The sequence below is a fragment of the Pelodiscus sinensis genome, chromosome 6 (assembly GCF_049634645.1).
Source record: "Pelodiscus sinensis isolate JC-2024 chromosome 6, ASM4963464v1, whole genome shotgun sequence".
Lineage (NCBI taxonomy): Eukaryota > Metazoa > Chordata > Testudines > Trionychidae > Pelodiscus > Pelodiscus sinensis.
This window is the reverse complement of record NC_134716.1, coordinates 47,239,575-47,527,932: the sequence shown is the minus strand read 5'-3', so window position 1 is coordinate 47,527,932 and position 288,358 is coordinate 47,239,575. Positions and strand designations below refer to the sequence as shown.

The window sequence follows — 288,358 nt, the reverse complement described above, 5'->3', positions numbered from 1 at the left end:
GTCAAAACAATGAATTGACATACTTTTTATGAGGCACAAATTGCAGTTTTCTAGACATATAGATAAGGCCATCCCTATGGAGGTGGGGACCCAAGAAAACAACTTCTTCCACCTCAGGCCCAACCTGCTGCTCATCTTTTCCTGTCTCTCCCACTCCATTGCAACCTTTCCCCAAGCCTCCTTCCTCCCCCTCAATAATGCCACTCCAGGGGATTACCAGAGGATGCCTGGTGACAGCAGCAGGGGTTCCCCTCCCGCATTTACCACAGCAACAGGAAGCAGAACTGAAAGAGGGCAGAGCAGAGCAGGCTGCTGGGTAGCTCTACTTCCTGCAGCTGGTGAGTGTGGAGGCGAGCCTGACTCCTGCTACTGAACTCAGGCTCTCCCTATAAACCCCCAGGCTACCCTGGACCTCACAGGACCCCCCAAACTGCAGGGCCAAGGGTGGCTTCCCCAAACTGACGTAGGAACAGGACAGCTCTGCATATAGAGAAGCCAGGGGCAGCCTCTCAATTATAATGAAAGTTAGCATGAAATCATGTAACACTTTTTTCCAAGTGTGCACTTCAAAATTAGAGTACGGATTTGGGCTTGTTTCATTATTGTCCAAGGCTGAGTAATTTTCACCATACTTACTGGCGTACAGTTACAGTTGATTGAATTAGTTTTAAGAATGTTGTTTTGCTTTTCTACCTATAGCAAGATAAACTTTTTTCCTAATAAATACAATCACTTATATACAGTCCCAAACATCAAATTGGTCAAATTACTTCTTCGTTGTAATGCAGTGTCATGTATAACATGAAAGGACTTTGTTCAGTTTTATCTGCTCAACAGCTTGTTTAAACTATTCAAGGTCGTTATTTACTGCTCACACTTTGAATAAAAGTTGATGTCAGGACAGTTCATTTTTAGCTGTTCAAAGCCACAAGCTGATTATATAAGAGATTGCAAAGTGCTATTTCTTAGAAAGCTAACAGACTTGCAAGATTCTCAAAAATGAAAGAGTATGTATTCATCAGAGCAGAAAAACTGACTTGATATTTCATACATATCAAGGTAACTTCTTTAGAAGCAATCTTTGCACTAACGCTGTATGAGCAGGTTTTCTTAACTAATGGGAAAGACACCACTCAGTAAATTTAAGAAAGCCTTAGGTAAAAAAAAAAAATAACTTTTTAAGTGAGAACATGCACAAGTGGATGAATTTAAAATTTCCACCCCCTCAACACTTATTTTTGTCTTTTGTATTTTTAATGCACCACAGTATTTAAATACCAGACATTTACAACTGTGTCCCAAGAGTAAAATGCTTAACAGATGTAGCAGCCTGTAGATGTAACCATAGCTATTCTATTTATAAAGAAGTTACTCCATATTATGGGAAATGAATAAAACCATCAATAGGGAAGAGTAGCACAGAAATAAAAATATTTAACTTGAGTGCTAATGTACACTAGAGTAATTCCTTGCAACATAAAATATGTAGTCTATTTCTTTCCCTGCCAGTCATGCCAGGGATGGGAGTTAGTCTATTTGCATTGCTACTATATTCCCTGAAGCTTATGACAATGATGGTAAGGCATAGCAATGAATACACAGAACATGTTCCGCCATAGGAATAGTGAAGCCACAGAGAATTAGAACTTCCATTACCAAGAACAATGGAATCAACAGCAGATGATGCAATAAAATCCTCAAATACAAGAGCACGTGAACTATTCTACTTAGAAATGCCCATCTAATCAAACACTAGTCACTTGCAAAGCAACTAATAGAAGAACTATGCAGATACCTGTGCATTTATTTTCCTGTTACATTTCAGCCTTGTTCTCTCCTTCACATTCTGCCACAGGATTCATTGGCCTACTTAAATGCTATTAGTGTGGCTTGTGTGTCATTTTCCTGTACTCATCTAATATTATCCAGAAACTTCACAGCTGTCTTTTGCAAACATGTAGTAGGAATATCCCCCTAGATATTCACTGTATATTAGAAGCTCCCTGCTGAATGTCAGACAATAGTGTGCATCTGAGTAATGCTTTTACATCACGTAATAGTGTAACAAATTAACATGCACATTTTCCTAGATTGCCTCAAAACAAAATCAAGGTCTGTGAGCTATTGGGTTTAGGATCCTCAGCTTCTAATGTTCCAAACATCTGGCAGACAGCCAAGTCAAATGACAGCTTGAAGCAGATGCAAGCTATTATCTAAAATATGTATGCAACAATAGTTGTGTCTGCAATCTTTTAGGTTTATTTACTTGTAGTCTAAAAGTGTGAAATGCACCTGAAATCTGAAGGGCATGTAGGCTTTCATTATATTTTGTTTCTGTAAAACTCAGGCATGGCTACTGCCAGCTAGTAACTTTTTTGATGGATTCCAGTTATTACTGGCATTTTAAATTGTAACTAAATCTTTTGTATTTTAAAAACCCAGAGGTATGAAACTTAAATTATCTTGGAACACGTGTGGTATGCCTCTAATGGACTACAAAGGCTGCCTACTACAATAACTCAGCTCATTAAGCATGCAGCTCCTCGCATTGCAAGCTGTTGAAATCAGCAGCTGTTGCAAAGGAGTGAAAGGTCAAATTATCAGTGACTAGAAAGCATGGCTATATCCCTCAGAAATAAAAATAAGTATTTTCAAGTAAGGGCACATTACCATGGTCTAGTTGATTATAGCACTTCATAGGAGCACAGGGATATGAAAGAAAACGCAAGTTCTGAACTTTAAAAAGGACAATGAGGTTTTCCCCACACAGTAAGCAAAACACAAGAGTTATTTATATTAAAAAGTTTATTATAAACATTAGAGCTTTCATAGCAGCATAAAGAGTATTATTGCATTAGTAAACCAATGTTTTCTAAACAGCCCAAAGGCCTTTGATAAATTGTGTCTGCATAAGAGTCTTTGCAGAAAAGTCTTTGTATATTGTCACAGTAACAAATCTCTAACAGACCATCAAAGTGTTTTCCTCTTAAAGTTTTGTAGTGCCAACAGTTCCTAGTTACAATATTTTGTCCAGTCTTTCCAAGTTATTTTTGTCCAATTTCCCAACCTTCTGTCCAGCTTTCTTAAACTTCCACTTGACCTGAAAACTTGCAATATTTCTTCAGCTCCTGGAAACTTGCAATACTCATTCAGCTCCTTGGCACGCCAGCCATTCCACTACTGCAAGGTAGTAGGGACTCACTCCTGGCATGAGACATCCCCTTCCTCCCTCACATCTTCCTTCTCCACAAGAGCCCACTGCTTGCCAGTCTGAGCGACTTAATCCGATCTCTTGACCAGGCTAATCCACAGAATCAGCAATGTGTTGGTTCACCCAGGCGTGCAACACCATGACGAGAATGCAACAAAGGTTTCAACCTCTCCAGTGCAATGAATCTTCATCACTCAGGCAGGGTGATAGTGGGCACCCAATCATTGACATGCCGGCTTTCCTCACAAAACAAGTTGAGCTTTTCCAGCGCAGGGTCTTTCCAAGCATCCTCATCTGGATTCTGTGATAAACAAGGACAAAAAAAACCCAAAACACTTCATGAGTTGGTATTACCAAGCTAGAATGCCAAGAGATAGGTACTTTGGGGAAAGGTTTGGTGAAGGGGCTAGCACAGAAAGCAGGACTAGTCTCTTTAAATGAGCAGGTATCTCTTGCCTAGAAACAAGGCACCGTTGGCACTGGGGTGGCAGGGAAACGTGTGGTCTTAGCTGAAGATCAGCAATCAGTCCCTGTACCAGCCATGCTCTGAGACTCCAGGGGGCATGGCATTTGGACATCTTAAGTCCCTGTGGCAGCAGGGGCAGCTGCAGCGGGGCAGGTCCGGGCTGCCCGCAGGCCTGGCAGAGGGCACTCACCGTGATGAGGATGCAGTGCAGGTCACGGGGCTCGCCCGACTCTTCGCTGGCCCCCACAATGTCGGCCAGCTTTGGGATGTCATGCAGGCGCACAATGTCGATGTCGTTGTCGCAGCAGAAGGCCTGGATGAGGGTGAAGTGGATCTGCAGGGCAATGTCCCCCTCGTCCTCCTCGGCCGCTGCCAGCACACAGAACGCCACCTTGTCGGGATCACTGTGGGGACAGAGCAGCTGTCAGCCCGGGGACAGAGAGTGGTACAGCCCCAGCAGCCCCCGCCGGGCCGCCTCTAGCACCCTCCCTCATCCCCAGCCAGCCACACACAGCTCGGATACTCACACGTTCATCAGCTTGGCGGACTCGTACACCCCGGCGGTGAGGCCACCGCGCCGCTGCGCCGACACCAGCAGCTCGTGGAGGGCTTTGCCCGCGCCCTGCATCCTGCAACACACAACGGGGAGGCGGCTCAGTCCCGGGTCCAGCGCGAGACCCCCAGGTCAGCCTCCCCTCCGGGCTACCCCCTGCACGCGCCCGCGCCCCGGCCGGCATCTCCGAGCCCCGCCACCACCCTCTCCACCGGGGCTCAGTCCCGGGGCCCGCCGCACGCTCCGGCGGCCACGCACCTGTCGCTGCTCTCGGCCACTGGCTCCTGTCCGTGAATCTCCTCCAGAGTCATGTCGCGTCTCACACGCTGTATCCGTATCCACGCGGGGCGGCTCGGCGCTAAGATCCCCCCGATCCGCTTCCCTCCAACTTGCTCTGCTCTTGTCCCCAGCGAGAATGGAGCGAGCTGGCGGCGGCGGCCGTATTTATAAGCAGCCTGGCTGCGGGGCCGGCAGCTGGCGGAGTCTCTGCAGCCCTCATTGGCCAGCCTAAGGGAGTATTATTATGATAATCAGGAGGTAGGCTGGGCCGGCTCGTGCCAGGAGGCCACGTGGAGGGGTAGTGGCGAGGGGTAAGGGGGGGCGGGGGATTACATTGCCTTCAGTCTGCTGCTGCTTTTGTTATATTTTGTTGCCAGGCAGACTGCAGATTTAATTGTAAAAAAAAAAAAGTAATAAAAGGGGAATACATTACGTTGAGTTGTCTGGTGTCATTGCATCCTTAATAAAAACGATGCAAAATGCACTAAAATATTACATAGACTAATGCAACTCTTACCGGTTCATTTAGAGAACACTAAAAAATAACTAAGGCAGATATCGCAAAAAGAAGTAAACGGTGAAGAGAGTGTTTTGCATTACAAATACACCCTACATTTACACGTGGGTCATTGTATATCTCGCTCCCTAAGTTTGCATCTTTTGTGTTGCATGTTTTGTGTTCCTATCCCAGCTAACTAGTTATCTTTGCTTTGCAAACTTACTAGCTCCGTAGATGGCTGCAGAAATGTTCTTGCAAACTTTACCAAAATGAGGGCACAAGCCCTGCATAAATAATGAGTCGTTGTGTGGAGCAGATTGTGGATGGCACACGCTGCTACTTTGCATTTCAATAGAAAGCGCACAATAGTGGAGGTCTGGCGTGTGGCAGTTTGGAGTTCAAACAATTGATTCTTTTTCTTCATAGCAACACTGTCCACCTGCCACTGGGGTGGGGATTTGCTGCTGGGGTGGAGGGCAAGAGAGGACAATTGCATTACTCTCCTATCGTCCAATCTGCCTCTGCAGATGAATGTCTCCATTTGCACACGCTTCTGGAGTGCAATTGAATGCCAGGCATTTTGAGCACGCGATCATTAAATAGTTAAATACTTTATTATAGTTCTTTGTTTTAATCTTTCATACACAATACATTTCAGAAAATTACACATGCACAGTTTGCAAGTAAGCATCCAGTATTTCAATACAAACTTGGAAAAGGTAATGCAGAGCCTGCTTTTGTAATTAATTAAAAACAGCCCATTAGATATGTATCTATTTCCTCAAATGTAACTGTTCAATAGTTTTAATAGAAACTAAAAAGTTGACACAGTTTGTAGATTATGAACTCACTGTATATTCCACGCACTCACTCGCCCTGAAAACTATCAAGAGTTTCATTTTACTAAGTATCCAAATCAGTGTACTTCATGCACTTGAACCCATTTCTCCAGAAATCCCTGTTGCTTTCTTTCACTCTAAAAAGTCATCTTGATTAGTAGCGCTATCTACTGGATGTTGAAGCAGCTGCTGCTAAAATGTATCCTCTACTGTCGCCTTGCCCTAGATACAAGTTACTGTGCAGACACTAAAAGGATTTGCTGTGGGAGGGAAGAACCAATACAGGCAAACCAAAAAGGGGACAACACATATTATAAGCCATGATCCATATGCAAATTATCCAAAAGCCTGATGTATAATTCCCTGTACTTGTTCTAGAGTACAGAAACTGATGCCTCTGTACACTTACAATAAGGTTTGCATTTTCTAGCAGAATGGTAATCAGGAATAAAATAGAATTGCACCACCTTGTGGGCTTAATGATTTAGACACTACCTAACAAATAAATGATATAAAATTGTCTTTAGAATGAAGAAAAACCCTGAGATAAAGTATTAAATGCACAATATACAGTATTTATAAAATAAGTGTATGCTAACTGTGCCACTAGACTACATTGACTACAAATGACATAATGCTGATTTAGATTTTTCAAAAGACATTCTAGAAAAACTTCCATCTAAATCAGAATGTAACCCCCATAACATTTCTCTATCTATATTACTGTGCATACACAATATCGCTAATATTACCATAGCCTTAGAATACTCTGTTTAGAGTATTTTTGCCATTTTGCTTTTGGCACCTCTCACAGGCTACATCTACACTGGCCCCTATTACGGAATAGGCATGCTAATGTAGCACTTTGGAAAAGGCAAATGCGCGGGGGATTTAAATATCCCCTGCGGCATTTGCATTTTCATGGCAGCCGCTTTTTTCCGGGTTGGAGATAAGCCGGAGAAAAGTGTCCAGACTGGCGCGATCCTCCGGAATAAAGCCCTATTCCGGAGGATCTCTTATTCCTACTTGCAAGCGGGAATAAGAGATCCTCCGGAATAGGGCTTTATTCCGGAGGATCGCGCCAGTCTGGATGCTTTTCTCTGGCTTATCTCCAAGCCGGAAAAAAGCGGCGGCCATGAAAATGCAAATGCCGTGGGGGATATTTAAATCCCCCGCACATTTGCCTTTTCCAAAGTGCTACATTAGCATGCCTATTCCGTAATAGGGGCCAGTGTAGACGTAGCCTCAGGGTATGTCTACACTAGCCCCCTAGTTTGAAATAGGGTGGCTAATGTAGGCATTCGAACTTGCAAATGAAGCCCGGGATTTAAATATCCCGGGCTTCATTTGCATGTTCCTGGGCGAACGCCATTTTTAAATCCCCTTAGTTCGAACTGACTGCCCGCGGCTACACGTGGCAGTCAGAAGTTAATCCAAACTAAGTCCTTAGTTTGGATTAACTGTTACACCTCATTGCAGGAGGAGTAACAGTTAATCCGAACTAAGGATTTAGTTCGGATTAACTTCTGACTGCTGTGTGTAGCCGCAGGCAGTCCGTTCGAACTAAGGGGATTTAAAAATGGCGCTCACCCGGGAACATGCAAATGAAGCCCGGGATATTTAAATCCCGGGCTTCATTTGTAAGTTCGAATGCCTACATTTGCCACCCTAGTTCGAACTTGGGAGCTAGTGTAGACATACCCTCACTTAGTAAAAACCAATTATGTCCATTTCCTTGTCAAGTTCTCTGGGCTACAATAGTTTGCAAGCCCTGACAGGGAATATCTAGTTTGTTTTTAAAAGTTGTTTTTCAAATAAGCAGAAATGTTCCAGTTGGGCCAACGTTTATAGAAACTTGATTTTAGAAAATCTAATTTGGGATCAAATTTGTGGATATAGTGCCCTTTTAAATGAATTTAGAGTGAAAGGAGCAGGATTTAATTAACTGAAAACTGAAGTTTTCTATTTAACCCCCCTCACCCCCCAAGAAGAGCTAGCAGTAATACAGGATTCCCCACAACAATGGCATCAGTGCCAGATGAACCAAGATGAGGGTATTTTCAGTTTCTATATCTATTCAATTAACTGGTATCAATGCTGAGGCTAACAGGAAGTGTTTGTTACATGGAGAGCTGTCCCATAAAAAGTCTGGGGGCGAGGGGAGCTGAGGGCTGAGACCAGTACCAGCTTGTTTCACACAGGCCACTAGAAAGTCATCATGAAGTAATGATATATGATTGCTACTAACTTAGGCAGGATTTTCTCCAGCAACCTATAGACAAAGGAGTCTGTAGCCTCTTACCAAATCTCCTGGGGGCATATAGTCCATCTTTAAATATAATTTGAGTCCAGAACACTGCAAGTGTCCTTTTCAATACTTCACTGCTTCATTTAGGAATCTTAGATCAAGAAGCATCTGGACTAGAGACTCCTGCCTCTGTTGTGGCAATGTATGCTAAATGTATTATTTTATCCAAAGAAAAGTTTCAGCCTTTTAAAATACTGTACTGTAATTTCTGTTCAGTTTGGACAGACTTCCAATGTAACACTTTGTATTATTTCTTTTTATGTTTATTTTTAGTTACTTCATGAACACTAATATTGCTATATCAATGACAAAATCAGAATTAAAGTCTAATGGCTGCAATATATTCAGGTTTTGTAAGCAAAAAATAAGCTGTTTAATTTCAGGTCCCAAAAATAATTTCCTATGGAATCTCCATTTAATTTGGGTGTCCAGGAGAATATACTAGATAAACCAACTCTTTCCTGATAGCATTTCTCAGATTACATCTAGTGTGGAATACAGTTCACTAAAGAGACTGCCTGGAATATTGCTTTGTCTGTATTCTCAAATATTAAATTTAGCCACATTTACTGTAGTAGAGGCTGGCTTTTAGGCACATGCACAATGCCTACAATATAATTCTGCCTCTGCAATGGACTTGCTTGAGAACATCATAACCTCTTAATTTATTTAATTGTAAAAGGAACATAATCATATCTGGTTCACAGAGGGTTTGAGAGAATAAATGGGCCATATTCAGTCCTAATGTAAACAGAGAATTCCAGGTAAGTCAGTACAGTAGTGCCAATTTACACCAGGATCAAATTTTCCCAAGTGTATTCACTCCTTTCCAAATGTCAAATGCTATACATGTGCTAAGTATTGAAAATTATTTGTCTAGCCTATTATAAGAATACATAATCATAGAGAGAAATGCATGTACTGTTTAGAAGAATAATCTGTGATATGAATGACAGCTGCAAGTCTCACATTGAATTAATGTGAATGGGGCAATAAACAATGCTCACAAATACTTCTCATATGTATACTCTGGGATTCACTACCACTAGGCTTCAGTGTCCATGGATAGTGAAATAAAATGACAGTCCTGACCTGATTCAATGCCTTGCAATTTGCTGATTATAGTTAGGATGATAATGAATTTCCATCTGACCATTTGTGTATGGCTTGGTAAGAAAATTACTTAAGAAGGGTGCAAAATATGTGCACCTAGTTATATAGACAGTTATTGAAATTACACATGCAAATACTGTATCATCTAAGTATCCCTTGACATAGAAATTTCCAACTCTGTAGATTTTAAGACTGTCATTGAATATGATAAAATGTCAAAACATATTTTGACCGCCAGGCACTTCAGAGTTAGGGATTCTTACCCTTACGGCTTCTAGGTTCATTCCATTGTTCACAGGGATTGTAGCACATATGGTTCATAAAAACAAACACATCGCTTCTGTTGCCTGTGTGAGGGAGGAAACTGTGAAAGCCAAGATCTCTAATTTTTGCATTGTTTCCTTTCCACACTGATCTCTATGTGGCATTAGATGTAAACTGAAATGAACCAAGAGCATTTGTTATGAGGGATTTGGGTCAGTGGTTGAGAGATACGAGATTCCAGCTACTTTCTGTCCACAGCCAGATCATGTGCTCAACCTAAAGCAATGTGGAAGTGCAATGCAAAAGCCAGATGGAGAGGAAGGGAGCAACAGCATGAAAGGGGTGGAGAAAGAAAGGCAACACAAGGGGAAAGAGGGACAATATCATGAATGAAGGGTGAAAGGGTTATGCCTCATTAGGATTCCTATCAAGGTTGAATAATTTTAGAGGGGCATATGCACCAGCAGCATGATGCCTTAATGTATAATGAAAAATATTCCAACTTCATGAGACCTACCCACAAGCCCTCATTTGTTATTCTACCATTTTCTTGTAGAACATTTTTTCCCTCATATGGTATTGCTATAAAAGATTGCATATCATATTCACACTTTAGCTTTATCAAGTCAGTGTGAGTTATGGACCACACAAAGAATCTGAAATTTTACATTTGTGAATTTTAAGTCAAATCTTCCAAGTTATCTTTGTGGGCATTTCTAAATTTTTTGGGGGCAGGGAATATGTTCTATGTCTTGTGCAGCACTGACCATTCTTAGCACCTAATACAGTAGACTTCCGATAATCCAGCACCTATGGGACCCAGGGGGTGCCAGATTATCGGATATGCCAGAGTATCAGGAGGTACTCTGAGGGGGGGGGGGGCTGTGACGGGTCTGCCGGGACCCGCACTGCGACTGGCTGGGGGGAGGGGCAAGGTCGGTAGGGAAGGGCACAGCAAGGAACTGCAGGACCTGAGCAGTGCTGCAGGACCAACCCTGCAGCACCCCAGCTGCTGTGCTCCGCCGCTTCCCCAAGTCTGCCACCACCGTTTGCCGCCTGCCTGCAAGCAGTGGCAGCAGACTTGGGGATGCGGCAGGGCAGAGCAGCTGGGGCACTGGCGAGTTGGTTCCGCAGTGCCACCCCTCGCCTTGCTCCCTCTCCTCTGCCGCCACTTGCAGCCCCAGCTGGCCTGTAGCAGGCAGCTGCACGGGGCTTCCCCTGCCTCCCTGCAAAATGGTAGAGGGTTTGGCCCTCACCGTGCCATTCCCCGCCGACCCTGCCCCCCCGGCCGGACACAGTGCGGGTCCCGGCAGACCCATCACAGGGGTATAACCCCCTTCCCCTCTCCTCTCTTTCCCTTTCCCGGCCTGTGAGCACACGTGGGGCTCACAGGAGCTCCAGTTGTCCGGCTGGCTGGAGCACTTCCAGGTTCCAGTTGGTGCCGGACTATCAGGAGTGCTGGACCACCGGATGCCGAACAATTGGAGTTTTACTGTACATAGCACTTTTCAATTTCATAAAACTCTGGAAACAATCTTCAATGTATTTGTGTAGTAATTGTTCCCGGATACAAAAAATTACAAATGTAAGTACAATTTAACAATATTAATTTGACTATATTTAATAGTGTTAAGTTACAACCAATTTCACCAAAGTATTATTTCAACAGCATAAAAGGCTACTTATTCTAAGAATTATTTGATTAAAGCTTTGTTCATATCACTAATTTTTCTACATTATACTAAACACTGTTTGTGTCAAAGTGCAGTGTTCAAAACGATAGGGTGACCTCTTGTGGTCAGAGAATTTTTTTTGTACTGTACAACATAACCAAACCAAAATACTACACTTAAAAATTAAATTCTGATTCTCACACTGAAAGTTTTAAAATTAAAAATTGACATATATTATAAGCACAATTATTTCTTACAATAAGAGAACTTATACTAAAAAAGATGGATAATTGATACAGCAATATGCTGTGACCAGGAAAATATATTATGATCATTTCAACCATGATTAGAAGTTAGCTGCATTAATTTTTTTTCCTTCTCCCTCCCCACCTCTAATAGCATTTTGTAAGCCACAAATACAGCAGTAAATGTTTTAGTTTGTGATTTTGGCCTAAGTCAAATGTGAGAAGTGCCTGGTGTCTGCCAAATGAAACACAACCACAATAAACTAAGTTTTTTGGGGTTTCATAATACAAAGTTGGGTAGAAGCCTGGCTCTATCACATTGCCTATTCCTTCCTAAGTCCATATCTAAGAATAAGTCTTTTGTGGTAAATTTGAAGGGAATTAGGAAGCCTGTTAATCATAGTGTAAATGGCCAAATTCATAAAAGTTATAACAATAATCAGAAAACATGAGAACATCTCCGAATTCTAAATTAATCCATGAATTGTATTCTCATGGCTGACAAATGACAGTGAAGTTGTTTCCCCTACTAGTACCATTTGTTGCTGCATCTTCATCATACCACATCTCATCTATTGGTTAGACTCCTGTGTGATGCAGCTTGCAATTTCAACCCTCCCCAAGTTTGTTCAACTAAGCACTCTCCTTTCAGCCACACACACAACATGTGACTTCACTGTACTAAATGGAAAGCATGGGCTCTCCTATTCGCTTAGGGTGTGTCTAGACTACAGAGTTTTGTCGACAAAAGTGGACTTTTGTCGACAAAACTATACCTGCGTCTACACTACCGCTGAGTTCTGTTGACATAACGTCGACAGAACTCAGCAGTTTTGTCGACGCTGGTAAACCTAATTTTACGAGGCATAATGCCTTCTGTTGACAGAGTTCTGTCGACAGAAGGCGTTATTGAATGTAAACTGTCCTTGCGTCTACACTGCCATGTCGACAAAGCAGCTTGCTTTGTCGACAGAACTGAATGTAGTGTAGACGCTCTTTGTCGACAGAAGCTTTGTCAACAGTATCTGTCGACAAAACTTCTGTCGACAAAACTCTGTAGTCTAGACGTACCCTTAGTAGACACAGAAGTGCAACTTTACATCTACCTAAACATTTATTCTAAATTATGAGCAAGTATGCATCACAATTATCTCATGGAATCATCCCAGGGGGATTAAATAATTACATTCTGCAAATGTCTTGTTACTTAAGAAAGAAGAGGGCATGCTAAATAATCTCTCATATAAAAGTTAGTGGGAAATTACTAATGGAATATAAATAAAGGCTAGAAATGCTGTTTTTTACATCCAGAACTGGCAGTCAGGTTCTTGGGGGACACCTACTAAGTCGTAAAATGCTAATTTTAGAGTCCAGTCCTGTTTTGCCATTTACTTAAAAGGGAGTCGAATCAGATCTTTATAGAGCAGAAATATTAAGTAGGAAGCAAATGTAACTCAAAATGCACAGGGTATCCAGGCTTACCCCATGCTAGCTTCAGGCCCTGCCATGGCCTCAGTATTGTCTACTGCCATGCCAACACACTCACATTCTCTCTATATTGCACCTTTGGGGTGATTTACTGCCATAAGCCTGCCAGCCCATTTTGCCAGGTGCCATTAGTCCTTTCATTTATAAGGGCTTTAGTAGCTTGGGAGTTCTGAAGAACTGAGCCTTGTGCCTTTTGCACTACATTTCCTATCTCAAAGTCTGAAGGAACTCAGGCCATGATTTTGTCTCCCACCAGTCCTTGTTCTTAATCCCATGGGGAGCTGAGCCCCACTCCTTTAAAGTGCTAGCTGACCCTTTGACAGTGTATTGTAGTGACAAATGGTACCAACTACAGATACCAAAAAACAAAGGTCCAATATATACCAATAGAAGATAGAGACTTAAATACAAGAAAGGATTCTGGTGAATCAAAGCACTTTTTCTAGAATCATATTCCTTTAATAAAAGCTGTTATGAAAACTGCAAGCATTATTCCTCCAAATAAAACAAAAAGAAAAGCTGTGCAAACAAAAGCAAGGGTTCTTCTTAAAAAATGTTTCCTTGTTTTGTTAAAAATGGAATTCTTACACAAGTACAAAATCCGGGGTTTGTATTTAATTGAAACAATGTTGGATAGTTTTAATTAGATGCATAGAGACATAAAAAGGGGGGCAGTACTGCAGCTGAGAAAAAGATGGAGCCTTTGTTTCTGTCATCCCTTTCGTGTCTTAGACCTGTAAAGACAGAATTATCTCCTGAATTATAATGTATGTTTCAACTCATCATGAAGAGCGCTATTATCAATACTTGAAGTAGCTGAACCAACACAGTTACTATGTTCTCCTTCCTGAAGATACTATTTTTTAAGAGGACAAAGAGAAACTGGTCTGAAAATACTTTAAAAATAACAAATAATCTCTAAAGTACTGCAAGACTAACAAAAATGTAGATGGTATCATGAGCTTTTGTGGGCACAACCACTTCATAGCTGAGCACCTTTCCTTTAAGATGAGAAATGACATCCTCGAAGATTTGAAAGATGATGGCTATTAATTAGCAACACTTTATCCTTTTTAGATGTGAGAGGTTTGAAAGAGAACTAGTGTTGAAAACCCAGATCAAAAGTAAACAAGATCTTTCTAAGGCTATATTCTTTTCAGAGGGGTGGCCCAGTATAGCAAAGGCTAATAAAGAGGTGAGAAAACACTGGGGTAAGAGGCATACAATGGAGACTCTGATGAATGAGCGTCAACTGAAGTGTTTTGTAACATCTGCATTATGATCTTTATCTGATGCTGTAAAGAGTAATCTTTTGTCAATTTCACTTAGGACAATCAGCTAAGGGTCCATCACAGAGTACCATCCTGTTAATAGAATGTAACAGGGAGAACCCCAGTGACAAGCCCTCCTACCAGTCAACTGAGGTGACTCCTTCACTTTCTTCTCACATCTGTGTGCAGGCTAACTATCTTCCACTTCCCCCATCAAATCTGCACTGAGAGGACTGCTGAACACAGGCTGTGGGCTGGTTCAGGCAGTTCCTCCTCTTTATAGATGTTTGTACATACAGTTTGCTACTAGGTGGGTAATACTAGGTAGGTACATAGCATCAGTCAGGCATTAATTGTCCACGTGGGCATGCATGAATCTGATATTTGCATATAATAAAGCGTGCATGTATTTGCTCATGTCAAACACAACACTGACAATTTGGCCCCCCAGGTCACATTCAGTGCCTAAGTCAGCGTGGGCAAAAAGGCCTCTGAAGGCTAGATCCGACCTGCCAAGTGAGTTGATCTGGCCCACAGAACTCTGCTGCTCCCCTGCCCCCAGACCAATCAGGGCCTGGGGACGGGGAAGTATGCAAAGTCTCCTACCTCGCTAGAGGCGCACAGCGCTTAGAGTCAACCACCAGGGGTAACTAAGGGTACGAAAAAGCCTCTTTCAAAAAAGAGCATCTAGACTACAACCAGTACTTTTGAAAAAGAAAGCCGCTTTTTCAAAAGAGAGCACCCCAGCCAGTCTGGATGCTCTCTTTCGAAAAAGCACAGTTTGCATTACATAGCGCCTTTTTTCGAAAGAACTCTTTCGAAAAAAGGCGTTATTCCTTATAAAACAAGGTTTTCCGTGGTAAAAAAAAACTGCCGCGTTCTTTCAATTTACTTTCGAAAGAATGCGGCAACAGTCTAGACTCAGGGGAAGTTTTTCGAAAAAAGGCCACTTTTTAAAAAAAAACCTGTAGTCTAGACACACTGCACACCCCTTGCAGGGCAGGGGTAGGGTGGGGGCAGGGAGGGTGAAAACGTCACACACTCCCCCTGCTCCCAAGCCCTGACAGACCTGGGGGTGGGGCGAGCGAGCAAAGTCTCCTTCTGCCCTGCAAGGGGCATGGAGTGCTTCCCTAGAGTCAACCACCAGCTGCTGTTCAGCTGGCGGTTGACTCTAAGCGTGGCACCCCCTTGCAAGGCAGGGGCAGGAGGCGAGACACTTCTTTTGCTCCCTCTACCGCCAGGCCCTGATTGACCTGGGAGCAGTGTTTTACTTCAGTGGCTGGCTAGTCAGACTCTGCTCTCAGGTTCGGCGTGTAACCAAGAAGACACAAAACACGTAATGCGAATAAATGCAAAGTTTATTAGATATAACAAGAGATACAAAAAGAAAAGGCAAGAGAAGGCTTATAACCTCCCTTTGGCTTGCTGGGGACTCCGACTCAGCAAAGGATGGACTCCTCGGCCAGGAGCACCTCTGGACAGTTCCAGGTCCTTCGGGAAGTCCAAAGAGCGTTGGCAACACTAAACGATATATAGCCTGTACACAAAATTCTAGAAGCGGCAACTATCTACGTGCAGAGGGAAAAAAACCAAAAAACCAAAAAACCCACCTGCCTGTGAAAAGATTCCCACAGACGGGCTGTTTACTCCAAAGCTTATCTAAGCTACGTGATGAGCTCAACCACACTGGGCACGGCCTTTCTCTCTAACGAGCGAGGTAGCTGGGAATTTTCCTTGCTAACAGCAGGCCAAAGCCTGTTTTCTAGTTTGCAGACCTGAGAACTGGGAAGATTCACTAGCTCCTCGAAATACAATGGTCTTCTAGTTTTCCAACCACAAAAGGCGGGGGGAAGGGGAGGTCACATGAAGTCTCCTCCCACGTATCTAGAGGGAACTGCCAGCTCTTCAGAACAGCTGTCTGTTCTCTCTGCAGGGGGGGGGGGGCAATAACTCCATGCACTCCCCCCACCCCCAGGCCAGTCAGGGTCTGTCGGCAGGGAAGCACAGAAGTGTCCTGGCCCTACCCCTTCTGCAGCAGCCCTGGGACACGTCAAACATTTCTGAAGTGGCCCCTAGGTCTAAAATTATTGCCTACCCCTGGCTTACGTGATGCTTCTCGCTATCTCTCTCCACCAGCTACATACCTGCAAAATTATTGGTATTTGAAATTTCTGCAATATAAAAGTCTACAGCAGCACATAGTCTTAATATGGCATACCTCTCTGGGAAAGTAACTTAATGGAGAGGTACATTCTAAAACCTGAAAACTCAAGAGCTAATTTTATGGATGGCATTAAGTGAGCTGGGAATGAGGAAATAGCAATTAAAGAGAACCATGTTCTGGAAGGGGAGAGTGATTTTAACAGATAAAACAAGTCAATTATTATTTCAATGAAAGGTCGGCAGGGGGAGGGGATATTGGGAAAAGACAGTTTTCATGACGACACTATCACCCCATATTACATGGAATTGAGTGCATTGCTTGAAGAAGCCAAGTGTGAAATTGCTGACTTAAATGATTTGCCTTCCAGCACACTACAAGTCAGTAGCAGAGGTAGGACTCAATTTCTGCAAGTGTCTCAACTCAAGCTCCAGCTTACTGGAAACACAGAAATTCAAGAGTTAGCATTTTTTCTTTGGGGTTGGATTGTTGTTTCTTAAGGGCAAGACCTCAGCCTGAAGCTGGCAAAGAGCCAACAAGGACTCCCCCACCCCGTGCTCCTACGCATGGAAGTGCAATGTTGCTAGAGCACCTCCCTTCCTTGTTTTCACTTGTGGTGGGGGGAGGATGCTCTGATAACAGAGGGATTGTGGCCATAGGCTGGTTTGCTTCCTGTTCCCCTTCGAGAAGCTAGTATTACTAGCTTTACATCACCTTTGCACTAACAGAAGGAAATGTACAGTACAATAGAGTAACCCACTACTAAGAACATACAAATCCAAGCATCAGAACCTGTAAAGGATTAATCTAAAAGGTATTGTATTAAAGATTCACTGAAGCGATAAAAAGGGCACAGAGGAAAGGAAGGAAAACCAATTAGAGCATACATGCTGCAGAGCCAGTTCCTTCCTTCCTAAATCTTTCTTTTCTTATACTACAATTAGGAGAAGCCTGAGCACTTTTACCTTTGAGCACTAGCTTCTTACCTGGGCATTTTCTCCTAGAACCAGATGAGCCCAATAGTAGTGCTGTGCTGATGAAGTTCAGTTTTTGATCATGTGATGGACTTGTTAGTGCTGTTTATATCTTCACGACACCATCTGGTGCTAAGAAAGCAACATTGCAACTTCCAATTGATGGTGGTAAGGAGGGGATTTTTATTGTTTTGTATGAATTTGGTTGTTGATAGTGGCCTCTTCTTTCTCCCTGACCACACAGGAGATGAAATGAAAAATTGTTAGTTGGGTTTTATTAAATTTTATCACAACAGCAAAAAAAACAAACAGCCCTCTCTTTCAAAAGGAACATTTAAAAATGTACTAGTAGCAGGGCCAATTTGCTGATACCAAAATGAGTACAGGGTGATACTACTAAGTTGGTCTCTAGGGCCAAGAAGCTCAAGCCAGGTTAGAGTTTGCTAGAGATTTTGTCATAGAATAGTTGTTTATGATGGGGGTGATTATGTTATGTCATTTTTGTAAATCCAGTTAATATACTTTCAGGGAGAGGGCTTTGTTGAAGTGCCACACTTTTGATAACAAAAGACAGGACTATGCAGCACTTTAAAGACTAACATGATGGTTTATTAGGTGATGAGCTCTCGTGGGCCAGACCCACTTCCTCAGATCAAATTGTGGAAGAAAATTGGTGTGACCATATATACCAAAGTGATACAATCAGAAAAAGTGAACACATATAAAATAGATAAATCAGATTTTAGAACGGGGGGGGGGGGGGGGAGGCTTTTCTGAACTGTCATTCATGCTTAAATTTGATACTTTACGAATAGGCCTTAACAAAGATGCTAATTATCTTACCCATTACAAAAATAGCTTCCCCAATTATCACCTCTAATATCATTACCTCATAGATATTAACCTCCTCCCCTCATCAGTGTGAGGAAGCAGGGCACGAGCCAGAGGGCAGGACACTGTCAGACGCCAGGTCGCTGGTGTGACATGGCCCCGCTGATTTTAAAGAGCCGCGACAGCTCGGCTCTGTCTGTGTGGCCCTGGGAGCTGGCTGCGGTGCAACCAGGCCCCACCCCTCCAGCTCCAGTCCTGCCGTGTCCCCAACCCCCTCACCGGTGAGAGACCGCTCCCGGCCGACCACCCGGCTCGCTGAACCCGCCCTGCGCCCCTTTGTCTCCACGCTGCCCATTCCCCACGCTGCCCCTGCTCCCCTGTACCCTGGATCCCCTGCTCTCCCTCTTCCCTGCGACTCTCTGGCTCTGCACCGCCCTTGCATCCTGCTCCCCTCTGATCTCTGCCCCCCCAGCTCTGTGCTGCCCATTCCCTGCACTGTCCCTAGATCCCAATCCCTCTGCACCTCCTGTTCCCCGCGTCCTATTCCCTGTGCCTCCACCGCACCCTGCGTCACTCTTGTTCTGTGCCTCCCATTCCCCGCGCCACTCCTGTACCTCCCACACTGTTTCCTACACCCCTCTGGCTCTGTGCTGTACCCTGTTTCCCCTATGAGTCGGGAGTGAGGGGTGCTTGTCCATAGGGCAGGGCTGGACAGGCCAGGGAAAAGGCTGCTGTGATCCAGCAGGGAGTGAAAGGGGGAGTTCACTTGAAGCGCCTTTGCCTTTATGGAAAAAAAAACAAATGAAAATGCTATTTGCTATTTATAGGGCTAAAATGCTGGGACAAAAATAAAGAAAAAAAACTCACTGCAAAATGAAAACATGTGTAAAACACAACAAAAGGGGGGGGCAAAAATGTTTTGTTTGGGGCAGCAAAAAACCTAGAGCTGGCCCTGGGGGAGAGGAAGGGGCTGGACTGGACTGTGGGGAGGGGAGGGGAAAAATATGGGGAAGGGGCTTGTGTGGAGGGGAGAGGAGAATGTAAGAAGAAGATGATAGGGGAAGGCACCAAGGGACAGGGGTGCAGGACAGACAAATCCCACGGGGCCAAGTGCAGACAGTGAGGTAAAGGGCAGGAGGGGAGGTGTCAGTGGTAGGGGAGGCAGGGTGATGCCGGGAGAGGAGAGAGTAAGGGCATTGGGGGCTAGAGGCGGAGGGGGAGGTGCTGGGAGAAGGCTAGAAAGAAGAGGTGGCATGAGGAAGGCGGGGATGGAGCAAGTCATGAGTGAGGGCCCAGGGGTATGAGGGGAATGGGGGCAGAGGGTGGTGAGTGGCTGGGCATCAGGGGAAAAGATGGCAAAGGGGTCAGGGACAGTGAGGGAAGGGGGAGGCACCAGGAGGGTGCAGTGTCCACTCAGCAGCAGCTGGGGCTCCCTGGTTAAGCAGGCCCATCTAACCCTCACCTGATAGGCCCTACTCCCCTAAACCTGGACTCATCCAACAAGCTCCCCACACCCAGACCCCCAGCCAGTTGCACATGGGCCCCCTTCCTATGAAGTCCCACTTCCTCAGCACCTGGGCCTCACACCGAGCCCCACCTCCCCCTGACTCCTCTACTGAATTCACACCCAGAGTCCCCCATTGCCCTACACCAGAACCCCCCCAACGAGCCCCGGTACACCCAGATTTCCCACTGAGCCATTCACACCCAGATCCCCCCACAATAACTCTCTCCACATATGGATCATGCTGGGCTGAGCCTGCCCAGTCACACCTAGTACGCCTGGCACAGTGGGGCAGGGCCAGCCCTTACACCGTGTTAGGGTCAGGTGCGGCCTTACCACGGAGTTCCTATACTGGGGGAAGCTGGGATTTAAGGGTGATCTCCATACCTCAGTGCAGCCGGTGGCCTGTGCTGCTCTCTGCTAGAAATGTGAAGATGAGGAGTTTTCTTAATGGCCTCCTGTCACAGACTTCCAGTATGACATTAAGACTAGGTCTCAAGGGGAGTTTTTCCACCGATTTAAAAAAAAAACGAACAGTGGATAAAGAACTTAATTATCCTATGCCTCAGTTTTTCCATCTGAGAAAATGGATGATAATAATACTTTCCTGCCTTATAGGAGTTTGTGTAAATTCATTGGGTGTAGTTGGGTGTTTTGATGTCATCAGATGGAAAGTACTGAGAAGTGCAGTTTTGCAAACTGTTTATTACAGTTTCAGAATCTTTCTGCGTTATTCATGCAGTAGCTGCTGCTCTTGGATTACAGGAACATTTCCATTTGGGACTTTATGGGATGCTTCCTCCTTCCATTGTGTGATGCTAGAGCAATTTGCCCCAATATAGTGCTAGGTACCTAATTACCTAGGTAGTAATTAGGTACCTTCTGTATGTCTGGCACATGGTACAAAACATGCTCTGTTTTGCTGAGAAAGAAGTTGCAGAAAAGTGTGTGCACCAGGGTCAAAAATAATTTGCTTGGGTTCAGGGATTTGGCTGGAAGGGACAAGCACACAGTGGGCAGGGACACAGGATGCACGGGGAAGAGAGGAGGGAGACAGTGGGAAAGGGGTGGGGCCTGGGCTGGGAAGGGGCAGGGCCTGGGCTGGAAAGCTACTACATCCTCAAGTGAAAACTTCATCCACTGCCCATGATCGCAGTTGGCAGACTCCATACTTGCTCTTGCCCCATGCTGCTGTCCATTCCCAGGAGTGGCCAGTGTGGAACCTTGTAGAGAGAAGTGGGCAGGCAGGAGTCCTGGCGGCAAGCATCATCTTTCCCCCCCCCCCCCGCCCTGCCCCCCACTGCAGCCTCTATTGGCTGGGAAATTGTGGCCAATGGGAATGGAAGGGGTAGTTAAATTGCATTTAACAATTGAAATTGAAGAAAAATCTACAATTATTTTCAGTTACATAGGTTACTTTGCAGTTCACAAGTTTTGAACAAATCATTAAACTGTAGGAAGCATCCCAACAGCCCTTTCTTATCTTAACTTGTTAAACACTCTATTTTTAATCAAAATTCTGACTCCCTGCCTCAAGTGCAAACATTATAGCCTGAGAAAGGTTCACACTAGTATTTTACGGCGCTGTGACTTGTTGCACTCAGGCAGGTGTTTTTTCACACCCCTGTGCATGAAAGTTACAGCACTGTAATGTGCCAGTGCAGACTTGACCTAAGATTTTAACAGATGGCATAACTAAATTAAAGGATCCTGTGTAAATTAAAGGATCTATTTTTTTTATTATGTATGTTTCCCTAAGAGAAAGATTTCACTTAAAGCTAAAATCAATCACTTAAAGGTTTTAAAGCATTGCTAGGACATGTTTTCTGAACAGCTTCCTTCTGACTACAATGAAACAAGAACACATTTCTTCTATTCCCCATCTGGTGCAAGTATTGCCCACAAACCATAAACACAGAAGACAGGCTTTTCACAGTTTAAAACTTATCCTTTATCTCAGGGCGATACTCTCTAATGGAACTTTTATTAGCAGAGATGTGCCAGCTGAGCAAAAATAATCTGACCCCTCCTCACAAGATCTATCTTCTGGCATCTATTCTAGGTCCAACAAAGCAGACAGATAATTTCAGAATAAACTGCTAACTCATCAATGTAAAACTTAAGTATACTTTATGGTTGAGTTGCCCCCATTATATTTTATTGCTTCTAAAATGATTGAGATGTGTTACATCTGAACAGCTAAAATTATATATGAGATCAGATGCTTTTTATTTGATTTTTTTTCAAATAGAAATTGGGCAAAAATTTGCAAAAATCAAGAAAGAACTTGATTATTCAGAAAGATGCCCAGCAGTTAACTTTGTTCTGTTCATAGTCCACACAAATAGAACATTCCTACTTTCCTTCCTTTTTTAGTAGTAAAATAAAACCTTGATAAAAGCTGGCTCTGACGGGGAGCATACCCCCCACTAAACCAGGCAGGGTTAAAACCCGGTGGGCGGAGGAAGTCCTGCCCCTCCACCCAGACTGGAGAGTCTCCAAATGCTGGAGCAGTATAAAAGAGAGCTGCCCAATTCATTCTGGGCTGGCCACCAGGGGAGAACAATCTCCAGCAGGAGCCCCAGAGTTGTGCCAGAAACTGGTGACAACGGCCAGCACCAGAGAAGCTCAAGAGAGAAGCAGCTGCAAGAGAACCTGAGGATCCAGAAATTACATAGGACACTGCCCCAACAGTGCTGGTAGGAAGTGACCCAGGGAGGGTGCTGGAATGGTATCTCCCACCTGAGTGAACTCGGCGTGATTCCCCACCAAGCGAGTAGTAGAATGCTCTGCCATTCACAGGGCCCTATGTCAGGACCTGGTGGATTAGGCTGGGCCTGGTAGAGTAGGGTGGGCTGTTGCCCCCAACTTATTGACTCCGGCCATTAGACCGCATTGCCCTGCGTTAAAAGGCCACTCCCTATTGACTCTGGCTAGTAAGCCACACTTCCCTGAACGAAGGGCCATTCCCCTTTATTGACCCTGGTTGGTAGTCCGTGCTGCCAGAGCTAAGGGCTCCCCAGTCATTGACTCTAGCTGTTAGGCTGTACTGCCCTGAGATAAGGGCTAACCGCATTGACTTTAGCTATATGGCTATACTACCCTAGAACAAGGGTGGTTGTTTACAGACTAAAAGAGCCCGCTGATGATCAGGCAACTGACTAGGCAGTGTCCACACACCTGAGTCCCCTCAACCCCAGAGTCAAGGTGTGCATACGCCGCAATACTAGCAAATGGGTGTTCTTCCCCTTTCCTCATTCATCCAACCACAATAACTGGATGTTTTCTTGCTGACTAATTAAGTAAATCAAAACATCCAGTTACTGTGGATTGCACAAGAATTATGAGCTCTGGTGTCTCTTCCATTTCATTAGTTATGTGCTCACATACTATGTTGGTATATACAGTATAAAATGCCTAGATTAAGAGAATCCAAATCAGACTTATAAATATTATAAGGTTCCAGAAAGAAAGCTCAGATTGGTTACAAGATTGCAGAAATACATGTTAATGATGTGGTGAGACAGATTTGAGAGTGGTAATGGTAATCTCACTAGAATTTGTGATTGATTTTTAATTATTTGTATTGTGGTAGCATGTAGAGGAGCCTATCATGGATCTACTCCCCCCTGTGTCAGGCACTAGAATTGTTGTTCTATACATGTTTGTCTGATCCATCTGATGTAATAAACAGCCCACGTATCAGAATCACCTTCTTTTCTTTTGGATATAGTCAACAACATGAGTACTGCAAATAAACTGATCTATTCTCCTAAATTCTATACATCCACAGCCTCCTAAACTAGATGTGTTATACACATGAACTCTCAAACCACTGGTACAGTTAGACAGAGAGGCCTATTCAAAATAAGCTAGATAAGGAACAAAACAAAATCTTATAGGCTCCCACTCCATGGGTGCTCCAGTGTTCTATGGTAGCCCTCCCCTGCTTCCTTAAATATGGAATAAGTCCCTCAGAGCCTTCCACCTGCTGGGAGAGAGGGGTCCTGTATACTGACACTCCTGGGGAAGAACAGCCCTTACATTCCTACCTCTCTAGCAAGGAGGAAGCCCCTGACTCTCTAGTAGAGATATGGGGCTACAGCCACCTTCCATCGTGGTGTGCTTAGACCTTCCAGATTGCCTTACTATAACCACAGCTGTATCTCTAATTTTTATTTGGGCATTTATTATATTTATTTGATATTTATAATCATGTCGACAGAATCCATTGCCATAGGATCTTACCAACACTAGTGAATTTAGATTTACAACCCCAACAAGAATGATTATCCTCCTTTCACAGAGGAAGAAGAGGGAGGATAAATAATTTTGCTTACGGCCACAGGAAAAGTCAGGGGTAGGAAGAGCTGGGAACAGAACTAAGATCTGATTCTCAAGCAGTTGCCTTAGCCACAAGACCGTCCTTTCCTTCAGTGTACTTCAAACAGTCATTCAGCAATGAAACAACAAGACAATAGTTTTCCAGAAAGAAAGAGACCAAAATAATTTCCTCCTCTAAGGAAAAAAACCTGAAGTTCCCATCAGAATAGAGGGAAGTAGCACTCTGTATTTCAGAAAGTAGGGAAAGTCCTCAGAATGTAGTGGCAACAGTGATGGGGAACCTCTCCTCCCTAACAACATAATGGCCTGGGCCTTTTCCTGGTGAGCTATGAGAGATTCCTAAATCTCTCCTGTTTTACTGTGGCTATAAAACGAAAGTCACTGCAACAGGAGGACTGGTGGACCTTAGGTCCTAATACAGAATTGTTCTGTCTCAGCCCCTTACATGGCGCTGTCTACACAGCACTTATTTCTAAATAAATCACTAATTCAGTGTCTTCCTTAATCCTTGTGTAAGGAGGTTTACAGGAAGCCAGAATAACAAGTCTGTTATTCTGAATGTATTTTGAAATAATGGGTGTGCTGTTAATTTATTTATTTAAAATATTTTTACTCCGCCTCTCTATTTAAAATACTCAAGGCGGCTTACAACATTTTTTAAAACACAATGCATATATATATATATATATATATATATAAATAAATTAAAATTCGAGACCCCAGAGGGACATAAAACCTGCTAAAAATGTCTTGAAACATCAGCCTTCAGATAGAAAAATACTAATATATATATATATATATATATATATATATATATATATATATTCTTAAATGTGAATAGAAACTGGCAATTCTGCTACTTTACATCGGAAAGCAGAATTATGCAATACTCCTGAACATTTTTACTGACAACTCAGACATTTGTTTATGATGCTCCCTCTGATTGTGCCATGCCCATAAACCTGCAACTCTGACATGGGTCTTAGCATATAATAAGAACTTATATGTATATCCAATAACATCTTGCATACACTCTCTCTGGGTGTGGTACTCAACTAGCCTTAATTACTAGGAACAGTTCAAAGCTATGGAAGATATACACTTCTTTAGTCTTTTCAGAACTGAAGAGAACGGTTTTGCATCTCAAACTACTCTAAGCAGAGGGTTCCATAGAAATACACAAAAATGCCCTAAATTCCCATTAACACTAAGTTATAGCTGGTGCAAACCAAATAACAATGTGACCATAATAGATGGCTTGGAACATTAAAAGAGAAAATTGGCTACAGAAGTTGACTACAGTCCTCTAATTTCCTTAAAGAGAGGAAGATTACATCTATGGTTAAGCCTGGGACACAATTCAGGAAATCTGGTTTTCTAGCTCTACCACTGACTTCCTGCACAAATCTGATAGTATGGGATGTCTTTTTCACAGTCACAACTCCTGGAGTCATGTTATATTAGATCCATGGTGTCCAACACATTAGCCACTAGCCATATGTGGCTATTTGGCCAGATGAGTGTGTCTAGTTGTCTACTATAGCAGTAGCTACGATATTTACATTTTCAGAATAATGTGGCTAATTCACTAAAGCAGAAGCCACTATATTTTGTTAGGGCAGGAACTCTCTCTTCATATATATTTGTATATGGCCTAGCACAGTACGATTTTGATGTTGGTCAAAGCCTACTGTAATAATAACAGAAGAAATAATAGCAAAAGAAATAATTCAAAGTAAGGGAGCCAAATGCAAAGATTTCTAAATACTAATAGTGCTTAAACAACTGCAAAACTATAAGGATGTTGGCTAAATTCTGAATGAGAAGCCTCTGTCATATGTTGGCCCCAGTTCCTCAGTCAATGGTTAGCCGTCTAGTCACATGACTGACATGGGGCTAATAACAAGAACAAGTGCTCAGCAACATGAGTGTGGTTGCACGGGGGGGTGGAGGGCTGGATGTTTCCAGTTCTTTAAAATAATGAATTGCTGTAATCTACTCTGTAAAAGAGTCCTCTGAAAGTGGTATTTTGGGGCTCCCTATTTATTGTCTCTCTAATCCTAGATCAAGTTTGTTTTGATTTGAAATAAAAGGATGGGGAGGGGTTATGCCTTTCAGCCATACACATGAAACGCAAATAGAGTTCTCCTTCCTTTTCACATGTCACCACTTATGGCTGCAGGACAAATCATCTTCTTGATCACACCTGTGCACCCTCATTGATGGCATAATAATTGAGAAACAAACATACCAAATAAATCAAGACAGTAGATGAGGCTAAATTTAACCCAGGGCAAATCCACTGAAGTCCATTGAATAACAACAGGGTTGAATATGGGTTATGCGATAAAACTAATGGATGCATTTGTATTGTATCAGGATTTTTTCAGTCCTGATTAATGCCAAAGATCAGAGAGCAACAGTACTGAACGTGCTTTCTTAATTTCATTCCATCAGCTTCATCTTTCAAAGCATCTCTCACAATGGTGTGAAACTGACACTACCAAACTAAACTCTATTTTTGTAGTATTTCATTATGTTCAAAACTTTGCTCATTAATAAAAAAGTACAAATTATACTGGACAATCTCAAGTTTTGAAAAAAAATCGGGTATATATTTTTTTATTCTAAATTGCTCTTGCTGAGTGTTACTGTCAGCCTGATACTATCTTGTGCGTGTCAAAATGATCTTTTAGGAACAGAATGGAGAGGCATATTCATCATTGAAAACAGAGCATAATTCTGTATGACACAAAACAGGCTTTGTCATCCCTGAAGATGGACTCACAGCGATACCGTAATCGGTGGGATCACCAGGCTGTGGGAATCACTCAACAACAGATGATCACCACTTCTCAAAGCTTCTGTTTTGCTTGGATTTCATTTGATAAAGCTGTGGGAAGTTTGTTACTGAACAGAGACCAGATTAATCTACTGCAGCGGCTCTGTCCATTGCAAGCAGGGGTACAAATACTTCATTAGAAGAAAGAATCGCTAGTTCTGCGGGCAAGAGAGCAGATGCGCACCCTGCCGTAAGCGGCACATGGGAGTTCAAGGGGCAGAGCTGAAGAGGAGTAATGTGGGTAGATAGCAGATTAGGCCATTGCTAAGTGGAATGCCTGGGAAAGGGACAGTGCAACAGAGCACAAGGAGGATTACTGCATTAGGAAACTCACGTATGAGGGTTCCATCATGCCTAGTCCTAGAGGAGTGCAAGGTGAGAGCCTTCCTCCGTTGTGTATTCCTGCACAAAGGACAGTGGCAATCCTTGCATTCTCCTGAGCACCAGGATCACACCAGGCTAGTTTCCACCAGCCATGTTAGCTTTTCCAGAGTGGGAATAGTAGGACATATTCATAACACCATGTCCCACTCCTCCCCCAGCCCAAATTGCTCCTCCTAGGTAGGAAAAAATCACCATGCTTACTAATGTCACTGCAACTGCACTCATCCTGTGCTCCCATTAATGTTGTCCTTGCCTGAGGTGCAATTCTTTCTACAGCTCCTGCTGGAATGATGCACCTCCTCACTGTACCCTTTGGAGGCTATGTCGCCATTAGTCCTTAGACTGAACAAAGCCCCAGCAAGTCATGTCTATGATCCTAAACCTATAATGAACTCAGCACAGGCACACTCCTGTATGGAGCCATACTGACTTCACTGGGACCTGAACCTGCTCACAAAAAGCTCATTCTAGCATTGGAACCTAAATTCTGACTAAGACCAGGTCTAAACTTGGGGGCAAAATTGTACTGAGGTACGCAACTCAGAGTAGCTGGAGTTGATATACCTTAGGTCGACTTACCACAGCGTCCAAACTGCGGGAGGTCGATGGAAGAATCTTACCTTACTCCTTGTGACCAAGTGGAATACTGGAGTCAGCAAGAGCCCAATAGGCAGTTGATTTAGTGCATCTTTACTAGACTCACTACATTGACCCTGGGAGATCAATCTCTGTAGCTTCATTCTCCCAATAAGTGAAGACAAGACCTTAGTTACTATCTTTGGAGTATGGATGAATAAATCATTGTACTCCTTAAAAAAATGCTGTAAGAAGGAAAGTGCATAATAACCATTAGGTGGTGCTATAGCTTCAGGGTCCATCTTCCCAAGAAGCACAGCCATGCTGAAACAATGTACAGTATGTATGCAGACCTAAAAATTAAATCCACAGCGTCAGGTTTAAATTCTGTTTAAAAACATTTATCCTTAGCTGCTCTACCAACACCACCAAAGGATATTAATGCTGAATTAAATGTTTCATATTCTTTCACTTTTCACTATTAGAGCAATTGTCTACTTCACATTTGACAGACCACAGGCAGTGAAAACAGACTTGTCTGTTTCCTGTTCATCTGAATCATCTTCACTTCAGTTCCAAAAGTGACAGGTTATTTCAGTGTTTGAATTGCAGCCACGTTTGTTTAGAGCCAAGAAAACAAATGGTTTTTAAACTTTGAAAAGATACTAAAGTATTTCTATTAACATGTTTTGAGCTTTGAAGTACAGACTAAAAAGCTCAGTCTGATGTCAGGGCTCTGTTATACTAGTCACTAAAACAAGTTCTTACATTATGTGGCTCTACGAATATAGGTTTATGATCATTTATTACACCAAGCTCACAAAAACATCCAGCAATAGATCCTCCCAACTCTTTCTGAATTTAAACATGAATAGAATCATTTTAAACACTTAGCATCCATATATGGAAAGTCCCAAATATGATGGATTTTATATTAGAGAGAGTCAGATATTTGTGGTGCTTCATAAACCAAAACAACACAAAGAGTTGGATTTTCAAAAATGAACAGCATTAGCCTAATTCCGGTAAACTTCTTAATGACATCAATAAGAACAACGTTAGGCCAGCATTGAGAACACTTCTAGGCTAGAACCAACTAGTCCTGCCTAGGAAAGTGTCTATAGAAGAGGATCTGGGGATTATTGTGGATCTGGGGGTGGGCTGGCAAAAGGGGCTAGCTTATGCCTTCTGCCGGAGCCTTATCCTTCCCTCCCCTGATGGGGGCCAGAAGACCTCCATCACTGCCAGTTACAGGCCATCCAAGTACCCACTCCCTCCCCTGTCCCCAGAGTGACAGGCAGGTGGGGCAGCATAGCTTCCTGTCCATTCCCCAGATAGGCAGGTGGGCAGGTAGCAGAGCACCTCAGGCCACCTGGATCATCAGGCAGACAGACAGCTGACCAAAGTCCCCATCCCCAGTGTGGCAGGCTAGCTGGCAAGCAATATGGCCTTGAGTGCTGGATAGGTAAGCAGTACAGACTCCAGTGCCCTCTGCCAAGTGGCTGGACAGCTTGAGCACCTATTCCAGCCTCCCAGAGTTCCTGGTTGCATGCCAGCTCCCAATAGCCCCTGCCCTAGCCCAGGGCAAGATTGCCAGAGCACTGCCCAAAGTGGAGGGGGCATCTGGGGGCACCCACCAGCCTGAGGTAGAGGCAAAAAGTAGCTCACTGCCCAATTCCAGGCAGCTGCCCATGGGAGGCACAGTGGAGGTACCCAGGCTCCCCTTAGCTGCCAGTGAAGCTCTCCCTTACCTAGCTCCAGCCGAGAGGGAAGGGGGGAGAAAGGCTTGGAACCTCAGTCCGGCCACGAGAAGAGACAGGAGGGCAGCTGTGGCAAACCCTCCTGCCTCATAGTCTCTGGCCTGGCCTGCCCCCCTTCCAGGCGCCCCACCTGCCCAAAGCAGGTGGAGGGTCCACAGCTTCTCACAACCACTCATGCAGCTCTTTCTGTGGCTGGATTGTGGCTCTAAAGTTCTCCCCCCACAGCAAGAACCAAGTCTGGGAGAGCTGCATGGGTAGCTGGGAGGAGCTAACATGGAGTCACACACCCTCCACCTGCCCTAGGTAGGTGGAGGGTCTGCCATGGCTCCCCGCAGCTGCTTGGGCTCCCTGGCTAGGCTCCACGCATGCTGGCCTGACTGGGGCCATCAGAGGGAAAGAGGATGGGAATGGGGTAGGAGTGCTATGGGGCCCCAGCCACAAGGGAAGGAAGAGCCAAAACAGGAAGCAGAAGGGGATGTGGGGGTAGCGCATGGGCAGACCCCTGAAGGCCATTTGTGGAGGCCCAGGCTTCCCCTGCCTGTGATACTTACCATCTATGAGTGGATCATAAAATTAAATATGAGTTAACTGTGTAATACTGTTGCAATAAAAGCAAATATCATTCTGGGATATATTAGCAGAAGTATGGTCAGCAAAATAAGAACTAATTCTTCCATTCTACTCAGCTGGTCTGAATATATGACCTTCAAGGGAAGATTGAAAAAAAGGGGGGGAGGGGCTAGTGTCTGGAAAAGAGAAGACAGAGCAGAGATGTTAATTAAGTGGAAGGAAATAAAAGGTTACAAAGAGGAAGAGGTTTAATTATTTTCTGTAATAACCACTGAAAAAAAGAGAAGTGATAATGGCCTTAAATTGCAGCAAGGAAGATTTAGGTTAGAAATTAGGAAAAAACTTCCTAATTGTTAGGGTAGTTAAGCACTGGAACAAATGATCAAGAGAGTTTATGGAATCTCCATTCGTAGAGGCTTTTAAGATCTGGTTATATCAGAGATTATCAAGAACAATGATAGTCAGACTGAGGCTTGGGAGCCCCAAGTGGCTCTTTAATGTGTCTCCTGCAGCTCTTTACAGAACATGATCATTAGAACACTGTGTGATTTAATTATTAAATAGTCTAAGTTATTAAAATTGTAATTGATAAATAATAATACTTCTTAGTCATTTTGGTGTGAGAATAATATATTATATATAAATAGTAAATGAACAACAAATTCACACTCCTGTGGCTCTTTTGAGTAATGTTAATTGTTAATTTCACTCCTGAATCATGGAGGTCTAAGTATCACTGTCTAGATAATACTTCATCCTCAATTCATGGCACAGTATTAGAGGACCTACTGAGGTCCCTTCGGGTGTGTCTACACAGCAGGGCTTAACTCAAAATAAGCTATACTAATTGAGCTACGTCAATTGCGTAGCTTATTTCGAAATTGGAAGCATCTACATAGCACTTATTTCAAAATAGAGCACTCTTCCTCCGACTTCCTTTATTCCTCATACAATGAGGGTTAGAGGAGTCAGAGTAGGAAGTGCTCCAGCTTGACAGTATTTTGACACTATTTAGAAATACCTGCCCGCTGTGTAGATGCAGACTAAGTTATTTCAGAATAGAGCTAGTTATTTTAAAATAATGTTGCAGTGTAGACGTACCCTTCCAGACCTCCAATTCTATGATTCTAAGATATCTTGAGTCCTAAATATAAGTATTTCAGAAAGATATGTGACCAAAAAATAATGGCTCAAAAAGTGTATCAGATGCCCCAGTGATGAATGAGGCATAAACAGATATCAGCCTGAACTAAACAGTAATACTGAATATACTGTAATAATAGAGGATTATTAAAGTAATTTAAACTTGTTACAATATAGGACCTTGATCCTGCAATGATTTATGCACATGCTTAACTTTATGCACAGTGAGTATTAACTTCAATGGGCATAAAATTAAATACAGGTCTATGTACTTGCATACTCAAGACCTAAGCTAAAACCTTGTTCCGTCCCATAGTCTTTTAAATTATGTTTTGATTTCTGATGCGTCCATATCATAGACATAAAAAGGTTAATGGCATCCCAGCTGCAGTCAGAAAGTCTCAGATCCCTACAATTAGATGTTATTGTCATCCAGATTAGGCTCATAAAAATATTCAAAGGATTCTATGATTGCATTCATTTGTTCTTGCAATCCCACCAGTGTGGTTAAATTTATACCATGGTAAGAGTATAAATGAGCTGGATACATGTTCCTAACCTCTCCCAAGTGCTACAGGGTTTTTTGTTTTTTAAAGAGAGATGTGTGTTTAATACATCATCCTTTCCCAGGGTCAAAGTGGCCAGAAAAAAAGAGATACATATTATTTGAAAGTTTTAACAGAAAAGATAATTTAGATATTGTTTGATTTATGTCTCCCCCATACGCACTCCCTCAGGCGTCCTCCTCCTCTTCCTTCCTGCCCTGATAGTAGTTATTTTTCCACTTTGCTTGTCTCTAGTCTGTTTCAGATGTTACCATATTTTCACTGGAGAAACACATTCCCTAGAGAAACAGTGCAATCCTCTTCCTTCTGATTTCCTTGGTAACTCCAGCACATATTTACTTCTCTTTATAGAGCTAACTTGACATGCTGAAAGCACTCCACTTGCAAGAAACAGACCTTATACCAGGAAACTGAAAACACAGCTATAGCTTGACTTGAAAAAACCTGAGAAAGATATTTGATGTAAGTAATTGTGCAGACCTATGCTCCATTTTCTGTTGCAACATCCAGGATTCTTAGCCACATACAAACTAAACCAAAACACTCTGGATTCTGGTTTTTCACATTTGAATCAGCAGTTTCACAGAATAGCTTTACCCTGGCTAGAGTATGATATGGCCCTGCAATCTGTTCCGTGCATGCAGATCCTTGTGTCCATATGGAATCTTACTGCCTTGAATGAATCATCCATCCATGTCGCTCCAACTGAAAGACCCAGGCCTAAAACTGCAAAATATTATTAATACACTAAAACGTAGTGGGGTCTCATATTATGTCATAAAAGACCATGCTGATGTTTATAATTGAATTATCACACACACTTTAAGCCAAGTTTTCTGACCCATTCTGGTTTTTTTGCACTGTGCCAGCAATGTAAAGGGAAAGGAATCTGATCCTTACTACTGGATTGAGAATTCTCCTGGCATAGGAAAGTCCCCTTATCTGTACAGATTTGCCCTCTTCTTCTATTATAGGCCAGCAGGAGAGTTTTGAGGACAGTGAATGGTGTGTCAGGGTTAGGAAGGAGGCATAGTCTGGTTATACACAGCTGACAGACAGACCCTGGAGACTGCTGCCATCTGTGGCTGGGCAGAGAGTCAGGTAGATGTTGCTGCAAAATCTTTATTTTAATAAATGGATTTCTTGGGACAGTTTTAAAATCTGCCCACCTAAATTACACCTACAAATTTGTGTGTCTGACCATTCTGGGCTGCAAAATGAGCACTTAAACACACAAAGCAATTGTTCTTAATATACAGATGTGGATTTTAAAGCCACACAATGAGGGTAAATATATACTTTGAAAGTACAAAGCTTGCAGTGAAAGTTTGGCCTCTTGTTTCATAGGTCTATGAACAAGCCTCTTGGTTTCTATGGGTTAACAACAATGCAGCCTGCATGGAATACAGCACTTTTGGGGAGGAGGGGGCTATTCATGGTGCCATGATCTTAAATAACTGTTTTAAAAGAAAATTGCAGACCAGCAGTATTTTATGAGATATTAAATCTGAAAATAACAGCATTGCAAAAATCTGACTCATCTTTGATTACAGTAGCCACACCAGCTTCATGACACCATGCAGGAAAAACATACTTGCCTAAGGCAGAAAGGCAATTATTGGGAACAGAAAGATTTATTACCAAGCCAGTGAGGATCCAGCTTTTAGAATTAAAAGCATTTCCTATCACCCATTCTTCCACAATAAGATGATGTGCAATTAAAAACTGCCTGTAGAATTAGCCACTTGTTGGCTGAGTCACACAATCTTCCCCTCCCCATTAGCTGCTGCTTTTTACAGGCCCATTAACAGAGTGGGAAAAGGGAGGAATTGCCCTGGGACCCAGAGATTCAAAGGGGCCCAGAGCTCCCACCCACTGCTACTGTTAGAGAAGCGGTGGTTGGAGTCCCAGACCCCTTTAGGGTTGCCAGATTATTTCAACAAAAATACTGGACACACTTAACATTACATCACAATCTACATGACATCCTATTTAGAAAATACCAGACATTTATATTGTCTCATTTATATCCTCTCAATTTGTTTCCCAAACAGAAAGCTCAATACTGGACTGTCCAGTTCAAAACTGGACACTTGGCAACCCTATACCCCTTTGAATTGCCACCAGAATGCAGCTCCACATGGCTCTGAGGGCTTGGGGTAGCCCACACCGCAGTCTGGGCGATGTTAAGGGCTGGCTACTTGAGGCCCCACTCCTTCATCCTATAGCCCCACCCTTTCTGGGGGCATGGAGCTGTTCCCCCTCCCCGACCATTCCCTCCACCTTGCCCAGGGCCCACAATGGCAGTTGACCCTACTGCACTTTTAGATCTACTTCAATAGTTCCAAGTACATGAGAGTATGCAAATCAGTTTTTTAATCCTATTTAAAATTGTAGTTTGGGTCCCATTGACCAGATAGCAGTGTTTACACTGTATTATCAGAAGCCATTTTCTAGATCTAGAAACAAGCACAAACCACAAAGTTAGGATCTGCTGGAACTTCCCCAACGTTTAAGTATGGTCTGATTTAGGATTTCAGCTATGTTAGAGATAGGTGAAGCTCCAAACTGTACATGATGTTTTCCAAAGTTTGGGGGTGTCTGCAATTGAAGTTTGGTTCAGGTCCTTCTCTCTTAAAATTATTATTTTTTAGCATGGGTAAAGCTTCCATGTGAATACTACTACTCATACGGAGGTGTAAAAACAAAGCTCTTGCTGCACTTTTAATTAAACTGCCAATTAGTCAACAGGCAACTTATTTCAGTCAATAGGTGATGTAGGAGCAGAATATAAAATAGTTAATGATGGGGGAGCTCATTTAGCCAGGAAAAGAATTTTACAGGAGAGAATCTGATCCAACATTTTTTGTGATTTTGCATTCATTATTTGATGTAGACTGGTTCAGTAGATAAATCACTGGGCTGGGACCTCCATTGCCCCTCTCAATCTCATTTATCTGATCTATTTAGATCACGCTACGTTCTTGCTAGAAATACTAATATGCTGTACCAGTGTAGACACTTACTAGTAACCGAAGGGATTCTTCTGTGGCAAATCCACCCCTCTCGGAGGCAGTAGCTATCTATTGTCCACAGTGGTACTCAGATTATTTTAACAATGTCTGTCAGAGGTGTGAGCTTTGTCACTCCCCTGAGTGAAGTAGCTGGATCAACCTAGCTTTCTAGTGTAGGCCACCCCTCAGATCATTAGGAGTGGCCTACTCTAGAAAGCACAGTCCAGATATGATAAGGTTGATGTACTTTATCCAACGTCAGGTCGCACAACTATGCTTCCCCCAGACTATTCATGCAAGTGGGCACTTTGGCTGGAAGGCCAAGTGTTCAACACATCAAATCAAAAGTCAGCCCTCTTGGAGCACCAAAGGCTACATGCAAGCTCTAAAACAGACAACTTCAAATGTTGAAGGCTAGAAGAGACCATTCCAGTCACACAGTCTGACCTCCTGAATATTAGCCCAAAGAATTTTACCCAATAAACTCTGCATCAAGCCCATAATTTCCGCTGCTCTTATTAACTTAGTGCTGTCCACAACAGCCCATTTGTCAGTGAATTTTATGTCATTTGGCTGGGGGGAGGTTCCACATCCCTGACCAACAAAAGTTTTATGAACAAAAGTGATAGTGCAAATAAACCCTAAGTGATAGAGACCCTGCTACATCCCCTGGTAAGGTATTCCAGTGTACCTGTATCTGTACCTTGGTAAGATATAGCAAGGTTAATTACTCTCATCAAATATGCACTTTATTTCTAGTCTGAACTATCTAGTTTAGCTTCAATCCACTGCATCTCTTTGTCTTTATTTTAGCTAGATTAAAGAGCAATCTACTGTCAGAAATCTCTTTCTGCTTGAGCCCTTATAAACCATGATTAAATTACTTCTTAAGCTTTTCTTGGATAAAATAAGTTGAGCTTCTTTAGTCTTTCACCATAAGTCATATTTTTTCAGACCTTAAATGATTCTTGTAGGTCTTTTACAGTTTGTCAACTCGTTTTTGAAATGCTAACTCTGGCATTGCACAAAGAATTCCAGTAATGGTCTGTTAGTGTCCTATATAGTGGTAGATAGTTAATGTCTAGACTGTACTGAGTAATATTTTGTTGTTTGATGATTAATGATCACACAAATGGTGGTAAATGATACACAAATAGAGGAAATCACTTTGTTTTCAAAATCCTATTTACCATATTTTTGTTTTTCTGACTCTCATGTTTACAAGATCTACCCAGACCACATTTGATAGATCATAGTTTTACCCAGCTCTGTTCCCAGTGCAAGCAACACCTGCTTAATCAGTTAGACCCTGCTTTCAACATGCTGGGTTTTCCAGCTGTGCCTGACTATCCATTTTGCTACCTTTACTCATTAAACTAGGCTCAGCTGCTCCTCTTAATTGCATTAAGTGACTGAAATAGAAAGCTTGAATAGTACACTTTCTCCAGTTAACCTTTGGCAAAAAAAAGCCCTCAGTGTGGCCCCATCAGGAGGAACTGTCAAATATTGCTAAAATACAGTATGATGGGCTGGGAACGGTAAAGTGCATTTGTTCCTGCAAAGGAGCACTAAGATTGATTCATAAATACCTTTACCATGTAATGTCCCTCATTTATATCATTACTGCTCATGAATGCTTTATATCCAAGATAATCCACAATATTCTCTTTTAAGCATACAAAAGAAATATCCATGTCTGAAGAGCAGGTCTTTGTGTTCCCAGGGATGACTAATTACACTGCAAATAACTCACCAGAAGTCAGTCTGCTAGTCACATGTGCTGGTTTAGGGTGTGTCTACACAGCTGATGTTATTTTGAAATAACAATGCGAGCGTCTACACATCAATTCCGTTATTTCAAAATAATTTCAAAATAATTGATGGCTTATCCTGACTTCTGTAAATCTCATTTCATGAGGAGTAACTCCTGCTCTGAAATAGCTATTTCAGAATAGCAGTAGGGCTAATTTTGCAGCGTCAGAAGAAAATTCTGAAATAGCTTATTTCAAAATAAGTGTGCAGTGTAGACATACCCTTACTAAAAAGTAGGTTAATTTAACCCTAAATCATTCACGAAGGTCAGAAAACATAAGCAATGAAATAGCAAGAGAAATAAAGCTTTGCCTACAAGTTTGAGACCCTTTAAAAAGGCTGCAGAGCAATCTTGTAGCTCTTAGAGCAAATTTTCCTTTTATTACATAGCACTCTCCCCATTTCTCCTGGCAGGCTTGGGCTCCCCAACTTCTACACCCTGTGTCTTGTGCCGCTTTTTTGCATTAACCCCTTTGCCTCAACCTCTGCACAGTGCTGTCTTCACTCCAACCCTGCACTTTCCTTCTGCCTTTGCCCTCATCCTAGCCTTGCACTGGCAGTGTGCAACACGCCACCACCCTGCCCAGTACCACCCAACTCCGTAAGCCCAGCGGCCCCTGACATAGAGATCTTCACCACACATCTCTATGCCCAGCATCCTCCCATCCACAGACCTTCCTACTGCCCTAGGATAGGGACTTGGCAATGAGATGCCTCTGTGTGCATGGCAGGCAAAAGGCCACAGGGGACCATGTTACAAATGATGGCTGGGATGTCAGCTATGACCCAAAATCTATTTGAATGACTAAAAAGAAATAGCTGATACCAGTGGTTGAGTCCAGCCCTCAGGCCCTTGCCTGCCACTGCTGTGGGCCATTACCTCCCAAATGGCTTCTCATTCTCCCTAAAATAGAGTAGTGTTTCCCTCTAAACCTGAAAAGTAAACAGTTGCTTGGGATGCACAGTTTGATAAGAAAAGGAAGAATTCACCCATACTAAAGAGAAATTAAGCAATGAACCCTCACTGTTTCCATCCTCCTTTTTCATGCCTTTTCCTCCCCCTCCAGCCAGCCCAGCCTATCCCAATCCAGTTCCTCCTCTGCCCCTCGCCGGCTGCCTAGAGAGCCCAGAAGGTGGGTGTAGCATGTGGAAGACTTCTTTAAAAAGATAAAGCAGAAGCTCGGGAATGAAGGCCTGTATTCTGCTTCAGACTGGGAAGGAAGATTCTTGAGGGGGTTGTGTTGGTTGGACTTTAAGACCCTGGAAGATAGAATGTTCTATTTCTTCAGCTGGAAGGCTGAGTCACTTCAGCAACCAAACTATGCTGGACGGCTGGTAAACCAACCTCTATAGAAGGAAACTAAGATGGTGGCTCTCTTGGAGCCAAAGTGCAGAAGGCATGGTTATCACTCCATTGTTGGAGATGGTTATTCAGCCCCATGGTCTTACACAGGTTCCAGTGGTGGCCTTTACTGTTACAGCACTATTCCCAGCTCCATGGCACCTCCTAGGAAACATTGAGCATGCCCAAACACAAGGTCGGGGGCACACCGGATGTGGGGCAGCTGTATGTTGGGTTCCAGTGGGAGAGGCTAAGAACCCCTATAATAAAGTGTCTAATGGCTGCACTGGCGTAATCCAAGACCCTATAATTTACACATAACATGCAAAGTATATTATAACGTTTAAAAAAATAGATTTGTTTTGCAATCTGGCCTTGAGTTCTATGACATTAATGAGTGGCACGCTCATGGGATGAGTCATGCTTACTAAATAAAAAAAATGAGGCAGATGTTTCCAGTGAGCTCTATCAAATAATTATATAGTACACTTTGGAGCCAAGGGATCAGATTTAACTTATACATTAGCCTCTCTCTAACACTCAGTATTGATGTTTTGCTGTCTTGTCAAGCTCCCTTGTTTGGTGTTTTGAGGCCTCATTCAGTCCTGATGTAAGCAGCTGCAATTTCACAGCTGAAAGTCAACAGAGTTATTGCAAGGCTCAACTTAACCCTGGAACCATTTTACTTAAAATGCCTTTTCTTTTCTAGAACTCAATGGTGTAAAGCACCTTGACTTTCATGGAAGTTCAGGACATTCAACACCTTGCAGCTCAGATTGGTTTGTTCATTCCACTTTCAGGCTTGGAGTTATTTAACACTCCTACTCAGCTAGTGAGGGTAAACAGCACCTAGATTTAAAAACTGCAGATCTGAAATTAGGCGGCTCTGTAGACACTCAGCAAGGAGCACAGAAAAATAAAGCCATAGGATCTGGACAAATTAGAAATAGATTAAATACACAGGTACAAGGACAGATGCTTGGACCTTCATTCAGGCACTCTGTACTACTAATGAAGTGTAAAAATTCTGGAAAGCTGCCCAAAAGAGGGAGCTGGGAATTCTGTGAGTTGTGTACAGCTGCATCTACACTACCTGCTTTCCTGAACTTCTGTGGTGACGGCAGGAATAGTAGAGGAGTATCAGGCATACAGAAAGGTGGCATAGAGCTGCCTCTTCTTTCCCCTTCAGCTGCATGGTATACAGTGCGCCATGGACACATTGTAATATAGCAATAGTGACAGAAGAGACACTCAATAATGACAAAAATATCCTCCGGAGATTGCTGCAGATTCTTAACCAGAAATGCAGAAAGCCAAAGCAGAGCCTGCCCCGGGAGAGTCCTTCTCCCATTTTCTCTCCACTGAGTTGAGTGCTTGCTAGGACTGGACTTTAGGAGCCTCAGCTGATGCATTTTAGTAATTCAATTAATTTCCATGTAGCAAAGCTGATTTACACAAGCTAAGGATTGCACCCTATATGCTAGGAGGATATTCAGAGGATGAAACTCACTCCCATGCTGTGGTACCAGAGCTCACATCCTAGCCACTTTACTATCAGACCACTGAGCAATATTGAGTTTAAGTGGAGATGGCATAATGCAGAGGATCTGAACAGATTTTTCTGCTCCAGCATGAAGGCCACTCAGAATGTCAGCATAAGCTTCAGACCTTCATGATAAGAAGCTCCCAGTCACATCACAGTGGAGAGAAAATGGGAGAACCTTAAACTTGAAATGTAACGTGACAGGAAAGAAAGTGAATACTATTAAGTTGTGCATCTGAAGTGACTAGATCAAGACCAGGGAAGTGTCAGTTTTGCCTACGTGACAATGGTGAAACAACATCTAGAATGCTGAGCTAGAGTCAGACCTTCAGAGCTTTATTGAAGTGACTGACTACATCATCCCAAACATCTTCATCCCACTGTATGCAGAGTCATTGTATAGACAGCACAGTGGACAGAGAAAGATGACTAAGCAAGGAGTGGGCAATAATTTTCAATGGTGGGGAGCACACCAAGAATTTGGTAAGTGGTCAAGGGCCACACTCTTCCATGATATTAACAGAGGAAGTGCAGAGTCTGAGATGAAGGTTGGGTGCACAAGGGAGCTTGGAGTAGAGAATTGGAGAGGCAGGAGTGGGTGGAGAGTATGGGAGGAAGTACGGACAAAGGAGGAGGTTGTGATTTGAGGCAAGAAACTGGAGTGCAGGGTCCAGGAGGGGATATGGGTATGTATGCAGGAGAGGATACTGACCTAGAGGACAGGTGTAGGAGGGAGTGCAAGGGTTTAGGTTGTGACCTAGGGCAGGGGTATAGGAGGGGTTTGGATTGTGATCTGGGGCAGGAAATTTAGGATACAGGGTCTGGGAGGGGTGTGGGTGCCAGAGCAGGGGTACAGAGGATTTGGGTGGTAACCAGGAGAAGGGGGGGAGAGGGGGGGACAGACTGTGTGGGGGTGGGGTGCACTGGGGAGCCAGGTGCAGGCCCTGGCTGGGAGGTGCTTCCTAGGCAGCTCCTGGACAACAACCGAACAGGACCCTCAGGCAGGCTCCCTGCCTCTGTGTCCCCTCATGCTGCTCAAAGCAGCCAGCTGAAGGGGCCATGTGCTCTCTCTCCACTGCACGCTCTTGGGGTTATTTCATGCATTGCCCAGGTAGCTCCCATTGGCTGGTTTGCTGCCAATGGGAGCTGCACAATTGTGCTGAGAACAGGGGTAGCATACAAAGCATAAGTGGCATATAGAGAGTACATGGCCCCCATTGCTAGCCGCTTTGAGCAGCGTGCAAGACATGGAAGGAAGGGAGCCTCCCCAAGGCTCCTGCTGGGCCAGAGCATAGTGGCAGGCCATATTTCCCCCACACATACTCTGAGCTCTGACGCCAGTGGTACAACTGTTTACACCAGCTGACCCCTCCATTTGTTTTAGTGTACCCCAGCACCAGGAAAGGATTGATAAATGGAGAAAATTCAGAGACAACCAACAAAACAATGGAGGGGAGAGACTGATGTGTAAGGCAACGGTAGAAGAATGAAGTGCCTGATCCTGCTCTGTTTGAAGTGCATTGTCTTGTTCCCATTATCTTCACTAGGACCACGTCCTACTTATATTGTCCTATCCACAGCCTTTCAAAATAACAATTCAAAATATGAAATCCATTAAAAGTATTCAGAGCCTTTGAACAATATTCGAGGGAGGAGAGGGAGGGAAAGAGATTGTATAAAATAGGATAAACAGGTATAGCTAGATGATAGGAATAGAACTCTGCAATCTAAAGGAAATTTTAGACTGAAAATCAAGAAGGAAATCTAAATAGTGAGGAACATGGAATCCCTCACCTCCACCACTGTTGCTTGAGTCATTTCAAACTAGTGGTGGTCATATACTGTTGAAAACTATTCTACCCTGACAAGGGATAGGGAAGATGGATTACTAGATCTTTTTCATCTTGACATTTTGTGATTTAGTGATTTCTTTGTAGGCAAAACTAGATGTCAGCATATGCATAGTGTGGGACCAACATACATTTTTTTCATGGTAGCTAATAGACTTCAAAATGCTGAAATATGTATTTTCACTGCTCCAAAAAGAGAGTGGAATAACTATAAGTATTCAGTGCTAAAGACCATTTTCTAATATTTCATTTTTCATCATAAACCTTCAATCATTGTTTATCTGATAGCTTATAAATGACATCACACAAAATCCATCTCATAATGAAAGGAAATTATTAAGAAACAGGGAGAAGAAAAGGGGTAAGTTTGGCAGATGGATTAGCAATTCTGTAGTGGGCTTTACCCATAAAAGCTCTTGATATATTTGTTAGTCTCTAAGGTGCCATAGGACTGCTATTTCTTTTAAGTTACAGCCTAACACAGTTATGCCTTTGAGACTTTCTACCTTCCAATATGAGCTTTTTTTTAAAGTAGAGCATTATTAATTTATAACATTCTTAATATCACAACAAAATCAGGGATGGCATAAAACAGTGATGCTATACTCCTCTCACAGTTAATTCTCCTCCAGGAGGCTGCAGAAACACAACTGACCTTCATGTAAAGCAGACTTTGTGTTTCACCCAGGTTCTCACTATTTCTACCACACCCTTATGGGAAAGGGTGACTGGAACAGATATTTGTATCAGTGCTATTAGAAGCCATAGGAAAGGAAGGTCTGTATCAGGGTTAACGCTTCAAAACAAAGGGCCAGATCTTACACACCTTAGGCTTGACCCAAAAAGGCTATCCCTGACCTCATTAGGGGTTGAATGAGGCTCTTTGTGTAGCCCAGCTGACTTCAGTAGCTTGCATAGGTATGTCAGTACAAAACCTGTGCTTTCAGGAATTTTAAATAACTTCCCCAATGCTGAGTGTCCTCAGTAAAACAAACGTCATAAGTACACCAGCCATCATCTCCACTTCCCTCTTTCCTAAAAAGAAGCACTCTAATCCTCCCAACAGCTACTTAGCTATCCAAAGTACCTTTGGGTTCTCCTCAGCTCCACAGTAGAGACCAGCTATTCTCCTTTGGTGCCTTGCCTTCCTGAAGAACCCTCCAGAAGTCTCCACCTGACTCCTCTGTCTGGTGCTGGTCTCACTCTATGCTCACCTCCCTGCTGTCTCCTAATTGTCCTTCACTCCCCTCTAGCCCTGTGTAAGAGGCTACCTCCATCCAATTGCAAGTTCTTGACTGACAGAAGCACAAATCATGTTTGGGAAGTATAGTGTGTAGATGACTTTTCTCCAGATGTGCCCTTTTCCTGAGGCCATGCCCCATTTTTCCATGATTGTCAGAGGCTGGAGAATTGTTCATCTCCTTGGTCACCCATTGTCACAATTCCTTGTGCCTCCCAATCCCTCTGCCACCAAGGACAGAAAATGAGGAAACTAGTTTCCTGTTTCTTTGGGAAATGGTCAGTTTTTAAAAGGTTAAAATAGATCCTAAAGGTCTGATTCTAAGTTTGGTGTAAATGAGCATAGCGGCATTCAGTGAAGCAATGCTAATCTGTCCTTAAAATGATTGGAATAATGCAATCATAGAAGTTAGAGATAGAAAAGAACTATTAAGTCATCTCATCCATCCCCTGGGGCCAGTGTTATACTTTGTGCTTTGGCCAGTCTAAAGTTAGCTGTTTCAGACTCTAAGACATTCCATTTCTGTTGTGCTAGCACTTCTGTTCTGTAATAAATGTATTTTGAGTGAATAATTTATGCCTGTGATATTTAAAGCACAGAGACTAAAACTCCATTTAGTGAATTCACAAACTGAAAACTTGAGTAGTGCAAACAGCTGCAATGCTTTATTACCTATTTCCCTCCATTATACTGACCTGGGAAAGGCTTAATCCATACCTAGAATGTAGCTATGTCAGAACTAATCACATTATTAATTAACAGACTGTTAAAGCATGATATTTAACAGCTGTTAGTCCTGTATGTGTATTATAACCAAGCTAAAAAAAGCTCCAAACCACTATAGTCCTAGGAAAAAACAGGGTTTACTCTTCATGTTGCCCTATTCCTTCCACACACTTGAGCAGACTTCAAATTATGCTGTATGGTGCCATCTGGTGAATTCACAGGGGATGAGCTAACAATATCTAATTCATTTCCCCACTTACTGATAGAATTTGGCTTGTATTCACATTTTTTTGGAAGTCAATGATTGGTATTCTGAGGAAGGAGGAAAATAAAGGAATTGCAAGTTGTTGCATTGACCCTATGGATGTCACCGAGGCAAGATACAAAATAAAAGAAACAACATGATCCATTTGCCTGTGCTCCTGAATTACTCGCCTTGGGTAATGTGAAGAGGTCTGCATAGACTTTACAGATAAATAAAAGAAATCTCTAAAAGAATGGGTATTGCAGAAAATTGGCATTAAACAAAGATACGTTTCCTACTGTGGATTTAAGTGATCATAAAGCTACCATATAGTTTGTTTTATTTCAATAAGGTGTAGGCCACCTTCTTTTAACAGTGATACCATATCTGTCTTTCAGCAAGGTTGTGTTTATTTACATTTGCTTTGAAGGTAGCATTTTTATAGCTTCCTCACCCTGAAAAGTTTACCAGTTGTCTCACCAGGTTGTGGATTTTATTCTTCAAAGAACATTTGTCAACTGCTTTCCAAGTGACTTTTTAAACTCTCTTTTGTTGTGCTGGTCTCTTTAAAGGTGGAAAGTGAAATGTGTGCAGATTCCCAATGTAAGGCCTGCCAAGCCACGCTGACTTGAAAGAGGCTACCCCATTTTGTCTTAATTTTTAGGTGGTTTTAAAACTACCAGTTTCTGCTGACGAAGACTTTGGATGAGTGAGTTAATAAAACTTGAGATCCTTCTGAATTTCAGTAGCCACAGTTGGACAGCAAGTAGTTTCGGTCATATCTATTTTCTTAACAAATCAGCTGTTTTTAGTACAGCAGAAGTCAAAAGGCTTACTTTTTATTTCTCTAATATCAGCCAGTACATGACTGTACATGGTGCTAAGAAGCCATATGTGACCTGATCCTCTACTCTGTACTCTTGTAAAACTGGGCAAATGTTGCAAAAAAATTTCCCATAGCCAGGATTCACCAAAGTTTAAAAATGACTTACCTTCAGCTGTTCTTACTTCCTTTGGCATTGGCTTTTTGCAAAAATTTGAACAAATTGAGTTTTTCTTAAGGAAGCACTTGTGAAAAGCAAATTTTGTTTCTACATTTGGACCAAAGGAAAATACTTTATATGAGCTGAGAGGCAAGATTCTTCAAAGGCTAGACCACTAACCTAAGATATGAAGACCACTTGGATTCTGTTCCCTGCTCTGCCACAGAGTTCCTGTGTGACCCTTGGCCACAAAGATATTTATTGGAAGTTTAATAAAACAAGGAGATAGCATTCTATAGCCTGGCATAGAGAAATTAAACTGGACAGACAAGAATCCTATCTGGTTCTTCACAGGTAGGACTATCTGCACACATGCATCTAGTCTGAGGAACAAGGTTCCAGAGGAAAACCAATTAAGAACAGCGGTGAAGAGGAAGCTCCAGCTGAGGACTGGAAGTAATTTGGCAGGAGGTGGGGCCAGAGAAGAAACCCTTATTAGGGAGCGGGGCAGAGTCTTTTCAGAAGAAGATAGGGCCTCTCAGACAGGCCCAACTGGGGGCAGTACCACCAGGCAGGAGGGGAAGAAATCTTCAGAAGCAATTAGGAACAGGTGCTATACTGTGTGAGGGAACCCAGTAAAGGCCATTGGCAGGGGCAGATGACCATTTCATGGGGCCCTAGGCAGCACAATTTTGCAGGGCCCCCCTTTGCCGCACAGTGGTGCCACGGTGCATACGTGGGCATTCTTGAAGCATAGGCCCCGGGGTGGCTGCCCTGCTCATCCTGCCCTATATCCGCTCCTGGCCATTGGTTACAGCTGGAGTGGCTCAGGAACAAGAAAAGACCAGGAAGTGAGAGGCAGAGAGGAAAAAGACACTAACTGTGCCACCCTCCCAAGTATCCCTTTTCTTCTTGTATGTCACCAGGTGGGGGTGTAAGAAAAATGGGCATTTAAAAGCTGTAATCATTGGCCAAGCCAAGAGAGCTTTAGGGATGGAGGTTCAGCACCACTTCCTGATGCTTGTTCCTTGTGCGCAGTAGTGAAGAATAGGAGTAGAATTTTCTCTCTGCCTCACTGTGGCTATGTCTAGACTGCATCTCACTTTTTGAAGAATACAGAATCTGTCAAAAAAGGGTTTATTTTTCAACAGATCCATGTCTAGACTACTGTTTTTTTCGAAAAAGTTCTGTTTTGGAAAAAAAAGTGGTGACCAAGTTTATGCTAATGAAGTGCAGGATATTTAAATTCCTGCTTCATTAGCAATTTCAACGTGCTTGATTTGCATCCCTCTGTCAATGGAGGGATTCAGTCTAGATATAGCCTGTGTGAGAGGCAATTGTGAACACATGTTTTGCAGCCAGTGGCAACTGGCCTTGCAAAGGGAACTACTTTTTTCATGTTTAAGATTTGATTAAAATGAGACTTGGCTTCTCCAGTGGTTGTACTTCTGTTTATATTCAGCACCAAAATCTCATACAGTGTTTGCTACAGAATTCATGGATGATTAATTCCTCTAGGAATAATTTCATCAGGCAAACCCTTCAATTGCTCAGAGATATTTAGATTGTACAGTTTATTGTAGAAATTCTCCATGCATTTTCCCATTTCTCTCCCCCGCCCTCTCCCAGTTTTTGTGAACCATTTTCTGTTTGTGGAGGTTGTGTTTAGAGTTTTGAATTACTGTTTGGTTGTAATAAAGATGTGTATTTTTGTGACTCTCTTATATGGCATTCAAAAGACCAGGTGAAATACAAAACAAAGAGGAAGAAATCTGCAGCTTCTTGCTAACATGTCACCAAGCCCTACTGCAGATGTGTATTGATTTTTGAGGGATGGGGAAGTAATCCCTGCAGATTTTTACTTTTGAAGAAAAAAATTCACCAGTTAAACATGAAATTTAAAATGCTAGCAAATTAGCAGCATTAAAGGTGTCACGAGGGAGATGCATTAAAAAGATGTTGCTGGTAGTTAACCTTATGGTCCATTTCTAGAAATAAGAATGACCAATTACCCTGTGTTTAAAACAAAACTGCCTTTGTCCCTTTTGTCCACATTACGGTATAACTGTATGTGGCAATTTGTTAAAACATTTTGATTAACATGTTTTTTAAAATGATGCTTTCCCTTAATATAAATGAGGCCATATTGGCATCATACTGATTATAAAGCATTTAAAAGGTTAGAGCTAAACCTTGAAGTTAACTCTCTAACAAGATGAATGAAAAAAGCTTGATTTTTCTCATAATGCTATTATATTGGTTCAGCTTATCTGGCCACAGAACAAATGAGATAGCAGGCCCACTGTGTAAAAATAAAGTGCAGACAGGCATAGTTAAAATAGACAGGTGACCTTTCCTCTTGATTTCTTTCCTTTCTCTGATCCATGTTTTCCTATGTGCTCACAGGCCTTCAAACCAGTCTGTGCAGTTTTCTTCCCATTTTGTTCTCCATCATGCTGCGGAGGGTGGAGAGAGGTTGAAAATAAATCCCCATGTCAGTCCCAGGATATTAGAGAGACAAGGTGGAAGAGGTAATTTCTCTTATTGGACCCACTTCTGTTGGAGAGAGAGAGAAGCTTTTGAGCTTTCATAGAGCTCTTCTTCAGGCTCTGTGTAAGCTTAAAAGCCTGTCTCCTTCCCCAGTAGAAGTAGGTCCAATGAGAGAGATTACTTCTTCCACCTTGTCTCTTCAATTCAGAAAAGCATGTAAGCCTATTTAGGGCAGCTCTTGGGTAAGTGCTTAAGGCAGGCAGGCACACGCTTATTTTTTTTCCTGAGCAGGGAGTTGCTTGTGTGATTTAGGATTAGAGTGAAGCAACAGGGAAGGAGAATAGAGTCTTGCAGTTGTCTGCCTGCAGCCAGAGGTGCTGGAACAATTTGTACAGTAAGGGTGCTGAGAGCCATTGAACCAAACTGTAAACTCAGTGTATAATGGAAATCACTTCAAGCTAGGGGGTGCGGCAGCAGCACTTCTAGTTCCAGACACCTGTGCCTGCAGCTGTATAATGCAAATTAAATACCTTCCTCCCCCTCTTTCCTCCAAACTGCCATGTTCTGATGCCTCCGTACGGGAGCAAACTGTGTTTTCATCAGTTTGTAGACTGATTTTTAATGTAGACAATTAGGTAGGGTGGCCAACTTTCTACTTGGGCAAAAGCAAACACCCTTGCCCTGCACAACCCACCTCTCTGAGGCCCTGCCCCTGCTTGCTCTATCCATCCACTCTCCCTGCTCACCCATCACTCCCTCTCCCCCACCCTCACTAACTTGCTCATTGTCACTGGTCTGTTTCAGGAGACTGGGGGTTCAGGTTCTGGGATGGGGGAGGGGATGATGGATTCAGAGCACAGGAGGGGGCCCCAGGCTGAAACAGTGGGTAGGGATGCTAGAGTGGGGGTGAGGGCTCTGGCTGGGGGTGTGGACTTTGGGGTGTGGCCAGGGAGGAAGGACTTGGGGAGCAGGAGAAGGCTCCAAGCTGGGACTGAGCTCTGGTCACCCAAATTTAGGACCTGACTTCTTAAAAAACTCGTGTTGAATTTTCATGATCATTTATTACAAGTATGCATACAACTTGTATATTTTCACATGCACATTGCCTATTCACCATCACCAGCCAAGATTTTTTATACTCCTTTTTATATAGAACAGTTGGGTGCTAAAGCTTAAATGAGCTGCGTCTGCATCAGTTCCTCAGCCATTTAAACCTTGCTACTTTTGCTGTCTACCCTAGGAACCTAGTGAGAAAACTGTGTTCTGAGTTGGGGTTTGGCCATACCTGAGCCTCCTGTAACTGCTGACTGAAAACCTCATAAGAACCAGACAGTAGTAATCCCAGTCATACTAGTAAACTTTTGCTATTATTTATGTTTGTAGACTTTGCCTTTCTGACCAACCAAGACCTGAAGCAGACGTGCTAAAACCAAACAAATGAAAAATCAAGAAAAGCTGATCTGACCATGCACTCCAGAAAGCAGGAGTATCAGAAATCTGCCAAGAAAGTTTGTTCTTACACAATTTAATTTGTTGGCAGGAAAATGTAGGACTCAATATGAATTTTCATAAGCTATACTCCTGTACAGGACCAATAGATCAATTTTTTTTCAGAATAAGAGAATGAAGCATAATATTCAGGATAGATGTGCCAAGTTTTTTTTTCTTTACCTTTATAACTTTCACAAATCATGATTATTTTTCACCAGACCACTGGCTTATGGACTATGCCCTGCTAACTTCAAGTTCCCACATCAAACTGCTGGCTTTAGAGCTGTTTGCTACAAAAAGAAATAGCAACTTTTTTTTATGATAAGTGTCCTTGTCGCTCGTCTTTCTTTGAAATGATTAAATCAATCTAATCATTTTATTGGTATTTTCTGGCTCTTTCATTGCAGCTATTCATTTGAGAGCACAAACAGAGGCTGTGTTGTTCCTGTTTTGCACTGCACTAGCCACACTATCAGCATTTAACAAGCAGAAATTATTTGTTAATAATAAATGACATAAGGAACATTGATTTCATGCACCTACTATGGCAAGTGAGAAGTGAAGCGCATTTTAGCCAAACATTTTAGCTGCTTTCCTTTACACATTGCTGACATTGGACATCTTTTCTAACTGGTGCATTACATTATGTGCAGCATAGATCTACAATGGAAGCATGACTTACTGCAAAAAAAACAAGTGCAGCGGACAGTCTCAGATCCCAAGTCAACTGAGTTTAGCCTCATGGGACCTGCGCGGTAGCAGTGTAGATGTCCTCTTTGAGCGAAAGTCTAGGCTCTTTGAGCCCTGACAAGAGGCATGGGCTCCTGCCCAAGTGGGAGCATCTGTGTAGCTATTTCTAGCCCTGTAGTGCAAGCCCCCTTCTGCCGTGAGCCTGAGCCTGACCAGGACTTAAAAACTCACTGTCACAGAGTTGGTTGCTTCGGGGTTTTTTTGCGATTTTTGACACTCCTTTTGTTTAAAGTAAAGGTGTTGATATGTATTGCCTATGAAATGTAAGAACTGTGCTCTGTTTATTTCCAGCGCTCTTTCATGAATCAGGAATTAACTGCTGGGTCATGGTCTGTCATCCCCTCAGCAAGTATTATAGCCTCTGCCATGGCAGACGAGCAATAAGTAGAGCATTCTGTAATGTTAATTAAGGTTCAAGAAGTAATTGTTCACATATGCATGGTGTGGTACAATTAGATTTTACCATAATCCTTGTGGCAGGGACCAGTCATTTTAATTTTTCTATGGTTCTGCAGTGTTGCATAAATAATATCTTAATATAGCTTGTTTTTACGTAAATTGATCTTATTTCCTCTCCTGAACCATAGGCCTGTGCTGTTTCAGATTACCCATAAAAGAGCAATGTACTTGTTGATGGATTCATCCACTGTGCACAATGCTGATTTTTTCATCTTCCTTCTATCACATTCATTTTAGACATGAAAACATTCTCGAAAGCTGGAACAGCAAAGGAGCTCATCAACTATCAGGCAGCCAGTCTGGTTACAAAGTTCTCTCATGTGGGAGCTCATTCCTATTAATGACTGAAACAGGACCCCACAAGGCAGGTCCAAACTCTTCAGGAAACATGAAGAGTGCCCAGGCTGTGAAGAGCTGCAAGTATTTGCAGCTCATGAACCCTAGTAACTTCAGCACTGTGCTATTTACAACTCTTACTTTCCCACCTCCTTTCAATGTCCACAATAGAACTACATGCAAAAGTGAAATTATGTCCATAAAAGTATTTGCAGGATTGGTCCCATCTATCACAAGTTATTTGAAGAAGAAACAGACTTTATTTTGTGTAAAGATACTGAGCACAGTGTTGGCACTAAACAACTAATAATAGTAATAACATTTCCAGAAAAGATAGGTTTGCGTCGTCTTAGATCAGTAGACCATCCAGTACCCCTGACACCTTTGTACCAAAGGATTTATTTTAGTTCCTTCCTTTTTTTTTTTTTTTTAAACTCTCAAGCTTGATTGGTATTTCTGTCTGCTAGGTTAGAGTCAACTATGTATTAGCAACTACATTGGCCCTTTACTCTGATTACGTTAATACACTGACATTTTGGCTTTGTAAGGCACTTTACCTAATGAAAAAGGAAATAAGCCTTTTTATATTACTATAAAGTTTAGCCGGAGAGAGGAGCTGGTATTATCAAGCTTTGCTATACTACAGAGCACAGTTGCTTTCAAGAAAATTATTTTTTTTCAAATGGTGGTAAATGACGCTGACCATGGTAAACAGAATTGTGACAAGTAATTCCATTACATTTGACTGAGTCAAGACTGCCTGTGTGTACTGATAGCCTCAAAAACAAGCAAGTATGTTGGCTTTTAATACTATGGTACTGCAGTGGAAGAATTTGAAAAGCTTTGTGTGTGATTGCAATTTTTCTCAAGCTCCATAAAAGAGATATCAATTGTTCTTTAGTCAGTCACACCACAGTTTAAATAGATGATGTGCTACTGTGAGTCTGAAAATACATTAATTATCACTTGGGGCAACGCTGCCCACTGGAAGCTCTTGAAGAATTAACATATATATCGAAAATCTATTTGGTTCCCATATGTTTGGCTTTCAGACTTGCTGGCTCCATGAAAAAACACATAGTTCCCTTGAGGTTTGTGATGCACTATTTTAATGCAGGCAGCCTCTTTTGCCTATCAAGCTGTATATTTTAGTATGTGATTTCTCATGTATTCTAATACTTTGAAAGTAACAGATTTTAATATCAGAGGTGAATGATAATCACACATGAGTGAGTGTGCATGTGTAGACATTTGTATGTCACTGTGCTCATGAATGGAGCTGAACTGATAGCAATGAACGCTAGCTACATCCTTTGCCTTGCAGAGGTATTTTGTGAATCAATTAATGCCCATAAAAGCACTTCATACATCCAAATCACTAATCATTTGGACTGACGAGTTGCACAGCAGCAGTGTAAGCTTCCCTAGATTACCTAGCCATTGTGCCTCAATTATGACCTAGAGGAAGATTCACCACTGATAGCGGTGACCTAGCAGTTCAGTCGCCAGATCCATTCAATCCTTGGTAACGCTGTTCAGACTGTGAAAATAAGATTTTCGTTACTTGTATTTAGTGGAAAATATAAATACATAAAGTGTAGTAAGTGCTTTTCAGATTTACTAAAGGTAATTAAGAGCTGCTAATTGGGCTAGCTTGCAGAAACTGGACATTTCTAGGCCCATGTTATGCAAGAGGATAGACTAAATGATACAATAGTTATTTCTGGCCTTCAAATCTATGAATCTGTGACTAAAAAGGCAGGAGCTGCTCACTAAATAAGAGACATCCCAGTGCTAGTAATGATGTAAATGCTGGCAGGGCTGCCCATGTGGGACAGAGGGAACAAAAGGAGCAGATGTCCTGGGGGCCCAGCAATTTAAAAGGGCGCACAGCTCCTGGATAGACCCATTGCTACTGCAGCTGTGGCAGCGACTTGACCTCTGGGGCTTTTAAATTGTCACCGGCGCCTCAGTGCAGTCTGGGCAGTGCTGAAGGGCTGGGTGAGAGAGGCTAACTCCCACCCCTGCCCTTTCATGTCTCTTCCCTGCAAGGCCCTGTCTCCATTTCTACCCACATGGCTTCTCCTGTCACTAGCCCTTGAGGCTTTTAAAAGTGAAGTGATAGGGCCAGAGGTGGACGAATTCCCCATAAAAATGGGTGCCCATGGCCACCTGCCAGATGCTTACCAGGAAGTGGGGTTAGGAAGCTCTTGCTGAGGGGCGTGGCTGGGACACACATGCTTTTCCTGCTCCACCCTGCATAGGCTTACCGGGGAGCTGAGGTGGGGGCTAAGGAGCATGGCTGGGAAAAGGGTTGCTTGTCCCACTCCACCCTGCTTGGTGCTTACTGGGGAGCAGGGTCAAGGCATGTGTGCTTATCCCACTCCCCAGGAAGCACCTAATGGGATGAAGCAGAGCAAGAACCCCTAGGGGACACATGCACATGCTCCTCCTGGGAGCGAGACACTGCAAGACCACTTGCTGCTGCAGAGATGCAGATGCAGATGTGGATACACATGAACGGTGGGGAGCAAATTGCAGTTTGGATGCACGTTGTTTCCAGTGAGGTGGATAAGATGTGGGTCCACATTTTTATATCCATGTAGGGCTCCCCAACTATGCAATAGCCTATACCATACTGAACTGTCATTCACAGAATTTGGGGGCCCCCAATATATCAGTTGGTGACTTTTTAAAAAAAAAATCTGAGATTTTTTCTGAAATGAACTTGGGGTTCAAGGATATTTTTATCTATACTCCAAAGCTGCCTTTATCATGTCTTTTGTAACATACTAATTGCTATAACTAAGTCATAAGAGTTTCATGTATACCACAGTGAAAAGTGTCTGCTTCAATTTATTAGTTTGTTTGATTGGTTCTAGAACATGAAAAAACACCCTTAAAAACTTGGGCCAGATTCTGAACTGATGTAAATCAGCATTTTATATTGATTGATATCATCTGAGGATTTTAATGCTATCACTTTCATTTTTGTCCACTAGAATTTTGCAAGACATTAAGGGGACTGACAGTATTCCTTATTAACTCAATAGCACAACTACAGCTGGTTTCCAATAGTGCAGACTGGGAGCCAATAAGCACAACATTTGAAAAAAAGAGGGAGGGAATAAGCAGACACATAAAAATTATGGAACAAAATGAGCCAACCTATATATTTGGCTAGATTGCCACCACCGGTGAAAAAAACATGAGGAAAGGGGGCTTTGCTGAGGGAGGAAAAATATGAACGTTACCCAACTTATGCAAAATTTTTGCAAAGCCATTTTGTTGGGAAGTTGGAGTTCATCTAAAAAGTATACATGACCTCAAAAGTGCAGGAGACAAAGGTACCCCAGGGAAACCTTGTGCTTCAGTACCAGCTCTGCATCCTCCTAGAATTGCTTTGAAATAGGAATTAAGATACTAGGGCTTTGACCAGTGGCAGCTGCCCAAAAGCCTCCATGAAGAGGATCCATAGGATCCTGCAATATTTAGGTCATACATAGTGATTACAGCCCCAGGCTATAATTTTTCTTGTCTAGGGGACAATATGTATTCACTAGGTCTGACCCCTGGTCTCACACAAAATCTCCAGATGCACAGTGAGCTTTTTTCAGGGCCTCAGGCAGGTAAGAGAGTGTTGTGGAGGTGGTTGACTGGTCATCTCCCACCCCGCTTCAATCCAGGGGGATGAGTTTTCCTTTCCATTCTTTTGTGAAATTATGAAGCCTAGAAAAGGCCAGATTGGCCCTTTTCCCTTTCAGTGGTTAACCAGTTAGTCAACATTTCAGCCAAGACTCAATAAAGGCCTGTCAGAAAAAATACTGACAGACTGTAAATCTACAATTGAATAGCAATTATTATGTTAAAATCTATTCTAGCAAAACCTGGATATCTGTAAAAGACCCAGCCAATCCAGTTTTTGAGAATGTTAAATGGTTTCAATCAGATAATGCTGCATTATAAAAGCTCTATAAGTGAATATTTTCCCATCAATCCATCATGCCTAAGCCTCAGGTAATCTAGCCTCTCTTTCAAATCCAATACAGCTTCAGGACTGTTTTCGTGATATAATAACATTTTAGTAATGTATCACATAAATTTGCATTCAAAGTTTGCTGTTGCATCTTACTTTCTCTACAAATATTTGTCACATAATTTTATTTCAAGAGTTTGTTGGTGTTTCATATCTTTGCATTTGAGCTTGGTTGTTTGGCAGAGAACGTGGTTTGGTTCATAGAGAATGAATTAACAAATGTGTTCCTTTTATCATTTCCAGTCGTCAGCAGTCCGACATGCTCTGACATAGATAACTCAGTTTCAGAACAGACCTGATCTTGAATCTCCTGGCAGCAGGTAAGGTTGTGTAGGCAATATCTCCGGGCTTTAGAGGTGAGTGTGCCAGCCTGAAATTCACACTGTTTGCAGACTGACCCTGCCATAGCATAACTTCAGAGGAGGCTGCTTGCCTACCCCCCTTTTGAGTGCACATATGTCTGAAGTGAGGCAGAAACTGAATGGAATTGATATGATGAAGACCCTTAAATCTTCATTCATCCTAGATTTTGAATCATGCATAAGGTCACAGGAAAAACTGAGTATAGACAGAAATAATGACCACATTATTCCTCTATTGGAAAGGTCATTTATTTTCTTTCTTTCAACAAAGAAAAAAAATGTAATAATTAAGATAGACTGGGCATATAGATATTCATTGACTCAAAAAGATCTCAGTTTGAAACTGTTAGACTCTAGGCATGTCATATAACAAATCACAAGCAGGTTTTGGGAAGCTGAATCATATTGCACATGTTTTTGTTGCATTAGGAAAATGTACCAAGCTAATGTGCCAAAATGATATTTTTGAAAATCTAAGGTTGTCACATGGCCAAATTCTAGCTCAAGTAATTACATTCTGTTTACCTGGTTTCCTCCTGTGCACTTATTATACACCTTTGACTAACTGTTATGCACCTCTCTGCCCCCAATTCATTGTATAGGGAGGTTTGTGTCCACTATTCCTTTAGGCTAGCATCCCAGACCTCTAAGCAGCTTAAAACAGATGCCAACCATCTGTTCCCTTACAAAGCCAAACTCAACACATTTCTCTCAAATGTGGAATTTTTTCACCAAATGGTGACACAAAATTTAAGAAGAGGTCCAAAACATTCACATATTACCTCTCACTTAAACAGAATTGGACTCATTCTCCAGCATACAATTTATTATTTCCTTTCCTTTCTCCTCCTCTCATTGGGCAATACAAACATCATTAATGGGATGGTGCCTCCTTTATGGATTAATAAGTTTATATTAAAGGGATCGGTGTTGACATCAACAAGTGCTAGTGACCTTTTCTTTGGAAACAAAAGAAATTTAGCTCTCTTTCCCCGCTCATTTTTTTCTTCTGCTGGAGACAAACAATCATCTGGAGAAACATAACCCCCTTTTATCAGAAATAATCTGATCACACACAAACTCTGGAGAAGCCAGAAAGGTCTCTCTCTATGCCAGGCAGCATACACATTTAAATTATTTCAAACTGTGCAAGACACATGGCAGCTTCAGAAATCATGATCTCAGTATTAAAGCATTTATTGGAACATTCATTCAGCCTTAATGTTTGGGCTGCTCCAGAATTGCTAGACTTCTTAAAACTGAAAGGCAAACACCAGAGGCCAAAAGTCAGTATTGTCCAGATCCACATAGGGAACCAGCTCTTCTCTTAGGGTATATCTACACAGCAAAGTTAATTCAAAATAACAGCCGTTATTTTGAATTAGCTTTAATAGTGTCTACACAGCAAACCATTATTTCAAATTAAATAGAGGAGAGCTTATTTCGAATTTGGTAAACCTCATTGTATGAGGAGTAACACCAAACTCAAATTAGCTAATTCGAAATAAGTGTTGTATAGACCCTCAAATCAAAATAGGGGGCCTCCAGCCTTCCCAAGGTGTTCCGGTGGCCACTCCGGCCTCAACCAAGAACACGTCTCTTCGTCCCCTCGCTCCCCGGAGCCCTTAAAGGGGCAGACTCTGGCCACAGTGCCTGTGCCAGCTGCAAGCCTGCCAGCCCAGAGCCAGCAGTCACTGCCCCTGACCCAGTGGCCCCAAAACATGAGCCAGCAAGCCACTGGCAGCCAGCGCTCCACCGCTCCCTAGGAGCAGTCTGCCAGCTCCCAGGAGCCTGCCAGGGCCCAGAGAAGGTGGGCACCTTCCTGGTGGCGGAGATCAGGGTGGACCTCACTCAGGTTGGGGGGGGGATACCCCCAACGTCCATGATCTCTGTACTAGATGGAGGAACACGGCCGTCTATGGCAGGACAGCTGGCAGCCTGGCCCCCAAAGGCCACATGCGATCCCAGAAACAGGTTCGCATGAAAATCAAGATGGCCTAGCGAGATCCTCAACCCTGAGCCCTTAGCTTCCCCTCCCCCTTTTTCCCCTTGTTTCCCCCTCCCCTCTCCCGCCTCCTTTCCCCAGTCTCACCAGAGTTTCATCTCTCCCCACAGTTTTGATAAATAGAGTTTGTGTTCATGAAAATATATGTATTTTATTTGACATCAGGAAGCGGGGTGGGGAGGGGGAGGGTAAGTGGAAGGACGTGAGGGAGGAATGAGGTACAAGCCTCCAGTGGGGCAGACCAGGGAGGCTCTGAGTGCTCCTCAGGGTGGATGCTCTCCCGCAGGGCCTTCTGGATACTGACAGCCCCCCAATGGACCTCCCAGATGGCAGCCAGCAGAAAGTGCAGCCAGCCTCGCAGCAACATGTTCACAAGAAGCACCAGAGTGCCCAGGGGCAGCTCTGGTTCCATGTTGCAGAGTGCTGTGGTGTCCCGAGTGAGGGCAACCAGAGCACTCCAAGACACAAATGCTTTTCTGTCCCTCAGCGAGGTAGGCAAGCAAGCAGGGACACCTGGGAACCGGCTGCCCGGGTTGTGTGTGTGTGTCTCTTTAAACACAAGCCTCAGATAGCCTCAGGCAACAGTGACACAAAGACACTCCTGACTTGATGCCCTACCCCTGATGTGGTTCCAGCCAGCCTGAAATCAGAATCAGTGCCAATCAGTGTGGATGCAGTATTTCGAATTAGCAAAATGCTAATTCAAATTGCAATTTGTGTGTAGATGCGTTAATTCAAATTAGCTTAATTCGGATTAACTATTTCAAATTAAGATAACTCGAATTAATGCTATAGTGTAGACATACCCTTACAGAGAAGCAGAGTTTAGGACACAATCCTCTCATTGGTATCTCCTATTAGCTAGTTTAGACATTTCCCCAAATAGTATGCTTTTGTGGATCACATTCTTAGGGACTTCTCTTCCCCATGTTCATTATATAGGGAGCTTTGGTGCCTAACACAGGCTTTATGGATTCCAATGATTTTTCAAACACTGAGCATTAGTTTTTTGATATATGCTCTAAGACAGCCCTGGGGTGAAATATTTTTGGAGAGATGTGTGTGACAGAATACATTTTATTTTATTTATCAATATTCACTTTAACACTTCAAACTTTCAATTGAGGACTCGTACAGGTAAAATTAGAGCTTATTAATGCTTACAAACCCTATTCCTTCAGGCTAGTTTTTTAGTCAAACCATTTATCCCACAAAGGTGGAAACCTTGCTCCTCTCTCTAGACTAGAGACTGATACAGTCACCAGAAATGGCAGCCCTTAAAACATTCATATATAAATGATTACAAGAACATGGAGGTTTTGGGTCAATTGGTCTCTGTTGCTCCTAGTTATAGATTAAAAATTAGCTTTCTTTGCATAACATTAGAAAAAAAATTATTTTAGGTATAAGCAGCTGGTAACCAATATTCCTACTGGGTAATTATGATTTTTTAACATCTATCCCTTTGCTTCCCCCCCCTTTCCACCACCCGCAGAATTCACAAAAGAGGCACTTTCCTCTGCTTGTCACACATTTCCTGACCTCTAGAACTTTCTGTTTCAGTTCATCTTCATTCTTACTACAAAACGTACACCAGTGATTACTCCAGGTTGACTCTCTCTAGTCTGGCATTCTCTGGTTTGGCAACATCCATGGCCTGGCATGATTTTAGTAAGCTGGATATCCTCTTATCATGGGTGTGGCCAAGTTCCCACGGTCCCATAAAGCTTGTTTACAGCCACCAGTCCTGGCTCTCTGTGTTCTGTACTGTGATTTAGCTCTAATTTACTCCCAAATATCTTCTAAGGGTATGTCTACATAGCAAAGTTATTTTAGAATAACAGCTGTTTTTACAAAATAACTATGCAAACGTTTACACAGCAGTAGCATTATTTTAAAATAATATTGAAATAATGGATGGCTTATTCCGAAATCTGTAAATCTCATTCTACAAGGAATAACATGTCTTCCAAAAGAGTTATTTTGAAATAGGAACTGTGTAGACAGGGCAGCTCAAATTATTTTGAAATCAGTGGCCTCAGGCCCTTCCCAAGGTGCCCTGCTGGCCACTCTATCTACACTTAGGAAAACTCTATATTCCTCCCTTTCCCATGGAGCCCTTATAGCTGTAGCCTCAGGGGAAAGGGTTTGTGGCAGACAGGAGACCACGACAGCCCTGAGCCTCACAGCAGCTGCCACTGCCTCGATTTTTTGAAAAATGAGCTAGTCTGCTGATCCCAGTCAGCCCTCTACTGCTCCCAGGGTACAGTCAGGCTCCTCACAGGAGCCTGCCTGGGCCCAAAAGAGGCATGAGCCTTCCTGGTGTTGAGCAGAGATCCTGGACCTTACTGAGGTTTGGAGTGAGGAGACGAAACCTCCAGGATTTCCACACTATGGATATAAGTGACTAGTTGCTTCCCTCCCCCTTGCTACCTCTATCACAGAGAGGCAGCAAGGGTGGGGAGCAAGATATGGGGGAGAGAAGGGGCAGGAATGCAGCAGGAAACTGGTGGAGCTGTCACCTTTGAAATGGAGCACACAACACACGTCCACCACATGAGGAATGTTACAGTCCCCGAGGTCCAGCCAGGTGAGGAGGCATCTGAACTGCGCCTTCAAATGCTCGAAGGTGCCCTCCACCACCATGTGGGCCCTGCTGAGCCTGGCAGTGTAGCATTCCCAAGAGTGGTTGAAGTGGCCAGTATATGGCTTCATGAGCCAAGGTAAGAGAGGATAGGCTGCATCCCCCACCATGCAGATGGGCATGTCCACATCACTGACCCTCATGGTGTGGTGGGGGGAAAAAGTTCCAGCATGCAGCTTCTTGAAGATGCTCGAGTTGTGGAAGACGCAGGCATTGTGCACCTTCCCTGACCATTCAACATAGATGTCTGTAAACTAGTCCCGGTGGTCTACAGCCTGCAGTACCATCAAAAAGTATCCCTTCTGATTGATAGAGATGCCAGGTTGTTGGGGGCCCAGATAGGGATGTGGTACCATCAATGGCCCTCCTGCAGTTGCGAAAGCCCATGTCAGCAAAGCTGGTGACAGTGGCATCCACGTTGCTGAGGTGAATGACTTTGCGCAACAGGATGGTGCTGATGGCCCACACCAACTGCAGAAGGAGACAAAAAAAAACAGAGATTCCCAGAGTACCAGGGCCCTTGGGAGGTACCCCAGTCCACCTCCCTGTTCTCTGCTCACACACCAGAACTAATCCCACTTACCCCATCTCCCAGCAAGGCTTTGTGAGGGCAGGACTGAAAAAAACCGCCTGGGGAGGGGGCTTCAACCCCCACCCACACTTTCCGTAGGGAACCCCATTCGAGTAGTCCACCCCCTCCCAGCCAGAGTATGCCATACTTGCATGAGTAAGGCCCGGTGGTCCACCTCCCCACACTGAACTGGTTCCCAGCAGATTGGTAGCTATCTGGCATGGTGAGCTTCCAGAGGGTGATGGCGACAGACTTCTGGAGGGGGATGGCAGGGTCTCATGTGCATGTCCCATCACCTGAGGGCAGAGATGAGCCATTCACGGAGTTCCAGAAATGTGTCCTTTCTTATCCTGAGATTCTGGAGCCACTGCTGGTTTCCCTTCCGCTCCATAAGGATCCGGTTCCACCAGTCTGCACTGGTGTCCAGATGCCAGAGGCGGTGGTGCATGGTGTGAAGAGGAGGGCGGGTGAGATCCAGCTGCTTGAGTCATGCCCGCAGAATTCCAAGAAGGGACTCCGAGAGGAACCGGGGGGGTTGGTTTCCTGCAGAGTCTGGGCTGCAGCCTGCAGAAACTACTGTATGAGTTGCAGCACAAGCTGCAATAGCCGTAGACTGCCCAGCAGCATCTCTGGTTCCACAGTTGGAAAGCTGAGGTTTCTGCAAGGGCAACTGCAGCAGGCAGAAGAAAAGGCTTTGATGTCCTTCGAGGAGGTGGAAAAAGGTAAAAAGCCTGAGACATTGCTGTACAGGGGGGTCCCTTTAAGCAAGAGTCTCAGACAGCCTCAAGCAGCAGCCACACAAAGTAACTGCTGACCTGATACCCTGCCCAAAGTGGTTCCGGGAGACCTAAAATGCGAGTTGGCATCCAATCAGTGTGAGCACTCTATTTTGAAATAGCAAAGCAGTGTTGATAATGCTGCTAGATAGTATTGACTCCTGTGATTCGGCAAATTCTCTGGTTCAGCTCTGGTCAGGTCCCAAAGGTGCTGGATAAGAGAGGTTCAACTTGCAGTTGATGTCATTGGATATATCTTTGGTTCTCTTCTTTGGAGTTCCTTCCTTATTTTTATTCTAAAATGATGAGAAAATAATACATATTTTATCAATTAAAAGAAGCAGCTCTAGCCATACTGTTCCCCTTCTCCCCACAACTCTATTTAAGTAACAACTCAGAAGAGTCAGATTGGGTCTGTCTCTGCAACCTAATCTAATTTGTCACATTATCATGAAACATTCATCATTAATTCTTCTTATCCCAGGACTATCCCCCTTTTTTGCAACATACATGTTTGGGTCTGGGTGGTTATCTAGGGAGCTGAGTGAGGAAGCTGTAAAGAGTGGGTGGATTTGTCAGCTAAAAGGTTTAAGTCTATAATTTTTGCAGGTAGAAGGAGGATCAGCTAATGATAGGGTTAAGTGCTTTTTGGGGAGATTGCAAATTGTTTCAGCAAGTAAAAGGAAGTGTACATGTACCATGCAGTACTCATAACCCCTCTGTCATTTTTTCAGTTTTCCTAAGACACAGCTGTGATATTTTGCACTATAACTCACTGAGGCCTTTATGTAAAGTATACAAAAAATAAACATATGTTTTGTTCAGGCTGCTTGCAGTGATCTTTTATGCCTATAACAGCCTGTTAACAAGTCTGTCCTTGATCTTTATTCCTTTCTATGCTGCTCTTTATGAGCCTTTTCTCATTCTCTAGAACAGAGAATGATGTTCTCATGAGATCTTTGTGTTCTGAATTTACTCATACCTTCTCAGAAAATCCTGTTCTTTCCTGTACTGTGTATCCTTTTATTTAATGTATAATTGTGAAGCAATTGGATCCTGAGCTATTATTCTCCATCTGAACTAACAGAAATTCAATAGTAGCAACTGCTGGAAAGTAAAACCTCAAGGCTGGACAGGAAAATAACTCCACACTTCAGGGAATCATGACCTGCTTTAGCTTCAGCAAAGGGATTCAGTTAATAAGGTAGCAAGTTACATCAAGTTTTTACATTCTTTTAAAAGAACAAAGGTTGCAGGCAAGAAAACATTAAAGAAAGAAAAAAAGAAAAAAAAAAGATGAAGAGGAAACAGAAGGAGAGGAAGAGTCTACTTTCATGTTTCATCCCAGGAGTATTTTAGATGATGACTTCTTATTTTGTGGATTCATGGTTGACTGAATAACTACAAGAATTCAGTGGTTTGTGTGTTACTTGAAACAACTTGAGACATGGAACCAGTTCAACAACAGGAGCAGCAGCACCTACAATACAAGTTTCACAGTTAACACTTTCCTTTTCAGTGTTCTGATTTGGTGCCTGTAACTCTCACAGGTAATTCATTCAAGTGAAGCTACTCACGTGGGTAAAGGCCAAAGTATGTGACTTTTAAATTGATTAAATGAGTGCCAAAAATAGGGAGGAGAATTTTGTTCAACCTCATTGGCTGAGCACTGAACTACACCATAATCCTATGAATCTGTTAACCTAGATTGTGAGCAAGAATGAGGGACACTTCATCTTTGGATCCCTTTTCGTGTTCTCTCAGTTAGAGCCAGAACAGAACCGCAGGCTAGGTAGAGGTCTATGCAACAGCTGCTCCACCACACAGCCATCATAGATAGTACAGGGGCAATTACAAGCACCTGGAACAGGCCCTCTGCCAAAGATAGGAAGAATTTAGATAAATCCCCACATCCCTGGGAAAGTATATCCCTTGGCTAATATTTAAGTTATATAGCCGCTCTCATTTTATGGAGCAAATGACAATACATTTTATGTGGTTTAGTGGGTAGGGCACAGTAGCATAAGTGCTTGAGTTTGTTCCTGGTTCTGCCACTGAAGTATTAAGTAACCTTGCAGCATAAGTCATATCTCCTCCTGGTACACCAGTTTACCCATCTGGAAAATGGAATAATTTACCTATCCAGCTTTGAAAATTTATCTGAGTTATATATATATGTCAAATACTATTATTTATTATAATTATATTGCCTTTGAAGTTGTTGTTCAACAATGTAAGCCTGTGGAAAACCTCTGCCTATTTAAATATCTTTCTCCATTTCTTAAATGTACGTATTATAATTTCAAAAATGATTTTTCTTGCTGGTTTCAGAACTTTAAAATGCATTTAAATACTTTATATTAAAATGTATTCACTATGATTTCCTTTTCATGATGGACAGTTAGAAATGGCTAGTTAGAAATGCATGTAATTTTCTTCTTCCTCTTATACAGCACTGATTAATTGACAGTGAAATGCATGGCAATAAAGTTATTCTACTATATATTGTAGAGCAGGGGTGGGGAACATAAGGCCCGGGGGCCAGATGCAGACCCCAGCTTGCTTGGATCTCGCTCCTGAGGCTCGGGGTTCCCCCCACCATTGGAGATCCCATGCTGGTAAGGTGTGTTTTTTTCCTCTCTCATTTGTATGCAACCCCTGATTGATTTTTCTGTGGTTCCTCACCCCTGTTTTAGAGCATGTGTGTGTCTGTTGGTCTGTCTGAGTGTTTTTGTTCAAGAACTCCTCCTAAACAGTAAGAGCTAGGACCACCACATTTGGTATGCAGTTACCTTTTATCCTAACATAAAAGAAGGTCAGGACAATGGGGTGTACATGGAATGTGGATTATTTTGCATCAAACAGAAGGGGATGGGTGTGATAGCAGGGACAGCTATACTCACGAATGACCACAGGGGGACAGCAAGCGCCCCAGCCCTGGGAAGTAGCTGCCAGCTGGGCAGTGCAGCCCCCACCTCTTCAGGCTGGTTCTGGTGAGTCTCCAGAAGCAGCGCCCACTGTGCCCAGGCTGAGCCTGGGGAGAAACCAGCAGGTGGCCTGTATGGTCCTACCATACCCTAAGCCAGCCCAGGAGGAAGTCAGTGGGTGGCCTATGCAGCACCCCCCAGCACCAGGCAGGCCTCAGAGAGAAGCTGGAGGGAAGCCTGCACAGCTCCTCCCTCCCTTGGGGGAAAAGATGGCAGCGTGCACCCTCTGTTGTCCCAGGCTGGCCCTAGACCAGGGGAATGCCAGGTAAGTCTCTTAATATAATAATATAGTCTGGGGACTTTGAATATATGCCAGTTTGGGACACTAACCTATTCAACTATACATTCACTTACTTGCTTATCTTGACTTTCTCATCCAGTTGCCCATTCACCCATTCATTCATTCACGCATTCTGCTACTGATCTATTAATTTTGTTATCGACTTGCTTGTAAACCTCCAGACACATTTGTTTTCCCTTTCACCAACTTGCCACATACCTACCACCTGTTCACTCACTCACTCTTGATCTTATCCTCAGCTCCAGATCCAAACTTCTGGGCCAATTTAAATCTTGCTCTGACCTATCACTGCTCTCTCCAATCTCTGCTACTACAGCCTATTTCTTGTAGGATTAAATATATGGCTTTGTTTCTGAGACCACAGTCAGATCCTACCGATTTTGTTAACTTAGTTTTTAATTATTAACTACTTTTCTTTCTGGGGTTAGGTGCAGATTGCCGTGTAATTAAAATGTTCTTTTGATATGCTGTGGAGAGTAATACTCTTCTGAACATGATATCAAAGCAGTCGCTATGTTAAGACTGAGACAGACTTTGTTTAAAGTTTCTTTGTAGCCTATAGTAATGTGTGTTTATAATATTATGCTTTGCTTATAGCAGAGTTATTTAAAAGTCATATTTCACCCATTATATTTGAATCCACATAAGAAGTCACTGCTGTAATCATATATTAATAGTTGTTTATTATATGACCTAATTGCCACAACACATTTTATTCATAAAAAGACACAGCTTTTCCTTTTGTTTAGAAAAAGTGAAATGCATTTCTGTTGTACATTTTTATTTTTCTCTTTACTTTCAAAATAATTTTGCTTTCAAAATTCATTCATAAAAATTGTAAAAGTGTAAAATTAATTCAGTCTCAAAATTTTCACTAAATAAAACTGTGGGCAGCACAATGCCTTGAGGATGAGAAATACAGGACTATGTAGCACTTTAAAGACTAACAAGATGGTTTATTAGATGATGAGCTTTTGTGGGCCAGACCTACTTCCTCAGATCAAAGTGGGTCTGGCCCACGAAAGCTCATCATCTAATAAACCATCTTGTTAGTCTTTAAAGTGCTACATAGTCCTGTATTTTGCTTCAGCTACACCAGACTAACACGGCTACATTTCTATTACTATTCTTGAGGATGAGATGTAGTTTCATTCATCCTACAACATTATACTTTGAAATACAGTCCAGATCAGTTGTCACCAATCTTCTGAGATAATTGGTAGTTTTGTGTGAAATTAGTTTTAGGTAAGGTTAATAGGTAGGTATCCTCATCACAAATTATCTTAATAGTACTCTTGTTTCCAATCACAGGGCTGAATGAGCCATGGAGGTTAGGTCTGAGGCATATTGGCAAGGTGATATGACCGCAGTAGTCCTACTACCTATAGGCTGTGTCTAGATTGGCCAGTTTTTCCGGAAAATCAGCCGCTTTTCCAGAAAAACTTGCCAGCTGTCTACACTGACCACTTGAATTTCTGCAAATGCACTGACTTCCTACTGTAAGAAATCAGTGCTTTTTGTGGAAATACAATGCTGCTCCCGTTCGGGCAAAAGTCCCTTTTGCGCAAAACTGTTGCGCAAAAGGGCCAGTGTAGACAGCTGAGATTTGTTTTGCGCAAAAAAGCCCCGATTGCGAAAATGGCGATCGGGGCTTTTTTGCGGAAAAGCGCATCTAGATTGGCCACGGATGCTTTTCCGCAAAAAGTGATTTTGCGGAAAAGCGTCTGTGCCAATCTAGATGCTCTGTTCTGAAAATGCTTTTAACAGAAAACTTTTCCGTTAAAAACATTTCTGGAAAATCATGCCAGTCTAGACTCAGCCATATTGTATTTGTTCAGTGGATAAATGGCAGACCTTAGTTTTTAAAGCTATAAGTCAGCACCTTTTGCCAACACTGTGTTCACTTAAGCATAATATTGCTACTTGTTTTGAAAATACTCTGAAGGATGCTATTTGTAATGGGAACTTTGATGGAAATTTACCATGACACAGATACTATTACTTGTTACCTTATGTCCCTTAAACTCTGTTCTCATCAGTGGCCATTAGGCATTTCTTGCGCATCATTTCGATCGCATCTCTGACAAGGAGAAGATCTCTTCCATGCTCTATTAACTAAGAAACCCAAATTGCATTGGGTCCAACAAGCTTTCCTCTGTTTTACCACTCAGTCTGCTAGAGTTGCCTGAGCTCTACCCTAAAATGTGAGTTAAAATTTGAGAGCAGAGATTAAAAGTTTTAAATAACATGAAATAATTATTTTTAAACTCTGTGAAAGCTAATCTGCATAGAGGAGGTAGCAGTGAAGAAACTTTTCGGTTGATTTCTGGTTCAGGTCTCATATGTTGCTTTGAATATTTTACATTGATGAACAGCCAGTCCATGGGCTCCTCTGAGGAGGCTGCCAGAAGTTAGAGTGACGCTATGGTTGGCCATCTTTGTGTCACTTTCTTTGAATTGTGCCTTTGGTACTGCACCTCTCAGGAGATGTAGCAGCCTAGTCAATAATCAAAGGCCTCGTCTGAAATAGAAAAGATGTCACTGTACTGGAAAAAGATACTTTTGCTTCTATCATTACCCCAAACAAAATAAGTTATAGTAACAAAAAGACAAACTGTGCTTTTGCTTGAATAACTATGTTAGTTAAGGGTGTTTCTTCCCACTCCACACAGACATAGCAATGCCCACAAAACTTTGAAGTCTAGACTAAAACTTACACTGCTAGAGCACATATGTTTTCTCCCCACCTTGTCCTGCTATCAGACTCTTAGACAGGCAGCCTTTCAGAAATTACTCTAACGTCATGTATCTTTGAAGTGCTTTATAGTCTGTGACTGTTTTTGATGTTAAAGGTGTGACAGAATCCATTATTGCATCAGACATGCTGACTTGGATTAAATGGCATTTCAACAGTGTAATGTTTGATCAGGTGCACCATCCTAAGGGAATTAAATTACTCACAGTGCTCTGTATAATAGCTAATGTTCCTAGTAACATTAGTATCTAGTAACATCCTACCACCTCTCTCAAACCCTAGTATTTCAAATACTTCTTATGTGTACATTGTAGTCCTTACAGCAGCATAGCTGTACCTTTGCAGCTGTGCTGCCATAAGGTCTCCAGTGTAGCCACTCTATGCTGATGGGAGATAGCATCCTCAGTGAACATCCCTTGCTAACATAATGGTGTCCATACCGGTGCTGTCAGTGAAACATGTTGGTCTGGGGTGTGTCTCTTCACACTGCCATCCTGATCCACAAAAAGTGCTAATGTAGACAAAGCCTAAGTCACAGTAACCCTAAAGCAGTGTTTCTCAAACTGTGTTCTGTGGCATCCCAGAGGCTCCGCGAGGTTGACAAACTGGAAACATCGATAGGTACAACACATATAATCAGTGGACTGCTGGGATGCCGCATAAATTTTTTCACATGTAAAGGGCTCCGGAGCCCATAAAGTTTGAGAACCGCTGCCCTAAAGTATCAAGGTGGCTGGAGGTTTTAGTCTGAATCCATATCTGGCTCCAGTTTCTTAGTAATTCAGTTTTAACAATCTCTCTTTTCTATTTTCTATATCTAACATGAATTATAGGCAGATTAATAGAGAACTGTTACATCGCTATGCTAAACCACACACATTTTGCAGTGCTTGGTCTACAAAGCAATATGAACATAAAGCAAAGGACGCTGTAATTCCATACTGTGGTGATGAAGAAATTATTCATGTGCAATGCTTGGATAACAGTTTTCATTGCTTTGCATAGGGTATAGCAGTAATCAAAAACTCATCAATGACTCAGCAGAAGCATCCTGGGTCTCAACTGCATAGTCATTGGCCTATTTCCTTTTTTCTGACATGTCTCAGGTTACAGATAAAGTCATCTAGACTTAACTGGCAGTATAAGTACACTGGAAGATTTAGCTGGCATTGTTCAGGTCCTTAATTCAATTTAATTTTCTTTTTTTTTTTTGGAAAACAAAATGAAAATGCACATGCATCATTTGAATCATTGCTCTGGGCTGGGGTTAGGAATGAGGGGTTCTGTGTGCAGGCTGCCTCAGGGAAAGAGGAGTACCCCAGCCCTCTCTCACCTCAGCAGCTTGAGGCCAAATGAAAAGCACCTTTTCATGGCCACTACCACAGGAGGGGTACATGTTCCCCAGCTAGGGCAGGGCAGGGCAGGTTCATTGCTCTCTGCGCTCCCCAGCCAGAATGAGGAATGCAACAAACTGTGCACTTTCTCCTCACTCCCTGATGAAAGGGAACAGCCAGCAATGTCCCTGTGCAAGCCAGGAGAGGAGAGCTTCATCCCCCTCCAAAGAGTGCTTGAGGGGGAGGTTTGGGACTAGGATAGTCCTTTAGGGGGAGTGCACACTCCCCATCCAATCCCTTTCACCTGCCTGGTGAATCTGTCTCTCTTCTGTACGGTTTTATGAGAAGCAATCCCATTCCAGACCCATCCCATTTTCCTACCAAAACCAAACCCTTCCCTTACTTTAAGTTAAGATAAAAGGAAGCTGTATAATGACTGTTTAGGAGAAGCTCTCGAACAGACAAACAGACTCAAATACATAGTAGATTAAGGTACTCTCAAATGATACACCACAGAATAAATCAGTGATTGATTAATTTATTGTATGCAATTGCCAATGTTTTCATCAACAGTGGCTGCATTTGGGTTGGAAAAAGGAAACCCGCTATCCTTTATATAGCAGATAGCAAAGCACAGACATAAAAAAAAAAAGGAAAAATGATTAATTGAAAATAACTAAAAAGACAGCAAAAGCATTCCATCCAGATGCTGTTTTGTCATGCTTGCTGTCTCACCTGGAGCTTATTGTTGGTCAAAACCATTGTGGTTACCCTTTGCCAACAGACCAAAAGAGTGCAGTAACTGAAGTAGGTGAGAAGGCCAGCTGTGGACAGATATGCCTATATCAGTGGTTTTCAACCAGCAGAGGTCTTCCAGAAGCTACATCAACTCATCTATATATTTGCCTAGTTTTACAACAGGCTACATAAAAAACACCGGTGAAGTCAGTTCAAACTAAAATTTCATATATAATGTGACTTAATTATGGTGCTGCATATACCATACATGGAAATATAAGTATAATATTTATATTCTAATTGATTTATTTTATAATCTATGGTAAAAAGTTGCTGTGACACTTCCTTTGTATTTTTGTCTGATTTTGTAAGCAAATAGTACTTAAGTGACATGAACCTTGGATATTGAAGACAAATGAGACTCCTGAAAAGGATACAATAATCTGGAAATGGTGAGAACCACTGGCCTAAATGATTTGTGAAGGGAATTTATTTAAAACTACAATGTATGCATGATGTTCTTCCCATTGACAATAGAAATGCATACATAAAGCATCTGAAGAAGCCTTGGCTTCTGGTTCTTCTTTCATATCTAGCCACTGTGTTCCAACATCTAGGACAATCTTAGGGTACGTCTACACTGCACGGCTATTCTGAAATAGCGTATTTTGAAATAGCACATCTACACTGCAGGGAAGCCTCAAAATTAGTCTGAGGCAGGCTTACCTAATGTAGATGTGCTATCTCAATTTAGAGCCCCAGGAGGCACTGAAGAGAAATAACTTAGAATGGCCCTGGTGAGGGGCTATTTTAAAATAGCAGCCACGGAGCATCTACACATGTCTTATTTCAAAACAGCTATTTTGGAATAGGCGTTATTTCTCATTGAATGAGATTTACAGATTTCAGAATAAGCCATCCATTATTTTAAAATTATTTTGAAATAACTGATTGGTTGTGTAGACCCTTGCACAGTTATTTCGAAATAACAGTGCAATGTAGACACATTCTTACACATATGTGTACACACTGGTATACACTTTCTTTCTTTCTCACTCTCTCTCTCCTGTTCCTTCTGTCTCAGCTACAGAATTTAATTCTACCTACAGGAAATGACACAGTAGTCAGAGCACTTGTAAATATTCAGCAGGGGCAATCTTGCCTGGCGTGGTTAGTCAGGTTATTGTACAATGTGGGTGAGAAGACTGACACCTCCTTCCCCCAGCACTATAATTGAAGGCCGGATAAAGTAGCAGACAAATGAGAAATCACGTCTGTTTGCAAGTGGAAAAGCCTCCCTTTGGGAGATTTCCATTTCCTGCCCTGATACTTAGAAGAGGAAGGGTCTTCTCCCTCAGTCCATCAGTGCCTACAGCTATGGAAATGTAACATGGTGTCTGTGTATAAACAGGTTTGAATCCCCCCCACTGCCATCCCCAGACTTGCTACTAAAACTCCATCATCATAGGGAAGCAGGTCTTGCAACTGCCTCCCCTCCCCCAGCCCGGGGCTGGCAGGTCTTTCTGTGCCTGCCATTGACCAAAATCTCCCTCTGAAAACGGCTATCAAAATCTTCCTCGCTTGTCACAGCTTGAGCCCCGGCTGCCTCCAGTTCCCCTCCCCCAAGGCACAACCCAGCGCATCCCCCTCCCCCTGGAGCTGCTCTCTGCAGGGCAACAAGCCTCGGGCTGCTGCACTGAGCTCCCTCCTCCTCCCCCTCCAGCAGCCGCCGCCGCCGCCGCCATACTGCGGGGCAACCCAAACTTGTTACACACTGGCACGAACTCCTCCCCCTGCTGCTGCCCCCTGTTGCAGCCGCCGCAGCAGCGGCACGCAGAGCAGGGAAGGCGGCCCTGCAGGAGCGCGTCTGCCGAGGAGTTGCAGCCGTGCAGGTAGGAGCTGTTGCCCGTGCACATTGCACGCCCGGCGGCTGCCTGGCCGAGCTCCGTGCAGCGCTGGGGGGACGCGGAGAAGCCGCCGCCGCCGGCTGGGGGCTCAGTGAGTGGCCTCTGAGGTTCCAGCACCGGGCTGGGATTCGTGTCTCGGAGCCCGGCTCCGGTTTGTGCTGGGGGGAGGGGGGTGGTTTGGCTGGAGGACTAGTTGCTGGGGCGGGGAGGGTGTTTGCGGAGGCAGCGGAGAGTGGCCGTATCTGTGCGGAGGGCTAGGGGGATGGTAGGTGGCTGCTCGGGGAGGAGTGGGGGGGGGGAAGGGACCGGCGTTGGCCGCTTCTCTGGGGTGGGTTTTCCGCTTCACGGGTCGCATTTTGCAAGGCGGCTCCGGTTCTCCCAGGCTCGGCGTTTCCCCGCCACCCTTCCCCCTAAAGCCGCCGCCGCTTCCCTCCCTGCTGGTGCTCAAGCAAGCGCTCGGACTGCCAGCCGCCCTAGCCTGGCGGGAAACCGGGCGAGGGTAGTGAAGTGACACCCCGGGGGGTGCTTAGTCCGAGCCCTGTGTGAACGCGTGCACCTGCCCTCGGCGGGGAACGTGCGGCCAGGAGCCCCCAGCAGCTGCAGCCCAACCACGCCCGCTTTGTTCCAGCCCCTGTGCGGGTTGCATGGAAAGAGGCAGGTTTTCTGCTTGCGTTTCCCCAAGGGAGCGCGGTGAAAGTGCGGATCCTCCACCCTGCGAGTCCTTTTCCCCATCGGATTGTGGGCAGCGGCTTAAGGGAGCGCTCGGGGTCTGGGCAGAGTGTGAGGCGAGGAGAGGAGTGAAGTCGAGGCCAGGGCACGGCTGCTTTCTCCAGCTGTGACACCGAAGGCGGGGGAGAGCTGGAGACCAGATGAAATAAACAGAGCTCTACGCTCTTATCAGGCCCATTGCAAAACTTCTGCCTTGGCGTGAGATGCTTTGGACGAGGCGCCTCCCTTCTTCCCTGGCCAAAGGAGTGAGGCTTGCCAGCTTAGTAAATCTTTCCCCCCTCCGCAGGCTGTTGTCCCCTTTTCTCCGCCTCTGCAGTCCCAAACCTGATTCTCCCTCTCCCCAGCTCCACTCCTGCTGCCCGGGGAAAAGGAGAGGCGCTTGCTTGGCATAATGGGAGCATGGCAAAGGTTAACCTTGCCTGGGAGGCCTGTCCTCAAGCAGTTGGGGTGGGGGTAAAGCAATACACTTTGTGTTGTGGGGCGTGTCTTCTGGTCCCAACCTTATTATTTGGTTTTGTTATTCCAAATGGAGAAAGGTGCTGTTGGTCTGTGCTGCTGCACCTGTTGTAAGAGTTTGGCTGCACTGAGTTGAACCTCTTGGTATATTGCCAGTGTAAACATGTAAAGGATATTTGAGCTGACTACTTGTTTTTGGTAAATATGAATCAGAGACATTTTCATTGACCAGAGAAGTGTCTTGTTTACATCTCATCAGAAGTTGTAGGTTGCTTGGCACTACTCTTGCGGTACCTTAGTGCTTCAGTAGAGACTTCTGTTTAAAATCTTATTCATACATGAAACAAAATTCAAGCCTGTATTTGATGCTTAGTGTTTGGAAGCTTGCTGCATATGTCTTCAAAGAATCCCTGTGTATTATTTCTCAGCTGTCATAAGATTTTATGTCAGCTCTTTGTAGTGATGCTGAGGTTACAAAAGATGCTTGGAATGACACCAGAATTTCTTGTTAATTCTTATTGGCCTCAGGCTAATTATAGATGAAAATCTTTTGTGCTGTCAGCCTAAGGTCTATGTTGTTTGATGATATTTTCTGAGGGACACACATGATACCATGCAGTCTCCAGCACATAATTCTTTTGCATCAAGATAATGCGCTGATCATAAATTTTAGTGGCGCATATGGTGATTTTGGTCCGTGATGTACAATATACTAACTACTAGCCACATATGGCTAGTAGTTAGTATATTTGGCCAGGTGAGTATGACTGGTTTGCTAGCCACAACTGGTTGGAAACCACGGGCTTAGGTCTTATGTAGTAATAGTATTGATATTAATATATAATGCATTCTGTGGGGGAGGACTGTACCTGTCCTAGCATCATGATAGATTAAGTAATCTAATAGTTCTCTTCTGCTTTATTTTTGTGTGTGTGTGTTGATGTTTAGTTCTCTTTTTCCCATCTTCTCTTTCCTTATGGACTATGTCTACACTGAAGGCTTCTTGTGCAAGAACATCTTGCACAAGAAAACGTCCACACTGCCATGTGCGAGCTGTGCTTTTGCACAGGAGCGCCCATGGCAGTGTGGATGCTTTCTTGTGCAAGAAATCCCTGCCCAGCATCCACAGTGCCCTCTTGTGCAAGAGTTCCTGCGCAGGAGGGCTTACACCTGTTAAAAAAGAGTGTAGCTGTTGTGCAAGAAGCCCTCTCTTCCCATGCTGTACTGTAAATCTTCTTGCTCAAGAGCGGGTGGGCAGTGTGGATGCTCTGCGGATTCTTGCGCAAGAATGACAATACTTGCGCAAGAAGCTGCGAGTGTGGACATAGCCATGGAGACCACTTACAAGGAAAAATTCCAGTTGAAAAATTTAAACTGGATCTGCTGGTTTCAGGGACGGAGAGGGTCTAGTTTACACTTAAAACTTAGGCTGACCTAGCTATGTATGTAGAAATGTATGTAAACCGACCTAAGCCTTGGTAGTTGAGAGACAGATCTATCAAATTAGCTCCAGACTATTGAGAGGGTGGATTTACTACAGCAGTGGTTCTCAACCTATTTGTCATTTTGTGAGTTGCGTATGCAGCACTTTATGCGTGGGATGCTCCTAAATTCATGGCCTATTTTGGTCAATTTCATGGTCATAGGATTTTGAAAACAGTAAATTTCATTTCAGATTTCTATTTAAATCTGAAATTTCAGGGTGTTTGTAATTGTAGGGATCCTGAACCAAGAAAGAGTTGTGGGCATGGTTTCAAAGTTATTGTAGGAGGGGTTGTGGTACTACTAACTTTATTTCTGCCAGCAGCAGCACTGCCTTTGGAGCTAGTCAGCTGGAGATCAGTGGTTGCTGGCCAGGAGCCCAGCTCTGAAGATAAGCTGCCACCAGCAGCAATGTAGAAGTAGGGGTGGCATGGAACGGTATTGCCATTCTTGCTTCTGCACTACTGCATGCAAAGCTGGGCCCTCAGTCAGTAGCCAACACTGTCTGGCCACCCCATTCTGAAGGCAGCACAGAAGTAAGGGTTTTAGAAACTCTGGTCTTCACCCTGAAATCTGAATAGTACAGGGTAAAAGCACACACAAGACCAGATTTTGGGAGCGGGGAGGGAAGGGGGAACCAGATTTTACAGTCAAGACACATTTTTCATGTCTTTAAATGTGGTAGGGCCTGTCAAAGTTAGACAGGACTCACAGATTTGTCAGACCGCTCTGTTTATTCAGCAAAGCTGCTCTGCTAAATTAACCCAGAAAATGTGAGTACCATATACAGTTCAAACCCCTTGATTTATACAGTCAAAAGAAAACCAAGTTAACAGGATTAAAAGGAGGGGCAAAACTTCACATGATTAGTGTGAGACTTAGGGTGTGTCTAGACTACCTAGTTTTGTCGACAAAAGTGGACTTTTGTCGACAAAACTATACCGGCGTCTACACTACCGCTGAGTTCTGTCGACATAACTTTGACAGAACTCAGCAGTTTTGTCGACGCTGGTATACCTCATTTTACGAGGCATAACACCTTCTGTCAACAGAACTCTGTCGACAGAAGGTGTTATTGCCTGTAACATTGCGTCCAGACTACGGAGTTCTGTCGACAAAGCAGCTTGCTTTGTCGACAGAACTCAATGTGTCTGGACGCTCTTTGTCGACGGAAGTTTTGTCGACAGTATCTGTCGACAAAACTTCCGTCGACAAAACGCGGTAGTCTAGACGTACCCTTAGTCAAGTATCTTCATTTCAACATCAAGCACACAGCAATCTCCGGTCCATATCTCCCTGGTTATTTTAATTGCTTTCTGCTTAACACTTAATGTTCCTTTTCCTGTTAACTCAGGCCCACCTGGCTAGCACGTTGATCTGCATACCTACAAACAACATTAACATACTTTTCTTCTTCCTGTTCAGAGACAAACAGTATTCCTTCAACTTATTCAATTATTACAGCACAATTCATCTTTCTCTACATTATAATTCTTTCTACTTTCACAGGCCCTACCTATGTATTATGTGGGCCACATCTAGACAATACATATACTACCTATACTGCTCGAGAGAACATGACCTATGAAAGAAGACTGAAAGAATTGGGCTTGTTTAGCTTGGAAAAGAGAAGATTGAGAGGGGACATGATAGCGGTTTTCAGGTATCTTAAAGGGTGTCACAAGGAAGAGGGAGAAAAATTGTTCTCCCTGGCCTCTGAGGATAAAACAAGACGCAATGGGCTTAAACTGCAGCAAGGGAGGTTTAGGTTGGACATTAGGAAAAAGTTCCGAACTGTCAGGGTGGTTAAGCACTGGAATAAATTGCCTAGGGAGGTTGTGGAATCTCCATCTCTGGAGATATTTAAGAGGAGGTTAGATAAATGTCTATCAGGGATGGTCTAGACAGTACTGGGTCCTTCCATAAGGGCAGGGGACTGGACTCAATGACCTTTCGAAGTCCCTTCCAGTCCTAGTATTCCATGATTCTATACCTGTGTGGCCCTGATGATGTCACTTGTGCCCCAGTTGGGAACCATTTACCATAGTGATGGAAAAAAATCTTCCATAGTTGCAGTTTTATGACGGGCTGCTCAGGTTAGCTCATCAGGGCCAGCTGTGGGTGTTTTATTGCAGTGTAGATATACCCTTAGTGCCCAGGAGAGCTATGAAGCAGTCTTTCAAATCTGAGATGCATCTACTTTTCATTAGGCTGTGGACTGAAAAGGTCATTCTTTGTGGGAGGCGCCATTTTCCTTCCTTCCTTCCCAGCTAAAATAACTATTGTGGCTTTCGCTATTTAAAAAACAATTTTTTAAAATTGTCCATGACCACTCTGCAAAACCTGAGCAAACAAATTTTGCGTAGGTTTGCCCTTGAAGAGCCAGATTTTCCTGCTCCATTCCAAGAAGCAATAGAAATGCTCAACGCCCACTACTGAGGCCCTAGCTTATATGACACCTGTTGACCAATGTTTGGCTGCAAATCCTCTGACACCTAACTTGCTTCCAGTGCATTGCTACAGGTATAGGTGTCAGAGTGCACTCAGTGTACCTCTCTGCAGATCTGTAATCTGCTAATCTCACAAAGTGGAACCCACTATGTTTAGTGCCAGCCTTTGATGCAGATAATATGGCAGTGGCACAGTTTTGCCCTTGGAGTGTTACTGCTGTTGCCAGGGATCTCTGCTGTTGCCATATTTGTTTGTTCTTGTTCTGGGACTCTCTACAAGATGAAACAAAATACAGGACTATGTAGCACTTTAAAGACTAACAAGATGTTTACTATAGCCCTAATTCTTTAACTGCATCCATACCGGAGGATCCCAGGATAGAATAATGCTGAAGTTGGTGAGTTTCATACAGGAGCAGGGAAAGTTTGCATTTTTCTAACTAGAAACAATATTTCAGCAGTTCTCTAGGAAAGTGCTAACAAAATTTCAGATAGATTATGAGAGGCGATAACTAAATTTACGTGTCCGATCTCAGAAATTTAGTACTTGTAAAAACGATATATTGAGGAGCCACCACTCTGGCTGATGAGAGCTACCAGCCCCATGTGTCTCTGAAAAACTGGATATTAAGAGAAGAGCTCGGTGAAATTTTTCAGCTGAATTTTTTTTTCTTCGCTGAATGAGGATTCAGGTAATCTGAAACAGTTTGAGAATTTGTCAACTTTGCCAAATTATTTTGGTTTAAAAAAAACCTAAAAAAACCCTACACATTTAAAAAAAACAAAACAAAATGGCTTGACAATTAAAACAAAAAAGATTTTTCAATTCAAAAAGATTTTTCGATTTCCTACAATTTTATTTAAAATAATAAAAAAGCTTCAAATTCAAACACAACATTACGTTTCAAGTCAAACAATACATTTCATTTGACCCCAAACTAATTTTATTTATATTATTAAGAGCTGCCAGAAAACAAGTACAGGTGTGTGAACAACTGATTTTTCTAAGTGTCAAGTTGGGCATTCAAAACTTAAGATACAATCAGTCTTCAGTTTGGAAATTGATGGACTTGCTATAAAAAAAAACCCTCAACATTGCTAAGTGGAACATCAGAACCTAGCATAAACTTCAAGACTCTTGTTTTTTGTTTTTGTTTTTTAATGGAAGGCCAGGATTTGTCAGAGACCAAATGATCTTGGGGTCCCTGAGCCTGGCCTGGAGCCAGAGCCCAAATGTCTACACTGCAATTCTGCAGCATCATTGACTGAGACCCAGGAGTCCCAGTTCGCTGACATGGACCAACCAAAAGTGTCTTATTGCACTGGGGAAAATTTGCTGGGAGACTTACTTTCATTTAGTCCACCCTGTTGCTGCTATCTGCTAGGAATAGATGGGTCATTTAAAAATGCTTTAACTGTTGTGTTATACTGACATTTGTGAACAGTAATAAATACGTTGCATGAGTACAACTGCCCTGTGTCTGAGGAGAATGGTTTTGAACTTCTGGGGCGTTTTATAAGAGCTTCCATAAAGACTGCCTGAGAATTGCGTGAATCAGCAAATCCACTGGATGCCCAGGTCCTGCTATTGCCTGTTTACTTGAATGTTTGTTCTAGTAAGAATTTTTGTCTTACAAGATTCACTATAATGAGTATTGCAAAGTAGAGCACAGCTAGCATAGTTAACAGATTTTAGTGAAAATAATGAGGAGTTCTTTGAATTACATGCCATGTTGAAGTAGCCTACTTGTATTAAAGCCAAGAATCAATTACTTTAAGATCCAAGACTTGTGCATAGTCTGCAGAAATTGCGGTGTAAATCGACTGATATGCTTTGACTCTAAGAAATACTTTAACCAAAGAGAGTCTTTTTCTTGTTTTGGTCAATGTGAATGGCGCGGCTATAAAATAATTACTTTGGAATATGATTTAAATTCTAAACTATTCATAGATCTCTTAGATTTGTTTGTTGGCTTTTAGAACATAACTGATTCTAAGAAAAAAATTAGGAGTCCTGTGGCACCTTAAAGACTAACAAATTAATTAAGATACCACAGGACTCTTCATCATTTTTAAGGATACCGATTAACACTAGTTAGCTCAGTGATAAGTTCCAAGATTTTTGTGTGTAGTGTTGGAAAATGAAATCTTCTCTGATAAAAGAATACTGAATATTTCAAATGTTCAAGGAAAATACCTTTTTTCAATAGTATTTGATGAAATAAGTTCAAGTACAGCCGCTCCCTGAGTTATGACCACCTCCACATACAACCATATGCACTTACGACCAAAGCGGTCATAAATGTGGATCCGAGTTACAAATGGCGATCTGCTCTTACGAACAGTGCGGTCGCCACGTAACTCTATGGGATCTGAGTTACAAACACTTCGAGTTACTGACCAAGTGTTGATCCGTAACTTGTTCGTAACTCGGGGAGGGGCTGTAACAGGAAGCTACATTTACTAAAGTTGATTGACGTGTACACTAAGACTTAAATATATATCATTATAACAGCCAGAATGTTCTGTGATTTACATGAGTTTAAAAGTGATTTCTCAAGGTGCAAGGCCAATCTTGTTATTCGTAAACCTAGGTTTTTTCCCCTAGTTTTAAATTAAATCTTAATTACTTATTCAATGACTGATTTAATATTTCACTATTTATTTTTAGAGAATGCAAGAAGTAGTAAATGCATAAGACAATATGCAGTGATGAAATGGTTCCATAAAGGAAAGAGTTGTGTCCTGTTTTATTACTTTGTAGACTCATGGATTCTAATGCCAGAAGAGACTACTGTGATGATGTAGGCTGACATCCATTACGACATGCCCTATATAACCTTCCCAAACTAATTCCTAGAGCAGATCTGACATATCCAATCTTGATTTAAAAACTGACAGGGTTGGAACCATTGGTGTGAATCATGCTATATAATCAGTGTAATCAGTTGACCTTTAAGACACTTGTACACATTCATTCACACAATTCTATTTGTGTTTCACATTCAGGTTTTTCTAACGCAATGGTGGGGCATCAATTTATCGGTTAATTAGTTACTCTCTAACATCTCTATTAGAAACTTCATTTTAAAGTCTAATCTTTACAGTTTTCAACTGAAAAACAATATCATGTAAAATTTGGCATTTGTTTGTGCTAAATGTTAGGCGTCTGCTTAGCTACATCTTTGCTTGGGTTGATAATATGCGAGTGTGGTTGATGCCGACAGTACTGGGTACTGTGGATGACTGATAGACATGGGTACAGAGGAATGTTTGGGATCTTCATTTGCATTTTAATCTTGACACCATTGAGTAGGCCAGGCTTGCTTGCTTTGGTACCTAGGTTCTTAGTTAATAGGGTGGCTCTTTCAGTGCCTTCCTCTGTGATCACTAGTATGGAGCCATATGGTGGCTAAATTAGGGATGTTAAGGACTAGTCAACTATCCAGTAAGCAAATGCTAAGGACTAGTCGATTCCCCCCTTTGCTGCCTCTATCAGAGGCAGCAAAGTGAGAGAAGAGGAGGTACTTAAAAGCAGTAGCGCTGCACATGGAGCCTGGAGTTGGCTGGGGACTCCCAAGCTGATCCTGGGCTCTAGCGCAGCATTTCCATGGAACTTGGGATCAGCTGGGGAGTCCCCAACTGACCCTGGGTTCTGGGGAAATGCCACACAGAACCCAAGGTCAGTTGGAGAGTCCCCAGCTGATCCTGGGTTCTGCTAAAATGCTGTGCGGAGCCTGGGATCAGCTGGGGAGCCTCCAGCTGATACAGGCTCTGTGTGGCATTTCAAATCAGCAGTGCCGCATGGAGCCCGGGGTCAGCTGTGCTGCCGCTTTGAAAATGCACAAGAGCCCCCTCTGGAGACTCCCATTGGGGCTCTTGTACATTTCAAAGGAGGAATGCGGAACTCTGCATGCAGCCTGGGACCAGCAGAAAGTCCCACTTACTCCGGGCTGCATGCGGCTTGCCGGCTTTGAAATACACAAGAGTCTCCAGCTGATCCCATTATAGCAGAACCGAAGTTGATTAACCATTATTTAACATCCTTAGGCTAAATCTGTTTTTTGGATAGAGCTACAGGTTGAACCTCTCTAGTCTGGCACCCTTGGGATCTGACTGGTGCCGAGCCAGACAATTTGCTGGACCAAGGGAGGTCAACATTGTCTAGGAGGTTTATCAACTAGGGATGTTGAAGTCAACTAGATTAATCAAATAATTGAATAGTTGATGGAATTTCCATCAACCATTCGATTAGTCGATAAGGGTGCTTCCGCTTTGAAATTTAGCAAGAGCCTGCCTGGCTATTGCTACATTTCAAAGGTGGTAGTGCCATGTGGAGTTTTGCTTTTGAAATGTACAAGAGCCTCTTGAACATTTCAAAGGTGGAACGCCTCTGCTATACTCTTGCCCCCTCATAAGGAGCTGGGGGAACCGGCTTTTAAGTCAGCTCCCCGCAGCACCACATCCTCTTTCTACCCCCTTTCTTCCTTTTGCTTATCAGATAGTCGACTAGTTGATTAGTTGCTTACATCCGTATTAGCAACATTTCCACTGTTTACTGGGCTCTTACAAGACATTTAGGGGTAAATTAGAGCTAAATAATAGCACAGAATACCAAGAGCCAGGAATGGAGGCTATAATCAGACTTCATGGGACCACAGGAAACTTGGCCACACCCATAAAAAGTGGACATCTGACTAACTAAAATCATGCTGGACTATGAATGTTGCTGGACTGGAGAGTGCCGAACTAGCGAGGTTCAATATGTACTTGAAAGTTTTTACAACAAAAGGGATATATTCTTCACAATACATTCTGTGAAAGATTCATTGATTTTTTTTTTTTTTTGACTATGACTCAGGAAACTTTTTGTATCAACTGGCAGAGGGCGTGGGAGAGAGGCATAGAGTTTTACAGAGATTCACTCGGTCAAACATATGCACAGTAATTCACCAAAGGGTGATGAGCATTCTGTACTGAGAGCTGGAAACCCATTGGTCATCATAATCATTGCAAAATGTATGTATGGATAATATGGAAGGAGTTACTTATCTATACTGGACATTATGTTTTCAAAGCCTTGGCATTGTCAGGTAAACTGGGTGATATGACTCAGACTTGTGTTTTGCAAGAAGTAGATGGTTTTCTCCTTGGCTGGGCACTGTGTATTGTCCCTTTTACTATACAGGTCAGTTTGCATTTAAAGCCAAAATACTCATCAAGAGATGTTCAAGAGGAAATTTACAGAAAGAAATAAAACTGCAGGAGGGTTTATGAATGAAGACAGTGGGTTGCTGGAGAATGTGTCCGGGTGGTGGGTGGTACCCCACTGGATTTTTCTGCTGAAAAGGCAGGAGGACTGTATTGCTTGCTTCACAAATGGAAGATCTGGCTGTTGTGCACCATAAGAATTTTGAGTAGGCTTATGCTCTGTAAGACATTGCTGTAATTAAGTAAGAGCCTAGAATGCATGCTATAATCATTTTATTTCCAGTATTACTACTACTTTTCAATAGCATTTCTAATCTTTGTCAAATAAGCTTTTGCTTGTTTTACTTGTTTAATATTAATTGCAGTGTGGTAAGGGGAGCTGAGATCTGAAGTGTAATAAGTGGAAGGATACTATTCCTTTGGGAGTAGTGAATCTTGACTGAGTTTCCAGTGTCCTGAGAGTGGGACAGGGGCTGGGTTGTTTGAGCATCCCTATTGTTAATGTATGGAATGTGCAAAGGCTGAGCTCAGAGCTTAAGTTGCCTGTGGCCAGAGAAGTTGGAGCTGAGTCACGGCAGGCGCACACACTTCCTCACACTAAGTGCAGGTGGTAGTGAGATGCCCCAGGGGTATCCCTAGGAAGTGTCACTCTGAGCAGTTATATCTCTGGCCATTCTGGAATTGTGAGAAGTCATTCATCCCTTCTTCTAAGTATTTGAAAATTTTCGTTGGGTCAGTAGATTTTCCTCAAAATGTGGAATTAGGCTATTACATGTCTATTATCTCCAAAGGATCATATAATTTCTAGCTTCTTGCAGGAAAGACTGTTGAATCTCCCTTTTTATATCAACTGTTATCTGTATATCACAAATGTAGCAGTATGTTGTCTTAATTAGCAGCATTTTAAGTTTCCTATAGGATTTCCTGTATTTGTCACTTGTCATAGATTTGTGTTTCAGACTTTTTCCTTATATGTTGCTTCAGTTCCAATGCTTCCTCCTCCACTTAGATCTTTTCTGACTTCTTACAATTTTCGAACTTTATCTGTATATCTTCTGATTGATTACTTGCATTATCCTGAAGAGACTGGTGTAGGAGGGAAGGCTCCAAGCTCTTGTGAGCTTAATTTTAATTAATCTTCAAATTACCCAAGAAGGGTATTTTGTTTGATTCATCCATATTTACATTGTTTTGGAAGAAAATTATGAAAAGAACATATACAAAGACCAGCTGGACAGTTGGAATGTTTTGTTGGTATGGATATACTGGCATATACTGTACCAGTAATTGCTCCTAGAATTGTACTGGCAAAACTGTGGTTACTTCAGTTTTTGGTGGCATAGCTATGTCAGTTACAAATCACATCTCATTGCACCCTTAACCAGCAAGCCAGCAAACATTTATAGGGTAGGCCTGAACAAAATCTACTTACTTACAGTCTTTCAATGTGTGTTTGATGACAGGTCACTTGACTGCCAATTTTAACTCTTTGGCCCATGAAAACAAGGCAGTTGTTTCTCTTTATGCTAGTACATTGTTTTGGTTTTGCAAACACAGGGGGAGTACTTGTTAAAAGAAGAAAATCGTTCCTTTGGAATCAAATAAAAGCAATACTTGGGAATATGTATATTATGTCTTTAGATTTTGGTAACATCTAAATGTGTCAAATTTAACTGTACAATATCCCCTTAAGTGGTTTTATTATAATCCTGGCATCTCAAGCGTCTGAAGAAAATTCTTAAAAAATTAAATACATAACGCTATTGCAGTTAAATGCTTCTCTTTGTTTCAATTTTGAAATATAGCTTCACTTGTGATAGAAATAAGTATAGTGGGCAGTTTAATTGGTCTCCTAGATTGACTTCACGAAGTCAGCCTTGTGTTTTCATTGTGGGCATTGCTAGGTCCTGATCCTGCAAGACGTAGCTCATTTAAGTAGTTCTGTTGAAATCAATGGGGTTCTCACATGTATAACTTTGGGCACCTGCTCAAGCACCTTCCTTGTAAATTGGAATCTTCTTATTACCAATATGTAGCAAATGTGCCATATTGATTATTTGGCAGTAGATTAGTCTACTAGTATCACTAGCTCGCTAGAATTGATAAACAACATTGCATAAAGATTTTATCATTTTTTGTTCAATAAAGCTTGGTAAGAATGGCCTACTTGATTGCAAAAGCCTGTAGGAACAGATTGGAAGATTCCGTCTAGTTCTACACTGAATATTTTGATAGATGTCGACTCTGATCCTGCAAGTATAGGCAGATCCCTGTGCACACTCTGAGCTACACTGAACTACCCACTGCATAGATTCACTTGTAGGATTGAGGCCTAAGGCAAGGCCATTGCTCTGATTTCACCAATGGAAGTTGCTGCAGAGGCAGTGAAATAATCCCAAGAAGGGTGGAATAGAAGAATGGAATGAAATGGGGTGGGGAGAGGGAGAGAAGATCCATTTTGAAACAGGAATACTAGCTAAATAGGTGGTTATACTTTGATAGGACTTGCCCATTTGGTTTTCTCCAGATGCGAGAGGAAGGATAAGTTGCACAAATCCCCAGGAGGCAGAATTATACATTCCCATCTCCACACAGTGCTTGCACAACTACTCAGTGCTCGCTAAGAAATCATGCATATGTACTAGTTTTTCGTTTACCTAGTTGTAACTGGAGAACCGTCTTATCAGAAACTTGACCCTTCTGTACTGAAGAAACGTAGATGTGTTGGAAAGGAAACATTGCTTAAAAATTGAAGTGAATGTTAAGTGAATGAGTGTAAATAGCTCTGTTAAATAGAACGATCACATTTTATTTTCAAATTTCAAATAATACGACTTTATTTCTAAAGCTCCTTTTCATCAGCTTCAGGAGAAAAATGTATATTTCTGCTTATGTTTTTTTTTAAATTTCAGTTAAAATTAAGCTAATTTTCATACTCTTCTTTATATGTAACTCCATCAAAAAAAATCTCTTAAAATGAAAAGGAATGGGGAATCCTTGGTCCCACTGAAGTAAATATAAGTTTTGCTATTCAGTGGGATCAGAATTTTACTGACTGTCAACAGAATTATTAGCAATAATAATAATCAGCAACATGACATGGATAAAATGGACTGTCTCCTAAACTGAAACGAGGTAGAGAAAACAGTGGTGGTTTTATTTCTAATGCACATATATTTATTTTGAGGGTATGTTGTGCTGGGTACATAGGAAAATAAAAAAGTGCTTCTGACTTTAAAACCATTCAGTATTAAACATGCTCATTCCCAGTTCAATGATACGTGAGATCTGACTTCACATGGTTGAATTTTTCTATCTAGATTCAATTTTAGAAAGATCTCCCTGCATGTGTGCTTTTAAAATGGGCCTTTTATATGTACATTTATCACACAGCAGATCATACATGTTGATCTTTAGGAACTGCTTTTTTTCCTACTTTTGAAATCACAGACCCCAGGGGGAAAGTAATCATTATTCTGTGCATGTCTCCTGTTCTTTAAGAGTTGACTTTATAGCCTTATGGTTTTATGCGTGCCTCTGTTTCATTTTGAAGTCTTGGCATATCATCTGAAATAAAATGCAAGTTCATGTTTGTTTCTGTGTTTTGCCAGTTGTTTTGTCCTGCGATTACAAAATAATTAGCATCTCACTGATTTCTGTTTAGTAAGAACAAAAACATAAATCATATTACAAGATGGGAACTGTATTCTGAAAAGTAGTGACAATTAACATTATTTAGGTGTAATGGTAGATGTGTAGACTTGGAGGGGTCAGACAATGACAGTAATTGTTGATATTAAAGTTAGAGCTTTGTAACCATTAAAACACAAATTGTATATTTCCAATTATGATGTTGACAAAGTAATATCCTTAAACTATAATTTCTCATACAGCTTTTTTAATTCTTTGTCTTCAAATTTCAGTAGTTATCCTAGAATACTAGAACTGGAAGGGACCTTGAGAGGTCACCAAGTCCAGTCAAGCATTATCGATCATCCCTGATAGATCTATATCCAACCTGCTCTTAAATATCTCCAGTATTGGAGATTCCACAATCTCCCTAGGCAATTTATTCCAGTGTTTAATCACCAATAAAGGAAGTTTTTCCTAATGTCCAACCTAAACCTCCTTTGCTGCAATTAAGACCATTGCTTCTTGTCTTAACATCAGAGGCCAAGGAGAACAATTTTTCTCTCCCCTCCTTGTAACACCCTTTTGGATACTTGAAAACTGCTATTATGTCCCCTCTTAGTTTTCTCTTTTCTAAACTAAACAAGCCCAATTCTTTCAATCTTCCCTCACAACTCATGTTTTCTAGTCCTTTTATCGTTTTTGTTGCTCTTCTCTGGGCCTTCTCCAGTTTCTCCACATCTTTCTTTTGAAATGTGGTGCCCAGAATGGGACACACTACTTCAACTGAGGCCTTAGGCAGAGTAGAACAGAATTACTACTTCTCATGTCTTGCTCACAACACTCCTGTTAATTTATCTCAGAATGACATTTTTGGCGTGTGTGTGTGGGGGGGGGGGGGGGGGGGGGTTTGCAACAGTGTCACACTGTTGACTCATATTTAGCCTAGGGAAATATTTTTTTCATCAGTTTGTGAAATCATTGTTTACTGTCATTTACTGATAAAAATCTATTTTTTCAAATCGACTGATAACCGGTTGAACAGGAGCTGCTAGTGTGGTGTTGCAGCTGAAAAGGTGAACGAACCTTGGATAGATAAGCAGGGAAATACCAAATACAAGTAAAGAGTTGTATTACTTCTGACGATAACATTAGTCAGACCATTACTGGAATACTGTGTGTGTCTTTTGTTGTTGTCTGCATTTCAAAATTGATGTTGATAAATTGGAAAGGGTTCAGAGAAGAACTAAAGGACTAATTCAGGATTTGGAAAGCATGCCTTTTGTTCATCATATGGCAATTTTGGTTCTGATCTTGCAAGGAATTACACAAATCCTTAATGTGCATAAGTACTTCTGTTATATAGGTGGTGGGACTGTTCATGTTGTTAAACTTAATCTCACACAGAAGTTTTTTGTAAGATGAAGCTCTTTAGGGCTGATCCAGAGCTCACTGAAATCAATTAAAGACTTTAGTGAGCTTTAGATCAGGCTCTTCTTGTGTACTTCTGAATACATTTATGATTCTATATACCTGAACAAGACAGTGCATTCTGAATTTTAAGACTTTACAGATTATAAATTGGACAAGCTGCTTGTTTAAAATGTTTGTTACTTAGCTGTTATATTTCATCATCAAGGCAGTATACTAATGTTACCTACGTACTGACTGAAAAGATGTGAAATCTCTACCAAGTATTTCTAGAAGTATGTGGGTTGAATTGATTAAAAAAAAATCTTATGGTAACGTGTTACATTGCTTAGACTCCAAAAAGGTAGCGCTCTATTGATTTCAGCACTTAGGTACAAAAATGCAAATAATTTTGTACCACTCTGTTAATCTCAGCAGGCCATGCCTTGGGAATAAATTTGAGGCTGTGTGTGTGTTCATGAATGCTGTCAGATAGCTAGTGTTGATATTGAATAACAGCTGGTTTATTATTGGCTCATAGCTTCCATTGCATATAAAGGCAGAAAACTGAGTTTAAAACCAAATGATGAAATTTCTTTAAATTAAAAAAACCAAACTTTTTTGGTTGCTTTTTGAACGGCTTTTCTTCATTTATTATTGCTTATTTTTATATAATTGAGAAATGCATTCTGGACGGTGGTCTATTTTACTTATAAAACATACAAGCATATTTCCTTATAACAGGGATGAGCAAAAAGGCCTCTGCAGACTGGATCTGGCCCACCAAGCGGATTGATCCGGCCTGCAGATGTCCTGCTGCTTCCCTTCCCCCAAACCAATCTGAATGTAGTGTTTCATAACTCCAATTATGTGTACACAGATCCTAGTAATCACCGTAATGAACTGTATGTAAAAGTTGCATATTTTAGTGTTGCTTTAATGGTGGAACTGCTACATAGTTTAGAAGTAAAAAATGCACAGAGACTAGGGATATGAAAGGTTAACTTGTTAACCAGTCAGCTTAATGGGTGATGCTGCATATCGTTCTGGTTAACTGGTAAGGGCTGGTGCAGCTGCCCACCCAGTGTGGGCAAGGAGCTGGTTGCTCCGGACATCCGGAGCTGCCCCAGTCTGTGGCAGGTCCAAGAAGGCCAAAGGCAGGGACTGCTCCAGATGGCTGGAGCAGCCCCTGCCTGTGGCGCCTCCTGGCATATCACAGACAGGGGTTGCTCTGAGCATCTGGACTTGCCCCTGTCTGTGGTGGGGATGCTCTGGGTGGCAGGGGTTGGAGCACAGGTAGGGGCTGCGCCTGTAGGTTGCTCTAGCCTGTTTGTGGCAGGGGGTTAAGTTATCACATAGCTGTTCCTAATCAAGCACATTTGTTTTAAGATAAAAGCATTGTTCTGGCAGGGGGACATTTCCTCAAATCACAAGTAAGGGTTTTTCTGTGATGACTAGCTCATAAGAACCTTGGCTCAGAACAAGCACACACATGAACCTGAGTCACTCCTTTATACTCTGAGTCTCTGAGATTGTCTTCATAAAATAGGTGTTTAGCTACATTGGGTTTTTGTATAGCCAGAGGAGGTGGAGGTGCATTGTTTAAAAGGGTCTGTTGAAGCTTGTAACACTTGCCGAGGTTAACATCCACCATCTCTTCCCCTCTTGAGACATTATGTACAATTCCACAATAATACATAAGCATTTCTATTTTTAATAAAATTAACTCCTGAGATTCTTAAACTGAATTCATTTAGTTTGATCCAGGATATTGGAGGACATTGCCATATCTGCCACAAGTGCATCAGAACAGTATAATGGCTTTGGAAAATCTATGCCATCAGTAGGATGTGCGCCAAAAAATAATTTTTCTTGTGATGTCAAGGGGATAGTTTAGAGAGTTTTGTCATGTGCAATATTTTCTACTTGAGCCAAATATTAGTCTTTCCAAAGATTTTGTGCAGTCTCTCATATTACAGGAGAACCTGGTTTAATCTGGAACAAATTGGGACTGGAATCTGATTAGATAATCAACAACTTGGATAATCTGGGAAAGTGCAACATTACGGCGCCATCTAGGGTCCGCCTACTTCTGGATTTGTGTGCACTGGTTATTTGGTTAATACAGAGAGCTATATAGTGGCGATTGGATGAATGGCGGCCCACTGTACATGTATTAAATTATGAGGGAAATAAAAGTGCCAGGATGTTCTTAAATTATACAGTATAAGGCACATTCCTGCAAACTCACATATGTACCTCTAATATCATTGAGCTTATTTGCAAGAGTAAAATTACTTGTGCATATTTGTAGGATCAGGTTGATAGTATTTAAACAGCACAGTTCATTAATTCCAGATTATCTTTGTTTAGAGACTTTTTTTCTATAGAGACTCTGGAATGGTTATGGACTTTGACCATGTTGCTCTGTCTACCTCTCTGGCAGGAAGACAAAATAACTGTAGAAAATCCTGAATTCAACCACTCAAAAACTGTTTCTGAGATGGTCACATGCTGTCAGAAGCCCATTCAAGGAATAAGGAAGAGTAGAAAAGCAGCTGGGATAGTAGTTGAGCATTTCTTTTTCAGACCTCTGCAGAATAGAAAACATGATTCTTAATATATTATTGCATAGCAGCTTCTTGTGCATTAAGGTTACTATCTAAATACTTACACCATACAGAAATTATTATAACAGAGTACCAGCTCCATTATCAGTAAAGTTTGTTGAGTAGTATCTGTTTAGAGGATAAATCTGCATTTTTTTCTCAGATTGCCTTGAAACGTGCTGTGCGTCACATGGACGTAGCGTAGGGTTGGTGTTCCAGGTTTAGTTATTTGACCAAAGGGTTCCCATGGATATCATCAGGCCCCGGAGGGTTTCAGTTATTCAGTGTTTATTTTAGCTAGTACATTACACCCACTACCCCTTTAGGCTACATCTAGACTGCAAGCCTCTTTTGAAAGAGGCTTTTTCGAAAGATACTTTTGAAAAAGCCTCTTTCGAAAAAGAGCGTCTAGACTGCAAAGAGCAAGCCGCTTTTTCGAAAGAGAGCACCCAGGCAGTCTGGATGCTCTCTTTTGAAAAAGCCCAGTTTGCATTCAAGAGCACTTTCGAAAAAAGGCGTCGTTCTTCGTGAAATGAGGAGTACCGCTGTCGAAAGAAAAGCCGCGTTCTTTCAATTTAATTTCGAAAGAACGCGACTGTAGTATAGATGCAGGTGAAGTTTTTTCAAAAAAAGGCTACTTTTTTTGAAAAAACACTGCAGTCTAGACACAGCCTTGGGGAAGCAATATTCAAAATGTTATTCAAGAAAGAGTTAAATTGTGCAGATTGACCATCAGTCTTGATCTCAATGGATTACACTGCAGATTTGCAGATGTACAGGGTAGCCAGTAGCCAGTATTAACATGAGCTGCAGGGAATAAGGGGACATACTGACCTATGCCCAGCCAATACCCATTTTAATCCTACTCGTGGCAAAATCTTCCCCTGTTTGGAGAATTGGAAGTTATTTGGGGGGAACTGTAATCTGAATAAGGATGTAATTTTTTTAAAAAAACATAATTACACAGTGACTGGGTAACTGATTTAAAATTTAGTCAGTTACAAGGTTAAATGTTTTGTGGGCTGCCGGCAGTTCCTGGCATCACTGGTCCTGTGGGCTCCCTGAGGTGGTCAGAAGTTTAACTGTGAAGGTTATCTTAATAAGATAATGCAAATGCTTATCGGTTAACCGGTTAAACTCTTACATCCCTAACTAAATACATTAGATAATTCAGAAGATGCCCAAGCTATTTCCTCCTCTCCCCAAAATAGATGACAAATGAGAGTGCTTGTTCGGAGGGCAGGGAGATCAGGGAATGGGGGAAATGGAGAAGAGAGATTTGGGGATAGCAGCAAGGTATGAGGGATAATAGGGATGGGAAAAGGAAAAGGGTTTGGGGAATTAAAATCAAAGGGAAGGTTGGGGGATTAAGATGAGTGGGTGGAAAGGGTAGAGATGGGACACTGGGAAGAGGGCGTGGGTGTAGTGAGGGAAAGTGGGAGAGTTGGGGGTAGAGGAGCCTGTTAGCTCCTCATTCTTCCCTTTCACGTAACACTGGATCTAGGGAAGCCCTGAAGGTAACATAAGTTTAAATATCTGAAAACCAGGAAATATAGTAAAGGTACGTGCCACTCTTGCATGGGGAAGGGAGGGTGGCCAGAGTTGTAGGGAGGAGGCTGGCTTAGAGAGGGGTAGACTGGGTGGACATGTCTAAAACAGAGGTCAGGGGAGATAGAGATTTTCAACTTGGAGGGGGGGAGTAGGTACAGTGGGAGCAAATGCAAGAGATTTTCAACTTGGAGGGGGGGAGGGGGTACAGTGGGAGCAAATGCATGATCTTCCAGCAAAGTGCCATTTTGATATGTACAGAGCAGCAAAGGTGCCAGACATTAAAGAGGAATTTTTTAATGTGGAAATGGGTTCTAAAGTTTTAATGGCTTAAGTAGATGAGAAGGGGAGGTGGTGAGTGTGGGAGGGAGTGAAGAAGGGCAAACTAAACTCAGTGTTTCTGTAGCTACTGTTCAATAAAACTGTCTAGCTTTTGGGATCTAGGCAATTTCTGTGATTTGTCTCACTAGTCCTCACAATCCAGACATTTCAAATCAGGACTATAATCCTCATTCCATTATAACAAAGCGTATCAGAGGGGAGAGGAGCCCTTTGGAACCCATAGTATCCTTTACCTAGCTACAAAATGAGATTAAACTAGCTAGATATATAAACAGTAACAAGAAAATATCCTGCAAATACATTAGAAGTAAGAGGAAGACTGAGGACAGCGTAGGTTTATAACTCAGTAAGGGGGAGGGAAAACAATAACAGAAAATGGGGAAATGGTAGAAGTGCTAAATGCCTTTTTTTTTTGTTTTTGGTTTTATTTCATCAAAAAAATTAGTAGCTATTGGACATCTAATTTAATCAATGCAAGTGAAAATGAGGTAGGAATGGAAGCTAAAATAGGGAAAGAAAAAGATACAAATTACATAGAAAAGTTAGATTCTTTAAGTCACAAAGGCCTGATGAAATGCATCCTAGAATACTTAAGGAACTGCCTGTGGAGACATCTGAGCTGTTAATGATTGTCTTTGAAAAGTCATGGAAGATGCGTGAGAGATCAGAAGAGTGGGGGGAAAGGCAAATATAGTTCCAACCTATAAAAAGTGGAATAAGGACAACCTGGGGAATGACGGACAAGACACCTTAACTCCAATATGCAGAAAGATAATGGAACAAATATTAAAGCAATCAGTTTGCAGACACTAGCAGATAAGATGAGTAACAGCATGGATTTGTCAAAAACAAATCCTGTCCAGTGAACCAAATACAATAGCTTTCTTTGATAGAGTAACAAGCATTGTGGATAGGTAGGAAGCAGTTGATGTAGTATATCTTGACTTAGTAAGGCTTTTGATACTGTTTCACATTCCTCGTAAATATGGTCCTACCAAGTTCACAGCCCTTGTGAAATCTGATGTTCCTTTATTCCCAGGAGCACCCATCAAAAGTGAGCTTCCGATCTCCAACTGAGCAGGGGAAGGACATGATGTGTCCCACCCCTGCAACTGCTCAGGAGGTGGGAGGGGGGGATCTGATCGGACTCACGTTTGGGTGCCTCCTTCTGATGCAGGATGCTGTCTGGGACTGGGCAGCAGCTTGAGGAGGTTCCTGCATGCTGGAGTACACTTGTACAGTTGGAACATATCTTCCCTGGAAGAAATGTACCTGCATTTTAATCTCTTGATATCCATCCAAAATGAATGTATAGCACATGATGATTGCTATTAGTAGATGGCTGATCAGTTCTTTTCATTTTAATTCAGATATGCCATTTCTTGGTAGATAAATTCCACTGGTAACAAGTTGCCTGGTTTTTTCCTTCATCAGCAAATATCCAGAATTGTTTTATGAAGTACTTCCACCATGTATATCATAGGAATGTAAATTCATGTTTGAATGCCTTTCATTGTAAGTTGGGGTCTATTTTATGGATCTATTGTTTTACTGGTGTCTGGTACCACTAGTATGTGAGGTTTGTATCTGTTTTGTCTTGTTATCCCAATGGAACATCTCGATACCATAGTTCATTTTCCAACATGTTTTATGCCTTCCAGTCATCAGCATGTGTTTGTATTTCCTCATCTTCATGAAATAGCTTTTTTTGTTCTGTTCTCCAAGTAGTTTTCATCTGATATTTTATACAGATCAGACATTTTATTATTTGAAATAAATTATGTATATATTTAAAAGTCTTACTTAGTGAGTGGTCTAATGATTATTGCTTTATTATTTTTTGCTTATTGAAATAATGAACTCTTTTCTTCATAAAGGTACAGTATTTAAAAATTCATTGAGGCAGTGTGCTTACCCCAGGGAAAAGTTGGAAGTTTCTTTTATCACTCAACCATCCTTCCATTGATTTGGGAACGACATTGACTACCTCCAAAGGGAGGCCAGGCAATCATTTTCAGCCAGAAATAAGTTAATTGTGAAATGGGGCCTTGCAGGAAAAAAAATAAAAAGTATAAGGCAAAAACAAATAAAATCTTTTAACCTTTCTCTTCCTCCCCCAGCAGAAATGCAGTCAATCCCGTTTTAAAGGATTTTTGATTTGCATAATTAATCATTTACTTTGTTTGATTTACATTGCAGATTTAATCATATATAAAATAAAAAATGTTGTGTTTCTACAGTTGGTTAAATAGAAATTAATCTAGTGTTACTCTGCATCCTGTTTTACAGTTATAATGTGAACTGCATATATATAATATATATTGCGGATGCCTTTATCTGCAGATTATACTTGGACCTTTCTAAATACTATTAGATTTGTTTTGTGTTAAAGAATATAGTATTGATCTTAAATCCAGTTTAGGCTGCATAGCGATTTAAGTGCAGCAGGCCTCCACAGAGTTGTCATTCTTTTCTTGAAGGACTTATTACTTGATACCTAATCTCTCGGTTGCCTAGAGACATGGGAGGCTTTTTGCTTACATTGGTGTGTAAAAAGATGTGACACCAGCTATGCATCAACACTTATGTGAGGTAAATTAAGTTTTAGGTATCTGCATATGTCTGCTTGAATTGAAAAATCACAGTCAACTACTTTATCTGTTAAATTAGATCTGGCCTAATTGGCTACTATATATTTGAGAGAATTTGTGAGCAGGCAAGCGAGTATGTCCAAGAACTCCTCCTAAAAGGCAAGATCTAGGACCACCATATTTGGTATACAGCTTCCTTTTATCATACCTCAAAGCAAGGTAAAGGTTTGGTGGTGTGGGAGAGTTGGGGGTGAAGTCTCTCCCCCTCAAGATGCATACAGGGATGCATAAAACCATACAGAAAAGAGAGAATCACCAGGCATGTGCAAAAGCTAGTTGAGGGCGTGTCTCCCCTCTGTCTGGGACTGCCCCAGCTCCGATCCACCCATCCCTCAGGTGCCCTTTAGGGCAGGGGTGGGGAATCTAAGGCCCAGGGGCGAGATGTAGCCCCCAGCTTGCCTGAATCCAGACCCAAAAGTTTTGGGGGAGCCTGTGCTGGTTCCCTCAGTGCCCCTGCTCCCCACCGTCCCACTGTGGGGCTGGAGCACACAAAATGTACTAGTCTTGGTCTTCCTAGGCTGTGTGAAGGGAATGTGGGGAGTCTCTTTCTACTTCTCAGTTGGGGGCCATGTCAGTGAGTGTGTGGTTTTGGTTTTTGCTTCTCACTTGTGTGCAGTCCCTGACTGAATTTTTTTTTGTATGTGTCAGTAGGTCCCAACCCAAAAAAGATTCCCCACCTCTGCCTTAGGGAGAGTGGAGGTGGGCTACAGTCCTCCCCACCACTCATACGGAATCATTGCTGGCTGTTCTCCTTTGTCAGGGAGCAATTGAAATGAAGAAAAGCAAAAATTAATTGAGTTGAAGACCTAAGCAATGCTGGGTAAGACCTCTATGAAGAAATAATTCAGTTGGCAGCATAGGGCAGATGTCTTAACTTGTAAAAAGTCTTATAATTTGGGCCTCATTAAAGAGAACCCGTGTGCTGCTTTTACTGTCACTTAAATTGTTTTAGTAAAGTTGAGTCAATACACAAATAGGAAAGGGTACCTGCTGCTAATAGAATTGTTTAATCTATTTAATAGATTTAGGATCTGTTAAACTAACTTGGAGTCTTCAAATAGACTGTATACATTGGTTCACTTCTCCACTTACAGCTGATTACAAAGCACTTGAACCATCTTGTGTGTGTGTGGTAGAGTGAGATTTTTCCTTTCACTTATCTTCATCTGTGTAATATTGTCTCTATTCGGAGGTCCATCCCTATTCAACAAAATACTTAAACCTTTGCTTAAAGTAAAGCATATGCTTAAGTCCTTTGCTGAATATGAACATATTTAAACATGTGCTTAAGGCGAGGCTTTGTTAAGGTGAGTCTTATATACATGTAATTTGCATATATTTTATATGACTTTTAGCATTAAGTTAAATAACAAAGTTTTTAAAAAAAATATTCAGGGCATGGTCTTAATTGGAGTTGAATGTGGTAGAGTGGTTAATGCAGAGGTTATCTCCTGAATCTAACTTGTTAGAGACTATAAAATTGTTCACTCTGAACAGCAGGTTCTAACGGAAAGAGGCTAAATTTAATGCATGCCAGAATGATCTATGACTGATACTTAAATATTATTTTTAAGAAAGAGAGTAGCCTAAGCATTTACTTTAAAAGGTTAATTGGAAAAACCACTTAGCTGTGGTTGTGCTTAAGATTGTATTTTGGGGTATGGTTACTGTAGCAAGTTTATACACTTGCTCATACTATACTGTAGATAGATATTGAATAACCTGTATATGTATTTCTATTTTTAAATGTTTTAATTTGAGTAGACTGCAGTTATTACTTTGGTCGTGGGGCTTATCCTGTGCTACTGTGATGCTAACATTAACTAGACTTTAGTCATTTAGCTGTTTAGCTAGAAGAATTTGCAAAAGTAAAAACTGTATTTATGGGGCCATCAGAATCTTCTATAATATTACTAAAACATTTTATTCCCTTGCAACAAGAACCTGTTAGAAAATTTAAATATTTTAAATGTGTGATTATGTTGATGTTAATTCATCTAGTCGGTGCTGATGATACCACATTACTGCATAGTTACAGAATTAAAATAAAATGTAGAGGTATTTTGAACAATTTAACTTGAAGTTTGAGCTGTGTAGCTTAAGCTGTCTATTGAAAAATACTTTTATTTTCCCCATTTGTGTGTGTGATTTCCAGCTCAAAATATGAACGTGGCTGTTAGTTTTAACTAAGCCTTTCTGTTAGGTCAATTCTTCAGAATTCAGTCACAACAACCTCAAAAATACAAACAACGGCATACAAATAAACTTGTGTTGCAAAGGTAGATTGGTCAGTGAGAAAGAGCTCTAATACATGTGCTGTTAAGTCTTGAGATGTTAAATATTCTCTTTTTTGCTCTATCATTCTTCTTTAGTGCTTCATATTTTAGGGTTCACTGCAGTTATTAGAAACAAAATCACAGAATATGGACGGACAACATTAGAGCAATTAAATTAACAAGTAAGTATTGCAACATTTTCTGCAAATGATAATTCTTGCTTGAGACAACTTATATTTGTTCATGACAGATTTTTGCCAAAGGGCTTCACAATTTAATGTTATGAATCCTATGCAATGAGTAGCAGGAAATGTCCAGATAGGAATATGACTCTCATCTGAGTCTGTGAAGCTAATGTCTGTACATTAATTTGTCATCCTCACTTATTCAAATATTGTGCAGCAGATGAAGGCTTTTTTCTCTCTCTAATGATCCTATATATTTGTTAGTCCTAAGGTGCCACAGGATTACTAGTTTTTAAAGTCACAGACTAACATGGCTACCCCCCTGAAGCTTTTGCACCGCTTGCTTGCCCTTGAGTCTCCCACTGGCTCCGTGATACCCACAGTGCTTCCGGAAGCAGGGCTCTTACTACATTTTGAAGGTGGAAGTGCCTTTATCGACTAATTGAATAGTCGATGCAAATTGTATTGACTATTCAATTAGTTGATTAATCTAATTTTAACATTTTTAGTATCCGCATCTGTGGATGCCAATATCCACGGCTCATTTTTGCAAATACAGATGTGGATGTGGATATAAATTTTATATCCATGCAGGGCTTTACTAATTAACCTGATCCACTGTTTGACCTCTATGTTGGGTGATAGGGATTAGAATTAACAGGTTCTGCAAAAGGAGTTTCCAGTCTTCATTGACAAAAATTGTGTGGAGTTTGAGCTCTTCCTTTGTTATTTGAGTGGACTATTGCTGGTGTAATGTTCCATCTGTGCTCATTTAAATTAGTTCCTTCTACAGGCAGTCCCCGGGTTACGTACAAGATAGGGACTGTAGGTTTGTTCTTAAGTTGAATCTGTATGTAAGTCGGAACTGGCATCAGCCGCTGCTGAAACTGATTAGTTTAAACAGCGGCTGAATCTGGACGCCAGTTCTGACTTACATACGGATTCAACTTAAGAAACCCAGGCATCCCCAAGTCAGCTACTGCTGAAACTGATCAGCGGCTGATTCCAGGAAGCCCGGGGCAGAGCAACTCTGCCTCGGGCTTCCTGTAGTCAGCCCCTGGTCAGTTTCAGCAGCGGCTAACTTGGGGACGCCTGGGGCAGAGCAGCTGGGGTGCCCCAGGCGTAGGCAAGAAAAGCCTGGTCTGCTGGGGGGGCACTAGCTGCACCCCCCGCCCCCCCAGCAGACCAGGGAGACGCGGGTGGCTGGACCGCCCGCGTCCTCCACGGCTTTGCTCCGTCTCCCTTGTCTGCTGACCAGGGAGATGGGGAGCAAAGCCTTGGAGCACGCCCGCAGCAGGACAGCCCAGGCGCGCCCGGGCTGTCCCACCGCGGGCGTGCTCCACGGCTTTGCTCCCAGTCTCCCTGGTCTGCTTGGGGGGGGGGGGGTCCAGCAAAGCCGCTGGACCCCCCCCAGCAGACCAGGGACACCTGAGCAAAGCCGCCGCCTGGGCGGCTTTGCTCGTTTGCCCGGGAGCAAAGCTGCCCAGGCAGCAGGACCCCTGCTGCCTGGGCGGCTTTGCTTCTGTCCCCTTGGTCTGCTGGGGGGGGGGGTCCAGCGGCTTTTCTAGACCCCCCCCCCCAGCAGACCAGGGAGACCGGGAGAAGCTTTTCTCACCCCGTAGGACATGGGTGGCAACCCGCCGCCCGTGAGCTCTGGGGCGAGAAAAGCCCTGTTCGTAAGTGCGGATCTGACATAAGTCGGATCTGCGTAAGTCGGGGACTGCCTGTATTCACAGAAAGCAAAACTACAGCTTGTTGCTGAAAACAGTCACCTTTATGAAAGATTTACATTTTCTCTTTGTGCATTTTATCTCAAATATTTGTCATCTTGCCTAGTCATGGAAATTTTCTGTGACTATGAGATCACTGTGACAAATAGTTAAAAATGCAAAGTTTTAACAATTACCATGATGAATAGATTGACCCAGATGTTAACATTTTGCAAGCTCTCTAAAGAGAGCTGTTCCTTAGATAAGGTAATATATATGCTTTTTTCATAAATAAAGTGTGACTAAAACCACCAGTATCTCTAATCTGCATCATAGTGAGATACTAAGATAAAATGAAAGAAAATTCTAGGATTAGTTCTACATTTTTTGCATTGTATGAAAATAATTGGTGTACCAAGGGGGAAAATAGCAATTTAATATGGTCCAGATGTTCTTCCCACTGACAGTTTGCCTTCATCAGTACAAAATAACATCCAAAAGAACTGCTGTGAAACTAAGGGTGCCCTTTGAAAGAATCCCAAATCTGTGGGATTAGTCTGTTTTTGCTTTAACAGTATGAGCAAGGACCAGATGGGAATGTAAAACGCAGCAAGCCAAAGCAGGATCCAGTGGTTCATGCTGGCTTTAATAATTAAAATGGTTTGTAAAAATAGTTCTGACATTGTCACCCAGTTGTGCTAGGTTCCAGAGATGCTAAAGATCAAGGAGCCTGAGAAGAATTTCATTGGAAATGTGTTGCATTATTGTTCATCCTTCTGGGGGAATTACAGAGTGGATGGATACAAAATGAGGAAGATGTTTAAGTGTTTTACAGCAAGTGTTGAGCAAAGTAGCTTTGTGGAGCCTCCGCTGGCATGGGGTCCAGGGCAATTGCCCTGCTTGCTATCTTCTAAAGCTGACCTTGGCTTTTATATGCAGAAGACCAGTTGTTGTGGCACAGATGGGCCATGGAGTTTTTATAGCAAGTTGAGGGGAAAGGTGGAAATACAAAAAAAGGTTGAGAACCACTGACTTAACTGACTGTGGGTTTCTGAAGTATGGGGGTTTAGGGTTAGTTTGCTATTCTTGAAGGTTTTTTATCTTTACAAAAATGTGTTTGCAAGTAATTCCAGCTTAATATAGGGGTTTTTTTTGAGTGTGTGTGTGGGGGGGGAGGTCTGGGAATCTAGTGGAGACTGGGGCTTTGCTGAGAGCTAGTTGGCTGAAGATGGAAAGTGATATTGTTGAGGTCAGAGAAAACTTCCAGAGCACATAATGGAGGTTGTATCTGCTACCTTGATTTGGGAAGGATATGCCTAATGCAGGGCTACTCAACATCCTAATGCAGGATATGCCTAATGCTCAAGCCTGTTTGTTTGTGGCTTGAGGTGCGGTTTGGGTTTACATGGGGCTCAACATGTGGCCCACGGGTGGGATCCTTTGAACAAGGCCTCCATTGGGAACACAATTCACAACAGTGAGGTGTTTCCCAGGCAGGGTGAACATTAGAAGATGTAAATGGACAGGCTATCTGGAACAGTCGGGTACAGGGTGCCGGCATTTCTAGCCCCCAGGGAGGAGGTGCCAGGAGCGCCAGATGCATTGTGGGAAGTGCTGGCTGCTTAGCCTTGTGGGCAGAGCCTGAGAGCTGTTGACTGGCTCAGACTGGCCATGTTTGGGTCTAGCACTGCAGCCAGGCAGACCTGCCTCTGTCCCGCCTGGATCTATGGACGTCTGTGTGGGGAAGTCCAGCCCTGCTGAGAATCAAGGACTAGGCTCCTCGGCATCTGTCCTTTTTTTTCCCCTCTCATGACCAGCCTGACTAGCCCAACTTTCCGCCCGCCAAAAGTTGGAGAGCTCTGGCTTGGAAACTTTTCTTTTTACAGTAAAATCACTCCAAGGAACACACAACCTGAAGCTTCAAGCTAAACACCCAAAACACTGGTATACAATTTTTTTTTTAAAATAAGCATTAAAAATGTCAACAAAGAGGAGAGGCTTGTTGGATGAACACAAGGTTTGGGAGATGGAATTCGCTTTTGCAGAGATAAATGGAAAACCAACATGTCTTCTTTCTCAAAAGACTATTATTGCATTTAAAAAAAACAAACCTTTAATGGCACCATGAATCTTGTCACCCTGAGTTCCAAGACTTGTAACCACCTGACAGCAATTTAAGAAAAACTAAGATATGTTCCTTACTGGAAGGTTACAGTATCAACAAGTTATGTTCCTTTTCAAATTGTGATGCCAAAACAAAAAAAATAGTCAATATAATGATCATCTGTTGATATACATTTTAGTAGTTAAATTCCTGGACTGTCATTGCTCATTAAAAGTGCTGTCATATGTCTGCAAATCATTGCATTTTATTAATATCAGCGGAACTGACTTAAATGGGGTCTTCATGTTGTGTAGTCTTATCTTCATCTTTGTGTTCATGCCTGTCAATATAAAAGAAGCTATTTGCATATATTTACATATATGTTTGCATGTATATGCAACCACAGTTAAGTTGCAGCCCTCAGAATGTGTTGAGTATCATTGTGGCCCCTGGGGCTTCCAGGGCTAGCCTTACCATGAGGCTAATTGAGGCGGCACATGCTGTGTGTGGGGGGGGGGGGGGGGGGGGGGGGGGGAGGGGGAGAGGGTGCCATTAGGATCCAGAGTGTAGAAAATTGTGTCTGCTGCTTGTGCATATGTATTCTCTTTGCTCTATATGCAGAAGATGGTAGAGTGCTGTGCTGGAGGAAAGAGGGCACAAGAAATATAACAGGCAGGCAGGAGAAAAGGTGGCATGGGGGTGTCATTTGAGCTCCTTGCTTCAGGTGCCAAAATGTGGGCCAGTCCTGGCCCTGGCCTAATGTTTGTTAAAAAGTTTTGAAATCAAGGGGTACATCTACTCTGCAAGGCTTAACTCAAAATAAGGTATGCATATTGAGCTACATCAGTTGCGTATCTTACTTAGAAATAGCTTATTAAACTAGGAGCAGCTTAGAACTCCTAGGGTACGTCTACACAGCACTTATTTTGAAATAGAGCACTCTTCCTCTGACTTCCCTTATTCCTCGTACAATGAGGGTTATGAGTGTCGGAGCAAGAAGTCCTCTAGCTTGACGGTATTTTGACACTATTTTGAAATAACTGCCTGCCGTATAGACACGGACTAAGTTACTTCAGAATAGTGCTACTTAGTTCAAAATAGTGTTGCAGTGTAGACATACCCTAGGAGTCCTAAACTGCTCCTAATTCACATACCACGGACCTGAATATATGTATATATTCAGTAGACAAGAAAAGTATATTTATATGTGCATTATTTCTCCTCATCTTGCAGCAGAGAAGTGGGCTGCAACCTCTCTTCTAGAATACAAGACCTCTTCTTAGATGTTAGACATTTATTATCCCCAGGTTGGACTATTCCAGTGTGCTGGGCAGAGGACCGTCTTTAAAGATCTTTTGAAAATGTCATCCACATCATAATGTAGCCAGCTGCTTACTAAGAGTGCTTTTCACACACAATATTATTCCAATAGACTGCACTGGCTTCTCATTTGTCAATAGGTATTTTTCAAGGTGTTGATTTTAATCTCCCAAATCTTACATGATTACACAATCATTTTTAGGAGGAATCTGCTAGGGTTGCATTACCCATGAAGTTCCATTAAGTGCAATAATGCTGAATCATGTAGGACAATGGTTCCCAAACTTTTCGGCATCATGCCCCCTTTTGGATTTTTGAGAAACCTCCCCCCCCCCCCCCCATAGCAGCAAAACTTGTTGAGCCCCCCCCCCCCCAAAAGGAACTGACGGAAAAACAAAATAACCGGGGTGGGAGTGGGGGGGCTGCTGGGTTGCCTTGTGCCCCCCCCATGAATTTCTTCACTCCCCCCAGTTTGCAAAAGCGACGAGGAGTCCTGTGGCACCTTATAGACTAACTGAAGTGTAGGAGCATAAGCTTTCGTGGGAAAAGACCCACTTCGTCAGTTCCCCCCCAGTTTGGGAACCCATGATATAGCAATTCTACGAGATTTCCTCAAAAATATTACTGTAGCAAGTCTTAAATACTACTCTCCTTATACAGGCTGAACCTCTCCAGTCCATCAACATCTGTGGTCCATCATAACTTTAATTAGCTGGATGTCCACTTACCATGGGTGTGATCAAGTTTTCCGCAGTTCCATAAAGTTTATTTACAGCCAGTGGTCCTGGCTCTCATTGTTCTGTGCTGTTGTTTAGCTCTAATTTACTCCCAAATACCTTCTAAGAGCCCAGTAAGCAGTGGAAGTGTTAATGCTGTTCGACAATATTGACCTCCCATGTTTCAGCAGATGCTCTGGTTCGGCACTGGTCAGGTCTCGAGACTGACTGACTAGAGAGGTTCAACCTGTACTGCAGTCCAGCACATGAGTTCTTCTGGGTATTATGGAGACTGTCACAAAGACAAGTAAAGTTTGAGGGACTGCTGGTAAGCATGGTCAGAGTGGGTGTGTCTGGATAGTTCTCACCTCTGAACTTTGTTTTGACAGGTTTTTTCCACTTTCCTAACATATTAAAAGGTCTTTGTCCATTCAGGAATTTTTTGTGGGGCTTTTAATTTTCTTGAGCAGCATTAAAAGATTCCCTCCAGTGGACACTTCTATTAGAATACTCACATTTGTAATTTCTATTGTTTTATAATTGCTATGTGTATGCTCATACTTGTTAGCACATTTTACAATTTGAGAAATAAGTGACATGACACAGTATAACAACAGTGTTGAAACAGATACATACATCAGCATTTTCATTGCATTATCTTTGAATGTATCTTGCTAAAATATTCAGAGAGAGAGACTCTTGTATGATTCTGCTGAATAGTACTAATACAGAGGAGCTGTAGTGAAATATATTAAAACACTGTAAATCAGGTCAGCTTTGGAGATGTGTATTTTTAAAACTCTTCCTCACAACTTCTTATAAAATGTCTATGCAGGTAAAAAGGGACTTAAATACTAAGCATTCCTTTAAGGGGATTTTATGTATCTGTGGGGTTTGCAGATAGGACGAACACAATGTGGCTATGTGCTTTGGTAAGAGAGTGCTTGTTTTTTGATCATGGATTTATGGCCACGTGGTTAGCATTTTGCATCAATTTTCAAATTTTATGTTGTATGGGTTGAGAGAGCATAGTAGAAGTTATTGGTAAAAAGTCAGGCCATTCCAGGGTATGCCCAGCTAATTAGATGCAGGGTGACATAGTTGTATGGTGCTTGGCCAGTGCTAGGGATGTAAGTGACTGGTCGACTATCTGATAAGCATGAGCTTATCGGATAGTTGAGTAGTGACTTGACTAGTCACTCCCTTTCCCTTCCCCCCTTGCTGCTCTATCACAGAAAGGCAGCAAGGGGAGGAGCAGGAGCTGGTGCTGGTGGGAACTGGCTAAAAAGCCAGCTCCCCCAGCACTGTCTCCATGGGGAGGGCTGACAGTGGAGCTCTTGTACATTTCAAAAGCAGAAGCACCACCCGGAGCATGAAAGTAGCAGGGAACTCAAGCAATCCCCTGCTCCCCTGTGTTCCCACTGTGACCGCTTCAGCCTTTGAAATGTACAGGAGCCCCTTGCAGCCAGCCTTGTCTGCTGTGAACAGAGGCTGCTCCAGCACCAGCCCCTGTTTGCAGTGTACAAGGCTGTCTGCTGCGAACAGGGGCTGCTGGACTCAGTGCGAGCTGAGACTGAGGAGTCCCAGCTCACGTTGATCACTGTGCCTCTTCATTTTAAATGTAGTAAGAGCCCAGCAGCTCTGTCCCAGCTCAGGTTGGCTTCTGGAGCTACCCCTGCTGCTGCTCTGCAGAGTGGTCCTATCGATTAATCGTATAGTCTATACAAATTGAATAGATTACACAATTAGTCTGATAAGTGCACTTCAATATCCTTAGTCAGTGCTCTAGAAGCTGCCTTTGAAGTAATGTGAAAGATATGCGCTGAGAGAAGAAGAGAGGTAGCTGAGTTAGTCTGTAACAGGAAAAACTTAAAAACAACGAATAGTCTAGAAGCACCTTAAAGACGAAAGCTTCCATCTACATGTTTTGTTAGTCTTTAAGGTGCTGCTAGACTATTGTTGTTTTTTAAGAAGAAAAAGAGTTAGTCCAAGAGAACATGTATAAAGGTGTGTGGTGGTGGTGGTGTTTTTTTGTGTGTGTGTTTTGTTTTTAGTTTTTGTATCAAATGAAAGTGTGACCCATGGGGAGGGAGGTAACAGAAGTAGGAGGGACCAGGTTAAAAAAGGTTTGAAGTTCCTGCATTGAGGGAGATGGTGAGATATTAAGATGCCACCACAAAAGCATGAGATGTACCCATTGGATGGGGCCTTATAGAATATGCCCTTTTCAGCATATCTTGCCTTCCCCATTTTTTGCTGTGTTCTGCAGCTTAGAAACTGTGTAGGGACATAAGAGGTGGGTGAAGGTTTGTGGTGTGTCTACTATTGCCAGATGTCTGACACAACATAGCATATGAGAAACAGATTTTTGAGTGACATAAGGGGTTTGTGACTCAAGCTCAGTAATTGTGGATGACCGAATGAATGACTTTTAGAAAAATATTCAGGCCTAATTTAAAGATTCAAATAATGGAAATTGTGTTCCAGTAGTTAATTATTCTCATTGTCAAAAAAAATTGTCCCTTATTTCTAGCTTGAATTTGTCTAGTTTCAGCTTTGACTCTTGTTATGGTCTTTGGTAGATTAGACCTCTTTGCTATCGGATATATCTGTGTCTTTGCATGTTGATATTATTACAAAAACACATTACAAAACTGAAAAATTTCAAAAACCGCAGAATGAGATTACATAGAACAGCTAAGCATGTAAACCCATAGGGTATGTCTAGACTACAGGGTTTTGTCGACAAAAGTCCACTTTTATCGACAAAACTATACCTGCGTCTACAGTACCGCTGAGTTCTGTCGACATAATGTCGACAGAACTCAGCAGTTTTGTCGATGCTTGTAAACCTCATTTTACGAGGCATAACGCCTTCTGTTGACAGAAGGTGTTATTGCATGTAAACTGTCCTTTGCATCTACACTACCATGTCGACAAAGCAGCTTGCTTTGTTGACAGAACTGAATGTAGTGTAGACGCTCTTTGTCGACAGAAGCTTTGTCGACAGTATCTGTCGACAAAACTTCTGTTGACAAAAGCCTGTAGTCTAGACATACCCATATAGTCCATACTTACAGGCCTATGCTGGAAAGCAGTGATTCTGAAAAAGTTGTGATGGATAATCAGTTGAACATGAGCTCCCAGTGTGATGCTGTGTCCGAAGGAGATAATACAATCCAGGGATACATAAGGAAGGGAATCTGTATGTGCCACTGGTGTGATCATTTCTGGAATATTGTGCCTGCTTCTGATGCATACAATTAAAGAAGGATGGCGATAAATTTGAGAGGATTCAGAGGGAGACGTGTGAATGTTTAAAGGAATTAGAAAATATGGCGTCGAGTGACAGACTGAAAGAGCTCAATCTGTTTAGTTTAACAGAGAGAGGATACAGGGGTGACTTGATAACAGTATAAGTTCCAATGTAGGGAACAGATATTTAATAGGTTCTTCAAGCAGAAAAAGGTGTATAACATGATCCTATGGCTAGAAGATGAAACTAGAAATAGGGCCTAATTTTTTAACATTGACAGTAATTAGCCATTGGAACAATTTATTAAAGGTTGGGGTGGATTCACTATCATTTATAATTTTCAAATTAAGATTGAATTTTTTTTTTGTAAAACATATTCTAGGAATTATTTTGGGGAAGTTCAATAGCCTGTTTTGTGCAGGCAGTCAGACTAAATGGTCACAGCGGCCTCTTCTTGCCTTGGAATCTATGTATCACACTATTGAGTAAAAGTTAAATTTGAAGATTGCTTTTTCCCTTTGAGTTCTTAAAAAAAAACCAAACAAACCACCACTTGATTCACTACAGTTGTTAAGATAATACCAAGTTCTTCAGAGTTTACAGTGTGGTCCAAAAAAGATGGACTTACTATTTTCTCAAAAAAAAAATCTCATTCTCGGTATGTTTTTAAACTTCTATAAGAGGATTGAGATAGAGGGACGAAGGAGAAAACTGTATAAATAACTAGTGCTTCTTTATTTCATGAAGTGTATTACCGTAAAATCGCGAGTATAATGCGCACCCTAACTTTGCTGTGTCAAAATCATGGAAAAAACTGAACACCTATGTATAATGTGCACACCGAATTTGCTGTATTTCCTGCCCTTTTGTATTGCTGGTCGATGGCATGTGAGCACACGAGTATATAATGCACGGCGTTTCGATGCTTTCTTTGTGATACCATGAGTTATTTATCATAAACAAAAGTTTATCATAACACTATGCAAGGAGCACAGGTATGACCTTTCCTTAATCGATAATGCAGATCAGACACTTTTAAAGGTGCCAAGACCGTCTCAATTGCTATCACAAGGCATGAAAAGTTGAGGTTCACCGTAACACTCGCTTGCATGGCCGACGGAATGAAGCTGCCTCCTTATATTGTCTTCAAGCTCAAGACAATGCCAAAGAATGTTATATTCCCGAACACTGTTCACGTGCGTGTTCACCCTAAAGGCTGGATTGACTAAGCTTTTATGCTTGATTGGCTACAGACGGTTTGAGCGAAGTGGCTGGGTGGACTTATGAGAAAGCGGTCTGTAATAGTTTTGGATGCATTTCGTTGTCATCGTATGTCATCCATCAAGAAAAGGCTTCAGCGGGACAAAACAGACGTGGCAATTATTCCTGGTGGAATGACCAAAATGTTGCAGCTGCTTGACATGACAGTTAACAAGCCAATGAAAGATGCACTACTCAGGAAATGGAACACCTGGTTGTTGGAAGGTGAACATACATTTACTGCAGGTGGACATATGCAAACTCCGACGCTGCAAGACGTTACCCGGTGGATAGCAGATGTCTGGCTTGAATTTGATCCTGCCATCATAAAGAAGGGGTTTCTGAAATGCAGCATCTCTGATGCTATGGATGGCGGTGAGGATGATGCCCTGTGGATGGATCCGAGTGATGATGAATCGGCCGAGGATGAATTATACGAAGATTACAATTACTTGTATTACGTGGATGAAGATGTCAAGGGCTATACCCTGGAAGATATTGCTCGTCTGTTCGAGGGTGATTCTAACAACAGTGAATTCGAGGGCTTCGAAGATGAGTAGAAGATCAGTTAACATATTTGCGTGTTTGAGCTATGGTGTTGATTTCCTTACTTTTACTTACTTTTTTGAAAGTGTATATGATTGCTTGTCTATGCTAATAAAATTCAACTTAACCTCCAGTGTCCAGTAATTAATTGACGCAGAACTGCCAAATGAAAACTTTAAAAAAATAACTCCTATAGATAATGCGCACCCAGTCATTGACTCTAAAAATACAGAAAAAAATGTGCATTATATTCGCGACTTTACGGTATGTTATAAACTCCTAACATTGTTTTTCCCCTATCACATGCAAAGGATCAATGCATCTTTAGTGTAGTAAATTTAACATGAAAACAGTGCTTAAATAAAGGCAAAGGGTATATAAGCTGATAAATGCAGTTAGTTGAATTAGTCTCTCACTCCATCCTTCTTAGGCAGGTCACTGTGCATATGCTACACAAGATCATTCACTAAAGGCAGGTCTTTTCACTAAACTTAACCCAATTGCATGTCTTAAGGCTGAAATAATAACCTTTATTCTGAATTCCTTCTTATTTAAATAAACATGGTTAAATGAGGAAGATGTATGCATTTTTTATAAGCATTTGCTATTTAAATTACTTTACCTCAAGCTGGGAACATTAGTATAGCAAACATTATTTTCTAATGCATTTGTTTATTAAACTAGAGTAGCACAACTCTGAAACATTGTAAAGATATGAGTTGGAAAGGAAAAATATTTATTTTACAAGGCAATATGGAGTAGAATGTTTGAGAAGACATGACTTTGTTGTTTTTTAGAGAGGCAAAAATAAACACTTTTTTTCCCCCTCCCTATCTCTCTTACTCCAGTCTTTTGGGGTTTTTTTTTTTTTTTTTTTTTGAGTTGGTAATATTCTGAACTTGAGAGCTAAATTCTGATGCCAAATTTAGTTTGTTGACTTGAAAAAATAAACTTTTTAAAAGAGGTTTCAGACTTTAACCATAACTAAATCATCATTGTAAAACTTGATTGGGAATACATATAATTTCTTGTGAACAGGAAACTTGTTGCTAACAATCATGAAAATGTCAGTGTACTGTAGATGATGATCGGTTATCATAAAAAGTATATACTCTTGTATTTATGTTCTTAATTCAAGAAATACTTCACTTCTATGAATCTAAGTGTTAATCCTCATGAGACATATGAAGTTTTAAGTATCTCCTTTCACAAGGTCTTTTTGTTAAATACATTGTGTACTTCATTGCAATTTATGTTGACAATTAGTAAAATAGGCAGTAGTGTTGAAAAAGAGATTTTAGCCATCTCATAAGCTTCACAAAAGAAATGAGTTTAATTGCTCAGATTGAATTGCTTTTTCTGTTTCTTCTGCCAGTGGAATGTGTTAATCTTTTTTTCAGTAAAGACTCCTGATACGTTTCCTTTTGCGTTAACCAAGCCTCTGGGAAGAAATGCCTTTCATGGAGAAATGAAAGATTTTTCTCTATACCCTTCTCCCTTACAAATGCATAGAAAATAGATCTGTACACAGAGTATAATTTTTTTTAAAAACTATAATGTTTGAGCACATCTTAAAGAGATCTAATTGAAAAATCATATGTATTTTTATTTCTAATCCATATGTTGTGCTGGTGATTATTCCCAAAACAAGTATTTAAAACTATTTTGGCTCCACAATCTTTGTCTGCCTTTTCATTTTTTATCAGCAGCATGTGGCTAGTCAGCCAGAAAATAAAATTAAACCCCTTGTGAGATTACTATCGTATTCTTAAGGTTTGTCTTTACTGTTTTAGTACAGAATCATAGACTCGTAGAACACTAGGGGTACGTCTAGACTACATGCCTCTGTCACCAGAGGCATGTAGATTAGGCTACCCGACATAGTAAAATGAAGCGGCGATTTAAATAATCGCCGCTTCATTTAAATTTACTTGGCTGCCGCGCTGAGCCGACAAACAGCTGATCAGCTGTTTGTCGGCTCAGCGCGGCAGCCATGTAAATTTAAATGAAGCGGCGATTATTTAAATCGCCGCTTCATTTTACTATGTCGGGTAGCCTAATCTACATGCCTCTGGCGACAGAGGCATGTAGTCTAGACGTGTTGTACCAAATAAAAGCAAGCAGGATCTTATGAGGGGGGATAAGGCAAAAAGCCACATTTATTGTAAAGATAATAAAAAAATAAAGAAAAGATAGAAGCAAACAACGTTGTTTAACTACTTATTCCTAACACTACTTAACCCTTATACACTTATATATATATATATATATATATAAACCATTCATTCATACATCCATTCATTCAAGTTCTGTGTATAGTTACCAGCCTGGAAGTTGCTTGTGACAGGATACTGGCCAGGTACTCTGTACACAAGTGATGGTAGTGGGGAGCGAAGTCCTGATCAGATGCGCATCTGAAGCTCCTGGTAGGCTGGCAGCAGAACCTTGGACTCTGATTCCATAGTTTTTTAGTCCAGTTCTTATAGGAATTTTTTCCTATGCCAGTCTATGGAAATTGCTGTATCATGCTGATGTCTCCAGGGTGGCTGCCAGGTGCTCATCAGTGATCTCATCGGGTGGACCTCCAGTTTCTCCACTTGACACCTTTTGGTTGCACTGGCACCTGACGCCTTCTTCAGCCCTTTGTTGCTGTATTCTCAGGCTGGCACCTCTCAGAGCCATTCATTCATCATCCAAGCACTCTCTCATACATTCATACAGTATTTTGTATAATAATAAAAGTTGTAGTTACAGAAAGTTTCTGGGTGGTATTGCTTAAAACATTCTCTGACTGCTAAGTAAAGTTAACAATGCTTTAAAGAGAACAGGCCTCAATTAAGTAACAATGCTCTTAGTCAATTACAGGGCTTGGCTCCCATAGCAGAGTTAGTGGCTTGACAATGCATTGTTACAATGTATCTCTGCAATGTCAATTTCAAGCAGCCCCTTGCACAAGCTTGAGCATGCCCTGGAGCACGGGGGGGCTGTTTCTGGTTACATAGGATTATATTTTTAACAGTTCTAAGTTACATTACCTAATACATTATATTCTAAAGGAACAATAATAATAATAATAATAAATCTAAACATTTAACAATCTTAACAAATAATAATAAGAAGAAGAAGAATTAATAATAAATCTAAACACTTTAAGTTGTGGGGAACAAATTATGGGGAATCACTTCCATTTGGAGGAATCATTTTCAATACATTAATATGTTATCCCTACAGACGTACCCTAGAAGTGAAAGGGGCCATGACAGATCACTGCCTTCCTGGCGGGATCAAGCACCATCTATCTCATCCCTGATGTTTATCTGATCTGCTCTTAAATAGCTCCAATGATAGAGATTCCAGAACCTTCCACCCAGTTCATTCCAGTGTTTAACCACCTGACAGTTAGGAAGTTTATCCTAATGTCCAACTTAACTTCCGGTCCTGCAATTTAAGACCATTGCTTCTTGTCCTATCATCAGACATTAAGGAAAATTAGGGGACTGTGCCCCCTGCTCGCTATGCTCACCAATCAGCCTCTCGTGCGGGGTAGGCAACCTTGGCTTTCCCCTTAGCCACCAGGGAGGTCTGGGTTGCAGCTGTGACAGCCCAGGGCCCTTCCTCCCCTTCCCCTCCCCTGCCTCAACAGCCTGGACCCCTGCTCCCTCCCCCACACCGCTGCCACAACAGTCCAGGCCCCATCTCCCTCCCCTCTTCAGCTGTGCCAACCCAAATCCTTACTCTCCCCCCCACATGCACCTCCCTGCCACGGCCTAACCCTAGCCCCTCCCTCTTCCCGGCCAAGGCCAGGTTCAGCTCTCTCCCCCTACTATCTTCCAGGTGTCTGCAGATGGATTCCTTAATTATTTTCTCCATTATTTCTCCTGGCACAGAAGTTAAGCTGACTTGTCTGAAGTTTCTGGGTTGTCCTTATTTCCCTTTTTTATAGATGGGCACTATATTTGCCCTTTTCTGAAATCTCTCCCATCTTCCATGACTTTTTCAAAGATGGGCCACAAGCTAATGGCTTTTAAGGGTTGTAAAATCCTGTTTAATAGGTTAACTAGGTAAACGTGATATTTAACTGGTTAAATGGAGATGGATGGCAATGGATTCTCTCCTCTCCCGACTGTGGACAATGGGTGTTTCAGCAGGCCCTGCAGGGCTGGAGCTCCCTGCCCAGAGTGAGGAGCTGTTTCAGCCCCTACTGGACCAATAAGCGTCCCCTGTTAAGGGTGAGACTTACCATTCACATCCCTAGCTAAGACCTTCTCAGTCAGCTCGTTTTATGATCTCTAGGATGCGTTTCATCGGGCCCTGGTGACTTGAAGATCTCTGTGTACAGAGCTGGGGAAGCGGGGCTGGCAATTGTGCTCTTTTCCCTGTTGGGAGGGGCAGCAGGAAAAGGAGCAGAATGCTCAGCCCTGGTCTGGCGGTGGTAGGTAGGGAGTCTTTTTAGTGTGCTCTACCAGCTAAAATAACTTGCTGGTGCCATTTAACCAGTCCATACCAGTCTACTTGTACCACTGGTTTGGACTCATGGTTTATTCTTCTGTTTTGTTCAAGGCAGGCAACAGTTACTAGTCTTCACTTTCTCAGTTGTCTTCTCTCTTCTTTAACTCAGCTGTGTTGCTTGAAGTAATACTTCTGTATCAGCTGAGATGAGCTTTCTAAATGCTAATTTTCCCTCTGTTATCCAATCTACAACTGAAAGTCTTCCTTGCTGCCATTCAAACTAGAACTCTAAAGAGAAAGATCATTCTTACTCTCCAAGTTTTCACCAGAAGCTAAAGCAGGGGCCCACAACCTTTCAGAAGTGGCATGCCAAGATTTAACTTATTCACAGATCTATCTGTGTGCTGGGAGGAGGGGGAACAGAGGCAGGCCTAGTATAGTGACCATATTAATTTAAATTTAACTTTCTCATGTTAGTTTATCAAACTTAATTTTAAATAAAGTAAAATATGATGTCCAACACCAAAGGTTTCAATGTTTTCTTTTTTTTATGGTAGGGGTGGAGAACCTTTTTTGGGCTGGGCGTCACTGACCCACAGAAGAATCAGTTGGGGACCACACAAGTAAGAAGCAAAAAAACTCCTCTAGCAACCCCCAACCCTCACTAATGTGGCCCCCAACTGAGACATCTCACTCCTCTGGCGCTCCAGCCCCACAGGGCTAGCAGAAAGGGACAGAGGGGACTGAGGTTCAGGATTTCTCATAGGCCAGATTTACTTTTCTGGGGTTCTGGAGTTAATATATTTTATGGACCCCCTTAGGCTCTAGGTATGGACAAAAATGAGGGGTTCAGTGTGCAAGACGGGGCTGCCAGTGAGTAAGATAGGGATGGGGGGTGCAGGATCTGGGAGGGAGGTAGGGTGCAGAAAGAAGAGAGGTTTCAAGGTCGGGGTAGGAGGTAGGGTCCAGAAGCAGGCTGGGAGTAGGGTATCTGGCCAGGTGAAGGGAGCAGGAGCAAGGGAGTGTGAAGGTTGTAACCAGGAGCGACAGTGGGTGTAGGAGCAAGATGGGGGTAGGATGTCTGGCCAGGAAGGAGAGTGCAGGAATAAGGGAGGGTGTCAGAGCAAGGTTGGGGTGTGGGTCTTGGCAGAGGGGAGGGGAGTGAAAGGCATTGAGGTGGGGGGTCTGGACAGGAGAGGGAATGCTTACCTGGCTTAGGGTCCTATTTCAGAAACTGCTGTAGCCATGCTGCCCCAGAGGCCCTGCTGCCAAGGCCTGTGGCCTCCTGGGGCAGCCTGGGACAGGGTGGCTACAGCAGTCTGGGACAGCCCTGGAGGCCCTGCTGCTGACACAGTCCGGGGCCAGCCCTGGAGGCCCCTTCTGCTGCAGCCCGCACAGTCCAGGGCCATATTTGGACACTGCAAAACATAAGGGCTTTGCTAGCTTCAAAAGCCTTGTTCATTTTAAAAATACATGGAGATGTTCTCTTAGGAAAGCTGGCTTTAAAGCAATTTTCTGACCATCATAAGATCAGACAAATATTACTGTATTAAATATTTTACGTTATGGTGAAATATCAGTGTAGAACATCTGGTTTCTAATCTTTTTTTCCTGAGGAAGAGAAGTCATTTTAGGCACGATGGGTTGTGAATTTACCTCATGAGGAATGCCTGAAGAATGTAATGTATATAATTAAGTTCAATATGTGATTTCTCCAGCACTTTAAATTTTTAAGTGGCATGATCAGTGTAATAAAATGACATTTAAGGAACAAATAATGCCTGTCAGATCATATTCCATATTGTGGAGTCACATTTGCAGTTTTTGTGGTAGCCCATCTGGTGGATAGATCTCTGCAAAAGGTATAATTGTTTCAAAAGGTGTAACTATATATTTCTGACCCAATTTGAACTTTATATTTCTGGCTTCTGGAGAGCACAGATTGTTATGGATCCTCCCTGTTAATAAAATATATATGCTCTGATTTAATTTCCTACTCATTAAAAGAATAAAAGCCTGAAAACAAATAGGAATTCCTTTGTGAAAGTGTGTGGTTTTAGGCTCATATTTCTGTTTAATGTTTGACGTTGTTTATAAAAGTAGACTCTGGAAGCTTTTCCCTTTCAAGTAGGTACATGGTATTTTCTTTTATGTGTGTGGCTTGGATGAACTCAGGTCAGTTGATTTTCTAAACTATAATGGTATAATGTGGGATTTATTGCATGGATTGAAAGAGCAAACATAAACTCTTCATAATCAGTATCTACTCTAGAGAAACTTGTACAGACAGTACATAGATACTTAATACATAATTATGCTACTTTCTATTTGCTATGTCTGTAATTTGTGTGTCTAGAGCAGAAAGGAGCTGACCCTTAAGTCAAACAGATAGATCATTTAATGTGTTCAGCATGGGTAACATACCTTTTAAGTTTTAGATAAATCAATTACACAGTTAACGTTCAACAAAGACAGCACTTCTTAAAATTATAACACTGTCTAGAATTGTGCTTTAAATTATGTATAGTGGATACGTAGGGTAGGGCGATAGATACTAAGGCTGTGTCACCTTGATGTTTTTTTAGCAAAGTTTCTAATGATATTTACCTTTCTTTCATTATTTTTATATAGAAAATTAATAAAGAATATTTGTGGTTATTCCAATAGATGTTAGACAGAATCAGCATGTCTGTAATATTTTGTGTAACACAAATACAGATAATTTGCTTTTGGTATTCTAATTCTTATAAAATCTGAAGACCACTTTTAAAATAAAACCTTTAATGGAGCCTTTATTTATGTGTAGTTCATTGCTATTTTTAATGTGGTAGTTCAACCCTCCATTCCCAATGGCTTCATATAGATGTTGGATGATACTCAGGAGACACATGATAGAGCCCTATGGGATTCTAAAAGTGAGGACCTTGAAACAGAAGAAACAATTGCCCATACCAGCAATCTGGGTTTTGTTTAAGAGGTCATTTCAAGGTTTTACTGTGAACCCCATCAGTATTCTGGGCAGGCAGGGCTGTTCCGAAGGGGGTACAGGGCCTGAGACATGTCCCGGTGCCCCAGGCGCAGAGCCTGAGGCAACCACTTGCCCTCATTCTGCCTCTGCTCCACCCCATCACTTCCCCTGGTCCTGCTCTGTCCCTTTGCTTTGCAGCTGTCACTACAGCTTGAGTTAAGACTATGCCCATTAGTTTTAATGAAGAATTTCTAATTGCCGTGAAGTCTGGCTATTTAGATATTACAATTCATTTTTGTTTCTCCTTTTGATACTGGTTAACAAATACAGTGCGTTCTGAGAAAATGCACATCTAGCCAAATAATGATGAGATCAATTACAGGAGATGGGGAAAAGCAGAATTTAGGATCTGTTGTTCTCAGAGTGATATTATCTAGGAATTTATTCTTTAAGGGGTTGAGTGATGCCACTAATTCAGACTTTGTTCATTAATAATTTTTCCACAGAGTGTGTGCATTTCAAAATTTCACCCTACTCTTGTAATCCGATGAACATAAGAATGGCCGTACAAGGTTAGACAAAAGGTTCGTTTAGCCCCATAACCTATCCCTGCCCATCCTGGCTAATAGCCATTGGTGGACAGATCCTTCATGAACTTATCTAGTTCTTTTTATCCTGTTATAGTCTTGATCTTCACAACATCCTCTGATAAAAGAGCTTCACATGTTGACTTTACATTGTGTGAAAAAATGCTTCTGTTTGTTTTAACTCACTGTCTATTAATTTCATTTGAGCAAAATTAAGATTAATTCACTGTTTCACTTTTCTCTCTTTAGTATCACAAAATTTTGTCCTTAAAGTACTTAGATTAATTTTTATGCTACAGCTTTTTGTAAGGTATTACCGTGTCATAATTTGAGTACTTCCTGGAATAAGATAGTAGCCAGATCCTGGACTAAATAAACACAGAGACTTAAATCTTCACATTCCCTTAAGTCCTTAGCTTCATGGTATATTTATTGCATTGAGAGAGAAAATCAAGTTACTGCAATGATATTTTAACAAAATATTCAACTTTTAAACAAATCATTTTACACAAATCACAGTGGTCTATCAGTCTGCTGAAACATAATGTTTAAACAAAGCTGTCTTGCTCTCTAGTCTTATTTTCCTTATTGCCTTTCTTTTATTCCTGATCCTTTCAAGGTTTTTGTGTCCAATAGAAATAGAATTGTTTTCTGTTTACATCATGTTCTGAAATGAAATTGAGAAGATATATTTGAATTCTTATAGTATAAGCAATGTAAACAAAAATATACTTCCCTGACTTTGGGAAGTGCAGATACCAACCTTTCTGATATGTGTGTTGGGGAAGAGAGGAAGAAGATAAATGAATCAAAAAGGTTTTCATTGTTTTTACTAGACTCCTGGGCTCTTTACAACCCCTTTTTCTTTTTCTCTTTTGGGGAATTTATCATGTACACTTTTGAAATCATACTGTTTCTATTGAAGGGAATGAAATGTTTGTTTTTGTTGCTGTCAAACATTTTGAAAATTCATAGTAAAATCAGTCCTAGCAGAGAAATGTGCATGTTTTCAGTATAATTGAGAAACCACCATAGAAATGATTATGCAAGTCAATCTCCCAGTAACAATCAAAGGTCAGAGTTGCATAACTGGAAGAATCTGTAGTTATGCTTCAGTAACTGTCCAGTACATGTGCACTCTAGCAGAGATAATTGTTTTTCATTATAATCTCTTATCCAGATAAAGACATTTCTTCCCTGGGAGGCAAAGTAAAAAGCTAGATCTTGGTACCCTGCCAAACTATATGCAGGGGAGCAATGGAATGCAAAGATGCCATAAGACGTACTTTGGTGTCCCCGATCCTGAGACCACTTTGTGCTGGGATGATCCTCCCCATAAACTTGCACCATCTGCCAGTGACCCGTGGGTGCTGAAATAGTAGTGCAGGATCAGTAGGCCATAGGGCAGTGGTCTCCAAAAGTGATCACTTTTTGAATTTAAATGCAATCCAGGATCTACCTCAGACCCAAATACTCTTGCCCCACCTCCTTTGTGCCCGTTCTCTGAGGCTCTGCCCCTGGTCAATCCGTCTTCCCTCCCTCCCCCCATTCTTCCTCCCTTTTACCAGGCAGGGGCAGAGGGTTGGAACACAGGCTGTGGTCTTGGGCTAATTGATTTGGAGTGTGAGAGGGGCTGTGAGCTGAGCCTGGGGCAGGGACTTGGGGTGCAGAAGGGGGTTCATGATTGGGGCAGAGGTTTGGGTTTCTGGATCCAGCTGGACACTACTTACCTCAGGTGGCTCCTGGGTGGTGGTGCAGTGAGGCTAAGGCAGGCTCACCCCTGCCCTGGCCCTGCACCACTCTGAAAAGCAGCCAGCAAACTCCATCCATGCCCAAGCCGTGTGTCCTGCCCATCTGTTCTGTGGAGATAGAGTACAGGTGGGAGGGGGACACCCTGGCATCAGCACTCCCTCCTTTCCCTTCCCAAGAGGCTTGCGAGTGGGCGCAGCTCCAAGGCAAAGGGCAGGAGATGCGTAGCAGTGGGGGAAAGGGCAGCTGAATAAATCATAGAATAAATCAGTACCATTAAAAGCACTTCTGTTGTAGGGATAACATATTAACGTATTAAAAATGATTCCCCCAAGTGGAAGTGACTCCCCATAATTTGTTCCCCACAACTAAAAGTCTAAGTAGTATAAGTTTGTTAAGTAGAAGAAGGATATAAGTGTTTAGATTTATTCTTGTTAAAGTGTTTAGATTGTGCTATCAAGCTTGATAAGTGTTTAGATTTTTTATTATTATTATTTAAGATTGTTAAATGTTTAGATTTATTACTATGTAGCCAGAAACAGCTCCCCTCTCTGTGTCCCAGGCTCAAGCTTTTGCAAGGGGCTGCTTGAAATTGACATTGCAGTGATACATTGTAACAATGCATTGTCAAGCCACTAACTCTGCTCTGGGAGCCAAGCCCTGTAATTGACTAAGGGCATTGTTATAACTATAACAGTAACTAACTCAGCACTCAGAGAGAGAATGTTTTAAGAAATGCCACCCAGAAACTTGTGACTTTTTGAAACTACAACTCTTGTATATGTAAAGTTATTATTATACAAAATACTATATGGGAAACATTAATTAGGGAATGTATGTAAGAGAGAGAGTGCTTGGACGATGAATGAATGGTTTTGAGAGGTGCCAGCCTGAGAATGCAGCAACAAAGGGCTGAAGAAGGTGTCAGGTGCCAGTGCAACCAAAAAGTGTCAAGTGGAGAAAACCAAGTACTGGAGGTCCACCCTATGAGATCACTGACGAGCACCTGACAGCCACCCTGGAGACATCAGCATGATGCAATTCTCATAGACGGGAATAGGAAGAAATTCCTATAAGAACTGGACTAAAAGACTATGGAGTCAGAGTCCAAGGTTCTGCTGTCAGCCCACCAGGAGCTTCAGATACGCATCTGATCAGGACTTCGCTCCCCACTACCATCGCTTGTGTACAGAATACCTGGCCAGTATTCTGTCACAAGCAACTTCCAGGCTGGTAACTATAACAAGTACACAGAACTTGGATGAATGATTGAATGAATGTTTATATATATATATATATATATATATATATATATATATATATATATATATATATATATATATATAAATAAAGTGTATAAGGGTTAAGTAGTGATAGGAATAAGTAGTTAAACAACGTTGTTTGCTTTTATCTTTTCTTTATTCTTTATTATTATCTTTACAATAAATGTGGCTTTTTGCCTTATCCCCCCTCATAAGATCCTGCTTGCTTTTTTTGGTACAACATTGTATCTTGGACTGTTACATTCTTTAGCTTTGGTGAAAGAAGTTTTCCTTTCTCTGTCTCTTCATTCTTTGACTCTTCCTGTACTTGTATATTATTTTTCCCCACGTATTTTTGCTGTATGATTTTGCCATTTGGAATTGGCTGTACATTACAATCAGGACTATTTTTTGGATGTTAATGTTAATATATATTTTTAAGCATATAAAAAATATAATTCTCTAGGAGCAACATTACATATTAAAACCTCCAAATCCTTTGTTACTGGAGTTCTTGTTCTGATAAAAATGTCTTCCATAATGCCACTGTAGTCTTGATTTGATACTCTTTATAAACACATTCTAAACTAGAGTTGGGCAAGATAGATCTCATGGGCTGGATTCTCCCCACCAAGCCACCAGATCTGCCTGTGGACCACCCTGTTGGGACCCTCAGGCACACAGAAGCTGTTATTGTAAGCGCTGGGCTGCTGTGTGTGCCTCTCTGCTTGGGGGCAGGCTGTGTGTGATCTTCTTGTCCCCAGCCCAATCCTGAGCTCCTATTGGCCAGGAACAACCAGGACTTGCAGCACAAGCGTCTTCCCTCTCCTGGAGTTGAGAGCAACATGGAGAGAACAGCCTGCAGTGTTAAGCAGTCTAGGGCTGCAGCAGGCACGGAGCCCAGTGTGCCTTGGGGGTGCTGCAGGGCTGCTGGCCAGGAGAAGTTTAGGTAAGTGTTTCCCAGCCAGAGCCTGCCTCTGGCACCCCTGTCCCTCCTACACCCCAATTCCCTCCCCCAGGTCACCATACAAATCCTCTGCACCCCCTTACCCCACGTCACAGCTCCCTTCCAGCATCTGTAGTCCTTCCTGCACCCCTCTACCAGGCGAGAATCCTCTCCTGCACCCCAATGCCCTGACCCAGGTCACAACCCCTTCCTTCACCCAAACTCCTTCTCAGACCCCACACCGTTGCCTGCACCCCAATTCCTTACCTCACTTGTGTGGTGTGTGGGAAGAAGCTAGTGTTTAAAGGATGCAGCTTCCACTGGTGCTTTCAGCAGCAAACTCTTCTAGTTGTAGACTTGTTTGCTAAAATATATGGTAGTGTAAATCTTACTATATGGTTGTTACACTGGTTCTGCCGTTGTATTGTTAAATGGCCGAGACACAAATTTCTAAAACCTGTTAAATTTAGTTTGCTCCTTTCCAGAGTTTCCAACAATCCAGCACAGCTTTGTTTAAAGGTTATATAATCCAAATGTGGAGGAAAGACTGACTGGCAAATGGCCTTATTATAGAAGGTATTGTTATTGAATTGAGAAATTGATTGCCAAAGATATATACAATGGTGGAGCCGTGTTGGTCTTGGGATATTACAGAGACAGGGTGGGTGAGATCATATCTTTTATTCAACCAACTTGTGTTTGTGAAAGAGACAAGCTTTCTATTTTACACCAAAATAGGTCAAAAATTTCAAATTGATGATCAAATATTAACTACTTTGAGGTAACAGCTATTGACCAATTATAATCAGGATTCTGTTCTGCTAATATACCTCAAATAAGAAAGTAGGTTCTTTTTGCCTTAAGGAATTCACTATCTAATTACACTATATGAAATGTAACCTTATAAATCTACTGTGTCACAGATTTTGGTTGATGCCTGTCATTTTGTGTCTATATTCCTTCACACGTAATTGCATTGCACTTCCCTTTAGTTTTCAGTGCTGCAGTAGGCAAGTGAAATATATAATTCAACCAGCATCTGAATGTAAATGATGTTTTCTATGCTTTATCTGATTTCAGGTGTACTGAATTTTCTGATAAATGTGAATGAAAATGATAGAAACTTTTTCTGTTAAAATGGTAGTTCAAGGGCTTGGTTCTCTTTTACTCTGCACAGTTCAAATCAAAATTAACAACATTGAAGTCAGTGAAGTGGGAAGGCAACAAAAATAATATGAGTGCAAAAAATTCCCTCCCTCATTTTTTTAATCAGATGACTTGTTGACGTTGATACATCAGGATTTATATGGCTTACACATGATCTTTTGTTGTTCTCACTCTGTCAACGCCACATCCCTCCAGTACGACTGGGACTAATGAGTATAGATTTATTAATCTCAGTGACTTGGGTCTAATGGCTTCTTAATTGTTTTTGGCATTGTGGGAGCTTATCCACTGTAAAGGGGCTATAAAAGTCCCAGTTCTAACCACAGAGGGTTCTCCCAGCACAAGAATAGATAGCAATAAGAATTCCCTGCAGGGATGCCCTCACAGTCCTCTGTATGTAGGACATGCCTGAGAGTGCAGGAAGGTCATGCCAGAGGCGACAGTTATTTGACTTGATATTTCAAAGTCACTCTCTTCATAATGGTCTCTATAGGTATTCATTGTAAGGATGTGAAAATGTAACCATGTATATGGTAAACTGCTGAGTCTCCCCCCTCCCTAGTGTAACTGTGTAACCACTGAATTTTTTTCCAGCGGTAATGTGTTTGCTTAAACACATTTTAAGATCCCTAATTCATTGTGTGCGCACATGTACTCCTTGTGTCTGAGACCAGAAGGTTTTTCATTGGCCATATCTGTTGGTCTGTGCCATGTTCTTGCATATCCTCAGGCTCTGAACTGAGGGTAAAAGGTACAGCATTGTCTGGCCACTTCTCCAGTTCTGCTCATAATTTGAGATGGAACCTCCCAATGTCCCAGGCTTTGCCAGAATTTCTGCTCTAGTGTAGGTAGAGTTCCTGCTCTGCGTCTTTAGAGGTCAGACCCAAAGACTCATTCAAACAAAGACATGATCAGGGTAAGGTCAAACACGTTCTGAAGAAATGGGAGAAATCTCCTTCTAAATACATTAGCTTCCTGCTTCATGGTGACTTTAAGACAGAAGTTTCATGGCTGTATTCCTGGGGGATTCCCTAAATGGTAGAGGATCTCCTTTTTCAAGAACAACAATCATTCCATTGGGAAAACAGATCTTCACAACATCCTCTGGCAAGGAGTTCTACAGGTTGTGCGCTGCTATGAAAAATAGTTCCTTTTATTTGTTTTAAACCTTATACCTATTGTTTTCTTTGCTGCCCCCCCCCCCCCCCCCCCAGTTCTTGTATTATGAGGACTAAATAATGCTTCCTTATCACACCAATCATGAGTTCATAGACTTCTATCTTATCTCCTCTTCCTTTGTCACATCTCTTTTTCTCTTTTTCAAGCTGAAAAGTCCGTGTCTTATTCGTCTCTCCTCATATGGCATTCGTTCCATATTTCTAACAGGATGGATAAAACCAATGATTAAAAAAATTAAAAAATCTTATTTAAATTTTAAAAAATCAGATTTTTTTAAAAAAATTTAAAAACCATCAATAAAATGCTAAATTTCGTATTAAAAAAATTACAATTAAAACTCATCGCAAACATGCTACACCTAGTCTCACACTAGACACTTAGTTTCATAAAATGTATCAATGACTCTAATCTGTCCAATCTAAAACCAACTCTTGCTGCTTGAAAGTTCTGGACTTTCAGTTTCTGTTTCTCAGAAGACTAACATGTACCAAGATAGACACAAGCTGGATAGGATTCGCTATTTTTTCCCCTTTCTCCTCCCTCCCCCTCTACATCCCCTATTTATTTTGGAACTGGACTTTTAATACTCCATTAATCAGAAGAAGTGGGTTGTGCCCACGAAAGCTTGTGATACATGTTTTGTTAGTCTTTAAGGTGCTGCTAGACTATTGGTTGTTTTTTTAAGTTTTTCCAGTTGCAGACTAACTTGGCTACCCATATGAAACTTTAGATGGGAAGTAATTCTACGTAAAGTTTTCTACTTTCTTTATTTTTGTTCTGCTTCATTTTTATTGTTCAGGAGACAGTATTTTCGTAAGAGATCAGAATGCTCGGAAGGTGTTCCTTTAATTTGTGGTACCATCTTTTGAAATTCTTTTCTCTTATCCATAAAGGACAATCAGTGTCATAATAGCTGTGATTTGCTTCTGTCATATGCTGGTCTTGTCCTGAGATCCACACACATTTGTTTTGAATTTTATTCCTTGGGTAATTGTCACTTCTTGTGCACAGAATTCATGTGCCCATCAGATTTCTTTGTTTCCCCTCAGAAAAATGACTTCTGATAGGGAAGCAAGCCACTGTCCCTCCCTGGCAGTGCAAACTGGTCGGTTCCAGCACCTGGAACAGCCAGTAGAGACATGAATCACTGCTGGGGGGGAAGGAGGAGAGGAGAGTCTGGCAGTCATACCTTTGTGTATGAAAGAGAGAGAGAGAGAATCAATCTGTCCCTCTTGCTACTGTGGCACTTTTGGCATGAACAGGCAGGGCTTCAGGGTGTTTCTTTGGATGTGGGGGTGAGGTGGGCTCAGTTCCCTCAGGCAGAACAGAATGTAGAAGCCTGCCTGCTTAGTGAATTGTTCCCGTTGTTTTTGTGAATTCCTCCAGTACTGTAGTATAAAGGTGTAAAAGTTTCAAGCCTCCTTTACATTGTCAGAGTGTACCTTTCTATACTGCTTGTACCCCTTTCAGGAGTCTGATTTGTCCTGTGTTCCCCCAAGTTTCATCTCATGTAAAATGTACATACTTAGAAAATCAAACACAAAAATACAAGCATCACACCACACTATTACAGACAAAATGTTTACTTTCTTATCAGAGCATTATGAAATAAATCAATTGGAATACAAATACTGTACTTACATTTCATCTATAGACTATAAAATTGTAGTTTGTACTGATTTTTTTCAATGCATTTTGTATAGTCTGTTGTAAAACCAGGTGAATATCTAGATGTGTTGATATACCTACCTGAAGATCACTGCATACCCCCAGGGGTACACATACCCCTGATTTGAGAACCAGCGGTATAAAGGACAGTATGTTTTTTTTAAAATGTGCATGGCCCTTTAGTGATTAGAACTGGTTTCAATTTTTTGGACTGAAAAAATATGTTCCATGAACTGTTTGCTACTGACCTTTCTGGTGATGGTCAGCAGCCAATGTAAATTAAGAGTTTGATTCCCCAGCTCTCAATTGTCTTTCAGTTGCCTATGATGTGATACTGAGCATACGGAGTAATTGAATTTGGATCTCCTATGGTATTTTAGAAATGGGAAGATGGAATACTTGTAAACTGAAAGAATGTGTACTTTTGGTTCTTAACTACAATTAATATAATTCCAGTCCTACATTTCTGTGATTCTTTGATTATTTTAAAATGTGTTAACAGTTGAAATTAAGGAATCTATTTAACATGCTGCATAAACATTTTTATCTTGTAATAAAACAAGTTCTTTCAACAAAAACTTATTATGTTGAGAGTCTAATTTTTATCATCTACGTACTGTGACATGCTACTTTTTTGTTTCTCCTCTATGTAATATATTTTTGTTTTGAAACCATAATATTTAGTAAATTATTGATGGTAAAAAATGTGATCAGTGACACACAAAACTTTTAAATTATATGAACTCTTGTTTCTTGAATTGCTGGTTATAAGTACAGTCTTGGGATGCTAGCAACTGGAAAGTGAAAGAGAACAGGCAGTGGGACAGATGGCTTCATTACATTTTCTTGATGAATGAGGATAGTAGTTGTTGCTTGAGAGAGAAAATTGTCCAGATCAAACTAGTTTGAATTATGGATTGAACCTCTCTAGACCACCACACTCGGGACCTGACCAGTGCTGAACCAGAGAATTTACCGAACCATGGGAGGCCAATATTGTCTAGCAGCATTACTATGGATTCTTAGAAGACATTTAGGGGTAAATTAAAGCTAAATAACAGCACAGAACAGGAGAGGCAGGACTGGTGGCTATAAACAAACTTTATGGGACCATGGGAAACTTGGCCACACCCATGATAAGTGAACATCCGTCTGTCTAAATCATGCTGGACTATGGATGTTGCCGGACTAGAGTGTTCCAAACAAAGAGGTTCAACCTGGAGTATTCTGTGACTGAATGAATGGAAGGCTTCAGGCTTTTATGGCAATTCTGTTATAAAAGTTGCCAGAAATACAAGTGCTTTATAATTTTTTTTAAATACAGAGTGAAGGAGTATAGAAGCTGTGATGTTTAAAATGAACACACTAAGAGGATAGCCTATTTCTTTAATTACACTTCTGCACATGTGTAAGTTATCCCAAAAGGAGATAATAGATTCTGACAGTTTTATTTTTGTCCTCCTTAGCCCTGAATAATTTGTCAAGGAGACAGATTGTCTGTATTTTCTCCGGTTGTTTACATCTTCTGCTGTAATAAAGTTTTTATATTTCCTTCTTTTTCTGGAAAGCATGAAATAGTGCCTTTCTTCTAATTATGGTAATTTAATTTCTGAAGATAGGAGAGGGCAGAATCTAAAGTGTTGTTTTTCCTCCTCCTCTTCCTCCTCCTCCTTTCTATTCCTGCTATATGATATTCTAGTATATTTGTCTAGACTGCTGATGAAAAATTTTCATAGTGATGGGGTCTTACATCGGAACTCAAGTCTATAGCAAAGCACTGAAACACATGTTTAACTTTAGGCACTTGAAAGTTAAGCATGTGCTTCACTTGGAGCCAAACCACATCCCTGAATTATATAGTTTTACCATGTTTGATTTTTGAAAAGAGTGATGATGAGAGGTTCAGATGTTTGGTTCAGGTATGTAGAAATTAGCTGTAATAAAAGCCTCTGGTGTGATATTTCAGTGGTCCTAATCCAAGGGTGTGTCTAGACTACAGGGTTTTGTCGACAAAAGTGGACTTTTGTCGACAAAACTATACCTGCATCTACACTACCGCTGAGTTCTGTCGACATAACGTCGACAGAACTCAGCAGTTTTGTCGACGCTGGTAAACCTCATTTTATGAGGCATAACGCCTTCTGTTGACAGAGTTTCTGTCAACAGAAGGTGTTATTGCATGTAAACTGTCCGTTGCGTCTACACTACCATGTCGACAAAGCAGCTTGCTTTGTCGACAGAACTGAATGTAGTGTAGACTCTCTTTGTCGACAGAAGTTTTGTCGACAGTATCTGTCAACAAAACTTCTGTCGACAAAAGCCTGTAGTCTAGACGTACCCCAACTGAAACAAGAAAAGGAACATTGGCCATACAAATGGTACTGGACTGAATGAAGGGCCACATCCTCACAAGTGGGCCATTGGTGGCCACCACTGGTGGATATGAGCACCTCCCTGCTCCACTCTCCACAGATTGTAAAATTCAAATAGTGTTTTTCATCAGAATCCAACATTAGTTCTTCGACACTGGCACCAGGGATTAGGTTTCCTTCAGTAGAGATGGAATTGGAGCTGTTGCTTGTTTCTTCTGATTCTTCTTCTGAGTGTTTATGGTGAGGTTCCATGGTTGGCTTATGCTTGCACAAGACTTTGGGCATGGATTTAAATGGGTTGGGTTATGTTTGGGGCATTTTAAGAAGATCATCTGAATGTGTATTGTGAAAGGGGGCCAACACCAGTAATGGTGGCAGCTGTTGCACCAAATATCATGTACATAGCTATATATGAAATCTTTATACCAGCTAATTGTGGATCTATACACATATAACAATATTGCACCAAATACTTGAATATAAGAATTCTGCAGCAAGTACTGCATATGCTAAATACAGTACTACACCTAAATTCAATAAACCAGATATGCTTTACTGGTGCACTTACCTGTGAAATTTCCAAACATTTTTTAAAAAGTCATTTGTATTACATAGAACGTAGTATTTTAATAAAATGTTTTTCAAGGATGAATTTGCATTGTGCGTTGATTTTCAGAAACCCTATGACCCAGACATTACACTAACTACTGTTGCTGCAGGAGACTGAGCGCTTAATTGGAATCAATAGTTTCCACAGTCTGAGAGAAGAAAATGACCTTGTATTTGAAGGATAAATTACCAGGATATTACTGATCTCATTCTGGGAATTCCAACTATTACCTTCCCCTGAGTTTTCTCTGAGAAGTCTTATGGATATACTGTATAGTTTATTGCAGTTACTGCAGACACTGCTCCTGCAGCTCCCATTGATCAGTAACAGAGAACTGTGGCCTGTGGAGGCTGTGCGGTCAGGACTTGTGGATGAGGGGTAGATCTTGGTGTCACTGCTATACATGCCAGGTACTTTCGGGAGTGGTGAGGGCCCAGGGCAGGAGTGAAAAAACTTAACAGGCTAGTAGCATCTTAAAGACTAACAAAACACCTGTCATCTGAAGAAGTGCGTTGTGCTCATGAAAGCTCATGATACTATCTACATGTTTTGTTAGTATTTAAGGTGCTACTAGACTATTTGTTGTTTTTTTAAGTTTTTCCTGTTACAGACTAACTTGGCTACTCCTCTGAAGCTTTTAAATAAAGCTGTCCTGTTTACTTTCCAGTAATATGTTGCAGTAAGAACTGGGTAGTGGGTATTATTTATTATAGTAGAATTAAAAGTGAGGTAAAATGATAAAAAGACTTCCAGTTCTATGAATAATTTTTATATTAGTATGTAATTTAGGAATGTGAAAGATATTGGATAGTTGACAAAATAGTCGACTAGTCGCTTAGCCCCCTCCCCCCTACTGCCTCTATCAGAGTGTGTAGCTTGACCTACAGCTTTATTACAGAATGGCAGGACCTGGACCTGAGTCACAGCAGAGACCCCAACCCCCTCAAATCCCATTTCCCTTCTCCCAAACTGGGGTCTGGGTTCTGAGCACTTGCTGACCTAAACCAGGCTGGTTTGTATGTGGATGGAAGCAGCGAGGGAGGGAGGACTGGCTTGTGCTCAAATCCAAAACAGAGCCTGGGCTTAAGGTAAATATATCCTAAGGGCCCCCATCCACTTTAAGGCCTCTATAATGGTTCAAAATGGCCTTAGGGTCTGTCTCAAGTTTTGAGTGCTTGTTTCTTTATTTTTGGGAATTACCTGTCTTTATTCCTAGATCAGTTTCCTGAGTTTCAGTCTCTGAAGTCTGGGAATAGATCTCCTTTAGTTATGGTCTATCAGCTTTTGGTGCAGGCTGGGTTTTGAAAGCCAGTGGTGGATTTGGGGATGAGGGTTGGTTGAATGGACTTATGTTTATGAAAGAGAGAGAGAACTTTAAACATTTTGTGCACTGAGTTTTGTCTGTATTGTAGCTGCTTAAGGTCATAACCTGAATCAAAGATTTACATACAAGATTGTCCTCTAAATGTTGTCCTCTCATTTTTTCTTATTTTGAAAATTAATAAGAGCAAATAGTGGCAATAAATGCATGTAAAGGCATTATGCTGCTTAAATACTAACTGCTAGGAGACGGGTGTTCATATTAGAGATGTGAACTTGTACTCATACAGAGGCAGCGGGGGTGGGGAAGAGGTGGGAGCAGGCTTTTAGCCGGCACCCTGCACACTCCAGCTCCTGGGTAGCTCCCCCCTCTGCTGCCTTCCACAGAGTATATTTATTTTTAGTATCAACAGAGGTACTGAGGATTGAAGAGAGCATGGAGATGGAGGCCTTACTTACACAAATGGGTTGTGCCACTTCAACTGTAAGCATAGCTGACGCACATGGCGCAAAACACACAACTCCCCCAGTGTGGACAGTTGTACCTGTATACAAGTGCATATACTGGTATCACTTATTTCCAAACAGGAAGGGAAATACGCCCTACTGTTATAAGCACCTCTGTAAAATTACACTTCTGAAAGTAGGGATGTGAAAGTGTAACCATGTACATGGTTACACACAGTCTCCCGGTATGCGCTGGGAACTCGCTTAAAAGCCAGCTCCCAGTAGTGTCGTTCCCCCCCCCCCACCTCCGCCGCTCTATCAGAATTTTCCAGAAGATACATCTTTATTTAAGTAAATGCATTTTAACATCCCTACCTGAAAGTGATGTGTCTGTACTGGTACAAAAATTGGGTACAGACCAGATTTGAGCTACCTTCTTAATCCCCCGAATGGGTAGTCCAATTCAATAAGGATAATACTCTCTTAAAAACCTTTTAATAGGTTTTGCATACTCATTCAGTGTCTACTTTAAATTGCATTAAGTATTGTTTACAATGCTTAAAATATCTTCTACAAATATTAGTTAATACATTTCTAAATCATGGCATATGTTTTGTGCATGTTTACTATAAAACTAACAAACCAAAGTGTCTGTAGGCCAAGCTCCAAACCTTGGTTAACCCTGTTTAATACTATTAACTCTTTGGGCCCTTTATTCCATCTACATGAATACAACAGAGCTGCAGTGAACTGCTCCCCATGCCAGTGCAATTTAGAACTCTTATACTTGTCTTATGCTGTAAACAAAGCTCTCAAGGGAACATTGTTTTAAACATGTTACTGTGCTATAATTATCACTGTATGCTACACAAAGAAACACCAATATGACATTTTCAAGGCCTAAATACATTTTGTAGGAACCTTGGGATAAGATGGTGTGATGGATGTTTACTTTTTGATATTTTGTCAACGTCTTCTAACAAAGACTATTAAAGCCATACACATCTGGGCTGAATCATATTTAACTAGCTTATGTGAGCAAATGTTATCTATCAAGTCAGCAGTATTCTGCCACAAAGAGGAACAGCTTAGCATGGTTATGGTTAAATACATTCACTCATTTTAGAGGTTTTTTTTTCCTGCCCACAAGTGCAGAAGTGATTATTAAGACCCATAGATATCTTTACATTTTGCAACCATTGTGCTGAGCATTTGTGAAATATGGTATGTATATGTTTGAATAGAGTGGTTATACCATATTTCACAAATGTACATGTGTTTGTACTATATGTCAGACTCTTCTTTGTACATACAGTCAGCACTGACTTGAGACTTGTCTTGATGCGCCCCTGCCCCCGAGCTGCCATCCTCACTCTTGGCCTCAGCCCAGAGGTGCTGTGGGATGTGAGAGATACTTCCCCACTAGAGATAACAGGTAACTGCTTAACCGGTTACTCAGTACCTGGGAGCAGTCCCCTGCCCACCATGAGTGCAGGGGCTGCTCCAACCTCACAGGAGGGTGTGGGGGAGGGAAGAAGCGAAAGCAGGGTGGGGGGAAGCTGTTGACTTGGGAGTCAATAGTCTCCTCTCTCCTCTCTCCCCCGCTGCCTCCCCTCTCAGACTTTTCCCCTACACAAGGCTGCTGATTCCCAGTCTGCATGAGCTGGGAGCCAGCAGCCTTGCAGAGCTGGACCTGCCCCTGACCATGGTAACCTTTCCCTCCTGCTTGCCCCTGTTTAATCAGAAAATCAGTTAAACTTAACATGCAACCAGTTAATTAATTAAAGAGAATTTTGCATCCTTATTCCCCAAACACCCGGCCCCAGCCCTGGAGTTGCCCAGGATGGGGAGAGACGTTCTCCCCCAGCCCAGGTGCTGCAGCAGGGACAGAATGGTGGGAGTGTCTCCTCTCTCTGCCACATACCTGGGGCAGACTTGTCTTGATGCGCCCCAGCCCCTGCCCCCGAGCTGCCATCCTCACTCTTGGCCTCAGCCCCAGAGGTGCTGTGGGATGTGAGAGATATTTCCCCACTAGAGATAACAGGTAACTGCTTAACCGGTTACTCAGTACCTGGGAGCAGTCCCCTGCCCACCATGAGTGGAGGGCTGCTCCAACCTCACAGGAGGGTGTGGGGGAGGGAAGAAGCGAAAGTGGGGGGGGGAGAAGCTGTTGACATCTCCAACTCTTCATCCTCGGCCCCTCACCAAAGCCTACGCCCTCAGATGAAACACTCACACACACCCCCACACACCTACCCTCTGCCCTTGAGTCTTTTCCCACCCTCTTATTGCTGCAGTCCCAAAAACCACATGAATTTTGTTATGTGCATCTATATGGAGATGATGTATTACCTCCATATTGGTGCATATTAAAAATTAATTCCTCACATACACGGGGAAAGATTAGAAGGAATGTTGCTCTGTGCCTCAGCTCCCCATCTGTAAAGTAGGGTTAGTACCTCCCCTTCACTTCCCATGTTTGTGAAACATTCAGATACTGTACAGATGAGCACCATAGAGAAGTCCGTGAGGAAATGAATAATTCTGTCTTTGTAGTCATTTTAATTGTGTCTGGTAAATAAAGACAGCATGGACAAAAAATATAAAATAAAGTATTGAATAACTGCTTCTTAGGTGAGCATCATCCATTCTGTGCAATGCATGAGACTATGTTCCTGTGGGGAAAAAAGAGTATGTCTGCATATGTGTAAATCGGCTGAATTAAGATTGTATAGGCCAGTCTTCAGTTCTAGCATTTTTCCAGCTTAGATGTGTTTTTACTTAATTCTTTTAAGTGTGTGTATACGTACATACTAGGGTTGTTAAAATGCATGTATTCTGGTAAACATGAAACCACTGAAAATTTCAGCAGTTACATGTTTACATGTGGCGGGATGAAGGTAGCTCCCCAAGAGCTGGTGTGCGCAGGGAGCTGGGTTTTAAGCTGGCACCCTGAGTGTACTGGTTCTCAGTGTGACAGTAATTCAGGAGAAGACAACTCATGATCTTTTCTCCAGGAAAGGAAACAATGTATTAGAACAGCAAAAGGAGATTATTGTATCTCTCTCTATATATAAAAAAGTTTTTCCTGTTGGGTGACAGAATGCATCATCACACTCTCTGGCCGCAAAAATGAAAGCAGCCAGAAAGGCAGGGTTGTCCAGTTTAGTGAGCACAGGACACGGCCTGCTAATATTGGGGAAAAAAACCAAACAAACCAGAAGGTTGACTGGCAATATGTTACAGTTAATTACATGTAGAGAAGAAGCAATGTACAGTTACTTTATTCCTGTAAATGGCAGGGAAGCATGGCCTTCAAGTACTTTGCCTGACAGATATTAAGCTGTTGGCATAGCCTTTTTGTTGGTAAATGTTTTGAGTAAATTTTCCAAGCCTGTTCAATATAGCTACAGAGAAATTCTGAATAAATGCATTAAATTGTATGCTTCTTTTGCCATAGTTTTCAAGTAATGGGTGTGTTTATATGGGGGTTTTTTTGTTGCTGGTTTTTTTTTTAATTCTAAGCATGCTATGCTGATAAAAATAATGATCTATAGTGGTTTGAAGAATTAAATCAAGTGGTTGATACTGCTTATCAGGAAGAGATTGAAGAAGAGGAGCCCTTATTTTAATTTAGCTTCAGAGTGATTTATCTTTTCACAGAGGATAGCAAGCTCCCCTAGGAGAAGGTGGCCATCATACAGAGAAACCTGGCTTGGAATGAATACATCTCTTACCCACTCCTTCACCAATATGTTGCCATGCTGAAAAGGGAAATAACCGAAAGATTGATTGCCATAGCTATGGTAGTTCTTAGTATAAATGTTTGTCACATGACATACACCTCCATTGCTGTATTTTAATATTGCAGAGCTCTTTATGGTGTTGAAAACTACCACTTCTCCAATCTCAACTCAGTTTCTTCTGCTAGAGATACATCTACTTGTCTTTTGGCTACAAACTTAACTGTGAGGTTTTTAGAGGGGTAACCGTGTTAGGCTGTAACTGTAAAAACAATGAGTTATAAAGATGAGCCACTTTTGTTACTCTAGTACAATAAAATAACCATCTTTTGAAATATGAAAATACTTGGATCATTCAAAACTGCCTATTTGTAAGATACTGAAAATAAAGTATTTGCAAACTCTCAAGTTATTCAGTAATGATTTTGTATTCAATTTAAATGAAGTAATTTAATAAAAAAATCCATTGCTCTGCTTTTACTTTAGGGTTTTGGGCATCAATAAGGAGAAATTTTAAAGACTACTTCTTTCTACATTTTTGGATTGTCAATATAATTTTCTGTTCAGGAATAATAATAACATTCTGCATGCTCCCAGGATTTAAGTTATTCTGATAATAAACAGAATTTGTCACCTGTTCTGCCCCATTAAAGATGACTTTAATATTCGCAATTTGGTTATTTGGCTCTGTTTGGAAGGTCAGTTTGGCAGTAATAGAAGGACAATGTAGTTTTCATTTTGTAAGGCTGTATTCAGAGTAAGATGGCCTGCCCCCATGTTTTTGGAATGCATATCTGTCTTGCTCATGCACACACACTTCAGGTTGGACACACATGTCTGGGTGGTCGGTCATATGACCATCTTGTATTATTTTGGAAGTCAGTCTCTCTGCTTGATAACAGAATACAGGATTGAAAAAGCTATAGTTAACCAGCCTGCAGACTAGTACAGGCGTGAGTGGGCAGCAGTGACTGCTACTGCTGCTGCTGCTTGTCAGTAGCTCTGCAATTTATCACCAAGCCAGGAGTCAGAACTTGGAAATGAGACGCTGCACAGTGCGGTGGGAGATGTCTGGTTACCTGGCATTAGTCAGCCTTTGCATCTGAGTGCGTGAAAGGGTGAGTGGTGCCCTTGCTTGCACCTGTGTCACTCATTAATCTAAACTGTGTAGAGATGTTTTATTTACAGCACGGTGTGATTTAGTTGGTTCTGTTTTGAACTATAGCCACTTGAGAAATGGCTATCTTTCATCTTAGCTACCCGGTTTAGAGGTATATATTGTACAGATCAACAGAGGAGAAAATAAATGAGATGTACTCAAGTTGTTCGGGCATAATTTGATCTCGGGCTACTGAGGTATATTTTTTAACCATATTAGGGTGCACTTAGTTTGATTTGTGTCCATAAATAGTTACAACAATGAATATTAATGAGATATTAATGCTGCAGTTTTGAAGATGAGATATGCATAGGACCATCATCTCTAAAAAATTTTACTGCTTTCTAATCTTTTTATAAAATCTCAGAGGGGGTAATCATAGAATACTAGGACTGGAAGGGACCTCGAGAGGTCATCGAGTCCAGTCCCCTACACTGATGGCAGGACCAAATACTGTCTAGGCCATGTTAGTCTCTAACTTTAAAAATGACAAGTAATCCTGGGATACTGTAGAGACTAACAGATACGTTAGGTCATGAGTTTTTGTGGGTAAACCAAAAGCTCATGACCTAATGTATTTGTTCATCTCTAAAATGCCACAGGACTACTTCTTGTTCTTTATATAAAATGTTCAAAGTCCAGTGCTGAAGTTCTGCAGGAGACTTTTTCTACCCTGAAAATATATTTATCATACTACAATTTGGGTATGTAATTCTACATTTTTATTTTTGAAACTATGCAAAAACATGTTATATCTGGAAAGAAAGTTTAACACGTAAGTACATTCATTCCTGACAGAAGCAGGAATTAAAAAGGCAGGCAGCCAAGCTCACCAGGTGATCAGTAATGTTGTCTATTACTTGTATTGGACCCAACAAGTTAAAGTTCAGTTGCAGTCTGAGCTGCTCCCAAGCTGTGTCCAGAACTCCAGGAAGGGAGATTTAAAAGGGGACACAGCAAGTCAGTGCTTTTTTCAAGTTATGCATTTTCAGTGGTACGTTAATATTTTTGTGTGGCTTCAGGTTTCTCCTGTGTAATTCTTTGTTAATTTTTTTTTATTATTATTATTAGACTGTTTCCTGGTTGTTGAGAGCAACTTTTGTGCGTTCATTATGTTGTCCTTATTTGAGGATGTTAATTGTGGATGGGAGAACTTGAAAGGAGGGTGTGGCAATTCTTGTAAGACTGCAAATGGTTTTAATACTGATATAACTACAAATTAAAATTGGGGGGAAGATGAGGGCATACCTTTTATTCTTTCTTTATAGTGAGATAATTGGAGGTCCAAAAGAAGACACAGATTTATTTTCTAAATATATTTTTAAGGTTTAATTAACAAACATTTTGAAGCCTTTCCTCTCTCTCTGACAGGCAAATTCTTGAAGTTGTCAGTGATTTTAACCTTACTAAAATATTTCATTCTCTGGAATTGTTAGAACGCTGTTCAGGCAATGCATTTACTAAAGTCCTAGAAATTGTTTAAGATGCGTGGAAAACTTGTCACAAGAATTATCCAATGTTTCTCAATTGAGGCTACAAGAATTGAAGTATACTCCGAGGCCAAATGTAGTGTAATTTAATTAGATTTTGGTGAAAACTTTAGATTCTTTTTTTCTTCTCCATTTTTGGCCTTTTTTATATTTGCTTTTATATATATCTTTTATTTTTTAACTGTTTTAATTATTTAATCTTTTTCATTATGAGGAACCAGGGAAAAAAAACAGCTTTTAGCTTTTACCTGATCAGGATGAAGTACAGTAAACCTACTTTATTATCTCCTCTAATGTATTTGGTACAGTTAATTATCTTGCTGATGTTTCATTTAAAAAATAACATTGAAAAATGTTGTAGATAGTTGAATTCCTTTCTGTAAGCTTTCCAAGCGTATTTAAGCCAAGTATTTTTATTTATTTATTGCTTACAAAATGTTGATGTCAAGGAACATCAGCAGATATACATCCATCTGACCGTAGATTTGCTAGAAATCTTGACAGTTGAGTCAGTTTAAGTGTATTTGCACACTAGTTGGCTGTCAATTTAACCTTCATGGTTTTTAGGATGGATTTTGTAGACCTTTCAAAGCATATTATATAGTTAAAAATTATAGTCTGTTTTGATGTTTTTCAAGTGTCCTTGCTCAAAAGAGCTGGTGGTAAAACATATAGTTCTTGTGTGGACAGAAGATGAATGCACGGACAGTCAACTTTCCTGTTGAACAGATATTTATTTAATTTTAGGCCAGATCCTGGAGAATCTGAGAGCCTGCTACATTTTCCAGGATTAGGCCCATTATGTGCAGCTTGCTTTATGCATCGAGGTACTTAAGACCACAGTCATTGCTACTAAGCTTTCAGTCTCTGACATGCAAAGTGTCACACAAATGTTTTTCTGATTTAAAGGTACACCAAAGGTGATAAACATCTTTGCCCAGTGGAAAGAACAAGCTCAGTTGAAACTTACATTATAAAGTGTTTTATACTTCTACCTAATATATTCTGAGCATTGACATGCTGTCAAATGGATGAAGGGTTACCTAGCAACAAGAGGTAGAAGAGATGGTAGCCTGGTTATGAAATTTAGCCTTGGTGAAAGAAATATAAACTTACTAAAATACACCTTCAATAAATATAAATCTGTAAGGCAAACATTTACATTATTTTGAATTAACCTGAGGTGACAAATGTTGATTTAGATAGCAGATTGCTAGTTTTATTACCCACTTGAGGACTGCAGATTTGTCCTCACTGTACTAAGAGAAACATGTGGTGCCTGGGTGTTGTTTTTTAAAATAAGCATGAAGGGTATTGTTGTGATACTCTTATGTCTTGAAGCTGCATTCAGCAAACATTTTCTCTTCAAAGTCCTCAATTGGATATAGTTGCTTGTTTTCTTTTCCCCCTAATGTTGAGATTATAATATATTTTTGCTGTTTCTCCTAATCATACCATACATGAGTTCCTTTCCCCACTTCGCATTTCTTGATGCTGAGATGTGTACACAATTTCTGTGACCTTCTGAATTCAAAACTCTAGGAAGGAACTGGAAGAAAAATATGACTTGGTGGCTTAAGTACAAGACTTAGACTCCACTTAGTTGTGTTGTGTTCCTAGCTTTGTTAAAGGTGTTTTTTTATTACCTTGGACAAGTCTCAGATCAGGCACCTAAAAATCAAGATATTCAAAGTTAATGGAGAGTTATTTGAAAATGTTGACCTAAACCTTGCTATTCTTGTTTCCCCAAATGTAGAAACAAGTCACTGGGTTGTTGAGAGACTTGATTCTTTTTTGTCATTTTTAGGAGGTCTTTGAATGTTTCAGGCAAATCCTGGGTCATGTGAGGTTTTGGATTGAAACCATAGTATATGTTGTATATGCATTGCTGACAAAAGTAGAACATTGTTTAACTGGATGTGTGAATAGGACCAAACAGTGTTAGGTGCTTTTTTCTGAAAGATAAACCCCATGAGGACTTTCTGTAGTCCTTTTCCTGACAAAAACAGTGGAACCACTAAATGGACCCTGTAGTTGTAGGGGGGGAGGGGGATCAGAAGTCAGAGACTTTGGTAGGGACTCTTCTCCAGAACAGAAATGGATGCATTTGATTTTTTTGGAGAAAATGCTAATATAGTATTTTGCAGGAATGGCCAAACTTACTGGTCCTCGGAGGTACAAATGATGATCTTCAGAAGTTCGAGAGCCAGGCATGAGTGCCATGGCTTAAGGCTTCTGCCCTGTGGTTAGATGGTGGGACTAGAGGCTTCTGCCTTATGGGCAGGGGAATCTTGGGGCTTCTGCTATGCAGAAGGTACTGCCAGGAGTCAGGGCTTCAGCCCCACAGCAAGGTGGTTGGGATAGGGGCTTCAGCCGTATGGCGGTACCCCTCTCCCCTCAGGGCAGAAAAACTTGGTCCCCACCATCCCGCTGTGGGGCTGAAGCCCCAACCCACAGAAATTGCCTCCTGCAGGGCTGAAGACCCACAGGGCAAAAGCCTCTAGCCGAGGGGTGGGCAATAATTTTTGCAGGGGGGCCACCTAATGACTTTTGGTACGAGCTCATGGTCCAGCTCCATCCATCTCCTGGAAGGGGCGAGGTCTGAGGTGGAAGGGGAGGGGCTACGGACTAGCAGCCCTAAGAGTTGTCTGGGGCCAGAGGCTTTGAATTAAAAACACAGCAAAGGGCTCGCATCTCCCGGCCCGCCACTACTGTGTTGACTGGCAGTCTCCCAAGGTTGCTATGACTATTTAAAAGGCTTGCGGCTGCAGCCCCTGCTGGGGTAGCACCATGACCAGAAGCCATGAGCCATTTAAATAGGATCCTGTTGCCTAAGCCACCGCCTGGAAATTCTGTCACAGGCAGCAGGATATAAATAGAAAGCGGCCAGATGCAGTCCACAGGCCAGATCAAAGTGTTAGGGAGGCCAGATCCGCCCCTTGGCCACATCATACTCATTTCTGCTCTAGCCCCACCACCCCATAAAAAGGTCAGAAGGTCTGAGCTCCTCACAGTCTGGTAGGTGGAAGATGGGGGAAGAGTATGGTGTGCTTCATGAGCCACACTTTAAATGTAAGAAGAGTTGTGGTTTGGCCACCTCTGGTATATTGTCTGCATCCTTTTATTTTTAAGAATCGAATGGTTTATAAATCCTGAAAATTTTAGCTATTTAGCCGCTGCTTTGTGTGGAGCTTTTTGATTGCCATAAAATATATTCATAAAAAACGAATCTTGGATGACATAAAAGTGAAACTGAGTCAGATTAGTGGTCCATTTAGCCCACTATCCTGCCTTCTGAGGGTGGCCAGTGCTTCAAAGGGAATGAACAGAATAAGCAATCATTGAGTGATCCATCCCTTTTCATGTACACCAAGCCTCTGGCACTGAGAGACTAGGGACACCCAGAGTTTGTGGCTGTGTTCCTGACCATCTTCACTAATAGCCATTGATGGACCTATCCTACATGAACTTACCTACTTCTCTTTTGAACCCTTCTATAGTTTTGGCCTTCACAATCTCCTGGCAAAATGTAATTGACAGAAATAAGTCTTAGTTTTTTAAAAGAATATGAATTCTTCCACAAGTCTGTCTAGACTACAGTTTATTTTTGCTTATGTCTTGGTTATGAATTTAGTCATACTTCTGCTTTCTGATCTTGATACTGAAACTTGACAAACTGCAGTATTTCCACTTGGAGATAAGTTGTGGACACTACAGTTCTTATATATTGTCAGCCTCTTATTTCCCACTATTTGCTTTTATATTTGTGAGGAAGAATGTGAACAGAAGTGTGCCCTCAATTAATAGTCCAGTGGTTCTTTTGGCATTTTGTAATGCTGAAAAGTTCTTATTTCTTTCCCTTTGCTTGGCATGCATGGACTAGAAGATTACCACAAAAGCCGTCAATGTTGCCCGCAGACTTGCTGAGACAAACCCTCTCCAGTGCCTCTGACTTTCACGTCTACCCTTCCCCTTACAAAATGTGATGAAATTACTGAACCAAGATGATTGTAAAAAGTTAATCATCAGCTATAATAATGATTTTTCTCATGGCATTAAACTCTTATTTGAAAAAACCTGTGTTTAAGCTTGGCAGGGGTTAGAATCCTAGTATTGCCAATGAAACTGTTGGACAACCAAAATGCCTATTAATCTTGTATGCTCACATAGTTCGACTGAAATTTGAATTGCCTGCATTGAAAGATCTGCACCTGTGTTTTTGAACAAGGAGTGAAAGGTGGTAATATGGTACATATACACACCTCAGATTTCTGATACACTGTTGTTAGTGTAAAGGTCACAAAGTGACCTTCAACATTGTTAATATCAACACACAGGCTTTCACAGAGCTACAGATAGTTCTTCTGTAATTGTAATGATTCATTATTTACCGTTAATGGAACAGATACATTCACACATGACAGAAAACATTGTTTCTGAGACCTGTGAGCATACACTCATTTTAGCATTTGTTTACAATTATGTTCACTTAGTTCAGAGGTGAATTATGCATATACTAGAAGACTTCCCTGGTGTTGCTAGGGTCCTTAACACAGTTAACTTTTTATTTTCTCCATTTAAATCATTGCTCTGGGGTGGGTCTGAGGATGAGAGGTTCAGTATGCAGCCTTCCCTGAGGGGGAGAAGACAACCCCAGTACTCTCACGACAGCAGCTTGGACTCAGGTGGGAAGTGCCTCTCCATGGCCACTGCAGTTCCAATGGGTGCACCTGGGGGAGTGAAGATGCATGTCCCCTGGCTGGGTCAGTTCCAAGTTCATCTGCCTCCTGTGCACCCCAGACAGAGTGAGAATGGCACAGACTGTGCACTTCCCCCTCACTCCTTGACGAAGGGGAACAGCCAGCAATGGCCCCATACAAATTCTCTAAAGGGTGATGCGGGGAGTGAGTGAGCTTGGGGCTGGAGCAGTCCAGGACCACCCCAGCCACTTTCACCTGCCTGGTGACTGTCTTTCTGTAGGTTTTATGTGCCCCATAAGGAGAGAAGCTTCAGCACCACTCCTCCTGTCTCCGCACAACCAAACCCTGACCTCGCTTTAAGTTATAAGAGGAAGCCACATACCAAATTTGATGGTCCTTGCTCTTACCGTTTAGGAGGAGTTCTTGAACAAACAGATGGACAGACTTACTCGTTCACAGACAAACTCTCTCAAATATATAGCAGATGAGTATAGGCACATGTGCACTCTCTCTCTCTCTCTCTCTCTCTGACACATAGAGGGAAATTTAAAAAGAAAATATAGGTGACAGTGGGAATGTTATCAGTAGAAGATGGTGCACTTACAGTATAAGATTAGTGTATGTACAAGCCTCAGTTAACCTTACCTAAGTTTAAATCTGGGATGATCATTAATAGTGTTCTAGACCTTGAGGTGATCCTTCTTTTGTCATTAGTTTCTTGGGATGTAGAGCTTTGTTTCTTACAGGACTTAACTAAATTCCGTTTTTGGACAGTAATCACATTTTTTTTAAATACTGCTGCAGGGTTCCATTTTTCTGAACCGAGGGCAAGATTTGTCTATTACATGCAGTCTAATAAAGTGAGTTATATTGCTTGCTTCTTTTGAAGAAACTGTACCAGATTCTTTACTAGTGTTAGATGGCAGGGCTCCCTTCAAGTCAGTGGAGGTATGCCAACTTCTACCAGCAGAGAATTTAACATCATAGGTTCAAGTTATTTGTTTTAACATGTTCAGTGGATCCTTGAATTTGATCAGAGATATGTCCTTTCTTTGAGAAACTAAAACTCTTCATTCCTAAAGTGCAAATAGGTATGTGCAGATGTGGTCACCCCTCAAAAAAGATATATTGGAACTGAAAAAAAGAAAAGGGCAACAAAAAATGAATAGGAGTATGAACATGTGAGGCTAGATAATAAGACTGGGACTTTCAGCTTATAAAAGGGACAACTAAGGGGGAATATGCTAGAGTTCTATACAAACCGTCTAGAATGGAGAAAGTAAATAAGGAAGAGTTATTTAGTCCTTCTTGTTCTCATAACACAAGAATCAGGAGTCATCCAATTAAATTAATAGACAGCAGGTTTAAAACAAACAAAAGGAAGTATTTATTTACACAATGCTCAGCCAACCTGTGGAGCTCTTTCCCAGAGAATGTTGTAAAAGCTAAGACTGTAACAGAGTCTAGGTAATTTCATGGAGGATTGCTCCATCAATGTCTGTTAGTCAGGATGCACAGCAATGGTGTCCCTGGCCTCTGTGAGAAGTAGGGATATAGAGGCAGCAGCGCAGGGTGGCAGGGGGCTCCCTGGGAGTTGGGCTGGGAGCACACTGGGTGCTTGCCCTGCCCCCAGGAGCCATTTATTAATTGTGTAGCCACTAAGACTTGGTGCGGTTGCATGATTATTAAATTAAAAGATACTTAACTTCTCTTGTGAGAAGCTGGGACTGGACGACAGAGGGTGGATCACGTGATGATTGCCTGTTCTGTTCATTCCCTCTGGGGCACCTGGCATTAGCCACCATCAGGAGCCAGGATACGGGGTTAGATGACCTTTTATGTCTGTGTTTATGTGCAGCTTTCTTACACCAGTTTTATTTTGTATATTGAAATTACTTTTGCCCTCTCCTCCTTCCCTCACTCTCTACAGATGCCATGAGAGCACTTCAGATTTTAGGGATTTTTTTAACAATATTTCAGGTATGTTCTTTAAAAAAAAAATCAGCAACTTCAAGGTCTCTTCACCTTTTTAAGAAAGAGGGCTCATCATAATAGTATTTTCCTTGGTGGGATTACTTCTGTTTTGTTTGGTGTCTTTTCATCATCCCTACTTAAATTGGTTTCATATCGCTTTTCCTGGAGGGAGCAGGCAGTTTATTCAAAGTGGATTTTTGTTTTCTTTTTTGTTATTGCTGTTGTGATATGCGTTTTTTTTAATACAAAGAAGAATGTCCTTTCCTAATAGAGTTGTCTTCGGGGCAGATGGGCTTTGGATGCTGGGGTACTGACAGCATTCTGATTGCCATGGCAAATGGTTTGAGTGTTTGCCAACTGTGAAAGACATGAACAATTCAGGGTCTGCTAATTGATGAACCACTGGCATAATACCATGTAGCCTTTTGAAAAAATGTGGAATTTTAGCTGTCTAATGATATATAGCAGTTTTCTCTGCCCCAGTATTTGATAAAATATTGGGCCTTTGACATTACATGGAAATTCTTTGTCTCTCTTCCCCCCTCCCCCCATCATCTTAAGAAAAGAATTTTACATACTTTTCAGCTCTGCTATTACACCTGTTACTTAAATTTAAGCAACACCAAAATATTTTTGAGCCCTTCCTCTGGCTTCTGTACGGTGAGGTTTTGGTATTTCTATGTGTATTGATTGAGACATCAGTTTTAGAAATGTGTGGCTGATGATGTTGGAGCATTCATACATGTAGGTAGCTGGAGGGTGCACAGACACTCCAGTATATTTTGTTCCTAATGAAGTGCATTGCTTTGTGACCACAAAAATGCTTTTCTGACATAGTTTCTGGAAAAGCATCTGCTGCTTTAAACTGTCCGTGATCTAGTCATCACAGTTTTTTGGAAACAATTGATCTAAATCCAGAAAATTACACTTTTATTTTATAAGTGAAATCTGAAGCCAAGCTGGATTTGTTGTTTCATTTGCTCAGTGTTGGATGAGACCTCGTGCCCCCTACCATCGGTTGTAATCTTGGAATTCTTATTCTTTGCTGAACTTTGTGATATGAGACGACTTAGTGTGTTTTAACTGACATTATATTGAACTGTTGGAATTAATATTTACTATTGTATGTTAACACTTAAATTGCAGTATAATCACTCATTTAGGCAGAAAATAAGATGAAATCCCTTTTCAGAAATGTTTTTAATATATATACATCACTGAACACACCACTCTTGATATGGAATTCAGGTTGCTCAAATATATTTTCTATCAACACAGTCACTAAAAATCAAATAAATCGCTAGTTAAGCCTATATTAATATTCAGACCATCTTCAGCATTTCTGCTTTACCACTTAGTCATTCGAATTAGAACATTCATAGACTCTTTCAGTTTCAATGTATAGCCATTCTTGGTGCATGTGTCTCTTTCCTCACAAACACTAAAACCATTTGTGGGCAGATAGGAAATGGTGGGGAGTGGAAAATTGAATACATCCTTTTTGGCCATGCTAAATTTAAATTGAGAGCAATGCACCAGGAGGAAGTGTCCTACAGCCAAGTTGAGATTCAAAATTGGACAGAGAGACTAGAAAGGTACAATTGTGATTCATCTGTTTAAAGATAATCATTGAGGCCTCATGAGTAGATGCAGTGACCCAAACACAAAATGTATTTTGTTAGCTATGAGCAGGAAGTTGGTTCTGCAGCTAGTTGTGGTGGTGTGTTCTTTTGTATTCTGTATTAAACCTATGTTGGTCAACTAATAGGTCTAAAATGTAACTGTCAATGGAAAATGTTTCCAATAGGAGCTCACAGGGATGACTTCTTGACCCTGTGCTATTTAACATTGTTGTCAATGACCAGAAAAAAACATAATCATCACTGATTTGCAAATAATACAAACGGGGTGGTAGCAAATGAGGAAGAGATCAGGTCCTTGATTCATAAACTGGGTGCAAGCAAACCACATGTTTCAATAAAGTTAAAGTAAATATGTGATATTGAGCTGAAAATGAGCTCTGAAGTTGTGGCAAAAAGGGCTAATTCAGTTTTGGGGTGCATAAACTGGGGAGTCTAGAGTAAGAGTAAAGATATTTTATTTTACTTTGATATTTGACACTGCTGTGATCAGTACTGGAATAATGTGTCCAGTTCTGGTGCCCACAATTCAAAAATGATGTTGATAAATTGGAGAGCATTTGGCGAAGATGCATGAGAATGATTCAGGGATTAGAAAACCAGCCTTAGAGTGATAGACTCCAAGAGTTCAATCTATTTTTCTTAACAAAGAAAAGATTAAGGGATGACTTGATCACAGTAATATAAGTGCCTATAAGGAGAACAGATATTTAACACTAGCAGAAATACCTGGCAGCGTCCGGGGAAAATATAGTAAAAGGTGTGATGAATGAACTACATCAATGACATTAACATAGTATATTTTATTGGAAATACTTTTTTCTTATATATTACTTTAAGAAATTAACATAGCCAGTACTTTTTCTGTTATCATAGGGAAAGGATTTCGTAGTTGCAGTTTGACACGCTTAACAGAAGAGTCCAGCAAATGCCTATGATCAGGTGCTACTAAAAGCTAATTAGTGGCCCAATTGGGGCTCTGGGGGAACTGATTTCAAGCTATAAGCAATCCAGTGATTGAAGTTAGGAAATCAGGAGTATCCATTCAAAATTTGGTGTTTCTAGCACTTACCGTTTCGGAGGTCTTTTGGAATTATCAGTGGGCCCAATTGGGGCTCTGGGTGAACCAGGGGAACCGATTTTGAGATATAACCAATCCAGTTATTTAAGTTAGGAAATCAGTAGTATCCATGCAAAATTTGGTGTTTCTAGCTCTGTCCATCCTGAAAGATCTCCAAAACGGTAAAACAAACAAACTTTCGGAAATATTTATAAGATTAGGTGCTTCAGTCTGTAAGAGAAAGGTATAATATGATCTGACAGTTTAGAAGTCAAAGCTAGACAAATTCAGACTGGAAATAAGGTATAGATTTTTTTTTTTAGCTGTGATAGTACATAACCATTGCAACAATTGACCCAGAGTCATAATGTATTCTCCATATGCCCACAAAAGTTCATGATACTATATATATTATTTGTAGTTTCTAAATCAATATTGAATGTCTTCTAACAAATATGCCCTGGGAATTGCTTTGGAAAAGTTCTATGGCCTATGTTATACCTGAAATCAGACTTCAATAATTACAGTGGTTCTTTCTAGCTTTGGAATCCATGACAGTGTGGGAACAATAAAAGTGCACCCAAGTGCAGTTGATTTAAGAGGAATAATCTTAGGGCATTTGTCTGGGGAGTGCTGGGTTGTGGGTTTGAACCCTGCCCTCCCTGGGAGCAGCTGGAAAGCCAACAGAACTGTAAATAAATTACTGAATTGTAATAGACCAAGGTAGCTCTCAATACCCTTTCAAAAACAAATTATTTACTTATCTTTTCAAAAAAGAACACCTGTGAAGCACAGGATTTCTGCAAGCTGAAGACTGTCCACAGAAAGCCATAGATGTGAAAGCCATAATTGTTACTTGTAATTACGTGCAAGGGTGATGCCACTGACTTCTCCAAATTGGTCTCTTGTTTTCATAGTTCAAAGGGCTCTCTGAAGCACTACCTTTTATTTTTTTGGCTGTCCAGGATATAGTTATATGAGCTAAAATGTAACTAGCTTAGCAGATATGATACTAGATACTGCCATGAAAACAGAAGCTTCAGGAGCAGTGAATTAGCAGCAGATTATTTTTGCATGGATCTTTATTTATAGCCCTACCCCTTTTGCTACTCTATCATTCTTTCTTTTTTTCTGCCTCTTGGTCAGTCCAGATATGAACCAAATTAGGAGATGTTATAGAACTCCAGCATAAGATGGGACAGAACCACAGAAACAGATGTAGCAGCAAATATTATTTTGATATGCCAGATATCCACATTACTAATACAAAATGCTAATTATGTGTATTAAACTATTTCAGTTCAGAAGCTCTAACCTACACCTTTTTTATATACTGACTTCTTCTATTTTAGAACTCTTAAACCAGACAGGCTACATATGAGAATGCATTCTGAAAACAATGGAGACATTGTATGCAGTTTTGGTAGCTCAGTATTATTTGGTTATTTAACATTAACTTGTGGTTTGTGTCTGTGTGTTAAAATAAATTCACTGATAAGACTTAGACTATATAAAGACTGTGTGGCTGGTTTTTGTATGTGTGAAGTGTTTGTATTAACAGCAAGCATATATGTGTTTTTCAGCAGCTGACCACTGGAATGGAAACTCTGTCTTGGTAAGATAGATAAGTGGATGATTTTGTTAAGGTAATGGTAGCATCCTAAAATAATAATGCTGTAAAAGAATGTGGAGAGTTGCTTTTAAGTTTGTTTGGAGGCGTCTACATTTCCTCCCTCCTCCCCCCCTTTCTGTTAGTCCTTCAACAACTCTTTCAGTTTCAAAAGGCTGGTTACAGGAAGGGGCACACAGGAGTGAAAGACTAGGTATATAAGCCCCTCTGGTTCTATTGGTAAATGATATAAAGAGGAAATAGCATGGTTATTTTTAGTCAATTATCTCAGGTTCTCAAAGTACCTTTCAGTAGGTTAATGTTTCATACAGTTTGTTTTATAGTAGCACTTTCTCTTTTATAATACTGAAAGATTTATATTGAATTTATGTAAAAGAATTACAAGTAAAAAAGGAAGTTTCCTTTGGAGATGAATACAGTATAATGAACTTAACTTAATTAATGTTTCATTTATCTGTTATCTAGTGGATATTTTCTTTAACCTTTGATGATTGTCACAGTTGACAAAATAATTTGTTGGGGGTTTTTATTGAAAATTTACAAAAATGATTGTTCAGACTGTAACATTTTTTCGTCACCACATTAAATAACTTCTATCAAAAGAAACCATTTTCAGCATGACCTTGAAATCTTATCTGGTTATAGAAGAATATAATATTTTAACAGGTTGAAAATATAAAACAATCTCTACAGAACTCTTGTATCTTGTGGTTTTAAGGCTTTTGTGAAAGATTTAGGGCAGATGGTAGATCCTGAGGCATGCCTGGATTTATTTGAGTCTGTGGAATTGATGGGAATGTCAATTTGATATTTGAGTTCCAGTGCTCTAATGTGTGTAACTGTGTCATAGCTATTGGCAAACTATGAATAGCAATTTATTTGTATGTCTCCTTGACAGGCAGGGAGCCAATAGAAATAGGATTAAAGAAGAAAAGTCCATGCAAGTTTCTGCAGAATTAATCCTAACTACTGCTCCATTGTATGCAGAATCCTGTTCTAAATTAATAAACTTCAATTTAAGAATAATGTAAAACTATTTTAAATGGATATTTTTTTCACCACAGTAGTGTGCCGTATAATGCTGTATTATGCCGTATAATTAAACAATTATGAGAAAAACCCGTACAATTAAACAATTATGAAAAAAACCCCAAACCCTTGTTTTACTCAGTTGTCTTCAAAAGCTTACAATACAGGCAGTCCCCGGGTTACGTACAAGATAGGGACTGTAGGTTTGTTCTTAAGTTGAATTTGTATGTAAGTCGGAACTGGCGTCCAGATTCAGCCGCTGTTTCCCCCCTGCAGACCAGGGAGACGCGGAGCAGCTTTTCTCGCCGCAGCGCATCTCGGCTGTCTGCTGGAGGGGGGCACAGCTAGTGCGGGGTTCCCTCACCCCGTTCGTAAGTAGGGATCCAACATAAGTTGGATCCACATAACCCTGGGACTGCCTGTACTTACACCATTCTGGCTGCCTGGGTGATTTCCCAGCAGCTAATGTCTGGCTGGAGGAAATACTCATTTTGAAGCTCTTAACCTCTCTGACCAACAGCTATTCAGATATGCCCAGTGTGAAGGTCATTGGTGCAAACTTAGAAGATATAAAAATGTAAAGAAAAAGTAATCACTTTTCTGTGGACTAGAGTGATCCTTTAGGTTCAGCCCAGAGCATATGGGAATTGTGGCTCTTTTCTGTTTATGGTGCTGGTAGCCAGGGCAAAAGTAAATAACTGCACCCCTGAAAAAGTTACAGAGGTTGCCAACTCATTTTGCCTGTGTTAGGGAGTAGAGGTCATGGCCCTGCTGACTCTCCTCTCACCTGCTGTAGAGGAAGCTAGAGCAGCTGTCTGTCTTAAACTGTGCATGACCATTTTAGAGATAGCAACCATGTAGCTCTTAATGTTGAAGGTTAAATTTTTAACTACATCTTGGCAGGTATATGACAAGACTCTGTTTATAGTAATGGTCTTTCCATTAAGTAATTAAACAATGAACTACATCTTTGCTTGAGCAGAAAAAGGAGGAGTTGTTTCATGGTTATAAAAATAATGGAAATTGTTCATTGATTGAAGGGACTCTTGAAGTGTTTGTAACTCAAACATTTCAGTATTTTTCCAGTTTAGATGGACTTGTAAGTGAAATTGATCTGAAACAGACATGAACCTGTTTCCATCCTCCAAGGTAATTCAAGCAGGGGAAAAAACCAGTTCGGTGTAGATGGTTAAAAAATAAATGTGTGTTTTAAACAAAACAAAAAACCACTATGTTACACTCTATTGGATGTTGTGAGGGCTGATGTAATCTAATGTGGAAAGTAGGTATGTGAAAGTTAACCTGTGGAGGCTAGAGCAGCTCCTTGCCCACTACAGGCAGGGAGCTGCTCTAGCTCCACGGGGCCTGCCTTAAGAGAGGGACGCTCCAGCCCCAGGGTAGGCCTACGTTCATTCCAGCTTCATTATTACCTGAATTATCATAGCTATGGCTGGCAAACATTCCCCATAGCAGCTAAATAGAATTGAATTTGAAGCACATGTTGTTGGCCTCAAATCTTTTATAGTCAAAAATATCCGATACAGATACCCGACAAAAAGTACTCCGTAACCCTGAGGGGGACACACATAAACTCTGGCCACAGGAGATGCCAGATTATATTTTATAATAAGCAGTCGTCTAGCAGAAGTGAATGCCACTTCAAAATTACTATCAATTGATATAGTGCCACAGTTATACATGGGGTTTTACAGATGCCTACCCCAGAATGAGGCTACAGCTTAATGCTCTGTGTACTCCACTACACTGCAAAAACAAACATATTCATAGATTGTGTTGCAACATGTTTCTGACTCCTGTTTTATGGCTGAGTCTCACTTGTAAGGATGTGTGCAAGGGGGAGGGAGACATGATGAAATACTCAAAGCCATGTTAGTGAACTGGATTTTAGGCTAGCAGTCTTCCAGGATTAAAGTGCAGTTCTCTGAGATTGTGACATGGCTTTATTTTTGTGCACATAGGAAGCCCATCATTTAAAACATGGTGTAAACAGGTCCTAAATTAGCCATAACAGAGGGAACTTCAGTTGAATGTATGAGAGGTGGATTTACATAGAACAAAATTGAGATTATTTGTGGCATAGCAAATGGATCACAATAGTCCCTGTTTTTGTAATGTAGTTTACACAGATTATTAGGTTTAATTTTTATTCAAATTGATGTGAATATAGAGTCAGCATTTACTAAACATTAACCTAATCATTAGCTGTTTGTTAGGGGTTTTTTTTTTTTAAAGGAGATGTTTCATGAGATTATGGGGCAAAGAATGTCTTCACACACTAGTTGTGACCTGGCAGCGTCATCATCTGTATAATAATTTCCTTCTGAAGAACGTTATACTAACCAACAGTCCCAGTATTATGTAGAGAAGGCAGTCACTTATATGAACATTTTAAATAAGCATTCCTTTCTTTAGGCATCTCTCTTAAAAACACAAAGTTACCTAGCACTGTCAGCTGCCACCAGCTGTATGTTAGCATGGCACGTACTAATTTCTCTAGACACAAAAATTATTGGTGCTCCCCCTGAACTACAGCACAGTAATTAAGCCAAACATATTTTTAAATAAAAAGGAACAAATGTTCCTTATCCATCTGTTTTACTTCCAAATGTGTGTGTTAGGAGTTTGGAGAACTTTAAACTACTATCACAAGATTGGAGACTCTCTGAGAAGCTTTGTATAGTGTTGGGTTTTGTTATTTGTTTGCTAAACTGTATCTTTCTTGTTTCATACAAACTCTACCACGTCTGATAATGCTGATCTTTCATTATCAGCTTATTTTCCCATTTCACTGCAAAATACAGAGGTTTACAGTGTGAGCGTGTCTACCAGCCAGGCAGTACGCAACTGCGTACTGATACCCATGATGATGATAAAAGTTGTTATACTAAAAATACATTTTATATGTCCGGTATTTTCTCAATTTGTTTCCCGGACAGAAAGTTCAAATACCGGACTGTCTGGTTCAAAACCAGACACCGAGTAACCCTATAGGGGCTATTGGTGCTGGAGAGGATTCTGGCCTGGGGAAGGGTTGTACGGGGGGGTAGAAGGTCAGGTAGGGGGAGGAATTGTGACCTGGGTGGAGAGGAGGGTGCAGAGGGTTTGGTTGTGACCTGGGGAAGGCATTGGGGTGCAGGTTCCAGGGTACCATAGAAGATTCTGGCCTGTGGGAGGGGTGTAGGAGGGAGTAGCAGGGTCTGGGAAGGAGTTGGGAGATGTGAAAGGGTGGAGTGCTAGAGGCAGGCTCTGGCTGGGAGGTGCTTAGGCAGATCCCAGCGCCAGCAGCAGCAGCTGTCTGTCTGTCTCTGTCTGTATATGTGGCTCTCTGCATTGTGGGAAGGAGGAAAGAAAGGGAGAGGCTTCACATGCTGCCCCCACCCACAGCAAAATCTCTCAATACCTATTGGCCTGAAATTGGTCAGTGGGAGCTGAGAAATTGTGCTGCACTGCTTCAGCCCCCAGCATAGGAACTGAGAGATTTTGTTGAAGCCTCTCCTTCCTCCTCCCCACAGCACAGAGAGCCATAAGGAGCAGCTAGCCGCTTTGATTAACACTGCTCCCTGCTGCAGAGGTGGGGTGGGAGTGGGAAGTGGATCAAAAGGCTTGGTGGGCCAAATCCAGCCTCTGGGCGGTATCTTGCCCACCCCTGGTCTAGACAAATGTTTAAAACATTGATGGCCTGTCTGCACTAGTGTGCCCAGGGCGTGTCTAAGCTATAGGGGTTTTTTTGTTTTTTTTAAAGCGTTTTTTTGAAAAAACTTCACCTGTGTCTAGACTGCAGCCTCATTCTTTCGAAAGTAAATCAAAAGAACGCGGCATTTTTTTTATCACAGTAAACCTCATTTTACGAGGAGTAACGCCTGTTTTTGAAAGTACTCTTTCGAAAAAAGGAGCTATTGAATGCAAACTGTGCTTTTTCGAAAGAGTGTCTAGATTATCTCTCTTGAAAAATCTGCTTGTAGTCTAGACACTCTCTTTCGAAAGAGGCTTGCAATCTAGATGTAGCCCCAATATTGCTCCCACTACTAGTGAGAAATATTAAGAGAAATGCTAGATTAAATGGACTGTGGGCTAGTTTTGCAACAAGACTGCCCCTGCCAGGCTGTCATTGCCTGATGCATGACAGTACGTCATAATGTTAAATTAGCCTAGAATGTTCTGGGCTTTATAATACTGCATCTTTTAAAGTAATCCAAGAACAGTCTGTATCACACAAAAGTCTGCATGTCTTAGAATTATTGTGGGGTGTGTGTACATGTTATAGGCACTGCAAATATAATTTGAAAATTTCCCTTATAAGATCCTGTTCATAATTTTACTAATTTTCATCATTTGAAGTGAAATATCCCATGTGGCTTTCTGCATCAGGGTGAACTTTTTGGGAAAATTTCAGCTAAAATAGTTAATCAGTTTCTGATAATGAGAGTGGGGAAAAATACCGTGTTTCCTGGTACTATGCTGCCCACATGCCTCCATCAAGCCAGGAAGAGTAATAAGAAGGCAATTTGTCTTCCAGGCCCATTCCATTATTGGTCTCCCTGTTAAGTGTGCCAGCAATAGTACCAGATGTAGTGGGAGCTTTTTTGTAGGCACAAGTTTCCACTAGAAAATGGCCCGAGAGACTACTACATTCCATACAGTCCAACAAGCGTGCTAACATCACTACTAACCTATGGCAAGTTCAAGCTGGTGACATAGAGATGTATGTGTCTTTATGTGTCTACTAGAAGATTTACCTGGCGTTGCTTGGATCCTTAACTCAAATAAGGTTTTTTTTCTTCTAAATCATTGTTCTAGGTGGGGCTGATGAGAAGTGTTTGTCCCTGGCTGCCTCAGCTGCAACTGGCATGGATGGGGGAGTGGTTCATGTTCCCCAGTTGGGGGACAGACACCCAGACAGATGCAAACAGACCAGCTCTCTGAAATATAAAGCAAATAGCTGTCCCCTTCTCCACCCTGTCTCCTCCTGGCCCAGTGGGATTATAGCTGTCCCGGTCCCCATCTCTACCCCCTTGCTTTCCTATATCCCCATGCATTCTGCAGTACAACTGTCCCTTCTGCCAGACCCCTCCCTTTCATTTTATGAGAAATAATTGAATTCCAGGCACATCCCATTATCCTGGCACAAACAAACCTGTCCTGGTTTTTAAGTTACAATAAGAAGAAGCTGCATACCAAATTTGGTGGTCCTGGCTCTTACCATTCTTGAGGAATTCTTGAACAAATGGACTCACAGAGACACAGATGCACATTTCTAAAATACATAGTAAGAAGAAGAAAACAGTACTTTAAGCAATCTAGCTCCCCATATTGTAGTTTACATTTTACTATATTATTCTCTATTGTCTGTAATAACATTTTCAAGTCACTGAAGCTTTTTCTTTTATCTATATTGTAACCCCTTTTGAATAGGTCTTTTACTTCACTATTTTTCCCTTTTTTTCATCAGAAATTGACATCTCTTATTTCTCAGTCTTTGCACTAACATTATTGATGAACACTAAGAGGTTTGCAGCTCTGGAATTCCAGCTGTGCCCTGGCAAACTGCCATGTACTCTGTTAATTGTTTGTTTCTGGTAAAAAGGTAGTATTTCACTCAGCTGTTGATACAGAGCATTATGGAGAGATCATACAGGCAGTGAGCCTTTGTATTGTGATTAATTGCACCCAAATGATGACTTTGAAAAAATTCTTGGCAGCAGAGAGTATATGCTTTAACATTATGTATTGTTACTTTAAAGATGTCTGCCATTGAAAACTTATCAGCTGTGTTACAGAATGTAGAGACATTCTTTGCCCTGAAGAACATAGCTGGAATATTGGAAGTTGATAGTGTACTTAGGGTCTCTAGATTGTTTTATGTATTAGTCCTAATATTTACTTGTTTTAGGCAAACTGTGCTTCTTTTTAGGATTAAAGCTCTTCAGCTATCTAACTTTTAGAAGTATTGAACACACCTTAATTCCTATTGAAGTCAATGGGAGTTGAAGGAGCTCAGCAGTTTTGAAAATAAGGCCACTGGTTTTGTATATTCCGTGTTATTTTATTTCTCTCCCTTCAGTTACATCATACTGATTCCTTGTACTCTCAGGATAAGTTTCTAGCAAGTGTTAATAAAACCAGTCCTACAAGCAATTTTATTTTCAACATTGCAAAAATAGTAAATCCTGAGCTTTTTTTGTGTGTATATTGTATATACCATAATTTTTGTTGTGTTAGGGTTTGGTCAGGTCCTGTCTTCCTCCAGTTCCTATTGAAGCTAATGGGGGATGAGCATGCACCATTTTTCAGAAATGGGTCCCTCATTACAGCCCTCAATATCTATCTATGTATGTTTAATTGTGTTGTAAATTGGCCCTAAACAGATTGTCCTATAAATGAAATTTATTTTGTAATAAATTGGTTCATTGGCAGATCAACACAGGGAATATAAAATGTCGTCTTTGTGCTGTGCAGCCAGAAGGCTTTTCAGTGAACATTGAAAAATGAGCATTTCATGAGCCAGTGAGACAGTTTTTATTCTTCTGCAGTTGGAGAAGATAATGCAGTTTGTTTATTCCAGACTTTTCTTGTCATTTTTCATCCTCTGAGACAGGTGAGCAAGCCCAAGACAGTAACCATGGCAACTAGTAAGCATCAATATTTTTCCATCATGGGGTCATAGGATTAAAATAATTCTATTTTGGGACTCATAAGGTTACAGGACCCTAACAGTCTCACTCTGGAGATCTCTCGTTCAGAGAATAGGAGGGTTAATAGGTCATTGCATTTTCACCTACCTATTAAATAAATGGCAGAGAGAAATGATTGCCTCTGTGCTCCTGCGATTGGTACTATGTAATTACAACCAGAGAGAGCAAGAAAGGAGAAGGGAAAACTAATTAACACGTGGGGACATATTACGTCTCTTCAGCAAGTTAAGCGATGACATAGAAGAAATTAACATTTAATTGAAATGGTAACTAAAATGTTTTGCCATTTTACAAATATATTTGCTATGTTTTTTGCGTGTTTATTAAATTACATATAATAAATATACTAATATGGTTCATATTAAGTTAAGCAGTGCCATAAAACACTTCTACTGCAGCACCTAGTATCCACCTCCTGTGAGGAGATCAGTGCTTAAAAGTCATTAAGAATGGAATGGATATTACATAGGCAAGCTCTGGAAGAAGAATTGTTTACTTACCCTACTGTAACTGTAATTCTTCAAGATGTTTGGAGTGTGCATATCTGTTTGTCCATCTAGTTATCTGATCTGTCTGTGCACTTAGTTGGAGGCATAGACATTAACCTATAACAGCTATGGCTGCCCAAAAGAATCAGTCACTAGTGCATAGTACACACACCCACCAAGTGTAGAATAGGCATATGAGCAAGGCATCTTGAAATGCTGAAGTTACTGTAGGGTAAGTAATCTTTGCTTTTACTAAAAATTAAACATTTGTTGATAAGTTTCCAAAGATGGGAACCAGAAGGGAAGTATATACTTATTAAAAATGCTTTTCTTGCTGTATTTTAACAAAGTTAATTTCTCTGATATCCTGTGAAGTCTGAACTGTAGACTACTTACTGGTTTGTTTGCCATGCTGCATGACATCACAAGCACTGTACTATAAACACAGAGAATAAATATACAGGCTTAAAATGGAAAGGATTTTTTCACATCTTTGTTCTGGTTGCAATGTTATTTGCTGTGTCAGGGAAATGAGAAGGTTAATAGCTAGCTAGTATTTTCTCAGGATTTTTTTTTTTGGTGAAGGCTAACTATGCTTCCTTTTATTCCTTTATGGAATCTAATGGGTGAAGGGGGGTTTAAAACAAAATCAGATAACCTTTTCAGATCACCTTTAACATGTATGTTGTATTAAGTACTATGGTACTATATAGATGGTCTCTTAAGGGCATGCTGTCATGTTTATTATATTCCAAATATTAATGCCCCATAAAAGGTGCTTAGCTCAAAATATATCCTTAATATCAAAGGAACTAGCAGCTCTTCAAAAGGAAAACTGCAGTCTTTAAAATTCTGCTGTTTAATCTAAATGTGATTTAATCTGATTACATGGATTCAGATTCATCTGCCACTAGTGCAAAGTCAAACATGACAGTTTTTCCCTAGGGGCCTCCCTCAGTCTCACAAATGGGGTGGGAAGGGGAGAGAAACAGCAAGAAAGGAAGGGTGGAGAGAGAGGCTTGGAATCTTTGATTTTTGGTTTGGTTCAAATGCTTCCATAGCTCCCATTATATCCTTAATTATCGTAGCAAAATAGTGCTGAACTTGTCAGATATAGCTAATGTTATCTTTGTGCTATTGAATGAGTAACTTCCTAAACTAGAACTGCTTATACAGAAATGAAGTCTTTGGGCACCATAGTGTTTTTTGCCAAGGATTTCACATTTACCACATATCCCTAAAGTTGTGTGTATCTGTTAGATTTGATCAGGACTAGTAGTAATCAGAATTTTACTATGGACTAGGGATGTGAAAATGTAACCGTGTACACGATTACATGTAGGGCCCTTTCTCCCCCCCCCCCCCCCCCCCCCCCATACAGAGGCAGCAGTGCAGGGAAGCAAAAAGTCATGAGCCAGTGCGTATTGGGAGCCAGCTTAAAAGGAGCTAGCTCCCATAGAGCTGCCCCTCCCATCTTGGTGTGTAACCTCTGAAATTTTCAGCGGTTCATGTTTACTTGAATAAACACATTTTAACATCCGTACTATAGACAGGTTCTGATAACTTTTCCGTGATGTGGCATGCCTCTATCCCAGTCAGAAGACAAGAAGCTCCTCATGACTCTTTGGGTATGTCTAAACTACACTTTATTTTTGAAACTGCGGAATTTGCATATCTTCTTCCTATATCACTTTCGAAAGCGGGTCTTTTGAAAGTGAAAGTAGTCTGGACGCAGGGGTTTTTCGGGGAAAAAAAAACCTTTTTCAAAAACCGCTCTTTCTTTAAAAATAAGGTTTAGTCGGTTTAAAAAAAAAGGAGAGGGTTTCCGAAACCCCACCCCCATGTCCAGATTACTTTCACTTTTGAAAGACCTGCTTTCGAAAATGAGATTGGATGATATACAAATTCCAGCAGAATTTACATATCCTCTTTTGAAAATAAAGCGTAATCTAGTCATAGAGTTCCAGTAAGAATTCAAGCTAAAAAAGGAAGTTGGGGCAACCAGGAAGGAAGCTGCTGTGCCTCAGAAGTAGCTGTCTCTTTCTTCAGAGAAGCATAGATCACAGGGTTTAACAGATGGGTGATGACTACAGGGTAGAAGGCAAAGATAAACCCTGATCTGGAGTCCAGCCTTGTTGGACTGCTATAAACAAACAAGGCCTTTACAAGAAACTGAGACTGAATGTTAATGGAAGACCCCACACCTGAGAACCTGGAAAGGTTGTATTAAGGTTCCAAAGCAAGAAAAGGATTGTGGGAGGAGAAGAGCCTCTGAAATTAACCAAGTGTGATCCCAGCCCATTTATTACATTTACTGACATTGGCTTTTGTGAAACCACTTGTGGAAGTATTATGATTTCCTTTGAGTGAAGATACGAGAATTTAGCTCTGTTTTTGTGTGTCATGGAGGCACATGTCTTTGATGATTGATTTAGTGCTTTTGAGTGGAAAATATATTGAACATACAAATTTAAGATTGTTGAAAGAACAAAAACATTTCATTTTGGGTGTATACAGATGTCTTGATTAGAGCTGTGCAAATAATTTTTTTTTTTTTTGTTTGCTAAGAATTCTGGAAAATGAAGAAAATAAATTTCCCTCATATTGAAAACAATTTATGTTTAAATATTTCAGTAATTTTAAAAAGTCAAAATTATTTTGTGTTAGGTCAAACAAAAATATTTCATTAACTTTTTAAAATTAATTTAATTTTTAAAAAATACAATTGAAAATAAACAGTTTCTTCAGACTGAAACAGCAAAAGATTTCATTTTGAAAACATTAAAATAAAATGGTTTGAATTTGCTAGAATTTTTTCTTTAAGCACAAACAATTTGAGAGAACATTTTTCCAATCTCTAAACTCACCATTACATTTACTTTTGATATTTCAGAGAAAACAGGGTTTTTAAAAAACACATTTAAAGGCAGAAAAGGATAAAAATTAAAGTAGACTTTAATCTCTATATAAATGGCAGCTCCATGTTCCTGAAAATATGAATAATTGTATACGATAAATGTACATTATCAAAATTAGTGACAAGTTGCCAAAAATTGCATGTAATTGCTTACATTTCAATTACACTACCAATAGATAGACACTATATATTTTTACAGTACATCTTATCATTGTTTAGGTTTGGATATTATTTTTGCCAATAGTAGCCTGTGGTTACCATATAAAGTATAATTTTATAATCATGTAATTTGTGAAAATTACTCTTTATAAACTTTTCATAGTTTTATAAAGTACTTGCCAGAAACACTATGAAATTTGTAAGTCATTGATCTTTTTGAAAACTCAACCCACTTCCTTCTTTCTTTTTTCACCCTCTTTCCCTGTGCAGTTTCTTTTACTACTAAGACTAAACAGAAGAATGTTCTCAAAATGCAGAATAGTTGCTGAGAAACGCTGTGGAAAGTGTGGACAATCTCTGTATTCTGCATCTTGGAAAAAGTGTGTTCCCTTGGGGAAGTAACCTATTGGACGCATAGGCTTAGGAACATCTTTCCAAGCTGTTTATTGCAACGTTTAGTTCTACAATGTCTACCCTGTAACATACTATCTGGAACCAGAGGTTTCTTCAGCAAGAGGAACATTAGGTGTTGCAGTTATCTTCCAACTTCCATAGAGCAAGGACTCTTAACATGGCTCTCACTGGTTTGTATGCAGCTTTGGGTTTACTGTTTGGAGCAGCAACAGCATTTGGTCCAGTACCAAGAATTACATGGGAACACAGAGGTAAGAATAAGGATATATGTAGTGAAATGTACAGAATCTCTATAGTTTGTGGGTGTCTATGTAATTTTTTAAAACAGTTTGTAGCAGGAAGCTGACCTGATATAAGGTCTGCCAGCCTCTTTAACTCCCCAACCTCCAATTTAACAGAGACTTTGATTAGCTGTTGCTGTTTATGAAACTTGAATGATCAAGGCTAAATTTTTTCAAAAGTAATTTATGATTCTGGGTGTCCAACTTGGGATAATTTAAATGGGCCTGGTTTTCAGAAAAAAGCTAAAACCTGAATACTAAGCCTCCTTAGTATTTTTCATTTCAGTACCCTAAATAGGAACCCAGAGTCAATAGTCACTTTTGAAAAGCATGGGCTAAACTTTCACCATAGAGGAAAAAGAACAATATTAAAATGTTTAATTGATTTGTGCTATGAAAAATATGCTAAAGCTGCTTGTTTTGCTTCTTAATATGACAAAAATTGAAAATTTCCAATGATGTGTCTTCATATGTTACAGAAGGTGACACCTCCATGTATTTCTTTTATCAAGCATCATTACAGAAATAATAAGTTCTAGAATGTCAAAGTTTTCTATACTAGCAAAAAGATTGACGCTGCAGTGGTCAATTTATATTTGATTTAGAGGGTCTAATAAAGACTCTCTAAAACAAATGTGAAGGATGCTCCCCATTGATTCCGGCACTCCTTAATTTGCGAGGAGTAAGGGAAGTCAACGGGAATGGTTGCTTCCATTGACCTCCCACTGTGAAGCCGGCGTGAAAAATCGAGTTAAGGTACTCTAGCTATGCAATTGATGTAGCAGGAATTGCATAACTTAATTTGAACTTCAGGATAAGTATAAACATGACCTTAGAGCATTTAATAGGTAACCTGTTAATTCAGATGTTTGCTGCAAAAAATCTGTAATATACAACTAATATGGATTTTTTGTTCAACCCACTGTTATCTCTAACGTGACTTAGCTGAGTACGGAAAAGTGGCTGCTTCCTTTCAAGAGAGTAAATCCTTGTCTGTCAAGTGTCATAGCCACTAAGCTATTTGTGTTGATACATAGACAAAATTGAGTTTAGGGAGGCCCTGGCAGGTTTTTTTTGGTTAGCAGAGTCACTGGGTTCTTTTAGGGAGACCTATATACTGTACATTTTCCGAGCAATGATGAATCCTTTCGCAGGATTGACAGGGAAAAGAGACTAGATAAGTGCATTTCATGAACAAATAGTAATGAGAAATTGTCCATAGGTTTAGTTGGATATTGATAAAATAAGATCCCGGACAAAACTTTTAAAGAATTATTCACATTCTTGTTAACTAGCAATCACGTACAATAACTCTGGTTAGATCTAAATCAAATCCTGTCAGAGATGTGTGGCAGAATTTTTCAGACAAGACCTAATAGTAGTGCTATTTTAGTGTGTGGATGGAATTGTAAAATCAGTTCTCTACAAAGCAAGTTGCCCTTTTTACAACTCTGGAACATAGCTTGTTGTCCTTGCACAATAAATATTGTCCTTTTTTTAAAAAAAAAACCACTTATACTTACATTACATAATATAACTTTAAGTGTAGTGTGAACACAAGACAAAGTCCCGTTGATTGAAATAATACCACAGTAGGCATAATGTCATGTGAGTAGAAATATTTTGTCAGTGCAGTCATCTTACCATTCAAAATCTTTTAGCAACTGTTGGAGTGTCTCAATGTGTAGTATTGTATGCTTTGCATAGCCATTTCATTTACAATTTCAATTGGTCCTAATCAGTCCCAAAGTCTCTGAGATCAGTTCATTGTTCATTGAAGTATTGTTCCTCCCTTCATATTTCTCCTATGTTACTGTTGATGAAAAAGTAATGCACAAAGTTAAATTCATATTAAGGGGAAATCTTTGTGGAAATGTGAGGGAAGGGTGACTTTGCAGGTGCCTAGATATGCATTCCTTTTTGTACTTGAAGCTAAAATTCTTAAAGTCCATTCTTAAAGCCTGATGAAATAGAGGTTCTTATAACTCATCTGGTTTGTGAACTTGGGTAAAAATCCATATCTCAGTCTAAACTAGCAAATACATATTTGATACTTTCCCTATCTGCCATGTAATGGTATGGCACTGGAACATAATCCAACTTCTTCATTGAGCTGTATTTTGTATATCCATTATCACATTTAGTACTTACAACCATTCTGATTTCCATTAGCAAAAAAGGAACAAAAAATAGGGTAAAAAAGTAAACCCGTGGAATTCTACATATTCTACATATTGCCCAGGGCTTGAATGATTTTTGGAACACTGATAGTAAGACAATAAAATATGTTGAGCTGTTATGTGCAATATCTATTTGACATTTTTCTCTTAGATAACATAAAGATTGTATTTATTGGGCAAGGAAGGAATCCTGAATGAAGAATACCATTGAGTCCTTGACTCCTCCTCACTGCACAACTGATAGTTGCCTGCAGTGTGTAGCAAAGCAAACTTATAGTGATGGAAGAAATATCCATAAGCACAGATAACAAGTACAAATGAGTTTATTGTAGGAAAATATAAATGGACATTAGGACCACAATAAAATGCTGGCATAAGGCTCTGGAAATATTTTTAATGTTTATTGGCATTAAAGTGCCAGGAAACACTCATGTATACAATTTATTACCTTGGAGGGAAAAAAATGATGTATGAAAGCTTTTGTATCTCTCATTTGGGCACACAGGAGCTCCCAAATAGCAGTCACTACAGTTGTTTCCCATGGTTTGATTTAGCACTGATCTATATCCCTTGCCTTGAACACAACTGCTCCTCTGTTTCCTGTCTAATACCATAGTGCCTTGTTTTTCCATTAGGCACAAATCACTTTTAATTTTACATGTCAGTCTTGGACATGTTGTATGGAGACACATTCTTATATTCACATTTCACTAAGAAGGGGAAATGTTAGTTCATTGTGAGGGGGCCCTGGGACATCCTTTGAGAAAATATTTGAAGCATCAGATTCAGTTGTCTGCATTATGGAAGATACAGATTGAACCTCTAAAATCTGTGATTCTCTGGTCTGGCAACATCCATGGTCCGGCAGGATTGTGAGAGAGCCCTGGCTGGCCTGGTTCAGAAGCGCAGCTTGGGGTGAGGAGAGCAGCCCCAGCGGGGCATGGTGATGGTGAGCACAGCCCTGACTAGGGCTGTTAACCAGGAGCATAGGGCCAGCTGTAGCTAGAAGCCCCAGGGCTAGCAGCCAGGAGCGCAGCCATGGCCTGGGCTGGTGAGGTGCAGGGGTACAGCCCCATTTGGTGCTGAAGGTACAGTCCTGGCTGGGGCTGACGGCAGGGCTGGAGTCAACAGGGCCAGCACACTGGGTGCAGCGTGGGGGAAGACGCGGCAGGCAATACGGAGTGCAGCCCCATTTGGGAGCAGAACCCTACACCAGGGTAGGAAGCCTTGACCTCCCCTCGTCTGGAAAATTCTGTGGTTTGGGACCACTCAAATCCCAACGGTGCTGGACAAGGGAGTGTCGACCTGTACTTTAAAGCCAATAGAAAACACAAGTTTCAGAGAATAATATGTACAGGTCCATACCTAGTGTTTATTTGGAATTTTCTGCTTCATTGCTAAATTAGGTTATGTTTAAATATAAATGTGCACCAAAGTCATATGGCCCCAACCAAATGTGCACATTTCAGTTGAGCTCCCAGTTCAAATACACACAACAGCTATACATTAACATTGAGGAATATGTTAAAATAAGACAGGTTAATTTCTCTCCATCAGTAATTAATGGAGTACTTCCATGTTATCCTCCTATCTACAATAGTTTCCCAAGTCAGCAGACCTAATCTACAATGATATCCTCTATATTTAAAATCCAATAATTTTGTATATTGCTTACTTTTCATTGACTTTCTCCAAAATCATTTACAAATTCTCATTGGTTTTATTCCTTATTCCACTTCCTTTCCATGTTGGCCTGTTCTTCTACTTCAGACTTTCATATTGTTTTCCCTCCAGTTAGCTTTTCTTTCCTACATTTTTCTTCCTTTCTTCCCATTGCCAGATCTTTACCCCAAACTCTACTGCCAGCCCATAGTCTGCAAAGGGTGCCTTTTAGCATCTCTTCCCTCTTTCTCCCACTAATTGGGTTAGGGATTGCTTACAATTTCTTCTAATAGGGTGAGGGATTAATTCTCTTGGTAAAGATTTATGTAGTAGGGAATATGGCAACTTTCTGTGTCACTCAAATACAGAGTGAAAGTGAGGAAAAGAGGGATAGAAGGAAGGATCTACTAATAAACATGGGGTATGGTAGAAAGGGTAAAGCAGAAAAGGGACAGAAGGGATTGGAAGAGGGAAAAGAAATGAGAAAGAGAAGACAAATTCCTAGGAATTAAACATGAGCTTGAATGGTCATTAGTTCTACACACAGAAAATTTCTTCATTATGCTAAGGTCCACAGAGGAAATGTTTTTCCCATCTCATGAATATTTTTGAGAATTGGAATTTTTGTTTTCAGTCTTTCATAGAGACAAAAAGTTAAAATCTTTAAATACCACCTTAGCCCTATTTGAGTGATTTAAAATGTTTTAATAATTTTGATTTTGACTTAATGGTCTAATAAGTTTACAATTTGAAACAAGTCATTCAGAACCAGAAAATGAGAATATTTTCATTGAGAAAATGTCAAAATGTTTTAGCAATATTAGAAATGTTTTCTCTATGCTATTTCAAGTTAAATAATTAATTGAATACAGGCAGTCCCCGGGTTACGTACAAGATAGGGACTATAGGTTTGTTCTTAAGTTGAATTTGTATGTAACTCGGAACTGGCTTCAGATTCAGCTGCTGAATCTGGAGCCTGAGACAGAACCAACCCGGCAGCACCCCAGCTGCTCTACCCCAGGTGTCCACAACAAAAGCTGCAACCCCCCCGCCCCCAGCAGACCAGGGAGACCCGGAGCAAAGCCGCAGAGGCGGCGGGGTCCCGCGCCTCTGCGGCTTTGCTCCGGGTGTCCCTGGTCTGCTGGGGGGGGGGGGGGGGATTCCCAGAGACATGGGACACCCAGAACTAGTTACAAATTTTACAATAAATGATTTTTGCTTCACACCCAAAATGGTTTGTGAAACTGGATCATACAGGCAGTCCCCGACTTACGCGGATCCAACTTATGTCGGATCCGCACTTACGAACGGGGCTTTTCTCGCCCCGGAGCTCGCGGGCAGCGGGACCGCCCAGAGCACAGCGGTCCCGCCACCGCGTCCTCCGGGGCAAGAAAAGCTGCTCCGGTTCTCCCTGCTGTGCTGGGGGGGGGGGGGAATCCCCCCCAGCACAGCAGGGAGACCCGAGCAAAGCCGCACAGGCGGCGGGACCCGGAGAGCAGGGAGAACCGGAGCAGCTTTTCTTGCCCCGGAGGACGCGGTGGCGGGACTGCTGCGCTCTGGGCGGTCCCGCCGCCCGCGAGCTCCGGGGCGAGAAAAGCCCCGTTCGTAAGTGCGGATCCGACATAAGTCGGATCCGCGTAAGTCGGGGACTGCCTGTATGATCCAGTTTCACAAACCATTTTGGGTGTGAAGCAAAAATCATTTATTGTAAAATTGGAACTAGTTCTAACCCACAAATCCATTACAGTGCTCCTTAAGCGGTTTGCATCTTCTGTGTGGACCAGGCCTGTCAGCCACTGGGAGATAAGGAATGCCCTATCTCTGAAATATCTGCAGTTTTATCTGCCTCCCAAGCAGCAGGCACCTCAATTAGGCTTCTGTGCAGCAGAGTTTTCTGAGAAAATTCCAGCTTTCTGACAAGTTGGCTCAATGGTTTGTCTACTTCCTGACAGCTCTCATCTCCCTTCTGAGGAGTTTTTGCTGATTAGGAACCTTCAGGTCTCTGGAGGAGATTTAGAAAGCTGAAGGCAAAAGGAGTGGCCCGTGTCTTCTCCTGACTCCCTTAGCAAGTGTTTTGTTGCACAGGCTGGCCATGTTGAACTGATCACTTACTTTTGGATCAGAGAATTACTGCCTAATCCATTTCACTTGCAGCATGCTGACAGTATAGCATGTATAACTACAGGCAGTCCCCGACTTACGCGGATCCGACTTACGTCGGATCCGCACTTACGAACGGAGCTTTCTCGCCCCGGAAGTCGGGGCGAGAAAGCCCCGTTCGTAAGCTGCTCCGGTGCCCCTGGTCTGCTGGAGACCGTCTCCAGCAGACCAGGGGCACCGGGCGGGTTCCCGCGCTTCTGAGGCTTTGCCAGAGCAAAGCCTCAGAAGCGCGGGAACCGCTGCTGCTGCCCCTTGAGACCCGGTGCCTGTGGTCTGCTGGGGACGGTCCCCAGAAGACCACAGGCACCCGGACTGAAGCCGCAGCCGCGGGGGGGTCCCGCGCCTCTGAGGCTTTGCCAGAGCAAAGCCTCAGAGGCGCGGGGAACCGCCGCTGCTGCCGCTTCAGTCAAAGCGGCAGCAGCGGCGGTTCCCTGCGCCTCTGAGGCTTTGCTCTGGCAAAGCCTCAGAGGCGCGGGACCCCCCCACGGCTGCGGCTTCAGTCAGGGTGCCTGTGGTCTGCTGGGGACCGTCCCCAGCAGACCACAGGCACCCAGACTGGAGCGGCAGCAGCGGCGGTTCCCCGCGCCTCTGAGGCTTTGCTCTGGCAAAGCCTCAGAGGCGCGGGACCCCCCGCGGCTGCGGCTTCAGTCCGGGTGCCTGTGGTCTGCTGGGGGCCGTCCCCAGCAGACCACAGGCACCCAGACTGAAGCCGCAGCCGTGGCGGGGTCCCTCGCCTCTGAGGCTTTGCCAGAGCAAAGCCTCAGAGGCGCGGCACCCCGCTGCTGCTGCGGCTCTGCTCCCCGTGTCCCTGGTCTGCTGGGGGGGGGGGCGCAGCTAGTGTGCTCCCCCCCCCCCCCCAGCAGACCAGGCTTTTGTTTTGGACTCTGGGGCAGAGCAGCTGGGGCGCTGCCGATTGGTCCTGCAGCGCCCGTGGGCACTACTGGACCAACCCGGCAGCACCCCAGCTGCTCTGCCCCAGGTCCTGATTCAGCCGCTGCTGGTCAGTTTCAGCAGCGGCTGAATCAGGACGTCTGGGGCAGAGCAGATGGGGTGCTGCTGGGTTGGTCCAGTAGCACCCCAGCTGCTCTGCCCCAGGCGTCCCCAAGTCAGCTTCTGCTGAAACTGACCAGCGCTGACTACAGGAAGCCCGAGGCAGAGTTGCTCTGCCCCGGGCTTCCTGGAATCAGCTGCTGATCAGTTTCAGCAGCAGCTGACTTGGGGACGCTGGGGGTTCTTAAGTTGATTCTGTATGTAAGTCAGAACTGGTGGTCAGTTTCAGCAGTGTCTGAATCTGGACGCCAGTTCCGACTTACATACAGATTCAACTTAAGAACAAACCTACAGTCCCTATCTTGTACGTAACCCGGGGACTGCCTGTATACATGATAATAGTTCTCTGTATTGATGGTGGCCCAAGACACCTTGTGGATGCAAGTTTGTTGCATGGGGTAAATCTAATTTACTACCTTTCCCTATCAAGATGCATCTTGTTCCAGTTTGTTCAGTCTTGAATGAAGCAGAAGGTTAATGTCATATTTTACATTGTGTGCATGGGTATATATACATAATCTGAAATAAAGATGGAACAAATGTGAAGTACTTTGAAATTGCAGATGTAAATTAAACTGAAATCAGCAGCACAAATCCCAGATATTAATTTAAATTGAAATGTAGGAAAAAAGCTATTGTATATGGCTGCAAACTCCTAATTGAATCCATGGTTTAATTAAGCTTTTTGATGATCCCAAGATTTTTAATATAATAGGGTTCTATGATCAGTTTTGCTGCTTTTAAGTTGTCAAAGAACTTCTGTATCAGATAGTTTAGGGGGGAAAGTCCTTGCATGATTTTCATTCTTTACACAGGACTGTTTGTTTTATTTTAACAGAAGTACAACTGATCCATTTTCAAGAACCGGAAGTGTTTAACTATTCAACTTTATTACTAAGCGACGACAAAGATGTTTTGTATGTAGGAGCTAGAGAAGTGATATTTGCATTAAATTCAGTGAATATTGCTGAAAAACTTAATGAGGTACGTATGCATTTTTAATTTCCTCTTCACCTTTTTAAAAAAATTATCAGAATTTTTTGGGGTAGATGCGTTTTTCTAATGTTATAGATAGAATGATATTTCATGTGGCTGTAGTGTATAGACTACAGTAAATATATTTGTGTTTATGTTGCACATATATATTCTTCAGGAAACAAAAGTAACTGGTAGTTTTGTTGTTGTAATTGAAAACCTGAAAGGTGAGAAGGCAATTAATTTTAAAACATTCTAGTAACGATGCATGGAGGTATTTTATGTCTGGAACTGCTTTAATTGCACATTTTTAAAAATTAAAAACATTTTTTATTCTTTAAGGGATTCATTTTTGGCTTTGCAAAATAGGTGATTTTACCTTGTGATTCTTATGAATATTAGTGGCTCCCTGCACATTATTCAGATCATGAAAAAGTGGGTTTTGCCCACGAAAGCTCATGATACCATCTACATGTTTTGTTAGTCTTTAAGGTGCTACTAGACCATTTGTTGTTGTTTTAAGAAAAAAATATAATCAGTCTTCAGCAGCCATGAGTGAGGTGTTCAGCGGCCTCTCTACTTTGCTTACATATATTTGTAGCAGCCTTTTAAACATCATCTGCTCTCTGTGTTATGCATTGTGCTTAATAATAGCTTTGAGATAAATGTGAAGAAGACTGAACTTGTTTTTTGCTTTGGTTGTTTTTCCCCAGTTATATTGGAAAGTCACTGAAGAAAAAAAAACTAAATGTGCAGACAAGGGAAAATCCAAACAGGTAAATGATAAACAAATTCAACTTTCATGAAGGCATTATAAATTGAGTTCTCTGGAAAGCTTTTCAGCACTGTGTTGATTATAACTATTTGGAAGAAATAATTTTAAAAAATCAAACAAATGGCTAATTGCAATAGCTTCTGTAAACTTCAATGTTAATTTTGTACTTTACTTAGTGCAAAACTGGTACAGTTTTTTCCCAACTTTTTAAAGATGGGAGTTCCTTTGCTTTCTCTCCTTCTCCGTACCCTGCCCCCACTCGTGTGTGTGTGTGTGTGTATTTCCCCCCCTGCAGGATGACAGAGTGACATAATCACGTCACTCTGCGTTGCTCCTCCTTCCCCCCCCACAGAGTCAGAAGGGGAAGTGGTGGCCATGGCTCGGGCTTTCCCCCAACCCCACCTCAGGGGGTGCCCTGAGCTCCCCGCTGGCCCCCAGCTCCCCTCCACCTCCAGCCCCACCTCCTGCATCCTGGGCCCTGACACTCCGAGACCCAGTGAGGAACTACCGCCACCAGCTGCCTCACCACCTTGGCACTCCAGCCTCATGACTCCCCCCACAAGATTAGAGCACCAGAGCTGGCTTCCGGGGGAGGGGGAAGAGGAGAAAGCCCTGAAGCATGTGCACTGCTGTGGGGAGGGGAGCCACCAGGGAGAGATGTGCTACAAAGCTTGCCTCTGAAGTTAAGTTGGGCCCCCGCGAGATCTCCCCAGCCAGCCCAGCCACATGCGCAAAGGCTTTTGTCCTCGCGTGCCGCTCAGAGTGCTGTTCTCTCCCCTGCTGCTCTTTGCTAGACCTGGTTGGGGAGACGGTGAGGAGAGGGTGGACAGGGGGAAGTGGCATTGGAGGATAACGAGCAGCCCCCACGTGTGGGGCAGAGATCACAGCACCAGCCGGCGGTGGCCGAAAGGGAAAAGTCTCTCCCAGTAAAGGAGTCTCCACGGCCTGAGGCACCCCTGCATTCACCGCCCCTAGAGTGGGCCAGCCCCATCTCCCAGAGCTGCCTGCTGCAGGGTGCAGCAGCTGTCACCCCTCTACCCCCACCCCCATTCTCCTGCCCAGGTGCAGCTGCTGCCTGGCTCTAGCAATCTCCTAGGGGAACAGGTTCCCTCCTCTCCCGGGCTGCCCAGACACCCTACCTCAGCCCACTCCTGCACCCTCTCTCCTGGAAAAACACCCTGCTCCCAGCCTGCTCCTGCACTCTCCCCCCCTAGCCAGACACTCTGCCCCCAGCCTGCTCCTGACCCCTCTCCCCAGCCAGACCCTCCTCCAGCCTGCACCTATCCCTTCTCCCCCGCACCCCCCATACAGATACCCTGCCCCTTCCTCTCTGGCCAGACACGCAGCCCAATCAGGGCCCAGCCCCCATTTGGCCACAGTGACCTATCTCCAGCCCCAATCCTGGGGCAGGCCCTATGGTCCAGCCCCCATCTGGCCACAGGAAGGGCTAGTGGCAGGCCCCCTGCTGCTGCAGCACGGGTAGGAGGGAAGGCCATGAACCAGCTGCAGAAGACAGATGGTGGGTTGGTGAGCATAGCAAGCAGGGGGGCTAGAATCATAGAGCTGGAAGAGACCTCAGGAGGTCATCAAGTCCAGCTGCCTGCCCGAGGCAGGACCAATCCCAACTAAATCAACCCAGCCAGGGCTTTGTCAAGCCAAGACTTAAAAACCTCTAGGGATGGAGATTCCACCACCTCCTTACGTAACCCATTCCAGTGCTTCACCACCCTCCTAGTGAAATAGTTTTTCCTAATATCCAACCTAGACTTCCCCCACTGAAACTTGAGACCATTGCTCCTTGTTCTGCCATCCCGTCACTACTGTGAACAGCCTTTCTCCAGCCTCTTTGGAATGTCCCTTCAGGAAGTTGAAGGCTGCTATCAAATCCCCCCTCACTCTTCTCTTCTGCAGACTAAACAAACCCAAATCCCTCAGCCTCTCCTCATAGGTCATGCACTCCAACCCCCTAATCATTTTGGTTGCCCTCCGCTGGAATCTCTCCAATGTGTCCACATCCTTTCTATAGTGGGGGGCCCAGAACTGGACACACTACTCCAGATGTGGCCTCACCAGAGCCGAATAAAGGAGAATAATCACTTCTCTGGATCTGCTGGTAGTACTCCTCCTAATGCACCCTAATATGCCATTAGCCTTCTTGGCTACAAGGGCACATGGACTTGTATCCAGCTTCTCGTCCACTGTAATCCCCAGGTCCTTTTCTGCTGGACTGCTACTTAGCAATTCAGTCTCCAGCCTGTAACTGAACTCTACACTTGTCCTTGTTGAACCTCATCAGATTTCTTTTGGCCCAATCCTCTAGTCTGTCCAGGTCACTCTGGACCTATCCCTGCCCTTAAGCATATCTACCTCTTCCCCTACCTTAGTGTCATCTGCAAACTTGCTGAGGGTGCAATCCATCCCCTCATCCAGGTCATTAATAAAGATGCTGAACAAAACCGGTCCAAGAACCAATCCTTAGGGCACTCTGCTAGAAACCGACCGCCAACCTGACATCAAGCCATTAATCGCTATCCATTGGGCCCGACAGTCTAGCCATCTTTCTGTTCATCTTTCAGTCCATTTATCCAATCCATACTCCCTTAACTTGCTGGCAAGAATATTATGGGAGACGGTATCAAAAGCTTTGCTAAAGTCAAGGTATATCACATCCACCGACTTTCCCATATCCACAGAGCCAGTTACCTCATCATAGAAGCTAATCAGATTTGTCAGGCACAACTTGCCTTCTGAATCCATGTTAACTATCCCTGATCACTTTCCCCTCTTCCAAGTGCTTCAAAATGGATTCATTGAGGATCCCCTCCATGATTTTTCTGGGGATTGAGGTAAAGCTGACTGGTCTGTAGCTCCCTGGATTATCCTTCTTCCCCTTTTTTAAAGATGGGCACTGCATTTGCCTTTTTCCAATCATCCGGGATCTTTTCCGATCTCCATGAATTTTCAAAGATAATGGCCAAAGGCTCCGCAATGACATTTGCCAACTCCCTCAATACCATGGGATGCATTAAATCTGGGCCCATTGATTTGTGTATGTTTAGCTTTTCTAAATAGTTCCTAAGTTGTTCTTTCCCCACCAAGAGCTGTCCACCTCCTTCCTATACTGTGTTGCCTCGTGCATTTGTCTGGGAGCTGACCTTGTCTGTGAAGACAGAGGCAAAGAAAGCATTGAGTACTTCAGCTTTTCCCACATCTGTCACTAGATTACCTTCCTCATCCAATAAGTGTCCCACACCTCTCTGATCATCCTCTTATTGCTAACATGACTGTAGAAATCTTTCTTGTTATCCTTCACATCCCTTGCCAGCTGCAGTTCCAATTGCGCTTTTGCCTTTCTGATAACTCCCCTGCATTCTTGAGCAATATATTTATACTCCTCCTCAGTCATCTGTCCAAGTTTCCACTTCTCGTAAGCTTCCTTTTTGTGTTTAAGCTCACCATGGATGTCCCTGGTAAACCAATCCGGTCACCTACCATATTTTCTTTTCTTGCTGCGCAGCGGGATGGTTTCTTCCTATGCCTTTAATAAGGCTTCTTTAAAATACTGCCAGCTCTCCTGGACTCCTTTCCTCTTCATGTAAGCATCCCAGGGAATCCTGCCCATCAGTTCTCTGAGGGAGTCAAAGTCTGCTCTTCTAAAGTCCAGAGTGTGTATTTTTCTACTCTCCTTTCTTCTTTTGGTCAGGATCCTGAAATCTACCATGTCATGATCCCTGGTGCCCAGGTTGTCACCCACCTCTGCTTCCCTACTAGTTCCTCCCTGTTTGTGAGAAGCAGGTCAAGATGCACATGGCCCCTGGTCGTTCCTTCAGCACTTATACCAAGAAGTTATCCCCAATATTCTCCAAAAACTTCCTGGATTGTCTGTGTACTGCTGTATTGGTCTCCCAACAGATGTCAGGGTGATTAAAGTCCCCCATGAGAACCAGAGCCTGAGGTCTGGAAGCTTTTCAGTTCTTCAAAGAAAGCTTCGTCTACCTCATCCACCTCATCCGGCAGTTTATAGCAGACACCAACCACAACATCACCTCTGTTGTTTCCACCTCTAAATTTAACCCATAGACTCTCAACAGTTTTTTCTCCCTCTAAATACTGGAGCTCCGAGCAATCATACTGCTCTCTTACATACAGTTCAACTCCTCCTCCTTTTCTCCCCCGCCTGTTCTTCCTGAACAGTTTATACCCTTCCATGACAGTGCTCCAGTCATGCGAGTCATCTCACCGACTCTGCATTATTCCAATCAAATCATAGTTCTTCACCTGGGCCATGGCTTCTAATTCTTCCTGTTTTTCCCAGGCTTCTTGCAGTGGTGTACCAACACCTTAGATAACCAGTTGGTCGCCTTGCCTTCTCCATCCGAATCAGGGGTCGTCCATTGTTCCTCCATTCCTCCTTGTGATTCTTCCCGGTGTCCAGCTTCCTCATTTACCTCAGGGCTTTGGTCACCGTCCTCCAATGAACCTAATTTAAAGCCCTCCTCACTAGGTTTGCAAGCCTGCCTGCAAAAATGCTCTTTCGTCTCTTAGTTAGGTATATCTCATCTCTTCCTAACAATCCTTGTTCCTGGAACAGAGTCCCATGGTCGAAGAAACCAAAGCCCTCTCACTGACACCACCAGCGCAACCACGCATTTACTTCCTCAATTCTACAATCCCTACCTGGACCTTTTCCTTCAACCGGAAGGATGGACGAGAACACCACTTGTGCTTCAAATTCCTTGATCCTTCTTCCCAGCGCCACATGATCTGTTGTGACCCGCTCAAGGTCATTCTTGGCCATATTGTAAGTTCCTACATAGAGAAGCAGGAAGGGGTAGCGATCTGAAGGTTTAATCACTTATGGAAGTCTCTTGGGCACATCCAGAATGCGAGCTCCCAGTAAGCAGCACATTTTTCGAGATGGCAGATGGATAACTCAGTCCCTCTTGGTGGTGGTTGGGGACTCCCTCCTACCTGTCTTCTTTTAGGGATGGTGATCATGGAACCCTCATCTCTAGGACTATGCATCCTATGCCTTCCGGTAGATGGTGTTCCCTTCTGATTTCTTCTCTGAGAGGTCCTTGCCAAAGCATTCTCCACCACAGTGCCTGTGGAGAGAGCCTGAAAGTGGTTACTTACCTCTACAGGAATGGGGGATACCTGAGTTGGCTGCCACCTCCTTCTAGAGGTTACGTGCTGCCAGTTTTCTTCCTTCTCATGTACTGCCCTGACTGGCTGTTCAGCCTTCTGTGCCTGCAGGATTAAATGCTGCCTTCTATCGAGGAAGTCTTCATCGTCTCTGATGGAACGTAGGGTCGATACTTGGGCCTCCAGTCTTCTTATTTTTTCTTCCAAAATGGTGACCAGCTTGCACTCAGTGCATATGAAATCCCTTCTTTCTTCTGGGAGAAAGACAAACATGGCACAGCATGTGCAGGTAACAACAGCAGAGCTATCACCATCCATACTTGCCTTCCTACTGAGAGATTCCTCAGTTGTTATTAAATGCCTCCTTGAAGGGAAGGAGTGTAGTGAGAAGATGTTAAGGGATGGCGAGTGTATTTCACCCCCTTCCCAACTCCCTCTCCAAACTCCCTGTTAGCAGTCCCTGTTCACAAGCTCCCTGGTTGCTGACTCACTCCTTTATAAAGCCCTAGACTGCCTGATAGCCCCTCCCCAGATTAAGGCTCAACCAATGGGCAGAGGCTTCTGAAGTTTTCAAACCCTGATTAGAAGCTCACAGCTTCTACCTGCCAGCCACAGCACTCACTCCGTGGGAGACGGGGGAGAGGGAAGGTAAAGGAAGAAAACCCCCCCCGCCAAACACAAGCTCAGTACACAGCAAGAACCCCTCCTCTCCCCCACACACACAGTCTCTCTCATTCTCTCTTTCTCTCGCTCCCCTACAGACAGCCATTTCCCTCAAGGGTCCTGTGGGAAGGTTTCACTAGCCCCTTAGTGAAATTAAAATTCATGATCTGCTGAAATTTGTTACTTTAACTTTTATAGTAATTGTATTTATGATAGGTCTGTACTCTGCGTCTGTGTGTGGGGTTGTCACAGGTGATAGAGAACATTTGCTTTTGAACAGAAAGGATGTGCAGGGAGCTGGAGGATGTAGTAGTATATTGCAAGAGAGTCACTTGGGCTCGTATGAAAGGAGTGAAGCTGCTATTGTTACACTGTCTATTACGTTTTACTCCACAGATTTTGAAGGTTTTGTCTGTCCCAAAGTTATTTCATTTATTTTATTTGCTTTAGAACTGTAGTAGAATTCCCAGGGCCTTGCGCTCTCCCTGATTGCTTTTAGTGAGTACTCTGAGAGTTGCTGTCAACCATTAGAGAAATATTACTCTCATTCACATAAGTTATTTTGGTTCCTTAATTAAAGAGTACTTTAGGCTAGCGATGTGTAATTCACCTCAGGGTATTTGCCTAATTTATGCTGTCACCCTTTTTTTTGTTCCCTGCATTTGTTAGTATCTCTGGGGCTTTCTGTGTGTATTCACTGTTATTTGTGTATTCATTGTTATTTATTCCAGTCCAGGCATGTTTTGAACAATCATGGTATTTTTCTGTGTTCCTACAGGAACTAGCCAAATGATGCACACAATACATCCCAAGATAGCAGTTATTGATTCAGTACCTTTTTTCAGTCAATAAACATAGATGTGTGTTCAGAGTTAACAAGCATTTGGAATCTGTATTGTTTCCTTGACTTTTGAAGCTATGTCCCAAATTCCAGTTTCATTCCAAAGCTAAAGGAATTAATTATTGTAATTGGGTGTTTCTTTATTTTTTGAGTAAAGAGAGTGCTGCCAGCACCAGAAGATAGAGGAAGCTATAAAAGCTACTAAACTCAAAGCATGACATTCAAGGTTATGGACATGGCAACTCTAAGAGCTGTTTATGGTCATGAAGATTTCTGCCCGCATCAGAGTTGCAATATATACATAAAATCCAGGAAATGATCATCTGAAGTAAAATGACATTTACTGTGTCACAGATTAAATTCTTTACTTCCAAACTATGACATATCATTTTAGCTGAACTAGACCTAAGACAAAAAATATGAACATCCAAGAGAATTAATATGTTAACTATTTTATATGAACATACTACTCCTGAAGCAAATTTGAGCACTTGGGAGATGATGAGCATATTAGAAACATAGCAATTGATGGCCATATTAGAAACAAATGTCAACCTATAATGTAATTCTGAATGCCCAGAGAGGACTCTGGTCTCTGTGATCACATCACATAGCCTTATATATTTTTTTAAACATAGGAAGTGCTTCTTGTGATAGTGTGATGAGGTGCAATGGAAGAGCTGACAACAGAGCTTGTTGTCACTTGCATTGCTATTACCATGTTGAAGTTGTGGCTGATCAGAATGGATTTATTTTTTCCTTCTATACTACAGACGGAGTGTCTTAACTATGTGCGTGTCTTGCAACCGCTGAATGATACTGTCCTCTACGTTTGTGGCACAAATGCATTTCAGCCAATCTGTGATCATCTGGTAAGCGTGACTATATGCATTCTTTTAATAACTTTTTAAACCAGACAAAAGTGATCATTTAAATAATGAGGCAAATAAGAGAAAAGTATATCTGATGAGTTAATTTTTGTTTTTAAAGGCAATTGAAATTCCAGTACCTGTAATAGTTTTTCAGTGGGTGTGATACTTTCTCATGATAACCACAGAATCCAGTAAGGATATAAGCGACTAGTTGACTGATCAGCTACCCAATAAGCATAGCCTTATCAGGTAGTCAAGTCACTACTCAACGAGTTGCTCTCCCCCCCACCTTGCTGCCTCTGTATGAGAGACAGCAAGTAGAGGGGGAGCAGGAGCTGGTTGGTGCTGGAGGGAGCCGGCTTAAAAGCTTGTTCCCTCCAGCACCATCTCCATGGGGGGGGGGGAGGAGAAGGGGAGACAAGGGAAGCAAAGTAGGCGGGGAACCCGAGGCAAGTGGAGAGTCAAGAAGTCCCTGCTTACGCGGGCTCCTACTGCTGTGTGTCTACCTTTGCTCCCTGCGGGGATCCCAAATGAGTGTGAACTCAAGTGAGCCCCCCTCCCCCCATATCAACTAATTGAGTAGTCGATGGAAATTCCATTGAGTACTCAATTAGCTGATTAATCAAAATGTAACATACTTCCTATACAAAGCCTTACAAAATATTAATCCAGCTTGGTTACTAACAGAAACATATTTACTTTACAGCTTTGCTTTCATTACGTTCTATTGATGTAAATTTGCAACAGCAGAAATACATAGTTTTAAATTGTATTGACACTGAGAATGATACCCACTTCTATCTCTCCCTAAACCATCTCAGATTCTCATCTCTGCCTATCTTGTCTTTGTCAGCTCCTGTGTATTGCAGAAATTCATATCTCTGAATGCTTCGGAGTGAAGTCCTTTTTTCTAGATTTGAAATAAAAAGTCCTCTACATCTCTCACTCCTTTATTGCATCCATTAACATGGATTTTACATTGTTCCCAAGGCTAGAAATCTAGGAATTATGTTGGACTGTGGCTTTTCTTATCTCTCTCTTTTTTAAAATTTTTTAATTTTTTTTATTTTATTTTATTTATTTTTTTGTTCCTATTCGAGCCAGACTATTCCCACATTTCCAAAAATAGGATCATACCATACCCATCATATGACAGTTTCACTGTTCTCCTGTAAATCTCTGATTTTCAAAACTCTGCATGGACATTCCCCAGACTAATTCTCTCCCTGCACCTTTTCATTTGGGATCATGTTCAGATGGCCCTCCTCATTTGTCTGGAACCCTTTTCTTCCCTCCCACTACCCTATGCTCCCCTCCCCTTTGTGCTCAAAAACCATTGGGTCATTTTTTCTATCACTTAAAGATTTGTTTGTTTTGTAATTCAGTATATTGCTCTTAAAACTCAGTTTTATATTTTATACATCTGTCTTTGACTGCATAGAAGTTTTATTTGAATTAGAAAGTAAAAAATGTAACTCTCTTTATTTAACTTAAAATTAATTCTATATAGAATGTAATGTCATTTGAACTTGGAGGTAAAAATGAAGATGGTAAAGGCAGATGCCCATTTGACCCTGCCCAAAGCTACACCTCTGTTATGGTTGGTAAGTTCAAACTTTAATAACGTTATTAATAAAATATCATTGATTCTGTCTCCTCCTTCACACTCTAACCTTTTTACCAGGACATAACAGACTCTGTTATGTTGTTTTAAAAAAATATGTAATGTATTTAGACAAAATTCAAAATATTTGTATTCAATATTTACAGGCAGTCCCCGGGTTATGTACAAGATAAGGACTGTAGGTTTGTTCTTAAGTTGAATCTGTATTTAAGTCGGAACTGGCATCCAGATTCAGCCGCTGCTGAAACTGACCAGCGGCTGACTACAGGAAGCCCGAGGCAGAGTTGCTCTGCCCCAGGCTTCCTAGAATCAGCCTCTGATCAGTTTCAACAGGCTGATTCTGGACGCCAGTTCCGACCTACATACAGATTCAACTTAAGAACCCCAGGCGTCCCCAAGTCACCTGCCGCTGAAACTGATCAGCGGCTGATTCCAGGAAGCCCGGGGCAGAGCAACTCTGCCCCGGGCTTCCTGTAGTCAGCGCTGGTCAGTTTCAGCAGCGGCTGTCTTGGGGACGCCTGGGGCAGAGCAGCTGGGGTGCTGCTGGGTTGCTGCAGCAGACCAGGGAGACGTGGAGCAAAGTCACGGAGCACGCGGGCAGCGGACAGCCCAGATGCGCCGCGGCTGTCCCGCTGCCGGCGTCCTCAGAAGCTTTGCTCCCCGTCTCCCTGGTCTGCTGGTCTCCAGCAGACCAGGGAGATGGGCAGCAAACCCTGTTCGTAACTGCGGGGACTGCCTGTACTGATTATCAGTTTCAAGAAAATGATACCCATTGCTATAATCATTCATTCGCATGATTGTCGCCATGCATTTCATCACGTATAATCTGATGAAATTGTCAGTGAAATAAAATTGTACTGCAGAAGAATCTGTATATAAATGTAAATAATTTAAAATTGTGTGTCATTAAATTATCGGGTGAAATATTACGTGGGCTGAATATTTCCTTTTTCTCCAAACAGAATGTTAAACCACACTAAGTCTTTGTTTGGGGAAACCATTGACATTTTTGCTTGTATATTGATATTGCAAATCCATGAAAGAGAAATTTAAATGAATACGAAATGGAAGGAACACACTGTATTATATATAATCCTTAAAATATTAACTGATTCGCTATGGGAGGAAAACCCTAATTTTTTTCCTGAATAATTTCTAAGAAATTAGTACATTCTAAAAATTCAGTGGCATAGTGTAGGTTCATTTATATTTATAATATAAATAATTTAGAAGCAGATATGTTCACTGTTACTGCAGGAACAATACTGGTAACTGCCATTAAAGTTGTATTAGAAGAGTAACAAATTAGATATAAAAACATCATATCATCTTTAAAGAAGATCAGAGGGGAAACATAAGCCATAAAAATATTGAGTTTAATATAGACATTTTTGCCATCTTCCCTCAAGAGAAGTTTAAATTACTATATATTCTCTTGATAACTTGTCTTGAAATATTTCTGTACATTTTTGTTACTTAATCAGTAGCATGGCTTGAAGTATTTATTTTGTTTTATTTATATGAAAGATGGAGAGCTTTATTCGGGAACCTCTTATAACTTCTTGGGGAGTGAACCCATTATTTTTAGAAACTCTCATCAGAGCCCACTGAGAACAGAATACGCAATACCTTGGCTTAATGGTGAGTACACACAAAAGCAATTGAACTAATTTATTTTACTGAAGGCTTTTTTCCTTTAAAAGTTTTAACTCCTTCACATTGCTCTGTATATCTTCACTAAAACCTTTTTCTGTTCCATAAAAGGATAATGGGTATTTTTGGCCTTCTGAAAGTTCAGATCTCTGAGCAAGTCTATGGATATATTTCAAGGGAAAAAAACAATTTTGTGATTGTTCTGAGGTGCTGTTTCTTGCTATATTTTGCTTTTAGAAGAAATTGTTTTTTAATTGTTTGTGCTTGTGAGGGAGAAACACTTAGTTTGAGATTTCTAGCGTCTCTGTGGCATTCACTCTGAATCATCTGTAGGGCATTCAAGTTTAGACATGATCCAGAAGCTGTGCAGTATATCCTGTCTCTTTTTATCTTGCTTAGTCATGACAAGCCAGACTATTAGGTGATAAGGAAGAATGTGTCCTTACCTTTCTTTCAGCATGTTTTCAAGTTCAGTTTAAGGACTGCATGAGGTTGCTCAGTTTCCTCTTTAATTTAGAAAATGTATTGGGGTTTGAGAGTATTCAAAGAAGTTTTTGAACTTCTGTAAAAACGAAGGTTAAAAGAGAGAAGTGGCAAAGTCTACAGAGTGTAAATTCAGTCCTGTTAAAAATCCAGGTTCTGGTTGAAAACTGCAGTTCATTGTTGCTTTTTCTTTGTAGGGCTTTTTGTAGTACCATTATCATTTGTAGTGTTTCAGCTCATTGCACACAGAATAGCATTCATGTGTTAGTTGCATCTGTTTGGTTTTTTTAAAAAGAAATTTGGAAACACTAAGTTGCTTTTGGAAGTTGTAATTGAATTAAATCTTAAGTAAATTTCTTCACATTCCACTTTGTACCCAAGGATCTAGTGGCAAGAAAATGATTTTGAACTAAGGATGTTGAGGACTAGTTGATGATCCGATAAGCAAATGCTTTATCAGGTAGTCAAGTCGACTAGTTGCTTCCTCTCTTCTCTCTCCCCCCCCACCCCCCACTGCCTCTATCAGATAGAGTCCCCCACTGATCCCAGGTACCATGTGGGCGCTTCACCTTGAAATACACAAGAGCCCCTGGAGGGGGAAAATCCAACTCTCAAATCCATCTGGCTTGAAGTGGAGGTCCAAATTAAGGATGTTAAATATTAATTTACTAGTCGAGTAGTTGATTGTTTCCATCAGCTAGTCGATAGGCACTTCCGCATTCCTCCTTTGAAATGCACGAGAGCCCCAGCAGGGGGATCTTCCACATTTCAAAGTGGAAGTGTCTGTGTGGAGCCCAGAGTCAGGGGAACTTCCAGCTGACCCCGGCCTGCACACAGAGTTCCAACTTTGAAATGCACAAGAGCCCCCGCTGGGGGCATTTCAAAGGAGGAATGCAGAAGTGCCTATCGATTATTCAAGTAGTCGATGGAAATTTCATCGACTACTCAACTAATAATTTAATCAATATTTAACATCCTTAGTTTGGACCTCTGCTCCAAGCCAGATGGATTTGTGAGTGGATTTGGTGGAGTGCAAATATGGTTGAATTTATGAAAGGATTTTCAAGAAATGGAAGCTGACCAACCCCTACAGCTTTGATTTTTGGTTCACATTTAGTTAACACAGACCTCAAAGGAGCATGAAGCGTCAGTACTCCACTTTCCCCTTCTTACTTGCATTTTTTCCAGCCAGTCCCAGCAATTGTTGGCAGAGGAGGTGGAAGCTAGTCAGGAAGGTTGACTAGATAGATGATCAAATAAGCAAACATCCTCAGATCATGCTTGTCAATCTATTAGGTGTGGGCCTATGAAATCATCAGATTGCAAACCTATAGCTCCATTCCATGCTGTTTGTCTCAATGTAAATATTCCACACTGCTGTGCTCTCCAGCAGCGGTGTCCTAGAAGGAATTGATGGTCTCAAGAAGAAGCTACTTCTAGGCCTTCTAGCTGGAGGAGTTGTCCACAACATGGTGTTTGGAAGAAAAGATGGCCCTCGAGAACCCCAGAATAATGAAAAAATAACAATGTAGAATGCATCTTTTTATTTGTATCTGTAGAGCCCAGTTTTGTTTTTGCTGATGTGGTGAGAGCAGATCAGAACAGCACCGAGGGAGATGACGACAAAGTGTACTTCTTTTTCACCGAGATGTCTGTGGAATATGAATTTCTTGGGAAGTTGATGATTCCAAGAATAAGTAGAGTGTGCAAGGTGGGGGACAATTTAATAATTGACTTTAACCAATATCTAGACAACATCTGCAATATATGAAAAATGTTTCATATTGTGTTTTATCCATAGCATTTAGGAAGTGTCCAGATCTATTCTTAGCAAATGAAATATTCATATGAGCCCTCTGTATCTAAACATAGTTACTCAGAGAACCTCTTACTGTTTGTGAGAACAAATACTTTTTTTAGCTCCCCCCCCGACTGAAGAGAGTAAGATTTCAGCATATGTCCCAGCTGGAAAAGTGATGATGATGATGATATAAGACTTTTTTACATAGAGATGGTTAGTTTCTTTTCTGTGGTGTGACAGGTGGCACTTAAATGGACAGGTGTCAGAGCCTTAAAGAAAACAGTCACCAGCAACCTGATTCTGTCACACTGAATGTGTTTAAACCTGGCTATTACAGGCTGAGTTGATTCTCTGCTTGTTAGAGCTGACATGAAAATTTTCTAATGGAATAGAAAATGCTCATTATACATTCCAGCAAAAGATTTTGTATTTGTATTGATTTAATCAAAATTGCAAAAACATTTTTCTTAAGGTTAAAGTGTTTTCTACTTTATTGTTTTAATGTTGGTTACATTATTTTAATTTAATTTAAGCACCGGTAACAAATGTTTCCTTTGAAGCGTCTATATTCCAGCTGCTTGAGGCAAATTTACTTTGTTCTTGTAGGTATGCTCTTTTGTCTGTTGATAGTTTATCAATGCTTAAAGGTGAAAGTACTATAAAATTTGGAATAGCTTTTTAACTATCTATTTGGATTCAGTTGCAGATAGTGCATATGTATTCAAGTGCAATCTTAAAAAGAGGGGAAAAAGTACTTGATTGCCTTTTGGAACTAATACATTTTGCACAATAGTCTGTATAGAAGCCTTGAATAAGACGCAAGAATTTCTGGCAAATATTTTGATTTAAGAAACCAGCTTTTAAAGATTAATAGCACAACTCAGGTTAGAGATCCAGAATATTGTGAAACTTCTTGTAGTCACTGCACAACTAATTTTATTTCTGGAAATACAGTCTAGGTAGTTGGAATGATCTTACTTGTTAAGGTCTAAATCCTGCAAATTCTTATTCATGGTACTTATCCTAATTTCAGGATTGAGCCTTTTGAATTAAACAATACATTTATGTTTGCCAGACTATCTTAAGTTAATAACATTTTGAAGTAATCACAAAATAGACACAATATTCTCTCTTATATAAGAACAGTTATAATAATGAAATATTGTGTAGGTTTTTTAAAGCTCTATGCTCGGCTCAATTTACTGCCTGTTGTTTTAATACAGTTCTTTGAGCCTTTCATATGTCTCATCTTCCCTCCAGAAAATCTGTACTGAGACTTCAGCAAAGCTACTACAGATCTGCACAACCTAACTGAAATTAGCATTTGGCCCCCTAACACTAATTTATGTGCTGAAAGAAACCACTGAAGTCATTAGAAGACTTCTTATATCCAAAAATCTCGTCAGCATTGTTAAGTTTGTTGTTGCATCTTTTAATTGTTTTCTGTGCATTATATTTAAAAAATTATTTGTGACTATTCAGTTTACATTTTAGAAAATACATACCAGAACCAATAGACATTATAAATGTTGACCCTTTATTTAAGAAAGAAAATATGCCTTATGTTTTTCTTCTTTTTCCCTCAACCCCTCTGAAAGAGGGACCAAGGAGGATTAAGAACTTTGCAGAAAAAATGGACCTCCTTTCTCAAAGCCAGATTGATCTGTACAACACCCGATAAGAATTTAATTTTCAACATCATCAATGATGTTTTTATTCTGAAGTCCCCAAGTCTGCAGGAACCAGTGATTTATGGAGTTTTTACCCCACAACTGTGAGTATCATTTAAACTTGTCCCAGAAATGTAAATCTCAGTTGGTTTACCACCCCGCAGTAAAATGCTAACGTTTTCCATTGTTTAATTTTAGGAATAATGTAGGACTCTCTGCAGTGTGTGCTTATAGCTTATCTACTGTAGAAGAGGTTTTCTCCAAAGGAAAGTATATGCAAAGTGCCACGGTCGAACAGTCTCATACAAAGTGGGTCCGATACAATGGGGAGATACCTAATCCTCGACCTGGAGCTGTAAGTTTGAATAAACTCAGAATGACAGCAGTTCCTTTTCTCTTCCACCTAAGGAAAAAAAAAACTATAAAAATTCAGGAAAAATGGTAGAAAATATTAACTTCGGTTAATATATGTGTCCTGATGCAGATACCTTTTCTTTTACTCACTGTTGTATTGCCACCTGATCTTTATGTTTTGTATCTAGCTACCAAGTGTTTTTTTTTTAATAGTACAGAGTTGGTTTAGATCACTATCTTCATAGTCAATGTTCATTTTTCAATTTTTGAATTGTCTTATAATTAAATTGGTACAGTAAATGATGATGATGTAAAAGGTATTATAGATCAATAGAAAGACACTGTGTGCATCATCCTGCAATCCTTTGTTTTGTGTCATCTGATTGCTCACTCGAAAGCTCTACTCGCAGTAATTAGTGTTTATATGATTGGTCTTTACCATTCTCTTTTTCTGCTTTCATATTAGTTAATTTTACTAACATGGTACATTGACTGTAGCTTAGACCTGGATGGAGGTTTTATACATACTGATATGTTCACCGATTTATTCACTCATCCTTCTACAAATTGAGACCGAATTTTTTGCAAGTTAGGAAGCTATAGAATATGAGTATGCACCTGAAAATAATGCTGAGAAGTATGTTCAGTTATGTTTGAGTTTTATTATTTACAGATATCCTTCCATAGCTTTAGCCAAGCAGCTTCTTTCAAAGATATATTAAGCATTCTTTTTGGAAGTTATACACTAAATACATGACCCATCGCAAAGATGGCCCAAATCATACTGTGTTGTCAAGATCTTTTTTAAAACAACTATCTTTTGAAATATTTCTCTATTTTATTTAGTGCATGCATGTGTACCTGGGAATTCAATGTGAGGAGTTAGGCTATGCAATGGGGCCCATGTTCCTACAGTGTTTTATAACTTTGAAAACATATGTTTGGAAAAAAGCAGGGGTATCTGCTGTCAACAGTGTACAATATGGTAAAAAACAAACGATCTCTTTGTTCTTCCCTCAGTGTATAAACAAAGAGGCAAAAGCAGCAAACTACATGAGTTCTTTAAATTTACCAGACAGAACACTACAATTTGTTAAAGACCACCCTCTGATGGATGACTCAGTGACCCCGATCGGGGACAGACCCAGATTAATGAAAAGAGATGTGAGGTATACACAGATCGTAGTAGACAGAGTCTCAGCACTCAATGGCAGTGTGTACGATGTTATGTTTATTGGTACAGGTGAGTTTGCATTACACTATTTTAATTCTCTGTTAGTACAGTATGGTGAAAGGTACTGTCAGCAAACAGAATGAACACTTACAATGCTTTCATACCAATTAGTGTCCACTCTTTTTAAAAAGTATGTGCCAGGATGACTAAATGGCCAATCTTGGTCCATTTAATAAACAAACAGAAAAAATCCCCACAAACAATTTAACTGGAGATGTGCTGGGGTCTCCCAAACTGATCTCCTTAAGCTTTTTTTGTGTGTGCAAAGCAGATCCCTGTATCAGCAGCAGGAGGGGAAAGGCCAACAACAGTAATATTGGGCAACTGCTGTTTCAGTTAGCAGCAGCCGCCTATAATGTACTTCTGTTTGTCCCTGCTTCCACAAGCAGTATGAGAAGGGATTGAAAGAAGCTCAAGGAAGCAAACAAGCCCTAAGTCTTCCTGATGGCAGATGGAAACTGGTGGGGAGCAGGTAGCTCTGCAGGAAGGAGATCAGCCTCTGCAGAGATACAAATGGGTCAGGAGTAGGGGAAGTTCCGGTCTATTTCTCTTCTTCCTCCTCTACCCAGGTGTCTCCAGTGACTGCTATGTGAAACAACAGACAGTTTTATCTTTAGGTACCAAGTTCTGTCCCGCCTGCTCATGCACTTTTAGAGGAGATATGTAGAAGGGCATCTACCTGTCAAAAGAAAACGTTTGTTAAATCTAACATCAAAATAACTGAAAAGACTAAGATTAGCCATTTGACAATCTTCTTTTAAGAGTATGAATTTAAAGAGTGGGGAAACTCCCAATTTAAAACCAACGACGACGAAAAGGAATGCTTTGGTAGTCCAGTATTCATCACAAAATTGGCATTTCTAATTTTAAAAAGGGTCATTGGTAAACCTATGAAACTGAAAGGGTAGTTGAATAATTTACAGAAATCTGAATGTTTTACTGAAAGCTACAGAGTTAATTCACTTTTTTGTAGTTTCATGTTTGACTTGTGAGAGACACTCCTCTTCCTTCCTCCAGTTAATTTCCCTGGAAAGCCTTTTTGTAATGCTAGCAAAGGGTGACTTTAAAATGGCACACCATAAAGGCACAGTTATATTAATAGGTTTCTGCAACTTAGAATCAGTTATGACCCACACCTGGGGCATTTTCATGCTCTGTTGAATTTAAACTGATTTAATTTAATTTAAGCTCTTTTGACCTTCGATGCAAAGATCACAATTACAAAATATTATAAGTACATATTAGTTACTTGAATCAAAATGTCCCCACATTTGAATTTCAGGAGAATAAAAATTATATTTATATTATATACATATTGACATGATCAGAGCTTGACAAATGGCGGTGAAATCTACTTGCCAGCCCCGCACTGTGCATGTACAAGACCCACATTGTGCATGCACGTGCTGCCGCTGAACGAGGTGACCGGCTGAAATCTACTCTCCATGGGCGAGAAGAAACAGCGATTTGTCGAGCCCTGGTCATGATAAAAATGTGTCTCATTTAATGCTTAACTTCCCCTGTTAGATCTGGATCTATGTCCATTTTAGAGGGGTCCTTCCCTTCTCCCTATCTGCCTGACCTAACCAAACTTTCATGAATAGTTTTAATTAACTTGCCTTCTCTGGTACAAAATAAAATAGTGAAGCAAATCCAATTAGGAAATGAATATGCCACACAAGAAGATTGGCTTAGTTCACATGTAATAAAGATAAGTGATTTAAGGTTAAAAACCAGTAGAGAATGGGAATTTTAAAAATACAGAAATAGATACTCCAGAGATTTAAAACTGGGAGGCATGGATCATATTCAACAAGACTCTAGGCGTTCTGGGACAAAATAGAATTTTAAAATGAGAAAATCCTTTGTGCTGTTAGCACAATACACCATCACTTAGTTGCCAAATTGGCCTGAGCATATTTTGGCATGGACTCAGTTCAGTTGGTGTTATCAATTCTTTCCCTTTGTTTTCCATTCAGATTTTCTACACTTTCTTCCACAGTTGTGCTACGTGGACATTTTTTCTTTCTCAGTACAATAACATGATCCTGGCAAACTCAGTTACAAGTCCAGCAATTATGTTTGGCTCAGTTGTTCAAATTACAGTTTGTGCTAAGTATTAACAAGTTTTGCAATATTTTGTGTTTCATACTGAACATTGAAGTTCCAGGATTTAAGTGAGAGAACATAATAACGGAACATTTAAAGGGCTGCACTGGAGTTTTAAAAAAAATCAAATGTATAGCTTTCACATTGCTATTTAAATTTAAAATATTGTCAATTAAATGCTTCCAGCAAAATTGTACCATAGATTTTATAGAACAGTTATGATGGTTAACTGCCAAAAGTTTTCTAAGGCATGGTTCTTTTAGTCTGGTCTAATGGCTAAATCATAGGGATGGATATGCTAGAACAGTGGTCCCCAACCATTTACGGGGCGTGGTCATTCACCCGCCGAGTGCCAGAGGGTGGGCCCCCCCCATAGCTGCGTGCCCAGGGGCAGGGCCCCCCCATAGCCGTGCGCCCGGGGCCAGTGCCCCCCCCAAGCGCCGCACGCCCGGGGCCAGCGCTCTCCCACCCCCCCAAGCGCCGCGTGCCCGGGGCCGGCGCCCCCTCCAAGTGCCACGTGCCCGGGGCCGGCACTCCTCCCATGCGCCACGTGCTCAGAGCGCGGGTGGCCAATCTGCGGCGCTCCCCATGTGCCACGTGCCCAGGGCTAGGCCAGTCCCAAGCACTTGGCAGGCGTACACAAATGCGGGCACCGTGTTGGGGACCACTGTGCTAGAAGGAATATGATTTAAAATGAAAGCATGTGAGTTGGACAGGAAAAGGTCTGGGTTCTGGGTTCAGCTTCTTACATTTAGTTGTGGACTTGGTTACTAAGTGTGACCCTGAGCAAGTTGTTTAGGATTTAATCCTATGGTTGGTTGAAAATTTTCCATTGTAAACTTTAATTTTGTTTATGAAAAATTGAGTTTTTGACTAAACATTTTTGGGGGGAATGTCTACTTGTCTAAAAACTTCTGATTTTTTTCCATTGCCTTTCACCCTCCCCAAATACAATTTTCAGATTTGGGTATTTTTTCCCTAAAAGTCAAGAATTTCCACAGGAAGAAAACATTTTTCAGTGTTCTGTTTCATCCTTCTGCTGTTAAAATCAACAGAAGTTCTGCCACTCTGGCCATTAACCTGTTTGTGCATTATTTCCTCTCTTGGTAAAATGAAGATTGAAATACTGATGTTAGTTGGCTGTCATGGGGCCTGATTTGTTCATATTTACAGTGTACTTCAATACTGTCTGATGGAAGATAAAGTATTATCATGCATGAAGTCTTCTAGTGAAGATCATTGATGCAAGTTATAGCAAACACATTTCACACACTGTCCTTCGTTGAGGTTCTTACTAAAGTGTATATTGCTTGGTTGTTTCAGATAAAGGAGCCCTGCACAAAGCTATTAGTTATGAAAATGGAGTGCATATTATTGAAGAAATACAGCTTTTTCCAAATTTTGAGCCAGTTCAGACCCTGTTGCTTTCATCAAAAGAGGTAAGCAGCACTGTGTGAAGACATTATGTGGGAGATTTTTTTTAAGGTAATTCCCAGTAATATGAAGAAAGAAAAAAGGACTTGTTGGAAAATGTGACTATCAATGAAATAATACTCAGAATATAGGATATAGCCTGAGGCCATAACATCGTGTCCTGTGCAACTGTCTGACATCACCAGATAAGGAGAGTCAGGCTGTTTGGTATGTGGATGGGAAGCTTCTAAAAGCAAATGCATAGGTAGTGAAGCAAGATACTAGTGTTTCAGTAGGTTGCATTTTTTCTCCCTGAATCTGTACTAGAACCAATTCCCCAATGTGATGTTCCTGGAGTTACCCATTTTATGAGTAGATGTAGAGCACAAGTCATTTTCCGTTATGGAAAAATTCTATAGAATTTCAGAGAATGGTATGCTTTCAACCAGGGCTACTCAACTTTGGAAGCTCCGGGGGCCACAATGATACTCTCAGCACATGCTGAGGGCCGCAACTTAAGTGTGGTTGCACATACATGCAAATATATATGCAGATATATGCAAACAGCTTCTTTCACACTGACGGCCATGAATACAAAGATTAAGACTAGACTACACAACACGCAGACCCCATTTAAGTCAGTTCTGCTGATATTAATAAAATGCAATATTTACCTGATTTGCACTCATATGACAGCACTTTTAATGAGCAATGACAGTCCAGGAATTTAACTACTAAAACGCATATCAACAGAAGACCATTATATTGACTACTTTTTTGTTTTGGCTCCCACATGGGTCATGTATTGAGCCCTGCATAAACCCAAACTGCACCTTGGGCCGCAAATAAATGGGCTACAGGCCGTATGTGGCCCACGGGCCATGTGTTGAGTAGCTCTGCTTTAAACCAACAAATAGTGTTGTGTAGCAGGGATGTCATCCTGCAAATTTTATAGATAATAATGTTTCCTTTCTATTAGCTTAAATTCTATCAGACTTTAAGTGGATTTGTCATGGGCAGGGCTCGACAAATGCACTCGCCTGTGGCGAGTAGATTTTATCAGTTGGAGAATGCAGGGGCGGACTGGCCCGGTGGGCAGTTGTGACGGGCTGGCCAAAGCCCGCACTACGGCCGGCGTGGCCCTATCCGATCCGCTGGCGGAGGAGCGGAGCGCCGCCGGGAAGGGGAAGGCACAGTCATTCTCCGCGTTGGGCTGCCTGTGTGCAGCTCTGGTGCAAGGAGGCGGGGCCAGAGGCGGATGCTGGCAGACGCCAGGACGCTGGTGTGACATGGCCCCGCTGATTTTAAAGGGCCGCAGCAGTTCGGCTCTGGCTGCGTAGCCCCAGGAGCTGACTGCGGCGCAGCCAGGCCCCACCCTGCCAGTTCCAGTCCTGCCATGGCCCCAACCCCTTTGCCAGTGAGAGACTGCTCCAGGCCGACCACCCAGCTCACTGCACCTGTCCCGTGCCGCCCTTTCCCCACGCCACCCGTGTACCCCCCCACTGTTCCCTGCACCCCTCTGGCTCTGTGCTGTCCCTGCATCCTGTTTCCCCTGTGAGTCGGGAGTGAGGGGTACTTGTCCATAGGGAGGGGCTGGACAGGCCAGGGAAAAGGCTGTTGTAATCCAGCAGGGAGTGAAAGGGGAGCTCGCTTGAAGCGCCTTTGCCTTTATGGAAAAAAACAAATGAAAATTCTATTTGCTATGTATAAGGCTAAAATGCCTGGACAAAAATGAAAACAAACCAAAAAAAAAAAAAAACCCCATTGCAAAATGCAAATGTGTAAAAGACAACAAAAAAAGGGGGGGAGGAGAGCCAAAAATGTTTTGCTTGGGGCAGTAAAAAACCTAGAGCTGGCACTGGGGGAGGGGAAGGGGCTGGACTACACTGTGGGGAGGGGAGGGGAAAAATATGGGGAAGGGGCTTGTGCTGAGGGGAGGGGAGGAGGTCAGGAGAAGAAGATGATGATGATAGGGGAAGGCATCAAGGGACGGGGTGTAGGAGAGACAAATCCCAGGGGGCCAAGTGCAGACAGTGAGGTAAAGGGCGGGAGGGGAGGTGTCAGTGTCAGGGGAGACAGGGTGATGCCGGGAGAGGAGAGAGTAAGGGCACTGGGGGCTAGAGGGGGCAGGGGAGGTGCTGGGAGAAGGCTAGAAAGAAGGGGGGGGCATGAGGAAGGCAGGGATGGAGCAAGTAATGAGTGAGGGCCCAGGGGCATGAGAGGAATGGGGGCAGAGGGTGGTGAGGGGGTGGGCATCAGGGAAAAAGAGAGCAAAGGGGGCAGGGGCAGTGAGGGAAGGGGGGGCACCAGAAGGATGCAGGTGCAGAGGGATTCTGGGGGTGAAGCAGAAGGACAGTCACCTGCAGGGGAGGGACCATCACTAGAGGAGAAAGGCAGGGCAGGTGTGTCGAGGGAGGTGTCAGGAGAGGGGACGAGGATCTGATCAGAGTGGGGCTACTGGAGGAGTGGGCACAGGGGGGAGAGAAGGGCTGGTGGAGGGGGGCAGGACTCAGGAAGGCTGAGGGCAGTGAGAAGGGTAGGAGTCAGGACAGCAGGGGAAGGTGAGGGGCAGCAGGCACCAGGGGAGCTAATGGAGCAAGGGGAGGAGACATGGCAGCAGAGGGAAAAGGTAGAGGCTTATAAGATAATTTATTAATAACTTATTAGTAATTACTGTTCTTATTCTTATTAGGAATTTATGCTATTAAAAAAACACTTTTTGGGGGGGAGAGTGGCAAGTCCCTGTTTTGTCTGGTGAGTAGGGTTTTCCAGAATTTGTCAAGCCCTAGTCATGGGAATAGGTTTTAATTCCAGTTTCCTGGCAACATACCAGCATAGGTCATAACATTCTGCCTACTGAAATTCCCTTGCTGTTCCAACTGAGAAATAGATTTTTCGCTGCATGTCCTAAACTCTAGTGTAGTTTTGCTCTGTACTGCTAAACAGTTGCTGAGTGGTTTTCTGACAGATTTGATGATGATTCTTCATGCAGTGTGCGCACTAATTAGGTATTGGGTCCTGCAAATCTTTACTTGTGTGTGTAATCTTTACCCACAGTAGTAGTCCCATAAAAGTCAGTGGAATTGCTTGCATTTGTCATAATTTTAGGCTCCTTGGAAATGAAAGGCTCTTTATAAATGTAGGATCATTATTCTAACATTTAGCATTTTGTGATGAACTAGTGCTCATAGACTAGTGACTGGGGAGGCTACCACTGTATTTGAAAGACAAGTGCTGAGTCTGATAGTTAAGTACATTTTGCTTGTCAGCAGGACTGTGTCTTTTCCACAGAGCCCTGAACACTACTTTTTCCAGCATTTCGTCAGTGGAAAGCTTTTCTGTTGTTCAGGAAGATGAAGAGGAACTTTGTAAATTCAGAGAGCCCGCTTTTTTGTTTTAGTGGATGGGTCTGCAGTGTAATAAAGCATTCCCAGTCCACAGGTTCCTAGTTAATTGTCCCGTACCCTACATATATACAAGTAGAATTTCAAAAGCAATATGAGGTTTCCACTCTCAAAAGAAATGTAATGAAAAAAATTCTTTTCTTACTCAAATTATTTGAGCGATAAGAGCTAATGTAATGAAATGGGGCATATAAATGAGAAACTGTCATTTTAAAAAAATCCTTTTAATTATATATTTAAATGCCTTTCCTTTTCACTTTTGCCTTTATGATTTTTGTTGAGATGTTAATTATTTAAATAATGCAGTTAAAATAGTTCCCTGAAAACAGCCTCCTAATGTGGCACTGATAGAAGCTAGCAGTGCTAGAAACTGTTAGGAAAGAGAGAGAAATAAAACAAAATATACAACATGCCACTATATAAATCCAAGATATGACCACACCTTGAATGCTGTGGGCAGTTCTGGTTGTCCCATCTCAAAAGATAATTGGAAAAGGTGAAGAGAGAGGAAACAATAAATTTCTTGGGGAGGGAAAGCGCGATAGCTTGGTGGTTTGAGCATTGGCCTGTTAAACCCACGGGTGGTACTTGGTCCTGCTGTGAAGGCACTGGACTTGATGAACTTTCAAGGTCCCTTCCAGTTCTAGGAGATAGGCAATCTCCATTAATTTTTTTTCCTCTTGTGTTCTGCCTGCACATCCTAAGAATTTGGTTAATTAATATAATGTGTTTGTTACATGATTTCCTGTGTGATTGTGGACGGTTTCTCTCTGTTACATCCACAGGGCAAAAGAGATCTCTACGCAGGTTCCAATTCTGGTGTGGTTCAGTCTCCCATTGCATTCTGTGACAAGTACAGCACTTGTATTGACTGTGTTCTAGCTAGAGATCCCTACTGTGCTTGGAAGTCACGTGAAGCTTCCTGTGTTAATATTCTTAAAGAAGGTGAAATTGAAAGGTAATAGCACTTGTTGAGTCTTCTGTGATTAGCAATAAGAGATTCTACATTTGTCGTTTAGATAGTCCCTGAAAAGATTATGTAATATTGATACATTTGTTACCTTATTAATCATTTATAATGGTTTTAATTTTAAAAAGTCCCGTTGACATGAATGACCAAGCACACTATTGCAATTTACTTACATTGTGTGCATGTATCATATTTATAACTTTAAACACTGACTTTCCTATAAGTTGACTACAAGATGATATGATAGTCTGCCTAATTTAAGCTTTGTCATTATTCTGTTCTATTTAAATGTGTGTGTGGAGGGGGAGAGGTTTGGAGGGAGCGGTGAGGAATATATGATTTCAACTTCTAATGCTTGATTAATTTGTATAGGGATTGGATTCAGAACATAGCTGGTGATGCCTCTTCTTGCCCTGGTAAGATTTTTGGTTTTTATAAAAGCGATTTAAAAAAAAAAATAAGTAATGCATTTCAGTTGTCAGATTTATTCAGCTGTTTTTGTATTTTTATTTATCATTGTGCATTCCCATTTCATGTGTGTCAACTTACGGTTGTTGTTTTTTTAATTTGTGTATCTGCAGTATACATATTATCTTATAATGTCTGTATTGCTAGGCATACATTGCATAGTGTTACACTCAGTGTACTAAACAATAAAATGAACCTGGGCCACGGAAGCTCTGCTTATGAAAGAGAATGGTGTTTGCCATAAGGAATTAGAGTCCTTAATTACATTCGATACGTATTCGGTCACTTGAGAATTCTAATGGCAGTGTAAAGAAATATCTGATTATTATTGTTAGAGCAAAGAAAATGATCTTCAGACAAATTGATTTATGGTTGGGAGAAAGGATCAGAATACAACAGATCAGGTTTCTAGAGTAGCTGAAATAATGCTCCAGAGTATTGACAGCTCAAATAGACACAGCTTTTCCTTTTCTGAAATGTGTGTGTTGCTATCATGAGATCAAGGAATCCTGGGGGAGCAATAGGATTCCAGGAGACTCACACTACAGTAGTAGAGGCTTTCAAAGGGTTTACTTGACCATGTTTATTATTAAATCAAGCACTGTATAGGCCACTATAAGAATGCTGCTTGCTAATTAATTAGTTTTATCATGTTGTATGTGTTGTGTATATGAGTTCGAGGTTTTTTTATTGTGTTTTTTGGAATTAGATCTGTGGTCCAGGCAAGCAAGGCATGAGGGACCTTTTTTGGATGATAGGATGTAAAAGCAGGCTGGGGGTGGAAGGTCTGGGAGGTATGGTGTAAGAGGGGTCTTGGTGTGTAAGGGATTGGGGTGCCTACCTGATGCAAATCTCGGTCAATCAGAGCAATGGGAAGCAGTGTCTGCAGAGAGCGCTTCCCAGCAGCACACAGATACCCTTCTTTCCCCCTGCCAGGCAGAGAACCCAGGCTGGATGCTGTCCCAGCTTGTCTGATCAGCCAGGAAAGGTTCAGGCCTCCCTCCCCACTGCAGGGAGCCAGTGCTAGCGCTCCAGCCACGGCGTGTGTACACACGCACACGCACACGCGCAAACGCGCATGCACGGCTGGAGCACCAGCACTGGCACATCACTGCAGGGGTCAAGCGCCGAGTCTTGCGGGCTGGATCTGGCCCACAAGCTAAATTCCCCACCCCTGCTCTAAGTCAATATCCTGGCAGTCTGTAAAAGTGATTAGCATTAGGTCCTTTGGGTGTAAAATGCTCCTTAATAGGCTGAAGAAGTTAGTGTAAATTCTAAAGCCTGAGGTTCTATATCCCTCAAAATCTTCAGTATTTCTGGCATAGCTGTTGTGTGGTGGCTTGTTCAGGCTTTCATGGCCTTGGGGCTTGTCTACATGTCACTGTCGTCTGGACTATGTGGGTATGACCTGCAGAGCACTCTAAAATGTTGCTCTCTGACTTTCCAGTGTAGACCCTGATGGCATGAACTAAAATGTATCTAGTTTGTGATGATGTAATCCTGTTTCAAACTGAGGCATAGAGGTGAACTTCAAAGAGTAAACTATATTTCCAGTATGACTAGCAGAATCATTAAATGATAAGGATTAATGCAAACAAAAATCATTGCTGATACTTTGCACATTTATTTTGATGTTCCAGATAAAGTAAGAGAGCATTCTCTGCAGCATACATTCAAGCATGGGAGCACAGCAGAACTGAAATGTTCTCAAAAATCCAACCTGGCCCAGGTAGTTTGGAAATTCAAAGATGATGTATTGAAAGTTGAGCGCCCCAAGTATCGTCTTCTGGAGAAAGCACTGCTCATTTTTAATTTATCAGAAGGAGATAGTGGCATTTATCAGTGTTTGTCAGAAGAAAAAGTGAAGAATAAGAATTTTTCTCAAGTGGTGGCTAAACATGTTTTGAAACTGAAAAAAATCCAGCCTAGTACAGTGGGCCCAACCCAGACAGCAGCACAGACAGAAGGTAATACTGATGTAGCAAAAATGTCAACTGTACCAACAGAAGGGTCGACTGCTCAAACTTCGACCACCCAGATTATACCAATAACAACAGGAAAGATAATAACAAAGCCAATTGGCCCCATCCTAACAAGTGCAGACTCCAGTCTTGAAATCTTCAATTCTGTTCCTGACGACGTCCCTCAAAAGACATTGTTCTTAAAGTCAAATGATAATTTCCTTTTAATGTTTCTCTTTCTGTTCTTTTTTATTCTCTTCCTAAGTCTGTTGTCCTACAACTGTTACAAAGGGTATTTACCAGCCCAGTGTTTGAAATTCCGCTCTGCTATGTTATTTGGTAAGAAAAAATCCAAATCAGATTTTTCTGATTGTGAGCAAAGTGTAAAAGAAAATCTTGTGGAGCAAGGCAGTATCCAGAATCAAAATGGAGAGCAGCCAAAGCCAGCTCATGACACTGGGTATGAGACTGAACCAGACTGTGGAAATGGTCAGATTCAACATGACAAGGACTCCTTACAGGCTCACAAAGAAGTCAAGGACAAGCCTTTTGATGTTAAGTGTGAACTAAAATATGCAGATTCAGATGCAGAGTGTGACTGAAGGAGAAATTCCTCCACTTCAATCATTAAAATAACTGTTTTTTACAGCTAATTATTTGAGCACGGATACTTTGGATGTGACAACTTAGCCATAGAGGCTTATGTGCGTTTAAATGAGTCAGCGTGTCAATTTCAAACCTCTCTAGAGTAGAAAACAATGTTTTGGTGTATCCACTAATTGTATTTGATGTTTTTTTAAAAATGGCCAGTGGCAGATCACCATTTGTTTGTTTCAGGATCTTTCAGAGTACTTTTAACATTTGCAAATACAGTTACTGATTTATTTAATCCCCTTTTCTTCTTCTATAGAATAAAATGACTCTAATGCAATCAACTAAATAAAATACTTCCCGTCTGCACATACTTTAGCTGCCATTTAAAAAAAAAACTAATTTCCTTTTAATTCCAAATTGGAAATGAAGTTTAGTTTATCAGATTGGTAAATTATAGCATTTTGTCCAGATTGAGACATTTCTTTGATTCTAGTGATTCTTAATCTGAGTATAATGTTTTGTGTCTTTTGGCAAGTTGGGTAGCTTTTTGGTTTAATTTTTTTTTAATTTGTTGTTTGTATATCTTTTAGATTTAAATGTACATTGGGAAAGAGCTGGCTTGTTTTGCTTAAGATTCTCAGGGATAATCTTTGCTTTAAGCGCTATCTTTTTGCTTTTTAGAAACGTAGGTACATTTGAGTACACAATGTAACTTTGTGGGGATTGCAGGAGCATAGGTAAGATTAAAAAAAACTAAGATGGACACCATCGTATTCTGTTTCTATATGAAATGGGACTTAATTTCTTTAAAAAAAAAAAAAAGTGACATAACACAGGAAGAATTTGTCTCTTAACCATGAAGCTTAAGGGGGTAGCTGAGTTAGTCTGAAGAAGTGGTCTATGCCCACAAAAGCTCAAGATACCATCTACATGTTTTCTTAGTCTATGAAGTGCTACCAGACCATTTGTTGTTTTTTAAGTTTATCTCTTAACCATGTCACTCAGAGAGGATTTTGCACTGTGGAACTGATACAGAATTAGAAGAATTTGCTGTAATAACTGGATAGGGGTAAACTTGCTGCAATAGATAGCTGAACAAGAAAAAAACTTGCATTTTTTTTAATTCAAAAGTAACTGAACTTCTCCTTAATAACAAAGCCTTTACAATTTTTCACTATTTCTGGATAACATCTACCAATCTTGTATGCAACTGGAGACTGAAACTGGAGTTGCTCAAAATAATTGGCTAGCTGAATTGTCATGTGACTCACTTGCAAGTGAAAAAGCGCAAGCATTCTAAACCTAATTCATGGCAGCACTATTTATCTGTAAAAGTTTTTTGTGCGGTACAGTTTAAGAATTGTTTCTTCCATAATGTCTTTCTATAAATGTTGTTAGAAATAGAATGGTAATGGTAAATAGCAGCATGGCTGCTTTTTGATGTTGTTTTTTGTTGAACTCTCATTCAAACATAATATAATTTAGTTCATCTTAGTGTAAACAGTTTATATTTTATAAGATTCAGTTTGGTTTTATTTTTCTATTTTAATTATGTACATACAAAAAGCAACAGAATAAATATTAAAATAAATTGTATTACATCCTTGATTTTGAACCAGCTTACAATAGAAAAACCCCTGTGAATACTGAAAAACCTAAAGTTGTGGTTTTCTTTAAGAGGAACAATGAGACTTCTGTAATGGATTTCACATGGGTATTTCCTCCAGTGTTAAATTTGGGGAAGAGTGAATAGAGCTCATTTCTAAGAGTCTAGTGCTTTTCATTTGTCATCCTTCTAAAACTCATTTGTCCTTTTTGCATTATTTCTTCAGTGTGTTATATATTTCTTACAACTTTTTTCCTTAGCACTCTCTCTTTTCTTTTCTGTCCTCTTCTGTGTCACAGCCTCATCTCCTATACCTTTCCCTCCTACTGGTACCTCCTTTTTGTCCTGTGTGGGAAGTGATTCACCTCCTTCACCCACCAATACCATGCCCGATGTTTGGTCTAGCACAGAGCTTGTAATGGTCATGTTGTTACCACCTTTCCTAAGTGACCAGGCACAGCATGTTAGTGTCCAGGGATCCTTTCACCTCTTCTGTCAAGCCACTGGTAAGTAAGAAGACCCTCTGTAAACCAAAACTTTCTTCATTGCATATTTTGTATCCATCCTCATGTCCTGATTAATACATGTGATGTGGAAGATGACCATCAATGGCAGTTTAAGGATGTGTCCTGAAATCAGTGGGTATTTAGTATCTTTCAGGATTAGGCACAAATTCTGTACTACAAATACCTCTGCCCTAACCCAGATACTTTAGCATGGGCTTATCATTAAGCATGTAATAGTCCCTTGACGTTTATTAAATTATTCATGTGCTTAAGTAGTTTGCTGAATCATGGCTTTACATATGTAAAAATTATCTTACATGAATACACATTTTTCATTCCCATAGTTCATATAACCTTCCCCCCTCTATTATGTCATTTTACTGACCTGAATTTATTTGAGTTGAACATTACGTAGACTTGACTAGTTATTTTTCATGTTTTTTGGTCTGGTAAAATTCTTATTATTTACTATCTTTCATTTCACAGTGTATATCAGCTGAGAACTATAATTCTGAGGCCAAAGTTATTTTTCCCCCCTGAAATGTATAGTTTCTCTTTAACAGGCATTTGGTACAGAATTTGACTTGTTTTGAATACTTAAACACCTTTACTACCTAATTTGAAGAAGAGATTCGAAAGCGTCTGGTATACTGCTAACCTTAGAAATAAGGCATTTTTTCATGTTGCTGTCCTTCTGCATATGTTTCACATTTCTTAATGGACAACTTTCAGATTAAATGTGGTTAAAATATTTTAGATTTTGTAAAATAAACCTTTATAAAATTGAAGGCCATACGTCCATAAGTTAAAAAAATTAGTAGAAACCATTTAACAAACATTTCTTTTGGCGTTTGGTGTAGAAATATTGTAGCAAGTATAAACAAAAGTGAAACAGACAAAAGTAAATAAGTAAAAGTATAAACAAAATTATATGGCCAACATGAAGAACTGCAAAGAGCAAAACAGCATAAATAGTAAAAATAAATGTATAAATATTTTGTGTGTCGTTAATCTAAGCTGATGTTAATAATGTAGGTAAGAAGCTTGTTTATTTTTAAAAATTGTTTTTTAACCAATGTACCGATGTAGTGTGTCTTAAATTGGTATTTGAAAATGTGTGTTCTTGCTTGTTTTCTTGGGCTTTCTCTCGCAAATATAAATTATAATTTTTTTTTAAAAAAATTGGTAATACAGTTAAAACAAAAAGAAATGTTTCTTAAAGCCAATCTCTGGAATTTACAAAACATAGGGTATGTCTACACTGCAAAGTTAATTTGAAGTAACAGCCGTTATTTCAAATTAACTTTAATAGCGTCTACACATGCAAACCGCTATTTCAAATTAAATTTGAAATAGCAGAGCCCTTAATTTGAATTTGGTAAACCTCATTCTACGAGGAATAATGCCAAATTCAAAGTAGCCCAGGGGCTGCTCTGGCTCCATATGGCTGAGTGCTGTGGTGCCCCGAGTGCAGGCACTCAGGGCATTCCAAGACAGGACTGCTTTGTTGTCCCTCATCGAGGTAGACAAGCAAGTGGGGAACCCTGAGAACTGTCTGTCCGGGGCGGGGATAGGGTTCCTTTAAGCACGGAGCTCAGTTAGCCTCAGGCAGCAGACCCACACACTAAGTCCTAACCTGATGCCCTGCCGGCACCGGTTCTGGCCAGCTTTAACTTCAGTTCAGGATCCACTCAGTGTGGATGTGCTATTTCGAAATAGTTTTTGTGTATAGATGCGTTATTTTGAATTAGCTTAATTTGAATTAACTATTTCGAATTAAGTTAATTCGAAATAGCACTGTAGTGTAGACATACCCATATAGACAAATAGTTTAAAAGAACTGGATAATGGAAGAATCAAATTTTACTTTTGAAATTCTTCTGATTAAAACAGGAAAACTAAATGTGTTTTTAATTTGGAGTGTCAACTTAGCCACCTGTGGGTTTCAAAAAAAAAAAAAAAAGGGAGAGTATTTAATTGTTGGGTTATATGTGGCAGCTGGAGCTGTTTCACTTTCCTCTGAAACATTAAGAATCTTACAGGAATCTTCTTCTGAAAAGATTAATAAAATCACGAGTCTGAAGCAGTGGCCACAACTTTGTAGGACCTTCTGAAAACTCTATGTGCTGGTTTTACTGCTGAGCAGCAGCAATCTAACAAGCTTTCTATTAACAACTCTGCATTCTTACAGAGAATATTGGTGACACTTTACTTAGAAGTAACTATAAAGGAGCCATGTTGCCTGCAGAACGACATTCAATATAAAATGTGGTGTTTTGCTATGCAGAGAAGAAGAATATGGCATAGATGGAGAAAGAAATGCTATAGATTCTAAGAAGCAAGAGCCCATGTATAATTCAGCCACATAAACTAGAATCTATGCTCTAATTAAAAAAAAAAAAAAGTTGTGAAGAAAATTTTTGAATGTGAATTCAGTGTAAATGATGTCTAAGTCTGCAAATAGTTTGAAGGTATGAAGGTTCTAAAAAATATGAACTTCCCCCAATTCATTTTGCTGATGTGAGGAAAGAAGAATTCCATATCCCTATCCGAAAATTCATGTCACCTCTGCTGTGTCCAGTAGGAAAAGGGATGCATTTTTTACATTACCAAAAGCCTAAACTGCCTACTTGTAACCAAAAGCAAAGCCTCCTATGTTTTTCCAGGTCCTAGAAGACCAAACGGTTGATCACCAATCTGCTGAATATCCAGCTTCCCTTGATAATCTCTATCATGCAGGTACTCACTGTTGATGCAGAAATGTTCAGCATTTTGTAAGCAATATTTCATCATCATCAACAGCCATGGGCTCAGTGCCCATTGGTGTCCAATGCCTCCCTCACTTTGGGTCATATTAAACTGAATTTAGTAACAAGAATGCTATGCTCCAGTGAGGGGAGAATTGGCAGGGGGAAGGGGTTTAGTGCTACATTACTCTGGAGGTTCTGATGAATAATTCAGGCCTAATGTGCTGCATAAGTCACAAGGGATATGGCTACTTGTTTAAAAATATTAAAGTAAGCTCATAAGTACAACAATTAGAGTTCCTTTTCCTTCACTTGTCCCCACTCCCTGCCACAAAATGAATTTTTCCACAATATTCAATGAAGTGTCATGGTAAGCTGCCCCAAACACCAGCCCCAAAGAAGGGCAACCGACTGAAAGGGTATTTGTAATTGAACTGCCACTGATGCCTATATCAGGATCTGCTAGTATGCATTTCTGCACAGCTGCAGAGTCCTATCCTAGTCAGTAGGACTTCCCATGGATCCGAGGGATGCGAAAGGTTAACTAGTAACCAGTGGGGCTGAAGCATCTCCCTGTCTGCACACACAGCAGCTGCTCTTGTCCGGAGCAGCCTCTGTCCACAGAGAGCCCAGCTAACAGGGACTGCTCTGGGAGGGGTTGGGAGCTGGCAGCCAGCTGCAGCATGGGACTGGGAGTGGGAGCCCCACAGGCTAGGGTCTGTTTGAGCTGGGCTGAAGCGGTCCCCATGCCCAGATCCCACTTAAATGGTTAATCAGTTAAACATTAGGCTAACCCAACATTTAACTGATTAACCCAGATTTTACATCCCTAATGGATACCGAGGTCTGGAAGAATCTAGAAGCACACTGGTCCCTAACTTTTAGATAAATAAACTATGTATCAGAATTGGCAGGGCAGAGTCCATGAAGATTTAAGTGAGTCTAGTGGTAAGTGGGAAAAGCCTTGCGGTGGTAGCCTTTAGGTTCAGAAAGTACTGCTTTCCATTGTCTTGAAGATTCTATCTTTCCTAGAGGTTTTTCTCTGAAGTTGAAGGGTTCCCGTTACTGTTCTTCTCAGCTCTCCTGCTTGCGTGACATACCCCCATGTAAATGACAATTAAAGCTCCCAAATTTCAGCAGTAGATTTTAAAGAAGCTATTTATATCTTAATCGGGTAATAAGCCCTATAATTACTTTGTTCTTATTAATGGCATGTCCCTATGAGGGACATTTTATCAAAATATGGCACAACCAGTTTTTCCCCCATTAAACCCTAATTGTAGCATTACTGGGGGGGAAGGGGGAGTCCATAAATTTTAGAATCAAAAGTAACTTATGAAAGCTATTCTCTCTCACTTCTCAGAACAAATATTAATCTATTGAATTATGGTTGCAAACATTTCTATGCTGTCTATTTTAAATCTGTATTCTTTTTTAGGGCATGCATACACAGGCAGGTATTTCAACCAGGATGGACAGACTTGAGTTCACACTACCACTCTAAAAATAGTTGCATAGACAGCACTTTGAAGTTGTGGCTGAGGCTGGGAGCTCTGGTTGTGAAGCCTGCCTTTATCTCTTCAAAGGACTGCGCTCCAGCCCATGCTGCAACTTCAGAGTGCTGTGTGGGCAGCTATTTTTAGAGCATGAGTGTGAGTCCCAATAGCCAAGTTCATTGACCTGTGTTGGGAGGGTTGTTGCTTTAGTCTGTGAGCGCCTCGTATATCTCTGGATGAAAAGTGGATAACTGCAAATGTGCAGGGTTCTAGATACAAAATTTGTATCCGCAGGCTGCATCCATATCCTCAAAAATGATCTAAAGCAGATATTCATGGATTTGCAGGACTCAAGTTATCCATAACTCTGGAGAGAATGTATATCTATCATACTCAACAGGTTACACCTAAACTAGTGTGCAGATAAAAACTTGAGGTTTGGCTTTATTGATCATTCAAAAAAATAAAATAATATAAACCTCAACATAAGTTTTCTCCTTCTCTGAGAGTGGCTCTTCCTGGAGTTTACTTCTCATCAGTACATTGTTTTAAATTATTACTTCTGTGGACCAGTTGAAAGGTCACTGGATCAGAGCTTGAGACCAGCCATCACATGGCTCATGAACAATCTATTCCAAAATCAAATTTATAACTTAGACTAATTTATAACTCATTACATTTAGAGTAATCCAATCCGTTAAAAACAAATATCTGAATACGTCCTAAAATGTTTTATTTGTACAGGAAAACTTCAGTTACAAATACAAGAGTTACAAACTTGACTGGTCAACTACATACACCATTTGGAGCTGGAGGTATGCAATCAGCAAGTAGCAGAAACAGAAAAGCAAATATAGGACAGCACAGTGTTAAATGTAAACTACTAAAATATAAAGGGAAAGTTGGAAAAAAAAAGATTTAGCAAGTTTAGGAAGCTTTTTCTGTGCTTGTTTCATTTAAATTAAAACGATTAAAAGCAGCATTTTGCTTCTACATAGTAAAGTTTCAATGCTGTATTGTCAATGTTCAGCTGTAAGCTTCTGAAAGAACTAGCATAATGTTTTGTTCAGAGTTAAAAAGATTTCAGGGTTACAAACAACTTCCATTCCAAAATTGTTCATAACTGAGGTTTTAATGTAAAGTTTTTATGGTTAGTAAATTAATTTTAAAAGTAAAATAATGTGGTGCTCTTGCTTTGTGAAAGCCCCTACCCTTTAATCTGTACAGTCATTATTAAGCCACGCTTGGTTTGTTTTTATCTTCATGTGGGGATGCTGAATTTGAACTATTCTCTTTCTTATATTAAGTTGTCCATAAACCTTTCCTTTCTAATCTGAAGCTGTCTGCCCAGAACTATTTAATATCAGTATTTGTGATTATAGTAATCTGATGGATCTTAATAATACCTTTATGCCTTACATATAGATCTGTGTCCTTTTATTTCTTTCTCGTTTTTAATACCCAAGGTCACTGCAAAGCTGCCTTTAGAACACTACTGTCCTTATTACATGTTAACAGACAAGTCCTTGAAACTGGTCACTCATGCTTACAAAACCAACTAAATTCATATCTGACAGACTTGGTCAAAAGCATGTAGTCATGTTTAACTAGACTAAGGATGTCTTTGCTTTTGTTGATTTCTGTCTCAAATTTATGGAGAGCTACAGTTGTTATTGGCTCATTATAATGTTAAAGAAGCACTTCCTCTTTCAGAGATCAGTGCTTTGACCAATGTATGCAAAACAGTTCTAAGTCCTGTCATGTGAAGTAGTGGGTAGAGCCCATGAAAGCTCGTGATACCGTCTACATGTTTTGTTGTTCTTTAAGGTGCTACTAGTCTATTTGTTGTTTTTTAAGTTTTTTCCTAAATACCAATGTCATTACGTACACACACTCCATGCCCTTTTTGGGAATATACATAGTCAGTTAATAGCATCTCCAGGGACGCCTTATTGTTTTTAAATTCTTGGTGATAACAATAGATCTAAACAAACAGAAAACAGCTCCCTAGTTACTGATATTTACTGTGCATTGATACACTTGAAGAGAAAACGGAATATAGTATAAACTGCAACCCTAAATGTACTAATTGCCAGGGCTTGACAAATCCGTTTATCTACTCGCCCGTGGCGAGTAGTTTTCAGCCAGTCGCCCTGTTCACCAGTGGTGCGTGTATACACAGTGTGGGTCTGGCACATGCGCTGTGCGGGGCTGGCTAGTGGATTTCGCCACGGTTTGTCGAGCCCTGCTAATTGCAATAAGGACAATTACCATTACTGGTTCATTTTAAGTGAATGCTTTCTTTAAAAGTGTGTACCATCCTACACCCCCACAGATGGTTGTTCACAATTTTAGCCTGGAGTACATTAGGTCTAAAATGTATAAACTCTGAATCGGTAGGGTGAGAATGATAAAGGTTAGAGCATCCCTCTTCAGAGAATTATAAATAGGGCACTATCAAATTCATGGTCCACTTTGGTCAATTTCATGGTCAGAGGATTTTAAAAGTTGTAAATTTCATTATTTCAGCTATTTAAATCTGAAATTTCAGAGTTGTAAATGTAAGGGTCCTGACCCTTCACTGCTGCTGGCAAGGAGACCAGCTCTGAAGGCACAGCCACTGCCAGCAGCAGCACAGATGTAAGGATGACATGGCATAATATATTGCCCCTCTTACTTTGTGCTGATACTAGCAGAACTGAGCTCTTGGTTAGCAGCCACCATTCTCCAGCCACCTAGCTCTAAAGGCAATAGCCCAGAAGTAAGGGTGGCAATACTCCAACTCCCCTGCAACTCCCTTTTGGATCCAGTTTCCCAATTTGAGAAATTCTCATCTCTCCTGTAAAATCTATATAGTTTAAGCAGGTAAAAGCATGCAAAAAAGGCCAGATTTCACAGTCAGTTACATGTTTTTTTTCTGTCCATGAATTAGGTAGGGCCCTAATTTTAAATCACCAGTTAAGATCTGAGAGAAATGTTTTCTCCCATAGTATAATGTGCTATTGGCTAGAATCAATGAGATTTTCCCCTCCTGCTGAATCATTAGGTAAAGAAGTAGACTACATCATTCTAGTAAAGCATGCTTATGTTCCAAACAATTATCTTTAGCTAGCATATTGAAAATGGTAATCCTAAACAATTTTTTTCTCAAGTTAGAACAGGTATTTTATTTATAATAGTAATTCTTAGCATGTAGGTAATACTTTACATATTTTCAAATGTACCTTACTAACAGTAATTTTTTTTGTATTTCCGTTTTTGTCTAAGGATCAATGAATTGTTTGTAAGTTGTATGCACTTTCATTGTTAAGAGACTAGATGATGTAAGTTGGTACATCAATCTAGTGGGTTTTTTGTGGGATTCTTTGAATTAGGACAATATCACTGCAAAATTGATCACACTTCAAAAGATCTGAAATACATTTTTAAAATAAAATTTTGATTGTGCGCTACTTTATTAGGAGATCTCTACTGTCTTTTGGCATAATATCTTGTTGAGTTCTCTCTGTAGGAAGTGAACAATCTCCTGAGGCTCAAATATACAGCAAATGATGTGTATCTTCTAACTTGAATAGGAAACGTACTGCTGGATACCTGCATGAACTTACCACTTTGTTGCTTACTGCATTACATAATTAGAGCAATACTTAGGATCAGTAAGCAGTAAGGTCTCTAGTGTAGGCTCTCTAAGCTGATGAGAGCTCTTCCATTGGCTTGATTTCTCCAGCTGCTGTGAGACACAATAGCTATGTTGGCAAGAGAAGCTTTCTTGCCAACATAGTGCTGTCCACACCAGTGCTTAAATGAGTGTAAATTGTTGCCCTGAAGGGTGGCTAATACACAATCCAGAGCAACATAATTTGTCAATTTATGCCAGAGTGGAATTATTTGTCACCATTTTATATAAGTTGATCTGATACTAACCTAGCAGTGTTCCCAATGCCAACTTAGTGTGTGTTATTTAAAATCAGTGATTCAGTCTTTATTATAAGGTATTCCAAGTGAGGTATTCCAAGAAAGTGTGTTTTGAGCTAATACGCAATGCAAGACATAAGAATGAGTTGTCTACAAAAGCAGCTGTGGTAAATTTATACTGTGGCAAGCAGTAAGACACAAGTACCCAGATATACTGAATTTAGCTTGTAAAGTCTGCGCTTCTAGTGATCTGGCGGCATGCCTTTGACCAAATACGGTCTGTAGAGTCTTGCAGTGGTCTCCAAGACTCTCAGGTTCTTTGTAGATAGTGTGTTCTGAATATTGGGAGATTGGTTTTATTAGACTTGATATCTTCTTTTGTAATACAAAGTTCTTAAATATCAGAGGGGTAGCCGTGTTAGTCTGAATCTGCAAAAGTGATGAGTCCTGTGACACCCTATAGACTAACAGATTTATTGGAGCATAAGCTTTCGTGGGCAAAGACCCACTTCATCAGATGCATGACATTCTTAAAACAATTCTTAGATCTCTTCTCCCATGTCTAATGTACCTTATGGCTACGTCTACACTGGCATGATTTTCTGGAAATGCTTTTAATGGAAAAGTTTTCTCTTAAAAGCATTTTTGGAAAAGCGCGTCTAGATTGGCAGGACGCTTTTCCGCAAAAGCACTTTTTGCGGAAAAGCATCCATGGCCAATCTAGACGCGCTTTTCCGCAAAAAAGCCCCGATCACCATTTTCACGATTGGGGCTTTTTTTGCAGAAAACAAATCTCTGCTGTCTACACTGGCCCTTTTGCGCAAAAGTTTTTCGGAAAAAGACTTTTGCCCAAATGGGAGCAGCATAGTATTTCCGCAAAAGCACTGACAATCTTACATGAGATCGTCAGTGCTTTTGCAGAAATTCAAGCGGCCAGTGTAGACAGCTGGCAAGTTTTTCCGCAAAAGCAGATGATTTTTCCGGAAAAACTTGCCAGTCTAGGCAGAGCCTTAGACCAAACTAGCAAGTAAAGATTTATAGGTAAGCCCCTGTAAGAATTTGGATTTCAGTCCTAGGCTGTAAAATGCATTACTGATCACTGATATGCAGCCCTTATGTTACAGCAATGAAACAATATTAAGAATATTCTAAGACTTTAAACAGAATATATTTTGTCAGTTGCCTGCTCTCTCTCTCAGAAGGTATGATTGGTTGTCCTTGCTTAATGTTGGATCATGCATATTAATGAAGACCTAATTTTCTGTTTCCAGCTAGATTTCAATGAGAAATCCTTACCTGTCAGATTTCTGGAGGCTAAATAATTCCCATTAACTTTTGCTATTGTGCTGATATCACCCATCTCTTGTACATAGATTTTATGTACCTTCTTCCCCACTCCTCCCAACCAAGTAAGGATCAAACTTAATTTCTACTGTTTTTCCAGCCTTCTTCACATCATATCCCATCTCCTCCAAAAGATCAAGGTAAAATATTCAGTTGTTCACTTTAGAGCACCACAGTTATAGGGTTTTTGATACATGCTTTTCTTCCTTAATTACCTCCAGAGAGTGGCTATGTTTGTTCTTGGTAAACTATCTGGCAGCTCAACTTTATTTTGCTTTATCTCTAAACTAAGAAATGAGGATCTTATTCCTGGTACTAGGTGCACAATGATACCAAACTGTTAAGAATAATTTAAATTAGAAAACCCACAAACTGGAAACTAAATAGTCCCATTAATCCAGGCATGTCCAAAGTCCGGCCCGCGGGCCAACTGCGGCCCGTGATCCGGTTTAATACGGCCCCACAGGTAATTTGGCAATATCTATCTTTTATGACCCCCAACGAATCCATATGTATTGAGATGAATACATTGTAAAATCTCAGTTAATGTCAGTTGGTCTAAATCAGTTATAAATATATTTGGACACAACATGTATACTTGGTGTTATGTTCCTGTTCATATTTTTTGAACTTAAGTGTTGACAGACAACCTTTATTACCAATAATATGTAATGTACTTTACAATGTTCCTGACATATATTTCAGCTTCCTGGATTTTTTTTTCATCTAGCCTGCAGATATGAAAGGCAGAGTGATTTAACACCTGTTTAGATTTGTCATCCATGTGACGAAATGAAAAGTATGCCGTTTGCAATAAACTTTGCATAAAATAGTTAATTTGCATTTAATTTTAATGGTTCAAAGAATGTCAGGCAAAATGGTCGGCCCTCACGCATGTTCACTTCATCAAATCTGGCCCTCTTTGAAAAAAGTTTGGACACCCCTGCATTAATCCATAGTATTCAGCTTTCTTACATTTATTAGCTTTTATAGGCAACTATCTAGTTTCCTTCTGAGACCCTTCTTGGATCCACCTAGCTGATAAAACGTGCTATTATCAGAATAGGCCATACGTGACTTTTCCAGCTTTATGGACAGGTCCTCTGGTTTGCTCTTTGCATTCTTAACTATCTTCAGGTCACATGCTTGGTCTTAAATCTATATGTGTTGTGCAGTGGTGACTGGATTTTTTTCCCAAGACTTTTTTAGTTTCCTTATGCAACATTTCACGTGCAACCTGTTTAATCTTTCCCATAAAGCTGACAACACATTTTCAATGTTGCTATTCTGGACATTTAACAATAATTTAACAATCCATTTTTGTGTAAGCAGCGTCTTGCTTTTTAGATAGGATCTGACTGCTAATTGAAACAAACAGCATCTTGTGGCACAAAATGAGCCTTCTGTCAAGGACTTGGAGAGATCTGTTTCCCATGTTTCTTTTTGTGACAAGCTGCTATTCAAGCTATTCCTGCTTTCTCTCCCAGAAGGGTAATGAGCTTGTACCTCCATATAAATATCTTCCTTATCAGGTGGAAAGCACAACAACGGGTCATACTAAATTCTTTCTTTGCCCCTATTCATTGATATCCCAGCTATTATTTTATAAAACTTGAGGCAATATCTCTGGACTTCCTGCAATCTGTCAAGAAACTTTCTTTCGGCAACTGCCCTGTTTTCTTATGTCTTGCTCACAGGTTTCGCTGGCTCACATCTCTTTGCTGTGAACACTCCTGTCATCTGAAGAAGTGGGTTGTGCCCACGAAAGCTCATGATACCATCTACATGTTTTGTTAGTCTTGATGGTGCTACTAGACTATTCAGGGGTTTTTTAAGCTCTTTGCCAATTCATTATCAGCTAGCCTGTGACTTCTGCTTCTCATCATACAATTTCCAAATAAAGAATCACTGAGCCCACCACCAGTTTTCATTCACCTATTGTTCAAAGTATAGTATTAGCACGATCTCTGTTACATTAGAAAGAAAACTGCTATCTGCACAATGTTCTTTTTTTGTTCACTGCTCTGGAAGGACTAACCTTGCCTTTCCCTTTTCTGACCTGATTTTTTCTGTGCCTATTTATACACTTTTATATAATCCTAGCTTTGGATAATGGATTCTTAAATGGTCCTGATGGGTTGGGCTGGGGTGGGTGGGTGGGTGTGCGCGCGCAGTACTGTGTTTCTACTTCAAAGCAGGCCAGACACTAGGTGTTGCTCCAGATCTCTCATTTCTGAGATCAGAAAAGCCAAACCGGGACATTTCCTAAACTAGTTACTTTGTTGCCAGCTCTATACCATCTATCTGTATATATTCTCTGTTTTAGGATAGCATCTTCCATATCAGTAAACCAGTAATGAAATCCATTTCTGTTGGCTCTCTTTATAGTGCTTTCATCATTCCAAACATCAGTACAAAGAATCCCTCTTGTTTTCCTGCTTTAGCACACATGAATTGCATACATTTTCATTAGGCTAGTACAAAAATCCTTCTATTCTGAGATGAAGGCGCTCTAATGCCCTTGCATCCAGTGCTGATTAATCAGTAAAGTTCATTGGGTATCAATTCAATGGTGACTTTTAGATATTAGCTAGATACATCTCTAAGCTGTTTATTCCTGCTAGCAGTTCACTCTTTGCTTTTACCTGATTACAAGTCAAATTTCTTTCCTATTTAATTTCCATCCTTGGTAATCTTAGAGTTACCTTCAGGAAGACTTGATCTGAACTTTGTCATTTTAGCTCCAGGAATAGTATGACTGTGGAAAATACAATAAGATCTGTTGTGGTAGCATTTCTGGTGCTCTGTACTGTACATCTTTAAGGGGTTCATTAAGTATTGGACACTCACTTTCTTCCCCTCTTTTGCAAGGCATGGTAGCATTTTGGCCACAGGAGCCAGGATTTTCCATTAGTTTCCTTCAGGCAATCCTCCCCCTCACCCCACCCACTGCTGTACATAGTGTCAAGGAAACAGCTCATTTCAATGAGCTTTTTGGAAGCAATCTCTACTCTTTCAGAATTAGGTATGTAAACAGGGAACCCTTAAATTCTGTCAATTTCTAGATTGGAAAAGGCCACAGTACTCTGTCTATTTTGCATGTTGCCAGTAGAATATCTGCAGCTGTATTATTCTTAGATTTTTTTTAACTCTGCTTTTTAAGGGAATTTAGAACAACCATTTCAAATTCCAGTGACTAAAGGTAGGCACCAAAATCCCTATCTCAGTACCTAAAAAGTAACCTGAATTGGGAATGTAAAAGAGTAGTTGATTAGTTGACTACTCATGTCCCCCCTCCCCCCACCTTTTCTGCCTCTAAGATATATATATATATATATATACACACACATATGCAGCAAGTGGGAGCAAAGCTGGTTCTCCCACACTGACTCCAACTTCCCCCCTCACACACACACTCCAGCAGCAGCCTCTGACCACAGAGGAGATGAGTGTCCCGACCCACCGCGGACAGGGGCTGCTGGACCTGCTGCAACTCTGCAGTTTAAATGTTCTAGGAACCTGACTTAGGAGGTGGTGGGGATCTGCAGCTTCCACTGATATGAACAAGAGTTGGAGAAACTGAAGTTTCTGACTTTTCAAAGGTGTTAAGTCTGAAAATGTTGGTTTTTTGTGACATGTACAAAGATGGCAGCCCTGGAAAATGGAGTCTTGTATATACACATACAAGCATAAAAAAGTAATATAAACTTCCTTTCACTACTCAGAACAATGACTCCATATTGAATGAGAGGAGCTTTCTAGAGGAAAAGAATAGTAGTCTAAAGTCTTTGTGGCTTTTTTTTATTTGAATATATGACAAGGTAATTAACTTGACTCCTTTCAAGTAATTCGCCACGTAGTTGTCCAAATGTTGATGGCTTTCAGGAACTTGGTGTCCTTGCTTGAAACAGTGGCTTTGAGATGACATCCCTGAAAAATCCAGTACCTAAAGTTGGTTTTACTGTATTGATGGTTACACATGCACAGGGCTCGACAAATAATACAATCTACTCACTCGTGGCGAGTAGATTGTAACCTGAAAGAGCTGGGTTCGGGCGATCTGCGCATGCGCAGCTCGCTGGACAGTGCAGCTGGCGAGCAGGGCTTGCCACGGTTCGGGGAGCCCTGCATGCAGAATGGCTTCTGATGTATATTGTACTCTTATTATGCATTAATCTGATCCTTCTCTTTCATTGTATAATTTTTTTTTACTCTCTCAAGCATTCATAAAGAAAGGATAACAGAATGTAAGTATTTGTTTAAATGTTAGAATTTCATATCTTGGGGTCTTCAGTGTCACTCAGTGATCATTTCCCTTGTATTCAATCTATACTGTATCCAATTTATGGATACAAAATAAACCATACATTTTCTAGCGATAGCACCTGATTGTTACTACTGAGAAATAGTTGGCAATGCTTCTATCCTCTGGTACAATCACCTAATTTAAAAAGAATAATCTGTTTTATTGGATTCCTCGGCACAGGTCAGCAAACAGCTTTACCATTGTTTCACTGAATCCGTTAACTACAAATTATAGAAACAAGGGTACCCCTGAGGAAATTATGGAGAGTTAAAACTAGATTACACATAATAGGTGTTTGAATCAAAATGTATGCAAATCATAATAATGTAATCCAGAAATCTGGGGAGATCAAAATGTTTCATAGCAATTTTTTTAAACCTTTTTGATGCTGGGAAACTGAGCAAATAAAACTAATCAGGACTAAACTACAGTGCAGAAAAGTCAGTACTGATTTCTTTCCCAAACAGATCAAAAAGGACACAAATGTGTGGTCTGAATCCTGTTTTGTTGTTACAAATGTTTGATGTGTAAAAAATCTTGCAGAGTGTGTTGGAAAGTCCAGGACTGCTGACTGTGCATAAGATGGATGTTTGTGGGAAGCCAGCAAAGTAACTTGGTTATCACTTGTTCAGTGACTCGCCAGAATTCTGACCCAGAGCCACACTCCTTGTGCGTGCCAGAACATGGAAGTTTCTGAAGAGATTGCCAAACCAAAGTTTGTTTCGAGCTTCTTGAAACCTTCTAAGACCATTATGTTTTTTAGGTACTGAGCTTGTTCTGGTAATGAAAATAGAGCAGGCATTTGGCAACTCTTTTGGTACTTTGTTATGAATGGGAAATTGCAGGGGCAGGGGAAATCACACTGATCTTTTTAAAAAAATCCATCCTGAAGTTGTTAGATATGGAAAAATGGAGGTGGCATACAGCCCATTTTCTTTCTGAGCCATAGCTGTACACACCAACCAGAATTGTGTTTGTTTTTCTTTGATAGCAACTAAAAAAACAAAGCAAAAGGGGGCAGAGTGGGGCTATCTGACACCATCCCTATGTTTGGTTTGATTCCTCACTGATGGTATGAATATTTGATTAGTTGAAAAGACTAGATGACTGTTTGCACTCTGCTCCTCTTACTACTTGTGTAAGATGCCCAGTTGTTTCATCTAATCACAAATGATAGTATGGCAATAAGATGAATACCTCCTTTGTGACATCTGAATTTGATTTCTTCATTATATCCCCTTATCTTCAGTTCTTGAGTCCCTGGCCTTTTTCTGCTACCAACTCATACTCTTCAAAAACATTGTTACATTGCTTTCACATGGGATTACCTAGGTTCCCCCTTGCAGTCCAGTCTATAATCAGGTTACTTTTTCTAGGGGTGGTTTCTGCTTGTAAAAACGTCAGAATTTAGGCAGTTCTTTGTACTTAATTTCTTGAGAATCATTTCTGATTGAGTCCTAGGCTTTATTCCTGCCTAATCACCATTGGCTCACTGTGCCCAATGTTCTGAAAACATAACACTCACTCATAGGATCAAAGAGAATCCACAGATCAGGCCTTATTTTCAGCCATTTAGGTTCTAAAATCCAGAATTTTTTGCTATCTAATCACACAGGGTTTCATGACAATGTTCCATTACACTTTAATCTACATTTTAGACACTCTTCGTTTTTAAGTTCTCACAAGTGGTTCCTTCAGTAATGAAAATAACATTTTCACAGGTCCCAGTGATGCACGATTTGTCTGGAAGAAGAATGGACAGAAAATGGAAGTGTGTGTCAGTGAGCAATCTCATGCCCTGGCTGATGGCAGAGTGCACATTCTAAGCTGGGTGAAAGATGCTGTAGCAGAAAACTCAGAATACCATTGTTCAGTCCTCTCCAAAGCTGGAAATAAAACATCAAAAGTGCTCATCACAGTGGAAGGAAAAGGTAGGTAGTTGCCTCATGTACGTACTACTGACCCTGGGCCTCATACATGGAGGAGAGCTTTAAAATTAGCTCACACAAAGATTGTACACTCATAAAACTGACACAGTACTCCTCCCTAGACAGTCACTTCCCCTCTATTAGAAATGAGAGGGGGGTTTAAAAGTAAATTTAGTATCTACTAGGAATATGAAAGGTTAACTCATAAGCATCATTCTAACCAGGTGATGCTTAGCAGTTCTGGCTAACTAGTGGGGGCTGGAGCAGCTATCTGCTTGACCAACCCCAGTCCAGATCCCACTTCTAGTTGGTTAACCTAATGTTTAACTGATTAACTGGGATTTTACATCCCTAGTATCTCTTTCAGATGTTATTGTAGTAGAGGGTCTCCTATTCAGATCTCAGTTCGCAATATTTAAAAGGCTGACTTATTCCCATGGAGATTGTTTCTGGAACAGCATACCCCCATATTTGACTCGTGATTAGTATTGTGGTTTCATTTCTAGACTACACATTTGCTGAGTTATGAAAACAGGCAATTTCAAAACAAACATGTTCACTTACATAAGCCTGGATTTTTAGTTTCCTGGTTGAATACAGCTGTCAGCTTTCTATATTCCCCTTCTGATTTACTACATTTAGTAAGAGAAAGAGTAGGGGTCTGAAGTATCTACACTTGAAATTTCCAAAATAAGCATTTAGTAAAGGTTTTCAAAAGTAAGTGCTTAAATCCAGCTGTAGGTACTTAAATAAGGAGCATAATTTTCAAAAGGCTGAATGCACCCCTCAGCTCTCCCTGAAGTCCGTTCTCACAGAGTAGTTATTAACGGTTCACAATCCTGCTAGAAGGGCATAACACGTGGGTTTCCACAAGGGTCTGTTTTGGGACTGGTTCTGTTCAATATCTTCTTCAACGATTTAGATATTGGCAGGGCTCGACAAATCGCTGTATCTACTCGCCTGTGGCGAGTAGATTTCAGCCGGTCGCCTCATTCGCCCCCTCCAGAAAGTGCTGGTCTGGCGCGTGTGCTGTGTGGGGCTGGCAAGTAGATCTCACCAGCCCTGGATATTGGCATAGAGAGTATGCTTATTAAGTTTGCAAATGATACCAAGCTGGGAGGGGGTGCAACTGATTTGGAGAAGAGGGTCATAATTCAAAATGATCTGGACAAACTGGAGAAATGGGCTCGGGTAAATAGGATGAAGTTTAATAAGGACTAATACAAAATACTCCACTGAGGAAGAAACAATCAGTTTCACACATGCAGAATAGGAAGTGACTGTCTAGGAAGGAGTATGGCAGAAGCGGATCTAGGAATCATAGTGGACCACAAGCTAAATGAGTCAGTGTGACGCTGTTGCAAAAAAAAGGAAACATGATCCTGGAATGCATTAACACATGGGTTCCCAAACTGGGGAGTGAGAGGCAACCCAGCCTTTCTTTTCCCCCCCACCCCCGGTCAATCCCCCTGCAAGTTTTGCTGCTATTTTGGGGGGGGGGGGGGACCCGAACGTGAAGGTCTCTCAAAAAATCAAAAAGGGGCATGATGTCAAAAAGTTTGGGAACCACTGCATTAACAGGAGTGTTGTGATTAAGACACGAGAAGTGTCAGAGGGGTAGCCGTGTTAGTCTGAATCTGCAAAAGTGACAAGGAGTCCTGTGGCACCTTATAGACTAACAGATGTATTGGAGCATAAGTTTTTGTGGGCAAAGATCCACTTCATCCGACATGCATCTGACGAAGTGGGTCTTTGCCCACGAAAGCTTATGCTCCAATACATCTGTTAGTCTCTAAGAAGACACGAGAGGTCATTCTTCTGCTCCACTCTGCACTGATCAGGCCTCAACTGGAGTATTGTGTCCAGTTCTGGGCACCACATTTCAAGAAAGATGGGGAGAAATTGGAGAAGGCCCAGAGAAGAGCACCAAGAATGATTAAAGGTCTAGAAAACATGACCTATGAAGGAAGACTGAAAGAATTGGGCTTGTTTAGTTTGGAAAGGAGAAGACAGAGGGGACATGATAGCAGTTTTCAGGTATCTAAAAGGATGTTACAAGGAGGAGGGAGACCAATTGTTCTCCTTGGCCTCTGAGGATAGGACAAGAAACAATGGGTTTAAACTGCAGCAAGGGCGGTTTAGGTTGGACATTAGGAAAAACTTCCTGTCAGGGTGGTTAAACACTGGAATAAGTTGCCTAGGGAGGTTGCAGAATCTCTACCTGTAGAGATATTTAAGAGCAGGTTAGAGAGACCTCGATCAGGGATGGTCTAGAATGGTACTGGGTCCTGCTGTGAGGTCCCTTCCAGTTCTAGTGTTCTATGATTTTATGAATAGCAGTTGCATTCTCAGCACTTGTGTAAATCTGGCCCTTTAAGTTTCTGGGGAGTGAGAAAACACCAGCACCCCTGACCATCAACCACCTACCTTTGGAGTCAATGGTTATTTGATCACAACCTATGCACATAGTTTGTTTCATTACTTACCATTTTCAGATAATACAGGTCAGGCTGGATGGATAAAGGAGTATGACCTCTGGAGAAGTGCAGTCAGTGAACATGACACAATGATGCAAAACTGGAAGATGACCTGGGTAAGTTTCTTTGGCGCAGACATGCATGTGCTTGTCTGCTTTAGTGAGTGAGTAGGAAGAGCCAGAAAATCCTTATTTTTGACTCAGTACACTTGTGGAGACGGAACAGAATAGGATTCCATGTATAATATTGCTTGCTTGTCATTGTTAGATCTAGAAGCACTGCCTTCTTCTGGGGGAGGTTTAAGAAATAGTACCATAGGGATTGATGCTGGGAACTGAACCGAGGCTCCTAGAAATGACACCAAATTGTCTCCGGCTACTTGAATCATACCTGGAAATGCTGTTATCGAAAGTATCCCTGTTGTGCTCAGACTCCATTAATTTGTCTTGACCATATTTTCTTTCCCTTTTCCTCTTCTTTATTCACTGAGCTTTCTTCTCTTTTGACTCTATGAAATGGATGGTATTAAGAGTAGGCCCAACTTTCCTTGATAATGGACCAGTGTGGGGATGGAGCGCTAAAGTGGTTTTACACTACCTTTACATTTATTCCCTCCTCTAAAATGTGTTTGGACCAGGGACTTATTTGGTTCTAATGGCTGCTGATAAAAGCTGGAGTTGCAGGGATGTGTCCTGGTTGATCCCAATTCGCCAAGCTTTACCCCCCTCCCTCCCCAAAGATTATAGGTATGTCCCTTAAGTTGGCATAATTGCCCCTTTGTGCCATCAGTGCAACTACATGAGGCCAAGAATCTGGCCTTTGAAGTTGAGAAAAGAGCAGATTCAGTCACTGGCAGGTGACTGAATTGCCATGTCTATAGCAGTATGTTTTATATGCACTGGCAGTAGCTATAGGACTGGCTGTATCTAGAATCAGCTCTTTTAATATGAAAATATTAATCTAATTTTCTAAAGTAAACTGAAAACTATCTTGTTCTTGCAGGAGAGCTGCAACAAGAAAGATGCTCCCTAATGGACAGACAGAAGTAAGACTTGGCAGATAAGGAAATGTCTGAAAATTACAGCTTCCAGTACTCTAACCAGCGCATTTGAAAAAGGATTCAGCAGGTGTGGGTAGCTGGTAGTGGGGCTTGCTGTTCAAGAGAATCTGCTGAAAATTTAGGCAAAGCAAGATTTCCTCATTGCACTGAAGAATGTTTCATCTACTACCAAGCCAATCCTCCTCCCTTGGAACAATCTGATACCAGTTCTTTTTCTACTAGTTATTCAGGACTAGAAAGTGCTTTGACTTGTGATGCCCTAGATCCTGTTTTAAGCAGACCAGGTAATTTTGATTACAGCATATGAATTTATTAAAGCAGTGGCAATTTAACAAGGATTTGCATCACTTATATTTTAAATGTTTTTCTGAAATGTAAAGAGTAAGGTTTACCTTCAATGTCAGTTCAAGACTTTTAAAGAACATTCCTTCTTGTATGGGCAAATTCACTTTTTGCTTGTGTAAACGGGTAGCAAAGCTATAATAGTATTTCAATGAGAGACTAGTGTGTGGTTCATCTGGAATGTAGTACATGAATGCTTTTCATCAAGTAGAGAGACTCTACAATTAAAAGTTGTTTTTGAAAAGATAAATTTCTATTACACAAATTTGTGTATTAAATATAATTTAACAAGGTACAGTCAATATTTTTAGATACAGGACTCAGAGTCCTGATTATGCCAACTATAATCTACCAAATTCATAGTTGTTAAACATGAAATCTTGTCTTTGTGTACTTGTACTATTCAGATTTAAAGGGAGAGATCAGCATTTTTCAAACTCAGGGTCCCCAGGTTATTGTAGGGGAGTCATGGTATTGCCATTCTTACTTCTTCACTGCCTTCAGAGCGGGGCAGCTGATGAGGATCAAGCACTGAAAGCAGCAGCCCAAAAGTAAGAGTAGAAATGCAATACCATATACTCTACCATACCATCCATACTTCTTCTATGTTGCTATCTTCAGAGTTGGGCTCTTGTTCAGCAGCTGCTGCTCTCCACCCACCTAGCAGCAAGGATGACAATACCACAACCCTTCCTTCCTAATAACCATCTTTTGGGTCAGGATCCCTACATTTATACCACCATAACATTTCAGATATTTGAAATAATGAAATCTACTATTTTTAAAATCTTGATGACTCTGAAATTGACTGTGAATTTGATAGGGCGCTAGCAATAATATAAACCACAGCATACAACGTGCTACAAAATGTGCATAATTTTTTGTGCTTTGAAAGATCAAGTTTGTTTTATGCTAAACATCTCTAAACAAATTCAGCAAATGATTAGGGCTAAAGGTGAGACCAGAATTGTTTGTTTTTATTGTTCCCCGTAAACTCAGACAATAATATTAAGATAACCAGCCAAGTTTTGGGTACCTACTTGTTCCACAGTGCTTTTGGTATTTTAAAATAAGGTTGTTTTTATTCTTTGCAGAAAGATAAAAGTTTGAGACAAGTTTCATTCTTCTCTCTTCCTCAAAATTCCACTATTAGTATTATGTAGAAAGCCCTCACTTTTAGCTTTTCTTGATTGTGTTGGGAATGGTCTTTCCAAAAAAACCAACCCCCTGAATTCTCTCCATAATCCTGAATGTACATAAAATACATTTTTTTCCACACTTACCTGAAGAATTCCTTTCTTTGAGCAACAACCTCTACAGATCTTTTACAATGGTACTTCAGTCTTTCTGGAGCTCAGAGACTAGACCTGTCAGCAGGGGAATATTGCAAGCTTGAAGTTCCCTTTTGTTAAGCACTTGTACAGGTAGGATAATTCTAATAAGTCTCACACTGTTAAGTATATTTTGAGGAAAAAAACAACAATTTCTCCATGTAGTGCATGGTGGGCTTGTCTTCACTAGGGATGTAGAAGTGTAACCATTCAAATAGTTAACTGATAAGCATGAGCGTAACAGTTACATGCTGGGGAAGGCGGGGTAGCAGGCAGTACATGCCGGGAGCTGGTTTAAAAGCCGACTTCCGGTCTGCACAGCAGGCTCTGCAGTATAAAACTTATACTCTGCCTGCAGCTCAGTCATCTTCCCAGCGTGCACTGGCTGCCGGCCCTAATCCCAGGAAGCTTTATACTGCAGGGCCTGCAGTGTGTAACTGCTAAGAGATTTAACAGTTAACATGGTTACCCTAAGTAATGGCTTTTTAACATCCCTAGTCCTCATTTGATAAACTTAGTCCTTGAATGTTAATTTCCATCTCAGTTCTGGATGATCCATTTGTCCCTAGGCTGGACCAGCTCTGTAGACCTTATTACTTGAAGAAAGTAACTTTCAGGATGGCACAGATAAGTTTTCAGACTAAGGTTTACAGACCTACTAGAATGGGATTTTCATAGCAGGACATGGACATTTGCTCCTGGAGAAAATAATTACTTTTAGCAAAAAAAAAAAAAATAAGATGACTAAGATGCAAAATTTGGTGAAAGCTATGTAGCAGCTCTCAATATCAGAGACAATGCTCATAAGGACTGGACTCCCTCATGAGGCCTACCTTCCAAATTAAAAATACAATACCAGGTCTTATGTGATAAAGCTCCCTATCTCCACCATATTTCACACTCCATTTCCAGCTGTCAACAAATAGATTTGAGCTAAGGATTAAGTCCTATATACCTGCCTGAAACCTATTTAAATCCTTACATCTCTCCTCTCCCTACCTCAGGGATAAGTCATGTGATTTTTAGGTTCAGAGACTATACTTAAAATACTGTCCACCATTTTGCATAGCTTGTGAAAGAATGCAAGGGCACGTAAAGGAGAGTTCATACTTTTTTTTTTTTTTGGCTTGAGTTTTCACACCAAAAGGAAGGCTGAGAGATGCCATCTTAGGCTTAGCTACCTGTGAAGGACCTGTAAAGAAAGGAGGTTACATTTTTACCTGAAAGATTAACCTGTCAGAATTGCTGAGCTCCTGACCACATGGGCCAGAAGAGGGTTAAATGTGGCAACAGGGTCAGAAAGCCCCTTACAATGGAATTGGGAGCAGCTCTGCTCTGTCCATGACTCTCAGGCATGAGGTAGCTGAGCTGTAGTCAGAGGCATGGCTGGATCTTCCAACTGGTGCACTTCCCTCATGGAGATAATACTGTTGTTATCTCTGCCTGGCTTTTTCTTGCCCATGGAAGAAGAGGTAACTCGACTGGGCCTGAGTGGTGAGAAAAATTGTCCTCTACCCCAGAGCTGGCAAAGTCCCGCCACAAGACAATTGCTAAGGACAGGGATTTGGAGCAATTACATTTTTGAATTGCTCCACTCCAGCTCTGCTCCATGCTCAGACTCAAATTAATTTTTAACTAAATAAAGTGCATACTGTAATTTTGAAAAAACATTATTTTTATTCAGTTTTAAAACAATTTAAATGTCATCAACAATGATACAAACTCGAATCATTCATAATTCAATCTGTAAAAAATTATTGCAGCAATCAAGTCTTTCATAGCCTGCCTCAGATCATTTAAAATTAACTTTAAAGCCGAAAACAGTCACTCTACACTAGCTTGAGTTGTTGGCATCCTCAAAGCAATTCTACAGGCAGCCTGAATGCGGTGTAGGAAGTAGTGAATGACCTCAAAAACAGACTTAACTTTTAGCCTACCAATAGGCTCCATCACCTCACAACCTTCCCGAAAGTTTCTCTTGAATAATGCTTCATTACAATTATGAATCACAGAAACTCGCCAGCGTCTTTCTTGTTTATCCAATTCCTTTCTGAAGTTGTCATCTTCGGAAGAATTGGTGCTTGAATCAACTCTATTTCCCTGTGACGTCTGAAGACGTCTCAGGGATGAACGCTCGAACACAGCCTGCTATTTCTGAACGATGTGAACTTTACGAAACCGCAGATTTGATTGTTGATGACTCCTTTTGTTGTGTTTTGTTTTCTTCAACCTCTTTTGCTGAGTTCAAATGTAGCAATAGATTTTGTTTTTTGAGTCATCGAGCAATATCAAGGAGCCCTTCCTTTGCCTTTGGTATTTCCCTTGAGGTAAGAAATCGGATACCATGGGTCAACACAAACTCCAGCAAGGAAATGAATATTGTCAAAAAGCTTCTCTGCATTTCTGTATGGAGGATAGAATTCTTTCTGCAATTTGTCCACCATTTTCTTGCAAGAATTTTGACAGTTGCCATTCCTTCATTAAAACTCCCGAAGTTACATCAACAGCTTGAAGATTCACAGTTGTTTGGTTTGGCTTTGCTAAGAGGTCTCTCACGTTCTTCACTTCATCCCATTCAGCTTTTGTTAACTTGAGTTCTCTTGTGCCAGCAGCAGCCACTTGTTCATAGTAAGATTGAAAAATGAGAAGCCGCTCAATCATCGCAAATGTTGAACCCCAGCGAGTCACAGTATCCAATGATTGAGTTACCCTATGTAGATCAAGCAGAACACTGGGGGTTCGTAGTTTGACAACGACTTGTCGAATTTTTGCCAGAAATTTCTTTGCATGTTTTTTGTTCAGCCCATCCCAGATTGCCAACTGAAGAGCGTGAATGCCACACCTCATCAGTTGGACTTTTGAGTTGTCCTCATGAAGCTATGTTGGAAGTATGAGGCTACAGTCATTAACCCATTATGCAGCAGCATCCATGTTGAGTTAGATTTCATCCATTCCTTTAGTTCCTTCATCAGGCAAAATAGCTTCAGTTCTGTCCGCATCCCTGTTCTCAAAGGTAGAAATGGTTTCATTGTCCTCGCTGAAATTTTTGACGGCACATCATGTTTGCTGCATTGTCAACGCAGATGCTCAGCACTTGCATTTCACTGATCCCAAATTTTTCTAAAGTAGCTTTTACTTGACTTTTCACGTAGGAAGAATTGTGACGCCCTTCAGTGTCAATTATGTCCAAGGTTTTTACCACAGCTTTATCTTTTCCTTCTTCGTAGTACTAAGCATTGATTGCAAGGAAACTTCTGTTTCCATGGGTTGCCACATCCATTTTCAGGTAGCACAATTTCTGCTCCAAAGCTTTCTTGAGCTCTTCGTGAGCAGACTCAGCTGTGCTGACAACTAAATGATGAACCACATCGTGCCCTGTCGAAACGCCACACTGCCGACCCATTCACCTGCAATTTTTTGGAATCCTTTGTTCTTTAGCCTGAAGGTAGTGAGTGGTGTTGAACTCAAGCAAACCATTTCCATCAGCCCTTCACGGAAAGTATTGGCATCCATGGTGACTGTAACCTTTGAGGACTTCAAATATGAGTCAAGTTTTGTTTGCTCAATTTTGGGTTTCTTTTCAGATGAAGCTCTGCAAAAAATCTTTTCTCCAGGAGTTTTCAGAGAGCCACATGAACGTCGTTTAGCTGCCTCATCTTCCTGGTTCTTTTTTGTAACCAAGGCCGCATAGTTTTCAGGATGGTTACGTTTTACATGCCACCAAAGGTTAAAATTTTTCATGGCACTTGCTGCACTTGTCTTGAAGCTACAGGGTTTGAGCTTGCCATTCACTTCCTTTTCTACCTTGCACGTTGCCAATTTCTTCTTTGCTTTTCCCAAAAGCCCAAATTTGGACTTTTCAAATTCAAAAGTAAAGACATCAAAGAGATCCTTTTCCGTAAATCGGATATCAATCATGGGGGGGTAGATTTGATTTTTTTTTGTTGAAGCCATGGCCAAATCTTCTTGTGCTGCTACCGCATCCAAATGTTTCTTATGATCTTCGAAAAGCAATGAACAAAAGCATTACATTTTTTTATAGTGCACCTGCTTGTGATATCTTAACCACTTAAGGTACTTTGAATTTATTTTGGATTTTCTGGACAATAATGATAATTTTCTTTTTACACAATTATTATTAAAATATATTTTAACATGTTTCTTGCAGTTTTAATGAAGTAAGAAGTATTTATAATACACATAATTATACATTTTTATTTATAAATTGCGAGTTCGTTTTTATGAAATTTTGCGGTAAAATATTAATTAAACTTTAAAATTTCGAATATCTCAAACACTTTAATATAGATATATCAATGAAATTTAGTATGTGCTGTAGCGTTAGGACATGCTATCACTGTTCTACAACATTAATTTTTGGGAAGTAATGAGGCTGCACATTACAAGTTTGAAAATAAACACATATTAATCTAACACATGGGTTCCCAAACTGGGGGGGGGGGGGAGAAGAAATTCCAGGGGGGGTATGAGTCAACCCAGCCCTTCCTCCCCCCCCCCACAAGTTTTGCTGCTGGGGGGGGAGGGTTTCTCTAAAATAAAAAAGGGGGGCGTGATGCCAAAAAGTTTGGGAACCACTGATCTAACTAATCTATGTGAGTACATACTCGCCTAACCTTGGCACAAGGGTGGGGCAGTTTGCAGTGTTGCTGAAGGTCTGATAATTATCTGATTCTTTAATAAAACATACCTTCAAAAACTTTTGTATCTGTACATTAAATCTTGATTTTGGCCAAAGTGAGAATAACTGTGACATATTACGTAGTAAATGTTAATATCAATTGTTATACAATCTGAAACTTTTTGGCACCTTTAGGACTTTCTTGCTAAAATATTCATTTTGGATTGAAAATGGAAAAAAACCTGGAGCAGTGAAGATTTTCTGTGCTCCAGGCTCTGCTCCAAAGCCCTGGCTAAGGAGGAGGTAGTTGGAGACACAGGCCTTTCTTTTTGCCTCTGGCTGTGAGAAAGAACCTTTACAACTGGTGAGGCTGTAATTCAGCACACCACACATAAGTGAACACTGTGGAGGAAACCACTATGAATTTATTAAAATCAACTAAAAAAAATTAAATGTGTAGAAGTGATTGTTGGCCCAGCAGAGGGAGCTAGTTGACATACTGCTTCCTGCAATTTGAGAATCTGTTAAGTTAAAGACAGAGCATATTGTGGTGGTGCACACAGTAAACCACGTTGGAAATGAAGCAGTGGGGGGCAGTGTCCAGCAGAGATTCTCTTACAGGGATGTCCGAATGATAACGACATTGAATACTTCACACTCTTGAAACACATTCATTACTTAATCATCTTCCACACACTAATTCTGCTTTCATCAGCTCTACCATACACACAGTGGCTGCATCTAGACTGGCATGACTTTCCGGAAATGCTTTTAATGGAAAAGTTTTCCATTAAAAGCATTTTCGGAACAAAGCATCTAGATTGGCACGGACGCTTTTCCGCAAAAGCACTTTTTGTGGAAAAGCGTCTGTGCAAATCTAGATGCGCTTTTCTGCAAAAAAGCCCCAATCGCCATTTTTGCGATCGGGGCTTTTTTGCAGAAAACAAATCTGAGCTGTCTACACTAGCCCTTTTGCGCAAAAGGGACTTTTGCCTGTACGGGAGCAGAATAGTATTTCTGCAAGCACTACTGATTTCTTACAGTAGGAAGTCAGTGTTCTTGCGGAAATTCAAGCGGCCAGTGTAGACAGCTGGCAAGTTTTTCCGGAAAAACTGGCCAGTCCAGACACAGCCAGTGGGCTTGTTAGAGAGGGCAAGGACAAAAGTTTGTTACAATGAAAAACTGTTAAGGACACTAGCATTAGGAATAGGTATGTTAAAATGTGGATAATTGTGTAAACCTGTAACCACTGAAAAACTCAGCCATTACATGCAGTCAAATCCCAAGAAGCTGCTGTGCTGTCTTTTAAGCCAGCTTCTGGCATGCACTGGTTCCCAACAGCAGCCCTGCTCATGGAGAATGGTTTACTGCCTCTGATACAAAGGCAGCAGCTCTGAGTGGCAGTCAGCACCCCAAGAGCCTGCGTGTAACCATGAATGTTAAGCCCAGCCTTATCGATTAACCATTTACACAGTTATGCATTCACAACCCTAGTTAGGACTTGACAGTCATTTTTGTGTACTTTTAGGGAAATGCAAAATGAGCTGTGCAGACTAGTAAACCTAGAGCATATAGAGTCTCATCTATGCAATAACTTAGCTGCCTCTTCAGCTGCAAGCCCCTTTCCATGACGCAGTGACAAAGGGAAAAGTTTAGCCTGAAAACTTGCTCACCCCATCTCCCCCAAAATCCATGAAGGCCTTTCCTATAGTGCAGGGGTGGGGACCCTTTTTTGGGTGACAGGGCTGCTCACAGGTGAGAAAAAGCAAAACACACCCTCACTGACATAGCCCCCTGACAAACATGAAGAAAAATTCCCCTCACAGAACTAGAGCTGGGGGGGGGAGGGGCCTAGATCCAAGAAAAACTAGGCTCCCCAACCCTGCTATAGTGGTTATATGCACCTCTAAACATTCTAATACTGTGGTTCTCAAATGGTGGTCCATGGTGACATTTTCAGTGGTCCATAGGAACACTGTCCAAAGTCACACAGTGTTCACAAGCACGCAGCGCGTCATCCATAGCGTCACCTAGGATGCAACCGCGTTGTGTTGCCAGGAACTTCCGTCTGAGGCTCTGAGCATCAGTGTAGCTGCCGCCGTCATGCTGAGCAGTTGCTGTGTCGTTCATCCTGTGCTACGTGTGCTTTTTTTTGTTTACAGGTGTGGTGTAGTTGGTAATGACAGGAAGAAATGTCAAGCGCAAGTATTCAGAGGACAACATCAAATTCGGCTTCACTTGTCAAGAAAAAGGCCGTGTGGATTTGCCACAATGTATTGTTTGTTTCAAAGTCTTGGGGAATGACTCAATGAAGCTGGCTAAGCTGAAACTCCATCTCAAAGTGTCATCCCAACTTGCTGCAAAAGAATGAAGATTATTCTGAGCAGCAGTTATCAGGTCTGAAATGGCAGCACCTCGACTTAAGTGCATTTTCAAAAAGGAGGTGGTCTACGAATATTTTTTGATTGGCCTGGTGGTCGTGCACTGAAACAAATTGAGAACCACTGTTCTAATAGCACAGTGCAAACAACAATCACCTTCATACGCAAACATTTACTGGGCCAGGAATGTCCACTGCCAGCCCAAATCCTTTCAGTTTTGGACTCACACAGGTTAAGGTTCAGCTGCAAATTATAAAAACACAGATCTCCTATCCAATGATCTGTTCATTGTCAAAGCAAAGGTACTTTGTTTCCTTTACTGACAACTCCCCACCCATCAATCTCATGCTTTCATTATGTTCTAACCATAGGACACCAGGCAAACAAACAAAAACCCCAAACATTTTGAGAAATCAACATATCTTACACAGTATACAATGACATCACTTATACTGTAAATGACTTCATAGGTGTGGCTTTTGGCTCATCTGCATAACACCCCCTAGCAACTGCTTTCCAGGGGACTGCTAGACAAGATGAAATAATAAAATCATAGAATATTAGGACTGGAAGGGACCTCGAGAGGTCAGAGTCCAGTCCCCTCCCCTCGTGGCAGGACCAAATACTGTCTAGACCATCCCTGATAGACATTTATCTAACCTACTCTTAAATATCTCCAGAGATGGAGATTCCACAACCTCCCTAGGCAGTTTATTTCAGTGTATAACCACCCTGAAATGAAAGTTGCTTTGAGCATTTAGAAGCAGTGCATGGTGGAATACACAAAAAGGTACTAATTGCACCTGGGATTTATACCTATTTTATTTTTCATAAATAAAACGAGAAATTGTATTTTTCAGTTTTATCCTTATTCAAATTAAATATACTATACTTTCCTACACCACAAGTTGAGATTGGGTCATTTGTTTTTGATAATTCAGCTTTACCTAGGCTCTTCTAAATTCAGGTCAGTATTTCAGTAGTTGCATTCTTTTCTAATTCCAAGGCATAAGGGTTATACTCCTCCTCAAGCTTTCTCTTCCAGATTTTGACTGTAAACAAAGAAGAGAATAAGGAAAATCACTTTAATTTCTCCCAGGGTATCGTACAATTCTTCTTCTAAATTTAGTATTCATAGACAACCCTACTGCTCAATCCCACAGAATGAAGGCCAACGTAAGAATCGAGAGAGAAATCAGCATGTAAAGGACTCAGACTAACATACTTGGCAGCACCTGCTGGAAGACAGTCCCCGCAGGCCAAATTTCAAATGATCTAAACTATGTTAATTGTGTCAAGTTCCCAAAATGCAGCAGACTCATTTATCTACTGCTGTTTCAGAGTAATGGTCTGAAAGACAAATTTCCAATGCTGTATCATGAGCACCTTTTATAGTTACAGGTCCTAAATATGCACACACAAAAAGTTATACACCAAGGCTACATCTAGACTGGCCCCTTCTCCGGAAGAGGCATGCAAAGCAGGCAAGTCAGAATAGGGAAATCCGTGGGGAAAAGAGCATCTAGACTGGCGCGATCCTCCAGAATAAAGCCCTTTTCCGGAGGATCTCTTATTCCTTGCAAGTAGGAATAAGAGATCCTCCGGAAAAGGGCTTTATTCCGGAGGATCGCACCAGTTTAGAAGCTCTTTTCTGGCTTTTCCCCAAGCCGGAAAAAAAGCGGCGGCCATGTTTATTTAAATCCCGTGGGGGATATTTAAATCCCCCGCGGATTTCCTTATTCTGACTTGCCTGCTTTGCATGCCTCTTCCGGAGAAGGGGCCAGTCTAGACGTAGCCATACAGGGATCATGCCTTTAGTCCTGCAAATGCAGTTACCTACTAGGGATATTTATGGTTAACCAGTAAGCATGACCCTTAGTGTGAGTGAGACTTACTGATAATAGTTAACCAGTGGGGGCTGCTCCAGCCCCGTGGGCTCTGCTATGGGTGGTGCGTGCTCCATCCTGGCCAAAGCAGCCACCACCCATAGCAGGCCCGGCCAGGGTGCACCGCTGGCAGGGACGCTATAGCCCAGATGGAGCAGCCTCGACTGGGCTCAAGTGCTCCCCCACTGCCACCCTCTTTCCCTGCTCTGGTTAACTAAATGGGATTTTACATCCCAATTAGCTATAAGGTGAAGAACTTCATACAGTAAAGAAATAGTTTAGGAAAGGAAGAATCTTATGCAACTGAAGCTGCAGTAGCAAATTAAGAAACTATTTATCCAGAGTTTAGCCAGACTGCTTGGACCAATTAGTCTTATAAGTGATGCCAGTGGATTTTTAAGAACCACAAATGGTTGGGAGCGCTTATTAACAAAAAGCAGAATATGCCATTTACAAGCTGGACTATTTCAGAAAGTACTTAGAAGGTTGAGTGCCATCTCCTAGGGGCATGTTCGTCTACACATCAAAAGCCTACCCGAGCTAACTTAAATATAGCTAGTTTGGGAGACGCAATAGAGAAAACAGCATAGGTAGCATAATCCCAGCATAGACCAGAGTACACTTGGCTTGCTAGCCAAGATCATTACCTGTTCTATTCATTCCCTCTGGGACACCTGGCATTGGCCACTGTTGGCAGACAGCGTACTGGGCTGGATGGACCTTTGGTCTGACCCAGTATGGCCATTCTTATATTCTTATGACTTCCTTGCTATTGCTACCAGCGTTAGCTATGTTAAGGCTAGCTTAGGTAGGATAGCCAATGTAGAGCTTTTGCTGTACAGATGCACGTAAAAGTGTCACCAGTAGAACTTTATGAAATACTAGGTTTTCCTTGGATGTTTTTCATTCAAACAACAACCAAGTCTGACTTGGGTGTAAACAAAGTAAGGTCACAGGTCAAGGCGATATGGTTTGCCCCTCCTAACCAGCCAGTGGTAGTCTGCATTGTCTCAAAGATTCTGATCAAAGGAGAATTTGAGTAGGAAAGAAAACTAACTGAACCACTCAATACTCACTGTAATTTGGTACATCCTCATCAGATTCCACATGAGGCGTTTGACCAGTCTTAGGCAAGCTCTTCTCTTCACATTGAGTGGATAAGATAATGCTCTGTTTTTCTTTTTCACTTCCTCCTCCTTCAGCTGCCTCTTCCTCTAAAGCTGCTACCATATCTTTATATGCATGCCTGGCTTCCATTGTCAGTTCCACCATTTTATGAAAGTGGTCCTAACGTTGGGGGGGGGGGGGGGGGAGGGCGGGAGGGGAAGGAGACAGGCCAATGGTAAGAAAACATGAAACACTATTATGGCTCAAACCAGCGATCTAGGGTCACCTGCGGTGCTGGGAGCAGGTGTCAAGGGTCTACTACTATAAACCAAAGAGCAAGTCCAAGGATGAACTTGCTAGCACCCAAGGCAGAAATCCACAGCGTAAGCCCTGTCACTTGGGGCTGAAGCAACAAAGCTTCAAGGAGTCCACTGTGTTGTGGGGACCCACACAGTTGCCTTGCTTGCTGTCTCCTAATGTCAGCCCTGGCTTTTAAGCTATTGGATATGCAGAAAAACTCTTGAGACAAAGATGGGCAGAGGAATTTTTATAGCATGTTGGAGGCCTTGGGGAGGGAGGGCGGTGGGAAGGTCAAGAATCCTTGGTTTAAACCATACCTCTGCTGAAATGTGTAAAGATTTAAGGTACAAGTTTTGCACCTCTTTTACTCAGAATATTAAATAAACATGTGGGCTATATATAATATAAATATAATGTACTGGGATTTTGTTTAGTAACCATTTCTTCTTTTTTTGGTTAAGAATGGCCAAGAGGGAACTAGTTCCAACAGTCAGCCTTTATTGTTTACCCATGCAGAGTAATATGAATTTAAAATATGGAACAAAAGCTTTGTTCAACTCACCTGAGCACCATCGTAACTGAAAATTCCTACCACACTGACAGGCACTGCTTTGTTCACACAACGTCCCAGAGCTTTCCGATTCAGAGCAAAGACAAATGGGATATTCTGTTCACAGGCACAGTCAATAATGGCATGTAGAGTCTCATCCAACCCACCTGGAACAGACAAAGAACTGAGAAGGAGACTATTCAAAAAGTATAATTTATTCAATACAGTTATAATTAACAAGGCATTACAGCCAGAAGTTCATTAGTTAAAAACTACAGGTTTAAAATGCAGCAGTTAGAAATGCCAAAATGTTCAGTGCAGAGCAACATTACTTGAAGCTTAATAGCATACTATAGGATCTGCTCATCTTTTTCAAGAAATATATGGAGAAATTGGAGAGGTTGAAAATAAACCTTTTTTTTTTTTTAAATAAAACATTTACCTTTTGACTGAATCTTTTCACAGTTTGGAGAGATGATGACACATTTCAATTTTTTCAGCTTCAGGTGTTTCAAAACTTCTCTGAGCCCCATAACAAGTCTGCGTTTTGTCTTGGCCTTCACTGGGTCTTTTTGATACAAGCGATCTTGGAAACGAACCAGTTCTTTTAGAAGATCTGTCACACAACTGTCAACTTCTTTACTAAGTACCTGGCTACAGTAACTAGAAGAAGGAATCAGTTGTTTAAGTGTTAAATATTCTGCAATTGCAAGCAGAATACTATACTCTCATATACATGTTTTGTATACTGGACAATAAAAAGTTATTCAGGTTTTCCAGTGGATTACAACGTATTTATTTCTTGATACTCCAGCTCCCTTATCAAGTTATGCTAAGACATGTACGTCAAGACAAAAGATTGGTTTTGCTAATAAAAGTTTGTCAATGTATTTTCACTCATTAGAACCAAGAGGTAGCAAGCATATTTTAGTACTGGTAGTTGATTTGTATAGCAATCAGCTATACGAGATTAAAAAGGCAAAGTTGTTGCTAGAGTCAAAGTCAGCTGTATCATTATTTTAACCATGTCCTTGTGATCTGTCTGTGGAGGGAGAACCACAGAAAGAGTAAGATTTACCTCATTCCTCGTAGCACTGAGTGAAAATCAGTGTGGAAAGTTAAACTACATCTGCATTAGAGACTACACAATGGCACAGCTGTGATGCTGTAAAGCCATGGTCACCAACCAGTAGATCGCGATCTACCGGTAGATCTCAGGGGCTCTAAGAGTAGCTCTTGAGCCCTCTCTGAACTGCGCACCTGCGCAGTACATTTACATTAGATGTCCTCATGTCCATCAAACTGTCCTCATGTAATGTAGGCGGGGCTTCAAGGAAGGGGCGGGGCAGTAGATCTTCGCCTGTTCTGAGACTTAAAAAGTGATCTTGGGTGTAAAAAGGTTGGAGACCACTGCTGTAAAGTCTCCCGCATGGTCACTCTATGAAGTCAGGCAAAAGCTCTCCCATTGGCATAATTAAACTTCCCTCAACAATTCTCTCACCAACATAGCATTGTCCACACCAGAAGTTCTGTTGGTGTAAGTTACTGTAAAATCTCAAATATAATGCACATTTTTTCCCCAGAGTTATTTTGGGTCAAAGTCGGGGTGCGCATTATTGTTTAATTATTTTGGCAGTTCCGTGTCAGAAGACAACGAACCTCCGCTATGCCGACGCCACGCTAAGATGGCAGCAAACATGAAATCAACATCAACTGAAATGGTAGAGATTCCCAGAATGCTTTAAAATATTTAAAAACAAATAATATGAAATAGTTTATAGTTAATTAATTGCTGACATTTATGAAAATAAATGACGTGTATTCTATAGTTGTGCGCTCACGTGCAATCAACTGGCAATATAAAAAGGCAGGAAATACGACATGCCGGCATACCATAGACTTGCAATCTAATAGACTAAATTTAACAACGCTTTCATATCTATGACGACAGGTATCATAAAATACATGTACAGTGGGCAAAGTTGGGGTGCACATTATATATAGGAGTATAGATTTTTCCATTATGATAAAAGTCAGGGTGCGCATTATACAGTGGTGCGCATTATATTCGAGATTTTATGGTATATGCGCCAGGAACGGGTGATTCCCCCCTCTACACTTCTAAGCAACATAAGTTTTACTGGCAAAAGTGTTAATGTAGATATAGCCTTAGCTTTCCCAAAGACTCCTCAACACTGGTAGCCACCTCCTCTCCCAAAAACCTGAAGGCATGGAGCCAAGCTACCAGAAAGCAGGGGAGTAAGTGGCTACATATTGATAGGGTATATTTATATGGATAGTCCTAAATCCCCATAGATCTAAGGCTAGATCCATGCTACGGGGGAATGTGTCTTAAGGTATGCCATTCCAGCTATGTAAAAAAACATGTACTTTAAGCTGAGATTTTGCATCGTCCTTACAGCAGGAGGTTGTTATTTGAAATACTCCAGTCAATTTCCCTTTCTCCTTGTGAGGAGTAGCAGTACCAGCACTGATGAGGGTGCCCTCAGCATTCAATTTGGCAGGTCTTTACTAGATCCGCTCTATCAAATGCCAGAAGATCCAATGCCGCAGCGCCAATCTTCCCACAAGCGAACACATGGCCTTTAGATACACCAAGATCTCACACTTTGCAAGTCAGAACTTTGCTTTGTTCCGCTGGAGGAATACTGGAGCCAACCAGTTATTCCCACACTAGAAAAGCGGCGAGGAATCCTGTGGCACCTTATAGACTAACTGAAGTGTAGGAGCATAAGCTTTCGTGGGCCAAGACCCACTTTGTCAGATGCATGTAGTGGAAATTTCCAGAGGCAGGTATATACCTTATTGTTTTAATGGACCTGCCTCTGGAAATTTCCACTACATGCATCTGACAAAGTGGGTCTTGGCCCACGAAAGCTTATGCTCCTACACTTCAGTTAGTCTATAAGGTGCCACAGGACTCCTTGCTGCTTTTGCAGATTCAGACTAACACGACTACCCCTCTGATACTAGAAGACTAGAGGGTTCCTATAAGGGAACCAAAAGGAGTTTCTTGCTCTTCCCTCCAGGTATTACCATAAGAGATGATATCTGGACTCCTAATTCTAATAATTATTAACGTTAAAACAAACTATGTTTCATATTGATTAGTTTTTAATTTCAGTGGGGGGATCTTTGGATGTGTCAAGACTACACGGTTTTTTCAAAAAAAAGGCCACTTTAAAAAAAAAAAACTTCCCCTGCATCTAGACTGCTGCTGCATTTTTTCAAAAGTAAATTGAAAGAACGCGGCAGTTTTTTTGACCGCAGAAAATCTCGTTTTATGAGGAATAATGCCTTTTTTCGAAAGCGCTCTTTCGAAAAAGGGTGCTATGTAATGCAAACTGCTTTTTTGAAAGAGAGCATCCAGACTGCGTGGGTGCTCTCTTTCGGAAGTACTAGCTGTAGCCTAGACGCTCTTTTTCGAAAGAGGCTTGCAGTCTAGATGTAGCCTTTGGTAAAAACTTTATTTATCATTTCAGATTTACCTCAATAACAGCTTAATGGACTTGTCCATTAAAACAATACAATGGAAATCCAAAACAATTGTAATCCAGCTGCAGAAAAGAGAGTCCTTCAGACCCTGAATGCCAATCAGTAGACGACCTCTATGATTGAGCGGCCCTGTGCATATGCAGACCTGTTTGCCATTTTCAGTGAAATATTATTGCGGTGCGATGAACAAAAGACATTTGTTCATAAAAAAAAGAAGCAAATGTTTACTTTCACTTTTATCTAGGGTAGAAGGAATACCAAAAGAATGACTCTTTTTACAGTTATGTCAACAGCTGTTTCATTTTTCCTACAATGGATATCTGACTTGTTATTCAAATATAATAACCAAAATGTCTCTGTTAAAAAGAGAGAATGTACACAGAACTGCTATGATAACATTTCAAATGTTCATATAGAAAACTTTTTCCCTTGATTTCTCTGTGTGCACAACACACATAAACATGTCATTTGACTAAACGCATGCCACTCTCTGCACCTCTATCATCCTGTCTGGCAGCAGAAAAATGAAGGACATATTCTAACCATAATGAGTGTTTTTGGAAAGGTGAAATAGCCCTAATTCTCTCTCTAAATGATTAATTTCACGTTATAAGCAAAGTGTTTGTTTCTAAGGAGTGGCTGCTTCTCCTTAATCTGCGCCACTAAATCCTCCTCTTCTGGCAATCATGATTTGCCTTTGTAATCTGAACAACATGTTAGTACTATATTTGCTTCTTACTAAGATGTTGCTTATCAGGTGCCAAACTGCTGAATAGTTGAAAATAAGAATTGAAAGTGTAAGTCAGTCAGAATTTCACAGAATGATACTGTTGTAACTTAACTCTCTCAAGCAATGCTAGTGGTATCATAATATAAAGGAAGTGCCAATACTAAACAAACACTTACTCTCTGAATTTCCTGCTATGAATTTTCGGAAGGCTGGAGTTGAGCTGTGTTAGAGTGGAGGTACTTTCTGTAGAATCCGTGAGCTCTTCATGTTCCAGGAACACTTCTGTTCTAATCTGAGCTACAGCAACTGAAGTTATGGGAACATCTTCCACTAGGTCTAAACAAAGTTGTATTTATTAGAGATGTTAAGGAGGGAGTAGAATTGTTATCGACTACACAATTAGTTGCTAAGGGAAGTTAAAGTGCTCAGTCCTGGCTCGTGCCAGGTCTGGGACCTACCCCCATTGCAGCTTTGCAATTCAGTCCATAAATAATAATAGTCCAATAACTCAGAAGTGTAAACTGATCCGTTCATCTTAAATAGGTTTTCTCGTCTCCCACTATCCTCAAAAACTACCCCAGCCTCTATGGAGCTACTTCAATTTTCAAGACAATTTCACTATACTCATGAGCGATGGAACTCTTTATGCAGCGGCTGTACCTGAGAACCCCCTTGATAAAGTTAATCCCAACTTGCACCACTAACTCTATCCCTGACCCTAACACAGCACACTAATAGTATGGTTGGTAGCAGTGCTTTTTTTCTTTAAAAAAAAAAAAAAAAAAACGGTGCCAGTACTCCGGGGAAAAGGTGTTGAGCTCTGACTGGAGGTGCCGGTATTGCGTACTGGGCAGTACCATCACAAAAAAAGCACTGGTTGGTAGTAGCACTGTTGGTAGCAACAGTAACTGTGATGGAAGCAACTAACTGACTATCCAATAAGCAAAAATTTATCGGATAGTCAACATACTTGCTATATCTATCAGAAAGATTGGTTGGCAGAGATTGGATTAATTATTATGAGCTAACATTTATGGTCTTAAACTTTTCTTGATAAATAAAAATTACTCTTACTGATGCCAGCATTATGGTTTTACAACAGGAAATGTAAACTTCACATCAATGATTAGCATAGGGGTTTCCATTATGGGTTCATTTCCTGATGTTCAGCAACCACTTTGATCATTTTGACACTGATGAACTCTGAAGCCACTTGGTTTTCTTTGATTACACTCAAGCTATTCTTATGAGAGAACTGTACTTGATATAACAACAGCCATTTGGTACACTCTGGCACCATTAACTGGAAGCAAGAATATCACAATCAGGAATAACTTGACCTTTGCATAAGCATATGAAATAGCTGTAGCTATAGCTTTGCTAATAAGGACAGAGAAGGCAACAGATTCAGAAGAATAGGAGGAAGTGTGAACAACTAACCTTGAACCATGAGTTTCTTGCTGCTGTTGTGACTACAAGTAGCTATGCTGATAACCAGAATTATTATTTTTTTGCTCATGTTAGCAAAATTGTTAACCTATTAGGATTTACTCAGGTTGGCTATGTCTTCACAGCAAGCAGTTATTTCGACATAATGTTGAAATAATGTCGGGCTGGAGGACTTCTTACTCCGACTCTGGAACCCTCATTTCACGAGGAGTAAAGGAAGTTGGAGGAAGACTGCTCTCTCTCAGACTTCCTGCTGTGCAGACAGCACCAAAAGCCAAAATAAGCCTTTTCAACTTAAGCTATGCAATTGACGTAGCTCAAGTTGCGTAGCTCATTTCGGCTTTAGCCCTGCAGTGTAGACGTGCCCATCATGTGCTTTGTTTTGAGCAACCTATGAAAAGATTAGCATGTGTAATTTGGAGAAGTGTAAAGAGGATTTCTACAAGTTAGGAGGCTGATATATGATTCCCCAGCAGCTAGTAAAAAGGATGGCCACCGCTCCTCATCATCTCAGATTTTGGGAACTCTAGACTTTTGGTGGGTTTTTTTATGTGTGCTGTAGACTCAATGAAAAAGGATGTTTGAGTAAAATCACTTTTGTGCATACCATTCATTTATCAGACGGAGGGGCTGTCTCCCCCACCACCACCCTCAAGTGATTTGTTTCCTGAGACCAATCAAGAAACAAAGATTAGTTATCATAGTTTTGGGTTCAGAAAACCGTAGGTAACATTATGTCCTGCACTTACGTGTACCCATTCATTACAGCAATAAGAGGGGGTCTTCCATTGCTGTAGTTAATCCAGCTTCCTGAGGCCACCCTACAAGATACACTTACTTTGATGTATCTGTTGCTCAGAGGTGTAAAAAATCCACACCCCTGAGTGATGTAGTTATACCATCCTTAATTCTCCATGTAGACAGCACTATGTCAGGGAAGAGCATCTCCTGCTGACACAGTTATTCTACTCCACAAGAGATGGAACTAAGAGCTCTCCCATTAAGCATCTTCAGCAAAACACTGCAGCTTTTTGTATCATAGAACTGTCCTGAGACCTATTGCTGTCTATAGAAGGGTTAGGACAGCTCATCTACATTGTTCACAAATGTGGATTTTCACCTCCCTCCCTCCCACGAGCAACGTATCTGGGTCAACTTACATTTTTAGTATAGATTTGACCTCAGCTACATTTTTCAGGGAATGGGTGAGGAGCATGCGGCATGATTACATTACCCTAAGGCTGCTGCTTACTAAAGTCTTCCATCTTCCTTCTTGTTAATACTCAATTATTCTATAGCAAAATGTAAATATGCATATAGGATTTTAGAACAGTTTGAAATATAAGCTCTTAAAACTATAAACTTTGCTCTCAGGGTAAAATTTCCAAAAGGACCCTGGCTAAGAGTAGACAGGCAACAATGTGCACACCACTGTCTCAAGAGACTACCAAAAGCAGGACTCAAACTTACAACAGTGTTTACACCACCACTGAGCCACATATTTACTATAATATCAGACTACCTTGAAAAGCTTTGGCTTGCAAGAAAACACTCCCTGCTGCACATGAGCAAATGTTTTTCTGTAACTAGTCAACTTGATGTGGGCAACAATGTAGATTAACTTTTAGCATATAACTTAAAGCACTGGTTCCCCAAAGCAACAGTGTTGCCAAACATCTGAGATCACCTGCTTGAGATGGATCTCAGAGTTGTAGTGTGCCCCAAGTGCATACAACTTTTTTTTCCACAAGCACCAGAAAATTCTGTCGTCACATGATTTTAGGGAGACTGTATTTCTGGAAACTCTTGCTCAAACAACCTCTAAATTAGACAACTAACTCTACCTCAGGCATCCACATGGCACCACAATTTTGAAAACAATTCAAGCAAGCATGTGGATTTTGGAACACTTGGAAAAATAGCTGTTAAAACAGCTAAATAATCTCAATCTTCATTATAATAAATAAAAAAGCCAATTACAAAAGGACAGGAAGTTAAACTTTAAGTATTCAATATGCTCAGAGAAATTCTTCAAAAATTGAAGTACAGGCAGTCCCCGGGTTACGTACAAGATCGGGACTGTAGGTTTGTTCTTAAGTCGAATTTGTACTTAAGTCGGAACTGGCATCCAGATTCAGCCACTGCTGAAACTGACCAGCGGCTGACTACAGGAAGCCCGAGGCAGAGTTTCTCTGCCCCGGGCTTCCTGGAATCAGCTGCTGATCAGTTTCAACAGCAGCTGAATCAGGACTCCTGGGGCAGAGCAGCTGGGGTGCTTCCGGGTTGGCCCAGTAGCGCCGAAGAGCGGCGCTGCGGGACCAATCGGCAGCGCCCCAGCTGCTCTACCACAGGCGTCCGCGAGAAAAGCCTGGTCTGCTTGGGAGGGGTGGGGGGGCACTAGCTGCGCCCTCCCCCTCCCCCCCCCAGCAGACCATGGAGATGCGGGCGGCGGGACCAAGACACACTGCGGTCCCGCCGCCCGGGTCCTCCGCAGCTTTGCTCCACGTCTCCCTGGTCTGCAGGGGGGGCCCCCCAGTAGACCAGGGAGACGCGGAGCAAAGCCGCGGAGGACCCGGGCGGCGGGAGCGCTCAGACGCGCCGCGGTCCCGCCCGGGTCCTCCGCGGCTTTGCTCCGAGTCTCCCTGGTCTGCAGAAAAGCCCCGTTCGTAAGTGTGGATCTGACGTAAGTCGGATCCGTGTAACTCGGGGACTGCCTGTATTCAATTCAAATTTAAATTCTTAAAATGTAAATTCATAACATATATAAAACATATCTCCCAATACTCTGCGCAAATTTAAACTGGGAATAATGGATTAAAGTTAGTAAGGTGGAAACGTGTCTGATATTAAAATAAAACCCTCACAAACAATATGATTTATTAGCCTGTGTGGAGTAGTTTCCCTTTGAATATGGTAGAAGTAGAAGCCCCTCTGAATAATCCAGACTAGACAAAACAGTTAGTGTAGTGGTCTACAATGGCAGAAAAACAGATCAGAGGACCTTAAGGAATCTTTGTATCTCTAGATTCAAGTTAGGTAGTACTGCAGGAGACGTGTAGAGAACTGTATGACAATTTGGGCAATCTATGTACAATTTATAAATTCTATTTGATGCTGGGGATTCTAGGAGACTGAGTCAAACTTCAAGCTCCATTTTCCAAATACGGCAGCACAACGAGTATCCAGCTAGAGGAGCTTTACTAGGGCTATGACATAAAGTTACAAATACAGTAAATCCAGTGTGCGTAGAAAAGGGTTAGACTGGACTCCCAATTACCCAGCAGCACAGACACAGGTTATCAGCTCTGATGCACTCTTCTAACAGGGCTAGAAATGTGCTCAGCAAAAAATCTTTTAGAAAACCCGTAGTGGAAACCTGATCCCTACACTAACCTTCATTTCACAAGGATTTTGTACAAGTTTTTATAAGTAGCATGTGCAAGTGCACCCATATGCCCACCTACACATCATATTGTCTACTCATCAGAAAGTACCAGTGCAATGTGATATTCCTGGTGTTAAATCCAACTAGCTGGCTCTTTAAAAATAAATAAAAATCCTCCCACATATCAATGCAAAACAATGACATGCAGCATCAGGAAATACCTGTACTAGTATCCTGAGAATGTGTCTGATCTTCAGTTGCGGATTCTTCACACTGATGAACAGTGTCTCCATCATCTTTTGGAACTGCTTCCTGTTCTAACAGGTGCTGTTTTCGCTGCTCTCTCTCTTTCAAAATAATCTTAAAAATTGAACAATTCAGTATCATGCAGGCACCAATACAATGGAATGTTAACATCAGGCCCACAGACAAACATTAATTTCTCCATGTCACTCATGGTTTGAGTTTCATTGTAGGCATATCCCCTCACACCAAGCTCAGGCAACCTGATGCCAGTAAGAGTAAAGAATCACACCAAAAGCTACATATGCTCTAGCCTGCCTCTTTACCAATGGGGAAAAGATGGACTTTCTGCACCTGCATTAACACTAGTGCTGTCTAGTGGCTACCATCATAACTGGAAAAAAGAGCCCTCTGGTGGTCAATTACAAGGACTAAGAGAAAAGCTGAAGAGCAGGGATGAATTAGAGCAAGAAGGTGGCAGAAAACAAAGAAGCAGATAAAAACACTTAGGTGTGAACATAAAATGTGGGCGTAGTCCAGCTGCATACACACTTAATGTACTTTGCTGGATTTAGGCGTTACCACCTCGCTGTGTAAAATCCAGTCAGTCTGTAACACAGTGTTGCTCCCCACTGCAGGAGGTAAAGGAAGAGAAATCTGAAGGGGTACAGAGAAGAAGGAAGAGTAACGGTACAGAGTAATAAACGGGAATACTGGGGATGAGGACAGTTATGTAACACAATCTAGTTTGATGAATCATTACAACTCTTTCTACAGCAGCGGACAGCTACTTGAAATCAGTCATCCTTCCTTGTATTTGCAACAGTCCTCAATGTAGCTAGCTATTGCTGCAGGTAACATGTATGGGGTTACTGGCTCCTTTGACTTATCCAAGTTTGTCACTACAGGTTGGACCTCCGTGGTCTGCAGCCTAACTGTGGGGAGCTGTGCTCTTAGCCCTTCTGGTAGCTTACTGCCAGCAGCCCACAGCTCTACCAGCCCACAGAGCTCCTAGGCATCAGCGCTCCACTGGGACTCACTGGTCCAGGAACATCCGTAGTCATCCTGGACCAAGGATGTTGCCAGACAAGAGAGTATCAGTTTACACAGGTTCAACCTGTACTCCCACCACAGAGCCCAGTTTCAACAGTCAAAAACAAGTCTGTATAAGAGAAGCATCAAGAAAAAGCAAAACCCGATACATCTATTACAACAGGTCTAAAAAACAAAAACAGAAACATGGAGAACACACACACAAAAAACATGGTTCCCTGCCCTTAAATTTAGTCTGAAAACTGATGAACAAAGGGAGGTGATGTCCAAGGGAACACACAGGAAATTAACTATAGTTTTTATACTGTACAATTTTCAGGCACACTTCAGCAGTGCAGAGCAGTTACTAAGTCATTCTAACAGGTTCCATGAGCACTCTCGTTGGGTGAAACTGAACTATGCTATGCCACTGTCCTAGCATAAAAGGATGCCCAACAGCTATAGGAAGGGGCCTGGAGATCTTTATATCTTCAGTTTCCACAAAAGCCCCATAGCCAACCAGACAGAGATTGGAGAAAGCTCCATGCTGCCCTGATTTATGCTTGAGATGCAATCACCCTGTCCAAACCTGTACGCAGCACTGCTTGGCTAAACTAGAGAACGTGGTACTTAATACACTTCCCCATCCCAATGATCTGAATGCCTTTTCCTACACACAGTCCTCGTGCTACGAAGTGGCTGGAGTTCAGAACAGAGAATGATTATTTGGAACAATGATAAATATATTAAGCTTGATCATATACAGAGACTTTAAAAAAAAATCAAGGATCTCTAAAACTGAATTTGAGCAAGGCTGAAATCCAGATTAATAGATTTAACAGATGATGATAGCTCAATTAGTCTCTATAAGCATATTTAATAAGAGGCAATAAATTAGAGCACCTTTTTAAGAGATGTTGGTTTCTTTGCTTTGGGGACTTCTCTCTGCTTTCCTTTCTTTACCAAAGGTGCACTGGAGTCCAATGGATTATGTGGTGTCTTCCCTTGATTCAATTGTTGATTTTTTGTTACTGTTGTAGGTTCCTTTGAAAGTATTGGTATGGCTCCACCAACTGAGGTAAGAGAGAGTTTTCATCACACACCTGTAACTCAAAGTTAACATCTGAACAAAATCTAGGCAAGTTTAGGGTTTATCTATCATCAGTGTAAATCCCACAATTCCCTATCAAATAGAGACACTTTTATGCAATTGAGTCAGGGGGGCAGGGAAGGCTTAGTCTGTGCCAGCTCCTTCCCAAAAAAATATTCTACCATCCATCTATATTATCCCATAAATCTCAAAAAAATGAAGAAAATTTCAATCATGGGAAATTTTAGGAAGTTCTACGAGACCTGCCATTTGGGATGTTATCCGCCCCCCCCACCCTCTATAGTTTCTATGAGGGATGTAACATTTCAATTAATCAGCTAATAGAGTAGTCGATGGAATTTCTATCAATTAGTCAATAAGGGATGGGGTGGAGCGCTCGCTATCCCACCTGCGCCTCTGTCTTTTAAATGTAGTAAGAGCCGCCCGTGCTGCTTACTACATTTAAAAGTAACAGGAATTCAGGGCTGGCGGGGCCTGCTTGAGTCCCCGCTTGCCCTGAGTTCCCGCTGCGCGGCCTCTGCCTTTGAAATGTAGCTCTTGCAGAGGCACAGCAGTCGGACCAGTGCAAGTAGGGACTGCTTCAGTCCCCGCTCGTGCTGTTTCCCCCTGTGCCTCTGCCTCCCCTGCCGCCCCCCATGCCCAGCGGAGACAGTGCTGGGGGGGAATTGGCTTTTAAGCCGGCTCCCCCCAGCACCAGCTCCTGCTCCCCTGCCTCTGATATAGAGGCAGCAAGGGGGAGGTAATGGGGGGGAGAGAAGCAACTAGTCGCATCCCTAGTTTGTATCTTACCTTCAATTATGTGCTAGAGCTTTTAATATACTCCTAGTAAGAGTTTCTAGCTGCATAAGTCTGTGAAGCTTTCAGGAACAGCACAGAAATCCTTTTACCTTAATATTTTGCCACATATTTTTCTGAAAACGTTGCAAGCCACTTTTTGTATCTTTCAGATGCCTCTACTTAGAAATTTTAAGGGATCAAGCAAGTTACTCAGAGCTGATTAGCTCCTGTGCATTCAGATTACTTAAAACTGCTACAAGACAGCTTCTCTTCTCAAGCTAGACTTAAATGAGAACTCAGTTGAGAACACAGCCAAGGAAATTCCTCAATATAAACGCATATGTAGGTAGAGCTAAAGATTATATGTTGCTTCAAATTTAATAATATGCATAAAATCCTTAAGCTCCAATATGTCTGTAACTATGTATTCATACCCTGGAGAAAAATAATTGAATTTACAATACTGAAAAATTTCTTACTGAGCCCTTGCTAGTGCTCATGAAGACAACAGTATTTTCATTTTGGCTATTTATATATAGTTACATCATTTCCACTATTAGCTTTTAAAAATCAAACATTTTACCTTCATACCTTAAATAAATCCAAGTGTAATTGTCTTACCTACTAACAATTACCAGTTATAATAAAAATAAAAATACTGCTCAATGTAACTACTCAAGAACAAATTAGTTGATGATTTAAAACAAACTAGGATGTAAGGCACAGCATTACAAGAGATTGCTATTTGCTGTTTCTAGGACAAATTAACACATTTAATAACCTCTACAGTGTCAAACAACTCAGTAACTTAACATAATTAAGATATGATCTCCTTCCAATTCTCTTTAAGACGACAGACGCCTTTATATAGAAACATCTTTATATATAAAACATCATTTTAAGTTTAATTACCATGACTGAGCAACTCTCTTGCTTTTCCTGTACTTTGCAAAAGAAGTAGAAAAGCAATAATGTAGATAAACATGATATTCATAACTATTAGAATTCTTTGACTTTTCCAATTTTTTTTTTTTTTTTTTTTTTTTTTACTTTGCAGCTATATTAGCAGTTACCATAAGGGTATTTCACAACCTATAAGCCAGGCTCTAATTTTGGCTCAGTCTCAAGAGAATTATTGGGAGCACTTAAGACTCAAAAAGTTCTTGATAAAGCAATTGCTTTATCTTATCCCTTCTAGGTACAGACAAGACATTCTCATCTCTCTTCCATGACAATTGCAGACACAAGTATTCCAATGTAATTACTACTACAGAAACAGAAGCTATGAGTTCCCATAATAGAAGAACTAGAGGACATCAAATTAAATGAATGGGTAGCAGGTTTAAAACTAATAAAAAAAAAGTTCTTATTCACACAGCGTGTAGTCAACCTATGGAACTCCTTGCCAGAGGAGACTATGAAAGCTAGGACTATAACAGAGTTTAAAGAGAAGCTAGATAATTTCATGGAGGTTAGGTCCATAAAAGGCTATTAGCCAGGGGATAGAAATGGTGTCCCTGGCCTCTGTTTGTCAGAGGCTGGAAATGGATGGCATGAGACAAATTGCTTGATCACTATCTTCGGTCCACCCCTTCTGAGGCACTTGGTGCTGGCCACTGTCGGCAGACAGGCTATTGGGCTAGATGGACCTTTGGTCTGACCCAGTACGGCCATTCTTATGTTCTTATGTTATGAGTCAAATGTTCTACCTCCTGCTTCATCATTCACCCTGTCCCCTTCCCTCCAAGCCACTCTTAAAACGTACTTATAGAAGGATAATTTTATAGAAGGATAAACTATTCTGAGAGTTAGGATTAACAATTGTAGCTGCCCTTGGTTGAAGGAATAAGATGGAAAGATTTGAATCTATACCAGAGAGTTTTATTCTCAAGTGTTTGAGGCGTTTCAATCAATATTCCAAAAAATTAAACTGATTGAAATTCCTCTTCACTTTCATTTGCTCAGGCTCCAATTTCGCCACTTGCAAAGGAAGACCAAACTGCTTTTATTTTAAAAACAAAACCAAAATGCCAAGCTGAAATACACTTTGGCCAAGTCTTTACATCATAAAACTGAAAAAAGGCCAAATAGGTCAGCATGGGAGAATGGCACACATCTGAAAAGATAGTTTCCAGCTAAACAATGTGGGGCTGTTCCTTTAATTACCACTCATTAAAATTGAGGCTATTTTTTAAATTTCCCATATTTGAAACTACAACAGTTGATACGAAGAAAGGAAATCTAATCATAGCTTGTCTTGTACCTGAAAGCACCACAGGCTTGGAGGACTGTTTCGATTTCTCTGCATATTGCTTCTGCTCCAATACAGCCAGCATGCCTCCCAAATCCAACTGCATTGGAATCTGACTCTTCTTTCCACTGCCCTTAGTAGCCTCCTAAGGAAGACAGGAATAAAACTGGGATTATCCCATTTTAGATTTTAAGAGGCTGCATTTCTTGTGCTCTACAATCTACTATGGACACATTAATTCAGGAATACCTGTGTTTAAAGATCAGAACAAGTGGAAAAATATCTTCAAATCTTTTGAACAATGATTGTTTTGGTTTATTGATGTACATTTTTGACATCTACTAAAACCCAGCATCAAAGAAACCTCTTTATACTAGCATCAGCAGAAATTTCAGGACTGAACTGGCTTTTGCTTTAGGAAGTATGGGTATGTCTACACTTGCCCCCTAGTTTGGTCTAGGGAGGCAAATGAAGCATACCGAAGTTGCTAATGAAGCGCGGGATTTAAATATCCTGCACTTGATTAACATATTCGCGGCTGGTCGCCATTTTAAAATGCCGGTCGCCCGATTTAGCTTGCCGCATGTAGACGCGGTAGTCCGATCCAAAACCCTTCCCTTGAATTAACTGTTACTCCGCAGCAAGCTAAATCGGGCGAATGGCATTTTAAAATGGCGACCAGCCGCGAATATGCTAATCAAGCACGGGATATTTAAATCCCGCGCTTCATTAGCAACTTCGGTATGCTTCATTTGCCTCCCTAGACCGAACTAGGGGGCAAGTATAGACATACCCTCTATCAGGTACCTTTTACTAAGGCTTACTGGAGTTATTAATTTTACTTCAGAAATATATAGGATAAATATTCAATCCATTTTTATTTTAGAGAGATAAAATTAATTATAGATCTAAATGTATAGAAGAGTTATGGTCTTGATTTTATTATTGCAATTTAACAACAAACACTTCGCATATCAGCAGAAGGGTTCTTCCACTGATATACTCCAAGAAGTGGCAGTGAGGTTTTCGTGAATGGGAGCCGCAAGGGAGAGTCTGACTTACCTGGAGAATGAGGAAAGGGTTAAGCTAACTTGGAGCTGCACATGAGGGAGGGGGCTTTGGGCATTCAGTCAATGAAATGAAGATAAGGAATTACAAACGAGATTTTTTTCTCCTTTGTTTTGGAGTCAGCAGCAGTTTTTCCCAGGTACAGAGCAAGAGAGACTGACTCTCTCAGGAACAGACTCCTTAAATCCATTAACATGTGTAAGTAGGAAAAAGTTTAGATAGTCTGTCAGGTTTTATTGTTTTCCTTGTTTTGGGGTCTGGAAATCATATCAGGGCTGGTTAATTGCTTTTTCTCTTCTCTTTTGTAACTAAGAATTACAGCCTAGGGAGAATCCTTGGGTCTATTTCAATCCATGGCTTTTAACACCCAGTCGTTTACTATGCTTGCAACAGTAGTCTTGTTTTAATAATAAAAGTGTTTTCTTATTGTTTTGGTTAACCAGTATTGGTTGATTTTTGTGTCCTTAAACCTAATGCCTGAAGTGCCCAAGTGAAACCACATTAACAAAGAAGCAGACCCCATTGTTCTCTGCAGCTTATCTCTGTTTTCCCAACTCCAAGCAAAACGGAGGTTGCGAAATGGGGGACAGCTTTGCCTCAGGGAAGTGATTTCAATTGGTTTCTTCTCTGGAAAAGGTTTTATTTTATATTTTCAGGGAAACTAGGGAAACTGAGACTGGACAAGTTTGTCTCTGGGAGTTGAGAGACAGGTTCTTATAGAGTTGACTCTGCTAGCCAGCCCCCAATATCTACACTCGATGTGCCAGGTTGGGGAACTGAGCTGGGACAGAGGTCAATTCATCAATCTTGCTATTTCTACACCAGGGTCGAAGTCAACCTAACCACATATGTGGGGTGCAAAATTTGTCATAGCACTTTCTGCAACCTTAGGCCTGGCCTACACTTAAAAATTAAATTCTTATTCAGAATTATGACTCCCCTGTCATTTTATAGCTACCAAAATAAGACAAAAAGATTGCTGCTGGATCGTGGCCCTCCATGATTTCTGTAACAAACAATGCCAGAGTAAGCAATGCCCCATCTAAAATCACTTTCCTGAATCACTGTTACTTTTTTCCTTCAGAGCCCCAGCCATCGTTTTAATAAGGTACCAAACCAATAACAAGCCAAGCCAGGGAGCAGGACACTAGGGAATTCGGATTTACTTCTATTACCAGGCCATGCTACAGTCTAGCTCTGCATGGCTGGTTACAAGTTTGCCTTATCACCTGTTTGATAACAAGCTGAAAATAATTTTGAAGAGCCCACTGAACCACTGAAAGCATTTTTCAAAGTTTATAGAGAACAATACAGACCCGGTGACGTGCTAATGAATCCTGGAATGATCCAGGAAGATTTTGGGGGGGGGATAGGAGAATAAGTCAGCATACCTCACCTTCTCTTAGGGTATGTCTACACTATCACCCTAGCTCGAACTAGGGAGGTAATGTAGGCAACCGGAGTTGCAAATGAAGCCTGGGATTTGAATTTCCCGGGCTTCATTTGCATATTGCCGGGTGCTGCCATTTTTAAATGTCCGCTAGTGCGGACTCCGTGCCCCGTGGCTACACGCGGCACGGACTAGGTAGTTTGGATTAGACTTCCTATTCCCAACTACCGTTACTCCTCGTGGAATAGGAAGCCTAATCTGAACGACCTAGTTCGTGCCGCGTGTAGCCACGGGGCACGGAGTCCGCACTAGCGGACATTTAAAAATGGCGGCGCCCAGCAATATGCAAATGAAGCCCGGGAAATTCAAATCCTGGGCTTCATTTGCAACTCCGGTTGCCTACATTAGGGTGATAGTGTAGACATACCCTTATATCTTAAAAGGTAGCTTGGGGGCAGCACTGCTGCCCTAAACAAAAGTTGCTTTTCTTCCACAGCTTAAAAATGACATGCCTACAGCTGGATGTAGAAGAGAAGATACAACATCTGGACATGCAATATCCTTAAGGCTTCAGCTTCTGAATTTTTAAGACACTGGTTTAGGACAAGGCATGTCATGATCAAGTCAGATGAGCTAAGGGGATGATCATCAATACTTAAAACATATACACTATAAAAATAAGTGAAAAGATGCATTAGCCAATTTTTCCCCCACCTGAAAACCTAAAGTACCTTGATTTTCACAGGTGTCAAGTGCTTTCAACTAAAGAATCAGGCCATTTACTGCAGATTCAGAAATAGAAACAAATCTGCATGTAAGATCGAAGCTCTTGGTCCTTATTGCTAAATATGTTAGGGGTTTTTTTTGCAATTTCAGCCTGTGATCACTTAGTTGCATGGGTATTGGTTTACCTGGGTTTTTTTCCTTTCCAGTGTAGCAGATGAAGCCTGTTTCCCTGGTTTTTTCCCTGCTATTACAGGGACTCCAAAATTGGATGCATCACAGGACTCTCTGGTTAGAGGTACCTTTGAAATTTAAAGACAGAAAGACTTAAAACACCAAAGTGTAAGCAATGTGAATATATGCCAGGGGATAAAGGAATAGGCCAGTTTACCTACACTAATAGGAAATGAGACACTGAGCTGAAATAGCGAACAGTAAGTTTCCCTAAGAAAGTGAGCATTTATTGGCTGCTACACTGGTCAACTCAATCCAAGCTCTCTATCTTCCTTCAGTAGTTCTAGTTTTCCTACTATGATCATATCTAGGTTCTTCCAATTCAATGCGTCAATCTTTTCTGGTTGGTGATGAAAAATATTTTTGTGACTCCTCTACATTTGTTGCAACACAAAAAATGATAAGCCTATATGATGTGTGAGAATTTTAAGAGCATGTTTTAACCTCACAACCTTTGAAGGTTCGAGCTGCCTTGATGTTACTTTAGGAATTTTGTAGGTTTCACTTTGGAAGAAAAGTTTTAAATACTTTATCATATTCTTCACCCCTTCTTGCAGGTCACATACCAAAGGTTGAGAAACATTACTCCAGTGTAACAAAGAAATGGCTTCAGGATTGTCTAAACTCACAGTGCTACCGTGACACTTAGCTAAGACGATACCTATGCAGACAGGAGAACTAACCTCCTATCAACAAAGAGCTGTCTATACTGGGGGTAGGCTGGTATAGCTACATCACTTGTCCTCACCCCGAGTGATGTAATTGTGCAGACATAAGTTGAAAGTATAAACTGAGCCTTAGATTTGCTCCTTCTCTGCAGAATGATTTTGAAGTTGGAAAATAGTGAAAGGAATTCATATGCAGGTAGATTGCTTTTACCGAAAAGCAGCACAGCTCTTGCCCTTGCTGCAGACTGGCACTGGAATTTAGGATTCCAGTTGCCCTAGATATATATTGAGTGTATGTATCACTGATCAGGCTGCAAAGCCGGAAGCTGAAGATAGTCTCATGGGTATCTGTTGCTGAGTAAGTGGGTGAAGTAATTTATCTTTTATTAGACCAAGTTCAAATGGTGAGAAAGATAGGTTTTCTAGCTTACATATGGCATACAGAAGAGCTCTCTGAGTTTGAAAACTTGCTCTCTCGCCAACAGAAGTTGGCCCTATAAAAGATATCTCACTCACACTGTCTCTCTAATATCCTGTGACCAACATGGCTACAATACTGCAATAGACACCCAGTCCATTTTCTTTTACACATTCCAAGAGTAAGCTCGTCACCAAATAGAAGCACAACTAATAAGAAAATCCAACATTTTAAAGTTTCCATTTTTTTCCTGTTTGGTTTTTGGAGATACAAAGTAAGTATATGGGAGTCATCTAACAAGATTTCTTACTTCAGGCTGTATTCTGTTCACAGGAGGAGTGTAAGTGGATTTCTGAGTCCCCACTCTGTTTGTTCTGTCAGAAGCAGATGCCAGATCCGGAAATTCTTCAGCATCCTAAATAAAATACAAGCCATCATTTAAAAAAAAATCCATTCCAAATTCCAGCTACAAATTAAATATACATTCTCTTCTTCCCTTCCACATAAAGAAACATACATTATATATTTTGGAGTATAAAGGTACATGGAAAAATCTAAGTGTAGCTCCTTCAGCTATTAACAACTTAATACTTAAAAGCTGCAGAAGACTCCGATTGTGCATATGACTGCAAATACTTCAGAAATGAAGGATTATTTTTTTCAAAATGCTTGCATTAACAAATGCCAGATCTTGAAGCTTTCCTAGCACTGAGTGCAGTCAGTACTGCAGTCAACTAGTGTAGACAGTTAAAAGTACCACCACCTCTATTCAGGAATGAATGACTCCCCCTCTCCCTCAGACAACAAAACGACGTCATCGCGCTCTCCAGCTGCAAAAGCTGCCAGAGAGAGGGGGGTTGGCAAGTGTAGCTAGCATGGGGCGCAGCCTGCTAGTATCATTTAAAAGCATTTTGACTCCATAGCCCCAATTTCCCACTCTACCATCAAGTTATGTAGTCTTGCCTTAAATAAAGCGTGGGTGACAGAGAGAAGGGGAACAAGAGAGGGGAGTGCCATGAGTTTTGGACTATAGAATTGTGAACATTCAAAGAAATAAAAAGAAATAAGTATATGCGGCTTTTGATACAATTCGCTATGTATCTTTACAGAGAAACAGCAGCACAAAGAATGCATGTATATACATCAATATTCAACAAACTAGAAGGTCACACACTTGTTGCTTCTGCAGAAGTGGTGAACAACCTAGGCTAGTGAGTGGAATGTAGGACTGGCCCTCTTTCACCTCAGTGGGCTGAAAGATTTTCATAACCCTGACGGTCTCCCGGGATAGAGCAGTTTTGCTAACTGTACTTGCATATCTAGAATTTGCAGGGCATGCTAACTGAACCATAGCAGCACTTTGTAGGGGACATGAATGACTCTCTTGGTCAATTTTGTATGCAATCAGCACACACCTCACTTCATGTACCCTTGATTTATGTACATGTCACTTCAATAATACCAATTGGGGGAAAAAACGACATGGATGGAAACGAGCAAAATCTAGCAATCCTGTGCAGCTGTAAACAAAACGTCTCATGGGCCACACACAGAACCCCAATGGTACACAAGCTGCCCACCACTGTTTGATGAGAGCATAAAGAAGCACACCATAGGCTCTTTGACTCCCTTCATTCCTCTGACAAGCTCCCTGTATGCCATGCTTCCATCTTCCACAATTTCATGGACCTTCTGAAGCCATCCCCATTCTCCATCTCAGCCCCCCCCCCCCCGCCATTCTCTCCATGCTATGGGCTCTGTGTGCCTTCCTCATTTCCCCCTGCCACATGCGAGGACTTCTGTGGGCCTTCTATGTTTTATTTGTCCTCCTCCCCCATATCACTGTCTCACCTTCTTTCCCATTTCCCCTCCCCAGTCCAGGGGTTGTGCTCCTGGTCATTTCCCCACTCTGCCACCTGGTAGAGATCTGTCTCTCCCATGCTCCCTTCCCCACCATACCATTTTCCACGCTTTTCCCACCCACCACAAAACCTAAAGTCCCCAGTCTCTGTATGTGCCCACATTTGTAAGGGGGCCACTCACATATTCCCAGGATACCAGATGTTTTGGTACTTCCGGGAATGGCATAACTCCACTCCTGCTGGAGGATGCATAGCAATGTGCTGTCCAAAATGTGTCCCCTGCCCAATACCAACAAAGTCACATCCAAATCTGTCTCAGTTTTGGATAGGGACAAAGTGCCAAAAAGCAGGAATGTTCCATTTAAAGCCAAATGGACTGCTTACTCATTTTTCCCTAAGCCCTCTCTCCCAATTCCTATTTCCCCTCTCCCCATCTGGGAGGCAAGTGATTTAGAATGTCAACAATTTTACTAAACTTCTCTGGTATTAATGAGTAGAGCTGAGATGGGGGATATAGTTATACTGGAAAGCATTAATGCCTGCCATCAACTAGTTCTTCTATCTAAAAAGGTAGTTGAAGCTGCTGCAAGATTTAAGGAGCCTTATGGCTCTTCTATTTCCCCCTTCATGTTTTTTTCAATTTTCACCCACTGATGCCTAGAACATCAAGTATTGGAACTGACCAGATTTGGTTTTCAAATATCTGGTATGAACAGATTGACATCACGGAGTTGAATGAAAGACTTCTTTGCTCAGCCAATTAGCACCACAACGTATACATAGTGGAATTTTTGAATATGTTAAAAAAGTTTTCAATCACAATGTACTTTAAAATGCAACTTACACTAAGTAATGATAAACTGAATGTTAACTATGAAAATTCATCTCTCAGTTTTGTTGTGCAATGTAATGTCTACATGACAAAACAGATTACTCTAACTTCCTGTTCTGGATTAAAAATAATGCTGAGTAGAATTAATCATTTTCTGGAAACAGACAAACACAAGTTTACATTAATGAGCCCACAGTAACCTTAAATTGCTCAAATTACTCATATATTTGAAGTAGCTCTATTTGACGTATTTACTATTTATATAAAACAGGAGTACTTGTGCCTTCATACTGATCAATTTCAGCAGGAGTTACACAAATCTGAAGACCCCACTGAGTTATATCAGTGAGGGGCAACCTAGACCACTCCGTGGGCCACAAGACAGTCATAACCAAGATGGTCTCCCACAATAGGGTAGTTTTGCTAACTGCACTTGTATACCTAAAATTTGCAGGGTATGCCAACTGAATCGTAGCAGCACTTTGATTGTATACCGAGGGAGCACACTGCTCTCTCAGTGTTGTGCAATCAGCCTGCACCTGACATCACAGGCCCTTGCTTCAAGTGTGTCACTTCTGTAATAGTGGTAGGAAAAAAGTTGTGCAAACGAAAACCAGTAGAATCTGGCAACCCTGCATGTGGGCAATGATAAACAAAATGTGTCCTGGACCACCCAAAAATCTCAATGGGCTGCATGTGGCCCTTGGGCAGCAGGTTGCCCACCACTCGGTTATAAGTAGGATTAGTGAAGGAGTTAAAGTTAATAAGAAAAAGGGAAACCAATTTACAATCTAGACAATTTTTTAAAAAAACAGGATATTCTAAGGCCCTGCACATGTCCTCAAAATAATATTTAATCTGAAACACATGACAAACTTTGAGCTGTACAGTGTAACGCAGTAGTAAGGATGTTAAGGACCAGTCAATTATCCAATACCCAAATGCTTATTGTCGAGTCGACTAGTTGCTTACCCCACCCCCTTGTTGCCTCTATCAGATAGAGGCAGCAAAAAGGGGGGGGGGGCAAGGAAGAGGGGGTACTTCAAAGCGACAGCGCCATGTGGAGCCTGGGGTATGGGCTCCATGCTGCACTGCCTGTTTGAAATGCCACATGGAACCTGGGGTCAGCTGGGGAGTCCCCAGCTGACCCCGGCTCTGTATGGTGTTTCAAAGTGGCAGCACTGCATGGAGCCTGGGGTCAGCGCAAGACTCTGAGGGGCTCTTGTGCTTTTCAAAGCAGAAGCACCCGCGTGGAGCCTAAGTCAGAGGGCCATCCCACTGGCCCCAGGCTGCACATGGCATACCAGCTTTGAAACGTACAAAAATCCCCAGCAGGGGCTTCTGTGCATTTCAAAGGAGGAATGCGGAAGTGCCTATCGAGTAGTCGATGGAAATTCCATCGATTACTTAACTAGTAAATTAATCAATATTTAACATCCTTAGTAAGAAGCAGATTGCTTTCTTTTGCTTACTCCTTGAAAGTTTTTGTTTCTTCTAGTCACAATGCACATTACAAACGTGTATCCTAGGAACTTACTAGTACAAGCATGGAATTCAGTGGGACTGAATACGGTAGATACAAGTGTTGTTCTACCACATCCTGTTTTTTCCTCTAATCTTTGTGGTCTTACAGGGTCAATTTTCCTAAATACTTAAGTTAGGGTTTTGTAATATGCTCTATTTTGGGACTAGGAGTAAATTACCTTGTAAAATAAATGCATAGAATCAATCTACACCGCAAATCGAAATCCATGATTCTACAAATTAGCAATTCACATGCCAACCCCTGAACGTGCACACATTATCAAATTTTTTGACTGTACCTCAATCCTTGGTGGTTCCTGTACTAGAACGCTTTCATTCTGAGGTCTTTCCACGTCAGGATTTGATTTAGATTTTTTTTTCTTTTTTTTCTTCTTCTTTTCTGACGCTGCCTCAGCCTCAGTTTCACTAGCATCATTTCTTGTTTGTGACTATTGAAAGATCACAATGAGTGAGTAATCACCTTCTTACAGATGAACAGTACCAGAATACAAGTAAAAATATTTTTTTTAAATCAAAACGATGCAAATGATCAAATGTACAATAAAGTATACCCTAATCACTCAATATTGTGAACACATGGGCAGAGTTTGAGCATCATTTAAGACCCAGCAGCAGTGAAAGCATAGCAGATAATAGCTGTGCAGTGCATTTACTGCATTATAACGCAGCATGCCTGGGATACAGTGATTTGGACAGAAAAACTTTGCTAAGGGAGGTCATGTTTCAACTTTAACTTTTGAAGATAGCAAGATGAGAAAAAAATTGTAACTTAAAATTATTGTATTAAAATTAGCAACCAATAAAACATTCAGACGTAGATAAAAGGAAATTATCTAGATTCCTGTTTAATACTATTCTAATTTTTTTACTATGCTAGACAAAAAGGCACATTATGCATGACACTTCTGCCAGTGTAAAATTACACGTAAACTATCTTAGCAAAGAGACATTTGGTTTCCAGATAATATTTAAAAAGACACTGAAGTATCAATGGATGATGTTAGGAGTTCTCAAAACTTCCTTATACTACAACCCCCTTCCCACAACAAAAATTAAGAGGAACTGAAGCCTCAGCCTGCCAGAGCCCGGCTGTCCAGCCAAAGGCCAAACCTCACTGTCCCAGTTGGGGGCACGAAGTCAAAATGTAAAGGGCTTTGGCCCCAGTCAGCAGAGCCTGAGCTTTGAATTCAGCCCTGGGCCCCAGCAAATCTAATGCCAGCCTTGGCAATCCCAATAAAACAAGGCTGCAACTCACCCCAAGGTCCTGACCCACAATTTATAAACCAATCAATGAAGCATGTAACAGACAATTGGCTGAATACCTTACTACTGGTCTGAACATCTTGTTTTTCTTTCCTGTAAGAATGGTTACTGGAAAGAAGTTCACAGGCTGGCGAGGAAACAATTCTCTTTGGAACCTGTGATAGTATGGTGGCCAGAGATAAATGCGACTGAGTGGAATGAGATGCAGATGTTGGAGGAAGTTCTGCTGGAAAGAAAATAACATTCAGAGCTATCCAATGGCAAATTATTTCTCCAGCTGCATAACATTCAAAAGGTTTAGGAATGAATCAAATACCACTACCTCTACAGTTAGTGACAAAGTATTCTGAATGTTTTTAATTTAATTTATTTGCAGGGGTTGACAAATTATGGAAAATCCTACTCGCCAGACAAAAAAGGGACTCGCCACCATCCCCCACAAAAAGTATTTTTTAATGGCATAAATTCCTAATAAGAATAAGAACAGTAATTACTAATAAATTATTAATAAATATCATCCAGGTTATTAAAAAATCTCTTATAAACCTCTATCTTTTCTCTCTGCTGCCATGTCTCCTCCCTTGCTCCATTAGCTCCCCTGGTGCCTGCTTCCCCCCCAACCTCTCAACCTCTGCTGTCCTGACTCCTGCCCTTCTCACTGCCCTCAACCTTTCTGAGACCTGCCCCACTCCACCAGCCCTTCTCTCCACCCTGTGCCCACTCCTCCAGTAGCCCCACTCTGATCGTGTGAACTACCTCTCCTCATCCCCTCTCTTAAAACCTCCCTCTACACACCTGCCCTGCCTCTCTCCTCTGGTGATGGTTCCTCTCCTGCAGGTGTCTGCCCTTCACCCCCAGAATCCCTTGACACCTACACCCTCCTGGTGCCTCCCCTTTCCCTTACTGCCCCTGCCCCCTTTGCTCTCTTTTTCCGATACCCACCCCCTCATCACCCTCTGCCCCTGTTCCCCTCATGCCCCTGTGCCCTCACAGATGCCTTGCTCCTTCCTCATGCCCACCCCTTCTTTCAAGCCTTCTCCCAGCACCTCCCCCTCCCACCCCCACTGCCCTTACCCTCCCCCCTCCCACTGACACCTCCTCTCTTGCCCTTTTCCTCACCGTCTGCACTTGGCCCCCTGGCAGTTGTCTCTCCTGCACCCCGTCCCTTAGTGCCTTCCCCTTTCTTCTTCTTATTCTTCTCCTGACCTCCTCCCCTCAGAACAAGCCCCTTCCCCATATTTTTCCCCTCCTTTCCCCACAGCCCAGCCCAGCCCCTTCCCCTCCCCAGGGGCCAGCTCTAGGTTTTTTGCTGCCCCAAGCAAAACATTTTTTGCCCCCACCCTTTGTTGTTGTCTTTTACACGTTTGCATTTTGCAATGGGGTTTTTTTGTTTGTTTTCTTTTTTGTCCCGGCATTTTAGCCCTATAAATAACAAATAGCATTTTCATTCGTTTTTTTCCATAAAGGCAAAGGCGCTTCAAGTGAACTCCCCCTTTCACTCGCTGCTGGGTCACAGCAGCCTTTTCCCTGCCCTGTCCAGCCCCTCCCTATGGGCAAGCACCCTTCACTCCTGACCCACAGGGGGAGCAGGGTGCAGGGACAGCACAGAGCCAGAGGGGGTGCAGGGAACAGTGGGGGAGTACAGGGGTGGCGCAAGGAATGGGAGGCATAGAGCCAGAGGGATGCAGGGATCAGGGGTAGCAGGGTGCGGTGGAGGCACAGGGAATGGGACGCGGGGAATGGGAAGGGCAGAGGGATCGGGGTCTAGGGGCAGTGCAGGGAATGGGCAGCACAGAGCTGGGGGGGCAGGGATCAGGGGAACAGGGTGCAGGGTGTAAGGGCGGCGCAAAGCCAAAGGGTCGCAGGGAAGAGGGAGAGCAGGGGATCCGAGGTGCAGGGGAGGCGTGGGGAACGGGCGGCGCGGAGACAAAGGGGGGCTGGGGCCTTGGCAGGACTGGAGCCAGCGGGGCAGGCCCTGGCTGTGCCACGCGCCGCAGGCAGCTCCCAGGGACACGCGGCCAGAGCCGAGCTGCCGCAGCCCTTTAAAATCAACGGGGCCAGGTCATGCCAGCGTCCTGGCATCCCACCCCGCCTCCTCGCGCCAGAGCTGCACGCAGACAGCCCGGTGGGAAGAATCACCACACTTCCCCCTTCCCAGCAGCGCTCTGCTCCTCCGCTGGCCGGCGGATCGGATGGGGCCGCACCGCCCGTAGTGCGGGCTTCAGCCAGTCCGCCCCTGCACTCGCCAGCTGGAAAAATCTACTCGCCGTGGACGAGTGCATTTGTTGAGCCCTGTTTATTTGTGTAAATTGATTGCTTGGCAGCTAAAGACCAAGGTGTTTTCTTACTATATTTTACTTCCACTAGGCATGCACACTTGTTTGTTGTTTTGTAGATTCTAAGCTTTGACAGTGATTTTTATTTGCAAAAGAGAACTGAAAATGAAATTTTGGAAAAACTGCAGTTTCATTTAAGAGGAAACCCTCTCCCAATTATTCTACTTCTGTGATTTGAAAGCTGGTCTTTCAGAAGTTGGTCCACTAAACGTTACCATCTCATGTGCCTTGCCTCTCCTACTATCAACACATTTGTCAAAGATGTCTTGACAGCATTGGCTGGGTTGGGTGACATCAACTCAAACTTCAACAGCCTACCTAAGGTTCAACACTTACATATTAAATATAGGAGTGACAACATAGATGGTAAGAAGAAGGTTACCAAAGAGCAATTCCTACTACTACTGCTGGAGTTCAGACACAAGACATCAACACTTTAGATTTAAATACAGAGACAGAGCTAATATCAACACTGACATGCATCAAGGAGATCTAAAGCCATGTGTTCAGAGCTGTCTTGCCAAAATACTGTATGATATTGCTAGTAGTGGCTTTCAGCAGAAACCACCAGTCTATAATTCCTAAAGTAGGATCACGTGACCTCTGCCAATAAAATGAGCAAGTTCTTTCATCTTGGCTTTCAGCCAGCATATGACACAGGTCATGACAAAAATTGTTCGCAACACTGCTGCCACCTCAGAGAAAGAGAAACTGTCCCCCAAACTCAAGCAGTAAAGACCTTGCATTTATCTGCTGGAGAAACTGCTCTGCAGCAATAGAAATAGTGAAGTCTGAATTGGTTCCACTTTATCTGCAAAGCCCCAAGAAACATAACTGTAATGATGATCACTTAATTAGCTTCTGAAAGAAGACAGCGACTAACAACTAAGTAGTCAACTACTCAAAACAAGTTTGCTTACCAAGATTTACTAAATGCTGTTAAGGGTACTTGTAATTTGCCATTTTTTAAAATAAAAAGCTAAGTACAGTAAACATCCGATAATCTGGCACCTTTAGGACCCAGCGGGTGCCGGATTATCAGATATGCCGGACTATCGGAAGGGGGGGCCATGCGGGAGGTGGAGGGGATGCCACCCCAGACCCCTCATAGCCCCCCCTTCCGATAGTCCGGCTCTGCCGGGTTGGTCCCCGCAGCGCCGCACCTCGGGGCTGCGGGACCAACCCGGCAGCATCCCAGTTGCTTTGTCCCAGGTGCACCCAAGTCAGCTGCTGCTGAAACTGACCAGCGGCTGATTCCAGGAAGCCGGGGCACAGCAGCTCTGCCTCGGGCTTCCTGGAGTCAGCCACTGGTCAGTTTCAGCAGCGACTGAATCTGGAACAGCTGGGGTGCTGCCGGGTTGGTCCCGCAGCCCCAAGGGGCAGTGCTACGGGACCTACCCGGCGGCACTCCAGCTGCTCTGCCCCCGGCTTCCCCAATTTAGCCACTGGTCAGTTTTAGCAGTGGCTGAATCTGGGAAGCTGGGGGCAGAGCAGCTCCAATGGTCCGGCTGCCCAGAGCACTTCCGGGTTCCTGATGGTACCGGACCATCAGGAGTGCTGGACCATCAAATGCCGGACCATCGGAGTTTTACTGTATTCCTCTTAAGGAGTACCCTTAACATCAGAAGACAAAGATCACTAAACTTCAGGTTGCGAAGTATCTGATCATGTCTTAAACAAAAACAAAAAAAACCCAAACAAAAACAAAAACACAACCACACACACACACCACACATCTGCAAAAGAATCAGTACATCACCACTACTCTCTAGATGTCCACAAAACCATAGAATGGGATAATTAGCTTGTGAATTCTGTATACACCAGTTAAAACATTTGTGGTTACCTCAACTGACGGAGCACCTTTATCTGTTAGAATACAAATGGATATAGTTCTGAACCATATAAAAATGATCCATTAATATACAATATTGGTAACTCCTTGAGATAAGCTAACACATAAATCTGAGGAAACCTAAGACCTAAAATAATTAATATATTAAAAAGTGGTTTGCTTTGAACAATTTTCCTTATGCCATTTTTGCTTTTAACAAATAAATTTAAAAAATTAAAACTAGCAAGCTCTTACAAACTAAGAACTCCTCTGCATTAGAAATCCATGATTTACATATATTTTGGAAATAGTTTGTAGAAGTCAAAATATTTACATAGCAATTAAAACAACTATTTGTCCTCTAGAAGCACTCGAATATTGCAGTGAAGAAGGAATCTTTCACGTTTGCCTCATTCTCTCTCACTGGATAGTTTTCATACTGTAGGTTTTTATTTTTATATGTATACATTTATTTTATTCTCAAGAAGCACTCAGCAGCACTAACTTTTCTATTAAGGAGAACCAGAAACAAGTCAAACCCAATAGGTCAGAGGTGGGCAATAATTTTTGTAGAGGGGTCACTTCACCAATTTTGGTAGTGGTTCCTGGGCTGATCCTGCTCCCAAAAAGGGTGGGGCAGGCACCATCCATGCTCCCCCATAGGCTAGGGGAGCATGCGAAATCTCTCAGCCCCCACCTCTGCCATGCCAGGGGTATGGAGCGCCCAGAGGGAACCACCAGCCATTTTGAACAGCTCTGGTCCTGCACACCCCTGGCAGGGGGAGGAAACTTCATGTGCACCCCCACACCCAGGGGCCAAATGGATGCATGGCACCTAGAGGGACATGCAGTGGTTTGAATGTGTGCCCCTGGTGAGGGGAGGAGACTTTGCACCCTCCCCCACTTACGGCTGGCCTGGGAGGTGCAGCAGGGCATGCCTAATGAAATGGTTTGGCAGGCCAGATGTGGCTCCCCAACCATATCTTGCCCACTCCTGCAATAGGTGATTGATATTTTAGGGTTTCTCCAACACTTACCTCTAGTATCAAGTGAAGAGGATACTGAAACTACTTCTGCATAAATTTTTGATATTGCTTTGTCTTCCACTAACGCTTCATCCTGAAAAACACCACCGCATTATTTTGTATTCTTAAATACAGAAACAGAAAACTCCCAATGTACATAGCTTTTTAGAATCATCTGGAACAGAATCATTGTGCCCAATTATGCTATGCAATTATACCGAGATTCAAATCTTAAAAGGGGTTAAAAATGATACACTAAGAATGCCTCCTGTGCAGAAGACCTTCCCAACCAGCAGACATGACAGCTGTCTCAGATTCCAGCTAGTACGTGTACAAAATGCAAATCAGAACAGACTTACCTTAATTTAGCAATAAAGAATGAGGTGCTGAGGATTTCCTGGGAATTAATGATTGGCTGAACCAGATACATTTCAGTCATTAATTCACAGGCAACATTATGCAAAAAGGTAGTTTTTGATGACTTATTTCCCCATCTCTCCCCCACACACACATGAAAAATGGATGAAGGGAACACAGAGGGGATACATTAATGAAGCATGTAGGCTCACAGTTGAGAGATTCACATGATGTTTTGCTGCATGTGGGAAAAAATATCGGTCTACAAAAAATTCAACTTATTAGCAACTTTTTGCTAGTACCTGAGATGCAGTTATTCATTAGTGGCTAATAAGTCTAAGCAGTCTCACTCCAGGGCTCAGAGTTCCTCTCCCAGCTCTTCCTTTCTTATGCATAGTCCCCCAGCAGGGCACAGCCTGGAGAGCACAGAGATGTACTGTGCAGATTCAGGCTGTAGACATCTTTATCTGCTATTGCTCTGTCCACAGCCTCACCTCCTCTGTTCCCAGCCCACAGTCTCTTATGTCCTGTGTAGTTAGTCCCTGTTTGCAGGCAGGTTTGCCAGGCTGCTTCCTTCTGGGGCTGCAGCCTAGCAAGCCTCCTTTTGCCTTTATTCCAAAAAAGCTGCTAATAAGCAGGACATCACTGATAACAGCCAAATCCCATTAACACTAATGTTAATGACCTGAAATTGGTTCCCAGCAATGTGCTGCCATTATCCAGAAGTTGTTAATATCAGGATTTCTATTCAGCAGTAATCAACTGTACAGTAGGCTAGATACTAGCTGTTCTAGTATAGTCATGGGGGAATTCTGTGCCTTTATGGGCTGCTGGAACTGTAGAACTCTGCTCACTGTGAGTTGTGCAGTGGCCCAGCTGAAATAGAGGTTGCCAGGTTGATCTTCATTCTCCAGGGGATGGGAGAGAGCCCATGAGACCCAGCTCCAGAAAAGGGCGAGAAAGGGTAGGGCCACACTTCACCACGTCACATCTCCCAACAAGACAATGAAGAAACTAGGGAAAGTGAAGGCTCTGAAGGTGCAGATGTCTGGGCTGAAGGAGCCCTGTGGCTGGGGAAGGGGTATGCTGATCGTCTGGGCTCTGGAGGTGCCCCACTGCTGAGCGAAGGATGAGGGTGTCTGGGATCTGAGGGTGCCCCAGAGCTGGGGTTCAGAGTGGTGGTCATGGAGATGCCTGTTTTCCCCATCCACAGCTCATTCCTGTATCCGCCACTCCCCACTAGAACTGAATTGTTGTAGAGATTTCAGTAACTCTACTCCTTGGGAATATTTTCTTTTGTTTTGTGGGTATTGTTGATATACCTGTTAACATGTATTTTGAAATAAATTACCAAAATAATTTAAACTGGAATGATATTGTTATTTTGGCAGAATTTTAAAATAGTGTGCATAATCATTTAAATTCTTATTCTTGAGCAATTTTCTCCTATTTCAATAGAGTGACTATCTTTTCTCTTTTTCCTCTACAAACTATTTATTATATCATCATCCTACTAGTGATACAAGTTGTTTAGTGATTCATCAAACCAATCATTTTTTTGAAACACTCTACGAGGCTCCAAAATGTAAACATTAGCTAACCTCTGTAGTCACCAAAGCAGAAGTCTGCGTTCTCACTCGTTGTCTCAAGAATGCAGTACTGCCTTCAGCTGAGCATAACGGTCCCCGTTTATGTTTGTGTATGTCCAATATATCATTGTTTTCCAAACTCTGCAACTTAGGGAAATCCGAAAGGGTAACTTCAAAGGCAGGTTTTGGAAGAGACTCGTTTTTTGGAATCGGTTTTGATTTCCTGTTCACAGCGTTATTAGACCTGTCTAATTAAAACACATAAAGTCAAAGAAGCCAACTATCTTTTTATAATCGCTAAGTTATACCTAGAGTTTTATGTCACCCCAGCTGTCATGATATCTAAGCATACTGATTGTCATAAAAAAGTTTTAGGTCATTATAATAAAGATGCAGAAAGAGTAATTTAACAGTGAATCTAGGAGTAATTTTAAATTTAGTTGCTTTCCAAGGAATTTCTTCATATAAATCTACTTTATGCTGTGGAATCAGCAAATAAGGTTATTCATGGTCCTCTCTCAATAAGGGAGTCACCAAAGAAGTATTCTCCCCATACTTCTTGGCTTGGCATCTCTACATTCAGAAACGAAGTAACACTTGACTAGAAACTACTGAATAGTAAACAATTTCAATCTCTACTGCCTATGTTTTAAGTCAGTCACATGTTAGGACCTGTACCTGGTTTCAAAGTATCTCGGCCGTACACAGAGGTATGAAGTGAACTTCTACTTGTTCTTCTGTCTAATGAGTCACTTCCATCAAGTCTTTTATTGCCCAATTTCTGCTCATCACCTTTTGATCTCCTCTGTAGGAAACAATGAACTGAAAAGTTAAATCAAAGCCTTCCAGAAGATATTTTAGTTACACTTTGTCAGATCACCATATTTGCATTACCATAACTTAAGTTACATTTAAGTAAATAACCTTAAGATTTTTAACTTTAAATTAGTACACAATAACCAACTGATTTTGATGACCAATAAAAATCAGAGGAACATCAACTATTAAATCTGATTTACATTGTGTTATTTGTGCTTAAATAGTTTTTGCATGTCTCAGTTTGGAGAACAAAGCCAAGTTAGGCCACTTGTTTCTAATCAGTTGGACTGGTAATGCATACTGAAGTCTTTGTCTACATTGCCAATTGAAGGACACAATTTTTTCTCCACAGGTGCTTCATAAAGCTCCTCCTCCAGACAAAAGTTTTCCCTCAGCAAGTGGCAGTGTGAATGGCTCAGCTCCTTGTCAATCAGGAGTACTGTCCAGGCCACAATAGGAACCTGACTCCTATGGGGTGGAAATATTTGGTCAGCAAAAGTGCTAACAAAAGACTTTTTATGGACATGGTAATTTAATCTCCCACCTATGGCCCCAGGATCACAAGGCTCTTAAGTCTGCATCAAGAGAGCCTGGAAGCTGGTCAACTAAACAAAATCAAATAGGGAGTCACCTGAAGAATTCTCCCCATACCTGATGATTTGGCACTTGTAGGTTCAGAAACATAGTCACACTAGACTAGAAACTACTGAATAACAAACAAGTTTAATTTCTACTGCATGTGTTTTTAAGTAAGTCACATATTAGCACCTGTGCCTGGCTTCAAAAATATCTCTGCCATGACAGAAATATGAATTTCAAGCAATGCCTTGATGTAGGTATAAGACTAGCATGTTGTACTATGCTTTCATTTTTTAGAACTTTATTTCATTGTACTTTGCATTTGTCTCAGTTAAAATGTCTCATTTAAGTAACTGGTTTTTTTGCAATTAGATACAAGACTATATGGCTAAGTTTAGACCTACTGGAAACCATAAAGTCTAGGGTATGAAGAAAGGGCAGTTGGGCCAGAACAGAGGAGGCAGTGGCTGCCTTATTCACAAGGGGTCTGGTGAGGAGGCACAGGAGGGGTACAAACATAGCCCAGAACAAAGGGCTGCTGTGAAGTGAGAGAGGAGATCATGCAGACTGGGGTTCAGAAGGGCTAGTGTCAGGGCAGAGGCACAGGAGCTAGTGGGATGCCAACACACTGAATCAGAGGCTTAATGGGAGTGGGGATGCAGAACCTCATGAGAGCAGAGACAGATATACCTAACTAAATGGAAGAGCCATGGGTTAGCATCTCTAAGACTCTCCACCACCTCCCCAAAAAATCCCTTTGTTCCATACTTCTCCCATCCACACCCCAACAATCCTCCACATTCACTTCCAGGCTCCTTCCTTCTCCCTCAGCTTTTTCTTTACCCCAGATTCCCACAAGACTTTGCACTGTTTCTGGGGGGTGCAGGAAATCTGTTTCTGTGTATGAACTACTCAAACTTCTGTACTAGTATGTCTAATAGGATTTCTTAATATACACAAATAGATTCCTTACTCTCTAATGCTTGATTTTTTTTGGTAGTCTGTATTATTAGGCATACTTCCTGACAGGTATTTTGACATATATTACCAAAATAATTCAAACTGGTATGATTATATTACAGGCAGTCCCCGAGTTACGCGGATCCGACTTGTGTCGGATCCACAGTTACGAACGGGGCTTTTCTCGCCCTGGAGGACTGGAGCGGCGGGACGCCCAGATGTGCTGCAGTCCTGCTGCCCCCGTCCTCCGGGGCGAGAAAAGCTGCTCCACGTCTCCCTGGTCTGCTGGGGGGGGAAGCCCCCCCCAGCAGACCAGGGAGACGCGGAGCAAAGCCTTGGAGCACGCCCGCAGTGGGCGTGCTCCAAGGCTTTGCTCCCCGTCTCCCTGGTCAGCAGGCCAGGGAGACGGAGCAAAGCCGTGGAGGACACGGGCGGTCCCGCCACCCGCGTCTCCCTGGTCTGCTGGGGGTAGGAGGTGCAGCTAGTGCCTCCCCTTCCCCCCCCCCCCCCAGCAGACCAGGCTTTTCTTGCCTACGTCTGGGGTAAAGCAGCTGGGGCGCTGCCAGGTTGGTCCCGCAGAGCCGCTCCTCGGCGCTACTGGAGCAACCCAGCAGCACCCCAGCTGCTCTGCCCCAGGCGTCCCCAAGTCAGCCGCTGCTGAAACTGACCAGGGGCTGACTACAGGAAGCCCGAGGCAGAGTTGCTCTGCTCCGGGCTTCCTGGAATCAGCCGCTGATCAGTTTCAGCAGCAGCTGACTTGGGGACGCCTGGGTTTCTTAAGTTGAATCCGTATGTAAGTCAAACTGGCGTCCAGATTCAGCCGCTGTTGAAACTGATCAGTTTCAGCAGCGTCTGACGCCAGTTCCGACTTACATACAGATTCAACTTAAGAACAAACCTACAGTCCCTATCTTGTATGTAACCCGGGGACTGCCAGTATATTATTTTGACAAATAAAATATGCACCATTTTAAAATATTATGTATATTTGAATTATAAGAGTTTTTACTACTCTTCAATTTTATAAGAAAAAAAATCTTCTAGTTATAAAAAATATCTAAATCTACATTAGTGTTAACATGGTTCTCTTTAAATGCTGTTTGCTATTGCTACAAGTAGTGATTATTAATTTTAAAGCTTACAGAAGAAAGTATTCACTTACCTTAGGAGTCTTTATAGTTTCTTGTCTGATAGGGCAAGTGTGTTCACCACATTCACTAACTATCCTGGAATGACTGTATTGTTTAGAGTTGTTACAATTATACCGAGTTCTGGCTAGTGGGTATATTTTTGGTGCAGCATCAGATGAAAGCGAGCTAGAGCATTGCTCAAGTGGAGTATATCCCATAATGCTACCAGATATATATTGAGAAAGAGCTGAAGCGCCATCCCAGGACTCATCTTCCGCACATATCTGTTGCCTAAATAAATACACCATTCTTTAGCTGAAGATTTTGTTCAATATTAAAGAGGCATAATACGTTGTATGACAAGCATTCTCCATAATTTCAACTAAGTAGTTACTCGTTGCTTTCTAGATAACTGTTTTAAGCATAAACTTCAAGTTATTTCTTCCAACATGATTAAAATATTTTATTTAATGTTTCTCTCCTTTATATTTAAACTTTCATAATGTTTAATTTTTTTAAAACTGAATCTGCCTATAGTCTGTTTAAACTATTCTGCTTTACTTAAAGTTATACTTCCCCATTCAAACGTCACCTGCTAGCAAGTTCTTTATTATTTTGCTAGACTTCCTTGTGATAAAGTGGGAGCTTAAACACAGATAGAGGCTCGAAAGTATAATACAACTAAAAAGTATACGTGAATGCACTTGGCTACAAGGAAAGGAATATGAAGTACTGAAATTTTATTTTAAAATACAGTTTAGAAACCGGAGTATAATGCAGTAATCAATGGGACAGAATGCATCCTAATAATACCATACGAGGTTATTAGATGGCAGATATTGGGGTTGTGCTTAGTGGCTAAAGGAAGCCTTAAATATAGCTTCTGCAAATTTCACATGTCTGAAGGTTTCATAAGGAATATATTTTTCTACATTAATATCAGTAAGGTCCCAACCACTTTAACCGGCCCTCTGAAACTGAAGACCCACATTTTCCACAGAAATTACTTTTACAGATACAAAGTGAAACTCTCAATTTGAGCAAACAGATGTTAGCTTATGTATATCCAACTACAAGTTTTACCCAGCGTTGCTCAGGTCCTTAACTCAATTTTTGTTTTTTTGGAAAATAAAATATTCATTTAAATCATTGCTCTGTGGTGAGGCTGAGGATGAGGGGTTCAGTATGTAGGCTGCCCCGGGGAGAGAACCAGCCCCTTTCACCTGCCTTGTGATTGTTTCTCATCAAACCATGCAGAAAAGAGACAGAATCTCATTCTGGTACAGCCAAACTCTAACCTTGCTTTCAGTTATGATAAGAGGAAGCTGTACACCAAATTTGGTGGTCCTAGAACTTACAGGTGGTCCCCAAGTTACGAACGCATCAACTAACGACCATTCGTCCTTACGACCAACCTCCCATTAAGCCGGTCCCCAAGTTATGAACGCGATCCGCGCTTAGAAACAGTGCAGTCACATTTAAATGAATGGGGTCCGACTTACGAACAGATCGAGTTATGACCAAGTGTTTGATATGTAACTCGTTCGTAAGTTGGGGACTATCTGTACTCTTTAGGAGTCCTTGAACAGACAGACAGCTATTTATCTACTACATTTTAAAACTGGTTTACTTTGGCCAATGTCTATCAGCTTGATGTTTTCCTATTTTCATATATTTATTCAATTCTGAAATAAGCAAATACTTCAGATATGCAAACAAATAGTAGGAAATGCTCTCTCTCTCTGGTCATAAAAGTTGTTTTGACTTAAGCCTATCTTAATTCATATGGAGAAACAGGCAGAATAGTGCCTCAATCCTTAGCTCTGTTTTCTGATTTTAATCCCCAACAATGCAACCTTAATCACAATATTGGGGCTTCTCACTATTTCTTTAATGATGTCATATTCGGTCATAAATCAGACTGCATTCAGCTCATTAAATAGGTTACAACACAACAATGCAAAATACAAGCTGAATACAAAGACAATTTTGTAACAATTCTGAGATCACGTGTTGGAAAATTCTGTTAAGGTATTAAAAAAACCCACAATCTTTGGGGTGCAGGGAGTTCTTAAGGAGTAAATGAGTTACAGGACAATGCAGTTCTGCCTCAAATGAAGGAATTCTTACTAAGAAGCAAACAAAAAAGTTAGGACATCTACTGATTATCCAACAGAACCCGTGGAATTGTTAGTTATTTCCTATGCAAACATACAGAAGATGTAAACACATCATAGGTTTTTATTTCTGGTTTTAATAAAATCTAGATTAGAGATTTAAATCTGGTTTAATTGGTCAAACATATTGTTTAACCAGTTACCAAATCCCCCTTTTAATTGGCTAATTGGAGGGGAGGGTCACTGGACTGTGCCTGCTGTGGACATGGCAAGCTTTACTGCTTAACTTTTTAAACGTTCACATCCCTAATCTACAATGGGGAGTCTTGAAGAATGCTACATTAAGAATAGTTTGGTTGTTTTTTTGCAAATATATTTTTTTCTTACTAGCTTTATATTTTAAAATAAGATTGTTTGGGGCGGGGGGGGGGGAGGAAGGAGAAAGAGGAAGGAAGGATTCTGAAGATTCCTTATATTTAGAAAGAAGGCATTTAAAATAGGGAGTATCCTCAAGTTATGGAGGTTCCCTCTACCCCACGATCACGGGTTCTCCTTCCCCGTCAGTACATACCCACTGTTTCTCCCATCCACATCATAGTTTGTCATCCTTCTACCCCAGGTCTACTTCCAGAGACAAAGACCACTCTTGAATCTGCTACACTAGGCACTGCAGAGTGATATGGCTCCTCTTTGGCCTCCTCTACCATAATACCAGGTCTTTGGATTAACAACCTAAATACCAAATCTGTATCACTCAGAGAGATAGGCTAAACCAGTGTTTCTCAACCTCTTTTTTTTTTTTTTTAATAAAGTACCCCTTTAAAAAAAAAAACTATAAGCACCCCCCCATATCTACAGTTTTCAGACACACATTTTTTTTCCCCTACCATTGCAACACATTTGTTTAAACAACTTAATCGTAGCCGGGTGGGCGATGACATTTTTCAGTGTAAAAAGTACAAAAAGAATAAAGCACTGTAAAACTTAAAACAAAAATTCAGTTTTCTCCAAATTTCAATTGTGTTGATGTACCCCCCCAGATGTCTCTTGAGTACCCCTAAGGGTACTCGTACCACTAGTTGAGAAACACTGGGCTAAACTAGGGGTGGGCATGATGTCCTTTGTGGGCCGGATCAAGCCCACCAAGCCAGTTGATCTCATCTGGGGCCACCCTGCTGTTCCCTTGTCCCCAGGCCAATTGAGATTGGGGGACAGGGGAGCGTATGAAGTCTCCTCCCCCTATCAGAGGCATGTGGCACCAGAGGGAACTGCCAGCAGTTCAAAACTTCGCTTTCTGATCACTCCCAGAGTTGGTGGAGGCAGGACAGAGGCAGGGGGCAAGAGATTTCACAGGCTCCCACACCCTCAGGCCCTGCTTGGCCTGAGGGTAGTGTGCAAAGCCTCCTCCCACTGCCAGGGGCACATGGTGCCTAGAGGGAACCACAAGCTGTTCAAAACAGCTGGCAGTTCTCTCTAGGCACCTGGGGAGATGCAGGGGGGCCCAAGACTTTATGCACACCCCCACCCCCAGGCTAATCAGGATCTGTGGGAGGGAAGAGCACAGGAAGTTTCCTGGCCCTGGCCCTTCCACCCGAGACCTCAGCCCTTCTAGGGTGGCCTAGGGCCACTTAAATTATTGCCCACTCTTGGTCTAAATCATCCATCCATTCAACAAGGGCTACTAGAGTTAGAAGAATTAAAGTGCTTCTTCAATTCCTACTTCCATTTTGGAAGAGTAGTCAAAGAAAAGGCACTAGAAGATTACAATTATCCATATGAAATTCAGAAAAATACATACTTATCGACAGATGATTCCTGAACAAATGGATAGTATGTAGTTGGAAAGACACATGCTTCTGAGGGTTCTGACCATGGCACAGTTACTGTTGTGTATTTTGGGACAAACGGTTTGACATCTGCTGAGAACTTGAAGCCCTGAGAAACAAAACGTTTTTGGATACATGCACTTTGAGATTAAACCAAAAATAAGTGGAGGACAGGAGGAGAGGAATCAACCTCATCTATGAGAGCAAAATAGTCACAAAAAGAGTTATTTGTTCTAATAACATAGTTGTGAACAAAATTCTCAGAAGTGAAAAGGAAAACACAAAACAGCAAAGGTTTCATTGATTTGCAAAATTATTTCCCAATAAATGCCTACATTTAACAGAAAATACACAAAACCACACTCCATTACTAACATGCTGGGATCCTGCTTAACATGAGATGAATAATTAGAATATTCATTTTCAAATTTATCACTGAATCAGGATAATCATCTCAGCAGATAATTAGTATTATTGTAGAAGCCATCTCCAAAGATACAATTGTGACTATGGTGATAAGCATGTTTTTTGTTTTTTTTAAATGTGGATCAAACCCTAAATTCTATATGTTTTAATGAGATTGTCACCACACTAATATATTCATTCTGACATGCCCAATTTTAGAGGTTTTCTATATTACTAAAGATATGTAAAAAGTTAATTGGCTAAACTTAATGTTTAACCAGTTAACTGATAAAATGGGGCAGACAGTAGGGGAGGGCGTCCCCTGCTAGGTTGGAGCAGCACCCCCTTGTCCCACCCAGGGTACAGTCACCCCCTCCCCCCCCGCATCATGAGTAGGGGCTGATCCAGCCCAGCTGCTTCCGACCACACTCTGGACTACCAGTTCCCAGCCCACACAGGCTCAAAGGATAGGAGTCAGCAGCCTTGTGCTGGACTGGAAGTGGCAGCCAGCCAATCCCCTCCTACTGCCTTCCCACACAAGGCTGCTGACTCCCAGCCTATCCACACAGGCAGGGAGACAGCAGAGATCCCCCCATGCAGTTTACCATTACCCTGTAAGCATTACCCATTAAGAGTGATGCTTACCAGGTAACCGGTTAGCCATTCACATCCTTACTTTACCAGTCTACTGCTGTCTTTAATAGGCCTTCTGAATGTAAAGAAGGCTCCCAAGTTAGAACCAGAATTTATTTATTGATGTTACTTGTTGCTGGCATTTCACAATTTGTGCTTAGAGAAAGAAGTATGTCATAATTCTATGCATTGTAATACATGCAGTAAGCATTTTAGAACTGATTATATATTTCTTCATAACTAAGACTATGGGAAAACTTCCTTTATTAGTTTTCATTGTGCAAGCAATAACATAAACTCAACTTCATGAATTATTGTATCCATGCAAGGGCAGATGGTGTCTTGTTTATAAAAAATGTTTCAACAGTAATGTCAGTGTTCACAATGCACCTATTGGACTAAGAGCACCCTCTGATGGTTAACGGTGCATCTGGAAATTTGAAGTTAAATTTATTAGGGTAAAGTAGCATTTAGCATAAGCTTTTGTGAGCTACAACTCAATTCCTCAGATGAAAGAAAAAGAGACTATTTGAGCTAATTAAATTGGAATGGATGTGGATAATATATTTACATAAATTTTAAATTGTCTGCAGGTAATTAATAAATGCCATCTTTAAAAATGATTAAGACGTTTCAGATACATGAGCTCCTGACTCACCTGTGTGTGAATATACATTTCTGATCATAAAAGGTTATCTTTTCCTTGTTATTGCATAAAAGCCTCACACAAGCAACAGAGAAAACCGTTTAGAAGTCTCTATTCTGTATAGGCATATGCATACACTTAAATTTTTGCAGGAATGATCTCTCAGGTCCCTATATAGTGACTCTCAGAAGTCAACAGTTGCATGGTCCCAGTTGCAGAATCAGGTACAAGCACTACCAGAGCAGATTACATGAGTAAAGTTACATACACACTTGAGTGCTTTCATTTCAACTATGATTCTGCAATCGAATCCCAAGCAACATCCACTAAATTGAAAAGAGCTATTTATTTACAGCTGAATAGGTTATGCCAGCACATCTATATTGGTTTATATGCACACCTCAACTTACACCAGTAAGGATTTGTCTGCATGGGAAAGCTAAAGGAAAGAGTGAAATTATGGCACACTAAAGGGCTGCGGATCCCATCACCTGTAGACGGCTCTCAACAGGCTGGGAGCTCATCTGCGTGGACCTGATTGTAAGATCAAGGCTAAAGGACTATCAAAATAGCTGAAGAAACACAGAAAGACAAGCTGTCCTTCCACCCCGCTCCCCGTCAGCTTCAGGAATACGGATGGGGTAGTGCAACCACAGGTGACATATTATCTTCAGTCCAAAGTATCAATTCAAGCTGATGGCCCCTTAAAAAAATAAGCCCACTGGACTCAAAGGCCAGCACAGAGCCCGACACAGACAGGGCCACGGCAGAGGTGGCCTCTGCTTGCACACACACGGCCCCCGCCCCAAGGCAGAGCCGCAGGGCGCCCGAGCCTGCAGGGGCAACCCAGCGCCGGGGCAGGTTCCCAACCGGTTCCTGCCCTGCAGGGCCGGGGCGGCTTCTGCGCGCCGCGTGTAAGTGACTCGGGAACCGCCCGATGGTGCAGTTAGAGCCTCGGGACTGGGCGAGGCGCCTGACCCCGGTACAGCCCCTCCCCCCCGTTATGTAACGGGTTGTGGGCAAACTGCGGCGCCGCCCCCTTACCTGGCCGGCTGCACCCGGCTCCCGCTCCGCGGCCATCGCCAGTCGGTGCAGGGAAGAGCCCGCCCCCCCGCACGACACCTGCTCTCCCCCCTCCCCACCCCCCCAGCTCGCGGCCAGCCGGCGCTCGCCAGAGACGTCAGAAGAACCGCGGCGCAGCGCGCTTGACGTCACCCTCCAATCAACGGCAGCTCGGAAAGTCCGAGGAAGAGCCGCTTAGTCTGGTCACGTGACGGCATTGCCCAACCTGCCCTCCAAGACCCCGGAACCGAGACTCCTACAGGGGTGGGCAGAGGCCGCGGGAGGTCATGTGATCCGGCCTTCCCCCTCCGCTTTTGGGCAGTGCCTGAGGGAAAGCTGATAGAGATGCAGCCTTGTTAGTCTGGTGTAGCTGAAACAAAAGACAGGACTGTGTAAAGACTAACAAGATGGTTTATTAGATGATGAGCTTTCGTGGGCCAGACCCACTTCCTCAGATCAATATGTGGAAGAAAATTGGCACAACCATATATACCAAAGGATACAATTAAAAAAATGAACACATATGAAATTGATAAATCAAATTTTAGAACAGAGTGGGGGCTTGTGCAAAAAGCCTGCAGTGTAGATGTAGCCCTAGTGTCCAGAACAAGTGTACATAACATACGGGAGTTTACCCCTAGGGCAGCCTGGGGAAACCCTAGGGCAGAAGAAAGGTCAGGGGAAACTCTTGATGTAGTGTCCCAGGGAAATCTGTTGCAGCTGGGCAGCGATTCTCATTCCTGCCAGAGAGCAGGGGGTTTCTTTCCTGAAAAAGTGTACTCTGTGCAGGTGTAACTTGGGGAGAGCACTGCAGGGAAGATTGAAAGTTAGTAATGGCCACTCATTTCCACAGACTGTGTTCATCCTGGAAGACATTTCACTGTTTAGGGTGATCAGGGAAGTAAAGAAGGGTCTTTTACTTGACTATGGGGTTCCATTCAAGAACCTTTGTCTTAGTGCAATAAGAGTTCCTTCCTCCCCCTGGCTCACAGCATGGTGGTGAGGGAATATCAGCCTTTGGGACTAAATACCATGTTTGCTTTGCTAGCTAATTTGAGCAGGGTGGCATAGCAGTTGCATGACTCTTGATGAGGTCTATGAGACAGATTACCAAAATGTAAGAGGTTGCATCAATGGTCTGTTCGCCATCTGACCAACTCTGTGCTGGTAGCAACATCACACAGAATCAAAAGGCCTACTTGTTGTAACCCTCCCTCTTCCATGTTGCATGAATGCTTTCTAACTCACTAGGCACATCATTCATAGCTTCCAAGGTCTGCAAGTGGCTCCTCGCATGAAGGATAAAAAACAGTTCCTCACTGCAAGCCACTGCAGATGCTGAGTTCTCTTCTGAGTCTCCCTCAACCTGCTCAGCCATGACTTCCTCCTTCTGTCAGTCTAGTGTGGATAGCCCAAGTCCCCAAAGTATCCACATGAGTCTTTGAAAGAAGTTGGAATCACCTCCAAGTATATCAGCTAGCTCTTTGCCAAACCTGCCAAAAGCCAGAGTGGTGATTTGCTTCCTGTGTCATGTGGTTGGCATTTTGCAGCTCCTTCACTTTGTCCCTGCACTGCAGCGAGTCCCGATCATGGACCCTTTCAGTCATGCATCTTGTGCCCATAAATATCATAATTCCTACAGTTGGAGCGCAACTGGGATTGGACTGCCTCCTCTCCCTAAATGCTGATGAGACCAGCACGTTGGCTTGTCTCCAAACAGGGAATCTCCCTGGTATGGCCTGAGGAGAGATGCACTGAGAAAACACAACACATCACCACGCAAATAGGAAGGAGACTTTCAAATTTCAAAAATGCAAAGGTGGGTCTCAGGGTTCGTCATCTGAGTGCAAGGCAATAGAGTTCAAACAGATGATCAGAGAGGCAAGTGCATGATACAGTACTACATCATGGTATCTACACTAGCATCACAATGCTGAGTCCAGAGCACAGCAAGCTCTATGCTTCTCACCAAGATGGTTTACTTCGAGCATACTAATTCTGCAGCTAATGCAAATTTAGTGGCATCCAGTGTGAACACCTCAAGTGTTACAGCACCAGGGGCTGATTTACTGCACAGTAACTTGCCAGTGTAGACTTACCCTTAGAAAAACATCAAAATAGGCGTAGCCAATTGGCTAGTTTGCTTTTGTTATATTCACTGCTACATTATATTGTTTTATTATATTCGTCAGCAGTAATGCAAGCAACCTACAGGCTTGCATCCTGTAAGACATTAGCTTTGGCAAATTAGTATGTCTACAGACAATCTCTAAACAAATAAGCTTTGTATAGACCTGGAGTGAGCAAAAAGGCTACTGCAGGCAGGATGCAGCCCGCCAAGTGGGTTAATCCAGCCCATAGAGGTCCTGCCACTCCCCCGTCCCTGGCCAATTAGGGCCTAGGGACAGGAGAGCACACAATGCTTAGAGTTAACCCAGGCAGTTGACTAAGTACCACGTGCCAGAGGGCAGAGAGGGAGACTTCATGCTCCACCCTCCACTCCCAGGCCAATGAGGCCTGGGACTGGGCATGCAGTCTGTGCCTGCCCCGCAAGGGGCTCAGCACTTACAGAGTCAACCACCAGTTGCTAAACAGCAACTGGCAGTTGACTTAAGTGCTTAGCCCCTTGCAGGGAAGGGGCAGACTTCACACACTCCACCCGAGGCCTTGATTGGCCTCGGGGTGGGGGAGAGAGAGCACACAGGGTCTCCTCCCACCATTGGGGCAGACACCTAGAGGGAACTACCAGCTGTTCAGAACAGCTGGGGGGGGAGGGGGAAGAGAAGAGAGAGTAAATACAATCAGACCTGTGGGCTAAGCAGCACAAAATTATCCAGGCCCCAAACCTTCCACCTGAGGCCCTACCCCTTCTGCAGTGGCCCAGAATTCAAAGATTTCCTGAAATGACCCCTGGTCAAAAATTATTGCCCATGCATGGTATAGACGAACAGTTCAATGGAAAATCTTAAGTTTTTGAGGAGCAGAAAATAGGTTAAGGACTTAGTATATCTCTTGAGTTTCCCTCAACCTGCTCAGCCATGATTTCCTCCTCCTGTGTCAGTCTAGTGTTGGATAGTCCGAGTCCCTGAAGTATCCACAGGGGTCTCTGAAAGAAGGTGGAATCACCTCCAAGTATATCAGCCAGCTCTTTGATGTGGTTACAGGGGCCAATAACTCCCAGCACTTCAGGGACCTGTCAATCCTCAAAGTGAGGACTGAAAATCCATAAGTAATCTATATAATACATAAAAATAGATATCCAGAATTAAGGAAGTCAGGGACTTTGAACTAATAATTGTTTGATAAAGCTGTGCAGACTGGCACAGTACTGAAACTAACATTTTGGAAGAAAAATACATTTAATAAGTTTATAGGCAGGATAGACATGCAACATGAACACTTTATTAAACAAAAGTAATTTAATAAAAAGTCAAATAGACATTTATATTACAGTAAAGGCATATGCTTTTATTAATCTTTAGACACCATAGCAGCCTACTTGGAATTGCATTTGACTGAGCTCTGTTGCTGTGAATAATACAGCTCATGCACAGATATGGATGTATGTTTTGTACATTTTTTCAAGTATTCACTGAATACTACCAACATATATACACACTCATATACATAAAGTTCAAGAAGATTTAACAGGAGTTTCCCAGGAAAAGAGTTCATTTTTGTTGGTCTTTTGGAAGAGGTCTTCTAAAGAGAAGGATGTGTGGTTCTGGGGAAATAAGATAGAAAACAAATTAGAGTTATCCTCCAATATTTAATCACATTTAGTCCTGCATATTTGTGTACAGAAGGTTAGTATTCCAGTGACATTTAAGCAGTGAAAATTTAAAGGCTCCCCACCGAATGCAAGAAAGATGACAATCAGGGCCGGCTCTAGGCACCAGCAAAACAAGCAGGTGCTTGGGGCTGCACATTGCTAGGGGAGGCATTCTGGCCCGGAGGAGGAGCAGGGCGGTGGGGAGACTTCTGCAGCTGCCCCGAGTTGGGAGCCCTGCGCCTGGCCCAGCAGCACTGGGAGGGGAGGGAGGGGTGCCTGGCCCCGGTGCAGGGCAGCCACGGCTGGTGATGCTGAGCCTGGCAGGTCCAGCCACAGTGGCTGCTCCCAACAGCCAGCTCACTGGAGTGGTGGGCGCTGGGGCTCAGCCACGGTGGGGCCCCATCCCTTGAGCAGGGAGCCTACCAAAGCTGCCCCAATCTAGGAGCCCCGCACCCAGCTGCTTGGAGCTTGCGCCTGGTCCTGGGGGCACTGCATGGGCAGCCCCGAGGCGCAGCCCCTGCTGGGAGGGCAGCAAGGGGCAGCTATGGCTGGTGAGGCTGAGCCCAGCAGCCGCCTCTTTGCCTTCATGAATGTCGTCCCCCCCCCCCAGCCGGTGCCCCTCCCTCTGTGTGCCCTCCCCCTCCCTGACCTGTGTGCCCCAGCCCACTGTCTGCCGACCCCCACCCCCACCGCAACCCTGCTGGAACCCCGTCTCCTCCACCCCCCCCAGAATCCTCTCCTGTCTGATTCTCTAAACAATCCCCCCTCCCCCTACTCTGTGCCCTGATCCCTCCCTCCTCCCCCCCCCCCCCCCACCTGCCCAGGAACCCAGCCCCCTTGTGCTGTGTCCTAACAACCTCACACCTGCCTGGGACCCAGGTGATTCTCCCTCTCCCTTTGAGGAAGGGGAACTCTGGTGTTCCCAGTGCCTGTGTCCCCAAGTCCCTTTCTGTCTGGGGCAGGAGAGCTTTATTAAAATTGGAATTGTGATCCAATTTAAATACGCTTTGTTTTAAATATATACCTTTAAAATAAATTAAAAATTATGGCCTAATCAGATCAGCAGCTGATTCCAGGAAGCCCGGGGCAGAGCAGCTGGGGTCCTGCCAGGTTGGTCCCGAGGGGCGGCGCTACAAGACCAACCCGGCAGCACCCCAGCTGATCTATTGCAGGCATCCCCGATTCAGCTGCTGCTGAAACTGACCAGGAGCGGCTGAATCAGGGACTCCTGGGGCAGAGCCTAACTATCGGAAGGGGGGGCTATGAGGGGTCTGGGGTGGCATCCCCTCCCACCCCACTCTAGACCCCTCATAGCCCCGCCTTCTGATAGTCCAGCATATCTGATAACTCGGCACCCCCTGGGTCCTAAAGGTGCTGGATTATCGTAAGTTTACTGTATAAGGCTTCTAATAATAAAATCCCTTTGCAGAGTGAGGAATGGGACCGGGACTCCAGCAATAGGTGATGTGAACAGCTGCATGCTTTGGCAGTCTTTCACTGGCTTGCTGTGGATGAACCTGCCCTCCCATTGTCCTCACGTGGGAGTCCCCGGCGATCTCGAGGAGACGAAAATGCCCCGGGGTTTGGGCTTCCCCTGATGCATGTGCCCCGCGACCACCCAGGAAGCCACACAAGATGCATTTGCATACGGACCCCCAGCAAGCCATGCAAGCCGCATTTGCGCGCGGACCCTCCCTGGACAAAGAAAGGGGAGGCAAAATTTATTTTGCTCGGGGCGGCAAAAAAAACAAACAAACAAAAAAACAGACGTTAGTTCGAATAAACTTTGATAGGCGCTACACTAGCGCTCCGCTAGTTCGAACTTAATTCGAACTAGCGGAGCGCTTAGTTCGAACTAAGGGGTGTATAGCCCATTAATTCGAACTAGTGGGAGGCTAGCCCTCCCCAGCTTTCCCTGGTGGCCACTCTGGCCAACACCAGAGAAACTCTATTGCCCCCCTCCTGGCCCCGAACCCCTTAAAGGGACATGGGCTGGCTACGATGCCCGTGTCAGGTGCAAGCCTGCCAGCACCCAGCTAACAGACCCTGCACCTGGCACAGCTCGAGCCAGCCACCCGATGCCCCCCAGCCCTCCCCCTCTTCCCGGGACCAGGCTGGAGGCTCCCGGGAGCTTGCCCGGGACCGCAAGAGGCGGGCACCCGCATGGTCTAGTGTGGACATCGTGGACCTCGTCCACGACCTCCACACTAGGTACAGGAAAGTGGCCGTCTAGGGCCGGGGAGCTGCCAGCCTGGCCACCCAGGAGCAGATATGCATGAAAATCAAGGTGGTCCACTGAGACCCCCGACCCTGAGCCCACAGCTTACAATGGCCGTACTGGGTCAGACCAAAGGTCCATCTAACCCAGTAGCCCGTCTGCCGACGGCGGCCAACCCTAGGGACCCTGGAGGGGATGGACCTAAGACAGTGACCAAGCCATTTGTCTCGTGCCATCCATCTCCAGCCTTCCACAAACTATGGGCAGGAACACCACTCCTACCCCCTGGCTAATACCACTCCATGGACCCAACCGCCATGACTTGATCTCACTTCTCTTTAAACTCTGTTCTAGTTCTAGCCTTCACAGCCTCCTGCAGCAAGGAGTTCCACAGGTTGACTCTTTGCTTTGTGAAGAACAACTTTCTGTTACTAGTTTGAAACCTGCTATCCATTCCTTTGGTATCCTCTAGTCCTTCTATTATGGGAACTAATGAAGAACTTTTCTGTATGCACCCTCTCTACCCCACTCATGCTTTTATAGACCTCTATCCTATCCCCCCCTCAGTCTCCTCTTTTCTAAACTGAAAAGTCCCAGTCTCTTTAGCCTCTTTTCATATGGGACCTGTTCCAAACCCCTCATCATTTTAGTTGCCCTCCCCTCTCCCACTCTCTTCCCCTCTCCCACCTCCTTTTCCCAGTCTCCCCCAGTTTTGTTCAATAAAGAGATTCTATTTTTGACCACACATTTTCTTTATTTTGTAAATCAGGAAGGGGGGCTAGGAAAGGGTAAGTGGAAGGAGGTGAGGGAGGAATGGGGTACGAGCCTCCAATGGGGAGGACTGGGCTGGCTCTGCGGGCTTTGGGGGTGGAAGCTCTCCTGCAGCCCCCCAATTGCCCCCTCTCCCCACATGGCAGCCTGTGGCAAGTGCAGCATGTCTGATGGCCAAGTGCTCAGGGCACTCCAAGACAGGACTGCTTTGCAAGCGAGACACCCCTGAGAACTGTCTGTCCGGGGTGGGGGTCGGGTCCCTTTAAGCACAGCCCTCGGCTAGCCTGAGGCAGCAGCTCCACGTCCTACTCTGATGCCCTGCCGGCACTGCTTCCGGCCATCCTTAACCCCGGTTCAGGGTCCACTTGATGTGGACATGCTAGTTCACAAATTAGCAAAACACTAATTTGAACTAGTTTTTTAGTCTGGATGCGTTAGTTCGAATTAGCTTAGGTCAAATTAACAAATTCGAACTAAATTAGTTCAAATTAGCGCTGTAGTGTAGACATACCCTAATTGGCTTAAGTGTTTAAGTTCTACCTTGGCAGCACGAGTGACCCATTAAAAATTGAGGGGAACAACAATATTTAGATATTTCCATGAATGCTCAAGTTTCATATATCTGAAAGGGTAAGTGTTGTGTGACCCATCAGGGCATTTTAGGAAAATGCAACATCTCCCTATTTGTAACTAATGCATGAGCATTGATAAATCACTGCAGACCTTGTTAAGGCACAGAAATAGTACTAGTTTAACAGGACTATAGCCAGTACAGCTAAATTGGACTTTTTGCATCATTTTGATACTAAACTCTAAAGTAGATGCAGTTTATATTAGCTTGTTTTGCTAGGATAGCTGAGTAAGTAAAAGCATCCGTATGCCACATCAATACTTTGGGTTGCCAGTGTCACTGTACTAGCTAACTCTTTCTAGTATAGTACTGGTTGTTTTAACAGCTCATGAATGTTCCCACAAGTGGGTACATTGATTTAACTAGCCTAGTTTCTAGACAAGCTAATTAAGACCCAATTTCCTTGTTTAAACAAGGCCTTCAGGCAAAGTGACACATGCACATCCTTAAGCAGGAGACGGAACTACAGCAAGTTGTTGGAAGGAATGTCCACAATAGCAGAAAAATGGAATTGACCTTTGGAAGACCTCACAAGCTAATTCAGCCAGCCATCAAATTTTGAACACCATTGACATGTCACCTGCACCTGCAGTTTTTCCAGACAATTATGTTAACCTGCACTCATGTTTGTACTAGTTTTAGTCCTAACACTCATAATAAGCAAGTAGCGGTTGAAAGGAGTCAGTTTTACATTGACACAAAAATCATAGTATTGCGGTTTAACTGTCAACTGCTTTATTTCATATGTCCCTTAGTTAAAATCCTAATCTTAACTTTTGTTGTTTCTAGCAAATCAGCTATGATAATCACTAGGATAACATTCTCTCTCTGGTTCAAAGACGACCAAGCTACAGTTCATGTATAAATTTAATCCAACATGAGTGGCAGCAATTTGCCAGTGTTCTAGTTTGACAGCTACAAACTAGACATGGGATGCCCATGACTCCAATGCTTCTCTGCTGCTGCTGCTGCTAGTTTCCCCAAAGTTGCAACAAGGCAGTTATCAGTTTTTTGGGTGTCCTTTTAATTCCAAGGATTACCTGTTCAGTCAGTTAAAAATGACTGTTTCATTGCTATGATAGCATTCTACCTACCTGGCTCATGGATCATGTAATGGACCCAGCCCAGACTTTGTTGGACACCAAGTCTTCTCCACTCCTCTTCAGACATTAGATGAGTTTTTGGTACTTGCTTTGAAAGTTCTCTGGGTAACATCACGTGTCTGTTGAAAACATTATTACTAAAAATGTTAACAGTTTCTTTGATAACACCTGTATTTGTAGGCCATAACCTTTACTGCCTTTCCTACAGCAATGTCTTGAGCAGGGTTCAAAGTCTGCCAGACACCAAAAAAACTTCCCGACAAGATCAGGCAACTCATGATTCTGACCACCAGTGGGAAGCCCATTACACTTTTCCCAAGACACTGTTACCCCTCCCAATTTATTTCTGTGACAGCTGCTGGAAGGAAGTCTACCTGTTCTCAACTTTCCTGGGAGTTTTATTCACTATCCTAATAGGAAGGGCTTGACAAACCGCTGATTCTACTCACCCGTGACAAGTAGATTTCAGCCAGTTGCTCCGTGCGCCCCATTCACCGGCGCTGTGCATACGCATGTGTGGTGTGGGGCTGGCAAGTAGCTCTCGCCACGGTTTGTCAAGCCCTCCTAATAGGGATGTAAAATTTTGATATTTGGCTAATAAAACAGTCGATGCCATTTGTATTGATTAGTCAATAAGGATGCTTTGGCCTTTTAAGTGTAGCAGGGCTGTTGCTACACTTAAAAGGCAAAAGCGCTTCAGGGAGCATGGTGCCTGGGATCAATGGGGAGTCCCCAGTTGGCCCTGGGCTGCATGCAGTATTTCAAATCAGCAATCCGGGGTCTGGCCCCAGGTAGTACTGCTGCCTTGAAGCACCCCTTCCCTCTGCTGCTTTTCTGACAAGAGGCAGCAAGGTAGGGAAAGCAACTAGTCAATTAGCTTGTCGATAGTCAACAAGTTGTTCACATCCCTATATCCTAGAAAACATATAAACTGTTTTAGCTCATGTAGATGTGCTAAATTCATTTGATGTGCTAAATCTTGAAATCCAAGAACCAGTAGAGTAGATGTTAAACCTTCAGCTATGTAAGGGAAGATGTAATCATGCACCCTCACCTGAAATAGGAGCTAGTCTACTACAGTGTTTCTCAACCAGTGGTACAAATACCCTCAGGGGTACTCAAGAGAAGGCGGAGGGGAGGGGAGAACACAATTGAAATTTGGAGAAAACTGAATTTGTGTTAAGATTTACAGCGCTTTATTATTTTTGTAGTTTTTACACCCAAACATTTCCATCACCCACCCGGTTACGATTAAGCCATTTAAACAAATGTGTTGCAATGGTAGAAAATTTTGTATGTCTGAAAACTGTAGATACTGGAGGGTACCTATAATTTTTAAAGGGGGTACTTCATAAAAAAAAGTTGAGAAATACTGGTCTAGTGCATAGTTATTAAAGCACTGCGCCCCTGGCAATTATTGCCACACTGTTTAAGAAACTAAAGGAAACTTCTGTATACCTAACCAGATAAGTAGTTTTAGGAAACACAAAACAGCCATGACTCCTGATTTATCACTGCCAAGTCAACTGCTGACCAAAAGGAATATGACCTTTGCCCTTGAATACTAATCTATTTGTACATGTAAATGAAACCTATCTTGGGGAGATAAAATTTAAAAAGTCACAAAACTAAGACATAGGACATTTCATAGGGCACTTAACGGTGTTTACATATTCCTCTCACAGTCCAAGTTGCATTCTGTCTCTCTATTTACAAGTTGGTCTCACAGCATTGTTTCAGCCTTGAACAAACAAAAAAAAAAAAAAAACACACAAGGGGCCTTGGGCTCTCTGTTCTTAACCGGCATATAGAGGTTACCTATATGTAACAGAAGTAGTTACCCTATCATGGCATATTTACTACCAAGATGCAGGTTGTTGTGGGTCTTAATTCACATCAGTGTTAAATTGCCAAGACTCTCCTGCATTGTAAAGCAGCTACACAGGAAAAGGTTGTGCCCACCTCAGGCCACGTGGCCTCAACGATCTTGTGTTAAGGGATTAGGGCAGCAACTACCACAGTCGGAGCTTCTGAAGCAGTGAAAGCCATCAGGTTATAAGGGAGCCAGAGGCGCCTCCCTGACGTTGCCGACAGGGAGTTGCCATTGTTGTCACCCCAGAGACTAGGATCATTTACAAGCAGCAAAACACAGTCGAAACTGCCAACGGCGCAACACGCATGTCTGCTCCGAGTAGGAGAGGGACCTGCGAGGGCGCAGCAACGGCTGCTAAGAGTTCCCTAGTGACTTTCAAGGACTTTTCCCGCGATCTCACTAGCTCAGCTCTGGCGATGCGCGCCTCCTTAGCCGCAGACACAGCGCGACTGGCGCCAAACAAGGCCCGCGAGCCCTTTTAGGGTCCGCCCAGCCCGACCGCCCCAGGCTCCCCTCGCTGTGTCCCCGACCCCTGCGGGGAGCCACTGCAACGGCCGCCCCCTCCTTTTCCAGGGCGGACTCGACGGCGGCTGTGCCAGAGGCAGATGGAGAAAGCCTGAAAGCCCCCACGCGCCCTCCCATAGCCAGAAAGGGAGCAGCAGGGCAAAGCATTTGCGCGCCCTGCGCTTCCTTACCGAAACCCCTACGCGCGGCCCCCCAAGCACAGACAGGGGGTGAAGGGACCAGAGAGGACCGGCCCCGGCCCTACGCACCGATACTCGTAGTGCTCGTCGAAGTATTTGTCGGAGTAGTAGATCTGCTTGTGGGCCATGGCGAAGGCAGCAGCTACAGCGGCAAGACGCAGCTCCGGTTCCTCAGCCTGAGGCAGCGCCCGCTGATTAATAACCGACCCGGTCGGCTTTCCACTCAATTTGAATCCAACAAATCAACGTTTATTGGCGGGTGGAGCCAGCCAATCACTGAACGCGCCTGTCCCATAAGTCAGACGATTACGTCACCCGCGCTCTACCAACCAATTAGAGGCTTTCGGAGCCAAGGTACGAGTGGGACGTTTAAAGGCGGGGTGGCTGCGCGCGCGCGTCCGGTAAAGGTTGGGGGGGGGGGGGTCGGTTTGGGCGCGCGCGTTCAGCCTTCCTGCGCTTCTCTCCAGACACGCGCTTGCCTCGTGAGCTGCAGTGGGCGGTTACAGTTACAGTTGCCGGCGGTTGGGGAATGGGTCGAGTTCGCAGATTTTGCTGTGCTGCGTGTGCAGCTGAGCTCTGCCCCTCCCGGCCTAGCGGCCCGTCCTGCTGATGCGCGTTCGCACCCCTCCCTCCCCTGCAATGGCACCCGCACACTGCAGCGTCCCGTTCAGACAGGCTCAGGCGTAACGCTTCTACGTCTCGCCCCTTGCAGATCCCGCCCCGCAGACCCGAGGCTGGAACCTGGGACTCGGGGTTGGAGCCTGAGTCCGGCCGGGAATAAAGGGTCAAACCCTGGTGTGGGGGGTGGGGGGGGGGGCACTGAGGACCTAGTGTCAACGGATTTATGCCGTGGGAATACTCGCAAGGGCTGGTTGGCTTTGTCCACTGGACAGGCGGGTTTTCACCACCCTAGTATGCGATAGGGTTGGGAGTGTGTTGTTGTGCGCACAATGAACGGATACACCTGGGCGTATCAGGTTTCCTGCAGAGCCGCCTCCCACCCCTCTGCCTCCCGCAGAGGCAGTAGCTAGGGGGACAAGTAGGAGCCAGTCCTTAAGGGGGGAGTCCACTTAAAAGCTGGCTCTCTGCCAGCTTCCACAGAGCCACCTCTCCCTTTCACCTGTGCTGCTGCCTTTCTGTCAGAGTCAGCATTGGAGGGGCAGAGACTGTTTGTTGTCTGGGAGGTGGGCGGGCATTAGCCCCCCACTTCTAAAGGACCTCCCCCCAGCCTACAGGGAGGGTCCACAGAGCCCAGAAAACCAGCTGATCACATTGGACAAATAATGAGAAAACAGGGACCGGTGTGAGGGCCAAAGGGATACAACGAGGGAACTGGATGGGGATACTGAGCAGAGAACCCTGGACAGCGCCCACTTGTACCTGGAAGGTCTCTAGTGAGCCAGCAGACGCCACCCACTGGAACTCTGCCTGGATACGTGAGCGGATACTGGAATGGAAATAAGCCCCATAGTCACAGGCCCCTCAGCCAGCCAACCTCTGTTCCCTGGTTTTATGGGTTGCCAATTTGGCAATAGCCAGGAGAAGGTTGATTAGGAGGTCCTGTGACTTTGTGGGGCCACAGGTGGGGTGTGCATAAATTAACAGGTGGGGGGGAAAGTGCAGCCAGAACCTCAACATACAAGAAGCCAAAAAAGGGGCTGTAACCTGGTACACTTGAGATAGATCTGTGCCAGGGTCTCCCTTACGTCACAAAAGGGGCAAGTGTTAGGAATGGGGGTGAACCGTGCCAAGTACACGCCCATGCTCACCGCACTGTGCAGGATTTTCCAGCTGATGTACCCAGTGGTCTGTGGAACCAAGATCGAATAGAGGCTAGCCCATCAGGCTCCCTACCCTCTATTGGTTGTCCTATTTGAAATTGTGGGAAGGTGGGCGGGCTTTGCCCCTCCCCAGCCTTTCGGGAGGGACAGCTGGACCCACGTTCAACTAATTCCGGGGGACAAATAATGACAAAAGGGGCAAGGAGTGTGGGTCACAGGTTTAAAATAAGGGAACCAAAAGGGGACACCGAGCAGAGAACCCCGGACAGCGCCCACTGCTCCTCAAAGCTGTCGATGGAGCCAGTGGACGCCGCCCAGAGGAACTCTCCCCGGATACGTGAAGCTAGGGAGGAACGGAAATAGGCCCCACAGTCGCAGAGAACCCCCCCGTCCAACATCCTACTCCTGGTGTTGTAAATAGCGGCTTTCGCTAGAGCCAGGAGTAGGTTGACGAGGAGGTCTCGCGACTTTGTGGGGCCACGGATAGGGTGTGCATAGATGAAGAGGTGAGGGGAAAAGTGCAGCCAGAACCTCAGTAGGAGGTTCTGGAGGAGCCGGAATAGGGGCTGCAACCTGGCGCATTCAAGATATGCGTGCGCCAGGTTTTCCCTCACGCCGCAGAAGGGGCAAGCTTCCGGGATGGGGGTGAACCGCGCCAAGTACGCGCCCGTGCTCACCGCACTGTGCAGGATTTTCCAGCTGATGTACACAGTGGTCCGTGGAACCAAGATCGAATAGAGGCTAGCCCATCAGGCTCCCTACCCTCTATTGGTTGTAGGAGGTCCCGGCATGTGGTGTTTGGGCGGGACACAAGAATGGGGAAGTGGAGCGTGTGAAGCACGAGCGTGTACAGGTGACCCTGGCGCAGTTTGGAAGGGGACCGGCTGCAATGCGAGCAGTTGGTTTGGGTGATGAGGGGGAGGCGGTCGGGAAGATATGTGGGACTGGGAGCCAATGGAGAGATTGGGAGGGCTGGGGGTAAGGGGTGGGTGGGGCGCACCCTCTGGCAGGACCCTGTTTGGGTACACCCAAGCAGTGGATGGCAAAGTGTCCTTCACCTCCTGAAGTACACGCTGAGGAGTATGTAAGGTGGAGAGCCCCATGCACTGGGCGAGCACCCTAGGATCCACCCAGTCTCCCTGGTCATAGTCTAGGAGGTCTCCGACTCTGGCAACTTCTGCCAGAACCAACCTCTGGCACACCAAGGGGTACTCCACCACCTATACACATAGGCTGTGTCTACACTGGCAAGTTATTCCGGAAAATCAGCCGCTTTTCCGGAAAAACTTGCCAGCTGTCTACACTGGCCGCTTGAATTTCTGGAAAAGCACTGACGATCTAATGTAAAATCATCAGTGCTTTTCTGGAAAAACTATGCTGCTCCCATTCGGGCAAAAGTCTTTTTCCGGAAAACTGTTCCAGAAAAGGGCCAGTGTAGACAGCACAGTAGTGTTTGCCGCAAAAAAGCCCCAGTTGCGAAAATGACGATTGGGGCTTTTTTGCGGAAAAGCGCGTCTAGATTGGCCACAGACACTTTTCTGGAAAAAGTGCTTTTCCGGAAAAGCGTCCTGCCAATCTAGACGCCCTTTTCCGAAAATGCTTTTAACGGAAAACTTTTCCGTTAAAAGCATTTCCGGAAAATCATGCCAGTGTAGACGTAGCTATAGATGGGGATTGCGTAGCAGAGTCTCCGCAAGGAGGTCTGCCCCCATGGTGGCTCCCAAGGACCTGGTCAACACAAGCAGCTTCTAGACCCGGAGGAAGTCCTGGTGGAAGGCCGATAGCACAGAGAGGTCTTGCGAAGACCTCTCAAATAAAGGAGCTGCTGGTCATATCGAAGCTCTTGGAAGCGGCGAAGGAAAGCGTGCACCAGCGTGCTCCATGCCAGACTACCTGCATCGAATAAGAGTCTCTGCAGGGCCCGGAGGCGGAGGACATGAACCCGCGTGTGCAAACACATCAGGCCCTGCCCTCCCTCCCTCCTCCAGGGGGAGATGGAGAACCCCTGCAGAGACCCAGTGCAGTCCTGGCCAGAAGAACCACAGCATCAGCTGCTGGATATGAGCCAGGAAGCCCCGGGGGCGGGACCAGGGTGTTGAGACAGTTTGGAGGGGCAGGGAGGAGGGCAGGCGGGAGCTGATACGCCCAGGGAATTGTCTTTTAAGTCTGCTCCCTCCTCTCCCCCGCCTCCCACCTCTGTATCCTGCTAGTAGCTGTCTGCCCCCTCCCTGCATGTAAGAGTGTAACCAGTGAAAAATTCAACAGTTACACATTTACCAAAAAAAACATATTTGCTAACATCCCTACTATGCGATGAGGAAAGGGCTAGCGTGGCACATTTTGGAAGGGCACTAGAAAGTGCGATGTGGATTTCTTGACCATACCCCTTCACACAAGGCTTGAGAAAAATGTGACCATATGTATCTGAGTTTCTATGGGCAGTGCCATAACTAGGTATTTTTGTGCCTGGGAGAAAATATTAATTCTGCGCCCCTTCTGCTTAGGTTATTAGACATCACACTCTTTACTTTTGCAGCTTATTTTTACTTTTGCATCTTTGAGCCTCTGATTATGATGTGCCTGCTGCAAGCACCCCATTTGCCCTGCCCTTGTTACGGCCCTGCCTATGGGTCACTCGCAGCTGTAATTCTTTACTCCACACACTGATTAGATCAAAAAGCTCTGAGGTGCTCCAAGCAAGAGAGCGTCTTGAGCAATAGCCATCCCATTTCCCAAGAGAATGCCACGAGGTCCACTACCCAATGGGCCAGATAGCAGGAAATTGATTCTAAAGTTCCCTAGAGTTTGCAGGTGTGAGGAGCTCATTTTTGTTTATCTGTTTAGGTGGCAGTAGAGCAGTGGAGTTCAAAGTGCTGGCCAGACTGGCTAATTCGGCATTGCTGGGTATATCCTGGAATTCAATAAAACCCCTACTGTAGTACATGCTACATGATTGTCCACAGTAAGGAAAGGGGAGAGAGAAAAGTCCGTCACAAAGACTGAAGATTTTTGTTGCCAAAATTTTCCATTTTTTGCAACTTGTGTTGCAATATGAATACTTTCCGGGTTTTGTCACCAAAAAAGGTTTTTTGGTGACAAAACTTGCCAGTACAGACAAGCCCTGGTATTACCTATGCTAGCTGGATTCAGGCTGGCTTGTGTAGGCTAGTCTGTGTATAGCTTTTGCCATATATTTTTGCTGTTGCTGCACTTCAATTTTAGAAGCATAGACAAAGCTCCTGACTTCACCAGCAGGCAACAATTAACCACAGTATTTGTTTTCTGTTAGCTTGGCTACTGGGTATCATAATTAATGACTAAGACACTAATTAATGCACACTGTATTAAGGCTGATTTTCTAGCTTTTGTTGGACAGAATAGCTTTAAGATGTCTGGCAACGTTTTCGGATACATCTGTCTTCACAGAGTAAAAATTTAACAGAAGATTCTAGGTAGCTGAAAAACTCCATATGTGTCTGTTTACATATAGAAAGGCAAAGGCGGACCCAACTTCTGTTGGTAAAAAAGACTAGCTTTTACGTTTACACAGAGCTCTTCTTCAGGTTACATTTACATTGTTTAAACCAAGAGACTAACTCCAGAAGGCTTTAGTGCTAATCCATCTCGGATTACAGCAGTTGATTGAACAAATTATATATGATTACTGGAACATGTCTGTGTACTTGGGAAGACAGAATTGTCAAGACATTTAGAATTTATACTTAGATTTTGTTACTGACTCCTATAACCACTTTTTTCCCCATTTGCAAAGTTGGGCTAATAATACTGATACATCTATCTGTCTCAATCATACACCTATAAATGCAAAATATTATTATTTGTGTTATTACTTTTAGTTTTAAAATATTTTTGTAAAGAAACACATTTTCCACTGATGTTTACCTCTATATTGTCAATAATTTGGAAAAAGTATGTTTGTTTTTGTTCATTATGAGTTGAATTCTCTATTCAAACCCTTAATATAAATTTTTGAGCCATAATTGTTTGTTAGCTTGCTCAGAGATACATAGTTTATTATGAGATTTATTTACTAACAAAGCTTGTGTTTTCTGTGCTATGCAAGACTTGGAAAGTTGAGAATTCTTAGTCTGATTTTCAGAAGCGCTAGGCACACACAAATACCAATGAAATCAATGGGAGATCCTGATGCTGATGCTATGTATAATCAGGCTGGCATAACCAATAGAAAGTCTGTCCTTCCCCAGTTTATTACAAAGTAAAAATGACCTATATGTTACAGGACTTGAGAAGGCTCCTCTGCATTGACAGGGTAGCTTTGTGTAACCTGTTTTGGTGATGTACTGTACAATTTGTACCATGGGCGCTGGCTACTCAACCTCCTGCTCTGAGGCATGAGGCAGAGCAGGCGCAGGAAGAGACTGATTCCACCTGATTCCTTTCCCCATACCCTCACCCCATCTTCCTGCTCCTGCTCTGCCCCAATGTCCCACCCTTAATCCTTCCCCCAAGTCCCAAATCCTGGCACACCTTTTGGCACCCCCCAAATGCACCTTGTTTCTCACCTTCCTTTCTAGAGCCTCCTGTATGCTGTGAAACAGCTGTTTATGGTAGGCAAGAAGCACTGGAAGGGAGGGAAAAGCTGGCTGCCAGTAGGTGCTGAGCACCTGCTAGTTTTAGCCAGTTTCAGGGGAGACCATCCATGCAGTAGGTGCCTATAATTTGTACCAATCTATATTAGGGCATTCTGTAGCATCTGTGAATATAGCATCTAAATGGTGCAAATTTGCTCTGAATGTACAAGTACTTTTATGTGTTTAGTTTATTCCTTTCCATTTCAAATTGCCATCTGCCTTCACTGTGCTATAGAACTAATACGAAGGTGGCATATAATCATAGAATATTAGAACTGGAAGGGACCTCATGAGGTCATCGAGTCCAGTCCCCTGCCCTCACGGCAGGACCAAGCACTGTCTAGATCAGGGTTGGGCAATAATTTTTGATGGGGGGGCCACTCCAAGAATTTGGAAAGTGGTTGAGGGCCACACTCTTCCATGATATTGATGGAGGTTAGGTGCAGAAGAGAGCTTGGGGTAAGGGATGGAGTTTGAATGAGGGAGGCAGTTGTGATCCAAGGCACTGGACTGGGGTGCAGGGGGTTGGATTGTGACCTAGGGCAAGGAATTGGGGTACAAGAGGTGGTGCAGGGGTTTGGGTTGTGATCTAGGGCAGGAGGGGACTGTAATCTGGTGCAGGGTATTGGGGTGCCAGATCTGAGAGAGGGTATGGGATTTGGGTATGTGGAGTAGGGAGGCATGTATGGGGGACAGAGAGTTGCGGAAGAGAGGGGCTAGTGTTCCAAAAGCAGGCTCTGGCCAGGAGACTTACCAGCCAGTAGCCTGTTGCTGAATCAGCCTCCCTGCCTGCCCCGCTCCTGCACAGACTGCAGTCATGTACTCTATGAATAACTATGAACCCCTTGTGCTTTATGGCTGCCAGTTATTGGAACAGGCATCTCCCATTACCCAGTTTCTTGCCAGAAGCCGGCCAATGGGATTGTGCTAGAGGAAGGAGCAGCTCCTAAAGCTTACCTCCTTCCCTCCAGGCTCAGTTTTCAAAGTGAAACTGCCCTGCAACCGTGTTTCTGAGCAGCATGCGGATGGGGTGAGGCAAGCAGGAACGTGCCTGGGGCTCCCCGCAGCATTCATTGGCTTGATCTGGTGATTTGGTGGTCCAGATCTGGCTTGTGGGCCGTAATTTGCCCGGGCCTGGCCTAGACCATCCCTGATAGATATTTATCCAACGTCATCATCATCATCAACAACCATGGGCTCAACGCCCGTTGGTGCCTCCCTCACTATTTCCTTGTATCTTTTCTTGTCCAGTACAGAGTGGCTCTGCACCAATCTACTATATCATCTACCCATTCTCTGTGGGGTCTTCCTCTTCTATTCGGACCATCCATTATGCTGAATACCAAGGTCTTAACTTTTTGCTCATCGTTCATTCTGCAGATATGCCCGAATAGCTGTAACTTCCGTTGTATAACCTTCTGCAGTAGGTTCTCTTTCGGCTGTATCTTTCTATGTAATTCCCTGTTGGTGACCTTCTACATCCATCCTATTCTCAGGATCTTTCTATAACACCTCCTCTCGAATGCCAATATCCTTCTCTTAGAATCTTTCGTTATCACCCATGTCTCAAGTCTGTACAACATGCTGCTAAATACACACGTTTTCAAGATGCTCAGCTTCATTCTTAAGCTAATCACTTTACTTTTCCAGATCTTATCCATCACCTTCAAACTTGCTCTTGCTTTCGCTATTCTAGTCGCTATTTCCTTCTGGCAATCTAGATCATACAGCATGTTGCTCCCCAGATTCGTGAACTTCTCTTCATTCTCTAGTTTGATCCCATCTACACTGATCTTCCTTCCCATTTCCTTATTTCTAAATACCATTGTCTTTGTTTTATTGATATTCATAATCAGTCCATACCACTTCCCTTCCTCATTTAGCACCTGCACCGTTCTCGCTAACATCTTCTTCGAGGATGTCCTTTTGGGTGCTCCACTGTTGGTGCTGGGCTTGCCTTGGCGCTGCAGAATGGAGATTTTTCCAGAAGCAGTACCCCGTTGGACCACGCATGCGCCGTAGTGTCTTGCGGCATTCGCGCTTTTTTGACTGGATGCATGGTCCAGTTCCCATCAGTTCCTCTCGACAACCTCAGGCTGCAGATGGAGGGAACTGCGCTCTTCTCGTCACTGACTCGTCCTGTTGTGAGATTACCCTCACCTCCCTCTCTCCTGTTCTTATTCCTTTTGCTCGTTTGCAAAAAAAAAAAAAAATTTAGTAGATTAGTAGATAATTTCACTCTCAAATTACAGTACCTATATAGTACTCTATTAGTGTACAATTTGGTTTAAAAAAAAAAAGCCTCCCACTACAGCATACTACTCACCATGCTGCCGTCGCCTGGATTCAAAAAATGTGATACTTTGCCGGGAGGCAATGCCTGCCTTGGACGGTCACCCATCCTGCATAAGATTTCTGGGAGAAGCCCATGTTCCCCAGAATTGCCAGCATTGCAGTAAACTCACTGCAAGGGCCAGAAGAGACAGGGAGATGAGGTTGCGGATGCTTCTTTTTGATAAAGCCC

General features: G+C 42.0%; 4 protein-coding genes across 18 annotated transcripts; 1 reads left to right on the top strand and 3 right to left on the bottom strand.

Moving 5' to 3' along the window:
- Nucleotides 1–2,787: 2,787 nt before the first annotated feature.
- Nucleotides 2,788–4,657, bottom strand: GADD45G (growth arrest and DNA damage inducible gamma). The gene is made up of 4 exons (XM_006131884.4): nt 4,489–4,657; nt 4,205–4,306; nt 3,868–4,081; nt 2,788–3,512 (listed from the first exon to the last, which is right to left on the bottom strand). Exons 1-4 carry the CDS (start codon nt 4,539–4,541, stop codon nt 3,402–3,404), a joined length of 480 nt encoding a protein of 159 aa, XP_006131946.1. The 5' UTR covers nt 4,542–4,657; the 3' UTR covers nt 2,788–3,401.
- A 65,747-nt stretch (nt 4,658–70,404) lies between these two features.
- On the top strand, nt 70,405–214,099 carry SEMA4D (semaphorin 4D). 7 transcript variants are annotated; one of them, XM_014577957.3, is made up of 17 exons: nt 156,147–156,541; nt 164,462–164,607; nt 165,312–165,374; nt 172,796–172,894; nt 174,405–174,498; nt 176,046–176,159; nt 178,214–178,365; nt 180,054–180,229; nt 180,324–180,480; nt 181,500–181,722; nt 185,146–185,261; nt 189,425–189,597; nt 189,982–190,025; nt 194,538–194,744; nt 210,274–210,483; nt 212,976–213,073; nt 213,960–214,099. In XM_014577957.3, the coding sequence occupies exons 1-17, from the start codon at nt 156,448–156,450 to the stop codon at nt 213,987–213,989; spliced, it is 2,196 nt and encodes a 731-aa protein (XP_014433443.2). In that variant the 5' UTR covers nt 156,147–156,447; the 3' UTR covers nt 213,990–214,099. The 7 variants fall into 7 exon arrangements, with proteins under 7 accessions (XP_014433442.1, XP_075787998.1, XP_075787999.1 ...); XM_014577956.2 differs by lacking the exons at nt 194,538–194,744; nt 210,274–210,483; nt 212,976–213,073; nt 213,960–214,099 and adding exons at nt 70,405–70,545; nt 191,718–193,008; XM_075931883.1 differs by lacking the exons at nt 194,538–194,744; nt 210,274–210,483; nt 212,976–213,073; nt 213,960–214,099 and adding exons at nt 70,627–70,651; nt 191,718–193,008.
- On the bottom strand, nt 181,723–268,501 carry SECISBP2 (SECIS binding protein 2). 9 transcript variants are annotated; one of them, XM_075931875.1, is made up of 19 exons: nt 268,351–268,501; nt 265,595–265,731; nt 261,712–261,970; nt 258,870–258,996; nt 258,204–258,439; nt 256,258–256,339; nt 251,110–251,276; nt 250,066–250,215; nt 245,859–245,963; nt 244,417–244,530; nt 241,060–241,192; nt 237,812–237,981; nt 235,855–235,993; nt 230,976–231,135; nt 226,996–227,216; nt 226,566–226,720; nt 225,673–225,883; nt 223,658–223,762; nt 181,723–182,392 (listed from the first exon to the last, which is right to left on the bottom strand). In XM_075931875.1, the coding sequence occupies exons 1-18, from the start codon at nt 268,384–268,386 to the stop codon at nt 223,674–223,676; spliced, it is 2,691 nt and encodes an 896-aa protein (XP_075787990.1). In that variant the 5' UTR covers nt 268,387–268,501; the 3' UTR covers nt 181,723–182,392; nt 223,658–223,673. The 9 variants fall into 9 exon arrangements, 8 of the variants coding, with proteins under 8 accessions (XP_075787990.1, XP_075787993.1, XP_075787992.1 ...); XM_075931878.1 differs by lacking the exon at nt 181,723–182,392 and adding an exon at nt 207,679–210,295; XM_075931877.1 differs by lacking the exon at nt 181,723–182,392 and adding an exon at nt 210,322–210,438.
- Nucleotides 268,502–271,748: 3,247 nt separating this feature from the next.
- On the bottom strand, nt 271,749–279,693 carry CKS2 (CDC28 protein kinase regulatory subunit 2). Its single transcript, XM_075931886.1, has 3 exons — nt 279,510–279,693; nt 276,855–276,982; nt 271,749–272,092 (listed from the first exon to the last, which is right to left on the bottom strand). Exons 1-3 carry the CDS (start codon nt 279,566–279,568, stop codon nt 272,040–272,042), a joined length of 240 nt encoding a protein of 79 aa, XP_075788001.1. The 5' UTR covers nt 279,569–279,693; the 3' UTR covers nt 271,749–272,039.
- Nucleotides 279,694–288,358: the final 8,665 nt, after the last annotated feature.

Coding starts and splice junctions, on each gene's coding strand:
- GADD45G (XM_006131884.4), bottom strand. CDS start 4,541: ATGACTCTGGAGGAGATTCACGGACAGGAGCCAGTGGCCGAGAGCAGC. Junction 4,082..4,204: donor TCCGCCAAGCTGATGAACGT/GTGAGTATCCGA, acceptor CTGTCCCCACAG/TGATCCCGACAAGGTGGCGT. Junction 3,513..3,867: donor TGCACTGCATCCTCATCACG/GTGAGTGCCCTC, acceptor TGTTTATCACAG/AATCCAGATGAGGATGCTTG.
- CKS2 (XM_075931886.1), bottom strand. CDS start 279,568: ATGGCCCACAAGCAGATCTACTACTCCGACAAATACTTCGACGAGCAC. Junction 276,983..279,509: donor GACGAGCACTACGAGTATCG/GTGCGTAGGGCC, acceptor TGTTTTCAACAG/ACACGTGATGTTACCCAGAG. Junction 272,093..276,854: donor TTACATGATCCATGAGCCAG/GTAGGTAGAATG, acceptor TTATTTCCCCAG/AACCACACATCCTTCTCTTT.
- SECISBP2 (XM_075931875.1), bottom strand. CDS start 268,386: ATGGCCGCGGAGCGGGAGCCGGGTGCAGCCGGCCAG. Junction 245,964..250,065: donor AGGAACCACCAAGGATTGAG/GTACAGTCAAAA, acceptor TATTTTATTTAG/GATGCTGAAGAATTTCCGGA. Junction 241,193..244,416: donor TGGAAAGGAAAAAAACCCAG/GTAAACCAATAC, acceptor TGTCTTCCTTAG/GAGGCTACTAAGGGCAGTGG.
- SEMA4D (XM_014577956.2), top strand. CDS start 156,448: ATGGCTCTCACTGGTTTGTATGCAGCTTTGGGTTTACTGTTTGGAGCA. Junction 164,608..165,311: donor TTGCTGAAAAACTTAATGAG/GTACGTATGCAT, acceptor GTTTTTCCCCAG/TTATATTGGAAAGTCACTGA. Junction 189,598..189,981: donor AAAGAAGGTGAAATTGAAAG/GTAATAGCACTT, acceptor TAATTTGTATAG/GGATTGGATTCAGAACATAG.